The sequence below is a fragment of the Phyllostomus hastatus genome, unplaced genomic scaffold (genome assembly GCF_019186645.2).
Source record: "Phyllostomus hastatus isolate PE091 unplaced genomic scaffold, TTU_PhHast_1.1 phas_contig_41, whole genome shotgun sequence".
NCBI classification, from domain to species: Eukaryota; Metazoa; Chordata; class Mammalia; order Chiroptera; family Phyllostomidae; genus Phyllostomus; species Phyllostomus hastatus.
The window spans coordinates 5219822-5508179 of NW_025333876.1; the positions used below are offsets into that span (position 1 = coordinate 5219822).

The following is a 288358-nucleotide window of genomic DNA, read 5'->3' on the forward strand; positions in this document are numbered from 1 at the left end:
AAGTAGAAACATGACAATAGCCCACTCATCATTCACATAAGGCCCACTCCCATCTCCCCATCATGACCCCTGCCACACTGACACAGTCCTCATGCCCTGTGTGCAGCCTGCCTCAGTGTCCAGCAGGAAAGCTTTCTGACTGCATATTGCAGTTTGCAAGTTTCAAATCGTATCTACATAATAATGGAGACTGGATTTCCTGAGCCAAAAATATGGCATACTGTCTTGAAAAGTGTTTTTTTTTAATTTGTGAACATATGCATAGAAAGAATCCTCAATACTTTTATTGTATTCAATGATTGAATCACATATCAAGAATTAACCTTTTGAAAAAGTGATCAGATTTCACAGTATTGGAACTGTACTGAGACCTCCAGATGTGTGGCTACTGCATGTGTCCCTTTCTCACTTGTCCCCTGAAGCCATGGGAAAGACTTGGCTCAGAAGACCAAGGCAGAACAACCTCCAAGTTACTGTTGCATCCAGGCCTGGAAACTCTCAGATGGGAAAGCCACCATCTGAATGAAGCGGAACTTCAGTCACTCCGACTCTTTTACATGATGTCACTATGCAGAACAGCATGCTTAATCGGTTTTTGTTTGGAGCAATGTGACTGAAATTCCATATTGTGGCTAAAACAGCCTGTCTCTAGCATCAACAATTAGGTGCCAGATGATGGCTACTTGTCCCTGCTCAGCTACTCTTTTTCAAGTTCTCAACCCTTCTCAGGCTTTGGGTGGCTTCTTCACCTGTGAAGTAGGGATACTCAGCTCCTCCTTCCCAAAATTGGGAGGGGAGACCAGGAGAAGTATGTAGGGTCTGGCTGCCTGGAACTTTCTCCTTAGATGCTTCCAGACTCCATATCCTGAAGCCAGGGGTCACCATAGGAAAATTCTAATCATTCTTATGCCAAATCCTGTTCATTTTTTAAAAACTAAATGTATTGGTGTAGCATTAGTTCATAGCATGGTATGAATTTCAAATGTACAACTTTATAATATTACATATGTATGTAGGGTAGGGCAAAAGTAGGTTTACAGTTGTTCCTATGGAAAATAATGCAATAATTAATAAATGAAAGTGTCTGGCACCAGGATGAGAGCTGGAGGGGCAGCTTTCTCCCAAACAGAAGTGTTGGCAGATGCTATGGTTCCTTTTCTGAGCCCTCCCCAACAGAACTGGCAAGCAGGCACCATATCTGAGTCACCATCAAGCTGGTTCACAGTGTTCACCCAAACCTGGTTATTCCCTGAGACCCCACTCCACCAACTTGCAGGCCCACCCAACCTGCTTTCAGTGGCTTTTCCATGCAAATGACCTGTTTTGGCTCATGCTTCAGATTTTTCTAAAATCTCTCAAACAAGCAGCATCTGGCCTCTTCATGCCCCATACCTCTTGCTAAGTGGCCCCAGGTCTAGCACTAGTGGCAGCCATCTGTGGTTCACAGTGTGGCTCCTCCTGGGCACCTCCAAGCCCAGCACAAGTAGCAGACATTTGCAGATCACTTTGTAGCTTATGCCAAGTGGCACCAGGCAGAACCGAAGCATGGTTGACTTTGGCCTACTCTTCTGGGGAAGCCCCAGAGCCAGCACACCTGGTAGACAGCTTCAGATCACGTGGAAGCACCACCCACACACATCTACAAGTGATACACACTCAAGGGGTAGATTCAGTGTGTACCAGAGCCCTGCTGAAGTAAGTTATCCTCTGTGGGGTGGCTCTTTGCACAGCTGACCGCCCCCCACTGTGGTTGAACCCAGTCCTTGCAGCCAATCAGCCTGGGGGTAAATCCCTCCCATTGATGTGCCAACATCAATCAAAGCTAAACTACAATAGGAGGGTATATACACGCTACACGAGGTGGGTGGCAGGGCACAACCTGGAATGCCCAGCTCTGGTGATCAGGGAGGCTCTGCCACTGGGCCCTACAGGACAACTACCATATTAGCCCACCCTACCATGCCTAGGAGATGTAGCAGCTCTACCTAATACATAGAAACAAGCACAGGGAGGCTGCCAAAATGAGGAGACAAAGAAACATGTCCCAAGTGAAAGAACCAAACAAAACTCCAAAAAAAGATCTAAACAAAATGGAGACAAGCAATCTCCTAGATGCAGAGTTCAAAACATTCTTTATAAGGATGCTCAGAGACTTAGGGGAAGAGTAGATGAACTTAGAGAGAAATTCAACAGCATAAAAAAGGACATGGAAGCTCTGGCTGGCATAGCTTAGTGGATTGAGCATGGGCTGTGAACCAAAGCATCGCAGGTTCAATTCCCAGTCAGGGCACATGCCTGGGTTGCAGGCCATGGCCCCCAGCAACCACACATTGATGTTTCTCTCTCTCTCTTTCTCCCTCCCTTCCCTCTCTAAAAATAAATAAATAAAATCTTAAAAAAATATTTCTTTAAAAAAAGGACATGGAAACCATAAAAAAAAATGAGAAATGAAGGAGACATTAATTGAAATGGATAATTTATAGGGAAGCAACAGTAGAGTAGATGAAACCAAGAATCAAAACAGTAATTTGGAATATAAGGAAGCAAAAAGCAACAAATCAGAACAGCAAAAAGAAAAAAGAATTTTTAAATTGAGGATACTGTAAGGAGCCCCTGGGACAACTTCAAGTTTACCAACATTTGCATTATAGGGGTGTCAGAAGGAGAAGAGATAGAGCAAAAAATTGAAAACCTATTTGAAAAAAATAATGACAGAAAAGTTTCCTAACCTAGTGAAGTAAGTAAACATACAAGTTCAGGAAGTGCAGAGAATCCCAAACAAGAGGAACCCAAAGAGGTCCACACCAAGACACATCATAATTAAAATGCAAAAGTTTAGAGAGAAAGAGAGGATCTTAAAAGCAGCAAGAGAAAAGCAGTTAGTTAGCTACAAGGGAACTCCTGTAAGACTGACAACTGATTTCTCAACAAAAACTTTGCAGGCCAGAAAGGATTGTCAAGAGATATTCAAAGAGATTGAAAGAAAGGAACTAATACCAAGACTTCTTTACCCAGCAAAGCTATTATTTAGAATCTAAGGACCTATAAAAAGCTTCTTAGACAAAAACAAACAAATCAGTATTACATAAAATGTTCAATGGTCTTCTTTAAGGAAAAAAAGACCCAAAAATATGAAAAATAAGATGTCAATGAATACATATGTACCAACAATTGAATCTAAAAAACAAAATACACAAACAAAAAGAACAGAAACAGACTCAGAGATACAGAAAACATTTTGATGGTTGCTAGATGAAAGGGGGTTTGGAGTTTGGGGTGAAAAGATGAAGGGATTAAAAAGGACAAAATGGTAGTTACAGAATAGTTATGGGATGGACATGGGTATGAGATTTATCAGGATGATCACTTAGCAGCTTATATAATCTCTAATCACTAGGGTTAATATCATATCTTATTAGTTTGGGAAACCAATATAATATCAACTGCAATTGAAAGGTAAAAATTAAAAAAATAATAATAATACAAGAACAAACTGTTTTGCCTAACAACTGTTAAACTACTTTTGCCCAATCCTGCATTGTATTGTGCATTCAGCCCACAAAGTCTAGCTTACTTTTGTTACCATGGATTTGAGCCCACCTACCCTCTAGTAACCATGATTCTGTTATCTGTATTTATGAGTTTGTTTGTATGTGTTTTATTTGTTTATTTGTTGCTTTCTGTTTTATACCCCACATGAGTGAAATCATACAATTCTTGTCCTTTTCTGTCACACTTATTTCCCTTAATAATCCTCTCAAGATCCATCAATATTGTTGCAAATGGTGATATATTTTATATTTTTGCAGCTGAGTAATATTTTATTGTATATGTGTACCATATCTTCTTTATGTATTCATCCATCCAAGACACTTAGGTTGTGCCCATATCTTGGCTATTGTGAATAATGCTGCAATGTATCTTTACAAATGAGTGTTTTCAAATTTTTTGGATGGATACTTAGAAGTGGAACTACTGATCATATGATAACTCTATTCTTAATTTTCTGAGGATTCTGCATACCGTTTTCTTGAATGGCTACACCAGGATCCCACCCACACCAAGAACTGACTGGGCATTAAGTCTGAGGCTTCACATCCCCTTAATCTCTATTAGCCACAAGCCCTGGGGCCCAGCATTGGAGGAACAGTAGAGAGAGAGAAGGCAGAGCACCTAGGAGTCCACACTTGTTTCTTAAGTGTCCACTGAAGCCAGGATCCTCCAGATATTTCACATCTTTTTCTCACAACATTTCTGTTATGGGTCCATTTTACGGATGAGGAAATCAGTGCAAAGGAGCTGGGGCACTTAGCATCAAAGGCTGTTACTCTGTGTGCTGGCCTCTCAGGGGTGGTTCAGGGCAGGGCCTGTGTGCAAGGGGAGCTCTTCATACCTGGGTGCTGCCTGGGGACATGCTGCAGCCTGCCCCTGCCCCAGGATCTGGTCTGGCCTAGTCTTGTCCCAGCTGTGATTAAGAAGCTCCATTTTTCAGGCTTGAGGATTCAGAAAGAGATAATACATTTGTGTTTGTTTAGGGAAGATGTAAATTAGTTTGGAAGATGGTCCACTATTGTAGTCTCAGGAAATCACCTTCCTCTTGCCCTAAAGAGATGTGGCAACAATTTTCATGGTTATTGACTGCTACTTCTTGCATGTGAGGTTCTGTGCCAAAGACATTAAACATGTTTCTCATTTAACCCTCAAAACAACCCTTTGAGGTAGATACCATTTTCCCATCATTTGAACTCCAGCCTATCCTCTTAACCATTCTGCAATAAAGCAATAGATGCCCCTCTGAGTATCCATGTCACACACTCAGTTCACATTTTCATCCTCTCTGTTTTTTGTGAGTAAGTTTTCACCTGAGTCTGGCCTGGAGGTGTCCCATGCAGAGCTCGTGGTGTGCAGCCTTTGCAACCCAACCTTCGGGCATGTGGTCAGCTGCTTGGAGCCATCTGTGAGTACAAAATCATTCTCTTTAGCAGTGATGTATTTGCGAGTGTGGCTTGGCCCCACTGTCCTCTCCTTGCTGCTGAGCAGACTGTTCTGAGGACATTCTATCTCTGCAAGTATAGAATTAAGGTTGAGTTTTACTCTACAAATCAGCAGGTGTTGTTTGGACACACCTCTGTGAAGGTGAAAGAAAGAGCTCGTAGTTTGTTCTGTGGCTTATAGTGCAACCATTTGGAAGGCCTGTCTAGTACTATGGGATGGTGTCTCATGGTGATTCCTTTATCTGGTGTAGACGATTAATACAACCCTAATCTACTGTAACTCTAATCTGAGTTTGGGACACAGAGCATTCCATATCTGCTTCCCTTCCATAGGGGCTCACGAGGACTGCACTGGCTCCATTCTGTATGAGTGGCACAGTGTCTGGTCCACAGGAAGGGACATAACTGATGCTCACTGAACAGAAAGGAGAGCAGAGAAACATGTACATCCTGTGATTCATGTCCTCCTATCCTGAGCAAATGGGGCAGGGGGGGCAGCATCCCCCAATTGTGCTCATAACATTTAAATGTTCTGAAGTCTCCTAATATTAGTTCATTCACTCTCTGAATCACTGGCCTAGGCTCTGGCATCAAAGAGAATGTCTGGGCCACCTTTCCATCTTCCTGTCAGAACCTGATGAACTGTCTTTATGATTTACAGCCCTAGGAGTATCACAGCCTGTCTCCTCCGCTTACACTCACACCCAAATTCGCTCCCAGTGCTACTTGGTGCTCTTCACGTATGTTCTTCCCTAGTTGCCACTCCAGAGATTAGCAAAAAACTAGGGTGTTATTAAGTACTGAAAGAAACAGATGATGTGTTATATGGGTTAAACATTTTTTTCTGATAACTCAGTCTCAGTTCATATCAAAGAAGGTAGATATCTGCATAGTTTCTCATCCTTGTAAAGAAGCATTTGCCTTTCAGATTACCAGAATCACCCCAACTCCAAGCAAGCCAGCCTTCCCACCTTCTCAGCCTCTTGCATATTTGTCCCCTTGGGCTCTGTCCAATCTTTCACCATCCACACCCTGGAAAAACCTGCCCTTTTCCCTTTTCCTACACTCACTTTAGCAATCCTCCCAGGTCCAACTCGAGTTCCACCTCTGCCAAGAAACATCTTCCCGTCCTGACTTGCACCAGCATCTGTCTCTCTCTAACCACCACAGTCAGTGTCTGGCATGTGGGGTTGGGCTGTGTACTCAGGGCCCCATTCTTTCTCATCAAGTCTAACAGGTACTTGAGAACAAGGATCAGAACACCTGTTTCTTCCTTCTTTCCTTCCTGATCTGTCAAAACCCTCCTTACTCTTTAAGGCTCAACCAGAAATCAGCTAGTCTGAGCACAGTTTCTAACTTCCCTCCCACCTCCAGGCAGCATGAATGGCTTCCTCAGCACTTGCACTTCTAGCTCTGTGGTAACCCAGTCCCCTCTCTCAAGAACAGTGCTTTTCATAAGCATGTCTTCCTATACTTACTGAATTAAATTATTGATTTGAGTATTTGCTCAGCTTGTAGATCTGTTGCTGTGTGAAATTCTTGTAGTGTTATGCCCACTGTCACAATCCATAGCATCTAAACCACATGGCATTCTTAACATTTGTAGAGGAGAAAAATGTAGCCCAAGCTCTTCAGGAAGCCTGAATTCATGATACCCTATCCCACATGTTATCGATTGGGTTGTATAAGCAAAGGCTAGGAACCACCAACTTTAATGCCTCTGAAAGTGCTTGAACACGGCACAATGAGAATTAACAAATGCTCGAGTAAATGTTCACACCATTACATATCAACGGTCACACATACATATATTTTTATATTATAAAAGTTTATAAGAATAACAATTTTTGTCAAAGCTTAAAATTATAATATTCTTTTAATTATTAAAAATTTATTAGCAAAATTATATTTAATTTGGGACATGGTTGCATTTTAATATGTTTAATTGGATGGGATCTTTAAAGGATGAACAACTTAGGGTGGTAAGGTTCTTTTTTTTAATTGAATCTATTGGGGTGACACTGGTTAAGGAAATTGTACGGGTTTCAGGTGCACAGTTCCACAACTCACCATCTGGACACTGGTAGCAAGGTTCTTAAAGGAGCCCTGTAAGGGCAGGAAGCTCCCTCTGCAGAATGCAAGTGATGTGTACTTGACAAGTGCAAATAACTCCTTTGGACTTTTCTTGATTCTAGAAATAGAACCCTGACATCATTTTTAACAATATTTTCATTGCTCACTTCATTACTAGGAGTGGCACAGGGCATTCTTGAAGAAATATTTTTCTTTAAAGAAACAAAGGGGTGTAATCACAGAACAGGAATGCAGGTCCAGGGGGAGGAGGCCTCCCTTGGGTGGGCCCTGGCTCTCTTTTCATTCTTCAATGCCAACAAGTACTGGATTCAATGCTGGACCTCACCTGTATTACAAATCACTGCATGGTGTGAAACTGGATTATTTGTAAACAGTTGAGGCCACTAAAGTAAAGCCAAGTAATATAAAGCATCTATTGCAATATTAAAGAGAGCAGGTGGAGGCACCTGAGCTGCAGACACCCCTAGGACCTGGCATCATAGGAGGACAGAGGAAGGGAAGCAAAGCACAGATGCTGAAAATCTAAGCCAAGCCATCTGAAATCGAAGCAGTGAGAGAACACCTTCTGTTTTATGGTTTGGAGACCCAGAAGTTTCACCAGTGTCAGTGGAACAGCCTCTTTGACAAAGTGGCAGGTCAGAGGGAACATTGGGTAGCCTAGGAAAGGCTGCTGCCCTCAGGTGCCCTTCTTCTCCATTGTCACTGCCTTTGAGGCAAAGGCTACCCCCAGAGGAAGCCCTTCTAGGAGTAGCTAATCCCGTTACCCTTTAAAGATGATTTTCACTTAAGGGTGGTGCAAGGCACAAGGCTAAAAGAAAGTAACTGTAAGACTGAAACTAGTTGAGCTAAGGAAAATCTTAAGGTTGAGGGTTTAGATGACATATCCTCCAAATAAAACAGGTCATCTTTCTCCATCAGCTTTGCATTATGGTATTTTGCTGCTCAAAATTCAATCCACACCTATTTTATCCTAGCCTAGATAGCCAGCAGATTTTTATCCAAAGATTTATAAATCTTTTGAGTGTTAAATGGGCTGAACTGTGTTCACCCAAAATGTATATATTGAAGTTCTAACCCCAGTACCTCAGAACATGACTGTGTGGGGAGATAGGGTCTTTAAAGAGGTGACTGAGTTAAAATGAGACTTTTAGGGTGGGGCCCATGATCTCATATGACTGGTGGCCTTATGAGAAAATGAAATTTGGTCACATAAACAGATACAAGGAGTGCACATGCACAGGTGGAAAAACAGAAAACTCAGTGAGGACACAATCATGAGAGATGCCTCAAAAGAAACCAAACTCTACCATTACCATCCTTCAGAAATGTGAGAAAATTAATTTAAGCTCTACTCTCTACCCTCAGTTTATGGTATTTTGTTATGGCGGCCCTAACAGACTAATCCACTCAGGTAAGCCAACTTACATTGAAAGTACAAATACTTTTGGAATAAACTTTTAGCTTTCATATCTATGACACTAGACCTCTAAATGCCAAGTTCTCTTTAATCTGAAAGCCAATATCTCCAAGTCACATTTTTTCCAGCTTCCTGATACAGGTGGTGAAAGTGTGGGACTTTGAAACAGGAAGACTACTGTCTGGATTTACTGGGTTTCATGGCAATATTGGAATCACTTCCCTGACCTTTGACTCCAGTAGGAGAAGGTAAATGCCTTCACAGCATCTTTGACCATTGGGCAGGTGATCCCTGACCTGCCATCTAACAGGAGACCCTGTTTCCTAGTTTGGGCACCAGAGACAGAGATGACTGTCTGAAAATATGGCACTACAACAACAAGCCTTGTCCATACACCCTGAGACCTGGCAAGTCACTTCTTACAAAGGGTCTCCATAAAGTAGTGATGCACAATGAAGCATTTGTTGTCACATAGGAAAAATCAAAGGACGTAGAAAAAAATCAAAAGACATAGAATATAGGATGCATGTAAATAATGTTTTTTCTCTGACATTTCATTACCAATGACAATGAACTTCTACTTGGGAGGAATGTACTTGGCATAAATGAATATGCTCCTGGCTATACCTTTAGCATTTATTCCTTACTGCCTGGTCTCTACCTGATTTCTCTAAAGAGCTTCACTTTTCTAAACCTTTTAAACATCATATAAGTCAAAATGGAGGTGAACAAACTAAAAGCCAGTCTCTTGTGTGTGTTATTGTAATATCTGTTCTTGACGAAATGTGCGCAGTTCTGGCTGGTGAAACCTATGAGGAAAGTAAGAGGCAAACGTTCTTCCACTGTCAGAATATAAACAAAGCACCAGTAAGAAAGACAAACATTAGTGAAAGGAATGAGTGTGTAGTTCTCAGATCTACCTTTGACCTGCCTTCATTCGTGTGTTCATTCACTCACTCGGCGAGTGCTGAGCTCTGTGTAGGGGCCCATCAGGAGATGGAGAGCCCCTTCCTGCAGCTGGACAAGGGCAGCTCCAGCTGTTTGGGGCAATGAGGGTGGTAGAAAATCAGCAGGACTTTGAAGGCTTCAAAATCACCTGCCTGTGGTCTGAAAACTGGGAAGTAAGTCCTATGTTTTTCCTAATCATTAGTTGGATTAAGTCAATATGCCTAAACTGACTCAAGACCAACTGAGAAACATTTAAAATAATGTTGATAATGTTGTCTTTCTAGACAAAAAGCCAAGTGAAATCTGAGATTATACCTACTTGGAGGTGAACCAAAATAAGTGAGTTATATTCAGTTTAAATATAAGAGCGATAATTTAGTGGGACACATTTTTTGATACAAAGTTTGTCCTGAAGAAGGACACCAAGACAGTAAAGGGCATTGTCCAGAAGGAGATGTGTCCAGGAACTCCTGAGGACCCAGGTTGCCCCCAGATGGCAATTTAGGTAGCAAGCCTCTTCCTCAATACTGGAAGCCATTGTCTGCATATTTTGATGACTGTTTAGAAATAGGGAGCACTGTGTCTCTTCCCCAAATGCTTTAAGAAAGTATAAATCACAGTCTAGAGTAATTAAATACAGCAACCGTAAGTCAAAGAATAAAAATCCAGCAAGTTCCCTCCAGAGCTCTAAAAGGGTAAAAACAATTCTTGATCAGTTTGTTTGCTTGTTCTTGCCTCCATGGTTCAAGAATGCCCCTAGAAGTGACCCTGAGGAAGTCAGATGCTTATGGGTGGCACCTGAGGACCTTGGGGATCCCAAGGTGTCCTGTGTCTGTTTCCTGATCCTTTAAGCACCAGTTAAAACACTAACCCTAATTTATCAAATCACATTTTATCTTGTTCTTCACAAACAGAAGAGTGTTTTCTTGCTCTCTTTTTCAATCACCTGGGCATGACAACATTAGGCCAAAGTACTGACTCCATGCAGAAGTTAAACAGATTGTAAGATCAAATATGGAAATGTAACCATTTGTATTGTTCTAGATACGACATAGCTGTTGGATGGGACAGAAAAACAAACATGTATTTTGTAAATGAAATATACAAAATTATGATATTTCAAAATCCTGCTTCAGATTTATATCGTTCCCCTCCTCCTCCTCTTGTTGTTGTTGTTGTTCTTCTTCTTCTCTCTCTCCGTCTCCCTCCCCCCCATGCACATCATTCTTTTCCCTGTAAGAAACCTGTTTTGGAGAAAATCTTTATGTCTCTGCTATCTGGTACAAGCCAAGCTATTATATAAACAAAAGAGTGTCCTCTCTCCCTACCTTTTTTTATACCATCTTTTCTTCCTCATTCCCTTTAAAACACATTTTTTGCCTTGTTTATTTCTTCTATTTCTCTTCTGTGGGAAGAAGTCTAATGACTCTGTACCCAACTCTGGGATGGGGGATCCCCACACCAACAAGCAGTTCTCAAACACCAGCTGGGTGTCATACAACCAACTCAGTTCCGACATTATCTACCTGGAGATAACATCTAGTCCCACAATTTAAGGGTTCAGGCCCACAAAACTGCCCTTCCCCCACTTCATATGCCAATCAAAATCCCAGGTTGTCACCTGTACTCCTGAGCAACTGACTATATAGAGATAGGAGGTTCCCACAATCCCTCCTTGGGTTTGATGAATTTGCTGGAGCAGCTCACAGAACTTAGAGAAAAATTTTCTTTCCTAGATCACCAGTTTAATTAAAAGGATATAATTTAGGAATAGCCAGATGGAAAGGATGCATAGGGTGAGCTATGTGAAAAGGGATATGGAGCTTCCATGCTCTTATCACATAAGAAATTTCAAGGATTTTAGGAGCTCTGCACCAGAAATGGGGACAAAGACCAAATATATATTTCCTATTACAAACTCACAATATAGCAAAGTGCTAGCTAAAAAAGCTATGAGGGCAGAAAGGTCAATCCCTAGGAATCCAAAGCAGACTGTGCTTGACTATTGTACCTCTCCAGACCTTGCTTGCTTTTCTTCCCCTTTGCACAGGCTGACTGTTTCCCTCCTACTGGACTGCAGGGATTCCTGCCATATTTCACATACCCTCCCCTACTGAAGGGCACTCAGTCTGTCATTGTTCAGCCCCTTAGTTTCTTCCTTCTTCTCCTTGCCTTGTCTTTATGCCCTAGTCCCTCTTGAAATGGAAAGAGAAGATAAAATGACATCCATCAGCATCTCTATGGAAAGAAACACCTTTTTATTAGTGGCTTAGAGTTAGGGGAGGAGATGAAGAGACAGAGAAACAAAAATGCTGACTACAGCCATGTTTAAATCTACTGGTGGCATTCTATGTCCCTTGCTTTCTATGCAGAATTATCATGAATTTCTGAAAGTCTTCAAGCATCAAAAGTTCTTTATTTAATGTATAGTCTGAGCCTTGCATCCTAGATGATTAGAGATGACTACCTGAGATGTCTTGGCGTTGAATTTGTCCTTTGGTATCACAGATTTTGAAAGTGATGGCTTTTGTTTTGTACATGCAACAGTTATGAGTCTTATTATGAAGGCAAAGCTGTTAGACCATCCACGCATCCACGGGGAGCTTATCAGTTGACATATGATTTGCTGCAATGCAATCACCCAGGTGTCAGGAGTGGATTGCTTTATTCCCACTGGCACCAGGGGAATTTGGTTTGACATTTTGAAAATCTGTATCACTAGTGGGGTGAGGGGCAAGTCCTACAACATGCCAATGCCTTCTCTCTGAAGCTTCAAGTGCACTGGCAGTTCATTTCACTGTTTGTATGTCTCCTGTTTGGCTTTGGAACAGGATGCACCATGTGACTTTCATCACTGCTGAAAGCTGTGGCCACACTGGCAGGATGACCTGGTGAGTCCTGGTCCATGATCTGGCTCTCAACCCAAACAGTGGCATATGATAAGGGTCTCCTTCACTCAGGGGCATACTCTGACTCTCCTAGCCCTGCCTGGGGTGGCCACAGCATCTCAAGAGCCTCTGGACTCCAATTGTGGCAGATTCATAATTGGAGTCCAGGTAGAGCCAGGTACACTGAGCTAAAGGCAGCCACTTTCGCTCCAAGGAGAATGATAGCCCTGGGTTCGGGTTGGGGTGTGAGATCACAGGAGCCAATCCATGCAGCTGTCCATGAATCCTGCCAGAAGTCCTGTAATGTAGGCAGGGCAACCCAGGATGTTGTGGGTGTGACTTTCCTCAAAGAGAAATCCACTTCCTGTTTCTGCCTGTCATTCAGCACTGTGCCTGTTTGCTGTTCCATCTTTGGGTGGCCAGGGAGCCTAGGACATGATATTCTGCTGCCCCACAGTCAGGGGACTTCTTGTGATTCTCATCAGCACTTAAAATGGCCCCAACTTCCTACAGCTCCCCAAGACTGAATGACCTCCCTCAAGACTATCTGGATACTAAGACAATGAGATAAGTGTTAAAAAATGTCACTGTACCATCTACCTCTGTGACACCCTATCTAATGCTCCCTATAAATATTCCAAAAACACAAGTCACCAGAACACAAACTCCATGGTATTCCCAGGACCCAACCCAGTGCCTGGGTTATAGTAGCTTCCCAATAAATTATATGTTCATTCAATGAGCATTTGTCCAATGCCTATTGTGGGTCAAGTGTGTGTTCTTCTCTGAAGATGCAGTGATGAGCAAAGTGGTCTCTGCCTTCATGGCACTTGCAGATTAGTGAACAATGAATGAAATGCAGAAAATACCTCAGGGAAGCATGGCCATCGCAAGGGCAGAAGTCGTTCAAGAATCAGTGAAGTGCTAGTTCACCCAAATATTTATTCATTCAGTTATCAATTTGTTCAACACATATCTCTCAAACACTTTCATGATGCCATGCTTAGTGGATGGATACACAGGATACAAACAGAAATAAAATGTGGTGTCTGGCCTAGATTCTCACAGAATGTAAGAATATAAACTAAGGAAATAATAACCACACAACATGAGAGATGACATAATAATGTATAAATTGCCGAGAAGCACAGGGGTGGGAATTACTAACTTTGCTGTAACATGTTAAAGGATATTAATATGATTAGGATTTTCTAGGAGGCCAAGGCAGGGACAGGCATCTAGATGAGGAGAAAGGCATGAGCCACATCTGGAAGCAGGAGAAGCAAGTTGGTTGGAGGGTCTATGTAAGTTTGAGGGGCTAGAGCATCACATACAAGAGGAAATTAGGACACAAAGTTCAGTCAGAGCTCCAAAGTCATGCTAAGGTGTGTCCACCTCACCGTGTAGGCAGTGGGAGCCGGGGGAAGAGAAATGCAGACATCAGTGCTCACAGACTGTGAATGAGGCAGGATTGGTGGCAGAGGTTGTGGGAAGGAGAGAGCCTTCTCTTTTCTAACAATCGTCCAATGCCACCTTCACAGCTGCTTTCAAGCAGAAGGACTTCACACTTATGAGGTCTTCAAGTGAGCTACGTGGGGAGTATATGAGGGCAAGGGAGAAAGCACACATTTCCAGTGCAAGAGAAGCCAATTCTCTTCACATAGAAACTATATTCAGTGAGAAAGTTGAAAGGATAATAGCCAGGGACACTTCAAACTCTACAGCACCAGTCAAAAAAAAATCATTTTGGTTTCTTATCTTTCTTAAAGATCCTTAACTGAAAATCTTCCTTTGCAGGAAAGTAGGTGTTTCAATTCCTAATGCCACATGTAAGCCACAATGGGGCAAATGGGTATCCTAGGAAGAGGGTCAGGGGATACCACCATCTAGAGTTTACCCCTGGCTGCTGATAAGCCAAGCCAATGTGGCCAGAGCTTGGATTCCATTGTCCAATTTCCATTGGCATTTCATCCCCAAAGAGGGCTCCCTGTAAATAATCTGTTTGCCCACAGTATAAGAGGTAAAGAAGCCACTAGAAGCAGCACTCCCCTGAGAAGGGTGATAAAATTGACCCAAGGAGATGCAGCACCTCTCTGGATGACCTGCACATGGACTCCTACATGGAAAGATGCTCCTGGTCCTCTGGGCCACCGATTCCAGGTGAGTCCTTGGTGTGAACAATCACAGAAGGGGGAACCACTCTGCCTCTTCTGTCATAGAGGTGACATGAAAGGAAGTTTGCTGTGAATGTTTGGAGATTTCATTTCTTACACTATTTCTCTCTGTCTCTTCTTTCTCAGAACCACGGTCAGAAGGAGGACATCCTCTATGTGGCTCAATGACCACCTTTTTTTCTTGCAGCCTCTAGCCACAATGGGGAGATTATCATTTGGAATGTCATCTCAGGTCACACATACTGCAAACTGAATACATTGAGACCCCTTGATGGAGAAGATAGTGAAGGTAGGTAAGGGGCAGGCTCTGTGGCTACTCTGCACAGGCCCCAGCAGGTTTAGACCACTGGCTAGTTGTTTTAAGGATCCTCAGTTTTGAAATGGTTAGTTTCAGGTTTAACTTGAAGGATGAACATTTCCAAAGCTGGGTGGGACTTTAAGAGTTTCACTTGCTCATCCACATCTATGGGACACCTCTCTATCAAAGCCCATCTCATGAGCCAGCTTGCCACCTCCAGGAGCCCTATTCTCACCCACTGCCCACCTGAAAATCTCTCTCCCCTGCTGAGGCTCTTGGGCTTTGTCAGTACACAGCTCTCACAGCACTGATTTTTCTCCTTTGTTTTCAATACCACCACCCAAGTGCTCCTTCTACCCAGCTAGCAAACCTCCCACAAGCCCAGATCAGACATCATCTCCTGATGCATCATTCATCTGTGTGGCTCACAAATCTTTATGCCACCTCATCATGAGCCCCTTTTGGTGGATCTCAGCTTCCAGGGTCCTCACATTGCTCGAATCCCCTATACCCCCAACCTGTGTCTGTCTTAATCTTCAATATTTATATGTGCATTGCAAAAGTTTACCCACCCTCCCACTCCAACTTTCCCAAGTTTTCTGTCCTGGTCCCATTTCTTGAAGGCCCTCTCTCTCTGCTAATGTGATCATGGATCCATGCTTTCACCATCAATCCCAAAATAGTGATGAGCCCCTGCTATTGTCCAGGCCCAGTGCCAGGTGCTGGCTGGTAATCACATCTTTCATCAAGACCTGAACCTTCTGAAAAATATGCATGGGAGACACATGGAGGATCATTTATCTATCAGTCTCACTGCTGGCTGTGCTGGATTGGAAAACCAGCTGGAACCGCAGCAGCCCAACAGGTTTCCTACCACTTCGCTCCCCGCCTCCAAACTGCAAGGCCATTCATTCTTCTTAAGTGGCAGTCTGCCAACACTCACTGCCATTGGGCAGGGGGCAGTTGGGCAGGGACCCACTGCCTCACCCCTATAGAATCTGACAGGGAAACACAAGGCCTTGGGAATTTTTGAATAAAATCGGAGAATTCTTACATCTCCTGAAGCCCAACCAACAAACCCTTAGGGAGCCATGTGTCCCAGATTACAATCTCCTGCTTTAGGCATGTGATAATTTACCACCCAAGGAAAAGCTCTAATGGCTCATTCCATCAGAAACTATCTTCAAGCCTCTCCTGTGGGTTCATCCCTATGGGAGATGGGTGGAGGAGACTAGATAAATGTGAAACCTGGTGCTGCCCTCAAGAGGCTCACAGTCTAGGTTCAGAGATGAGATGTACATGCCCAACACAGGTAGGATAATGATACAGCAGTGCCATTAGTTTTGCTGTGCTTAAGAGACACTGGTTAGAACTTGAAACCAGTGGACACACAGGATTAAAAAGAAATTTTTACCTAAAGACTTATTATCTTGTCTATTCTGATTCTCCTTCACTATATAAAAAAAAGATTTTGCTTTGAAGCTCTTTCTGAGATCTTTGGGGGGAAACGGTGGCATTTCCTTCTAAAGTTTATTTTCTTTTTTTTTCCAGCAATGACTATATTTTAAAGAACTACTCTTGAGAAGGTACCATGTATGTGCACACACTGCATCAGAGAACCCCAGAATGGAGTACTAAAAGTAAACACCCCTTCCCAAAATACACACAGGTACACATACACACATACCCTCTTGGTCCATCAAGGCACTATAACTGTAAACAGCTTTGGGAGTAAGAGCCATAGCTCAGACACTGGAAGTAAACTTTTGCCAGAAAAAGAAAAAACGAAAAATACATAAACCCAGAGACTCCAAAGCCTCTTTCCTTCCAAAGAAAAGGGACATGAAGGTGGAAGTGGAGGTGACAAGACAGGATCACCATATTGCCCAATTCTGTGTGCCCCATATCTACTGAATAGATGTGAATGATGGCTCTTCAAGTTGTGCAATGCACAGCTGCCCAGTTGTTAGGCTGAAGCCCTGATAGGGGTTCTCATGAGTAGTTATGAACAGAAAAGAAAAATATACTTCTGTGATCCATCACTTGGCCTGACCTTGGAGGGTGTCATGGAACATTACAATGGGGTCTGGCACAGGCACTGGCTTTCAGTGACAAGGCTACATTTTTATGCCTTGCCATGAAATGGATGACAGATGGTGAATTAACTGCCTAAGCTGGACCCCATTTTTTTTCTACTCAGCCAGGAAGCTCCTTAGACATAGAGGATGTAGCCTGGACAGAAGAGGCTAGCCAGTCAGCCTCAGGCAGGTTGCAGTGAGACCTGACCAACATTCAATGGCTAAAACTGAGTTGAAAATCTTTAGGTTAGGTCAGGCAGTACTGCTCTGGGGTTCTCACTGTATGTCCCACTGGGCAGGGTTAAGCAGCAGAGAAACTTGGTAAGAAGAGAGGCAGGCCAATGTGAAAATTCATCCATGCAAGCATGCACACGTACAATGTCTGCACAGAGGTGTGCACCCTAGAACTGAGAGATGACACTGCTAGGACTACCTTGGTACCCAGCACAGGGAGCAAGAGCTGGTGCTGAAAGAGCAAAGCTATATGTATCTGTAATTTGAAACTTATGCACAATCCTTGGCTCTCGTGTCTCAAGGCTCTTTTCTATGTATGACAAGCATGAACGTCCAAGTTGGAACCTGTCTACTTTTCTCTCATAGGAAGCTGTCTACACTCTCAAAGTAAGCCTTCTTCTCACTTTCCTCATTAGAGTCCCAGCAACTGTTCCTACCCAGCCTAGAGCCTGACTTTGTGAAACCTGGAGGAAGCTGACTGACCTACAGGTCAGGATAGCTGTGGTCCTGCAGCCCTGATGTAGTGGGCATCCAAGAGCATCTCCTCTCTCTCAGGCTGAGGCACAGAGGTTTCAGGAGATAAGGCTGAGAGCCACATGTACACAAACATCCTGAAGCTGACTGACACACAGACATGATGACAACCAGAAGCTGGAACTCCGCACATTGAATGCAGGACTTTAGGGGGGTAGAAAAGTAAGGTACTGGGACACAGAGGCAAGGGTACAAAGTTCCTCCAAATGGGAATGGATTGCCAACCACCCTGCCTTGCTCCAAACACTTGCCTCCAGGACCATGGAAAGAGTCCAGTCCATTAAGTGCTGAATGCAATAGTAATGCTTTGAGTCTGCTGTCCTCATCAATGAAGCAGCATGGATGGGCTAGCAGTCACCTGATAGAAGGCCTCAACTCCTGGCAGGTTAGTCATATCGGCCCTTGCTCATTGTGTTCAACAAGGTCTCCACCTCTTGCGGGTTCCCCAAGGCCTCTCAAAGCATCTTCTCCATGTTTCTCATTATGGCCACTTTCTTATGGACTTTGAGAGGATATTCAGTTCTCTTAGGGGTGGGGTCCCCTTTTATCAGAAGTTCACAGTGATGGTAATTCCCCCACTTAGTAATGACTCTATATGATGCCACCAGTGCAATGGGATGTAAAGAACATCACCAGGACCAACCATTGTTTTGTAACCAACCACAAACTGGAAATTGGGGAACCCCTCATAGTCAGTATTGTCAAAGTCCACCTGGCTCTGTCTGTCACACGAATGATAAACAGAATTTGGGTAGAGGCACTCAAGCTGATCTGGAGGGAATAAAATACATTGCTTGTAGCCCTTTATCTGAGCAAAGAAGTTATGTTCCTCATCACGGTGTGCAGATGTTATGTTTTCTTCCACACTGACAAGCAGCAGATAGGAGGTCAGCTGTCCCAGCTACACTTTCCTTGCTGCTTATTAATCCAGTTCCTGTTAAACACCTTGTCAAAAAGCCCAGGACAATCTTCCTTCCCACAGTGTCATTGAGCATTTGCTGCACACACAACCTCTCGTCCCTTCCTTGCTGCTGTACATCCTGCAGTTTCTCAACAAAGTCATAGAATTTCATTTCCTCCCTGTTAGATCTTGGCTTAAAATTCTGGATATTAGCCATCTTCTTTCTCATCATAGTATAGGAACTTGTGGGTACTGGCACTGAACACAGAGAAGTCTCCATTGCTAATATTTTCTTGCAGGTATTCAAGGTCCCATTTCAAGGCAGGGTATACAGGATTTGTGTAGGTCAGCACCACAGACTTCCCATTCTTCATAAGCTCCTCTGCCCAGGGTCACTCTGATTCAGACTTGCACCAGGCTGGATGGGAAAGCTATAACTACACAGTTGGCACTCATTCCATGCAAGGTGGGGGCTTCAACCTCTTCCCAGGGTTCTCCAGAGCCTAAGGCCACAGCCTCCTCCACCTCTGTAGCTACCTGCCATCTCTGCAGCTAGGGAGGGCCCAACCAAAAGATTTATTTTCATTGCCATTAAAATAAAAATGAAGTCACCAGCCAAGAATGCAATGTCGACCTTTAAGCCAGCAGCTCTCATTTAAAACCCTGTTTGCAGCAGCATTTTCTACTTAAAGTTATGTGATGGCCGGTTTTGAGAAACTGCTTTTCTGCTCCAAACATGTTCACCCAGCCATAGCTACGAAGAATTCATGTCTGCATTACAAAAATTGCAAAAATGGGATGGAAATTTATGAAAGTTCCTCATTCTTCCAGAAACAATAGTACTGGCTCTCCTTGAAGGTCAGAGCAGGACACAGTGGTCTTTCCACCAGGCTGGTGAAGAAGTCACCTTCATATTTGCAAAACCATCTGGACAATTCTGAAGTCATTCTCCATAGAGAGGGGAGCTGAGAAAGGCAATTGTGCAAGCAGAGCCGGATGAGCTAGAAATAGGTTCTTCCTGCCAACTTTTCAGCATTTTAGCTTCACTGTTTATTATATTGGGGATTGTTAACTTCTTCCCCCACATTAAGGAGAAAGAATTCAAGAGTGAGAGAGACCAAGAGATTTCAACCAGGCGAAAATCCAGGAAATCAGTGAGCTCCCAGAGAAACTAAGGCTTTTTCTTTCCTTCTTTTTTTAATGTGGTAAAATACACATAACATAAAAAATTATCTCAGTTATTTTTAAGTGTACAAGTCAATGGTATTAAACACATTCACATTGTTGTGCAGCAAGTCAATGTTATTAAAAGCATTCACATTGTTGTGTAGCCTTCTTCATCTATGCCTGTAACTCTTTTCATCTTGTACAATGCATACTCTGTACCTACTAAACTATAACTCCCCACTTTCCCTTTTCTTCGACTCCTGGCAACCACTATTACATTTTCTTTGTCTCTATGAGTTTGACTCTAAGTACCTCACATAAGTAGAATCACACAGTATTTGTCTTTTTGTGACTGGCTTACTTCACATTGCATGACATCCTCAACTTTCATTCATGTTGTAACATATATCAGAATTTTATCCCATTTAAGGCTGAATGATATTCCATTGTATGTATAAATCCCCATTTGGCTATCCATCCATCAGCTGGTGGACACTGGGTTACTTCTGAATTTTAGCTACTGTGAGTAAGGCTGCTATGACATGGGTGTACAAACATCTCTTTGATACCCTGCTTTAATTCTTTGTTTGGGTATACATTCAGACGTGAAATTGCTGAATCATATGTTAATTCTATTTTTAAGTTTTCAAGGAACTTCCATACTGTTTTCCACAGTGGCCACATCATTTTACCCCCCTGGTAGTGAACAGGGTTCTGATTTCCGTATATCTGTACAATACTTGTTATGTTCTCTTTGTTAGTTTGTTTTATAATAACTATTCTAATGGTCTGAAGTGGTATCTCATTGTGATTTGATTTGCATTTTCTTAATGATTAGTGATGTTGAACATCTTTTCTTGTACTTAATGGCCATTTGTATATCTTCTTGGAGAAATGCCTATTCAAGTCCTTTAAAAAATTTTTTAAAATGTTTATTGATGAGAGAGAGAGAGAGAGAGAGGGAGAGAAACGTTGATGTAAGAGAAACTTCGACTGGTTGCCTCCCAGTTGTGCCCCAGCTGGGGGTCAAATCTGAAACCTAGGTATGTTCTCTGACCAGGAATCAAACTCCCAACCTTTTGGTATATGGGACACTGCTCCAACCAACTGAGTCACACCAGCCAGGACATATTCAAGTCCTTTGCCCATTTCTGAATAGGGTTGTTTGTTTTTTGTATTGAATTTTAGAAGTTTTCTATATATTTTGGATATTAATCCCTTATCAGATATATTATTTGTAAATATTTGCTCTTATTCTGTGGCTTGCATTTTTACTCTGTGGAGAGTGTCTTTTGATGCACAAATTTTAAAATTTTTTATGAAGTCCAATTTGCTTATTTTTTTTTGCCTGTGTCATAGACAAGAAACCATTGCCAAATCCAATGTTGTGAAGTTTTATCTTATGTTTTCTTCTAAGAATAGTTTGTTTTAGATCTTATATTTAGGTCCTTGATCTACTTTGAGTTAATTTTGTATACAGTGTCAGTTAAGGGTCGAACTTCATTCTTTTCCACGTGAATGTCCAGTTTCCCCAGTACTATTCATTGAAGAGATGGTCCTTTCCCTATTGAATGGCCTTGGCACCCTCGTTAAAAACCACTTGACCATGTATGTGAGGGTTTATTTTGGGGCACTCTATTCTATTCCATTCCATTGGTCTGCATATCTGTCTTTATGCCAACACCACTCTGTTTTGATTACTGTATCATTGTACCAAGTTTTGAAATCAGGGAAGTGTGAGTCCTCTAGTGTTGTTCTTCATTTGCAAATTGTTTTGCCTATCCAGGGACTCTTCAGATTCCCTATAAATATTAGGATGGATTTTATTATCTCTGCAAAAAATGTTATTAAATTTAGACAGAGATTGTATTGAATCTGTAGCTCACTTAGGGTAGTATTAACAGTTTTTTTCTTTTTCTTTTCTTTTCTTTTACTTTATTTTTTAATTTATTTTTATTTAACTTTATTTTATTTTATTTATTTTATTTTATTTGAATCATTGTTCAAGTACAGTTTTCTCCCTTTTACTCCCATTCCAGCCCACCACCCATCCCTCCCCACTTCTCCCCCATTACCACCCTCCCACTAGTTTTGTCCATGTGTCCTTTAAATTTGTTCCTGTAAACCCTTCCCATTTTCCCCTGAAATTCCCTCTTCTATCCCCACTGTTCACTATCAGGCTGTCCTCTATTTCAGGGTCTTTGACTATATTTTGCTTGTTTCTTCGTTTTGTTATTTAGGTTCCTATTAAAGGTGAGATCATATGGTATTTGTCTTTCACTGCCTGGCTTATTTCGCTTAGCATAATGCTTTCCAGCTCCATCCATGCTGTTGCAAAGGGTAGGAGCTCCTTCTTTCTTGCTCTTGCATAGAATTCCATTGTGTAAATGTGCCATAGTTTTTTGATCCATTCATTTACTGATGGGCATTTAGGTTTCTTCCAGCACTTAGCCATAGTAAATTGTGCTGCTATGAACACTGGGGTGAAAGGGTTCTTTTGCATTGGTGTTTTAGGGTTCTTAGGATATAGTCCCAGCATTGGAGTTTCTGGGTCAAAGGCAGATCCATTTTTAGTTTTCTGAGGAAGTTCCATACTGTTTTCCATAGTGGGTGTACCAGTCTGCAGTCCCACTAACAGTGCACTAGGGTCCCCTTTTCTCCACAACCTCTCCAACACTTATTTGTTGCTTTGTTTATGATGGCCATTCTGACTGGTGTGAAGTGGTATCTCATTGTGGTTTTAATTTGCATCTCTCTGATTGCTACCGATATTGAACATAGTTTCATGTGTCTTTGGATCCTCTGTATGTCCTCTGTGGAGAAGTATCTGTTCAAGTCCTTTGCCCATTTTTTAATTGGGTTGCTTGTCTTCTTAGAGTGGAGTCATGTAAGTTCTTTATGTATTTTGGAGATTAAACCCTTATCTGAGGTATCATTGGCAAATATGTTTTCCCATACAGTTGGTTCTCTTTTTATTTTGATACTGTTTTCTTTAGGTGTGCAGAAGCTTTTTATTTTGATGAGATCCCCTTTGTTTATTCTTTCCTTTATGTCTCTTGCTCTAGGATACATGTCAGTAAAAAAGTTTCTGCATGAAATATCTGAGATTTTCCTACGTACATTTTTCTCTAGGACTCTAATGGTGTCACGGTTTATATTTAAGTCTTTTATCCACCTTGAATTTGTTTTTGTGTATGGTGTAAGTTGGTGCTCTAGTTTCATTTTTTTGCACGTAGCTGTCCAGTTCTCCCAACACCATTTGTTGAAGAGGCTATTTTTACTCCATTTTATGTTGCTGCCTCCTTTGTCAAATATTAATTGACCATAGAGACTTGGGTTTATTTCTGGGCTCTCTGTTCTGTTCCATTGGTCCATGTGCCTGTTTTTATGCCAGTACCAGGCTGTTTTGATTACAGTGGCCTTGTAGTATAGTTTAGTGTCAGGTATTGTGGTCCCTCCTACTTTACTCTTCTTTCTCAAAATTGCAGCAGCTATTTGGGGTCGTTTATGGTTCCATATAAATTTTTTGAAGTGTTTGTTCTATGTATGTGAAATAAGCCATTGGTACTTGAATAGGTATTGTGTTGAATCTGTAAATTGCTTTGGGTAGTATGGACATTTTGATGATATTAATTCTTCCAATCCATGAACACGGTATATGTTTCCATTTGTTTGTGTCTTCCTTGATTTCTTTCCTCAGTGTTATGTAGTTTTCTGAATACAGGTCTTTTACCTCTTGGGTTAGGTTCATTCTTAGGTATTTTATTTTTCTTTTTGCTATTTCAAATGGAATTTTTTTCTTGATTTCTGCTTTTGCTATTTCATTGTTGGTATACAGAAATGTCTTTGACTTCTGGATATTGACTTTGTATCCCGCTGTTTTGCCAAAATCATTTATTAGGTCAATCAGCTTTTTGCCAGAGTCTATAGGATTTTCTATGTACACTATCATGTCATCTGCAAACAGTGACAGTGTTGTTTTCTCCTTTCCGATTTGGATGCCTTTTATTTCTTTTTCTTGTCTGATTGCTGTGGCTAAAACTTCCAGTACTATATTGAATAGAAGTGGTGAAAGTGGACAGCCTTGTCTTGTTCCTGATCTTAGTGGAAAAGATTTTAATTTTTGCCCATTGAGTATGATGTTGCCTGTAGGTCTCTCATATATGGCCTTTATTATGTTGAGAAATGCTCCCTTTATTCCCACTTTGCAGAGTGTTTTCATCATAAATGGGTGCTGCACCTTTATCAAATGCTTTTTCTGCATCTATTTATATGATCATGTAGTTTTTGTCTTTGCTTTTGTTTATGTGATGTATTACATTTACTGATTTGTGAATATTGAACCATCCTTGCATCCCTGGAATGAATCCCACTTGGTCATGGTGTATGATCTTTTTAATGTATTGTAGGATGCGGTTTACCAGTTGAGGATTTTAGCATCAATGTTCATCGGCGATATTGGCCTGAAGTTTTCTTTCTTTGTTGTATCTTTGTCTGGTTTTGGAATTAGGATGATGTTCGCCTCATAAAAAGAGTTTGGGAGTCTTCCATCTTTTTGGATATTTTGGAATAGTCTGTGAAGGATAGGGGTTAGCTCTTCCTTAAATGCTTTGTAGAGTTCTCCTGTGAAACCATCTGGTCCAGGGCTTTTGTGTGTTGGGAGTTTTTTGATTACTGCTTCAATTTATTTTGCTGTTATTGGTCAGTTCAGGCTTTCTGCTTCTTTTTCATTGAGTTTTGGAAGATTATATTTTTCTAGAAATTTGTCTGTTTCACCTAGGTTTTCAAATTTCTTGGCATACAGTTCTTCATAGTAATTTCTTATAATCCTTTGTATTTCTGTGGTATCAGTTGTAATCTCTGCTCTTTCATTTCTGATTGTTTGAAATATTTCTCTTTTTTAGGTACGCCTGTATCACTATGAAGTTCCCTCTCAGGACTGCCTCTGCTTTGTCCCATAAGTTATGGGTTGTTTTGAGTTCATTTTCACATGTTTGCAGAAACCTTTTGATTTCTTCCCTAATTTCATTCTTGACCCATTCATTGTTTAATAGCATGCTATTTAACCTCCATGATTTTGAGTGTTTTGGGTTTTTTTTCTTGGGGTTGGTTTCTAGCTTCAGTCCCTTGTAATATGAGAAAATGCTTGGTATGATTTCAATTTTCTTGAAATTGTTGAGGCTTGCTTTGTGTCCTATCATGTGGTCTATCTCTGAAAATGTTCCGTGTACATTTGAAAAAATGTGTATTTAGCTTCTTTGGGATGGAGGGCTCTATATATCAGTTAAGTCCATTTCATCTAGGGCATTGTTTAGTGCCACAATATCTTTGTTGATATTTTGTTTGGAAGATCTGTCCATTTTTGACAGTGGGGTGTTAAAATCCTCTACTATAATTGTGTTGCTGTCCATATCTTTCTTGAAGTGCTCTAAGATTTTGTTTATGTATTTGGGTGCTCCTATGTTGGGTGCATATATATTTACAATATTTATGTCTTCTTGGTGGATTCTTCCCTTGAGTATTATGAAGTGACCTTCTGGGTCTCTCTTTATGACCCTTTTTTGGAAGTCTATTTTGTCTGATATGAGTATTGCTACCCTGGCTTTTTTTTTCCTGTCTACTTGCTTAGAATACTTGTTTCCAGCCCTTCCCTTTTAGTCTGCGTAGGTCTTTTGCTCTGAGGTGGGTCTCTTGTGGGCATCATATGTGTGGGTCATGTTTTCTTATCCATTCAGCTATTCTATGTCTTTTGATTGGAGCATTTAATCTATTTACATTTAAGGTTATTATTGATAGGTACTTATTCATTGCCATTTATGTACCTCTCTCTCTCTCTCTCTCTCTCTCTCTCTCTCTCTCTCTCTCTCTCTCTCTCTCTCTCTCTCTTTTCCTTCCTTTCCTTAAAGCAGTCTCTTTAGCATCTCTTGCAGAGCTGGTTTTGTGGAGGTGTATTCTTTTAGACTTCTTTTGTCTGGGAAGCTTCTTATTTGGCCTTCTATCTTGGTTGAGAGCCTTACTGGGTAAAGGAGCCTTGGTTGCAGGCCTCTGGTTCTCATTACCTGGAGTATTTCTTGCCATTCTCTTCTGGCTTGAAGTGTTTCCATTGAGAAGTCGGCTGTTAGCCTTATTGGGGCTCCCTTGTATGTTACTTCCTTTTTCTCCCTTGCTGCCTTTAATATTCTCTCTTTGTCTTGAAAATTTGCCATTTTAATTATGATGTGTCTTGAGGTGGGCCTCTTTGGGTTCCTCTTGATTGGGACTCTCTGTGTTTCCTGGATTTGTGTGACTTTCTCTCATCAAATTAGGGAAGTTTTCCATCATTACTTTTTCAAATAAGTTTTCTATCCCTTGCTCTTCTTCTTCTCCTCTTTCTACTGTGTTCTTCAGTTCAGAAATTGTATTCTTCATTTCCTCTTGGCCCTTCTTGATAGTTTCTATATCCTTATTCATGTTGATATAGTTTGAAGTGAGATCATTGTAGCTCCCCTGTAGTTTCTGGTAGCTCATTGTGAGCTCATTGAGCTTCCTGATAATCATTGTTTTGAACTCAATATCTGATAGTTGAGTTGCCTCTATTTCATTTAGCATTCTTCCTGAGGCTTCCTCCTTTCCCTTCATTTTGGGATTGTTTCTTTGTCTTCTCATTGTTCATGAGACTCTTCTTGTTAGCCTCTGTTTCTTAAATTGATCTGTTCTGGTTCCCTGTGATTATGGTGTGAACTTCTGTGGTAGAATACCTGTGAGATTCAGTGGTGCAGTCTCCTTCATGTATCCTGGTGTTCACAGCTTCCCCCTACTCTTCTTTCTGATTAGTTGGAGGAGTAAGGCAAAATGGTTTAAGATAGCAAGAAAGTATTCTATGATATGTACAGTAGCAGCCAGTGAGAAGAGATGGGAGATCCTTTGACTATGTATAGTGTTAACTGTGATCTTCCACCCAACTAGCCATGTTTTAGAAAGGATGGAAAGAATAAGACTCTTATTGGGGAGGAAAGGATTGTTAGTTGGATCTAGAAAGCTGTGAGACTGTGAGAGGTCAGATTCTGAGGTAGGGTGGGAATAAAGAATAGTAAATAGGAGTAGTATGTAAAAGAATAGAGACAACCTCCCATGATAATATAGTTCAGGAAATTGCGAAGTGGGCTGAGATCTGGGAGGGGTGTTGTGTAGTATTTACAATTATATGAACTAGGTCTTATTTACAGTAATATTAAAAGAACAATCATGTGGCCGAATCTATGTGATCTAGATAACAAGAATAAAGAGTATAGAACCTTGAGTAGTGTACTAATGGAATACACATGGAGGACAGTAAATTATCAACACACTGTGAATGAGATAATGGGGGAACCTATCAAATGACAGTATAACCAGCCAAGCAAAGAAGATCATACAGAAAGAAAAAGAATACCAAAATACTATTAAAATAAAAAATGTCAGAAAAGTGAGAAAAAGATAATACAAATTTGCAGTAACTTGCAGACTCAAAAAAAAGGAGAAAAAGCAGAAGATGGAGTGCAGGAGAGATAAATTCAGAGTGGAAAAAATAATACTAGTATGAAAGGAAGAGAAACATAAGGAAGTCAGAGATATAAAAATAATAAGAATTAAAAAATAAAAAGTCACTTAAAAACAAGATAAAATCAAACAATCAAACAACAGCAAAAAAAAAAAAAAAAGAAAAGAAAAAGAAAAAGAAAAACCGAAACAAACAAACAAAAAATACCTCTTGTTGGTTTCTAACTGGCCAAACCAGTTTTTCTGGTCTTGCTGGCTTCAGCAGGTTGAGGGGTGTTTGGAATGCTTTTCACTCTTCCCAGTCAGAACTCAGTCAGTCTCTCGAATATTGTCCCCAGGGCTAGCAGCACGCTCTCCCCAGAGCTGATCTGATGCCTTCCTGCAGGACCTTGGGTGTGGGTATGGGCGCTCCCAAGCACGCTCCCCGGAGCTCACTGCCATGGTCTCCAGGCTCCGGGGCCTCACAGAGTGCCCACATCTTTTCCAGGTTCACGGTGCAAGCTCCAGGGATCTCAAGGGGTCACGCCCTTCCCCCAAATTCCACCATGGCGAGCTCTATATTCTTGGGAAGCACTTTCATCTTTTCCGGGTTCATGGTGCAAGCTCCAGGGATCTCAGGGGGTTGCACCCTTCCCCCAATTTCCCCGCTGTGGGGTCCAGGAACTCAGGAAGCTCTGCATCCTTTCCGGGTTCACAGAACGAGAGTCGGGAATCCCGAAGGGGCTAGCACTCCCCTGATGTCACCACCACAGGCTCCAGAAACCCGCAAACACTCGTGCCCTTTCCTTGTTCAGGGCTATGGGGTCTGGGTTTTCCACAGAACCACACTCTCACTGGGTTGGGGGCAAGGGCTCATGGCCAGGCCACCCTTGCTCAATCCTAGTTGTCCCAGGAGGGATTGGTGATTCCGCTCTCCCAGGTGCCACGAGCCAGACCTGGGAGCATTGGACCTGGGGCTGCAACCTCCCTGGCCTCCAAACTGATCCCTGGATCCTTATTATCCTGAAGCAGTCTCCTTACCATTTGGTTTTTCAATGTCCGCTATAATTTTTGATGTCCTGTTTTCATAAATGTTGCAATATCCTAGACCCCTTGCTCTGTTCCTCCACAGATCCACAAGTTTCTCTCCCCTGCATAGAGGAAGGGGATTACGCTCCCTCCAACAAAGCCACCATCTTCCAAGATCCAGTATTAACACTTTTAAAATATTAAGTGTTCCAATCTGTGAACGTGAGATGTGTCTCCATTTATTTTTATTTCTCTTTCAGGAGTGCTTTGTAGTTTTCATTTTATAAGTCTTTCACCTCTTTGGTTAAGGTATTTTATTCTTTTTTTTGAAAGTCTATTTGATTGATTATGCTATTACAGTTGTCCCAATTTTCCCCTTTAATTCCCCTCCATCCTGCACTCCCCTCCTATCAGCATTCCCCCCCTTAGTTCATGTCCATGGGTCATATATGTAAGTTCTTTGGTTTCTCCATTTCCTAGACTATTCTTAACCTCCCCCTGTCTATTTTATGCCTACAAATTATGCTTCTTATTCCCTGTACCTTTTTACCCCATTCTGCCCTCTCCTCCTTCCCACTGATAACCCTCCACAAGATCTCCATTTCTGTGATTCTGTTCCTGTTCTAGTTATTTGCTTAGTTTGTTTTTGTTTTAGGTTCAGTTGTTGATAGTTGTGAGTTTGCTGTCGTTTTACTGTTCATGGTTTTGACCATCTTCTTTTCCTTAGATAAGTCCTTTAACATTTCACATAATAAGGGCTTGGTGATGATGAACTCCTTTAAACTTGACCTTGTCTGGGAAGCACTCTCTGCCCTTCCATTCTAAATAAAAGCTTTGCTGGATAGAGTAACCTTGGATGTAGGTCCTTGCCTTTCATGACTTGGAATACTTCTTTCCAGCCCCTTTTTGCCTCTAAAATTTCTTTTGAGAAATCAACTGAAATTTTTATGGGAGCTCCTTTGTAGGTAACTCTCTTCTATTGCTGGTTTTAAGATTCTTTCTTTATCTTTAATCTTGATTAATGTAATTATGATGTGTCTTGGTGTATTTCTCCTTAAATCCAACTTCTTTGGGACTCTGAGCTTCCTAGACTGGCATGTCCATTTGCTTCACCAGATTGGGGAAGTTTTCCTTCATTATTTTTTCAAATAAGTTTTCAATTTCTTGCTCTTCCTCTTCTTCTGGCACCCCTATGATTCTGATGTTGGAACATTTAAAGTTGTCTCAGAGGTTCCTAAGCCTCTCCTTATTTTTTTTTTTTTTTGAATTCTTGTTTCTTCATTTTGGTCTGGTTGAATATTTATTTCTTTCTTTTGTTCCAAATCATTGATTTGAGTCCCAGTTTCCTTCCCTTCACTATTGGTTCCCTGTATATTTTTCTTTATTTCACTTTGTATACCCTTCATTTCTTTATTTTTCAGCTATAGTCAACCATTTCTGAGTATCCTGATTACCAGTGTTTTGAACTCTGTGTCTGATAGGTTGACTATCTCCTCATCACTTAGTCCTTTTTCTGGAGTTTTGATCTGTTCTTTCATTTGGGCCATATTTCTTTGTCTCAGTGCACCTGTTACATTGTAAAGGACAGAGCCTTAGGTATTCTCCAGGGCAGGGCAACTCAGCATTGCTGTTTTGTGACCCCACAGTATGAGGGGGTGGGGTCAGAGAGGGGACATTGAGACATGTTTGGCTTTCAGCTGGCTTTCAGTCACCTTTCCTGATACACAGCAAATTGGGCCTTTCTGGTGCTGATTCTCAGGAGTGTGGGTTTGTGTGTGTTCTAGGACCCTGTGAGTCTCTCCAATGAACTCTCCTATAAGGCTAGGATTTTCTCCCACTGCCATAACCCCCACAGTTTTTTTCAGTCAGAGGTTTTGAGGCTTCATTTCCCCACACTGGAACCCTGGGTTGCATGGTTTGTCTCACTCCCCAGTTGTTCCACCCAGTTTATCCACACACAAATGTGGGACCTCCCAGTCTGCCAGCCGATGCCTTGCTGCATGTTCTCTCTGTCCTGGTTCCCCATTTCCACCCTTCTTACCTGTCTGGATGAATGTTTCTTTTTTATCTCCTTGGTTGTTGGATATCCATACAGTTCGATTTTCTGGCAGCTCTCATTGTTTCTGTTTTTTAATTGCTTGTTATCTTTCTTTTGGTTGTGTGAGGAAGCAAAGTGTATCTACCTACACTTCCATCTTCAAGATATTTTATTCTTAGTGAAGGGAATTTATCTTTGCTTTGTGTGCCTCCCCCTCTTTCTGAATTCCCCTCATTCTGTTCCATATGCCAGTGACCCCTGAGCTTAATAACCCAGAAGTAAGAAAACAGCCCAAATAACTAGTGGTGCATCCCAGGCATCAGGGAGGACACTGGGACTGAGTACCAGGGCAGGAGCCACACTGTCACATGGGCGACCCTTTCTTCTGCCTCTGAGAATCCTCAGTCCCCCAAAGACAACTACAAAGCCCAATATCAAGAGCTTTGGATGCAAACACATCTAGATTTGAATCTCAGCTCCTCCATCTATTAGCTGTGGGACTTTTCAATACAGTTATTTCTAAACCACAGTCTCAGGGTTATAGTCTCTATAAAATCAGGAGCATAATGTGCTGGGGTTGTTGTGCTGATTAAATATGGGAATATTGAGCAAGTGCTTAGCACAGAAAGTGTCATTTAGCAAATCATCCTGGCCGTGATCATCATCCACTTGAGTGCAGGGCCTGAGTTGGCCATGCCCACTGTGGTTTCCCCAGTGCACAACACTATGCCAGGCACAGAGTCAGGACAAAGTAAATATTGTTGAATGATTAATGGTCTAACTCATGAATGTCTCCAGGGTGGTAAGACCTGGGAGAACACCTCTTGTGTCTAACTCCAGAACCAGCCCCATTATTTATATCACTCCTTATTGACATGGGGCCATTGGCTTTACCTCCAGTCTGGGCATGTACTCCCAGAGCCCGCAGACTCCAGAAGGGTAAAATAAGAACAGACTTCCAATATCCATGTAGCAACATTCCCTTGGCTTTTAGAGGTTTGCATCCAGGTAAATTTTTAGGATTTTTATTCAACAACAAATATTAGAACTCTACATACCAACTAATCACTATGAGAGGATTAGAGATAAATGCTAACAAGGGAAAATGTGGTACCTGTGTGGATGGTGCTGAAGGTCTGGCAGGGAGAGTAGAGACTGGGGAGGTAGGAACATGGATTCAAAAGTTCTTTCAACACTTAGCTATGTTATGAAGATCAAGGTTTAACATCAATGCTTTCTAGCATGGCCTTCACTGCCCAGTGCCCATCCCACCTTTTGAGATTCTATATCCATTGCTGGTCCTTTCACTTGGAAAAACCTCTCTGACCCTTGCCTTCTCCACACACAATAAAGTCCCTCCTCCATTGCCCATTCCTTGGGGGTAGTTCTTTTTTGTTTGGTTTGTCTCTGTTTACCCTTCTTTTCACAACACTCAACCTAATGCCTAGATCCTACTAGGGATTTAACCGATGCCAATAAAAAACAAAGGAATGAAAGAATGAGCACCTTCATGGCCTTGAGCCAAGCTTTGAAATTTTCTAACAAGCCAAGATCATCTGATGTGGGACTAATGATCCAATACCATGTGATGTCACATGACTTTACATCTTAAATGTTAAAGGTGACCTAAAGGTTAACTAGCTTTATTTCAATCCAGAAATTCCTAGGGAGTGGACCTCTTGGGAAAGGCCCAGAGGGTCCCAGGCTAAGTCCATGTCCTTCCTGTTTGGGTTTCTCAGGTCTCTCATCCCCTCCTTCAAGTCCACACCAACTTCCCAATCCCTGTCTTTCTCCAAAAATCCTGGGGTGCTGAGGCAATGCCGAGGCCAGTAGCCGTCACATCTGACTTTATGACCCCAGCCAGGCTGGGCTGGTTCTTAACTAGAGACCACATGCCCTGAAGTGTACACCATGTCCAGCCCCAGGGCAGTGCTGTGACACATGGGCAGCTACACAAGAGGACAGAGAAAGCTGTGAGTTTCGTGGGGAGCACAACAAAATCTCTCTTCTGTCAACAGGCCCAGACCAAAGTATTATCTGTTTCACCTTCTGAACACTCAGGAGGCCAAGTTGGAGTCAACTGCTGCTTCCCTAATGGCCAACAGGCCTCAAGGTGAGAGAGTGGGCCCACGGGTTGTGCTGCTCCTTCTCAGGCCATCCCAGGCGCTGGTTTGGGAGGAGGGCCCCTCAGCATTCATAGCTTCCTTCTGCTCACTCTGCCATTTCCCCCTGGCTCTTCATTCTCTCTATTCTGAGACCAGGCTGACTCAGCCCCAGGAGCTCAGCCACCCTCTCCAAGTGCCAACATCCCAGCGCCCTCCTCTGCTGCCACCCCAGGTTCCGTCACCTTCTGGAGGCTATTTGGTGGGACCAATGTTGTTGCAAACTTCACTCCTATAAGTTGGGCAGTTGATGGAAGTAACTTTCATGCTTAAGGTTCTTTTGATTTTCCTTGATACCAGCCTGGTTGTGTGACCCGGGGATTCTGCCAGGCTCCAAGCTCTTATCTTTATTTATCTGCAGAGCATTTCTATTTACTGGAGATTAATACATGCAGAATCTGGTTCTCAGTGTAAACGAGTTACTGCATTTCACTTCCCATTGTCTGACAGGTGAGCTTTATCTGTGTGTGTGTGAGAGAGATGGGCCTTTGTGTGTGTGTGTGTGTGTGTGTGTGTGTGTGCGTGTGTGCGTGTGAGATGGGTCTTGTATGTGTGTGAGAGATGGGCCTTGTGTGTGTGTGTGAGATAGGTCTTGTGTGTCTGTATGTGAGATGGACCTTGTGTATGTGTCTGTAAGATAGATCTTTGTGTGTGTGAGATAGGTTGTGTGTGTGTGTGTGTGTGAGATGAGCCTTGTGTGTATGTGAGAGAGAAAGAGAAACACAGATGGGCCTTGTATGTGTGCATGTGTATGTGTCAGATGGGCATGTCTTTCATTCAGTCTAGGAACAAAGCGCAAGTCAGCGGCATGGAACTGACAGCAGGAGACACCATAGCCTACATGGCTCACCAGGAAGGCTTTGTGTGTATCTACAACATCAAGGACTACAGCCTGTGGGGACCAGAGCCACAGGCTCCCAAGAGTAGGCAATGGCTCTTCATCATGTTAAATGATGGGCTGGGCATGGCCTCAGTTTTAGTTTAATATTCTGATTGGTAAAAATAATTGTGCCAGTGAGAAAGGGATCTCTTAAATGCTTTAAGAATGGATTTAGAGACTATTTTCATGAAAGTATTCAGTGTTGTCAGGGACACAGGGGAATGAACACACACGCTCTTGGACAGCAGGTGACTTGGTGTGTACCATATAAAGGGCAAGCTGACAGTATGTATTTAGAGCTTCAAACCAACAGGTCTACATCTAAGGATTTAGCTGAAAGAAATAATAAAAACTATAAAATATGTAGTTATAAGGCTGTGAATTGACACATTGTTTATAAGAGAGATAGTAGATAATTAGAGACAACCTAGATGTCCATCATAAAAGGAATTGATTAGCTATATGATGGTACTATATTGGAATATCACTGAGCCATTAAATAATGATGCTGCATATGAAAATGATTTCATTGGAAAACTTTTCATGAAAAAGTTGTTAAGTGAAAAAAGTCAGATCACAAAACAGTATTACAGTATGAATATATCTTTGTTAAAACAAAGAAGTATATGGAAGGTTGAAAGTCTGCAAAGCTATTCATTAAGGTTTTAACAAACCTTCTCTCTGTAGATGACATTATAAGTACGTTTTATTCATTTTCTGAAATTGTTCATTATCTCTTCTGGATATATAATTCTTTGGTAATAACAAAAATATGTTAATAACTTTAAAATCCTTCTATACCATTGTAAAAATGCTCATTTTTAGGGAAAAAAATCAAAGAGCATGTAAGAATGGAAAATAAAAGATAGCAGTTGTTTCTGTGATCCTGCTCTACAACCTAATGTGCCAGTTATGCCACCTAGTAACAATGTTCATGAATTTCAATTTCCACCCAGAAAGTTTCCATGCACATGTATGTATGTGTGTGTGTATATATATATAGATAGGGACTCATATGCATACACAGTACATAATTTTAAGGACTTGTATTTTTCTTTGTATCTCCTAGATAACTTTCCAAATAAGTGTATTTAGGTCTATTTAGCATATTTAATATTTAGCATACTTAAATGTCTAGATAACATTCCATTAAATGCATTTCTATAAAGCCAATTTAGAGGTAAATATTCACATCTTGCCTCCAGTCACCATCTCCTGCTCCACCACAATGGAAGTATAAATGCTGAAGTAAAAGAAATTATAATTTCAAAATAAGAATGAACTGCCCTGCATTGGTCTTTAGGTCAAGTACTGGGAGCATAACTTTTACCAGGCTATTTTAAATCATTTTGATACTTGCACACTCCTGCATGATTGCCAAACCCTAAGCAGTGAGAGAAACCTTAGCAAAAGCACCTTGCACAAGTCCCCTTTTACATGTCTTTGGACCTGGTATGGGCTCCTGCACAGAGTACATACTTGATGCTCATTTACTAAATTAATGTCTTGAGGCCGACCTGACCCCATCCTGCAGGGACTGTGACATGGCATCCAGTGTCATGGGGTTAAGTCTCCCTCATGCTCAGGTGTGTTCCTTCCTTTGATTTAGATGTGACATTCTGGTGGGCCCACATCAGCACGGTGACATGGTGAATTAAAATCTATTTTAGAATTAAAATACTTTCCACAGCTTTGATCAAACAGATCCTCTCTGAGGCCCTCTGACTTAGCCAGAAGAAGAAAACAGTATTATAATTCTGCTGTGGCTTAAACAAGACATGCATGTGGCCTGCAGAGGGCAAAGGAAAAGATGGGAAATCTTCATTTTTCTTGTAAAGACATGATTTTGTTCTTGAATGGATCAAGTACTTTAGTGTAAGTTTGGAAACTGAACAAGTTTAAGATATTTTCACTAGAGTTGAAAGGAGGCAGTGCCAAGGCCAGGATGTGAGCTGTGGCCAGAAGTTTCTTTTCAATCTCTTGGTCTTTCCCCCAGACCCACTGTCCACCAGACAGTGCCCTCCACCAGACAGTTTCCAATACATCTTGTTTGACTTGCAGGGGCAGGGTGCTGCGATGTGGAGGGCATGTGGTATGGTAGGAGGTAGGTAGAGAATGTACCAAGAATAATTCAGAAGATGAATTTCAATTAATGGAGTATTAAGATCCAATGAACTTTTCAAGTTGGAGTAGTCTCGGAGCATCTCTCCTTCCTTTTGTCTCATGAGTTTGGAGCTGACAGAAGAAGACAAGGTTGTGCTGTTGTGCCGCCTTGACCACAATGTGCACCTTGGAGCACAAACGGGGAGTGCATAGGTATGGAACACCCATCTGGCCAACTTCTCAGCCTCAGGTCAGGGACTCAGAAGGAGCCTCGAGAATTGTGAATTCTGAGGTCAAGCGTGTTAGTCCGTGTTGGCTGCCATAACGAAATACAACAGACTCAGCAGCTTAAACAACAGGACTTTATTTGTTACATATGAGTAATTCTGGCGATGGGAAGTCTGAGATCAGGACACCAGCATGGTCTGGTTCTGACCAGGGCTCTTCCTGGACTGCAGACTGCAGCTTTCCTGCTGTGTCCTCCCATGACTGGAGAGAGCTCTCTGGTGTCTGTTCTTATCAGGACACCAGTTCTATCAGATCAGACCCTACCCTTCAACCTTAATTACCTCCTTAAAGGCCCCATCTCCAAATATAGTCACATTGGGGGTTAAGGATTCAACATATGAATTTGTGGGGGAGGGGTAGAGGAGAGATAATTCAGTCCATACAATAAAGTCATCTTACTTTCACAAACATTAGCAAAATCAAAGGTATTTAAACTTAGAGAATGCAGCTAGATTGAAGGCAATGAGTTTGGAAAGGATACATGTTACCCCAAAGTCCTATCTTGATGAGAACAATTCAGGACTGGGACTGCTGTGTGATGGGAAAGGTCTAGCCTGAGTGGGCTGCCTGGCTTAATGCTCAGAGAGACTCTGCACCTGTTTCAGCAGGGTATCTGGTCTTCCTAGCTCATGTTCCTTGAAGCAGGTGCTAGAACTGTTTTAAATCTATACTGCATGTTCTGAGTAGCTATTGAGTAGCTTATTCACCAAGTGATGCATTTTGTAGGAGGCATTCCAGGCTTGCTTCTCCAGGACCAGTTGTGCTGGAATTGTTTCTCAAAGATCTACAGAATCCTTGACCTAACTAGGATTAAGACCTAGCAAAGCTCTGCTTTGATTAGAATACAGGTTATCTTCCATCCTATGCTTACTACTTGTTAATTTATCTCTATTTTTCCATGGACCTTTGGGCAGAGTAAGCCTCTGGGATATTTTCACTCCTGCCTCCTGGAGCCACCCTAGAGTGCCCTATGACATTCTGACACATCCCCAGAGCATGCCTGCTCACCTAGTGTTGGACAGAGGTGTTCCCACTATGCACACAGGTGAGGAGGAGCATGACAACGCAGCGGAGAAAAAGACCACTGCCAAGGCTGGTTCCGGCACATCCAAGGCACCTGTGTTGGCTTTGTCACTTGCAGGCAGGTCAGCATGGAATAAAGACCCACAGCCTGAACGTGTCAACGCACGACCCAGAATGACAGTGTGTCCCATAAGCACACTACTGACCAGGGACAGGAGGGCTTGCTGTGGGCTGCGTGGGCTCATCTCACAGCATCACTAAACCTTGTCCTCCTTTTAGCTAACAAAAAGGTTGTTTTTTGTCCACCACCTTGGGACACCAGGGAGACTCAGTCCCACGTTCAACCCAACTGCCACATCCAGAGAGACAGTCACTGAAATTTCAGCTTTCAGCACAAACACCGTCAGGAACTGTTGGTGGAGGCGAGGATGGTACCAGGTGTTAGACCTGGTTCAGCAACCTCGGTACCTGAGTTCTGGCTAGAAAACAATTCAGAGCCAAGACTCAAACTTATAGTTTGAGAAAAAAGAAAAAGGAAAAAAAGAAAGTTTATTTAGAAAGTCACAGAGGTAGATGAAGTGAGCTGTGGAAGAAATGGGTTTAGTAAATAAGTTACAGAGGCAGAAGAAGGGCCCTTGGAGCTTAGGAGAGAGGAAGGTAAAAGTAATGTGCCTGGGGGAAGAAGAGGAGGTGGGAAAAGGCTACAGCCTGCTTTCTGGAGGGAGAAAGCTCTGGGTCCTCTGTCCTAAGGGCTTTTAAGGGCAGGGGTTTTAAGGAAGGTCCCAGGGGACGGTCTTAATAGAATATTTATCAGCTTTCCAGGTATGTTCGTTCAGGGTCTTGATCTCCACTGACTGGTAGGCACCAGGGCAGGCGGTCACCAGTCAGTGCTGCTGATCCTCAGATCAATTAAGATCATTAGCCTGGTTTTGATGCTTTCCAGAGCCTGGAGATGAAACATGACAGAGTCCTAAATGTCTGCAATGTTGGTCAGAACCTCATTGTCCTGGGGGCTTAATGCTTAAGTGCTATTCTCATGACCCTTGTTTCTCCCCTAAGAGGGGAGGAACAGGGTTAGCATTATGCCAGGGAAGAAAAGGTCAGGGAAGGGTCCGTACCCCATGACCAGTGATATGAAAGGTCAGGGGATCTAATCCACAAGTGATATGCTAGGAGAGGAAAGGTTAGTCTAGGGGCGAGGGCCTTGTTTGCACATTGCTAGGCACCTGGGACTTTCTGCCCTGGTGACCTTTTGTACCTGGCCCATCATCCTTGCTCTGCTCATGTCTCTCTAATTTCCTACCCCAGAAGGACTTTTAAAAGCTGGGCTTCCTAATGAGCTAAAGGAAGAAATGATGGGTTTAGAGTCGAAGTCAATGAAAGTCAAAATTGGAGCAAGAGGCTTTGAGAGGGCCCTGGTAGATGGAGTCTTGATTTAGAGCTCATTGAAATATATGGATTTCCAAGAAATGCTTGCACTTTAATAAATGGAAAAGAAGGTCATTTCATGAGCTATTGCTCACTGGTTATGTTACAACTCATAGCAGGACACCTGCTCTGCCAGCAAAATAATGTCTCTAAGGTTTTTCTTTGGCAGACTCTTAGAATACTGATCACATGGCAGAACCTTGCCACTGGCTTCTGTGTGCAGCCCAGACATGCTCCAAGTAGAAAATAAAGGGACCGGGCAAGTATAGATCAAGGACACTTCTGTCTCATCAGGAGACCTCTCATGTTTCCACGGTCAAGCTCTCCAAAGAGTTCCCAAGGTTATAAAGAGGGGCTCCGGCAGCTCTCGGGAGACTCGAATGTGACCACACAGCACTGTCGGCCCATTTAGAAATGTAATAATTTCCGTGTGCATTTGATGTAGAGAAAGTAAATGAGTTCATTAATTTTGATAGGCCCACAATTTGGAAAACAAAAACACAGGGGAGGGAGGCGGAAAGAGAAGAGGGCAGAGCAGGGAATGTGCTGGCCTGCATAAAAGCCTGGGCTGGAAGCTGCTCCACAAGGACTGGTCTGAGAGAGCAGCAGACTGCCAATGCAGGTGTAGGAGCAGGGAGTGAGGGAGGGCCAGGCAGTGGGGAGGAGAGAAAGAGGGAATGAGGAGGGGACGGGACAGGGAAGGGGGAGGGAGAATGCCCAGTTCAACAAAATCAAAACATAACTTGCATGATGTTTGCTCTCCAAGGGTGAATGAGGGTGAGACATTAGATTTCATGAGTGAGCTTGATGTTGTGTAAGGCAGGAGTGTCAAACTCATTTTCACCGGGGGCCACATAAGCCTCTTGGTTGCCTTCAAAGGGCTGAATGTAATTTCAACTCCTTAACAGTTAAAGAGTAGTTACATTTATACAGTCCTAAAATTATTTTGGCCCTTTGAAGGCAACCACGAGGCTGATATGGCCCCCGGTGAAAATGACTTTGACAGCCCTGGTAAGGAAACCACTAGGAGTTTCTATGTTTATTTTTCTGTCCAATTTGACTACAAGTACCCCAGGAAATAATCTGTAAGTTCTTTCCAAGAAAAATATGCAGAAAAAAATAAAGAAATTTATCCCTGTGTACTGTCCCTAGGCCACATGATGGGAATCCAAACTGTGAAGTTACAGAATAAGGTGTTTGTGGCACTGGTTATGAGTCAGGGTCACCTGGGTTTTCCTCTCAAGTTCTCCTTAGTTGTGTGATCTCCTACAATCACTTCTGTTAATCTATAAAATGAGGGGTGTGATCTTGAAGTTTTGGTACAGCTGGAAAAATGTGTTTCTTTGAATATCTGTTTCAAGAAACAGAACACATTGATTGGATTCTGGTATCAGTAACAATTCTGCCAGGATGTCAGGATCAGACACAACCTCAACAAAATGAGCTGACAATGCAGAAAGCCATCCACCTGGAAAACAGCCCATGTGAGTAGGTAGCTGGAAATTTGAGGAGGAAAAGCTCTTGTGTCCATAGATTCGGCCTCCCTGGACTTTGTTCTAACATGGAAAATTCATGTACCTGATGAGTTATCCTTGTTCCCTGTCACCTGTGTGACCATGAGTTCTCATTCCCATATCTGCTTCTTCTTCCAACCTAAAAAGGCCTCTACCCATCGCCCTCCAGAGACTGCATCCTTGAAGCTGAGGTGGAAGATGTAAATCATTGGTATGCATTTGGCACTGGCAGGTTAACCTAAAAAAAAAAAAAAAAAAAAAAGACCAGATCAAAGCAACCGTCCTCCTGACACAAGACAGCTTTTCCTGGCTCAGGTGTCCTAGGACACTGTGTCATGACACAGTGGGACATGACATTAGGGACATCTTCATTTGTCCCTAAGCCCTGAAGCCTGTGAGTATAGTGAGGTCACAGTTGAAATCTCACCAGTTATGTGCTGTCTGTATGATTCAGGACACTCCAGGGAGACCCAGTTTTATCTGGTCATCCCATGTGGTCAAGGGCCACCCTTGCAGGTCCTTCACTTTGAGCTCTGTGGCTGAGGCTGCTGTCCTCAAGGCCAATAGAGTCAGGACTGCCTCCTGCAGGAGCTCTGTGCAAGCACTGTGACCTCCTGAGGGCATGGGTGGAGTCAGGCCCTAGGGTCTAGGAGCTCGAAAGGATGGAGACCAGGAAGGCCCTTGTGCTCTGGTCTCCCTGAACTGGCCACACTGGTTCTGCAGAGAAATGGGTGAAAAAGAAATGCCTCTCCATTATGTGGGGTTTTTTCTTCCCTAGGCCCCACACTGGCCTTCTTGAGTCCAATCATCAAGTTCAGGAGATGGATGGTGGTGATGGTTTTACAGCAATGTGGGTGTACTTAATGCCACAGAACTGACACTTTAAAGTAGTTAAGATGGTACATTTCATGTTATGTGCATCTTTCCACAATTAAAAATTAAAGAGAAAGAAAGCAGAACATGAAGCATAGCTCCTAAGCTGAAGAAGCAGGAGAGGTTCTGGGAATTGTGAGTGGTTCTGGTGGCAGGCACAGAGTTGCAGGGTGGAAGAGGGGTGACAGTGACAAGGACTGGACTGTGAAAGGGAGGGGTGTGAAGGGTGGCAGTAGATGGCTTTCCAAGGTGTTTAGAAATGAACAGGAAGGGGCCCTGGATGGTTTGCCTCAGTGGATTGAGCACTGGCCTCTGAAGCAAAGGGTTTGATTCCCAGTCAGGGCACATGCCTGGATTGCAGACCAGATCCCCAGTAGGGGCACGCACGAGAGGCAACCACACATTGATGTTTCTCTCTCTCCATCCCTTCCCTTCTGTCTAAAAAATAATTAAATAAAATCTTAACAAAAAAAGAAATGGACAGGAAGGAGGAAAGAGTTGGTGACAGAGAATCAAGTGGAAGGGATCAACGTGTACGTCTTTGCCATGGAAACCATTCTGCAGCGGTGGGGCGGGGAGGACCAGGTTCTATTTGGGGGCTTACATCTAAACAGGAAGCAGGATGGATCCACCAAGTGTGGCTTACCCCTTCTCTGGTTCTTTCCCAGGCCACCTCAGGAACAGCCCCTGCCTCCTGAACAACGCCCGGGCTGGGGTGGCTCGGTGTGCAGCAGACCCTCCAGAGTGTCATGAGGTGGCCTGCCTGTCAGCTCTGAAGGAGAAGCTGGATTTGTCTGTTATTGGCTTAGATCTGTTCAATTTAAATTTCCTCACACAAGAAACAGAGTGAAGGGAAGCTGCAAGAAGCAGCAGGACTCCTACAGCAGCTTCCTTGTCTGAGTTCTGAAGCCCCCAGGCTGCCGGTCCTTCTTCCCTGATGATCAAGACTTCCTCTTGATCATCAGTTGGTCCTTCTTCCTCTGACTGAGGTGTGGCTTTGCCTGACAGGCCAGAGAACAACGCAGCACAAAAGGATTTCAACTGACACAGGCTTCTTCCTAAATCAATTAGACCTTGAATTTAAGCAAACAAATTGTATTTGAGGATTTTTTTGCTCGGAAACCAATACTTCACTGGGTGAAGAGAGCAGAAAGCCTATGGGCTGCAGCCACAGCCCAGGAGTAGCTCTGCCACCCAGAGCATCACCTGCAGCCCTGAGGACATCAGCGAGAAAAATGTTCTTGGTAAAAAATGGAAAGAAAAATAAAAATAACTGAGTTTTGTCAGTTTACTTTGTTCCAGGCAAACCTTGCTTATGAGCTTAGCTCATTTATCACTAATAAGACCCCTATGTAGAGATGCCTTTATTACCCCATTTCATGAGCAAGCAAACCGAGGCTAGTAAGGCCGAGGCTAGTTAGGTAGTTAAGTGACTTGCTGATGGTTAGCAGTTAAGTCAATGGCACAAGAAAACTCAGAGCCATTTAAAGCTATCAGATCCCAACATTCCAAAGTAAAGCCTGTGTCTTAGCTGCCAGGCACAGAGTACTGACTATGCTAACCTTCAAGGGCATCACTTAACACTTGAAGCAGCCCAGGGAGCGTATATCCCTCGTTCACAGGTGAGAACATCCTCAGACAGATTAAGTACTCCGCCCCAAATCACATGGCCAGAGAATTCAAAATTCACACCTTGATTTGGCCCCAATCCCTAGGCTGTATCTCTCTACTCATCCAAGACCATCATTTTGCCAATAAAGATCTTAAAGTACAGAGCCTTCAACTGCACAGGTGGGCAATCTCCTGACCCTTGAATCCAGCACCTTCCAGGGTCCACTCACCCACCCTTTGGTCAGGCCATGACTAATACTTTTCTTAGTCCTGGGCCAGGGAGCACTGTCTTGGCTATGACCCACCCCACAGGGCAAAGGGTCTGCAGGATCAGGGAGCAGTGTCCATCCCCTTCTAGACTGTGCTTTGGGACATGCAGAGTCTGTATCCAGAGCCTATGCAGCATTCTCCTAATCCCTCCATGCAGGGAGGGACCACACAATCCCACCCCAGCGAGGTGGCTAAGGGGCAGGGGTTTGCTGGACATGCTGGTTGAGTTGCACATGCACATGCACAGGAAGCCCCCTGTGGCACAAGAAGAAACCAGGGGTGGGGAAGGAAGGGGGCAGCTGTGTGTAGGAATCCTATTTATCTTGGAATTATGAGGACCCCCAAAATTCTACATGCAAACTGGCCTTCCAAGGCTCTATGGAATGACCAGGGCAGGAGGGTAGAACACTCACCATCTGCTGACTGCTGTATTTAACAGTTTGTCCACTTGATAGTTCACTTTTAAACACTGGGTTTTCATTTGTTTTCTTGCCCAGGACCTCCCAAATATTAAGGGTGATCCTGCCCCTTGCACATTTCAGAGTTCTTTAATCTCACACTCAAGGCCCCTGTGGCCTCAGTCCTCTTGATTAACCACCCTGTGCCCAAAATGGTGGATCCTCACTGGACACTTTTTAGGAGCCTAATCTCCCTGCCCCCCATGACTGGCATTCCACACAGCAATATCCCCAGCAGCTCTAAAGGGAGAAGTTGCTCTGCTTTCTGGTCATGTTGCCCTATTGTCCCTGGAGATTTTTCTGACCCACTCAGCCATGAGCCCAGGCCTCAGCAGCTCTAGCCGGTACTCTTGGAAGAGCCACATGCCAGTGAGGAAACCCAGGTTAATAGGATTAGGTAAAATGAGAAATGTACCGACTCGTGGAACTAAGGGAAAAACTGTGCCCAGGAACTGAACACTGGCAGGACTGTGCTTCCATGTGTGGCCCGTGGGCTGTCTGTTTCCCCTCTGAAGACCAGTTCCATCCATGTGGCAGGAAACGTGGCCACAACCATTTCCAGGCTTAATGTGTGGTTTGAGCTCCACAAAGAGACTGACTTTTAGTTCTCTAACTAGCAAAGGGGCTTGCTGCTGTATCCTGGGTCAGTACTTATCTCGGCCCAACCAGTGGAGGGTGGGGGCCTGGTTCCTATAAAAATGGCAGCTGTTCTGGAGCCATGGGTATGCCCCGGCCCTGCTGTCACCAAGAGTCACCATGAGACATGAAGGGTGCTGGGTAGGCAGGCAAACCTCTGCACGTCTCCTAAGGTCGGACGACGGATTCCCGTGGCCCTAGACTATCAGACTAAGCCTCCCTCCCTCCATCCTTTCCTTCCTTCTTCACAGGGGTTTGAATTCTGAGTTTTCTCCTTCCCACTAAATCTAGGCACCGGGGGCACAGAAAAGAACTGGTCCCAGCTCTGCTGCTAACTGGCTGGTGGCCCAGAGCCTGTCTTTATGTCCTGAGCCTTAATTTCCTCAGCTGTGGAGGGGGAGCAGTTTGTTCCCCACTAAAGATCGAGCAAGACCCTCTGTCTCTGAATCTCTGAGTCTCTTAAGCAATCAGCTGAACTTGTCCACACTGCTTTTTATAAACTATTCAACAGTGGATTTATCTCTATTTTAATGAAGTTTTCATTTTTAATCCTTGATTTTTGGACCATAACATTTAGAGTTTAATCCTTGGGGTCCTAGCCTGCCCACTTGGTGTTATTTTGAACTGAAAACTCCACGTTCATGCTGCTTTGCCATGAGGACAAGGTTTCCTCTATGAACTAATCCCCTGAGGAACTGATGCCATTATATGAAGTCAGTGGCGTTCAAAACAAAACACATCTAATAAATCGTGCCAAGCAGACTTTCAGGTGCTTCTGGGCGCCACCTCCAACTGGTCCTGCCTTGTTGAAAGAAAATGAGGGAAAGCAGGGAAACACCTGACTTGTTTCTGACCCAGCCCCTCTTTCTGCCCCTCCCCAATCCTTCCCACCTCCGCATCCAGAATCCTGCTTTTCTCGCCTTGCTCTTCTGTCCATCAAGACATTTTGATTCCAGTTTGATCCCACCATTGCCCTCAGTTCTCTGAAGATACAAGTTTGGAAAATGCTGGATTCAAAGCAGTTAAATGGGCCTGTTTACCCCAGTACTTCTCTGAACTCCCACTCTTCCCAAGTTCCTGGTAAAACCTCAGGAAAGGGCCAGTTCCCCAAACTTGCTTGACCAGAGAACCCCTTTCTCAAGGTGCAGCTGATAGGATGAATGTTCTAAGGAACCTACTGTGGGGAAATGCTGTTTTACCTACAAGGAATTTGATTAAGATATGCTCCATTCACCTCCTTCTATAGAAGTCTTTTATTTAACAGTCAATTTCTTCAGTTTTAAAGTTTTTAAAGAACTCCCATATCTCTGCTTTCAGTTCCCTCTCCCAAAGTTCCCGTGAGACAGACACTAATCCTCTCGATTTCCAGATGAGGAAACTGGCACCTGGGAGCTCTCCTGGCCCCAGGCCTCACCTCTGGGAAGCCTAGGAGTTGGCTGGCTCCATCTGATGAACATACAAGGAAACTGAGGCACAAGGGATTGTGTTTGTCACTTTAGCTGCTGTAACAAAATACCACAGACTGGGGGGCTTAAGCAAAAGACATTTCTTTTCTCACAGTTCTGAGATCAAGGTGCTGTCAATTTGGCTGGCAAATGGTAGCCTTCTTGCTATGTCCTCACATGGCAGAGAGGGCAGCTAATTCCATCACGGGGGCTTTACTCTCAAGATGCCATCTGAACTTAATCACCCCCAAAGACCATACCTCTAAACGCCATCATATTGGAGTTAGGGCTCCAACACATAACGTCGGGTGGGGGCACCAACATTCAGTCTATGACAAAGAGGTAACTTGTTCAGATGTATTAGCAAGAAGGTGGCAGAGCTAAGTCTGGGACTGACGTCTCTGGGGTCCTGAACCTGCCCTCTTTCCCTTCATACCTAAAGGACAGCATGAGGCCTCGCTGGCTACTGTGAGGAGAGTGTGGGTGGGAAGGTGGCAAGAAGGGTGGGACTGGATGAGGTTTGGAGCAGGGGCCGCAGGAGAGTCTGAATCTGTCTTGGCAATAACCCCTTCTCCTGGGTGAGATCTCAGAGGGAGACAAGGAACAAGAAACAATGGCAAATGGAGCCAAGGTACCATTTTATTGTTAGCTGAGTTGCCAGGTAGTCCCTCCAAAAGCTCCAGTGAGCTGAGCTGGGTTACTACAGGTTCTGAGCATGGACAGAGCCTTCCCCCTCCCTACCCAATTCATACCACCAGGAGGCTGCCAAGCTTGGAGTGAGTGACCCAGATGTGAGTAAGGAAATCTAGTCAAGACCCCACCTGGTCTCTAATCAGTGGTGCTGCAGGAACAAGACTGTCTCCTCTCTTCCTGTGTGGGGTGACTCGGAGTAGCTCTGCCGAGCTAGCCCTCACAGTACAATTTGTTTGCCTCTTTGAGATGCTTTGGTAAAAGGTAGGGATCCAATAAGCAGGGACTGGGGTCTCTTCTCCATTCCAGGTGCTCAGGAGAGGCTGGCTACAGCTTCTGGAAGCTTTGCCAGGTCCCTCTGAGATTCAGGATGAGGCAAGAATATTATTCTAGACCCTGGAGGCTAGTCTGTCATATTGGAAGGCTAGTAGTAGGCTCGACTATACCAGGGCGCCTCCCTAACGTCATCCACCAGCCATCCCTCATACCACCCCTGCCCTTTCTGAGCTCAGGTTAAATCTGGGCCTGCCCTCCCCTCTTCTCGGTCTCCAGACCCCAACTAGGACATTTGGTGGTTTAGATGCTTGTCTGAAATAATTAGGCTGCTTTGACTTAGGACATCTTCCCCATCCTGAAACGTGGCTCCCCTTTCACTTCTCCCTGTTGTCATGGAGACTCTCCAAAAGAAAGATGTCATTTGTGTGCATCTTTACTGTCATCAGAACAAAGGCTTAAATTTTTTTAATTACTGGTTTAGTTTTCCTAAACAACAGCAAAGCAACATTGCAAGGAAGATGTAGGCAGTATTTTTTCTTGCCCCCCCATAGAGTCTGATAGTGGGCTGGGAATGCCCTCAAAGAGACCAAGTTCTAATCCCTGGAACCTGTGAATGTGACCTGAGTAGGAAGTGCAGATGTGCTAAGTTCAGGACCATGAGGTAAGATCACCTGGATTCTCAGGTGGGCCCTAAATGCCATCCAGTGTCCTGGTAAGACAGAGACAGAAAGAGGTGTCAGGGCACATAGAAGTAAAGGGGTATGAAGAACAGGTAAGACGTGGCCACAAGCCACGGGGTACCTGGAGCCACCGGAAGCTGGGATGAGGCAGGAAGGATCCTGGAGGCCACAGAGAGAGAGTGACCCTGCCAACGCCTTAATTTCAGGCTTGTGGCCTCCAGGTCTGTGAGACAATGAATTTCTGTGTTAAGCCACCCAATGTGTTGTTATTCTTACAGCAGCCACAGCAGACAAATAGACACTAAGGTTTTCCTCTCAAGAAAATGGGATCTGGCCAGTGCCTATCCATTAATTACTTCACCTGTTCATTTAGTTAACATTTCCTTTATGTGTCAGGCTCTGTGCAAAGCCCTGGAAACACAAACAGGATTAAGAAAGCATTCCTGTCCTCAAGTAGCACACAGTCTAGTGCAGGGGTGTCAAACTCACTCTCACTGGGGGCCACATCAGCCTCTTGGTTTCCTTCAAAGGGCCAAATGTAGATCTCCTTGCCCTTAGTCAAGGAGTAGTTACATTTATACAGTCCTAAAATTACATTAGGCCCCTTGAAGGCAACTGTGAGGCTGACGTGGCCCCTGGTGAAAATGAATTTGACACCCCTGGTCTAGTGGGAGAGCAAACTACCAACAGGTCATGAGAAAGGTATGCTTTATTACAATGACATACAGGGAGTTCCCCTGGAAGCTAACAGGAAGCTTTCAGGAGGTTTGGCTGGGATTCCTGGGGAGAGGGAGGCCTGGGCAGGAGGAGGTGACCGATGAGGGGTGGGAGGTGAGACTGGGTGGTATGTGTGGGGAAGTGTGCATGTGTGTACATGTAGTACACATGGCATGAGATCAGCTGTGTGTTGTGTGTACACATTTGTACATTTGAGGGTAGAATGTTGGGGGGTGCTGCTATGGCCAGGGAAACAGGTTATGGGGTGCCCAGTGACTCCCTGAGGATCACTCCTTCCCCACCGGAAGTCACAGCCCTGCTCCTGAGGGCTGCACCTCTGTGCTTCTGAGAAGGGGCTCATTACCGTCAGCAGGGCCCCTCTCTCCCTAACAAGCCCAGAGCTCCCCAGGCAACAGCAGGAGAACTGCCTTAGCCTGAGTGACTGCTATGCTCAGTTGACAAAATTGCTATGCCATCCCATCCTCTCCTCTTGAAACAACGTGTTGTTATTAGCCTGTGTAGGAAACAAATCACTTATCAGGGACTCGATCTGTGTGCACCCCAGTCGAGGGCTGGTCCCACCCTCCTGTGAAGGCCCCCAGCCACTGTGAAGCAAACCGAAACCTGGAATGGCTGCCTGTGGACTTCTGTCTCCAACTCTGCTCTCCCAGAGGTCTTTGTGTCATGTAACTTTAGTTTCTGTGAGGAATGGGATTTGAAATTCACTGTGGGCTAACAAACTCTAGCTGACATATAGTTAGTTCTCGGTGGCAACTGAGATCTTCAGGAGGGTCGCAAGTAGGAAACAACAAGCACTTAGGCTATATAAACACCACAACACACTTGAGCCTTGTCCTCCCATGTGTGCAGGTGAGGCTGACACTAAGAAGAGGGTGCGCGTAATTCAGGGTGCCTTGGGGGGTCATGAGGGCAACCAGTCCTCCGTGGGGCTCTGCATGTGACTCATTTGTCCACACTCATCACCTGAGGGCTGAGTTTTATGAATAATTTCAGAGAATAGATTTTTTCAGAGAATAAATTCTGTGAGTCCTCTCACAGAATTTTCAGTGATGACAAGTTTTTTTTACACCTTAGTCAGTGCATGCCAACTTTTACCACTCTGCTAAAAGAGAGAGGAGAGGCTTTGGAGTCTGTCAGATTCATGCTCTGATTTGACCTTTGAACTTGGTCAGACTTTCACCCCATTTTTCCACTTGTAGAGCAGGGAGTAATATCCTAAGGATTACTATGAAACCTGAGTGAGAGCACTGAGCATGTGCAGGATCACTGAAAGGCATTAAAGCATTTACTTCTCTTCCTTCCTGTATACTTTTCAGGTTCAAAGTCACTTTCCCTAGAGCAAGGTTTTTCAAGGTGCAGGTATCATTTTTGGTCGTCACAATAAGGGCACCTAGGAAGTAGCAGCCAGACAGGCAGAGGCAGCACCCCCACCATCACCCCCACACAAAATGTCAATAGTGCTGAGGTCGAGAAACCTTGTCCCAGTGGGACCCACAGAAGTCAGCCAAGGTCATGTTATCTAGTCTTGGACAAGATGGAGGTTCAGACAAGTTGATCTGCCTGAAAACCATAGTGCTTGGGGTGGGGGTGGGGGCAGCACATTCTGGACCCTAAGATGTGAAACCAATCTTTTTCTCCCCCCCAAATCTGCCACCTGTCCTGAGGTAGAGTAAGAATAAGGGGACCACACTATACTATTTTACTTCTGAGAAAGTAAAACCATCAGTGGATGGAAAAGCTAATTAACCTAGACTAGAGCTTTCAAATTATGTCACACATGCTTATATTTACCAACCACAAGCAAACACAGCTTCCAGCTCATTTTAACTGGAGGTCCTTTAGGAAGCATCCAAGGCCAGCAAAGCTGTATCCCCAAGAGAGAACCGTGACACCTTTGCCACGGCAGCAGCACAGCTTTATGTCCCTGCCCACTAGGAGAGCTTAACCCACCAAACTGAACACTGAGAAATGGAAGTGCTCTCTAAATATGAAGATTCAATCTCCCCACAAAAGCATGATATTGTCTTGTGCTGATTATATCATGAGATATTCATCCACAACAAATTATCACAGGCGGGAGAGAAACCTGGATGGATATACACTGACAAGTAGAATGTTCAAAAATTATCTTGATGCTGCTGATAAAAATGGGTCACTGACAACAGCAGCTGAAGCTTATGCTTTGACCTTTCCGAAAGTAATGTTTGATAACATCAAAGACAAAAAAAAAATCAGGGAAGCAGTAGGGATTTTAACCCAAGAAAGTCATCAGATATAACTAATGATCATGAACTAGATTCAAGGTTTGATTCTGTTCATTGTTAACTAAAATGACTAGACATTTAGAAGTATTGTCATAAAGCAACAATTTTTAAATAGATTTTATTTACTTTTAGAGAGAGGGGAAGGGAGGAAGAGAAACATCAATGTGTGAGAGATATATTGATTGGTTGCCTCTCACACGCCCCCTACTGGGGACCTGGCCCACAACCCAGACATGTGCCCTGATTGGGAATCAAACTGGTGACCTTTTGGTTTGCAGGCTGGCACTCACTCAACCCACTGAGCCACACTAGCCAGGGCCATCAAGTGACAATTTATGTGAAAGTTAATATAAAATTCAATCCTTTGTCAGAACATTCATCCAAATTAGTCGATATAGCTCACAATTACGTAAACCAATATTATAAAATAGTCAATGTTTTTAGTCCTACATCCAAAAATGCAATTCTGAGGTCTGCAAACTATAGTCAGCTGAGCCACTTTTTGAAATACCATTTCATCTTTACAGGAAAGTAAGGCTATCAAATATTTCTAACCTTTAATAAAAATAAAGTGGTTTAGGCCAGATTGGTATTACCCCCACTATCATCAGGTACTATTTTGGCGTAGAAAAAATTACTTTCTCATTCATATTGAAAAAAAAATTTTGTGTGAGGTTCCCAACTGTACACAGAAACCTAACTTATCCTCACCTCTCAACAGGTACAGAACCATCCACTGAGTATGTATTAGTGCGCCATTAGAGAGCATAAGAAAAACTGTAAGAGACAAATTACGTAATTCAGGGTTTCTAAATGGTAAGTTAAATTACAAAGTGGGACAAATGTTTTTGAGTATTGACAAATGGTTAAGATCCTTAACATTTTATATAAAAATCAACAAATGAAAATAAAATATTCAGTTCATAAAAGACCAAGACATGAACAAACTGAAAACATCTGACACACAAATGAAGACATCACTGAGTGCTGAATGGCTGCTTGCTGTGGGCGTTAACATTTGAATGCTCTTTTGTTCAAGTGTATTTTACTGATTTATGCCATTACAGCTGTCCCACTTTTTTCTCCCCTTTATCCCCCTCCCAACAGTATCCCTCCCCCCTTAGTTCATGCCCATGGGTCATACACGTAAGTTCTTTGACTTCTCCATTTCCCATACTGTTCTTAACTTCCCCGTCTATTTTGTACCTACCATTTATGCTATTCTCTGTACCTTTTCCCCTAGTCTTCCTCCTACCCCCCACTGCTGAAAACCCTCCATGTGATCTCCATGTTTGTTCCCAATTGATACTTTCCGTGTACATGGGTTTTTCTAGGTATTAAATCATGTGAAATACCTGGTACATGGTAACTAAATAGGAGACAGTAATGTAAACTGGTAAGTTAAAAACATTAGCCACCCCTTGGTGAGGGAAAGTTGGCCTCCACTTGAGCCCAAACTATTTGCATCTTAGTGGGCAGTGTGGATACTTGTTATCCCCACTATTGTCTTTTCCTCAATTGAGCCCCAACACCACCTCAATTTCCTCCTTAGGAAACAACCAGATAAGGTTTATTGCAGTATGACTTAGAATAGCAAAAACTTGGTCAACACCTAAATCACTGGGATTGGTTAAAAATACTGTCCTTAATTTGATGTAACTCAGCACAGCTGTGAGGCTTGAACACCTGATTATACAGGGTGGGCAAAAATAGGTAGTCAATAAAGCTACTGTATTAATCATAATCTGGCTTTTTTCATACAAACTGTAAACCTACTTTGGCCATCCCTGTATTCTTTCACTTACTTGCCTGGAATACTGTTAAAAAAGTCTACACAACACTGTAATGTAATGCCCACACTGACACACACCCATCATTAGAAGGCTTGAAGGACTATGTATCAGGAGTCAATACTTTTTTCTGGGTGATGGATTATAAACTATATTCATTTGTATTCTTAAAACTTTAAATGTAATCCATATATGCTTCCTATCAGGAGAAAGTCATTTTAGTTTAGAAAATAACACACAAGGCGGTGACCCCCCTAAAATACAATTATCTCCGACAAGGTAGGCCCCTTGTAGTATAAGCATCCCCTGCTAGGTGAATGTTAGAAACACATCTGTCTCAGGGTACCAGCTGGCAATGTTATGAAAGGCTGTGTTTGGCTTTGGTGAATTTTTTTTTAAGACTCTTTGCAATGCCATTGTTTGTCCATTTCGTGATGGGTGGTTTATGAGCACACCTGCCCATTGAACGTTCAGTGTTCAGCAGTTTTGGACCAAAACAGCAGGATCTCCATGTTCCATCTTCCCTATTCACCTGGCACTGCCCAGAGCAACTTTCTTTTGTTTCCCTGGATGAAAAAAGTCCTCAAAGGGAAACATTTGCAGATGTGGAAGAGGTGAAATAAAAAATGGCAGCAGCACTAAAAAGGCATCAAAATTGAGTTCAAAAACTGTTTTGAGCAGTGGAAAAAAGTCTCAATAGGTGTATTGCATCAAATAGATAGTACTTTGAAAGTGACTGAAGTTTAGACAGGATAAGAATACATCATTTTTTATAGATTCCATTTTTGGGGGAAGTCCCCCCTCATATATAGGAGCAGAAAAAAAGTAACTGGTTTTCCAAAGTGACTTCATTTTTTCAGTAGGTTTACAGCACTCTCCCCATCCCATATTTAAGTCAGTGACAAAACCATTTAGAAATGACACCATAAGATGAACTTTATTTTAAAGCTCATAAAAGGCTTCACAACACCAGTAACACAAAGAACCCACATTTCTTCCGCTTGACATCTTCACGACAGTGCACTGTGTAATGAGAGATATCTGAAAGATTTGTTCTGCATGCTGCTAAACACATTTCACTAGCATTTGCATTACTCAATAAATTTTATTATCAAAGCAAAAAATCATCTTCTATTGGACAGAATTTTAGAAAGCCCTTGTGAAATCCGACTGTCTTGTTTATAAACATCCACACACACATGCCGAAATGGAGAGCAAGATGCAAGAAAACTACCTTGGCAGGAACAAATTTTACCCACAGCCCTCTTGAACAAGCAGTACAGTTTGTTTTAGCTTCTTCAAAAGACAAGCCAATTTCATCTTCACTGATGCAAATGGTTAATACTGCACAGAAGCTTAGTATGAATTCACAATTCCACAGGAATCTGAAAGTTACCAAGGCAATTTTCCCTTTTAGGATCATAAAGACTACAGACTTAAGCTTTTTCTTCTTCCACATACTACACAAAGTTCTAAACATCCTTAAAAAAGAAAATATAAATAGTCTCAGTATGTTACATAGAGTCACATACTATGGCAAAAAAATTATTAATTGAAGGACAAAGCCAATTTAACGTTATCTAGTCCAAGTCCATGTTAATGGAATTCTTCTCATTGGGGTAACATTCACCATTCTGATGTGAAGGTTCAGCACCGAAATTATTTTTGCCTTGATCTAAATCATCTTTTTTATCAGTATTTGGGCCATTTGTAGTTCTTTCCAGTTTTGGTGATTCAATTTTTGGTTTGGGCTGTGTTACAACAGGTTCACAGGTGTTATTCAACTCCTAGAAAGGAAAACAAATTCAGTCATCAGACCGACTCAGATCTACCCAGGTCATTTTCTATTATTTTCCTACATACTTGAACCAGTCCTTTTCTACAAGTTCAATTATACAAGTCTCAAAGAATCCCATTTATTCATTACACTTGCTCAATACTACTGTCTGAAGCCTGAGGGATAAGTGAATATTCACCTATGATATCTAGCCCAAAGATAAGAAAAGCCAAAGATCTGAACTTCATTGCAGCCCACCGATTTCAACGCCTCCCGTTTCCTTAACTTTCACTGTGTCTGAATATTCTTTCAGACAGAAAGCAGTTCCTCAGGTTTTCCCCAACTTCCTTCAAGCCTCACACACTGGGCAAGGTCTTTTCTCCACTGTCTAAATTCTCCTAAACCCTTCTGGCTCTATTTGTACCATCAGCACTTTATAAGCTGTCAGATTTACTGCTACACGTGTTTACTGTCAAGTCTTCCTCACTCTAGCAGGTGACTTCCACAGGGCAGGGACTTTCTTTGTACTGGAAGTTTAGCACCTGGTACAATGGCACATAGTAGGGGCTCAACGAATACATTTGCTGAGCTGAATGAATAAATAAAATGGAAATTTAACAGAAACCCATATACTTCTAAATTTTGTGTTATCAAAAATAAACCATGAAATCTAGTTTCAGTCAGGACGAGGTAAAAGATTTATAAGAAAAATGGCCATGTTCAGGGTTGAAGCGATTATAACTTGAGTCCCTAAGAAAACACAACAATGAACAGACAACACTCACCTTTATTTTTGCTTTAATTTCCTGAGAACGTACAACTGGATCCTGATCAAGACTCTTTGTAGCCTGGGCATTCATGATGTTATTCATCCACTCCATCACTTCATTCACAGACTTCTCGACCTTCTTCATTTCAGACTCATCAATATGGTTGTATTTCTCATCCTGAATGGAAAAAGTGTTGTCATTCTGTACATTAAGGTATTTAACAGTGACAACTAACTAGACAAAATTTTCTACGAAGCTCAAATCTACCTCTGGCCTCAAATACCAAAACCAAATTTCTCGTTTAAGAACATCTGTTCCCAACAAAGGTTCCTCAGCTTAAATATTAGCTGATCAAAACCTCCTGTAACCTCCTCTAGATGTACGAAGACTTACATTATTTCTGAAGTCAGCTGCTATCTTGGCATAGTGCTGTAGCCTCTGTCCTAGTTCTTCAAACATTTTTGGCCGTTCCTCAGCTTCTTGAAATCGAACTTTAATTGGAGTGCCAATTTTCTAAAACAAGTAAGTTAGTATTTGTCATAATCATATTTTTAAGTCTGTAGTCTAAAACACAGGCACTACTTTCAGAGGTGAAAGAAGGGCCTACCATTAATTCTTCCAATTTGTCCACATAGGCTTGTTTTGCTTGGTCCTCTCCTTCCTCATACAGCCAGTCCTCAGTCTCTGTGAGCAGTCTCAAAAAATTTTGATGGTCCTATATATGAAACATGACAACCAACACGATGGAAAGTGAGTCAGAAGAAATGTTAAGCACTGCCCTGGTCCATTGGTTAGAGCATCATCTGGATACAGCAAGGCTGCAGGACCTGGTCAAGGCACATATAAGCAGCAACCAATATGAACGCATAAATAAGTTAAATCGGTATTTCTTTCTCTTCCTCTCTTGCCCCACCCCCACCTTTCCTCTCTAGAATCTCATAAAATAAATTTTTTAATGTTAAATACCAAGTTATTTGCTCTTATTTCTAGGAAAGCACTCAGATCAACTGGATTGTCTTCACTAAAAAGAACCAAGGAGCAATGAATGCACTCCACGATCAGCCCCTCTAGTATTTCACATAGGGATGCTCAGCTTTTCTTTGGCTTCTCTATGCTTCATACTGGGACATTTGGGAATTTTGGTAGATCACTCTTACTTACAATTATTGTATCTTGTAAGTCCAATTATGGACAATTTCCACATTGAAATGTGGGCATGGAAGAGGAATTACCTTTGTACTCTTCAAAACAATTAGGTTCTATTCACTTCCACAACTACTAGGTACTCACTCAAAGGGAAATGATTCAGGCACTGAACACATGAAAAACTCATTCCTACCCAATTCACATAAACTATATACTGCTACTCTAGCCTTAGGAGGTCTAGCCCGGTTGGGGTTATCACTACTTCAAGAATCGCCATAATAACCCATCTAAGAAATTTCAAGGCAGAGCCGAGAATTGAAATGTATCACAAGGATCTCAGGACTAAAACAGACCAAGTTTAAATTCCTTTAACTTCAGAATTAATTCTTCAACTATCCTAGATCTCTCTCTAGCCAATTTTGCCCTAAGTCCCATCTTTCACAGTTGTGCTTCTGGGATTTACTCAGAAGTCTACTGACTTTGGGAACTTAGACAAGGGCTAAAGAGAACAGGGGCTGATAAATTTTAGAATGACTAGATGAACTAGTTTTGGGGAATACATAATAAGAGCAACCAAGTCATAAAAAAAAGTTTTTGAGGTCTCTGAAAGCAAAGATTTTCTTTTATTTATCTTTTTAGCCCCTATAACTGTGACTGTCATAGACTTGAGATTTCTTTCCTCTGGATGGTAAAAACTGAGGAGTCACTGGTATAAACTAGAACAGAACACATCTGCACATCACTGTGAGCCTCTCCCTATGACATTGTTTATACAATTTCTATTTCAAGTTGTTTTGCTTTGGAAAAGCTCATTACGTAATCTAGTTAGAGGTTCAAATGTTGAATTTGATATTAAACTCTTTTTATCTGAATAGAAACCAGGCTCTAAACACACCTGCTCACAGATGAATTTTTCATATGGTCCACACAGCTTGTCCCGGAACTCATACACATACTCCTCCACTGCATTTTTAGCATCATTTCTTTCCTTCTCCAACTTATCCTGCATTATCATCTTACCCTGTGAGGGAACAGAAAAGATTAATTCCAAACTTTTGTTTTCTGTAATAAATTGTACCAAAAAATTAGTGTTAATAGTACTTATTTATACTCATACAACTTTTACAACAAACCCTATAAAGTTCTTCCTTTTCTAACATTATATAAAAAATTATATAACTTTCTCATTTGAAAATTAATGCTAAGGAAAAAAGTCCACGTGTTTATATTGTTTTCCTTTATATAGTGATATGTTTGTCTCATACTGAGATTTGATATTGGTAAATGGACAGTGGTCGGCCACTCTGCCAAATCTGAAAATCAAGGATAAATTACTTATATCCACTTATATATTTAATGTTGAATTTATAAACACAGTGTTCCCATCTGAGTACAGAAAAACTGAATCTTAGTTATTTCACATACTCTAGACTACGGAAAAGCACAATGTTTTAACAGAAAAATATTCAGGGTAGCCTGAAATATCGATTGTGCCGTGTTCTGTGCTAGAAAACATGGGCATCCAATTTCTTCACAAGGTCTTGAACAATCACGTTTATACCAATCAGAGCAGTACCCATCTCGTTTTTCACAAGGATGAAAAAATATAAACAAAACTGGTTAAAAAATTAAACTGAGAAGCCACTGATTTTGGCTTCATCCTATCTGTAAAACTATATAAAACTTGGGATATTGAAAAGGATCACAGCCATTTATCTATTAGAAATATGGGTAACAGGGCCAAACAACTACACACATTCCAAAATGTGTATTGGAAGTACCTACCTCTGTTTCGATGTACATGTTAAGCAGGTCTCTCCCCAGTTGCCACACCAAGTTAGCCTCCACAGGCAGCTCCACATTCACCACCTTGATTTTGGGTTTTTTAGCTTCTGGAGGCTGGTCAACTTTCTTTTCATTTGCCTTAGGAAAACGGTAAAAATAAATAAAATAAAAATTCTTAAATAATCCTTGAAAAACAAAACTCTTCTATCATACTTGCTGATGACACAGGCAAATATAAAATCCCCACAACTATGACGGTGGAAGACGGTATAAGGTCATCTGATTCCCACCCACCCATTTTAAACCAGGGCTATAATGACATGTAAGCATGCCACTCTCCCATTTGAGAATTCACTAGGACATTTCTGTTTTCACAATGAACTTAAATTTAATCTCTCCTGCTAAAGCTTTTCTCCATTGGTCTTTACGTTCTCATCCCTATGAACAATGATTGTGACTCTGAAGAGTCAAAAATATTAAATTGCTGCATCTTTATATCTTTATAGTATAGTCTAGAAATTGACAATAACTGCAGACAGACCAACCTGTAACACTAGACATGTCAGGGTCAACCTATCTCTGTAATATATGCCTAAGCCCTTCTGTACTGGCATTAAACTTGCTTTAATTACAATTAGCACTGTATTGACAAGTGCCTCTCAACATGTCTTACTGAATTTGGAGGTCACACATGTGTGTATGTCTTTATTTCTACTATCCGCCTGACTCTTTTCACTTCTCATAAAAGTCTTAAAATAGCAAATATAACGATGCAGTGAATGATGACAATTTATAGTGGGTTTTTCAAAGTATGTAAATATAGGATTAAAGAAGCAAGCATCTCCCACAGCCTTTAATTTTCCAAGCCTTTTCTATTTATTTCCATTTCTGCAGGTTCCCACTCATACAGGCAATGAAGAACACAATGTGGGAAACAGAGAAGAAGATAACCAGGGGGTGTATCACATGCACCCTGGCTAGCTGGTTTGGTAAAGTAGGAAGAGATCAGCCCACAGGTCACAGCAAGCACTACCAATGATTCATTTTGGGGCAGCTATAAAGAATGTTAACATCCTGGACACTTCAGAGAAAAAAACCTGGGACTTAAAAAGGTTCAGTGATTTGCCTAAAATTACAAAGACAGAGGTGGGACGAGAACTCTTGTTTCCCAGACTTCTAGTTCAGTGCTCCTCAGAAATCCCATGTCTCTCAACAGCTATAAGCTGCGTCACTAGCAATGACCCAGTCCACATGCCTGCACTCCCTGTGTCTTCCTCCCTCTGGTGCACAGGAGAACACTCCAATACATTGTCCACGCTCCAGAGGCATGAACCACAAGAAAGACAAATGGATCTGATCACATCTACACTTAGCAAAAACACCAGAGAGCAACAGATATTTGGGAAACAAATGGATGACAGTCTGTGTGTGGTAGTTAAGTCGGGATAAAACTATCTGTACAACATTATACCAACTCCTGACAAAACCAATGTGTCACCACAAGGCATCTGATGTGGTGTGGACAAGGAGCCCTCTGTGGGGGTGTATGAGAACGTTCTAAAAAACCTGATGCTGGTGCTTCCCCTACAGCTAAGAGCGTGAGGTGCTACCAATGGCACGTTCCAGACAGATACTGACGTTATAGGCACCGTCAGTTAATGCTCAGTTAAGTGTAAGTGAGGGGAGTGATGCTGAAATCAAGGAGCTGTTACTATGAAGGAAGCAGTGCTGCTCCACTGGCACCACTAACTCTAGCAGGAAGGCTTTTAGAGACCAGAACCAGGACCCCCACAGAAGGAACCAGGACACGGGGGCATTAGAAACTGGAAACGTCCACCAACTGTAAAACATCTAGAGTAAAGAATTCTACCCTCACAATGAGAAAACCAAACTACTAATGGAAGGTTATTAATTTATATGCAACTTGCCAAAGGAATGAACTTTTGCAAAGCACAGAATGATCTGGAGAGACAAGAGAAACTTCCTAACATTCATCCAACTATAAATTTTAAAGGTTTAATTAGAAACCAACATTTTTAAAGGGACATAACACAACGATTTAATTTAGCTTCCAACATATACTATGGAAGCAGGGCAAAAGAACAATTACTTTGAAATGCAGTCTGGTGATTTCCAGATCATCCTAATTAATTTATTCAAATTTGACAGGTGATGTGAGAGGAGAAGAAAGTTCCAGACTCCTGTAGCCCGTGTATTTATCATTAGACTAGTTCAAGTGGCAACTAATCACACAGCCCTGGGCTGTATCTATTTCTGCTCCTCACATCAGCAGGCACCTCTGGCACTAGAGAAGGCAACCAAGTCTATGTGCCTCCTGCTGCCTGCAGTGACAGTTAACCAAGAGAAGCCTTCAGGTCTAACGCAGGATACTCAGTTCCTTTAGTTGGGCTTGAGTACCTTCAACTGGTATTAGTTGAAAAGCACAGAAAAATCAAGAGGAAAATAAAAAACCCTACATAAACTGAGTAAGACAACTTGGTGCTTGCTCTTGAAACTGCAGATTTAATGATATCATTAATGATCACATGTTGCAACATTGTCCATGGAATGAACTAGAAGCATCACTCACTTTGTCAGCATCTGGGGTTTTGTTCTCTTCTGAGGTAAGTTCAGGTGAAGGGGCAGACTGTGAGGTCTGTTGACCATCAGTTTGTACCTGGGGCTGTGTTCCAGCTTCACTGCTGTCTTGCTGGACATTTTTCTGAAATGAAAGCCCAGGCACAAAGGATGTAGAAAGCAGGTGTACTTGGATAAATGTAAAGGTTACAGGACACCAGAGATAGTACGCTCAATTACTGAAATCTTAACAGGTGAGGGTAAAACACTAGATAATAGCAAAATGAACACAATCTAAAAACCTGTTAGAAATCTAAATCTATAAAAAATTATTTGAGTGACAGCAGTTAATATAGTTAAATAACACAAATAGTAGGTGCTTTGACTGATGTGAACGACAATAACTTTCCTTTAAAAAACTTCCACCTCGCCTTGCATAGATAGTGACTCCTGAAAGCAAAGGAAACAGGTTTGCTCCAGGCCTACCCCAGAAACGAGCTTCTGAAACCTAATGTCACCAAGAGTCACCATGAATGTGGATGCATCTCCATTTCAGTGAGCTGAATGGTTCCATAAAGAGCCAACCACCGGTTGTTCAGGGCTCATCATAACAGCTGACACACAGACCCCTCTCCCCACTGCTTGTGGTCCAAGTAGTTATACCCAAAAGACCTCAGCATGAAGATTATATGCTACTTGACAGTGACCGCGATCCTTCCTGCCCATCCTGAAGCCTCTCATCGTTTTCTGTCAGAGCTTCAGACTCTAAAGTAGACACTGAAGTGTTCAGAAGCCAGGCACTCCTGATATGTCCAGAAGGTCCTAACAGACTGACACAACAGGCATTAGAACAATGGTGTCTGCAGCCAAATGAGAAAGCCCATGGCCCTGGTCATTTTGCTCATTATACTGAAGTCTGTCTAGATGAGAACACTAAGGCTCAGATATTAATGTTCCTTACAGTTCTAGAAACAGAGGTCTCTGATTACTATTCTCACATCTTAAACACTATACTGACTGCCTCTTTATTTAAGCTATTCCTTATTGTTACCCAGAAGTAAGGCTTCTTAAAGTTTCCTCTGTTGACCACATAATACTAGCACTCATGCTAAAGGTGGTCTAAATTAAGAACATGAGCAGTAACAACCTTTTCTGCTCTAGAAAGTCACTTTTCTTCTTTCCTCATACAACAAACCATAAAAATAAAAGCAAATACCAAAGCCAGTTTTGACATTCAAAAAAACAAAAACAAAAACAAAAAAAAACAAAAACAAAAAACCAGATTAGCTTTGATATCTGTTATATATTCCACCAAACATTTTTTATAGTAGTCTTTTTTTTCTTAACTATCAGTCAACATTTTACTTCTCAATATGTGGTCTGTCTTTAAGAAAAATAATTCAAAGAAACTTTACCTATTCCAATGAAATTGTCAAATGCCAGTTCAAATGAAGCTCCACAGATTAATCACAATTTATCAAACCATACGCTGTCTATTAACATTATAGAGCAACTGTTAATTATCATCATTACCTAAAATTCTAATCAAAATTAAGCAAAACCTATTTTATCTCTTCCCTACCCTTCTCTTACAGTTTAGGATTAAGTCAACTATGTATTCAAACGTAAAAGGCTCATCCTCAGACCTACCTCAGTGTCTGGGTTTTCTGGTGGCCTCTGGCTCTGACACTCCATGTCTGCTTCGACAGAAGGCAGCTCTCTGTCCTCAGCAGGCACTTTCTCCACCATAGACGCCGTGGAAATGGTGAAAATGCCATGGGTGTTGACTCGTACTTTCACTTTCACTCTCGATTTTTCTCCATCTTTCTGCGCAGAAACATTCTGAACTATGAAGCGGCCTGAACAAAAATAAATCGACAATTTTAGAACTGAATCTACATCTCTGTAAAGATGACAAAGGCTAAGAACTAAGTTTGAAAGTACTGTTATTCCTAAATCTCCTTTTCTCTACCAACTGAATTAGACTTACCATACTGTGCCATGTATAACGTGCACCCACGTTTTGGCCCAAACTTTCAGGAAAAAAATCTTTTGTTCTAAATTTTTAGTTCAACTTTTTATTTGTTTATACTTAGAAACAAAACCAATTATTGTATTCCAGGGTATTTTGCATATGGGTACCATTATTACTTTCTAGAGTTACACTTTTAATGCATAAGCATAAATAAAAGAATTAAAAACATTTATATAAATACAAATTAGTACTCATGTATAATGCACATCCTCCTTTTCCCTCAGAAATTTGGGCAAAATAGTGCACGTTATACACAGCAAGATATGGTAAGTCTTTTAATGTATATTATAAGCACAATCTCTGAACATAGGCAAGTCTCCACTATAATTTTAATATTTGTGATTAACCTTAATATGCCATGAAGTGTCCAAAGGCCAAGGATACACTTGTGACCATTTTTATTTAACACTTTTATTTAAAACCACCACCACCATGTGTAAGACACCGATGACCGCTCACCCTACTTCTCTAGGTGGGTGAGCACAATCTAGACTAGGGTGAAAAACCATTAGCAAGTGAAGGGCTGATGGTTATCAGGCTGTGCTGCATTTTAATCCTACACGGTCTTTCAGGTAATATCATTTTTTCTGACTGAATAACCAAAATAGTTTCCTAGGTTTTAAATAGGTGAGGTGAGCTAAAACCTTCATCAAAGCTGGACATTGTTATGTACAACAGAGTAGTCCCAGAGCATGACTAAGGAAGAGATGGATGCTGACTCTGACCCAGTCTGTGACCAGGTGCAAGCTACTTAACCTTCCATGCTTCTGTGGATTGGGCTGGTGTTTACAGTGAGCATGAAGAACTATGGAACCAGACACTAAGTGTCAGTGACCATCTCCACCAAGAATGTAATTCCCAGGACAGTGAGAGATGTTGGAATATACCTTCAGTAACCATCATTTCACTAGTTTGGGAAGTAACTGCCATTAAGACCCATTTAAAGAACAGCATTTACTATGTGGTGGAGAGACAGACAGAGAGAGTGGGGTGGAGGGATTTCTTTAAGTATGTGCAAGCTTTTTCAGTTTGGGTGATAATATGAAAAATTTGGTACCATGCTAAAAAGCTTGATTTTATACTCTGCACAATGGGAAGTTATGCATAGAATCTTAAGTCACAATTTCAGTCTATCTTCAACAATTTCTCCCCAACAGGTTCATAAAAACAAAAAACAAAAGCAAAAAAAAAAAGAAAGAAAAAAAACTGTCAGGACTTTTACAACGTAAAGTAGTAAGAAAAACATACAATTGGCCAGGGCCAGGTTAGACTGCTTCCACAATTTCATTATGAAAGGCTACAGGCAAGGGTGAGTCCTGAAGAGACCTGGCAATATTGGCAAGTTCTACTCACAGCCCGGGAAAGAACACGGCTGCTGAGAGAGATGCCTGAGGCTGTACCACAGATTTCTAGAGTTACTGTGTCAAACTAGATGGACAGTGTCAAGCTTCTCAAAGAAGAATGTACCAAAATTGATGTAATGTTTTTTAAAATACAAAGGTGCATTTGAGAAGTAGCTCAATGGTTTCTAAGTCAGGTTTTAAAAGCTGAAAGTAACACTCTGTAAAGTAGTTTCACCTAGAGGAATGGTTAATGTTAAAAGTAAATGGTAATTCCTTAAATATACATATAATATCAGAATATGAATTATATCAAAATGTTCCTAAATATAGATCCTTAGAAGTAACAGCAGAACTAGCAATTCCATTTCATCACTGTAGGCCAGTTGATTGATCAATAAAGATTTCTCCATCACCATTATCCTAAATTGAAAATGCCTTCACTCAGAATTATGTTCCCCTCAACACTGCCAAAAGTCAGTTTCAAGTTTGTACACTAAGTCTTTAAGAATAAACATACTTAATTGCTTTTACCTATTTTTGCTTCTGGATATGGAACTCCTTGAGGATCAGAATAGAAAGCTTCCAGCTCAAAAGGTCCGCTTCTCAAGAAGGTGAGAACTTTGGAGAAGGGGGCAGCGTGGTTCCGACTGAACACCTCGTGAACACTAAGAAAGGAAGGGTGGTCAGTATATCAAGTACTGAAGCTTATTGTGCTACATGAACAGAACAGGCACATTACAAAACCTTTATCAAGTCTATCACACCATTTATAACACCAAAATGAGATAAATACTTTTAAAGGTTTGGTTTTTGAAAAGTCCCAGCTAGATTAATCAGACACACTACCATTCAAGTCATCTGTGACTTTCTTCCTTATAGAAAAACACATTATCTGGAAGTTCTTTTCTGATACATACCCTTCAGTGTCTTCTGAATCGTGGCTCCACACAAGAGATATTGGAAAAGAAACTGCATCCGTGACAGAAAACTCTCTAACTTTAAATGCTGGAGACAGGATTGCACACTTCAAAAAAGAAAGACAGGAGAAATTATCATGAGCACATAAATAATTCACTCACCTTTTAACATAAAACTCAATTCAAATGGAATGGGTAGGTTTAAATTCAAATTCAAAATTGCTTATAGGACACATCAACTATAAAAACTTCCCAGGTTTCTGGGAATTAGAGAGAAGGAGGCATACTCTGTTGTCAAAGAAAATAAAAAACAAAAACTGCATGATGGGACAGGATGAAACAACAGATAATCAGGAATAAGAAGTATCTGTATGTTCTTCCATTTTCATCTTTTAAAGGGTAGTCCTTCTAAATACCTTTATCCACAGAATCTCTTGCTTTGTACTAACCAGATCAAAACTCAAGCATGTTAACCTGAAATTTTAGTTAAAACTACTTAATTTATTTGACATTGTCCTAAATATAAACTGAAACTAATTCTCCTTTTTATCAGTAACATCTAGATTTGGTGTTTTTCCTTTGTGGAACATCAGGCCTGAGCTGCCTTCTTACTTGATAAAAACAGATTAAAATCAATTTGGAGGGGGAGCAGTCTTTCCTAAAACCAGTGAACAAATATACCCTTAACCCTGCAAACTCTCCCCCACATCAATTCTGTATTATACCAGATTGTCATTCCAAGTCCCACCTATGTGCCCTGCAACAACTGTCACCCCCACAAAGCTAATTCATGTGTGACAGCTGATTTCTGCCACACCCCAGAATCATGCCACTCCCTCATTCCCAGTTTGAGCAACACTAGCTCCATAGCTCCTTTAATCTTGAATTTCCTGGACTGTCCAGGTTTAAAGATCCTCCTCTCCCTACAGCCTTTTGGACTACCTTGAAAGTACCTCCCCTGGGGTATCTAATCAGGCTCAGGGCTTTCTTACCACCTGAAGCCAGCACCATGTAATGAGGTGGAAGAAGTTTCTGGTATGCCTGCAGGGGGAGGAAGGCTCAGGAAGCATACCTGCAGTGCGCAGCCCCTGGCAACTGCTTCATCTGCATTGAGCGTTGTGCTAACATCTTTTCCAAAGAATCTGAGAATTTTTTCTTTCACAGCTGGAATTCGTGTAGCACCTCCAACTATCTCAACAGCACTCACATCTTCTACTTTAAGCTGTGTTTGTTCCATCAGTGAATAAAGAGGAAATTCTATCCTTTGCAGAAGTTCAGCACAGAGTTCTTCAAACTGTGCCCTTGGTAAGCAAGAGGAACACTTATAAATTTTTAGAAAAGTTACCTAAAGATCAATATCTTGTTTTAAAACAATAAATCTTATCAACCCAATGTATTTCTTTTGGGTAAATTTTTTTATCAGACACCCTGGATTCCACATGGGCCAAGTTTAACTGTATTGTAATTTGTAACTTTTTAAAATATAAATTTACAAAACAAGTGGAGGAGGTGGGGGAGAAAATCAGTTATCACCGAATCACTTTTACATTAAGACTGACATTTTACTCTTATGTTTTATGTGACCCAATTCTTGTTACTTTTTAAAAAATTTCCATTGATTTCAAAATATTTCTGGAAATGCATTATTTGGTAAAGCACCAGTTACTAACCCAGAAGTACCAAAAAGTAGGAAAAAAAAAAGGCCCAAAAGATGGATTCAGCATGAGGGTGCTTAGCAAAGCTCTTTCTAAATACCCTCTTAGCAGAAGTGTGCCTCATTCTAAGGGTGCTCATGGTCTTCCCGGCAGGTCGCACACAACTGTGGGCCTAAGACACACAGCACCCCTGCCAGAAGCTCTTCCTATTTGCTCTGACAGAATTCAGGACGTACCTGTTCATCTTTCCTGACACGTCCTGGTCATTCATGAAGCACTCAATGCTCAGTGGCAGGTCCGTGCTGTTTGAGCTCATTAGCTTTTTCAACTTCTCACACTCTTGATATAGACGAAGAAGAGCTCGAATTTTGGATTTTGCATCCAACTTGTACTTAGTTTTAAATTCTGCACAAAAATGGTCTACTAACTTTTCATCAAAATTTTTTCCTCCTAAGAAAGGATCAAAAGCTGTTCCCAGTACCTAATTTGGTTAAAACAACAAATAATCTGGTTATTTTCAATCACATTTTTTACTACCATCTTAAACATGACTACTCAAACAATTGAAGACTAACAAGCTCAAGACTTTTACCTAAAATAAACATGAAATCCAAGTCAGGAGAAATGTAACTACAAAATCCAAATGAAATACTAAATTCTTAAGGTAGTTTTGACTTTTAATGATTACATAAAGATGATCTGAAAAAGCTTTTCTTGCCTAAGCAAGAATATAGAGTATGCCAAAACATCATCTTTATAAAGATCAGCCTTAGAGAATAGTTCCTTGTTCACACCATGACCCAGCACTCTGTCATTACCAAGGAGACCACAGTCAAGAAGTTCAGTAGCTTAAAGTAATGACAGATAAAACACACTTAATAGATTTTGGTCCCTTAATTCCAATTTATGACTTTACCTTCAATTTTCCCTTGTTAAAGGCACAGGCAGACACCTGAAAAGCTGAGTGTCCCATATCAACGAAAACCACTATCCGAGGTTTCTCATCCAGGCTTGGGAGATCCTGCTTATAAATTCCGTAATTCAAAGCAACTACAAAAAAATAAGTGAGTTTCAATTCTTTGTGTCACATTTTCTCAGGAATTTCATTGTTGTAATATAAGTATACATGCAGGAAACCTGACTATACTTCAAACAACTAAAGCTGAACACACTGTTTTTACACCCTGTATCACACTAGTTTTCTTGGCATCGATTACTTTTCCCCCCTTTCTGACTTTAGCAGAGTGCTCTATCATTTTCCGATGTATGGACACACACAACGGAGAAGACACACAATGACATGTCATCACAAACAGCTATCCGACTCACTACGCAATACTCACATTTTAATCACGACCTGCCAGGAGACTGCTCATCCAAAAAAATTAAGAATTTAATATACAACTACAGGAATTGCAGTTCCTACCAATTATTTTTAGATCCAAGACAAATAACTGATCTCTCTTAAAGAGTCTGTTAGCTCTTTCTGAACTTTGAAACCACTGTATTTCTAAACATGTATACCCAAGAGCATGGCTTTATTGAAACTTTAAAACTTAGAATCCATTAGAAATATGTTTAAAAGCCTAATTTATTTTGCCTGACACTAAACTGTAACTGAGTTTTTGGTCATCTGAAATCATAATAAACTCATAAAAGCTCTAGGAGGAGGTAACAGTGACTGCTTTGCTCAACATTATATCTGCCTCTAACCCAATGCCTGAAAAATGATACAGTTTAGTATTAGACAGAGATGAATGATCAATGCCTAACTACATATATCTGCAAATTATAAGAGGAGAGAATTTTTTTAACTACATCAGTAATTGTAGTCAAGATAGTTGTGAAACCCAGAATCTTAAGATTTTGGGAAAATTTGTCTTAACTGTAAGAACATAAAAAATTTTAAAAAACTAAATCCAACACACATAATTCAAAAAAGTAAAATACATACAGGGTAGGGTAAAAGTACGTTTACAGTTGTCTGTAGGCAAAATACAGTAGCACAACAACAAACCATTTTGCACATACAACTGTAAACCTACTCCCCCACACGGTATACATAAAAGAATTTTCTAATGTAAACACATTCATAAATCTGACAAAGTGCAATTTCTCATTAAATGTACGCATATGAAAAGCTGGAATTTTTGTTCTCAAACCTAACATGTTTTTAAATAGTATTTCTGTATCAATGTGATAGTGTTCAGTAATTGCTCCTTATGTGTTTTAGCTCTAGCTTTTATAGTACAGTCACACAAATTTTTGCTTACCAGCTGTCATGTCATTCATGAGTCTTAAGCAGTTTAGGCCAACAATTTGCGCAGCATCTAATACAGATCGTCTCTCAGCATCTGTGAAGAAAGAGGGGACCTACAGAGAAAGACAAAGAATTTTAACATACCTAAAGAAACAAAATACATACAAATTCCTTATAACCACTTGTAATAAATTCCTAACATTCCAGCTAAATAGGTTCCTAGCTAAGTTATAAAACAGAAATAAAACTTTAGGCTTTGTTCCTAGCAAGTTCCTTAACATTAAGGACAGTTAACTTACTTTTGAAAAGATTACTCTAAACTTACAGTATCTACAAAGTAGTCTTTATTATAACCAAATTTTAATTCAAAATAAAAACAAACCAGTTTTCATAAGGCATATTGAGGTTTTCAAATCTATCAGAAAGCTTTAAAATTAAGTGGATAAAATACCATTTCCAAATGTCTTACATTTCTATTGATATTTGGAAGTTATAATGCTAAATCAACATTTAACATTAAATGTAACTATAGCTGTTAAAGACTACAAAAACTTAAACACAGTGCTAATTCAAGCATATGCTACTGCCCTTTAGTTTTGCTACTTTTTGAGCTCAAGCATTACTAGATGATGCAGTATCTTCTAATTCAGTAGACATGTTAAGATTACAAGAACTTTTTTCTTTGCAAAGCTTGTTGATTTTCCTAACAGAAAGAAGAGCAAAACAGCTCAAGGAGATGGAGTTTCTCATGGTGTTGAGTGACTGGTGCTCCAAACTAAAATATTTCAATCACATTTAGGACAGTGTCTTAACTAGGATACTCCTCTAGAAAAGCATCTAACAATACATTCATAGTAGCATTTAATTAGAAAGTACCTAGGGGAAAGCTCACTATAGTGGACTTCACACATTCCCTCCAAAGTAATTGTAGATGCTTCAGAAAGAGACAGAGGCTAGAACCAGCATGAGTCTCTGGCTCACCTTTCAAATCAGAACACTGTTTTCATCAGTTTTTTCATCAAATTAAAGAAAAAAGGACCTTTTTTAAAAAAAGGAATAGGACCACTGATTTATAACTTGATTTGTTTTATCAGAGAGTAAAGTAATTACTCTTAGCAACAGGCAGATATCCCTGTGGTAGGTCACATTCTAGCTTACAAAGGCGAGAGGAGAAATTTCAGCCCTGTCTCTGTTCTTCCATATCCTAGTACACACTGGCATACAGACTCTGACTAGTCCAGCAGGCCACCTACCCAGGCTGTAATGAAAGACTGTGGTGTGTAGGTACGTCCTGGGGCCGAGCAGATCAAGAAGTTACCCTAGACACTTGAGAGAACAGAATTCAGAACTTCCTTTTTTGGTGTCCAAATAAAAGGTGGCTTTTATCCATTTCAAAAACTCCTTGATAACCTAACAACTGTCCTTTGGAGGTAGTAGACTGGCTAGGGCTGAAAATCTAGGTTTTGTTAATACTGGTAGGTTGTATTTTAAAACTTCTAACGCACTGCTTCTCAACTTCAGGGGTGGAATTCAGAAAAGCTCCTGTCTATGTACACAAGTTATTTAACAGTATGGGAACCATTAGAATATCTCCTATTCGAATAATCAGTCTGTATTTTCAAAAAGACCCATAGATTTTGATTTGCATCTCAAGAACCTCTGCAAACTTCCACTTGAACCTCCTCTGAAATACTCCTATGTTAACACAGTCCCATATAGTTTTGATCCCTAGTAATAGAACAGCTTTCACACATTGGACACTTGAAAGTAACGCAAAGCAGACAAATTAAAACACATTGCCTTGCTGAATTCTACTTACTGAAATAACACAATCTGTTACTGGTTTCTTGAGGTTGTTTTCAGCAGTTTCCTTTAACTTAGTTAACAGCATGGCTGTTATCTGTTCCACACTAAACAGGTGTTCTTCATCCATGTACATTACCTATTTACAGAAACAAAATGTTTTAATCAGTGGCAGTTAGAGCTACCTGCCAATATTTCCTCCCAATTATTACATATTCTCTTCCAGAAAGTCTCTACTGTCATAGCTGTTTAGGAAAAAAGGAGAAAAGGAAAGGAGGAAAGGGAAGGGAAGCAAAGAAACAGCTTTCCTAGAGATGAAGAGAAAAATATGGTAACAGGGCAGAGTTTCCCAACTCTAAGTACTAGTCAAAACATTATAGAAGGCAGTAAATTTCCACTCTAAAGAGCTGAATCATTGGGATAAATATTATTTTGTGTAGATCATAAGACAGGAATGCCTCTGAGGGTTTAAAAAAAGATTTCTGGTTGTATTACAAGACAGCTCTCCAAACAATGCAACTTGGCTGCCCTAAACAGAGTTTTATGTGACATGACAGCACAATTTAGGCTTTTTAAACACTACTAAGTAAACCTAAATTTTACAATTGTCAAGAAATTAGAAGAAACACAAATCAAATTATAGCAGTATATACTTTTCGAATAATTTTCAAGGACAACTTAAAGCTATGCCTACATTTTAAGAGAAGCGAGGTGGGAAAAAAAGGGGGGGAGATCATGCTGTTCAATTAAGAGATGACAGTTAAATTTTCATTAAGAATTAAATATCTTTCTCTATAGATTAATTAGCTTCATATTATGACACTAAGGTTGCTCATATATTATTACCTTTATTCCAACTCCACCATTTTTCATTGGAACCAAATCATAACTTAGGTTTTCCTTCTCTTTCTGAATGAAGGGGTCATTGAATGCTCGACCATGAAACCTCTTGAAGTTTGACACTGTATTGTTTGCATGAGTGATTTGCTGCACAAGAAATTAGAGATTTTAAATTATTTTCTAAATTTCAACACCTATTAGTACTTCCAGCAATTTTACAAAAAGTCGCTTGTAGAACTCAAACTATGGGGACATAAGTAACTTCCCCAGAGCCCTGAATTAACCTATCAATGAATGGACTTCATTCTTTCTCCTTTTCCTATAGGAGGCAGTAAGAAATAAGAGGCAGTATTGTCACTACAGACTTTAAAACAAATTTCGAAATCCGCAAGGTAACTTCATAGAGAGTAGAACTATCACTAAAGCTTTGAAGCAACTACTAAGAAGTACAAGCCTTTATTTCATTCCTTTTTCCCACCAAACTTGTTTTCTACCCACTGAATAAATAAATAAGGACATCTAGATGTACTACAGTCAAAATTACATTTTTTAAAGAAAGAATTCATTATTACAGTCTAATAAATTGTTAAATGACCAGAATAAGCATTTTGGGCCATAAAATACACAGAATGCTACTTTTTCTACCAATAGCATGTAATGCTAATTATACCAAAAAGCAGAAGAGGCAAGAATAATTCGAAACTTTCTAAATGTCCTAATGCTTTCAATTGCACGTACACATTTTTGATTAGGCTTTGGATTAAAAAGTCCTACTTTACAGCATTATTTCATCCAAAGATGTCAGCAAAGAGAACCGTATTTCAAATATAGAAATGATTAAAATAAAAGATTAAAAACTGACACTTCTAAAGTTACCAGCTCAAAAATATCAAACAGTTCAATTACTTTTTTTCTCTGACCTACTTCTTTTAAAGGAAAGATTACAGCTTGGCAATACTTGTTTTCATACAATATTAAATTTAAGCATATTTATAATCTAAAATTCCTTATGATTCTGTAACTGAGATGAAGAATGTCTACCATCTACAGACTACATCTGAGCCTCAACTGATCCTCCACACACAACCACAAAAACGCAGAAGTGCCTCTCTCCTTTTGAGTATGTCATTTTGAGTATGCATACTTATCTCTTCTGTCCTGTTTTTCACCTCTCGTCCTGTGTCTCATCTCTTCCAACTAGCTACAATACAATATTCCAGGGTTTAGAATTTTATTTCTTTCTAGCAATACTATATTTTCTGTACTTAAAGGAATCTTTTCAGTCTCTTTCTTATTGCCTCTCAGAAGGAATTTTGTGGGGTGTTTTTTACTGTATTTTTTTCTCCCCCAATCCAAGAATTATAAAGTGAACCCTAAGTGCGAATGACATATGTAAATCTTTTGGTCACATTAAGTAGTAACAGGTGAAATTAACTTCAATAGCTTATTTAGCCTAACATATCTAAAATACTAAAATACTATTATTTCAACATGCACTCAGTATAAAATACGTATGAGATACTTTATTTCAGCTCAAGTGTTCAAAATCGCATGTGTATTTTCACTTCCCATTTCAATTCAGACTAGGCACGTTTCAAGTGCTCAGCAGCCATGTGTAGCTAATGGCTACCACACAAAAGAGCACAGGTTTAGACACAAAGTTCTCCCAGTTCTTCCTTAATTATTAATAACATGAAAACACTTTTAAACACTGGACTTCCAGAAGGAATCTAATTCTTAAATGAGTATCAGAAACTTCACATAAATTACATATATAAGAAGGCAGTGAAGTTATTAAAAATTGAGGTTGGCAGATTAGACAGTAAAGTAGATCTTATTCAATAAAACAAGAAGGGAACAAAAGGGGGAAAACCATCTAAGGGTTCATAAAGACACTCTCCCATTATATTTTTAAAAATCAACAACAGACAGGTTTAGGTATTCCATACTCTTACATGTCCTTGAGATTTTACCTTTAAAAATCTCCCCCTTAAAAACTGACTAGAATTCTCAAAGAACATACCTGATTTTTGGCTGCAACTCCAATCGTTCTGTTTTTTGACCCAAATGATATGACTGACCTATAAAATAAGGCAAATTTCAACAAAAGTTAAAAAAGAATAAATATAGAGATTTTTAACTGACAAAAGAGAAAAAACCAATATGAATTTCCTACCCATGGCAGGGAGGGGCACAAGTGTAAGGCAATTCTGGAGTCTAAACTTTGGCCAAATACTCAGAGGGGGTCAGGGTCTGTCCACTTAATTCCTACTGAGAATCCAATCTAGAAAGCAGTCTTATCCCCCCAGCCCAACCTCCATGAAAGTCTGCTCATGGTTCAGGGAACATTTCCTAATACCTCAAGTACCAGTACAAATTCTTTAGGTTCCCAGTTATTAGGAGGTGCTCATTAACTCTGAAAATGCTTTGAATAGTTAAATGGTATATTTTCCACTTTGCCCCAGATACATGATTAACAAAAAATATGGTGTAATTCTACTTCTCAGCCACTAAGCCTGTACAAATCTAAATATCATTGTTACTTCTACTGATGTACTGATAACACTATCTACCTCTCTAAGATCAAGTTTTTCTATAAACCCACAAAGTGGGTCTAAGTTATGCTTCTGGGGTTTAAAAGCACAAAAAAGGGTCCTATATGGAAGACTACTTCAGAGAGCCAAGTAATGATGCAGAGAAGCACTACAACAGAACCGAGTACAAACCCTGAAGGAGAAGAGTGAATGACGAGTGACATTAAGTCAGCTTTGGAGAGATGAAAAGTGACCAGTGACTGTGAGACAGCCTTCTAGCAAGGGGAAGGTTGCAAGACACAGGGCAGAGACAAACAGGAAGAGTCAGGAGGACGAAGATGAATTAGGTTTTAGACTTCACGACAGGTAGGAATGATGATGATAAATGAGAACCCACTGAGAGCATTAAGTACCAGGCTAAACCAAGTTTAAACTTGCTCTAATACAAATATCCTAGACCTAAATTTCCTGAGCAGGTACCTAGTAGCATCCCAAAAGCCAGAAGTGTTCAAACAAAAGCTGGACCTTGAAGATAATTTCCAAAACCAGAAAACCATTCTGAGTTCAAATAACTATACACTTGTAGAACGAATTTACTCATATCAAAGAAAATCAAATTAAAGAGAAATTAATAGTAGCTAGTGCAATTGAGTCAAACCTCTATTTTAACAAATACATTAAAGGAAACTTTCACAATGCACTCAGTTTACACTTTTGAGAGCCATACCACTTATCTTTAGTTTCACAGTTCAGAGTGGTCACTACAGCCACACACACAAATTTTCTACCCCCAGTTGAACAGCGTTTCCTTATTTTATAGGGATCAAAGAGAACAAAGATGTGAACTGCACCTAAGCATGGAAGCCAGGGATGCTGTCTTCTTTCTTACGATACTCCAACTACAGAATCCTTTTGCACAGCTAAAAAGCAGGCAAATCTGTAGAATCATGGTATGCTCAGGGTGTAAGAGTTTTCCCGCTGCTACTATCATTAAGTGTTTGCTTATCTGCTTATCTTCCATTCACTTTCATAAATGTTCATCCGCCCTCAGTGATACAAGCCCATTTTAGCCTTCAGCTCAATGTTTCATTCTACGCCTTTTATCTTGGGATTAAGGTATTAAAAATAAATTAACCTACGGTTAATTTCCCTAGGAAATAAGCAGTTGTTTTCCCCAATGCACAAGCAGGCATGTTTGCACGTTATCTTCACAAAATAAGCCCGCTAAAAAGGTAGCTTTTTAAAATGCCACCCTTTGCCCACCCCACGCTGTTGTTAAATACAATATTTAATTCAGTGACAACATCCATCATGTAAGTTCTGGCACAAAAATAGACAATTTTTACTTTCTCTTTATTTAAACTGTGCAAGGTTAGTAAATTAGAGAATTAGGATTCCTCTTGAATGGCTTTCATAAAATGAGCAAAAGGACGTTTCCACCTTCCACAAAGGTCCCAGGCACTGAAGCCAGCGACGTTAGGAATCAGAAGGGCCGGTAGGAAGAGATAGACTCATCTAGCCGCTCTACAGTCCTAACAGTCAACCTGCTCACTGGACAGACAGCGGCAGACAGGCTCTGGAAGCTTGCAGTTCATTTCGAGACCCACAACACGGGGAAAAAAAGCTCGGCAGCTGGGCTTTCAAAGGAAGGGGACGCGCTGGGGGCGGCTCGGAGCAGCCGGGTGGGGCACGCCATGGGCTGCAGAAGGCGCTGACTACAGCTTGCCGGGACCAAAAGCCAAGTCTCGGGCTCGGCCACAGCCCGGCGACCAGCGACGACCCAGGTCGGCTCAAATCGCAGACCTCCCGTGGCCCCCCGAGTCACCCTCCAACCAGCTCGTGGGTAGGCATCCTGCAGGCCAAGCCACCGGGGTCGGATCTCCTTGAAGAGCGGTGGCCCCCCACAAGCCACCCTCCAGCCCTCCATCCGCCCGCCGCTCCGAAGCCAGCCCGCCGACTTATCGAGTCCTCCTCTCCGCAGCCTCCGCCCGGCTTCTCCCCTCGCCCAGTATACCACTCGGCCCCCCGGCACCTTGCAGATTACACTTACGGGGTGCACCGGTCGCTGAATTCGTTGGCGATGGTCTCAATGCCCCCGGCCCGGGCCACCGCGATATAGCAGCTCTGGGAACCCACGTCCAGCCCTACCACCGACATGACTAGGTCGCAGGGAGCCTCCGCCCCTGGTCTGGGTCCGCGTCTTCCGGCCGCTGCGGGCGGCTCTCACAGAGTCCAACCGGCCCTCTGTCTCTCGGACGCCCCGGCTTCTCGGGGACCGCGGCGGTTCGCAGAAGGCTCACCCAGAGGCAGGCGACGCCGAATCTCCGCAGGCCGTTCTAGTGACTTCCAGGATCTGTAAAGGCTGACTCCACGCTTGGCGCCCAACTACCGACCCAAAAGGGGAGGGCTCAACTCCTCAGCCTTATGTATCACACTGATCAGAACTTTCCAGAATCTGCGGCATTTACTCACCGGCGCCTCCACCGGCCCTTCCACGTGCCACTTCCGCTTCCTTCTTCTGGAGCCTTCTCGAAAGACTCCACCCAATGGGGGCTCCTATCCCTGCGGGGGCTGACCGCCGTTGCCATGGCGGCAGGAGAGCCGCTGCCGCGCTATTGGCTCAGTCGGACAGGCCACCCGCCCACGCCCTCCGGTCCCCCAGCCCAGCGCTCCTTGCTGTTAATCTTACGGGCTACGAAGAGTGATTCGAAAAGTCGTCACCTTCACAGTTTACTCGTGGGTGGTGCTGTCTGACCCCTAGACTCTAACGTGAGACTCCCCGATGCTGAGAGTGCCGACCAGTTGTCAGGACAGCATGTTGGGAAATGTAGTCCTGCTAGGAGTCGGTGTGCGCCTTGCATGCTGGAGCCTGTAGTCTTGGCAGCAGTTTGTGCTGGGACCCGGCTTTGTCTTGGGGAACTCTCGCGAGAGCCAGCTTACCTCCATTGCTTTTGCGCGCTTTCTGGAGCCGCAGTGTTGAGTCGTGTGGTCGTTTGTCTTGTATTCGTGTTTGTAGTGGTCTGTTTTCCCACCGTTGGTAGGTAATGAAGAAGGAATGTCCGTTTACACCGCGATTAATAAGCTCGGGGTTTGTGTTAAATGTTCGTGTATTCATTAGTGGGCAGGTATTTGGAATAAAATGTCAGGTTTTGTTTTTCCTTTTTTTTTTAAAGCATTTGGATGTGGCGCGATTTGGAAGTATGTCTGTGGTAACTCTTGGCTGCCTGTTTTTGGTACGTCTTGCGCAGACTTTGTGCCGCCCTGCAGCTCTTAGCCATAGATTGTTTGATACAGGTTTTCTTGTTTGATCTGAAATCCCATTTGTCCTGAAAAGAGACATTACTGTTAACTTTTCAGTCAAGAGTCAAACATGAAAAGAAAAAAAGGTAGAACTCCGGTACTGTTATAAGGTCTTTCATACCCTTCTGTGTCTTTAAGTTTGCCTGGTATCTTCTGCCTCACTCTCCCTCAGGCTCCTAGAACTGCCTGCACAGTTTGAACGCGTGCGACCAGTTAAGTTAGGAGTTGTTACCTACAGTCAGAAAAATCTAAGTCTTGGAAAGTGCCAAATCTTTGATAAAGTCAGATACGAGACTAGAAGCCTCGGTTTATGATAAAAAGTAAGTTGTAATTTTTTTTAATGGATGGCCTAGCACTTAGACCAGCTACTTAATTGCTGCACTTAACTCACCTTTAAAATGGGGACAATAATAGTAGCTATCTAAAGGTGAAATTATTTTGGTTGTGCCTTACAAAATACCTCCCTTACCACCGCTTTTTTTTTAATATCAAATGCTTATATTAAAATTCATGGACTCAGCATTTTTTAACAGAAACAGAACTATGAGATTTTTGCGGGGTGTGCTTCCCACATTCTTCTGTATGACTAAAGTTGTGCAGAAAAGAGGAACTGTTCTTGGTCTTTGGAGCCTGACAGATTTGGATCAGGTTGAAATCCTCGGGCAATAGTACTGTACTCAATAGTACAGCGTGTAAAAGCACTGGCCCTCCTGGAGTTAGACTTCATGGCTTGAATCTTGACTGTATATACTTAACTAATTTGCTAGCTGTGTGACCCTGAGAAACTATTAAACCTTCCTGTGATCCACTTCATAAGGTGCATGTAAAAAAAATGTGTGTAAAGCACTAAACATGTCAATAGTAGGTAATAGCTATGCAGTCTTCAAATTCTGTGGCCCTCAGTTTCCTCATCTGTAAAATGGAGACCCATCCTGCTGGGAATTGGGAAGGATTAGATACAAATAAAACATTTAGTATGTTAGTAGGCATTCCTAGCATGTTAGGAGGCAGGGTTATACATTTTTAGGCCCCTTTTATTTAATCAGGCCACCTTAACTATTTTTTTGGAATAGGTGAGTGTGTACAGTCTATCGTTATGAGACAACTGAAGAGAAGTTGGAGTCCAGGGTTTAAGCCAGTCCTGAGACCAACCCTACCTCCAGGTTTAAGTTAAATGAACTTAAACATTTCCTTACTGCTCAAGCCAACTTCAATTAGGGGTCTCTGTTATTTGCTGTCAAAAACGTCCTCATTTCCTCAGGAAGGTAAGTCTTCCTTGACCAAATTAGGTAATGCACCTCCTGATTACTCTGTTGTTACCTGTTTATTTCCTTTACAATATATACAACAGTCTACAATTATTTGCTTATTTCCCCTCTTCGAATTGTATGGCTCAGGAAGACAGTGGCCTTGTTTTGCTTCATAGTGCCTTATAGATGCTGCTGAATAAATATTTGGTGAATGGTTGAATGGTAAAAGTATTATCATAAACTTACTGGAAAAAAGAGACATTTATCAACTTTCTTCTAATACAGGGTTTCTTCTAACACAGGTATACGTTGGCACTGTTGACATATTGGGGCAGATAATTCTTTTGTGGGGCACTGTCCTGTGCATTGTAGGATGTTTAGCATCATTCCAGGCCTGTACCTGCTGGGTGCCAATAGCAGAAAAGAAAATGTCCTCTGACTGAGAACCACTGCTATATATAATATCTGTAAAATTTTAGCTAAACTTAACTGGCCCAAAAAGGGCATAATCTTAAGACATGTTTTTGAGATAAAATAGAGTAATGTTTTGATTTCTGAACCAGAGGCTAAGAGGTGACATAGCTATGAATGAGTCAGACAATTCCAGCATGTCTTCCATCCAATCGGTGGGAAGGGGTAGTATATCTCCCATTTAGCTACAGGACCTGTTTGCTGTTGTGAAGATGTGTCCTGCCCATTCCAAGGAGTTAATTTTGACTGTGGTTGAGAATTGTTTTCATGATTACAAATTGTTTCCTTCAGACAAAAACCGATCACTTTTCTTTGCCTTAGAGTCCTTACTTAAGACCTAAGAGTGCTTGCAGTTACTGAAAATAATAGTATTAAGTAATTTTTACATTTATGGTCACCTTAACAATTCTATTATAGTAGAAGAAATAAAGACATTTAATACTTGGATAATCAGGATCATTGTTGCCCTACATAATAATCTTGATTTTCACACTGAAAACAAAATCATGCCAGAAATAGATTCCACTTATTGTCTTTTCTTTGTTTCATCAACACATGTGAGAAAAAGGACAGGGAAGAGGAGTTAGTGTCCTGTGTCTATTCTGAAATATAATAGAGTAAATTAAAGTCCTTAGACATACAGATGAGTCATTTCAGTTCAGACTATGTATTTCAATTTGTCCCATTGAAAGGAGGTGCTGTCATTTTACTGGGAGGGTGGGCAGAGCAGGGGGAACAACCACCGAAGTGTTGGTTTATGCATTATGTCAGATAGATTCTGAAACCAGGCTGTATCTGAACTCCAGGGATGTTAGCATCATTATGGATGCCATCTTTAGGTGGCATATTCAGTTCTTGAAACCCAGATGAGTTCATGATCCATGGAGGGGAGTGTGCAAGTGAGACTGATCTTACCCTTGGTGTGCCAAGTGAGATGAAATCCTCCTTCTAGAATGTTTTAGAGAATTGGCTACCTGCTTGCAAAGTCAGCTCTTGGCAAGGATGGATATAACCATAAAGGTCAGTTGTCTATTAGCAGACAAGTAGAATGATGTGGAAAAGAAGCAGACATGACAACTAAGTCATGCAAATTAAAGTTGTTTTATTTAATTCTCCAACATAAAGGAGGAACAGCAAAAAGGGTATTTCTTGCTGATTCTGAATGATGACTCACTCAATCGTTACTCATGTCTTCCAACTGCCTTCTACATCCAAAGGCATAGGTGTAAGGCATGTTAGCATGGAGAAGACTTGCCCTCCATCCTCAGAGGGAAAAGCACAGTGACTGAGGAAGCTGCCACTGCTGACTAACAACCCTGAAACCAACTCTTCAAATTGTAAAATATCAAGTCTGTTTCTGCTGAGGAAGTTTGTAAATGGGTATCTTTTATCAAAAAAGGGTACATCCCACAAATATGTTATGGCACTATATGTTATGCTTGCTAAGGCTCTCATCTGAGGCAGTCACCATTTATCTACCCTTGTTCCTGCTTGGCAATAGCATACATTTTTGTCCTTGGTCTCTGAAGGGAAAGAACAGGGTCAGCCCAAGAGAAAAAGTCAGGAAAGTCTGTCTTGAGCTCCTGACCCTGCCTTTCCATGCCTGTCTCCAGCCTCATTCACTATCAAATGTGTCTCCTAAATGTCCCACAATGCAAATGCATTGCTCCCTGGGCCAAGGTGCTTAGGCCGTGTATACATGCTCTGTCCCTACCTGACTTCTCTGGCCTTCCCAGGGCTGAGCAGCCTAATTAACCACTGACAGCCCAGCTGTCTTACAGCATCAGCTAGCTGCAAGGCAGTGTAAAGGTGCCCATCCTGCCCAGAACAATCCACGACAGACTGTTTTCCTTCTGGTCCTGTACTGGCCTGGCCTGTTCTTCCAAATGGTGAGGACACCTCCTAGGGAGGAGGGAGTACAATGTACGCTTACTACCCTTGGGAACAGTGAAGAAAGAACAGACCTTTTTTGTTTCTTGAGAGTATAGGAAATTCCACTCTTATTACTGTTGCCTTTGACATGTCCTTGAGGGTCACCTTTGTCCTTGAATAGAATCACAGTTCTTTCTGGGGCAGAGTAAAGTGTGTCTGTGAGTAAAGGGGTGTGGGGGAACTTGGCAGGGAGTGGGAAGGGGACTGCAGTATTGAGGAGCGTTAGGCTGTTTCCAAGAAGGATTCCAAGGACCCTGATGACTTTCTTCAACAGTAGTGGGTCTCCAGGACATCAGTTGTGCTAAAATAAAGCCAATACGGCCAAACCTTGTGCTTTTAAATATACCCTTACAGATTGCATAATGAAAATGCTTATTAGCCTTCAGCTTGAAATATTTTTCTAACTAGTCCACTGTGCACTTTGCTAACAAAGAGTAGCCTTGCCTTCACCAATGATGGATGAGAACAGCAGTCTGCCCTTGGGATATGGCAATGGACCTGGAAAGGTTCAGAGCCAGCCAGCAGGCTGTGGGTTCTGTGCTAGAGAGAATTACAGACAATATGGTGGACTCTTGTGTCTGGAGACGGACTGGAGTGAAACTCCTGGCATTGCAGTTTCTCCTGGGAAACAACCTAACCTCTCTGAAATCTTACCTGTAGAATATAGATAGAAATGGTCAATGAATTAAATAAGCAAAGTGCCACAGAGAGGGAGTGTGGTAAAGGGCAGTTGTGGTTGTTAAGTGCCTTGTAAGGCACCACCAGTCACCTTCACTCCCCTGTCGTCCTCTCCCAGTGAGACGACACGACTGCTTACTTGTCCTCACCTTTCAGTGTGCTGCTCATAGTGCATGACTGCTTAGGTAATAGTCCACAGGTTTCAAAACATTAGACCGATATGTGTTAATATCTTTACAGATAACCCAAAATCAGAGAATCCAATTTTAACAAGGAGGTTAAAGTACCTTCTTTCTGTTGTGAGAGACCTAAAAATATTCCAAAGATATTCTCATTGTCACTGTCCTAGGGAGATTGACTTTATTTTCTTTACTTTCTTCAGTGTGATTTTATAACATTGTGTTTCTGCTTAGTGGATTACTCTGGTGAGACCAGTACATTTTCTAAAGGAATAATACAGCACACGTCAGCCACCTTTGTTCAGCAGTGGAAGTTTCCCCAAGTCCAGGCATTCATCCTTTCATCCAACAAGTATTTCTGGAATTCCCCCATGGAGGGCTATTCTGTGAAAGTGTTACAGTTGATTCAAAGATTATTAACAAAAAATGTTTGCCTACCTGCTGGGGTGAGGGATACAAGAGGTGTAAGCGAAGGGCCACAGGGAGATGTTAGGCGCACAGGGAGGTTCAGGTGAAGCCAAGAGCTTGGAGGCCAGAGAGCAGTTCTCACATCTCGGCTCTCACTGCAACAGTGGACTTTGGGAAGCTGGTTACGCTCTGTGAGCCACAGCAATTTCGCCTTCAGAATGTAGACCCACCATCATTCAGTCCACAGATGTGGCCACTTTGTGCCAGGTGCATCCCCGGCCGTTTATCAATGCTATCTTATGAAATCCTCACTACAGTGCTGTAAGGCTCTGGGCAACCAATGCTATTTATCTCCTCTTGTCCTAATTTATATATTTACTTAATAAACTGGGCCATGCCCTGTGCTAGAAAGCCCTTGGTTTAAAGAAATAAAGAGATACAGGCCACACCTCAAGCTTCCCAATTTAATTGGGGATAGCCCTAAACAGATAATGATCCCAACATAATCATTGTAAGACAGCACCGAGCAAAGAACATTACTGGAAACAGAAGAAGGACACACAGCCTAGCCTGGGCCCAGGTTGTAGGATGGGGGACAAGGTAGCTGACACCTAAGCTGAGGTGTGGAGGCTAGAGGATGGGGACTCTACTTCCCTGCCAGAGGAGATGGACTGTACCTATGAAGACCAGAAGCTTAGTGTTTCTGAAGAGCAACGGTCATGGTAGGGAATAAGCAACAGTAAAAAACGAAAGCACAGTGGAGTGGTGATTACTAAGCATGTGTTTCCAGATTGTCTCTAAGAACTAAAAGGTTGGTAGGGTTTCAGGGTCCTTGTTGACTTGGCAATAGCAATGGCTTGCCAGGAAACCATGATAAAATCAATATGGCCAAATACTGTGTTTTCAATGGTGTCCTTACAGATGTCATGATTCAAATGCCCCTTGGTCTGAATTTATTTCTGTCCTGTGCCTGCCTCATTCAGAGTGCTACAGATGAGGCCAGTTTATGGGGCCAGTCCCACGGCTTTTAAAAGCATGATGGACTCGGCTGGTTCCTACAGTTGGTTGGCAAAAACTTCTAATAATTCTCAGTTGAAGCTTTATGTCCTGACTGCTTCTAGAGGAGGGTGAGCTCAGGCCACTCACTATACCACTCACCCAAAGCCAAGGGCAACCCCAAAAAGGACCAGTGGGGGACTTGGCCAGCTCACTGCAGACAGCACCAACACAGCCAGGAGAACAGGTGGGCCACCAAAGAAATCTGTGTCCAAGCATTTGTGGGCTACAAGTAAATAAAGTCAAGTGTGTCAGACGCTGGAGTTGTTGAAGTCAATAAATGGTAGATGAGAATGCTTATACAGAAAGCAGGAATCCTAGAAACTTGAATTTATTTTCTTTGCCACCCAGGGGAGCCAGAGACTCATGAAAATCTTATACAAAGCTGCCAAAGTGAAGAGTCAGGTCACAGCAAAGCAATATTTTAGCTTAGGCTTTTGCATTTGCAGACAACAAAAACACACAAAAAAGCCAAATAATAAAACAAAACAAAAATCTGGACTTTACTGATTCACAGAACTTGAAGGCTTTGGATCGTCTCTGGTGCAGCTTAGCCAGAGGGCTCTGTGGGCCGTCAGGTCTTGCTGTGTTTGTCCACCTCTCCTCTGGGCTCTGCTGTGTGTTGCTTTCCTCGTGTTGTGGGCCTTCTCTCATGGGGGGTGGCAGGGTTGAAGGGAAGACAACATTAGGCTCTGCAGCTGCTAGTGGACATAGTACTTGGCACTGGGAAGAGGAGAGCCACTGGGCATCACACGTATTCCATCACATGTGGGCATCTCAGCAAACCTCTCAAGGTCCCTCTGAGATAAGTACCTTCTATTTCATTCTCATTTTACAAATAATAGTGAGGCTTGGCTGGATTGGGTAGTTTCCTGAAGGACACTGGTAAGTGGTCAGCCAGGCATTAAATAGTGAAGTCCTCACTTGATCGAAGGGGAGGGACTGTGGAAGGGCATGAAGGGCATGGGGCACTGGCCTGCAGGCTGTGAGTGAGAGCCAGTTGGCATGGGTGCACGTAGCACGAGGAGACAAAGTGCTTTTAAGTAGCTCCTTTCCTGTTTTCAAGCACAGCTTAAGCCACAAATCCCTAATGAGTAAGTCCCAAAGAAGAGAACAGGATTTTTGTTCTCATTAAGAAGCGCAGGTTAGCATCTGGTGAGGCCTCCAGAGTGTAGGCAGGAGCAGTTCTGTCTGACCTCACACACACCAGATCCTAACTTTCCTGGAGGGAAGGGACACAGAGGGTCTGTAGGCTGCTCTCAGGGACACAGAGGGTCTGAGGCTGTTCTAAGAGGCTCCCTTATGTCTGGGGGCCTTCAGCCTTTGGGTACTGTATTTCTCAGCTAGGTGAGCCCAAGCTGTTAGATCTTTTGAGAGGGGCTGCCATGAGTCCAACAAGGGTGGGAACAGTCTGCAGAGATGAATCTGGAAGCCCATGGGGCAGAGAGAGGATGGGCTGCCTGGAGAACTGGGAGTCATCTGCACTTAGAGTGACTAAATTGTGAACTAGGCACCTCCAGAAAGCAAGGGTTTATAATAAAAGTGGATGGTCTAGTTTCTCCCCAAACTGAAGGGAATGTTCAATATTACACTGGGTAATGAGGGATGAGGTAACATCCAGAACACATATGACAGACAGATGGGAGCTGAAGTGGGAGGAAGCCGTGCCTTGCTCCTGAAAATTTAATCAACCTGTGACGTGACTAGTCACTGTGGGACCACAGCCCAATGACAGCTGTGATGGGGTTTACGCTATTTGCATGTCATAGCTTTCTTTGAATTCTACCTAAGAACTTAAATATACTGCATTTCTGTTTAAGTTATGCTAGAGAGAAAGGAAGGAAGAGAAGGAGGGAAGGAGGAAGAAAAAGGGTACACAAAAAAAAGATTAGTGAGCTGTATTAGGGTTGATGACATCTGGATGGCACCCACATCCCCAGGTCCTGCCTTGCCACAGTCACCTCCCTGAGTATCTCTAGAGAAACGTGTCAGGTAAGACACCACCCATTACTATGACGCTTTGCTTCAAACACCAGTGGAGAAGCCCTTTGGTGGTAGAGGAGATCCTTTTACTTAGGCTCAGTGGTAGAGGAGATCCTTTTACTTAGGCTCAGTGGTAGAGGAGATCCTTTTACTTAGGCTCAGTGGAGAAGCCCTTTGGTGGTAGAGGAGATCCTTTTACTTAGGCTCAGTGGTAGAGGAGATCCTTTTACTTAGGCTCAGTGGAGAAGCCCTTTGGTGGTAGAGGAGATCCTTTTACTTAGGCTCAGAGGCATCTCAGATTGGCTAGTGGCCAATCTGAGGTGCCTCTGAGCTTTTTCCTCTTGGATCCACACACATTTGCCATGCTGGCATTCATTCGTTCAACAAATATTTCCTGAGTGTCTACCAACTTGCCATACACAGCACACAAAAGTCCTTGCCGTCATGGAGTTTACATTTTAATAAAGGGAGATAACAAAAAAAGATAGCTTGTGGTAAGAATGCTGAAGAAAACTAAAGCAGAGTAAAGAGGGAAAGGTGGTACAGGGGATTGTGTGTGTGTGTGTTTCTCCATGCACGTATGGACTCCTACTTTCAATAGGGTGGTTACAAATAATCAGACACCTGAAGGAACTGAGAGATGACACAGATATCTGGGGGACAGATTCTCAGCAGAGGGAAAAACATGTGCAAAGGCCCTGGGGTAGGAGCTTGGTTACCTATTTGGCAAGCAGCAAGACCAGTGAGCCCTGAATGGAGCGGCAAGGGCAGGAGGGATAGGGTGGCAGTCACAGAGGTAGTAGGGATCATCTCTGATCATCTTAGGCCTCATGGGCCACAATAAGATCTTTTATTTGCCTCTGCATGGGGTGTAAAGCCACTGGGGAGTTTTGAGTACAGGGGTGACATGATGTTCATGATTTTCAAAGGCTCGTTCTAGGTGCTGATGGGGTCCACAGCACCACTGTCCAACGTGAGCCACAAATGTGAGCCATGCATGCAATCTAAAAAATCTTTTCTAGTAGCCACATTAGGAATTAAAAATAAACAGGTGAAAATTATTTTAATGTGTTTAACTTAATCTAATATAACTAAAGTATTAATAGTACAACTCATAATCAATATAAAAACTATTACATGTTTTATATTAAATATTTGAAATCTGGGGTATATTTTATCATATCTCTTCTTAATTCAGAATAGTGACATTTCAAGTGCTTGATAGCCTCATATGGCTTGTGGTTACCATAGTGTGTAGCACAGGTCTACACCATGGGGAGCAAGGTAGAAAGAGGATCACCAGTTGGGACATTCTTGTGATGGTGCTGGTAAGAGATAATGGTGAGGAAAGATGAAACGAAGGTCCAAAGCACACCAAGAACTAGCAATCCAGAGGAGTAACAGCTTCTCCAGAAGGCAGGGTGTAGAAGCTGCTGACTAATTCAACCTTGTGCCCTGTAGAGAGAAGGCAGAACCTTGTTGGGAACAGCTGACATGTAACAACCACACTGGAAGAGAAGAACCCATATGCAGTCATATTCACCCTAAATGTGGCCTGAGCCATATGCACCCAGCATAACTCTTGCCCAGCTGTGGCGGTGATTATTTAGGCAGTTCTTGGGCTGCTGTTTCTTCAATGTGGACATTTAGGAATAAATCCCTAGAGGAAAGAATGAATGAGTGGTTTCTTACTTCAAACACCAACTCAAACCCTGAACAACTCCTTTGACAGCATCCTACCTATCATCAGTTTCCTCATGGGTAGAATTTCCCAAACTAGAGCAGCATTCTAAGAGCTCACCTATATTTTTATGTCCAAATGGCCCTTAGTGGAAATTTAATGTCTTGAGGGACAAGAAAACACAAGATAAAGAGTAAGTGCTCAGTCAAAACTAGAGATCTGTTTCAAATTGACTTTTAAAAACAAGGGTATGTTTTGGGGTTTATCAGAAGGAAGTTGGGAGTGAAGCTGTAAAGCTTCATGTAGTATCAACACGAATTCATGGGTGGCTGCCCCATCAGGCAGGCACGAGGGCTGCCCTCATAGCACTCCACACCTGATTAGTAACGCATTCCTGCCTGTTGCTTACGTAGCCAGGCTGTCGGCAGTATAATTTAAATGACTAGAGTGAACAGTGTAGAGATCAAAATATGATAGTAGTTTTTAATGATTCTATTTTTTTAAAAAAGAAGTATTTCACAGTCAGACAATGCCCATCAGAAAAAGCACTGAGCCCTGAATGCCCAAACTGAATAGAATTTCAGAAATAGGAATTGTGACTATTTAAAGTATACTCCTATTGTGTGTTTTTTTTTAAATCTCTGACTCAAGACTTTCTCAAATAACTGGGCTTTTGGCTTCTTTGAGGAGACTTTCACATTTGCAAATTCATGACCCAGTCCCAGCCGAGATGGTGATATCCAAATACTTTGTTTCAAAGACCAGCCCAGAGCTGGAATTTTTATCAGTACCAGACCTAGAATTGGATTGTCATTCATTTGTGCCCTAAGGCATGAATCCAGGGCCCACAGCAGAGAAAACCTAACTGAGACAAATGTCAAGACAGCTTAAATGAAAAAGCAATTTACTTGACTTTTAAACTGCCTTGTTCAGATAAACCAGTCAACATACCAATTGCTACAATCTGTTATTACTGAGAAATTATGGGAACCTGAAATTATCTATCTATAAAAAATGATTTGCAATGTTATATAAGTTAATTCAACATTTATTTATAAGGACCTACTTTGTGCCAGGCACTTTGTAGATACCAAGAGAAATCAGAGCAGGTATAGAAACAGGATTATACCAGATTGTAATAGATGCTGTGAACACCATAGAGTTCTGTACAAAGGCTGGGCTGGGGCAGGGATAGAGATAAGAAAACATATTAGAACTCGTCTTTATATTTTTAATCTCACACTTTAAATTTTCCTATTTCTGTGTGTTTTTAGACACACATAATTGGCACAGTGAAACACATATGATTTATAAATAGATATAGTGGTACATAACCAATCATTCAGAGAGCACAGCTAAAGGAAAGACAAAGAACTCATGGGGTCCAAGCTGTGGGGGACTCAGAACAACCTGCCCAAATACGCAATATTCAGTCTGAGTCGTACAGGAAACCTGATTGTGCCAGACAGAAAAGCAGGGGGTGGGGAGGCATGCTAGTGTGAAAGAACAGGACACTTTTACACAATGGGGTATGGCCTGAGAGAATCCTGCATCTACGTGGGACATATGAGGGAAGGGAAGGAGCCAATGGAACTAAGGATGCCAAGTTCATGAGCGTGTGTTTTATCCCATATAAAGGAGAGGAGGGGAGGGAAGAGGACTCAGTGGTTCTCTGGACAATCAGACCTTTGGCCAATCCATTGGGTTCTCTTCCTAGTTATAATGCTAAGAGTGGAGGAATAACCTTCTTCTGTTGGAAGAAAAAGAAGTGAGAGTTAAAGATTCTCCTACCTCACTGCACATGTAAATGTAGCTCTGAGCAAGAGAGGGCCTAAGATTTTCACTAACTGGACTGAAATGAGTTCCCGGGCAGTCTATAACCAAGTCCATGTTGCTGGTTAGCACAATATCAATCGCAGGCAGGTGGTTAGAGCAGCATTGTTTTTGAATTTTCTCTTTTCCACTCCTAATAACATTTTATCCCCATTACTAGCTACCTGCCTAAAATCACAAATAACCAAATCATGAAATAAAATGCCCTCTTAATTGATCTGCAGGACTTGATGTCATGGACAGCCTGTTTGTATTCATCACGGGTGGTAGTTGCAAGCAACAGAAATCACTCTGGCTGATGCAAGGAGAGAAGAACAGAAAGGTATTGGGTAGCTCCAATAATCTGGGGGCATTGCAGGGTGGGCACAGGGAATGGCAGGGAACCAGGCCTCAAGGTCAGGAAGCCAAGAGTAAGTCCCCATGTCATGCAGTTGTTAGAGAGTTGGAGAAGTGGTGTTGGCAAAGTATTTGGGATCAGGAGGAGAAAACCGAATAGCCCCACAGAGGGCCCCAGACCCAGTGCATCTCTCTACTCTTCATGATTCCCATGAGCTCTTTTTCCACTTTTTTGTGGATTCCTTCAAATTTGTCTTTCAGTTGTGTATCCTTCTCTAAGTTCCAGTCATCATGTCTGTCTGTGCTGAACTTTTCTATTTAGATGACCCACCCTGCCCTCAAATGTAATTTGTTTAATTCAGAACACCAAAATCTTTTAAACTTGTCTGTTTCCCTCACTTCTCTAAACATGCTTCTTAGCCACTCAGACTCCAGACTTCAGAATCATGCTTAATGACTTTTGATTAACCCTAAATCTGTTTGATTTGTCCTTCATGCCTTCACAATAACTCTGGTGTTCACTTTCTTTTTCTAATCCTGGTTCCAGTGCCACCATGCAATGACTCTGCCTGGATGATGGTGACAGTCTTCCTGCCTCTGCACTGCTGTCTGTCCACTCTGGCTAGTGCATCGTGGACTCTGTCCCCAGCATCTTCTTCATGGGCTGCTTTGATGAGTGTCAGCCTCTCAACCACACACTGGGTCCTCACTGACTTTCAAAGGAAGGGTGACTTGGTGCACCTGCCATCCAAAGCCTCAGCCATGTTGCCTCACCTTCCTTACCCTGTTCCAGCATTATTAGTCTAGTCAATATTTTAGTCTCAAAAATTGAAGCAGACTGAGGGATATAACCTTATAGGGATCACAGAAAGAATATATTGACTGTAATGACCCAGAGGTCCTTCGAATGCTGTGCCTGTGTTGTCTCTCTCCCCCATTACCACCGCTGCCCACGTTGATGGCTCCCTATTCTCAGCTGGCCCCCAGGTGCTTCCCTGGGTCATGGCAGCTCCCCTGACCACAAGCATGATGTACATCTCAACGTTTGGGGTTTCCTCTTTTGTTTCTTCCATCTCACGCCCCTCCAAAAGTAGGTGATAGTCTACAAAGCAGGGAAACCCAAAAACGGAAATTACCTGCTCTTGAGAGCCAAAGAACATGACAACTGAATTAAGCAAGATGACTCTAACATCTGCTTGACTTCCAGCTCTCAAAATGCTATTTCTGGAAATGATATTTTCATTTGTGTAAAATATTATTACACCACAGCCATTTTATTATGGTTGAAGTTAGGGAAATATAAAGAAGTATATTCTTAGGAAAAAAAGAGGCATAAGTCATATTTTGGTTGTAGATTCTTCAATTAAAATAAGCCTAACATTTCTCTTGCCAATGAGTGAGAAGTCCTCAGCACCTGTGACCTCCTTTCCTGGGCCTGGTTAATTGTACCCCTCTCTACCCAGGGATCCAAGCCCTTATGAGGGCCAGGGCCCCACTCTTGGGCTGGCTACTGTCCTCTTCAGATAGCTCTCCTGTCTTCTCAGCCTAATGTCATCTCCATGTGCTGGAATATATTTTATTTCATGATTAACTGTAGCCACATTGGTCTATCCACCTTCTGCAAATCTCTCTCCTGCCTCACTGACTTTATGTCTTCATTTTTTTCCACTTCTACCAGTTTGGGTCCTTCTGTCATTTCATGACCTCTGTTCATATCCCACCTTCTCCCCGAAACCACCCTTGACTATCCAAGTCAGGGTTTTCTTTCTCCCAAGAACACTCAAAGCTGCTTGATTGTCTGGACTTCTCTAACTACCTTGTTCTAGAATTATTCATGTGGTAACTTGGAAAATAGTTTAGAGCCATATGAAAGTAAGGTGACATTACTTGTAGTTGTGAGTCCTTAAAAGGCAGAGGCTAAGTTCTCAACCTTGCCCATGCCTCCTGGAGTCAAGCATCTTTTTGGATCAGATGATGGGGTGTTACAGGATGCGGTGCCAAGAAAGAGTTATCAGGGGTGTCCAACCTTTTGGCATCTCTGGGCCACACTGGAAGAAGAGTTGTCTTGGGCCACACACTAAGTGCACAAGCACTAACAAAAACTGATGAGCAAAAAAAGGGTTTTAAGTAAATTTATGATTTTGTGTTGGGCTGCTTTCATAGCCATCCTGGGCAGCATGTGGCCTGTGGGCCATGGGTTGGACACCTACCCAGTAGATGGTTGGGGATATTTGCTCTCTTTTCTGAGCTAGAAGATTACAACTTTCCCACCCCGCAGTGAAACCACAGCAGAGGTGAGAGTGTCATTGTTGCTGGTGCTTGGCTTTTTAGTGTGCCTCTCCTCTGCAACAAGAACTGTGGAGAACTCAAGTTGAGATGGCAGTGAGCCTGGAGGTCAATGACAATGCACAACAGCTGGTCTGGAGTTTTGCTTGGGCCAGCAGAAGATGTGGCCTGACCAGGAAAGCCTTTGTAATATAAACCCGCTGAAATTTCAGGCTGTTTGTTACTATAGCATAACTTTGCCCATCTCACCGATACTTGTTATTTTAAATGGGTTCTTGGAAATTTAGCACCTTAAAAACAACAAATCAAAAATGAAACAGGGAGCAACTCAGGGAAAGAACGAGGGCTTTGGAGTCAGGTTGACTGGGGTTTGACTACTGGCTACCACAACTTAAGTTCTAGGTCCTAAGCTGGCAGTTTTCAAATCTTTGAGGATCCAAAGAACTGTTTTTTTAAATTCTCACCTGAGAATATGCTTTTATAGATTTTAGAGAGAGAAGGAGAGAAGTGGGTGGGGAGAGAGAAATAGAGAGAGAGAGAGAGAGAGAGAGAGAGAGAGAGAAAAAGAGAGAGAGACATCAATCTGTTGCCTTCCCTATGTGCCCTGACTGGGGATCAAGCCAGAAATGGGATGATGCTTTCTTTTCTCTAAAAGAACTTTGGTTTATGTGGTTCATACCTATGAATATTTGCTGTATTAGATAGAAGGCCAAGATATGTAAACATATTCACTAATTAATTAATAAGAATAATTAAACTTTCACATGTTAATATACAGGGTGTGGCAAAGGTAGGTTTACAGTTATGAGTACACAAAACAGATATTCTTTCAGTATTATTATTTATTATAAATTATTATTAATTATAATTATTTATTAATTATTGTATTACTTTCCATATGAACTGTAAACCTACTTTTGCCCACCCCTGTATTATATTTTTATGAAAAATAACTTTATTTTTCAGAAGGAAAAAATAGTGAGAAGAGTATCCTTATTTTACATTTTAGTAAATTTTGACCTGGTTTCATAGAATATGGGTCAATTCTCACATCTGCTTCTTCACTGATTTGTTGGGCTATATTGTTTTAGGTGAAGTAAATGAAGAAAATCTAGCCCCACACAGGTACGCCATTGGAAAGTGGAGGGATATTGTAATAATCTTTTCATATAATTGTGGACATTCATTGATACCACACCAAAATTTGAGATGATTGGGTGTTCCTTTTTTTCCTCCCCTCCCTCCCTTCCTTCTTTCCTACTTTCCTTCCTTCCATTTCCTTCCTTTCTTCCTTCCTTCCATTTTCTTTCTTCCTTCCTTCCTTTCCCCTGCCTCCTTCCTTCCCTTCTTCCTTCCTTCCTTTTTTAGTGCTCCAGTCAACAAAAGGGAAACTCATTGAGGCCCCAGGGTCACAGGGTTCAGGTAGAAGGGTGCCCTGTGGGCCTGGTGGTGGAGGGGCCTTAATTAACCTTCTTCTTGGTTGTTAGTGTGGATGCACTTCTTGCAACAGTCAATGTGCAAGGGTTGCTGGTGGGTGTAACATTAGTGACAGATCACCTTGTTGCAGTTGTACTTCCGGGTGATCTGGGAGAGGGAGGGCTTGATGGCAGACGAAGCACCAAGTGCAGGTGGACTCTTTCTGAATGTTGTCCTCTGAGAGAGTGCAGCCATCCTCTAGCTGTGTACCACAGAAATCAGATGCTGCTGGTCATGTGGGATGCCCTCTTTGTCTTGGATTTTAGCTTCACATTCTCCATGGTGTCACGGAGCTCAGCCTCCAGGGTGATGGATGGTCCTGCCAGTCAGGGTCTCACAGAGATCTGCATCTGTGGGGGGAGGCTACTCCCCACCTCCTTGAAGAGAAAGAGCCAACTGGGAGTTCTTTGGGGTTAGTTGTAACGTCAAATCTGAAACCACACAGTGAACTTTCGTACCATGCTACATTGGTCTTTTCTTTACTTTGAATGGAATTTGTTTTTAACCCATTCATGATTTTGTAATATCATACATAGATCACAAAAGTATGTGGGTCTTCCACATGTGGACTCACTCCCTTATACAAGATAAAAAAAAATCACAGTTGTAAACATCACCACTGATATAATTGAAAAGTCTTTAAGGATTGGGAAGCTATTGAGCTCACAGTGGCCAATACAACTTTTCCAAAATTCAAATTTCTTGTAAAAGCTTGAATTTTATTGTTAGCAACACCTAATAGCCTTGAAGTGACAGGCTCACTTGGTTTATTTTTGAGAAAATATTTGCCCACTTCTTAAGGCTGAATAACCACAGTTTGTCTGTCAGTGTTTCTATCAACTAAAAATGGTATTCTATGAGAAAAACAAAAAACAAAAAACAACCCAGCTACTTCAGGTTGCAACTCAAGCACTTACACTTTTGCTTGATATAGATGTTTCATATACAGCATAAGGACTTTTATGCTACACCTGAGTTTGCCACACAGAATTTTCAAAAGATGTGTGCTCAAGTGAATAATTTAGTAAATTAATAATTTGTATGCTTCATCAAGGATATTCGTAGGTGGACTTGGCCTTTTGTGCCACTGCAGGTCCAGTCTGCTGCCACGGCCTCGATTCACTCAGGCAGCCGGCACTCTTACCCACTGCTACTTTTTCACCAACACAGAAAATAAAGCAAATAACACTTCAGTATGTCATAAATGGTTTTGACCTTGCGAACCTGGGCACCTGAAAGTCTTGGGGACCCCTAAGAGGATAGTGGACCTCACTGTGAGAAGTGCTGTCCTCAGGCACACTCCTTAACCGCTCTAAAGTAGGAGTGAAGCAGTTCTGAGAATTAAACGAAGTATTATTTAACAAGAGATAATGTGTGCACAGCATGTAGTAGAGTGCCTGGTATATAACAAGTGTTTATTAAATGGTAGCTGTTCCTCCTCATCTGCTGATATTGTGAGGGTACAGCTATCATTTACGGTTGTAGTAATGATAACAATCTGTCATTTTTCTCCGCAAACTCCTTCCTCGGGCAGATTCCATTTAGTTAGCTGCTCCATCTGGCTTTCTGCAGCCCTCCTCTTCCTGGCGGCCTATCTGCTGGCTCCCTCACCGGCACCATTGATGGGGACCTCTGGAGCCTGCTGTGCTCCCTCCCTGCACTCCTGCTGCTCTCACTTACTGTTAAAGAGCGTGACTTTGTGGGGATACTGCTGTTAAAGGCAGCTCTGGCTATTGGTATCAGACCTGCCAGAGACTCAGTTTACTAATCTGTGAAGTGGGAATAAGAATAGTTTCTCTTTTTTTTGTGAGGGTTACATAAAATACTGTATGGTGGTTGAAAGTAACTGTCAGAATGCCCAAATGTAGCATGTCTTTGGCCCTTTTCCCTTTGTTCCTCCTTTTCTCATGGTTTTGTTTTGAAAACAGTCTTTCTTCTTTTCCTTCCCCCCTCCATCTACCCAGAACATTACCACTGAATTAATTGTCTTACAGCATTAGCTCATTCATTTTGGCAGTACCAGCACCCATGAACAGGGTATTAATTTGCATGAGGTTCTCTGATAGGGCTGCAGACTTGGTCTCACAGTGGAGACTGGTGTCATCACTGGCTGACACATTTTTTCCATTTCTCCACTGCCCTCACTGCCACACTCAGGTCAATTTTCTTAGTATGGCTTTCATGGTTCTCCTTGAAGTGTCCCAGACCACACCAAATTGAACTCACCAGCCTCTAAGCTCACAGCTGCTCTGGCTTCCAGGACACTCACTGCCCATTCTTTCCTCTGCAGGTGCCCTCCTCCCCTTCTCATCTGCTGACTGCCTGTCTGTCCCTGGATCTCCCCCCTCTTCAGCTGCCTCATGTGTGAGGCCTTGCCCCATCCCCAGGAGGGGTGTGTGGAGTTTCTGCCTCACTTCCTTCAGGTGCTTCTTAGGGAACTTACTATGTTCTACATCGGCTCATTGGCTCTTTAGGTATACCTTGCTTCTGTCTACTAGACTCTGTCCAACCCAGGAAAAAGCACTTCTCTTCCCAACCTCAGCAGGTCACGTGAGGACATCACTGCTGCAGTCACTCTGGGACATGTTTGCTGATGGATAAAAGAAAAAGTTTACTCATTTTTCTAAGCTTGGGAACCAGGATCCTCCTACACATGAAAGCAGCTGTTGTAAAATGAACAATTACTTATCAGCAGAAACACCAACACATTTCGTATGGGCTGCACAACAGTCATGGCCATGCCATCTGCTCTTAATGAGAGTCCAGTGCAGACACTTCCTCCTGCTCCTGTGAGTGTGCTTGTTAGATTCCACAGGACTCTTTACTGAGAACAGCCACTGGTTCTCTTATCACCAGGTGAGATCTAAACAGCCAAAGGGATACTCTATTTCTGATCAGAAGTTTCTGGGAGATAGCTTTTTGTACAGAAGCCTTTATAACTCTCGGTGTCTTCCAAAGAACAGAAAAGTGAATGGCAATAGCTTTGCATTTCTGGGCTTGTCCAGGGGGCCTGTCAAGATGGCAACCTCCATTGCATTTATTTCCTGGATCTTGGTTCAGGGATGTGAGTCTGTAAGAATCTGGTGGTTAAGCCTCTTCAGGAAAAATCTTGGTTGAAAGTCTGACATAACAAAATGGGTTTTGCCTATAATTTGTGAACAGCTCTGGAAGCCCCTCTAGGACATTGAAGAGAGCACTTTATGCATCAGAGCCTTCTTCCTGAGCTCCTCCTGCTGCAAGGGAGCACGCTTCACTGGATCTACTCCAATAAAGGTTTTTGCTGGGTCTCTTTTCTTTCTGTCACTCTTCCACAGGGGGCAAAGGTTCTCTTGTTTCCCTAAAGGTCAGAGCATCAGGGACAGTGACTGATTGCTCTCCTATCATCAGCTATGTACTGATTCTGGGGGTGTGGGACATGGTTAGCAACTGGTTCAATCATGGCTCTGATGACCAAAATGACCTATGTGCTCGAGACCCAGTGTTAGACTTTTGAGTCTCCTGTTAGTCCATTGGCCTGATTTTATGTTTGGAAGGTAATCCCTAAGGTCACTCATAATTCACAAGTCCACTCCTGTGTGGAGAGAAGGCCCCCTGAAGCCATGTGAGGGCCACTGAGGGAGTGGAGTTGGAATGTGTCCCTTGGTCATGCTGGTGGAGGAATAGGATATCCAGAAGGCCTTTGTTGATGCCTCTCCCTGATGTCACCAGGAGAGGCATCAAGCTAGAAGGGGCTGGGTGACACACCAGTGCCACCTCATCCCACTCCCTTCCCTCCCCCACTCCTTGGGGTTGACTTGCTTCCTAACTGCTGTGCCTCTGCCTTTCCTTTCTTTCAGACCCCAGGACCCTCCTATTTCTCCTTTAATACCCTGCACAAGTCACTTCCCCCTTTCTGACCAGTTCCTGCAACCCTGATAGATTTCATCTTTCCCTCTGTAGGTTCTAAAGTGTTTCCATCTACCTCTGCATTACATTTATTACTCAGCAGTAAGATTACTTATGAACATTCTTGGCTTCTTAATGGGACTGCCCCTTTATGCTTCTTGGTACCTGCCCCAGAGCCTGGCAATGGGCATGCCAGCTGGAGGGCCTTCACTATGGACTGAATGAGTGAATGGAGGAGTCCAGACTTTTGAGCCTAAAGTATAGCTTCTATAAGATCACAAACCATCTGTTTAGAACTTGGTTACCAGATTATTTAGCTATCCATGGTTTTATGCAGATGTCTTTATATTCTCCTTTAGTATTTAGAAAATTCTTTTTAAAATGATCAGTGTTTTAATCATGTTGCAATAGGACCCCCTAAAAAGAGAGGGCCCTCCTTGCTCCACTCCAGTACAGGGCAAGGGCATCCTTTCTGGAGCCAGCATGCAGTGGGGGAACCCCAGCATGACAGAGCTATGGCCTGCACTTCCTTCATTTCATACATGAGTTTATGAGATTTTTTTTCCTAGTGAAAGTTGTCCCCTTACCATTGGTGTTTCAGGTGGTAAGCAGGCCATTCCATGCATCTGTGTCCTCATGAGCATGTTTTATTCCACAGAATTCTCCACTTGTGATGGGGAGAGAGAACTCCCAGCAAGTCCATTTATCATAGGACTGGAGTAAGTGAAAGGTAATCCTTTTTAAAATGTGAGTTATGGAGCTTTGTAATGTGCCATTTATCTATGTCTGTGTGGAAAGGAAGAATGCCAGGGCAAGTTTATTACTTAAACAGACTGTGCTCTCTCTTGTGTTTAGGGCCCCATTCCCTACACAGCACACGGTGATGCTCAAACATGACAAATTGTGATGAAAACATTGATTAAGCATCCAGAGTTGCTTGTTACCAAATGTGGAGTAGGTATTTGAACACATACTTGGCAAGCAAGCTGTTTAATTATTAGGCTTCTGTGTCTATTTAAACCCATCTTGCTTTAATGTTTAATATCTAGTATATGTGAGGCATATTTTCTTGGAAGAAAGCTGAACAGCTTTGAAAATTGGACATTTTCTAGACCTCTTATCCAGGCAGGTAAGTTTTAGAAGGATAAATGGGATCAACCATAAATTTGAAAGGCCTCAATAAAAAAATGAAAGGAAGGATTCTTACATTTCTTTTCTCTCCCCTAAAAATGGTATTGACTTGTATCTACAAATCCTGATGGAATGAAAAAAAAATGGCACTATTTGCAGTCACACAAAATGGGTAACATGCACAATATTTAGCTTCTAGTTTGAAGAAGTCAATATAAACCAGAGAGAGAAAACTCATTGTCTCCAGAACTTCCTCTTTTTATAAAACTTGCAGCAGATATTGCATGGACAAATGGGATAAATGACAAGGCTGTCTTTATGTATTTGAGGTTATATCCCCTGATAGCATTCACATTTCTAGGGCTAAAGACAACAAAGGTTTATTCAGCATCTCTCCTCTAGCTCCCCACATTTCACTTGTATTCTAGGGTCTTTCTTTGATGTTTAGCAACTGGGTGAATGTTACATGTCCACTTGGAAGACACTGGTGTTCACAGAGTTCTTAGCATAGTCCCAGGTACACAGGCATCCAAACCTTTGGAACCATGTATACTATACATGGTTCAGTATAAAGGGAAACATGGAAAGGGCCTTCAGGAGGCTGTGGTTTAAACTCAGATTGGCGATGAGCACTTGGTCCCGTCTACTTCCTGAGACATAAATGAGTCAAGGCTTGGGGGAGGCTCAGGGGTGCAGACCCATGAGAGGGGTTTTCAGTCCTTCCTTTGTAATTGCTGTCCTCTTCAGTCCACCACACCACACGACCTAAGGGGTATAGCCGCTGCCACCACTATCCTAGTGGGAGAGGGGTGGGTTGGACAGTCCGGTGGTTTCTGCAGTCACTTCTCTGTATTCTGATTTAATTATTTTTATCAGACATGTTGAATTACGCCCTTCTTCTTCCATTATGGTGAATGCTTAAAATTACATTTATATGAAATTATGTTTACACAAACTTCTATTAAAAGCCAAATTTCAGGCTTAAGCTGTTGGCCAAATCCATTAAAAATGGATATTAATTAGTTGAGCTGATTAAAAACACCTTCATCAAAGTAGAACGCTGGTGCCAACAGTATTAAGAGTTGAATTACTGACTTTGAATGAGATGATACAATGACAGGGAGGAAAAGCGATTTTCTTTTTACTCAACCACCTCCATTACTTTGGGGGTCCAAAAGGGTACTACTGACCTATTGCTGGAGATCCAGGAAAGAGAGGTGACGGAATGAGGGGAGAGGATGGGCATTGTAAGGGAGACGTAGGAAAGGGAGGAGTGGAGACTAGTGTCGAGAAAGCGGAGGTCAGACGCCTGGAAGGAGTGGGCCCCAGCGGCCACCTCTCTGCTCACCGAGGGCCAGGCAAGCGGGGCGAGAGCGCACACGGGCGCTCCCACTACCGGCCGCCAGGGGGCGCGGGCGGAGCCGGCAGAGGGAGGAGGGTGCCGCGGAAAAGGGGTAGCCAGCCTGCAGGGGCGGTGGCGGCGGCGGCGGCGGCGGCGGCGCAGCTCCGCTACCCGCGTGTTGTCGTCCCCGCACCCACGCAGGGAGCGCAGCCTCGCCGCTCGGATGCGGCCGCCCGCCCGCCGCCGCCGCGCGCTCCCGGCGCTGCTTTCGCTCCTCACCTGCTCGTTGGGTAAGTAGCGGCGGCCGAGCGCGCACGGGCGGGGCGCGGGCTTTCCAAGCGGGAAGGGCGGCACGGGTCGAGCAACCCCGCTTCAGGGCGACCGCAGCCCGCCGTCCGGCGCCTTGCAGCAGCGCCCCCTCGCGGCGCCCGGACCCGTCTCCGCGGCCCCGGGACCTTCTGCACCGGGCCCCGTCGGCTTCCCGGTCCCCTCCTCGGCCGGTCCGCTTCGCGTCTTCCGCCTCCTTCCGCTCGAAACTGGCCGTTGGCCGAGCAGTGAGCGCGAGACGTCACTCCCACAGAAGCGCGAGTAGCTGTGTGACGCCAAGAAACTTTGGAAGGAGGGACGCTGGCTCGCCCCCCCGCCCCCCCCCCCCCGCCCGCGGTCCGCGCGCCCCGCACCTCTCAGCTTCTCGCAGAACCTCCCCGCACTTCCTCGCGCCTCCTCACGCGTCCTGCACCTCTCTGCCCTTCCTGGCCGCACCGCCCCCGGAGCTGAAAGGGGCCCGTGTGTCCGCTGACTCCTCTGGGGCTCCGCGTGTGGACTGACGGACAAGCCCTGGTCCCTGAGGTTACGATGCCAACTTGGCACCAGTGCTTCTCACCCCCTGATTCCTTGGCAAGGGAGGACCGGTACCCCGGCCTCAACGTGGGCGGCCCGTGGCTCCAGGAAGGCCCTGCGAAGCGCCCCCGCCCTGCCCCAAATCGTGGGTCTTTATGGGGGAAAAGTAGAGAACACTCCTGGAAACAATGCCTGCCCAGTCTGCTACTGCTGTAAAGCCCTCTCCTTTTTTTCGTCCATGTTCTCCCTTTTATCATAAAATGATGCTGATGAAAGTTTTCTTTTAAAAAATCATTGTAATTAACTTTCATGATGAGATTTGTGCAAGTTTGAAAGGTTGGGGGGAATGATTCCCTTTTCAGTGTCCTCAGGGTTATTGTCGTCTAACCCAGACTTTTGTGTGTCCAGCCTAAGAGGCAGTAATTTCAGATTTTTAGAAATGGCAGAATGGTGCATTTTAGGAAAGATGTCGTGTTGTTTTTTGCACACACGTCACTGTTTGGTAGCCCACCGGCACCTTTGCTGCCCTGTTTTTGGATTTAAGCTCTCCGCCCAAGGACCTTATTTTCACATTCCTGGCATTTTTGTAGGTGTTCAGTGTGGGAAAATTGAGGATTAATTAGTAATTAATTGCCTAAACGCATGATTAAGTAAGCAACGATGTAATTAAAAAAGCACGGACACCTTGGGCAGAGAAGGCTGTTAGGAACTGTGGTGAGCCGCTGCGTTTGGTGAAGATCTGCTTTAGCAGAACGAAGTGCACTGCTGGGGCAGTTCTGGGAGAATGGAGGCTGGAGGGGAGTGGAGAGGTGACTGCTAGCTGCATTACTTGGCCAGCTGCCTGGACGTTTTGCACCTAACCAAAGTGGGAGGGTGGTAGCTGAAATTGGGATTCTATTTATAGCCCGACACTTTATAAGGCTGTCCTGGGAATGTAAGGTTTGTGTATAATATAGTCAATATATGAGCTGAAAGGCATATTTGTATTGCTATGTGTACCTATTTTTTTATTGCCCTTGGAGGAATATCTGCACCGTCCAAAGTTGATACTATGTTAAAGGACACATAGAATGAACTAAAGTGTCAACACATTTTTGGAAATCTATTAGCATTTCAAACTTGTCAGAAAAGCACAGTAAATAAGACATAGAATGTATGAAAAGTTCTCTGAGAACTGGCTTTGTGAATATTTTTCATAGGTTGGTACAGACAAGCTATATTCTTGGAGGTCTGAAATAAATCATGAATTCATTTGATTGAGCTCTGTCTGCTTTGATGTTGGATGGGGGCAGCACTCTATAAATCTTGTAATATGGCTGAAACAGAGAATATGATGGGAGTTCTGAGGTATTTGTACACTCCTGATAGTTTAAAAATACTTTAAACATTTCCTTATAAGTTTGGCCTGACTGTATATAGTTTATTTTCTCCACAAATTGTAGCATATTCATTAGAGAAAAGTCCATATAGAATATTTATTTTAAACCTTTATGATTATATAGACAAAATTTATAGCAATTTCAGTTCTCAAGTCTGGTGCCAGTTCTGGAATCAGATTTAGTCACGCTTTTGGGTCAGCCACTGTGTGGTTTCCTGTGGTTTTTCTATAAAATGAGAGCCATAGACTAGATAAAATACTGGAACTTTGCCATCTCTTCAGTTTTAACATAGTGTTATAGCAGAGGCTGCTATCTGTCTACCCAATAACCCTTAGTTCCTTCTTTTCCTGACGCAAAAATCTCTGTGATAATCAGGAACGTTATGGACTGAACTGAGTCCCTCAAAATCCCAGTGAGTATATTTGGAGATAGGGCCTTAAGGTTAACTGAGGATGTAGAGTGGGGTCCTAATCAGTAGGACTGATGTCCTTATAAGAGGAATAGATACCAGGGATGCATGCAAATGTAGAAAAGGCCACGGGAGGACAGAGCTACAAGATGGTCATTAACTAGCCAAGGAGAAAGCTCTCAGCAGAGACCAGCCCTGTTGACACCTTGATCTTGGATTTCCAGCCTCCAGAAATGTGAAAAATAAATTTCTGTTGTTTAAGTCAACCCGTCTATGGTTTCAGTTATGACAGCCCTAGCAGACTAATAGTACAGGGGGTGATGGGAAGGGTGGTGGTAGTGCCAGTGTGTCCAGTGATGAAACCTTTCTCAGTGGCCCTTGGAAACAGGGGTAGACAGGGAGCTCTCTGTAGAGATTTTGGAGTAGTTCATGGTAAAGCTTGTTAAAGATGGCTGACCCAGCTGAATACAGACTTTTTTTTTCCCCTCGGCCTTTGTTTCATTCTTCTCATTGCCTATTATGTGAATTTGATGGCTGGAGCCAGGGTGGCCATCTTGTGACCGTGAGGTGACTTTGTTGCAAGGCAGTAATAAGGATGGTAGAGCAGAAAGGATCGCAGCTACCTGGGTGCTAGATGGATATGGAGCCCCATGCTAGCCCTGTGTCCCCTATTACCAGACTTGTGTTGCCTGAGATGAAAAATAAACCTCTGTCTTATTTAAGCATCAGTTATTTGCATATTTTACTAATGCAGCCAAACTTAATCCTAATTGATATGCATCTGTAAAGAAGCTTATTTGAACCAACGTTAAAATAATAAATAATTCAGTTTCTATCTTTCTTATTCCTGATTCTATTCTGTATGGGTCAGACTGTATGTGTTAGCACCTGCCAGAATTAGGGATGGTTTTCATTCTGAACCAGGTCTTGCTCAGATTCTTTGTGCTACAGTGAGCCATGTTAAGACACCAAGAGTCAGAACTGACTCCAGGTTTTCTTGTGTGTGTGTGTTTTTTTAATTTTATTTTAAACCCTCCTTTTATTTCTTAGGTATTACACAGAGAGTACTGGCACAGATTTTAACAATCTGGATGGATTCTTTGTTGTCTGGGTAGCTCAGGACCCCCAAGTTAGTATGGCCCCTTGGTCATGAATTTGACCCAAGGGAGTTTGCTTGTAGCCAGTAGTCAAGCTTTTTGGGCCTGGGGCGCAGTGGAATGGGAGGTGGGAAGAGCCTCTGTTTCAAATGGGGGTGGGTTGAGGAGGAGATGTTGGGACCCCTTTGTTAACTTCCTGTTGGGCAAACATGTGGGCCTATTCCTTGAACAAGTCCCAACAACTGACTTCATTCAGAACACGAAGGGCCAGGTTTATACTCACAATTAGAAATATTATTATAAGGCAAGGATAATTTCTAGGCACAAAAGGACTACTAAGGGGGAATTTGCAAACATTATACATTTTACCTCCCTGTAGCATTAACGTATTTTGCTGTATATAATGCACACCCATGTTTCGTGCACATTATATGCGGGATCATTATACCCCTTTATTATACCTGTGGTATGTAATCATTATACTCAAGTATAATGAGCATCCTTATTTTTCCCTTAGAAATTTGGGCAAAAAAGTGTGCATTATACACTGCAAAATATGGTATGTGTGATCCATCTTTGGTGTTGTACAGATTCTTCCTTAGAACAGTGTACAAGAGTGTCAGTTCTATCTCTCCCAATGGGAAGGAAAAGTTAACGGTGAGTGTCAGGGGTTTATGAGACTCATTATTGATCAGAGGCTCCCTTATACCCTGCCTCACAGGTGGCAAATGCAAGGCCCGTGTTCCGAATCCGGCCCTCCACCTTGTTTTATCTGGCCCGGCACCTTATTTCTACCCAGCGGCAGCGCTGAGCTCCTTGCCCCTAGTTAAGGAGCAGTTACATTTATACAGCCCTAAAATTACATTCGGCCCTTCAAAGATAACTGCGTGGCCCCCAGTAAAAATGAATTTGACACCCCTGCGCCTATTTCAAAGCTCTGTTCCTTAAGCCATTCCCAAACAAACCTGATTCTGTGTGGGTGCTGATTTGGACTACTAGAAAAGGCTAACAATGTAAAAATGGTATTAAAATAGTAGGAAAAACTACACTCACAGTTTCTTTAATTTATTCAGAAAGGGTTGAGTATCTACTGTGTGTTAACAGTTGGGTATATTGCAGAAAGAAGGCAGATCTAAGTCCCCTTCCAGCTTCCTTGAGCTTGGAGTCTGGAAGGGAAGGTGGCATTAAATACTAACTCCACTGGAGACTAATCACAGCTGAGCTTAGTGTGTGGCAGGAGTTCATTCAGGGAGATGTGTGACTTTAGGTTGGATTCTGGAGCAAGGTTCTTAGCAGGGGATGATCTCCCTGCCCCCCCCCCAACATTTGTCCTTGTCTGGAGACTTTTGGGTTGACAGGGAGTGCTACCAGCAAGTGGAGCCAGAGGCGTTGCCCAACTTACTGCAAGGCACAGGACACACCCTCCCCCAAAGAATCAGTGATCTGGTCCAAAGTGTCAGGAATGCCATTGAGAAACCCTGGAGGAGGGGCTCATTAAAGGCTTCCTAGAGGAAGGAACAGAAGAGCTCAGATCTGAGGGGAAGCAGAAGTCAGTGGAGGGAGGAAGTGAGCCAGCAGGGCAGGGGGAAGCATGTGCTGGAGGGATGGAGTGAGAAGGGAGAAGGGACTGGGTTGGAGACTGGACTGGGAAGACCAGCAGGGCCCGGTTATGCAGGGCCTCGGAGACCAGGGCGAGGACTTTGGACTTTGTCCGTAGTGCAGAAGGAAACTGTTGAAGGGCTGTCACAGGAGAGGGACGTGATTTGACTTCCCTTGTAAGAAGCCCCACTGGTTGTCCTATAGAACAGGATAGGAGGGGACTGATGTGGATGTGGGGACCAGTGAGGAGCTGCTAGACTCAGCTGTGTGGGAGATGATTAAGAACCACTAAGATATGGTGATTGACAGGTTCACTGGGTGTAGGGACAGCCGTCTACAGCAAGAATGGGGTCAGGGAAGAGTCAGATTTCTGTCCTGAGCCTAGGGCAGATGGTGGTGCTGTTTACTGGTACGGGCACCAATGGAGGACTGGATTTAAACAACAATAAAAAAATTAGTTATATATATAAATAAAATGTATCATTTTAATCACTTTTAAGTGTATAGTTCTGTGGCATTAAGTACTCAAACTTCAGTTTTTCTGAAATTTAGGGGGCAATGAGGATGATGAACTGAGCTTGGACAAGCATTGTGGGGTGTGTGAGATGTTACAGGTACCCTGTCAGGTGGGCCATTGGATCTGTGGGTCTGAAGCTCAGAGAACAGGTCTGCTGGAGAGAGGTTTGGGGCAATTTGAGCAGACTTTTTTTTAAAAAGAAAGCCTCAATTGACAAAAATCATTTTACTTAAGCCTTTATTCAAAATGTATGTGTACCAAAGATTTGTTAGAAGTTAGGGAAGAAAGTCTTTATCTGTATGATGTAAAGCTACCGGTTTAGGGAAAAAAGTGCATAAAGATATCGTTAAATACGATTTGAGTGCGCTCAAGTGTGACAGTGCCATGTTTTCCACAGGGCTGTGACTTAGTTTTGCTCCTGAAAGAATATTTTATGATCCGAAAAGGTGATATGTTTTAGTTTACATCGTTGCTTCCCCATGAGGAGCTCAAGGCTCTTTACACATCACGCTTCATTTATCTTCTCCAGATCCTTGAGGGTAGTGATGTAGGAGCCTTGTTTTTCGTTTTTTGAGATGAAGGGGGAAAAGGCAGGGAAAGATATGACCAGGGCTTGTTGTGAAAATAGCCTCGGTCATTCCCCTTGAGGGCCTGTCCAGCTGTTCATCCAAGTGTGTGTCAATCTTTTGCACACACAAGAATCACCTCAGTGTCCTAATGACACAGGGTCCCCTGTTAAAATGCATATTATAGGGTTCCAGATTTTTCTGATTCAGAAGATCAGAGATGAGGCCTGTGGATGTGCATTTCTAACAAGGTCCCAGGCGAGTTGCCTGTGCTGACAGGTGCAGGAACTGGGCTACCCTAGGCCTCGGTATAGAGACTGCATGATTGCTAGTGGCTTTGTCTTGAAAGTGATACTAGTGGCTGTTTTGGAGAGAACAACATGGGTGCTGAGGGCCAGTACTCAGCAGTCATGTGTTTTGTCTGCTGGGGAAAGGACCCAGAATCCCTGGAATTCAAACTAAGGAGTCTTTCTTTGCTTCCAGCATCATCTGGCAGATTTTTGGATGCTTCTGGAGGAAGTGTCATGTGTGGGGCACAAATCTCTAAAACTAGGGCTGTTACAACAAAGGTTTTGGGACACCAGATGAGTAAGTTTGCTAGGCATTAGAATGTCACAGACTATGGGTGCCGTGGACTCGGCAGTCCCAATGGGAGTGCTTTTAAAACCCACTTTTTGTATGTCAAAATTAAGATACCCAAAAGTTAAGCATAAATTATGTTTTTATAAGTTAGCTTGACATTTAATGGTTCAGTAATACTCTTGCAACATGAAGGAATTACTTGAACTGTGGCTGTCCTTGTGTTTTGATGCTTGCTCTCGTGGACTTGTTCCGTGTGTTCTGGAGGAGGCTGTGAGCCGGGGACGCGTCTGCACCTCGCCTGTGGCCCAGCCTGTGCAGCATGTTTACAAGAGGGCTGTTTTGAATTTCTCCCCTGACACTCTGTTTGAGTTGGAATTTTGTTCTTTTCATATTCTGAGTGGCACATGGGTTCTCATATCATTTGTTTAAATGAGAAGTGACTCAAAGAAGCAAATGACCTTTTTCTTTGGAAAATGTATGATTATTTTCTATTTATTTTCCTATTTCCTGTTCTTCCCGTAACTATGTTCGTCCTATGGCACATAGACTACACTGGTCCTGGTAAACTTTTTTGCCAGGTGAGGAAAAGTCTGTATGCCAAACTCCATTTTCCCTCTGACTTCTTTAACAGACAGGAGATGTGTTTCAAATGCACTTCAGGTTGGGGTAGGTCATGGGCTCAAAAGACGAAAGATGTCCTGTCTCTTTGCCATCCCATCTCTTTGCCATGCTTGGGTGCGAGACCAAATCACTGCAGTGTGGTACAGCCTGTGGTACAGGTGAAGGGGTTCCCTGACCCTAACTGTTGACCAGCTAGCTCTCTTCTTGCCGTGTTGGCAGAATTGTGCTGGTATCTTCCCAGTGTAGCATATCTCTTTCCTAAGAGTTTGCTCTCGGCACCTGAGCAAGCTGGCTTTTCTCATAGGTTCAGATCCTATTCTGACCCTGAACATGTAATGACTTCTTTCATTTTTGTTTGATTTCCCCCTTTATAGGAAGGGAGGCAGAGGCTTCAAGGGGCCAAGTCACTGGCCTTACGTTGCTTAGCTACTAAGCAGCAGAACCTGGATTGGATCCCAGGTGGTGAGAGTGTAGACTCTGTGTCCCTGACAGTGACCTCATGGTTCAGCAGGCCTGCAGCCCAGGTCTCCTGTACCTTGGTGTCTTCTCATGTACTGTGAGCTTTAAGGAGAGAGCTCTTTAAGCGAACATCTTAGAAACTCCTTAAACAAGGGCTTTCTCTCTTGCTTCTTCTCTCTGCCTAGCTTTTACCTTTTGTCTTTGTAATGTTGTGCCCAGAATGTGGGGATTTCCTTCCTCCAGTCTCCCCTGCACTCTTGTGGCTTCAGCCCCACCATGCTGTGGAGTTGGAGACTTCCCTCACACAGCTCTATGCTGAGTGCCATACCTGGAGACCAGAATGCAGCTGGCTGTTGGTACCTCAGAGTATTGGGAATCAAACTGAGTTTTCCCACACATCTGCCCACCCTCCTTTATTCTTCGGCTTGTGATGGCAACCCAGTCCCTCCCATCTGAAATCTGGAATCACCTATGCTCATCCCTCTCTCTCTCTCTCTCTCTCTCTCTCTCTCTCTCTCTCTCTCTCTCACTACTCACTCACTCGCCAGCCTCTGGACTCTTCCTTCCCTGCTCATATCCACCACTAGGATCTGTCTCCAAGCCTGTCCATTCTGCTCCTTTAGTAACCCCAACACTGCTCTTGCTCATGACTCACCTTAAGTCAGCCCCTTACCTCTCATCACCTGGCTCCATGAGCTTCCTGGATGGCATGCTTGTGTTTTTGTTTTTTTATATTCTCCTCATAGCCCACCAACATGCTACTTCTAGAAAGCTGTCTAAGGCACACATTTCAACACCGCATTTGCCTTCTTGAAAAGATTTCATGGCACTCAGAATAAAAGCAGACTTCCTAACACCAACCCTTCTCACAAAAAATGGCCCCTGCTGTCTCCAGCCTCATCTTGCCCCAGTCATGCCCTCCTCTCAGGTGGCCATGCTCTGGAAACACTGGACTGTTTTCAGTGCTCTGTGTGCAGAAGTCTACTTCCAGGCCTCATTGTTCTTGTCCTCAAAGTCTCTTCTGCCTGAAACTTACTTTCTCAAGTTTTGAGCTTTCATGTCTGGAAGCCTCTTTACCCTCTGCTGCCCTGCTTGGGTGAGGTTCCCTCTCTCCACCCCTAGAATCCCTCTAGTGACTGCCATCTGGAGGACTGCCATCAGAGCCACACGTCTGTGCTTGGCATTGACTGAGGGACTTGTCTCCTGCTAAACCACAAGCTTCATGGGGAGCTGCTCATCCCTCCCCTTTCCCACATGTGTGGCTCAGAATGCCCACTTGGCCACTTTTTGATTTTCTGTTGAACAGAGGAAAACATAAACTCGTAATGATAATGACCATAGCTGCTTGTACCCAGAGGACTTAACAAATGCAAGGCCATGTGATCCCTAGGCACTGCCTGTAGTACTTCTGTCCCAGCCCATGGAGAGCAACAGGGCTCTCATTCTGTGCTTGGGCGGAGTCCCCCTCAGGCAGTGATGGAGCTGCTACTCAGTGTGTCCACGTCCACAGGTTCTGGGACAGCGGATATGCCTGAGGATGAGGGAAGGGCAGGCTCTGCTCCCTGTTGCTGAGCCAGAGTTTGTTTCTGCTCCCTCCGCTGCCATGGATTATCTTCAGACAGGTAACTGGAACCATGTACACTGGCTGTGGGCTATGCATACCAGGGCCGAGTGCTCCCCTGGAGGACCTGGAATGGCACCAGGAGAGCTCCAGAGAGCAGAGGTATGGGGTGGAGCTGTGCTGGGTGGGGTGGTTTGTAAGTAGGTCACAGGAAAGAAAGTGAAGCCTGGAAGGCTGCCTCCCACAGTGTGTCAAGTGCGTGACCCTGAGCCCTGCAGGGGCATTCACTCCCAGTGTGTGCTGTGAGCAGATGTGTGTTGTGAATGGGTCCTGATGGCAGAGTCAGGGCATTGTGGTTTTCTTCCTCCTCTTGGCTGGTGTGCACGGCATACTCGCACCTAGACAGTATGTGACCATATTCACCAGCAGCAGCAAGGTCATAATCACTTACTGGGCTTGTCATCTGTGCCCAGCCCTGCCTTAACTCATGTAATCCTGGCAGCCCCCTTGGAGGTGGGGTTATTTAGGGTCTTAGTTTTTTGGGGGTTTTTTGTATTTCATTTGGTTTTGTGATAGAAGTTAATGGGAGAGTTTGGGAGGCTGGATGGGGAATAGGAACAAAACAGAGCAAGGAGTTAGGCCAGGGGTGTCAAACTCATTTTCACTGGAGGCCACGTCAACCTCGAGGTGGCCTTCAAAGGGCCAAAATAACTTTAGGACTGTATAAATGTAACTACTCCTTAACAGTTAAGAGTTGAAATTACATTCAGCCCTTTGAGGGCAACCATGAGGCTGATGTGGCCCCTGGTGAAAATGAGTTTGACACCCCTGAGTTAGAGGTATACTCGTCTTTTCTTTATGGGCATGGGGTCCTGTGCTTCCTCCCCGGAGCAAGAAAAGATAGTTGATTAGTGTTGGTTAAATGCAGTGCAATTAATTCCTCTCCAGTTTTCTTGCATTCCAGGGCTCAGAGGAGCCTATAAATCATTTTCCCAGGTTCGTTGTAAAATGTCGATTTATTTCTCAGGATGGATGTGCTAACATATTTGTTGGCTTGAATTATTTGAAGTTATCATGAAAAGGGTCTTATTTCTATTGCCTACCCTGGTTTGCACTTTACATATAGTTCCCTGTAGCAGCTCACAGGAATTCATGTTGAAAATAGGAAAGGGAAAATTACTTTTAAACAGCAGTTTTACATATAAGATCGTGAGTTACCTTGCAGTATTCCTCCTGCTGTACTGCGCCTTCCAGCCAAGCTTTCCAGAATATATTTTTCCCACTGGATCTGAAAATTTGTGGGAGGGCAAATAACACACACACAGAAACCTGGAGCCCCATGGGCCCCTCCCTTTCCTTAGGTGGGGGCACTTTCTTCCCCTGTTCCCCCTGCCCCATGCAGAGGCTGGTAATCTGCCATCCTGAGCTCTTGTTCGAGTTTTCTGAGGTGCCAGACGATTTCTTATCTCCCTTGCTACATTTTCTCACTTTCCTCCTCTGTTTTTCCTTGTTTTTCTCCAGCGGTAGATTTCATGGTAGGAATTCTGTAAATGATTTGTTATCTTAAGACCAGATGTAATAATGGTGTAGGGTATTCTGTGTCTTCCAAAGGCATTTGGTTCCTTGACAAGTTCTTTGTTTTATTTAAATTATGGAAGCAAAGATAAAACCAACTAGTATTTTTTTTTTCACATTCATCTAATGGGGGTAATCTTGCCATATGATTGCTCTTATGCGTGAAAGTAAGTCTGATGCATTATTTATGATATTGCTTTAAATATTACATGATATCATCCAGACTGGTAGGAGAGGGGCAGATGTGGAACGGGCATGTCCCTAACCCATGTGTGGTGGGTAAAAATTCGGGAGAGACATCTTGAGAGCCAGGAGTCCCAGCCCCACACCAGGCCCCCCAGCCCAGGGTTCCAGTGTCAGAAAGAGAAGTCCCCACAACTTCTGGTTGCAAAGACCAGGGAAGATTGAGTCGGTGGAAGAAACTTCTGGAGCCTTAAGCAGTTCCTCTTAAAGGACCCACACATGGACTCACACTCACTCCTTCTGAGCTCCAGCACCGGGATAGCAGCTTGAAAGGCACCAGTGGCATACCAGGAGAAACTGAAGTGTCTGGCATCAAGGTGAGCAGAGGCCATTGCACCTTTTCTAAATCCTTCCTGCACAGAGCCAGCAAGCTGGTGCCATATATGAGACTCCATCAACCTGGCCAACACTCTGACCCAACTTGGAGATCTCCAGAGACTCTGCCTCACCCAGTTTACAGACCCACCAAGCTGCTTTTCTGTATGAATGGCTGGTCATGGCTCATGCTTCACAACTTCCTAAATCCTCTCAAACAAGCAACAGCTGGCCTCAGTGAACCCCAGACCTAGCACTAGCCGCAGCCAGCCTAGATTCACAGCTTGGCTTTGCCTGGGAATCTCCAAGCTCAGCACAAGTAGCAGCCATCTCAGATTGCTTTATAGCTCATGTAGGATGGCCCCAGGCAGAACACAGGTCGGGGCTGACCTTGGCCTGCGCCACCTGGGAAATCCAGGGCTTGCACACCCAGTAGACAACCACAGATTATGTTGGAACACCACACTGCCCCTGCACAGCTGATTCTCCATGGAGGGCAGAGCTTAGTGGTAAATGGTCACAGCTAGTCCTTGCAGCTGACTGGCCTGGGTAAATCCCTCCCATTGATCTGCCAACAGCCGTCAAGACTCAACTACAAGAGGAGGGTGTACTCAGCCCAGACAAAGGGCACTCCTTGAGTACCCAGCTTGGTTGATGGGGGAGGCTGAACCACTGGACCCTACAGGACACCTGCTACATTAGCCCATGGTACCAAGATATGGAGTCAAAGAAGCTCTACCTAATACATAGAAAAAAACACAGGGAGGCTGCCAAAATGAACAGACAAAGAAACATGACCTAAATGTAAGAACAGATCAAAATTCCATAAAAAGAGCTAAACAAAATGGAGATAAGCAATCTATCAGATGAAGAGTTCAAAACACTGATTATAAGGATGCTCAAGGAACTTAGTGAGGACCTCAACAATATAAAAAAGATCCAGTCAGAAATGAAGGATACACCACTTGAAATAAAGAACAATTTATAGGGAAACAACAGTAGAGTGGATGAAGCTGAGAATCAGATCAATGATTTGGAACACAAAGAAGCAAAAAACAACCAATCAGAAGAATAAGAAGAAAAAAGAATTAAAAAAATGAGGATACTATAAGCAGCCTCTGGGACAACTTCAAGAGGTCCAACATTTGCATCATAGGGGTGCCGGAAGGAGAAGAGAAAGAGCAAGAAATTGGAAATCTATCTGAAAAAATAATGAAAGAAACTTTCCTAATCTGGTGAAGAAAATAGACATGCAAGTCCAGGAAGCACAGAGAGTCCCAAACAAGATGGATGCAAAGAGGTCTACTCCAAGACATAATTAAAATGCCAAAGGTTAAGATAAAGAAAATCTTAAAAGCAGCAAGAAAGAAGTTACTTACCTACAGGTAACTTCTTACTGGAGTTCCCATAAGACTACCAGCTGACTTCTCAAAAGAAGCTTTACAGGCCAAAAGAGATTGACAAGAAATATTCAAAGTCATGAAAAGCAGGGACCTGCAGCTGATATTGCTCTACCTAGCAAAGCTATCTTTTAGAATTGAGGGCAGATAAAGAGCTTCCCAGACAAGAAAAAAACTAAAGGAGTTCATCATCACCAAACCATTACTATGTGAAATGTTAGAGAGACTTACTTAAGAAAAAGAAGAAGATCAAAACTATGAACAATAGGACTTCTAGCCAAGATGGAGGTGTAGGTAGATACGCTTTGCCTCCTCACACAACCAGAGGAAGGATAACAACCAATTTTTTAAAAGTAACCAGAACTGCCAGAAAATCAATCTGTATGGAAGTCTGAAAACCAAGGAGTTAAAGAAGAAACATTATTCCAGACTGGTAGGAGGGGCAGAGATGGGCAGCTGGGGTGGAGAAGACCCGTGGCAAGGCAGCAGCTGGCAGACCTAGTGGTCCCACATTTGCATGCAGATAAACTGAAAGGAGCAACTGGGGAGCAAGACAGACCATGCAACCCAGGGTTCCAATGTGGGAAAAGAAAGCCTCAAAACCTCTGTAAAAACCTATGTGGTGGGTTGCAGTGGTGGGAGAAACTCCCAGCCTCACAGGTGAGTCCATTGGAGGCAAGGACCTACTTCCAAGATTGCTCTATCCAGCAAAGCTTTCATTTAGAATGGAAGAGCAGATAAAGTGCTTCCCAGATAAGGTCAAGTTAAAGGAGTTCATCATCACCAAGCCCTTATTATATGAAATGTTAAGTGGACTTATCTAAGAAAAAGATAAAAAATATGAACAATAAAATGACTACAAACTCACAGTTATTAACAACCGAACCTAAAACAAAAACAAAAACCAACTAAGCAATCAGCTAGAACAGGAACAGAATCACAGAAATGGAGATCACATGGAGGGTTATCAGCGATGAAGGGAGGGGGAGAATGGGGGAAAAGGTACAGGGAATAAGCAGCATAAATGGTAGGTACAAAATAGACAGGAGGAGGTTAAGAATAGTGTGGGAAATGGAAAAGCCAAAGAACTTATGTGATGATCCATAGACATGAACTAAGTGGGAGGGGGTTGGGGGGATGCTGGAGGGATGGGGGTGCAGGGCAGAGGGGGAATAAAGGAATGAAAAACATGGGACAACTGTAATAGCATAATCAATAAAATCTAGTTTAAAAAAACTATGAACAATAAAATGGCAAAATACATATCTGTCAACAATTGAATCTAGAAAACAAACTAAGCAAATAAGAAGAACAGAGACAGAATCATGGATACTAAGAGTGTTTTGATGGTTGTCAGGTGGCAGAGGGGTGTGTGGGAATGGGTAAAAAGGTGAGGGGATTAACAAGCATAAATGGGTCGTTACAGAATAGCCACGGGAATGTAGCCAAAGAACTTACATGCAGGACCCATGGACATGGACAGTGGTGGTGGAGGGACTGTCTGAAGTGGGGTGGGGGGTGCTGGATGGTGGGGCCAAGGGGGGGAAATCAGAACAATTATAATAGCATAGTCGATAAAATATAATTAAGAAATAAATATTATGTGATATATTTCTGTCAGGAGAAAAGGAGTGTTTAATTTCACAGGAGAATGATAGGGAGAAAGGACAAATTTTTAGCAGTCCTGTGTATTTCTGCAGAGAACAAAAATGTTTGCCTTCTCTGCCTGGTCTGAACAAAGGCATGAAAATGGGGTCTTGAGTGTGACAGGTAGGATTTGTGGAATTCACCTGGTTTATTGGGAATATCTCTCTATGTAATTCCAACTTGAAACAGTAACATTGTCAAATAATACTAGCTGCTTACTTATGAAAGGTGATGTATTAGTCATTTTCAGAACTAGTACCACCAATAAAGACCTGTTTTCTTCAGGAGAGAGTCTACATCCTAAGGGCCATCTGCTCTTGCAGAACAGTGATGTAAGACTATGCTGGTTATTCAGTGTTGAGTCACTGAACATGTTCAACTGAGGTCATTTTTCTTAATAGAAAAGTAGACTTGAACCCAGAGAGCTTTGACCGTCCATGTTTGGCAGTGGGAGTTTGATGGGATTGGCGGGTGTGTATTTTGCCATCAACATTAGATTGACCACAGTTTTTGTATCCTACAAGTTGTCAGAATATCCTATTCTCTGAAATTCTGTGGTGCCTGGCCAGGTTAACATGTTGTGACCTCCCTGTATGTTTATAAATAATTCTGTATTTGATATTTTCTTGATGGTTGCAAATGTGCTACTAGGTTGGCAGTAAATAACCCCATATTAACCCCTCCCCCCAAATCAAGTATCTAGAAGCAGAATTTAAATGGTTAAAGGGTGTTTGGTATTAAATCTCTCCTTTCTTCTTAGAACTTGATGAGTGATTTGGGCTTTGTGTGCGTGTGTCTGTGTAAATGAGAGAAAGTAGGTCAGAGCCTGGTGAAAATAGATTAAGGTGGGGACATTATACTGTGTCATTCTCCTGGGTTGATGCTGCCTACTGTGAGGAATAGACAGTCCTTAATGGTGTGACCCCAGGGCAGTCATGGAGGCTTGTATTCACTCATTCATTCATTCATTCATTCATTCATTCTTTCTTTCATATTTATCACTCAATAAATATTTATTGATCTTCTTGTGTGTGTGATGGCAATATTTTAGGCTCATAGGCAAACAGTAAATAAAACTGTATTTCTGCCTTCATGGAGCTTACAATGAACAAATGTATAATGTAAGCAATAAACAAATAAATATATATTGTATCAGTGGTAATACATGCTCTGTAGAAAAACAGGGTGTGCGAAGAGGAGGGGATGGAGTTGGGGATTTGCTGTTCATAAGCCATGGTCTCAGGGAGGACTCTTGTAATGTCTGCTGTTATCTGAATTCCACATGTGGAGAGGTTCATTTGGTTACATTTCAATTTCATTCTGCCTTTTGAACTGTCATCTGGAAATGATTAAAACACCTTAGTGATTGGCTTCTTAGTGCGACTATGTTTTAGATGATTTCCCTTGAGTAGATGTTAATGGGGAGTCAGAAGCTGTGTGGAAATGGGGCTGGGAAACACCCAAGTGGGCAAGGTTCTCTTCCACTGTGTTATCTAGAGCCCAGTGTCCACAGGCCTTGTGCTAAATTACTGCCCCATGGACTTGGCTGTCCCACCTTGAAGTGCATTCTTGCTGGATGGCATTGCCTATTCTGGCTGGGAATGCTAATCGGAGAAAGCAAACTGTGAAATACTTTTGAGAAATGTGCTGTAAAATTAACATTATTTTTTTGTCCAGTTTACCTTTCTGACTAGTATATTGTGTTGCTTTACATTTTCAAAGTGTTACTCTCTTCTTCTTCTTTTTGATTTAGAGCCTAGCTGTGTCTCTAGGGATATCTTTATTTATGGGCCCTGACTCAAAACATGAAATTGTCTAAATGGGGAATGATCTTTATCCTTCCCACTCTCTGGGCCCCGGGGCTTCAGGAAGGCCCTGTCAGTTTCTCACATGCACGACCCCACATATAAAGCTGGTGCCAGATTCAGTTCTTGCTGCCAGGCTCGGGCAGTGGTCGCCAGATGGGGATTTATATTTCTTCCCTCTAGATGCTGAGGAATTCCCCTTTGCTGAAGAAGTGACAACAACAACAACAACAACAAATGGCTACGGTGTCCTAAATTAAATGACAGTGGCAAGTGAGGGAGAGAAAGCGATGAGAATATTTCACTAATTAATAGCTGCTCCCCAACAACAGACTGCTCCCCTTCCCGAATGTCTCTTGGAGCTTTGATTCAACCTCCTGGCTCTGTCAGCCACCAGCAGACATCACTGCATCCTGCTTGTACGTGAACTTTCAGGACTGTGCCCGCCACCAATCGAAAGTAGTAAATATTCCTTCCTTACAGGCTGTGCACCAATCCTAGAACTGTCCCCCTTTACCTTTTCCCACCCTCTATCTGTAGCCAATGTAAATTCCTTCGGAGCAACTTAGATCTTTCTTCTCTGAAATGTGATGCATAAATACTCCCCTCAGCTCCAAGATAGCAGATATGTTGCCTTCTCCGTCCAGTCCCGCTGCTGGTGCATACCCCAGGATCTGGTCCTTTTCTAGCTAGCATGAAGTTCAATAAAACCTTTTTTTCATAACAGCTTTTGGCCATGAAAATTTTTTTGTTTACCATGTGGTACCAAAACTGAGGTTTCTAAGGAGCAGTATTCTGTGTGCATCTATTTTGTGGTTTATGTCTACAGACCTCAGTGGTATACACGGGTTCTGCATTCTCTGATGGAGGATTCCTTTAGCTTGGTCGCCTAAGCATGCTGGCTTTGTGCCAATAAATAATTTTAGGTCCAGAGAAAAAGGTGGCTAGTGGTTTTAGTTTGTGGCAATGCAGCTGCTTTTAAAAATGAGCAAAATAAGTCTTATTAAAGTATTATTTTTCTCATTTTAAGCAAAACTGTTCAATGTGAGAGTAAATCTTAATTGCTAATTTTAATATAAAAATGTTTCCTTTTTTCAGCTTTCGTGTTGGCTTCTTCTAAGGATATAAAGAAAGCAGTCACACCATCTAAGGTACTGATTCTATTGATCAATTCTGTTCTTCTCATCTGAGATTTGTTTGTGATTTCCTTAATGGGAACTGTCATGGTTTCCTCTTGCAAGGTTATTATGTTTATTTATTTTTATGAATTTATGAATGTTGGTCCACATAGATTTTGAATCCTTAGCAGCAACCAACAGATAGGCTGGCTTTTAAAAACATCTTTCAATACAGTTAAAGCATATCCACTAGGTTTCAAATTTCATTCTCAGGAAAAAGATGTTCTAATGTGAAAGTAGACATTTTAGAAGTTTTGCTTGGATAGAAGCAAGTTTTCTCCAGTTGTTCCACATCTTAACCTTGAGTTTAACGTTCCCAGTCTGTGAAAAGATTGTACTGTTTCCAGGATCACGAGAGCCTGAGGGTCCCTCACCTTGAAGGTGACACCATGAGAGGACATCCTGGGGACTGGCCCAGAGACCCGGACTCAGAACCAGAAGCCAGACCTGGGACCCTGATGGGGAGGGGGCAGCACTCACCCAAATCTCTGAGCTGCTGATTTGTCATCATTTCATCATTGGCTTCGTTCCAGAACCTCATCAGAATTTTACCGTGTGGGCTTTGTGCAAGTTGAGTTTAGCATATGAGAAGGAGAAACGATATTTTAAACTACGAGTTGTTTTTGTCATATTAATTAAGGCTCCATTGACTCTATTTTTTTTACCCCACAATTAGTATAAAAGCATTTTTAAATAGAATGTTTCTTTTATCTGTTCTAACTATACTGTGGGATTCCTACCCAGGGAAATAATAATAATAATTCCTTAAGGTTTTAAGATCCTTTATGGTTAATTAAGCATTTTCAGACATCTAACCTTCTCAATGATCCTGTTACTGCTCAGCAGAGCAGATATTCTTATAAAAAGCTGAGAAAATTTATCCTCAGAGAAGTTAAGTGACTCGACTGAGGTCACATGACTATTAAAAGGTGAAGTCAGAATGCAAATTTTCTGGATTTTTGAGTTTTCCATACAGTAATTTTCTGTTACACAGCCATGTGCACTTTAAAATGTGTGTGTGCATTTGGCAATAATAAGGCTTGCTTACAATAGATTTAAAGTGCTACCCAAGGTTTGTTAATAGGGAACTAAAATTTTACATAATAAATTTAGAAATGATAGCACATACTTTCAAATATAGGTTTTTACCTAATCATTTCAAATGAAGAAACATATGTCTCCTTTGCCTTAAAACACACACACACACACACACACACACACACACACACACACACACAGGTTTGGGGGGGGAGTCCTGTATCTTAGTGTTATTTTTCATGCAAAGGTATTAAAGCCCTTGAAGAGTATCATTAATCCCATCAGTGCTTAGGCCGCAGAGCCGAAAAAGCCATTCACCCCATGAGAAGAGGCAGTGGTGAAATATCTCCTGTAGACCATACCTGAGACTGGGAGACAGAAAAGAATCAGTTTGTCCAAGGTTGTCTAAAGTCTGTAGATGGCTCAGCAGCAGGAGTTACAGCTCTTAAAAATGACCACGTTCGTCTGGGGTTCTCCTTAGTTTGCTTGCCCTGTCATTGCTGCTCAGGGCAGCCGCCTGTGCTCTCCTCACCTCACTGCTCAGTTGGGCACACGCCGCAGAACACAGGACACAGGGTTGGGTCCTTCTCCAAACACGGTTCAGGTTCACTGGCTGGTGGCTTCTCATCAAAATCCTGAGTGCTGTCAGTGCCCAGTGGTTCTGCGTGGGGCCTGGCCTCTTGTCTCAGGCTTCTCTTCTGGGTCCCTGTCCCTGCACTGTCCTAGGTTCTGACCTGTCCACTTTCAGGGAACCTGCCCTCTCATGCTCCCTCCTCAGCCGTGGCCGTGTACCTGGGCAACCTGCATTTGGGCCTGGGCCTGTGTCCCGTGGTGGCTTGTGACATTATGTCCTGTCTGACAAGGAGTTAGAACTGGGCACTGGAGCCACACTGCTGGGGGTCATATCCCTTCTCCATCACTGATCTGCTGTGGGACTACCAGACCTCTCTGTGTCTCAGCATCCTCAAGAAGATGGGATAACAGGGCCTATCTCAGAAAACCGCTTTGAAGATTGTGTGTGTGTGTGTGTGTGTGTGTGTGTGTCTACCATGTAGCACAGTGCCAGGCCCTATTTAAATGTTTACCTAGTAGGACAGCAAGACATGTCCTATGTAGGCTTTCAAGAGGAAACTAAATAAATCAAAAAAAGAACTATAGATTTTACTGCTTTTATCAATTAAATTTCTTTTATGGTGGCAGTTGATGTTCCCTGAAGGAGGCAATAATGATGGAAAGAGTGGCAGAACAGCTATTGAGCATTTGCTTTGGGAACACAGTTCTCAGCATTACACGATCTAACTAGACCCTGTGCCGTGGGCCTTGTAGTTACAGTTCCCGTTGTCCAGGTGAGAAACTAAGGCCTGAGCCAGTGAGTGGTGGAGGCAGGAAACACACAGGCCCACCTCACAGTGGGGTCTCTGATGACCACATTCTGCTGACCTGATTTCACTCAGAATTCCAGGGTGCTGGTGGCTGGTGGTGAATGGCTAGAAGATGCCTTTTCATCCCTCTTCCTTCTTAAAAGATTTCATATTATGTTCTTTTGAGGATGTTGTATTTTCCTTTTATGAAGAATGTGTGAACTCAGCCTCACCTAGGTAGATTGCAAGTGTTCAAATCTATGGTGCCTTAAAAAATCCAGCTGGACAAGGGTGACTTGGATTAGTCTTTTCTTGGGGAGGGTAGGCGCTGTCTACGGGTTAGAGGTGTTAGGTAGGGATAGATCCCTTTCTGATCTCTCTGTGTAGCACTTCAGTTCACTCAGGGAACTTGGGCAGCAAGCACATGTTGACTGACATTGATAGTGGAAGAAACATATGACAGCAGAGATAATGAAACAAACCATGTGTTTTGTTTTTGCTGGGGGGAAGAACTAAACCTTTCCACGAAGGAAGCTGGAGACAGAATTTTAAATGTTCTGTCAATTTGTTTATTTAGTCTAATTTTATTTCTCAAAGGAGAACATATATGAGACTGTTTTGGTTCCATTTCAGTTCACCTAATCCAACTGTTTCTTGGATATTTTATTTTTACTGTTTACGAATAGAGCCATTGGCAATGGCTAATCATTACCTAGCTGTTGTGTCAGCTTGTAGTTGCTGCGGTGCCTGAAGACAAAGGGAAGGAGCTGTGATTCTGGTCGCTCTCCTTTGCTTTCACAATGACCTTGGGTGGTGAGTCCAGTGGGTGCCAGCTTGTTCAGGGTACTAAGTAAGTCTGCAAACACTGAGTTCGGGATATTGTTTATCTTTCCACCTGCTGATGAAGGTGACTGTTGTAGGTATTATTTCTAGCTTACTCTTAAAATCTGTCCACGTCTAATGATGCACGATTTCCGAAGAATACCTCTGGAGGAAGGCTGGACATGCGTTGTTCATGGGGGGAAAGTATAAGAAAGGAATATCAGAAAGGATTCAAAAGACCTGGATGCCAGTCTTGGCTCTGTGGCTGGAATGACTGTTGGACTATGGCCGGACCCTTTATCTTTTCTGAGCCTCCGTTATTTCATTGGTAAAGGGGACTGTTGGATTGGGTCATCTTTAATGCCGGTTTTAAAAATTGTGGTAAAATACACATGGCATAAAATTTACCATCGTAACCATTTTTAAGTGTATACTTCAGTGCTGTTACGTACATGTATGTTGGTGTGCAGGCAGACTCCAGAACTCTTTTCATCTTGCGGAACAGGAACTCTGTGCCAGTTAAACAATAACTGCCCATTGCCCTCTCCCAGCCTCCAGTCTGTACTGATTTCACTATTCTGACATTTCATGTAAGTGAAATCCTACAGTGTTTGTCTCTTTGTGACTGGCTTACTGATATGTTAACCTGAAAATAAAAGGCAAAGTGAGAGGTAACAAGCTTGAAATCCAAACGAATAAGCTGTTAGGGAAGCAGTGATTTAAGTATAAATCCAAATAGAATTCCGATTAGGAGACAGAGATGAAGGGTGTTTATGAGGAGGGAGCGGGCAATTACATCCACAGAAGGAAGGCATTTCTGTTGGTGCAGAGATGCTAACATAGTGATGTTAGTTCTAAATAATGATTTTAAGTTTTAGTCCTGTAGCCATCAGCCTTGTAGTCAGAAGATCTGATTTCTTGTTATCTCTGCAAACATTTTTTGGGGAATATAATGTTCCTTTAGGACTAGTCCAAAGGTCATTTTGCCCTGTTTTGATTTTCTGGGGTTTGAGGCACAAGGCAGTTCCTCTGGGATGGCAGCTTTGGCTCCATTTAAAGTGGCTCCATTTACATTATTTTTTGCATTATTTAACATAATAATGATGTCAACTTAAGAATGTCCACACCTGTAAGAATTTTTATGAGCCAAACTGATGACAATTTCTGGGAAGCAAAATCTCAGTGGACTGAGAAAATTCTCTGGAAAATGGCAATTTCACCACTTGTTTTATGCATCAGAATCAAAGGGCAAGACGAAAGGGGTTACATTTAAATCCGTTGGTGAGGTTAGGGAGACATTAGGGAGGCAGGAGAAAGCAAAGCAGGGAAATCTCTGGGACTGGATAAAAAGTAAAATGCTAGGTGCATACTTCTTTTACACCTGGTGGGAAAAGGACAGTAAAGAGTCAACAATTAACACAACAACAATGAGGGGATCCCTGATCTTGTGCTCTGGTGGGAGGCTGTGCCCCGAGGGGTCTGGAAAAGGGAGGTTACTCTGACACTCCAAAGGCATTTTACTGTAGATGCAAAAATACAATAGACAGGCTCAGTTGAGGTACTGATTGACCTCTGTCAAGATATCGGCCTAGGATATGACAGCCTATCATGACCCACTTTTAGTTAGAAATTTTGATGTGTAAACCATCCTGTGTCGTCACTTTCAGGCTCTGAGTTTGTAAGGCCACCCTGCAGGCCTTGGGCTTGTCAGTTTTAGCATGCAGCCCCTCCTTCATCCACAGTGTCCTCCAGGTTCATCCACATTGTGGCATGTGTCAGAATTTCTCCTTTTTAAAAAAGTATGAATAGTATTCTCTTATATGTGTATACCACATTTTCTTTATCCATTCCAGTTCTATTTTTAGATCTAAAATTTGTAACTTTCCATGAGCCTTATCTGGCAGCCAAAGCTGTGGCCTCCCAAGGAGAAGGCACCTTGGCCAAGGGGTGGCAGGTTAATGCTGGAAGCAAGGAGGCCCCTCTGGATCCAAGGCCAGTGCTCCTTCTCCCAGGGTGAGCTGTTCCCCTGGCTACAGCCGGCATTTAGAGTAGGGAAGGCACAACGAGTCCACACACACTAACATATGACGATACCCGGCTTTGGTTCACACATTTACAGAAGTGGGTTCAGCATTCTAGTCTCTCTCTCTCGGCTCTTCTAAAAAGTGTGTGTTTTATCAGGAGTAAGTAGAATGTCACTTGATCCCGAGGTCTAACAAATAAATATATAACTGTAGGATTCTTCTCACCTTGAAACTGGAAATGCTGGCATTTGCGCTGTCACTACCAGAACCAATAAGCAGAGACAAGGACTAAATCTATCCAGCACTTTATTCAGATGCCAGTGATCTGAGAAGTCAGTGGGCTGTGTGCCCTCAGAAACTGCCTTAACATCTCATCTCAAGCTGACCTTTTTATACGGAGAAGGAATGGGCAGGTAAGGGGTTTGGGAAAAGGTTAATCAGATAGGAGTTGCAGCCCCACAGTGATTTTTCATAGCACTTCTTTATCTGCTGGTCAGCAGTTCTTTATCTGTGCCTGGGAGTTCTCTCCCTGGAACAGATGGCTCAGATACCATCTCTGTGGCTTGCAGACCCCCTGGGGCACAAAGGTTGAATTGCTCGTGGTCCTCCTGGGCCCGTAGGTCATGCATTCCAGTTCCTGGAATGTTATTCCTGGAATAACAGCTTTCCACTTATGTTAATCACTTAAGCCTATCAACTATAACTAAAGCTAAGATCTTTAACTCTTGAATTATCCCTTTAGTCTCAGTGTTATTTCTGTTCTTGACATAAAGATAATTTCAGAAAAGACTACTAAAGATAGCCATTCTCCTGTGTTTTGCTCTCTCCTCCCTGTCTATTGTCACAGTCCCTTGGTCATTCTAAGAGAATTCATCTCAGTGTAGCTTACCTTTTAAGCTGCTCCCAGTTCTGTAGGTAATTTCTTGTTGCTGTCAGTGAAGAAAATGGAATGATATTTGCCACTGTCTGATTGTCATAATTGTAGCATATGGTGGTTGAAAGCAGAAAAGGACAATTGGAGAGAAAAATCCTTCTTTGTCTGCTGGAGAAGACAATGGAAGTGGCAGATTTAGCTGCTGACACTTGGCACTTTGTCAGAGAATTTTCAGAGCTCCTCCCCTGATCTTCCCAGGATCAGGGTCAGGTGTTTCTGTGCCCACATCCAGATTTCTGTCAGGAGCTCTGCAACTGTCAGATACCCCTTATGTGCCCATGAATTCTCATGAGCCACAGGCCAATAATGTGCAGGGCCCCAGGGCAACTCCTTAGGTAGGAGAGAACATCATAGTGTTCGTGACAGCACATCTGAGCCAAATGATGGTAAATACAATAATTAATAAGGTTCATCTTCATGGGCAACGCGCTGCTAGCACTGATACTGTCTGTGATATTTGTAATGCTCAGAGTGGTTTTTACAAGTGTAAAAAAAATCCCAAAACAAATGGAGCCACTTTAAAAGGGAGCCAGAGCTGCCATCCCAGAGGAACTGCCTTGTACATCTGTCCATATGCCTCAAACCTTGGAATGTTGAAACAGGGCAGAGTTACCTTTGGGCTGGGCCTAAGGCAGTATTGTATTCCAAACAACTGTTTGCAGAGATGACAAGAAAGCAGTAAGATGACTAGTGAACTGAAAATTCAAAACCTTGTTTAGAACTAACATCACTATGTTAGGTTATCTGCACCAATAGCAATGCCTTCCCTCTGTTGATGTGATCGTTCCCCTTCCCTTTCTCATAAATACCCACTGTCTTTGTCTTGTAATTGGAGCACTATTTGGGTTTCTGCTGGAATTAGTCAGTGCTTCCTGAATAGCTATTCTTATTGATCTCAAAAAAATGATGTTGCCTCTCGCTTTGAAAACCTTTTTATTTTAGGTTATCATAAGGTTTTAAAATTAACCCTCCAAAACCCTGAACCAGTTAAGTTTTAGCTCCATGTTAAACAGGAGGAAAGAGCCTCAGCTCAACAAAGTGATTGCCCAAGATCACATGTAAGACCCTGACTGGGTCTCAGTTGGTAAGAGTGTTGTCCTGATATGCCAAGGTTGTGGGCTTCGTCCCCAGTCAGGGTACATCAAGACTCAACCAATGAATGCATAGATAAGTTGAATGACAAATCAGTGTTTTTCTGGGTCAGTCTCTCTCTCTCTCTCTCTCTCTCTGTCTTTCCCTCTGTCCCTCAAAATCAATTTGAAAAAAATCACATGTGAAAGGGACAGCCTCATGAGAGGGCATCATTGTTGCTTTTCCCTTTTAATACTGGCCTGTGTTTGTAAGGAAACATTTCCAAGGTCTCATCTTCATTTCCTTTCCCCCCAAATGTTAATGTGTATCATATGAATTTATTCAGTGCATTGTTAGCTATGTTGTGTGATGAGATTTATTTTTTGCTCTCTCTTTTTTTTTTAAATACAGAATTTGGAGAAAAGTGGTATGTCAAGGAAAAATGACATAGGTATGTAATTTCTTTTAAAACTCAAGAATATTTCTTATAAATTATGATTCAGTGAAATGCATTTGTCTTTCTGATTTTATTTATGGTGTACATATTGTTGAGTTTTCAATAAGGGCAGATTGCCATGCTAGGTGATGGCAGAAGTAAATGGGACATTGTCTCTGTGACCAGGGGCCCACACATAATGGGAGAAAAGGACACACTGTGGCCTTTGCTCGTGCCTTCCTCTGCCTGGAGCCAGGTCCCCCACTGTGGGTCCATGGACACAAATTGCCCTTCAGGTCAGCTCATGGGCACCTCTTCTGTCAGACTCCTCCTGATCCCTGGTGTGGAAGGGATGGCTTGCTCCTTTGTAGACACACCACACTTCTGTCACAGCCCATGTACGTGCATCTTTCTCCCTGAGCATATTGTGTCTTCAGGGATGTGACCATGAGTGAGGATTTTTTGGGGTGTGTTCTGTGGAAAACATGCCCCAGGGTGTTAACTGGAGGGTAAGGCCACACCTCTGTGTGTAGGGGTGGGTCTTTCCCCAAAAGGTATGAACTTTGTCACTGGTGGGCCTTGGAGACCTGGAAGGTGGGCTGGGACAGGAGGGTAAAGGTATGTCTTCCTTTCTAGACCTTCCCTTCCTGGGCCTGGATTCTAAGGAGTCAGGAGGACAGGAGCGAGCACCTGGGTGGCAGGCCGGGTGGCATGGGGAGGATGGCCTGTGCTGCGTACGCGCATCTGAGTCCCTGCACGCAGGGGAACACAGGGCCATGAGTGGGGGTCTGCCAGCTCTGGGAGCAGTGGTTTTAAGGAGCCACATTGCTTGGTTGGGAAGCGATGGGTCTCCTCGTAGTAAATGGTTATTAGACAAACTGATGACCATCATTAGGAACATGGCTTTGAAAGGACCAAGGGGAAGTTACCTGGACCAGAAATCTACATTCTTGCAAATACGGATGGCCAGTGTGGTGATATTTAACTTGGTATCTGGTCATCTGCAAAGGACCCTGGGGATTTATTGGCTGTAGTCTTAGTGAGTCCGCAGGACCAGGGGCTCCCAAGGCAGCAGAGCCAGAGTGCTTAGATCATGGTCTGAACTGTACTCTGGGCCGTGTGGCAGCCTCCAACACAGGCAGTCTCTTTTTCTCTTCTGGCTTACCACTTAATCTTCAGATTCACCAGTGACATTATTCTCACCAAGTGACACATTAAGTGCACACATACTCACACACACGGGCTCTTCATGTGTGAGTATGTGTGCATACTTATCCCTCAGCCTTACGTCACGAGCCTGATTGTTACTCAGCTTCTATCTGAAGAAGCCACATTGATTTCTCATCAGAAAAACACCAGCCTTGTGAAATTTGTGTGTCCAGATAATTTCTGCCCAGCAAGGGTCAGTGCTTAGTAGAGCTTTTGGTATATGACAGGTGCTCAGCACCTGCAGAAATAGAGGACCCTTGATTTCTTTTACCTTCACAGAAAAATTATTTCTCCTCAGGGACCTGTTCTAACCACCTCTGGTTCTGTTGCCCGTACTTAGTACTCTCTGCAGCTCTCCCCTGGCTTCAGTTCTTTATCTTCCTGTCATGCTTATCATTATTTTCAGGCACTTAGCGTACCACCCATTTGTCACCCATTCCTGGAGGAGAAACAATGACAATCTGTTTTGAGTGGTGACAGTGTTTGCTGAAAGCAAACTGCACTGAGTTTAGAGATGTGCAGCCAAAATGAGAAGTGGTGGAGTTGTCTTGTTAGCTCCAGGGACCAGTCAGCAGGAGTCTGAGAGTCCCAGGGTCGGGAGGTGTCAGCAGAGAGCCACTGCTGTGTGGTCTAGACACCACCAGGGTGTGGCTCAGTGATGGAGGCTTTAGAACACGTGTCAGAAAACATTTCTTGGTGCTGATGTAAAGAGCAGCAGGAATTTAAGCAGATAGGCTGTTTTTAGCACTAAACTGTAGTAACCTGGTTCTCTTCTGGAAGGGACTAGGGCAGAATGGTATGGAGACAATTTTCTGTATTACCAGTTTTAAGAACTGGGAGCACTCTTCCTTTTTTGCCTCACTTCCTGTAACTCCCCGGTAGGTAGGCATCCTATTCCTTAGCCACACATAACTGTCAGGGCCCTAAATTCACAGAGGAAGAAATGAGGGCACTGTGTCCTAGGGACCCCAGAGAAGAGTGGGGAGGACAGTGGGAGCAGTGAAGGTTTGGGTCCCACTGTCTGGGATCCCAGGTGGCTCCTGAGCTTGTCTCCAGTTTGAAAGCTATTAATTTGGGGTCCCAACCTCTGAGTGAGACCTCTAAATCCTTCATGATTGATCTGGCTGAGCCATCCTCCCGCTCCAACTTTACCACTGACTGTTCCCTGCGTCCTGTGCTCAGAAATGCGGGACACACTCCCTCGTCACCCGCTCAGGGATGCTGCAGAGATAAGGCTGCTGTGGCCTCAGTGATAATCTCACTTGCCTCTGCTGCTACTGCTCTGCAACCCCCTGAGCCTGAGCCTGCAGAAATGGCTGCTGCTTAAAGGAAACTCAGGAAACAGCTCCTCCCAGAAACTCTCCTTGCACTGGCGCCCCCTCCTCTATGTCCTCCCAGTTCTCCATGCGGCTCTGGCTTTGCACTTGCACCTTTGTGGTAGAATGGCCTACCTTCTTTTTAAGAAAATATTTTTATTTTTTTAAATTTAAGTATAGATAGCACATAGTATTATGTTAGTTATATTATTTTCAGGTATACAATATAGTGATTCAACATTTATGTACCTCACAGTGTGAACCCCACACTAATTCCGGCCATCGTCTGTCACAGGGCAAACTGTCACAGTGTTTTTGACTGCAGTCCCTTCACCTTTTTTTACCCGTCCCTCACCTCTGCCCGCTGTTGTCAACCATCCCTTTGGTCTCTGATTCTACAGGTCTGTTTTTGTTTTGTATTGTTTTCTTCTTTAGTTTATTTTATTTTCCAACTAAATCCTGTTGTAGCCTAGCCAGTGAGGTGGTACATTAGAAGCCTTTACGACTGCAGTTCTTTCTGGATCCCCCTGTGTGTCTGCACTCTCCTTCCTACAGGCCTCTTCCTCAGGTGTCAGAGTCACCTTCACGACATGTGAGATTCCATTCTGTCCCAAGACGTGAGGAACACTAAGGAAGACATCTTCTTTTGTTCCATAGAGACCCTTGGTCATGGTGGGAATTGGATGCATGATTCCACATAAAAACAAAAGCATATGGTATTTGTCTTTCTCTGACTGACTTATTTCACTTAGCATAATACCCTCTTGGTCCATCTATGCTGTCGCAAATGGTAAGATTTCATTCTTTTTTATGGCCAAGTAGTATTCCATTGTGTGTGTGTAACACATCTTCTTTGTCCACTCATCTACTGATGGACACCTAGATTGCTTCCATATCTTGGCTACTGTAGATAACACTGCAGTGAACGTAGGGGTGTGACATCTCTTCAAATTAGGGTTTGGCTTTCTTCAGGTAGAAGAAAGACATAGAATTGCTGGGTCTTATGGTAGTTCTTTTTTAGTTTTTTTGAGGAAACGTCATACAGTTTTCTGTAGTGGCCGCACTAGCTTGCAGTCCTGCCGACAGTGGACTTGGACTCAGGTGCTGATGTCTGTGGACCGTTGGGTCCCCTTTGTTTCCCGGATCCTGGCACATGGTAGAGACTCAGCAGCGCTTGCTGAGTGGATGCACACAGCACGCATGGTCGAAGCACGTAGAACAGAAGGGCATAATTCTTAGTAGCAGAAGAAATACATACAGCTAACAGCACATGTCCCAGATAGGTGAAAAGGGGGAAATTTTGCTTTTTTCTTCTTCCAGAGTCTCTCCTCTGCATTGGATGATCTGCAGACAGTGGGAGTTCTGCTGGTCTGGCAGAAGTGGTGGGATCTGGTTGCTGTGGTGAAAGCAGGATTTTGACACACGGATCTGCTCTCCTAAAAATTTCATTATGGATTATTTTGAACATACAAAAAGCCACAAAGAGTAATGTAATGATATCTTATCTTACATGTTTGTTACAAATTACTACATAGCTGAAGACTTGAATCATCATCCAGATTTGCTGCTTATCATTCTCAAATAATCTTACACTCACGTCAGATATATGGACAATATCTGCATATGTACACAGCATATATGTACTTTATGTATATATGTGTATGCTTTTGCAAACCATTGATTTATATAATTATTCCTTTGCAGCTTGGTTTTTCAGCATTCCATCTATACAGTTCATCTCCAGCATACATTGGGGTTGATACGTATAGGACTAGTGAATTTTCATTGTTGAGTAGTATTTTGATTTGTGCACCTTGTTAGTGAGCATTTGAATCACTTCCAGTTTTCCTTTTGCACACGCTGCTGGGAGTGCACTTGTTACAGACCCTCTCACGCACACAGGAGCATTTCTCAGTGATGGTTAACAGCAGTAGAATTTCTGGGTCATTGGGAATATGCATCCTCAACTTTATTAAATTTTGTAAAATTATTGTCTGAAGTTTTACTTCATTCTTCACAAAAGTAAATCCTCATAACTCTTCATATGTTGGTTTGTGTTAATGTTTCAGAAGTAGTAGATGTAAGATTACGTTTTAGTGGAAATAGAAGACACCATGTTAGTCCTCCTGGGTGTCCGATTTAGACCCAGGCGCCAAGTTAAAGTAGAGATAAATATGTAAAATCTGCACATGTATATACACTGTAATGGAAAACAATGAGGTCATATTCAGTGGGTTGTTCAGCATTTCCTTCCATGATACATTTTTTTATTACATTTTACCCAAAGAGTATTTGGGATTATTTTCAGGATCTGGATGGCTCACTGTGGAGCTATTTGTTGTATGAATGTTTGAGTGAGTGAAAAAGTGAATGGCATTATGGAACGGAACATCAGAACAATGAAATATAATGGAATAAAAATGAGATTCGTGCCCCTGAGTTGAGGTGTTACAGGAAGGGCTCATGCCGGGGGGGGGGGCGGGGGGGGAGTAGTCCCCACAACCCATTTTTCTGTAATCCTTGCTGGAGGCTACAGTTTTTTGACATCTGCCTTCCGCCACACCCCATCTGGTGGCAGGGTGCTGACATGACAGCGTTTCCTGTTACTGAATGGAGGCAGCTCCTGTGCTTCTCGTGGGGCTGGAGCAACCATCTCTGCTTGGGGCCACCTCTGATAGTCCCCCGTGTCAGGTGGGCATGTTGGAGCAGGGGTTCTGCCCTGCTGGTCATTGTAGACAAGCCAGTCGCCTTGTAGTGAATCTAGTGGCCAGTGTTGTCATAGATGAGTTTTTAGGCAGCAGTTCTTGCTGAACCCTGCTTCTGTGGGATTGTGGCTGTTTTCCTGGAGAGAACACTCAGTTCTGGCTGGATACCTGTGAGGTAGGGCATGGATCACTAAGCTATTTACTTGTAAGCTCACAGGACATATGCAGTCACTATTGAATGTCACCTTGAAAGGCCTCTGGAACAGTCTTGAGGTAGTATGTTACTTTGCTGGGGCTGCAGCAGTGAAGTGCCACAAATTGTGTGGCTCAAACAACAGAATTTTGTCTCAATGTTCTGGAGCCTTGAAGTGTAAAATCAAGGTGTCAGCAAGGCTGGTGTCTTCCAAGGTCTCTTTCCTTGGCTGGTAGATAGCAGTCTTACTGTGTCTTCACATCATCTTCCCTCTGTGTGTCTGTGTCCACAACTCCTCTTTCTATGAGAACACCAAATATATTGGATCAGGGCCCACACTAGTGACCTCACTTCAACTTGATGAAAAGACCCAGTTCCAAATAAGGTCACATTCTGAGATCCTGGTATTATGACTTCCATCTAAGTTTGGGGGACATAATTCAACCCATAGCAGGTAACAGCCCAATGTAGGATTATAGATGAATTGTTAAAAGGCTACTTGCAAACAAGGTCTTCTGCGTCTAGGGGGGCTAGTGTTCTAGACATTTTCATACTTGACTGTGTTTACAGTCATTCTTTTTGACAGGCAGGAGCAAATCCATAGCTTATTACTATAGACTTGGTCTAAGACATTGAGTTTACTTATTTGCTAGTCTCTAGGAAAGAAGTTTTGTAGATCAATTTCAAAACACAGATTTTATCACTAGAATTACATATACATTGATTTTTTTCCCTAAGTGTTTATTTCCTGAAGGCTTATCTTGTAGCATGTTTTCTTTTTAAAACTTGTTTTCAAGTTTATTTTGGTGTCAAAAAATAAATACGTGAAAATTTTTTTCTTTTTTGGTTTTAGATTTAAAAGGAATTGTGTTTGTCATCCAGAGTCAAAGTAATTCTTTTCATGCAAAGAGAGCAGAAGAGTTAAGAAAAAGCATCTTAAAGCAAGCTGCAGATCTTACGCAGGTATGTAGAAATGGCTCAGGGTACCTGCCAAATGTTCATTTATTGATACGTGTGTGTTTTCCAAAGCTCTTAGTCTGCAGAGAATCAATTTTGTTTAGATGAGAATAACTCTTCTGACTTGTTTTGCTTATTTAGTATTGACTATGATTTAAAATGTGCTAGTTAATTGCTAATGCTCCAAGCATCATAGTCTAAATTATTACATATATTTAGTTTTTAATTTAAGAGAATTATATAATTGTGTAGGGCTATGGTGGGTTTGTTATAAAGTATGATACAAAGAAGAAATAACTTTTTAAGACTAGAGCTTAAAATAGCAGAGATAATTAATGTTTAAAATTTTGGTAACAAGTTCTAAGGCGATTTTCATGTTGAAATAACATTTTCATTAACCTCAGTGTGATACTTCCTCTGAGGGTCTCTTAATCTGCGTTTTAATTGGACATTATTAATTGAACTTTTGATTTAATTTATAATGTGTTTCTGAGAAGGATCATAGAGGGAAAGATTGACACATACAGGTACATTCTGATACAGTTTAAAATAGGCATGAACAGAATTTAATGCTGGAGCTTTGGGGCAGCGAAACCTTCTTATGCTGCCATGCCGCCACTTTCTCCTTTGGCCACGCAAAAATGAGCTTCTCCGAGCCTGCTGCTCTACACTGCTGTGGCCTTCAAGACACAGCGCCTGCCTATAGGTAAATGCCATCCCACGGTCGTCTTCGCAAGAACTCTAACAGGAGATGTGTGTGCTCGATGGATTGCTGTCCTTCTGTTGGTGGGGGCTGGGAAATAGAGGGTTGGAAAATTAGCCACCGCAGTGATAGTGAAGGCCAAGGTAGCACTGAGATTAAGATTTATTGTGCTTTATCTTGAAATGATTTACATATAAAATTTATATAGCCTTCCCATGTCCTTGCAAGGACAGGTTCTTGGGTCCCCTGCTTGCAACATGGCGCCTTCTAAGGGTGAAAAAACAAGTACCTGCCGTTTTTTGTTTTTTGTTTTTTAATTAGAGCTAGGAGCAGCTTGATGAGTTTGAAATTCTTTGTCTGGAAACCCAGCTTTGGAGATTTTCTTCTATAAACCTGTTCAGATTTCATCAGCAACGCAGACATGCCACCCCCTTGACTGGCTGTACTCCTTCCTCTTTCTCCGTGGAGGCCCTAGGGGAGTGGACAGAGGAGGCTGCTGTGGGGAGGATAGCCGGTAATCCCTCCTCTGGATCCCAGCAGGCTTGAAAGAATGTAGCCCTATTGGGCTGTGACGGTTACCCCAAACTGAGCAATCAGAGACGAGTTCGTGCTAGGAAGATATGATGTTATGATTAAGTGAGTTGTGAGAGACAATATGGAAAAGATGAGAAAATTCATTCCCCTGCTTTCATACAGACACCGTAACAATGACTTATAAGGAAGATGGATATTTGTGTTCCCTCCTAAACAGTGCAGTTGTGGGCAGCCAGCAACAGGCAGCTTTGCCCCAGGGTCCTCCGCCTCCTTACTTCACTGCGGGCTGGGCTGGCTCCCCACTGTTGTGTCTGCATTCCAGTGTGTGGAGGGCAAGCAGCTCCCCGATGAGGATATGACCTTCAAGTTACAATTAGCATTTCCCATGACATGCGATTGTCCAGAACATAATCATGTGGGCACACCTCAGCTGGGAAAGGTCATGTCTTGTTGGGTGGCCTTGGATCCAGCCAAACCTAAGGGGTTCTACTCACCAAAAGAAAGAAAGTAGGAGTGGAGTCTCAGACAAATTTACATCTCTGCTAAAGTCAGGATTTTGTTTACATGTCAGGGACTTATCTAGTCTATGGAAGAATTTGTCTGTTAGCCTCTCATTCACTTATTCAGTGTTGACAGAGCTACTGGGGGCAAAATACTCGGTGTCCAAGGGTCAACAAGCCATGGTCCTTGCACTGGAACAACCCCCAGTCATGGAGAGGAGACAGGCCCACAAATGGGCACCTTTAAAGCAGAGAGGGAGTGCAGACACAGACAGGCATTGTGTGGTTCTGCTCGTCTGCAGTGTCTGAAATAGTCAACTGCGCAGAGTCAAAGACTTAGGGATTTACCAGGGGCTGTTGGGCGAGGGGCAGTGAGGAGTTACCAACGGTTGTAAACTTTAGAGGTATGAATTACAAAATTGTCCTTACAGCCAAGAATCCTCTGTTGTACACCTAAATTTTGTTAGGAGGATAGCGCTCACGTTAAGTGTTCTTACCACAATGTAAGACAAAATATTGAATGAAAAATTAGGTACTAGGTAGGTTGGGAGGAGGTGGGGGTTGGGGAGGGCTTTCTAGGTGGACAGCCAGGGAATTAAAGGTAGCTAGGTGAGAAGCAGGAGCACCGTGTGTGTGGGGGGGGAGGAGGGGGGGCTGGACTGCCGTCCTGAGGTGGGTATAGAGTGGGAGGTGGGCAGTGTAGGCGGCCGGCCCAGACCACAGGGGAGCTGTGTGTCCTGTTGAGGACCCAGACCATTCTCAGGGGCATCACTGGTACTTTGAGAGGGATTTCTTTGATGTCCAAGACCTTTAGCATCCCTGCCCCTGGCAGTGGGTATAGGAGCAACCCCTAGTCCCTGTACTAACAGTATACCCCGTGGAGAAGTACTGTTAGGGAGAGTGGTTAGGGCATTGACCTGCTCAGATGTTCGTTTTAAAACCCCGACTCTGGTGGCAGCGTTGAGAGTCAAGAGTGGGGCAGGGGGCCTAATTCTAAGGCCCTTGGAGTCGTCCAGAGCAATGCTGCCCAAAGTGGATGCAGACCCCACTTTGTTGCAGGCAGTTTTGGAAGCACTGGGCTGAGGTGAGAGGGGCAGCTGGCCAGGGTGCTGGTGGCAGGGGTGACATTGAGCCAGAATTGGGGGAGATTGGGCCCACGTGAAGTGGGGTGGGGTGGAGCCACCATCTGAGGCTGACAAATTCGCAGGCTTGTGGGGTGCAGCTAGATGACTGAGTGTGGTCAACACACCAACTTGGTAGGAGTGCATACATCAGCTCAGGTAAAGGCAGATAACACTGAGTACTTTTCGGGAAGGTTGTAGGGTATGTTGGAGTTCAGAGAAAAAGGGATTTCTTCCAACGTAGTCCTCTCTTGTGACCACTTTACATCTGTACCCTCTCTAGTAAGCAGGAGCCTTGCTCTCTCTTCCAAGCCTCTGCCACTATCTCGTGGGCACGGGTTGGCTTTAGCTCAAGCGGTTACTTCGTCATGGCAGACACTAGTTCCTGCCCTGGGACTCGAACCTACCACCCTGAGATTTAAGAGTTTCATGCTCTATGGACTGAGCTAGCACTAAGTTTGGCATAGCACACTACAGCCCAGAACTCCTGGGCTCAAGTGATCCTCCTGCCTCAGCGTCCAGAGTAGCCGGGCTCAGTGGCGTGCTCCTGTAGTCCCAGCTACTTGGGAGGCTGAGGCAGGAGGATCGCTTGGGCCCAGGAATTCTGGGCTATAGTGCGCTGTGCCAACTGGGTGTCCACATCAACTGAGGTTTCTGTAGATGATGTCTGAGATGGAGGTTTCAGTGTCTGAGAGCTGTGTAGTTGAAGCTCAGGAGAAAGGCATGAGCAGCAGATGGTGGGTTTGGGAATTAGCAGCGTTCACAGGTAGTGCCCAAACATTGGAAGGTGCTGCTTCCCTGGGAGCAGGGGTACCCCAGGGGGCCCTGGAGAAAACTGCATCTGGGGGCTGGGCAGAGTGAGAGCAGGCCTCTCTGGACATAGAGAGAAGGTGCCTCATGGGCCATCAGGGAACCTGAGCCAAACACATACCAATCAGAGAGGACTCTGAGAGGGCCTCAGCCTGTCCACGTGCCTGGACTGTGTGTGGACCCCTGCCTGTGAACTCGCCTCAGCAGGCGTCCCGCCCAGGGCTTCCTTGTTGCTCGTGCCCCTGCCACTGTCACTGTTGTTATTTTTAATTGCGGTAAAGAACATACAACATAAAATTTGCCATCATAGTCATTTTTGTTTTAAAGACTTTATTTATTTATTTTTAGAGAGAAGGGAAGGGAAGAAGGAGAGGGAGAGAAATATCAATGTGTGGTTGCCTCTTGTGTGTTCCCCACTGGACACCTGGCCTGCAACCCAAGCATGTGTCCTGACTGGGAATCGAACCAGCAACCCTTTGGTTTGCAGTTCATGCTCAGTTCACTGAGCTACACTAGCCAGGGAGCATCATAGTTGTTTTTAAGTGTAGTTTTGCAGTAAAGCACCTTTATGTTCTATAACTCATTTCTAGAGCTTTTTCACCTAACGAACTGAAACACTGTCCACATCCTTCAGCCCAGACCCCATCGTTCTTTCTGTCTCTATGAATCTGACTTCTCTAGGGACCTCTGTTAAATGGAGTCATATAGTATTTGCCTTTCGTTGACGGACTTCTTTCACTCAGCATAAAGGCCTCCAGGTTCATCCATGCTCACAGTTGTAGCCTGCGGCTGCATCGTCTTATTGTTGTTGTTTTGAAGAACTCTCCCCCATGTTTTTCTGGTAATCTCGGTGCTTGTTTGGTGCCCTGCATGGGTGTCCTGCCTGTCCTTGCTCCTTTAGGGCATCTGTCCTGCCCTCAGAGTCAGAGGGAGGCCAAACCCCTCTGGCCCTCCCCATGTCCTGCAGGACACCCAGAATGCCAAGCACAGAGTCAGCAACGGAATTGTCATAGATGCATTTTCTCACCTTCTGAACTGTAGAGAACAGTTTCATTGATCAGAAGTAGTTAACTTTTCTTGCGCTTTATTCTGTGCTTATTTAGTTTGTGTGCATATACTTAATTTTTATTATCCTTGACATTTATGATTAGCACTTTGTACAACCTGTTTTGTAGGTGACTCAGATGACCACTAGGTGGCAATGCTGATTTTACATTTAAAGACACGTAATTAAGCAGTCTCATTAACCCCTTGTCCTCCAGCATTTGATTTCTGTGATAATAAATGGAATATGGACTAAAATAGTAAGGAAGCCTCCCTTTAATGATAAGGTAGCATAGTTTTTTTTCTTTTTTGTCAAAACAGATGCATTTATTGATATAAAAATTATCCTCCTGTTGAGCCTATTATCCAGGTATATTTGAGCAGCCCTCACTTTTCATTTCATGGTGGAAGAAACAGAAGAATTCTAATCAGGGTCTTGAATAATTCTGGGTGGATTATTGGCCAGAATCAAGTTGGAGAGGAATTCTCTGCCTTTCAATCCCTCAGCTTCCCAGCTTTGCTATCCTGTTTTTGAGTCTATGTCAGGACCCTGCAATGGTCTTTCCTTATCTGTGTGGGGATCTGCAGTCCAACCTGGGCTTCAAGAATCAATAGCACTCCTAAGAAGCACTCCTAACAGCTAACTAGGCACAAATTTAAAACCGGCGTCTAGCAACCATTGCTTCCGGAGGCATCTCACACACTATGCATTTGAGGGAAATGCCACAGACTGAGCCTCCAGACCCCTGTGCAGTGTCCCTGCCATCTGAGTCCACCTTTGTGAAGTTCTTTTTATATGTTTAAAAAATTTTTAATATATTTTATTGATTATGCTATTACAGTTGTCTCATTTTACCCCCTTTATTCCCCTCCACCCTGCACCACCCTCTTCCACAAGCATTCCCCCCTTTTAGTTCATGTCCATTGGTCATATACATAAGTTCTTTGGCTTCTACATTTCCTATACTGTTCTTACCCTCCCCCTGTCTATTTTCTACCTACCATTTATGCTACCTATTCTCTGTACCTTTCCCTCCTCTCTACCCACCCACTCCCCTGCTGATAACCTTCCATGTGATCTCCATGTCTGTGATTCTGTTTCTGTTCTAGTTGTTTGCTTAGTTTGTTTTTGTTTTTGTTTTAGGTTCGGTTGTTAATAACTGTGAGCTTGTAGTCCTTTTATTGTTCATATTTTTAATTTTTCTTCTTCTTAGATAAGTCCACTTAACATTTCATATAATAAAGGCTTAGTGATGATGAACTCCTTTAACTTCACCTTATCTGGGAAGCACTTTATTATCTGCCCTTCCATTCTAAATGATAGGTTTGCTGGATAGAGTAATCTTGGATGTAGGTGCTTGCCTTTCATGACTTGGATACTTCCTTCCAGCCCCTTCTTGCCTGCAAGGTTTCTTTGCAGAATTCAAGTGATAGTCTTGTGGGAACTCCTTGGTAGGTAACTGTCTCCTTTTCTCTGGCTGCTTTTAAGATTCTCTCCTTCTCTTTAATCGTGGGTAATGTAATTCTGATGTGCCTTGGTGTGTGCTTCCTTGGGTCCAACTTGTTTGGGACTCTCTGAGCTTCCTGGACTTCCTGGGAGTTTATTTTCTTCACCAGATTGCGGAGGTTCTTCTTCATTATATTTTCAAATAAGTTTTCAATCTTGCTTTTTCTCTTCTCTTTCTGGCATCCCTATGATTTGGATGTTGGAACATTTAAAGATATCCTGGAGGTTCTTAAGCTTCTCCCCATTTTTTTAAAATCTTGCTTCTTCATTCTGTTCTGTTTGAAGGTTTCTTTCTTCCTTCTGGTCCACACCGTTGACTTGAGTCCCAGTTTCCTTCCTGTCACTGTCGGTTCCCTGTACATTTTCCTTTATTTCACTTAGCATAGCTTTAATTTTTTTCATCTAATTTGCAACCATATTCAACCAATTCTGTGAGCATCCTGATTACCAGTGTTTTGAACTGTGTATCTGATAGGTTGGCTGTCTCTTGGTCACTTACTTGTATTATTTCTGGAGCTTTGATCTGTTTTTTCTTTTGGGCCATTTTTTTTTTGTCTTGGCATGCCTGTTACATAGTGAGGGGTAGAACCTTAAGTATTGACCTGGGCCGGATAACCCACATTGCTGCATTGTGATGCTGTACACGTGGAAGGGATCTGAGAGGGAACAATGGTGCTTGCTCTGCTCTCTGCTGGATTTCAGTCACTTCCCCCACTTCCTCCAAGCAAATTTGGCCCTTCTGGTGCTGATTCCCATGTGGGTGAGTTTGTATTCATTCTAGGACCCTGTGGGTCTCTCCAACAAACTCTCCTTTGAGGTTGGGAGTTTCTCCCACTGCCACCTCAACCCCTACAGGTGTTTTCAATCAGAGGTTTGAGGCTTTATTTCCCCACACTGGAGCGCTGGGTTGTGCAGTCTGTCTTGCTCCCCATTTGTTCTTCCCGGTTTATCTGCAAGCAAATGTGGGACCGCCCGGTCTGTAATCTGCTGCCTCCCTCTTCCACCAGCCATGGCCTTGCTGCAAGTCCTCTCCACCCTGGCGGCCAGTCTCCACCCCTCCTACTGGTCTGGATGAATGTTACTTCTTTAACTCCTTGGTTGTTGGACTTCCATACAGTTTGATTTTCTGTCAGTTCTGTTTTGTTTTGTTTTGTTTTTTTTAAATTTGTTGTTGTCCTTCTTTTGGTTGTGTGAGGAGGCACAGTGTGTCTACCTATACCTCCATCTTGGCTGGAAGTCTGAAGTTCTTAATATTGTACTTCAATTGCTGAGTCCACGTAGTTTTCTTATTCTGAAATTCTTTCCTACCATGGAAACCAGCCATGAATACCCAAATACAGTCAGTCTTCATTTAACATTGTTGATAGGTTCTCGGGACCTGTGACTTTTAAGAGAAATGATGCATAATGAAACCAGTTTCATCCTAGGCTAATTGCTAGAAACAGGCATTATTTTCCTGTGGCATATTCCTGGTCACAAAAACATCTTCAAACTTTTAAATTAAGACCGCAAACAATTCTAATAATGAACATTGAAATCAATGTGAGTTATACATCCATTTAAGAAAGATGAATAAAAACAAGTGAGATAGTGATTTTCTAATCTGCTTATTCTACTTCTGGGTCACAGGTGGCCGGGGCCTGTCCCAGAAGCTTACCTTACTAGGAGGGATCTACCCTTGACATGATGCCCTTCCATTGCAGGGCCACACATACCCACCCACATTGACTCGGACTGAGACAGTGCAGACACATCAGCTGATCTAATGAGCACATCTTTGGGATGTGGTGGGAAACCAGAGGACAAGGAGAAAACCCATGCAGACATGGGGAGAACATGCCAGCTCCACACAGACAGTAGCCCTGCTGGGAATCAGTCTTTTTCCTCGTCATTGTTATAACAAAACAGCATTGAATGAGTGATGTTATTTGAGAACCTGCTGTAGTTATGACAAAACTTTAATCCTTGTATTTAATTCACTTACAAGATCCAGATTGTGCTGTTATGACTTAGATAATTTTGTATTTGGATTAACAAGTCTTTTGGTAGTTGAAGTGGCCAGAAAGATTTTAGAGTGGGCAAATATACTTGATACTGGTTCCTTTTTTCTCTTTATAGAGTTTTTTAATTCTACACATGTGATTAAAAGTTGATCTTATCCCATGAATAGCATTTTAGAGATTCACAGATTGTCAAAGGCTAATGTATGGTCTGCAGACACTGCTTGGGACAACAATGAGATACCCTGACCTGGAACAGCCCGAAAATGGAGCAGATGAACTAACTACAGAGGACTAAATGCTGAGATGCACAGACATAGGGAGGCAAAGTCCCTCTGAGAGGCAGTTGTGTCTCCAGTTAAAACTTCACTGGAACTTCTTTTAAGAAATTTACATGTTCTTGAAATATGTAAATATTTCATATTTTTGGACAGTTCATTCATCAGCCACAGAAACAGATTCTGGGGCAGAAGAATGTAGGGTATCCCCAGCACTGTGGTGGGGAGTGTCCTGGTTCCTTCAAGGAGGGGCAGTTCCGTGGGCTGGCAGGTGTGTGCTGGACCTCTAACAGAACAGGTTGCCTGGGGCCCACCTGTTCCTGCGACTTGAACCATGGGGCTTCAGGTGGCAGTTTGGGTCTGTGCATTGATTAGTCTACCATGAGCAGTTACAAAAGTGGCTTAGTGAGGGAACCTGCAGTACGTTTTTCACTTGAATATTTATCTGATAGTCCCAAATATTTATTCCTCCCACAGGACCAGATGTTTAGAATTGCTGTTTATTTATTCATTACTTTTGTCGGGTTGCACTTCTCTACAGTATCTGCCAGAACAATTAAGGAACAGAAATGGAATGATCTCTGTTATTATGCATCTGCTTCTAGCTGTTCTTTTGCTTCGGCAGCTCATTACTTGTGCTTGTTTGCCTCAGGGTGCTAAAATGTGGTCTTGTTAAAACACAAACATTTTTCATCCTTGTAATAAGCAAAATATACAACTTTCAGTGTGAAATTTAATACTGCATTTAGAGCTGTGACTGGAGTGATGTAACTTTCCTTTGTTTTCTGAAATAATAGGGGTCATTCCCATTTCCAGTTTTAAAGCTTATAATGGCCCTGGGTAGTGTGACTCAGTGAACTGAGTGCTGGCCTGTGAACCAAAGGGTCGCTGGTTTGATTCCTAATCAGGGCACATGCCTGGGTTGTGGGCCAGGTCCCCAGTTGAGGGTGCACGAGGCAACCACACATTGATGTTCTCTCCCTCTCTTTTACCCTCCCTTCCCCTCTGTCAAAATCAATGAATAAAACATTGAAAAAATAAAGCTTATAATGAAGTTCATAATGGCTTTGATGTTTATAATTATTTATTTCTTCCAATCAGTAAGCCAGCAGACTTTACCAAGTGCTGTTTTGGGTGCGAAGTACCATTCTAGATTGCTGTGGAGCAAAGTATTAGAAAGGAATTAGAAAAGATACTCTTTTATAGTTCTCTGAATTACTGATGAGTAGATGGTAACTATTTCATAATAGAAATGACTATATAAGTAAAAATCAGAAATCCAAAATGAGTATATTAAAATATTTTATTCAACAAATATGAATTGGATATCTATAGTTACAGTAAGTACTTTTAAATATGAAAGGACATCTCTGGATAGCACATGGGACCCTAGAGAAAGATGCTGTTCATTGGAAGCCATTTAAGAAATAGAGTGTAAAAAATGTAAGGAGCCTCAGTTAATAATGTGCTCATTGTGCATGTGAAACTTGGGAATATAGAAGGAAGACTTTTGCCCCTGGCTGGCATAGCTCAGTGGATTGAGCACGGGCTGCAAACCAAAGTGTCGCAGGTTCGATTCCCAGTCAGGGTACATGCCTGGGTTGCAGGCCATGACCCCCAGCAACCGCACATTGATGTTTCTCTCTCTCTTTCTCCCTCTCTTCCCTCTCTAAAAAATAAATAAAATCTTTAAAAAAAAAGAAGGAAGACTTTTGTCAACCCAGGTAGGAAAGATGGGACATTAGCTATGGGATGTTGCTATAGAACTTGGAATTGGGACTGGAAGACGAAGACAGCGACTGTCTGGAGTTCACTTTTGGGGTGCCAGGTGGGAACTGGTGTTAGTGGAGGCACTGTGGGGTGAGAGGAGCATGTGTGAGCTGTGGAATGGGATCTCTTTAGATTGGGTCGGAGGGCAAGCCAAGTTAGTGAGATGGGGGATGTGGTGGATGCATGTGGCTCCTAAAGGCAAATCTGTAGATATAAGGATACAGATTTTGAAGAAGTGCTATTTTTTCCCGAGTTTTTTTCCACTTACATAACAGATATTTTAAAGATTGACTATTTAAAGATGTGTGTAAACAAAAAACCAAGTGGAAGGGGCTCACAGAAGCCCATGGGAGCCTTCACGCCATGACCTCTGAATTAATCAGGTGCTTGAGTGCATTTCCTTTTAGATGCCTACTGTGTGCATAGCATCTGTGTATTGATTATGATTTGACTTCTATATTTTGAACTTAAAAAAATTCCTTCTTGAGCAGATGTTTGTATGAAAAATTGTGCAGTTTTTTTTTTGTTACATGAAATGGGAGCAAACAACTCGACTCTGTGGAGCGTCCTGTATTAATGTTATGATGGACAGGTGGTCAGAGGAGTATTTCTTCCCTTTGGATCTTGGGGTCCAGGAACCAGGGGGATCCTGAAATGAGAGAATTTCTACCATAGCTTCAGAAGTGCATTAACATTTGTCTAACATTATGGAAACCATGTTCTCCAAAGGAGTTTCAAAATGTAGTAAAACTGGAAACAGTAAAGGAAAAAAGATATAGCATCATTGTGTGTAGGTTCCAGTGAAACAAGGATTCATACACCATTTTGAAGACTCTACTGCATGACCTTTAACCTTAGCACAGGGCAAGGGACATGCTAAATTAGGAAACACTTTGCACAATGAACAGGGAAGTAAGTCACCAAAGGAGAGAGTGCCAGGACACACTAGGATGGAGTTTAGAATGAAGGCAGGACCCAAGAAGGAGCAGAACCACAGATAAATTATGGTTCTATTTTTAAGGAAACCTGAAAATTCAGAAAAACAAATTCAGAAGTGGGATAGGCTTATAAGGTTTTATTTTTGGGCTTTGGTGTAGCTATAAATTACATTTTATGTTAGATGTTGGATTACATTTTTTGCTTCAGGCCAAATGGAGACAATCGAGCTGCTTAGAAATCTTACTACTCTCACCAACCCTAAGAAAATAGCTTTTAAAGGGAACAGAGGCTTTTAATTTTATTGCCTCTTTTGTGGTTGAACTTTATTTAAAACTTGGCAGACGCTGAACGTCACAAATAAATGATTATTTTTGCTCGTTCACAAAGTTTTGGAAATCATTTTTGTGGCAAGAGTTAGTTAGGCCTTGGCAAATTAGTTTAAAAAAACCTCATTTCCATAACATAAGCCAGGAAAGCCAGAGCAAAGTTTTTCATAGGCTATAGTGTGAAGAAGCTTTAGAAAGATGGCCTTGTGTTTTCTATTTTTGAGACATTTTTTAATTGGCAAGGAGACAACAGTAGGTACTTCATTAAAAGGTTAGCTTTGAAAGTTATGTCATATTACTTGACTTTTCTTTTTAGGTGAGAGCAGTTGGATACTTAATTATTTAATAAAATGTTTGGGTTTTTTGTAGTATCTGATCGTATTAATGTAATAAGTAATCACTTTAAGTTATTCATTAAACTGTAGACTTGATTATATCACTGTTTTTTTAATTGTTGTTCAAGTACAGTTTTCTGTCTTTTACTCATATCCCAGCCCAGCACCCCCCAGCCCTCCCCACCTCCCCATAGTTTTTGTCCATATGTCCTTTATACTTGTTCCTGTAAAACCTTCCCCTTTTTCCCTGAAATTCCCTCCCCTTTCCACTCTGGTCAATGTCAACCTGTTCTCTATTTCAGTGTCTTTGACTATATTTTGCCTGTTTCTTTGTTTTGTTGTTTAGGTTCCTGTTAAAGGTGAGATCATATGGTATTTGTCTTTCACCACCTGGCTTATTTCACTCAGCATAATGCTTTCCAGTTCCATCCAAGCTGTTGCAAAGGGTAGACACTTCTTTATTTCTGCTGAGTAGAATTCCATTCTGTAAATGTACCATAGTTTTTTGATCCATTCATATACTGATGGGCACCTAGGTTGCTTCCAACACTTGGCTATTATAAATTGTGTTGCTATGAACATTGGGGTGCATAGGTTCTTTTGGATTGGTGTTTCAGGGTTCTTAGGATATAATCCTAGCAGTGGAATTGCTGGGTCAAAAGGCAGTTCCATTTTTAATTTTGTGAGAAAATTCCATACTGTTTTCTATAGCGGTTGTACCAGTCTGCAGTCCCACCAACAGTGCACTAGGATTCCATTTTCTCTGCAACCTCTCCAACACTTGTTGTTTGTTGATATGTTCATGATGGCCATTCTGACTGGTGTGAAGTGATATCTCATTGTGGTTTTAAGTTGCATCTCTCTGGTAGCTAGCAATACTGAGCATCTTTTCATGTGTCTCTGGACCCTCTGTATGCCCTCCTTGGAGAAGTGTCTGTTCAAGTCCTTTGCCCATTTTTTAATTGGGTTGCTTGTCTTCTTAGAGTAGAGTTGTGTAAGTTCTTTATATATTTTAGAGATCAAACCCTTGTCTGAGGTATCATTGGCAAATATGTTTTCCCATACAGTTGGTACTCTTTTTGTTTTAATGCTGTTTTCTTTAGCCATGCAGAAGCTTTTTATTTTGATGAGATACCATTTGTTTATTCTTTCCTTTATGTTCCTTGCTCTAGGGGACATACCAGTAAAAGTGCTGCTTTTTGAAATATCTGAGATTTTCCATCCAATGTTCCCCTCTAGGACTTTAACAGTGTCACAGATTATATTTAAATCTTTTATCCACCTTGAATGTATTTTTGTGTATAGTGTAATGTGGTGCTCAAGTTTCATTTTTTTTGCACATAGCTGCCCAGTTCTCCCAACACCGTTTGTTGAAGAGGCTATTTTTATTCCATTTTATGTTGCTGCCCCCTTTGTGGAATATTAATTGACTGTAGAGACTTGGGTTTATTTCTGGGCTCTCTGTTCTGTTCCATTGGTCCATGTACCTGTTTTTATGCCAGTATCAGGCTGTTTTGATTACAGTGGCCTTATAATACAGTTTGGTACCAGGTATTGTGATCCCTCCTACATTGTTCTTCTTTCTCAAAATTGCTGCAGCTATTCAGGGTCATTTGTGGTTCCATATAAATTTCTGAAATGTTTGTTCTATGTCTGTGAAATATGCCATTGGTACTTTAATAGGGATAGTGTTGAATCTGTGAATTGCTTTGGGTAATATGGACATTTTGATGATGTTAATTCTTCTGATCCATGAACACAGTATATGTTTCCATTTGTTTGTGTCTTCCTTGATTTCTTTCTTCAGTGTTGTGTAGTTTTCTGAATACATGTCTTTTACTTCCTCAGTTAGCTTTATTCCTAGGTAATTTTATTTTTCATTTTGCTGTATCAAATGGGATTTTTTCCTTGATTTCTGCTTCTGCTATTTCATTGTTGGTATACAAAAAATGCCATTGATTTCTGGATATTGACTTTGTACCCCGCTGTTTTGCCAAATTCATTTATTAGGTGAGCAGTTTTTTTGGTGGAGTCTATAGGATATTCTATGTACACTATCATGTCACCTGCAAATAATGACAGTTTTGTTTCTTCCTTTCTGATTTGGATGCCTTTTATTTCATTTTCTTGTGTGATCGCTGTCGCTGAAACTTCCAATACTATATTGAATAGAAGTGGTGAGAGTGGACAGCTTTGTCTTATTCCTGATCTTAGTGGAAAAGATTTTAGTTTTTGCCCATTGAGTATGATGTTAGCTGTAGGTCTCTCATATATGGCCTTTATGATGTTGAGGAATACACCCTTGATTCCCACTTTACAGAGTGTTTTCATCATAAATGGGTGCTGTACCTTATCAAATGCTTTTTCCACATCTATTGATATGATCATATGATTCTTGTCTTTTCTTTTGTTTATGTAATATATTGCATTTACTGATTTGCGAATATTGTACCATCCTTGCATCCCTGGAATGAATCCCACTTGGTCATGGTGTATGATCTTTTTTAATGTATTGCTGGATGCAGTTTGCCAATATTTTGTTGAGGATTTTAGCGTCTGTGTTCATCAGCGATATTGGCCTGAAGTTCTCTTTCTTCGTTGTGTCTTTATCTGGTTTTGGGATTAGGATGATGCTGGCTTCATGAAGAGTTTGGGAGTCTTCCATCAGTTTGGATTTTTGGGAATAGTCTGTGAAGGATAGGGGTTAGCTCTTCCCTAAATGCTTTGCAGAATTGTCCTGTGAAACCATCTGGTCCAGGGCTTTTGTGTGTCAGGGGTTTTTTGATTACTGCTTCAATTTCATCTGCTGTTATTGGTCTGTTCAGGCTTTCTGCTTCTTCTTCATTGAGTTTTGGAAGATTGTATTTTTCTAGAAATTTGTCCATATCACCTAGGTTTTCAAATTTCTTGGCATGCAGTTCTTCATAGTAATTTCTTACAATCTTTTGTATTTCTGTGGTGTCAGTTGTAATCTCTCCTCTTTCATTTCTGATTGTGTTTATTTGGGTCTTCTCTCTTTTTTCTCTTGATGGGCCTGCTTAAAGGCTTGCCAATTTTGTTTATCCTTTCAAAAAACCAGCTCCTGGATTCATTGATCCTTAGAATTGTGTGTTTAATCTCTATGTCATTTAATTCTGCTCTGATCTTGGTTATTTCCTTTCTTCTACTTGCTCTGGGCTGTCTTTGTTGTTGTTCCTTGAGTTCTTGTAGGCATAGGGTTAGGTTGTTTGTTTGAAATGTTTCTATCTTTTTAGGTAGCTCTGTATTGTTATGAAATTCCCTCTCAGGACTGCCTTCACTGTGTTCCATAAGGTTTGGATTGTTGTGAGTTCATTTTTTTGTTTCCAGAAACATTTTGATTTCTTCCCTAATTTCATTATTGAACCATTCATTGTTTAATAGCATGCTATTCAATCTCAATGATTTTGAGTGTTTTGGGTTTTTTTCCTTGAAGTTGGTTTCTAGTTTCATTCCATTGTGATCCTAGAAGATGCTTTGTATGGTTTCAATTTTGTTGAATTTTTTGAGGGTTGTTTTGTATCCTATCATGTGGTCTATCTTTGAAAATGTTCCATGTGCATTTGAAGAGAATGTATATTTAGCTTCTTTGGATTGGAGGGCTCTCTATATATCAGTTAAGTCCATTTCATCTAGGGCATTGTTTAATGCCACAATATCTTTGTTGATATTTTGTTTGGAAGATGTGTCCATTTTTGACAGTGGGGTGTTAAAATCCCCTACTATAATTTTGTTGCTGTCAATATCTTTCTTGAAGTCCTTTAAGATTTTCTTTATGTATTTGGGTGCTCCTATGTTGGGTGCATATATATACAATGTTTAGGTCTTCTTGGTGGATTCTTCCCTTGAGTATTATGAAGTGACCTTCTGGGTCTCTCTTTATGGCCCTGTTTTTGAAGTCTATTTTGTCTGATATGAGTATTGCTACCCCAGCTTTTTTTCCCTTTCTTTGCTTGGAAAATTTGTTTCCAGCCCTTCACTTTCAGTGTGTGTAGATCTTTTGTTCTTAGATGGGTCTCTTGTAGGCAGCATATGTGTGGATCATGCTTTCTGATCCATTCAGCTATTCTATGTCTTTTGATTGGAACATTTAATCCATTTACATTTAAGGTTATTATTGATAGGTACTTATTCATTGCCATTTTCATACCTGTGTTCCTCTCTCTCTCTCTCTCTTTTCCTTCCTTTCCTTAGATCAGTCCTTTTAGCATCTCTTGCAGAGCTGGTTTTGTGGAGGTGTATTCTTTTAGACTTCTTTTGTCTGGGAAGCTCCTTATGTGGCCTTCTATCTTGATTGAGAGCCTTGCTGGGTAAAGTAGCCTTGGTTGCAGGCCTCTGGTTCTCATTACTTGGAATATTTCTTGACATTCTCTTTTGGCTTGGAGCATTTCCATTGAGAAGTCAGCTGCTAGCCTTATTGGGGCTCCCTTGTATGTTACTTCCTGTTTCTCCCTAGCTGCCTTTAAGATTCTCTCTTTGTGTTGGAATTTTGCCATTTTAATTATGATGTGTCTTGAAGTGGGCCTCTTTGGGTTCCTCATGATTGGAACTCTCTGTGTTTCCTGGATTTGTGTGACTTTTTCTCTCATCAAATTAAGAAAGTTTTCCATCACTAGTTTTTCAAATAAGTTTTCTATCCCTTGCTCTTCTTCTTCTCCTAGTATCCCTATTATATGGATATTATTATGTTTTATATTGTCTTGCCTTTCTCTTAATCCCTCTTCATTCTTTCTGAGCCTCTTTTCCTTTTCTTGCTCTTTCTGTGTGTTTTTTTCTACTTTGTCCTCCAGCTCACTGATCTGATCTTCTGCTTCATCGATCCTCCTTTTCATTCCTTCTACTGTGTTCTTCAGTTCAGAAATTGTATGCTTTATTTCTTCTTGGCCCTTTTCCTTTTTCATGTTGATATAGTTTACAGTGAGTTCATTGTAGCTTCCCTGTAGTTTCTGGTAGCTCATTGTGAGCTCATTGAGCTTCCTGATAACCATTGTTTTGAACTCAATATCTGAGAGTTGACTTACTTCTATGTCATTTAGCATTCTTTCTGAGGTTTCCTCCTTTCCTTTCATTTGGGGATTTTTTCTTTGTCTTCCCAGTGTTTGCAAGACTCTTCTTGTTAGCCTCAGCTTATTGAATTGATCAGTTCTGGCTCCCTGAGTTTATGATATGAATGAAGTTCTGTGGTAGAATACCTGTGATATTCATTGGTGCAGTCTCCCTGATCTCCTGAGCTCACTGGTCTTGGGGCATCATTTAAGTTGGCTCTTCGTTTGTTTTTGTGTTTTGATTTTTGTTCTGTCTTTCTTTGGTGGTTCCTTCCCACCAACTGGTTAACTGAAGGCCACTTTGTCCACCACCTCTTGTATTTTGTGCTGGTGAGGGCAGGTTTTGTTGAAATTGTTTCTTCCATGTGTAAAAGGTTTCAAGGATTCTCTCTTGCTCTTGTTCAGTTGTTTGTTCTGGGTAATTTCTCTACTACTTAGTTGTATTTCCAGATAGGTCCTGGACTGAGGTTAGTGTGGCTTCCACTCCCTCCTTCACCTTCTTCTGTTGTTCTCTGTTGCTGGTTCCTTTTTTGTTGGGTTTTGTCTTCCAGTGAGCATCCTGGTGTTCACATCTTCCACCTACTCATTTTTATGATCAGTTGGAGGGGGAAGGCAAAATGGTTTAAGACAGCAAGAGGGTATTCTATCATATTTACAGTAGCAGTCGGTAGAGAAGAGATAGGAGATCCTTTGGTTATGTATAGTGTTAATTGTGATATTCCACTGAAGTAGCCCCTTTTTAGAAAGAATGGAGAGAAGATATGGCTCTTCTTGGGGAGGTAAGGGTTGTGAGTTGGATCTAGAAGGCAGTGAGCTTGTGGGAAGTCAGATTCTTAGGTAAAGGTGAAAGTAAATAGGTGTAGTGTGTGAAAGAATAGAGTTAACCACTACAGTAATAGAGTTCAGGAAACCATGAAGTGGGCTAAGATCTGGAAGGGGTGTTATGTAGTATTTACGGTTGTATGGAACAGCTATTATTTACAATAATAATGGAGGAACAGTCATATGACAGAATCTATGTGATCTGGATAACAAGAGTAGGGAGTATAGGACCTTAAGTAGTGTACCAATGGAACACAAATGAAGTAAAGGACAGTCAATTAGCAATACACTATGAAAGAGAGAACAGGGGAAACCTGTCAAATGATACAATATAACCAGCCAAGCAAAGAAGAGTAAACAGAAAGAAGAGGAATACTAAATTACTATTAAAATAAAAGATGTAAGAATAATGTAAAAAATAATAATACAAATATGCAATAACTTGGAGGTTCTCTGTAATAGCAAAGTGAAATTTGTCTCACTGTTTCAGCTGTTGGGATGCCCCGTCTTTGGGGCCAGCTCTGGTCTTTTCACAGTTCCAGGATTTTTTGTCTCACTTGTGGGTATTTAAAAAAGAGAAAAAAGATGCAGAAGAAGGAAGGAAGAAGAGATAAAATTGGAAAGAAAGGAAGGAGGAATGAAACAAGAAGGGAGAAAGAGGAAAAAGGTATTGAGGGATAAAAAATAATAAAAATTAAAAAATAAAAAATGACTTAAAAAAAAAGAAGCCTCTTGGTGGTTTCAAAGTGGCCACACCAGTTTTTCTGGTCTTGCTGGCTCCAGTGGGCTGAGGGTCTTTTCTCCATTCAGATCAGTGCTCAGTCAGCCTCAGATGCACTTTTCCCATGGCTAGCTGCTCACTCTCCCCAGAGCTAGCCTGGTGTCTGTCCTCAGGGCCCTGGGTGTGGGATCCAGGCCTTCCTCAGAGCATACTTTCTGCTGTGGGCTGAGGCCTTCCGCGGGTTGTGGGTGTGCATGCTCGACCAGTCTGTCTCCGGCCCCACAGGTTGGGGCGTGCACCCTTCCCAGTGCTTTGGGGGCACACAGGGTCTCCCGTGTCCCCTTGGAATCTCTGCCTAGTTGGGTGGGGAGGCGGCTGGAGTGATTTCTGTAAGAGAATTCCCCAAATAGTGTCTCTTTTTTTTTTTCACTTTTTCTTTTTGAGAAATTCCTCCTACTCAAGCCTGCTGCTCCGTAGCTCCGTACAGTGATCTGGCCTCTCGCACAGCCCAACTCTCCAATCAGACCGGGGACTATGGGGGTCAGGGCCCCTCACGACTCTCAACTCTCCCAAGCTGGCGTCCACAGACTCTGTGGGTGCTCACTGCCCTTGTGTGTTTGCCACTTAGTCTTTATTCCCCTCTCTGCGACTTCAAGCAGCCAGGTCTCTCCCATTGCTGCTCAAACCTTATTTGGCAGGGGAGGGAACTATTGACCTAGCTCTCTCCAAGAACCCTATGGCAGATGTGGTGGGCTCTGGGCCTGGGGCTGCAGCTGCCCTGGTCCTCGCACAGGTCTCTGGGACCTTATTGTCCTGAAGGACTCTCCTTACTGTCTGGTTTCTCAATGTCCACTATAATTTTTGGTCTTCTATTTTCATATATGCTGGGGTACTGTTTGCTGTTTGCTCTGTTCCTCTGCAGATCAGCTAGGTTATTCTTCCTGTGTATAGGGGGAAGTGGAATCTGCTCGCTCCTTTCTCTCCATCTTCCTCCTGCTTTTATCACTGTTGACTAATAATTTATTCATCCAAGACTTCTGGTCAAGATGACAGCCTAGGTAAACATGGTACTTGCCTCCTCCCACAACCACATCAAAATTACAACTAAACTATGGAACAACCATCATTTAGAACTGCCTGAAATGTGGCTGAATGGAGTCCTGCCTCTAGGGAATTAAAGAAGCCACATTGTGACTGGTAGGAGGGCTGAAGACACGGAACAGGCTGGTCCTACACTCATGTGTGGCAGATAAAAGTCAGAAGGGATATCTTGGTTGCAGAGGTCCCTCCTGAAGAGTGAGGGATCCCAGCCCCACACGAGGCCCCCCAGCCCAGGGTCCCAGTGCCAGGAAGAAAAGTCCCCATAACTTCTTGCTTAAAAACCAGCGGGGACTATAGCTGAGTGTGACTGAGGGCCTCTGGAGTCCCAGGTAGTTCTTCTTAAAGGGCATACACAGGGACTTAGACTCACTTGCTCTGAGCTGTAACACTGAGGCAGCAGCTTGAAAGGCACCAGGAACATATAGGGAGAAATTGTCTTGCTTCAGGGTGAGAGCTGTGGGGATAGTTTTCTTGGTTCTCCCAGATAGAAGTACTGGAAGAGTCCGTTGTTCTTTGATCAGCCCATCCCCCACAGAGCCAGCAGGTGGGTGCCACTTCTGAAACTCCATCGTCCTGGATCACATTGTTCATCCTGCAGTGGTGATTCCCAGTCCCACCCAACCTTTGGGCCAATCCAAGCTATTTCCAATGGCCTTTCCATATGAGTGGCCTGCCTCAGCTCATGCTTCTGATTTTCCTAAATTTCTCAATCAGGCAACATCTGGCCTCAGTGTGCCCTATACCTGTTGTCCCAGGACTGGCACTAGCAGTGGCCGGCCTTGGTTCACAGCTTAGCCTCACCTGGGCACCTTCAAGCCCATCACAAGAGCAGCTATCTGCAGATAACTTTGCAGTGTATGCTGGGTGGCTCTGGGCAGAACTCAAGCAGTAATTGACCTTGGCCTATAACTCCCAGGAGACTCCAAAGCCAGCTGTCCCAGTGGACAGCTTCAGACCATGTCAAAGCATCACCACCTCCACAAGTAACACACTCAAGGGGAAGAATCAGTGGGCTCCAGAGCCCTGCCAAAGTGAGTTCTGCTTTGTGGGGTGGGCCTCTGCACAGCTGAGCCTCCACAGTTGTTTCAGGTTGGTGGTCAGTGGTTGCAGCCAGTCCTTGCAGCTGATAGGCCTGGCAATAAATTGCTCCCATGGTTGTGCCAACAGCAATCAAGGCTCAACTACAAGAGGAGGGTATATATAGCCCGCATAAAAAGGCTCTTGCATGCCCAGCTTGGGTGATCGGGGAGGTCGTGCCGCTGGACCCTACAGAACACCTGCTACATTGGGCCATACTACCAAGACAGGGAGATATAGCAGTTCTGCCTAATATGTTGAAACAAACGCAGGGAGGCTGCCAAAATGAGGAGACAAAGAAACATGTCCCAAATGAAAAGACAAAACAAAACTCCACAAAGAGACCTAAACAAAATGGAGACAAGCAATCCACTAGATGCAGAGTTCAAAACACAGGTTATAAGGATGCTCAGTGAACTTAGTGAGAATCTCAACAGCACAAAAAAGGATGAGTCAGAAATGAAGGATACTCTAACTGAAATGATGAATAATTTACAGAGAATGAACAGTTGAGTGGATGAAGCCAAGAATCAAATCAGCACTTTGGAATAGAAGGAAGCAAAAACCATACAATCAGAATAGCAAAAGAAAAAAAGAATCCCCCCACCTCAAAAAAATTGAGGATAATGTAAGGAACTACTGGGACAACTTCAAGTGTACCAACATTCACATCATTGGGGTGCTGGAAGGAGAAGAGAGAAAGTGAGAACTTGAAAACCTATTTGAAAAAATAATGATGGAAGACTTGCCTACCTTGGTGAAGCAAATGGACACACAAGCCCAGGAAGTGCAGAGTCCCAAACAAGATGAACCCAGAAAGGCCAACACCCAGGCACATCATAATTAAAATGCAAAAGGTTAAAGACAAGGAGATAATCTTAAATAAAGCAAGAGAAAAGCAGTGTACCTGCATGGGAGCTCCCATAAGACTGTCACTGATTTCTGAACAGAAACTTTGCAAGCCAGAAAGGATTGGCAAGGAATATTCAAAGTGGTGAAAAGCAGAGACCTACAATACAACCTAGATTACTCTACACAGGAAAGCTATCATTTAGAATCATAGGACAGTTAAAGAACTTCCCAAACAAGAAAAAGGCAAAGGAGTTTATCACCACCAAACCAGTATTACATGAAATATTAAAGGGACTTCTTTAAGAAGAAAAAAAAAGATTAAAAATATGAACAACAAAATGGCAATAAATACATATTTATTTAACAATTGAATCTAAAAAACAAAATAAACAAGTAGTACAGAAACAGACTCATATATACAGAGAACATTTTGATGATGGCCAGATGGGAGGGAGGTTGGGAATTTGGGTGAAAAAGGTGAAGGAATTAGGAAGTACAAACTGGTAGTTACAGAACTGTTATGGGAATGCAAAGTACTGGATAGGGAATAGTCAACAATATTCTGTTAACTAAGTGTGCTGTAAGAAGGTTGCACTATTTATTGGGATGATTGCTTAGTAAGGTATGTAATGTGTAGTTACTGGAGTGTATACCTGAAACTGATATAATAATGTATGTCAACTATAAATAAAAAAAAATAGAATAAATTACTCTTCTTTTAAAAAAAGAAAGAAAAATACTGCCATAGGTGGAGATGGATGTGGGCAGAATAACAGGATGAGATGGGCAAGTTGAGAAGTTATTTGGAAGTGAGGAGAGACTGTTTATGTGGCATGCACATGGACTTTGGAATCTGAAGATCCAATTTCATAGCCTGGTACTGCTTCCTTGCTATGTAGCCTTTGGCAAATTACTTTACCCATCTGAGCTTGTTTTCTAGAGAATGAGCAACAGTTTGCTCTGTCATTTTCTTATGACCTGTTTCCTCATTGCATATCATAGGGTAAACCATGCCATGAAATAGAGGCTTTTTTTTTGCCTTTTGAAAGTGAATTCCCCCACTCAATTGTGGTGCCTTCTAGTCCAGATCAGCTGGTATTAACTTGACATTTAATCAAATCCTGATTAAATATCGTGAGAGTATGTAGCATTTCTATAATTCCATTATGGTTTCTCCTTCCCATCTCAGCTTTTATAGGAGAGGGGGACAGGACTGGAGTCAAACACTTGTAATTTTGTCTCCTGGTGTCTGTTCTGAGTGAAATATTATAATTTTATTTCTAACTGGCCTTTTGATTGACAGTCACACCTTCTCACTTGATGAGTTAATACACATAATCAGTAGATGCCATGCATTTTCCACTGTGGCACCTCCTGAAAAATAAAAAAAACACTTGTTATTCCTTCAAAAGTTAGTAAATTAATTCTTTTATCTTGCATTTTCTTACATATGACATGTTTATTGAGTAGTAGCAATGTGCCAAATCCTATAGATATTATAAAATTATTTACTTCAGTTTTAATTTTTGAAGAAAGCTAGGATTTGCTTCCATTTAATTTCAGGTCAGGATACTATGTAGGGACTATAGTTTGTATTTTTTTTTTATATTCCTATTTTAATTTCAATTCAATAATAATAAAAATTGCCACAATTTATTTCTAACCCCTCACCACAACCTTGGGAGTAAGTTTAATTGCCTCTATTTTAACAGATGAGAAATCTGTCTTTTAAATGTGGCAAAATAAATTTAATTTCCCAGTATAGACCTGCTAAATAAATCTGTGATTAATACTATCCTATACAAAATTTATTCATCTATTTATGTAATAAATCTTTATTGATATTTACTTTATGCAAGGGCCTGGGCAAGATGTCCCAGTGAGACCAAATCCACTTCGGCGGGGAGTGGGTGTTGCTCAGCAATAATTAATCCTTTATACCACGTGGAAGACAGTGTCACGAACATTTGTCTCTTTTTTGGCTGCCTAGCATTTGAACCCTGTGTCTGTACTGCAGAACCCTATTCTGTGTGATTGAGCTGCACCAAGGCCCACCAAGCACAGAGGCAGAAGCTGGTCTCCCTGAGCTCAGGGGAGGGCACCTGTGATTGCTTGTGGCTACTTGGATGTTCCCATGCAGGATTCTGAGTCTGAAGTCAGGGACCCAAAGAAGCCAGTTGCTTCAGAACCCACTCCTGCAGTGATGACTTCATTGTCAAGTGTCTGATGTTCCATGTGGATGGTGCCTGTGGTGGGTGGTGCCCCTCAGAGTGACCTGCTCCCAGTGGGTCACTGTGGATGCGGGGAGCCCTGCCCACTCTGCACACTGCTGCATGAATTTGTGTCAGCACAGCAAACTGAGAGCATGGCAAGGACCTGGCCAGCCCTGCCTGCAAGTGTCAGTGAAAGCTTCATTAGGAAGCTTGAACCGAGCCTGGAAAAAACAGTAAGAGCTTTCCAGCGCATACCTGGGGCAACTGTGGGGACCCCCATGGATGGTGGTGGTCAGTAACGGGTCCCACTAGATGTTAGTGAATAGGTGACTGAAAGGAAGGTGACCAGTTGTGAGCTAACATGATGAATTCACATTTGGAAAGGTGGAATTAGAGGGGCTAATGAGACATCGAGTAGATGGGGCCAGGGCCTGGAGCAGAGACCGACTTGAAATGATAGTAGTCATCCTAGCTGACTCTTGTGGAGTATGCATCACTGGTACCATTTGCTTTGGTGCTCTTAGCGATGCACTGTGCTGTGCTGTTTTCTTGTGTCAGCTTGTTTAAGCCTGTGAAGTGGTTACAGTTACTTTCCCCATTTTGCAGTGAGGAAACTGAGGCTTGGAGAGGTTGAGTGACTTGCCCGTGGTCCTATCACCAACAAGTAGTGCATCTAGGCCTGTATCTCAGCCCGACTGGCTCCAAAGCTTCTTCTCTCTGCTCTGCTGCCACCTGATGCACAGATGGGGCTTTAGTCACCTGCAGATTGGTGCAGCCTATGTGAGCAAAGAATTCCATGATGGTTATTCAATGATGTCCTGTTTGTGCCATCCCTTTACCTGGCTCCATTTGTTAATACCCCTTATCCCTGACTTTGTCTTCTAGATTTATGTGCTTATTGCCTGTCTCCTTCATTAGCATGTGAGATCCCGGAGGGCAGGGATTCAGCCCTGTGTTTTCACAGCTGTTTACTGTGTCCTAGGACTGTGTCAGGCACATGCAGTTACTCAAATATTGTCAAATCAATAGTTAAAATAACTATGTCATGCATAACAGGCGCCAGGTAGAGGCATGCTGTAACTCACTTGGTGCCCAGGACTACGGTTATCCCTGTATTAGACAGAAGATAGCAGAGGCACAGACAGGAACTTGCTCAAGGTTACACAGCCCTGACGGGCGGTACAAGGATTCCCATGCAAGTACTTTGGCTCCAGGAACCAGGTTGTTCGATGCTAAGCTTTACTGCCTCTCAGGAGTGGATGAATGACTAGTTAAAACAGATTTATAGGAGCTATAAAAATGTACTTAGTAATGCATCTTAAAGTAAATGGTTAATAAAAATAAATTTTGTAAATAACGAGGTAATATTTTTCTCTTGTTAAGAAAGGACAGTTAATGATTAAGACAGGTATCTGGAAAAATCTTTTTTAAAAAATAAGCTCAGATTCCTGGAAGATACATTATTATAGCCTCGTGTATCAACTACTGATCCATAAATAATATTGGGTTTTTAAACGCTAGTAAATCTGTCTGATAATGTGTTTCAAACAGCATGTTGTACATCCCTGTTATTATCCTCACTAGATATACCTACTCTCACAGAAGAAATTATAATAGTAAACAGATGTTAATTTTCATCACAATTTATTTGTGTCAAGGTTCAGTTCAATGCCTAAGAACTATAAAATAGTTGGAATTTGGAAATACAGTTCAACTAGAATCAGTCTTTAAACAGGTTCAGCCTTTTAGAACATTTACCTAATACTAAACAAATGTCTAGGCTTTTACTTTCTAATTCAGTGCTTGGTCTGAACAGTGAGACTGAATTAGACCATAAACTCGTGTACTGCTGGGTTATATTTTAGATCAAGGGGTGGACAGGCTGCAAATACTGGGAAGCAGTCTGTGGATGGGAAAAGGCCAGCAGCATGGGGTTCAACCAGCTGAATTCTTTCCAGACAGAGTCAGGAAAACTAAAGTGGTTCAGAACCAAATTTACCTAATAAGGAAAGTAATTTGTGTTTTAAATGTTAATCGGTTTCCTCCATGTTCAAATGTTGGCTTTTTTATTCATACTATTAATATTTCTAGCTATAAATTTTTCATGATTTTCCCTCCACATGCAGAAGAATGGGCTTTCCCCATTCCCAGAGCGTTTTCAGACTGCTCGACTCTGCAGTCACACCCGGCTCCCTAACGAAGATGATGAGTATGTGTAACAGCCAGGCGATGAGTTCAGGTGTTGGTTTTGAACTTGCTTGTTTTCAATAATTATTAGCATCTTTAAATGTAAATATATATGCCTTGATAAGAAATACGTTCAAAGGAAGTACTACCTGCAGGTCCAGTGGGCTTTCTGAGATTCAAGTGCATATTAGGGCATCAGCAGATGCTGAGGATGGAAATAAAGGTTGACTCTGGTTCAGTGAGACAGGTAGAGAGGTGACATAAAAAGTTGAAGTTACTGTGATCAAGTTTTTCATTTTCTTTCCCTTTCCTGTCATCTTCCCATGTTTGGTCATTTGTATTTTTCAATTTTTTATTCTAATTTTTTAATCCTCACCGAGGACATGTGTCTACTGATTTTAGAGAGAGAGGAAGGGGTCATGGGGTGGGGAGAGAGAAAGAAAGAGAAACATCTATCAGTATCCTCCCGTACGCACCCCAGTAGGGGGTCAAACCCACAACCTAGGCATGTGCCTGACCCAAAGTCCAACTGGCAACCTTTCAGGGCACAGGATGATGCTCCAACCAACTGAGCCACATGGCCAAAGCTATCATTTGTGTTTTTAGCCCTTTATGCTTGCCTCTGCTGTGGCATCACCTCCTTAGTGACAGAACTGTACCTTGCCTTTAGGTTTGAAATAGCATAGTGGGGTGAATAAGCACAGTTTACATTGAAGGTAGACAGGGCTGCATGCATGAGTGTTTTTACTTGAGCTTTTATTCCAAATGTCTCTATTGATGTACCGTTTTCTTACTTTCCCCTTGATTTTTTCATTTGAAAACTCTCAGTTTTTCATCCAATTATGTATTTAAAAACATGCTTTGCATCTCATGTGCCTTCGGCTGGTGACATGGCACCTTAAGAAGGTCTAAGCCCCAGGGTGGTGTTAGGCAGGCAGACAGAAAGAACAGAAATTATAACAATTCCAAGAGGTAAGACCTGAGATAAGACCATTTGAAAGAAAATTTTATTGTAATCTTTTAAACTATTTTATCTTAGAAATGCTAATACACATGAGGATGTATCTGTTTGTGTCTTTTGTATTCACACACAGAATATGTACATACATACATATACATATAGACACACATGTGCATATATAAAGAGTAAAAAGCCTTGGAGCTGTTTGAATATTAGTAGATGAAAGTTTGTTTATAATGTGACCTTGGCTTGATGAAGAATTTATTGAGGCCAGGTTTGCGAGTGTGAAGGCAGAGCTTTATGTTTTTGAGACGAAAGGAATCACAGGCCTGTGGGGACAGCCACTGACACAGCATACCAGTTTTTAAAATGTTTCTATTTGGAAGTACAGAGGTACAGAAAGCTTGATTGCCATTTTTGTGTTCACCAACTGAAGCAAATATGAAATCCAGGCATGTGATTTAGTGCACAAAAAAGTGATGGAAATAGAATTGATTACAATCCACTAGTAAGTCATAGAGTTTATTTTAGTCTAGAGGTTAATTTCCCCTTTGTACCAACTAAACCTTTGTCTTCTGCACTTTTATTGTGACAGGGGTTGATCATAAGCCTGACTTGGCACCTCCGCCAGGAAAGTGAGAGACAGCTTTCTTCTGATGTTACCTGTGTAGGTGCAATACCTGGTGACGTCACTGACACACAGGGTGGGGCCGAAGTAGGTTTGCAGTTGTTCATATGGAAAATAATACAATAATTGATAATAATAACACAAGAATAAACTCTGGGTGTCTGGGTGTCACAAGTGTAACCTACCTTTGCCCACCCTGTATTCCTTATAATTAGGAAGGGTAATACTTGTTTGGGAGGAAAATTTTGAGTTTCATTCATTTTTCCTCAAGACATTTTAAAACTAAGATATATTCTAACTATATTAAAGGGTTTTTAAAGCACACATGTAATAACTTTTGTCATCTTGATGTGAATATTTTCACTTTTCTGATTCTTTTGTGGTCTCTCTTCATGTATGAATTTGTTTTACATCATTGGAATAATGTGTAAATTCCACTTATCATAAAGATGCTTTCATTGTTATACAGTTTTCATTATTATAATTTCAGTTGCTACATAGTGGTTCATTTGCTACTTATTTTCTTAGAAAACTTTTTTTAGTATTTGCTTTCTATTCTATCTAGTTCATACTAGTATGTTCTCACAGTTATTTGAAAAGTTTATGCAAATGTTAATTTTATTAGTTTTCTTCACACAGTATTTGTTCTGAAACAATCCCTTGTGAATATATGTAACATTTACAGTGATATTTTAAAAGGCAGTGAAAATTACTGCATAATTTAGACTCAACAGCAGGAAAGCCCTGGATTATCTTGGGTCACTGTTAGTTGAGCCTTTAGGTTTTTTTTCTCTAACATGCTGTGTTGTTGTTAGTCTGATATAACCTCTGATTACTGGTTTTGCATTTCATATTTGTACATGAAAGTTAAAAAAATGCTACATAACATAAAGAAGTGAGGCTTATTTGATATTTGAACTCCAGCAATTTACATTAAAGCCATTCTCCTCTTCTTAAATAGCAAACTTCTATGAACTGTGTGACTGATATGGAATATTACTGTACTACATTAGAGCAGTGATATTTTAAATATTTAGACATTTATTTTGTTTGTAACAGTTCCCAGGAAATAGGATAAAACACAGAATATTTGTTCTGTGTTCTAAAGTTTGTTGGGGGAGGTGTTCAAGCATATTAGATATCTGACTTTTGGCTTGTAACAATTTGAAATATAATGAATAGTGCTTTGCTTCAAAGCTAACATTCATAGCCTTAAATGTGTTCATCTTTCTCTGTGTATATGTGTGCATGTTTATTTAACCATAGTTGTGTTTCATTTCTGAATTTTAGTTCCTCCTATGTTTATAAATTTTGAAATCTCATCATTATGCTATTACTATTGTTGCTTGAATACATAAGGATTATATTTCCAGTATTTATATCTCAAACTCTTTGTTATCATGGTGTTTTTTGGGGGTTTTTAGGAACTTTAAAAATGGTTATTTCCATGTGAAGCAAACTGGATATTATATCCTCGTTTTTAGCTGAAGTGTTTTCTTTTCCTCATGCTAACTGTGGTGTATATTCAATAAAAACTATTTTTTTAAAAAAGTGAATTGGGACTCATTTGTCTCTCTAGATTACCTTTATTTTATTTTTCAAAAAGATTGTATTTATTCATTTTTAGAGAGAGGGGAAGGGAGGGAAAGAAAGAGGTAGAGAAACATCTCTCAGTTGCCTCTTGCCCGCCCCGAGCTGGGGGCCTGGCATGCAATACAGGCATGTGCCCTAACCAGGAATCGAACCGGAATCCAACTGGCATCAAACCAGGAACTCTTCCGTTTGTGGGACAATGCTCAAGCCACTGAACCACACAAGCCAGGCCACAATAATAACTATTTTGATTCCTCTGAGTGTTCTCTGACTATTTCCTCAGGGCTGTTCCCTTCTAAGCCACCTTTGCAAGTATGCAAATGTCAAGTCAGACCTGGGTATCACTGAAGACCCTTCATGGAGGTGTTCAGCACTGTTCGGTGTCTGATGTCTAGGTGGCAAGAGGATGTGTTGGATTCAGATCAAATTCTTTATTTCTGTTAGCTCCAGAAGAGAAGAAAAATGAGAATAGTGCAAAGAATAAAATGTCAGGTCTCTAAAAATTCCTTCAATGTAAAATTAAGTCTTTTTAAAAAAATAATTGGAATGATCATATTATAGTTTTACTTATTTCTCTTCTTTGATATATTTCTTTAGGAACTTCCCAGAGTCCTTCTGCTTCACGAGCTGTCTGAGCAGGAAGGTGCATGGACCATACTCCCACTGTTACCTCAGTACGTTTCCCTGGAAATGTGTACATTCCTGACATTTCTTCCTGGATACTCGTAAGCTCCCTAGTTTTCGTATCAAGAAGGTGTGTCTTTTTCTCAGAGCCAGTAAATGAAATAAATTTTAACTCCCCTTTTTATGACTACTACATTAACCAGATTTTTGATAATTGATTCCTAACCATGAATGGCTTTTATTTTTAAATATGTTTCTTTCTTAAAAGATAAAATATTTATATATTTGATATTTATATTTGAAAATTATCTGTCTTCTAAACTGGTGTTGTTATGGAGAGAATTAACTAAGAAGTCCAGCTGTTGTATAAACCAGTAGTATCTGGCTTTCCTATAAGCTGAAACTATACATTAAAGAAAAATATAAGGAAAAAATTTAGGTTCCTTGACATTTTATATGTCCTTCATCCATTTCCTGCCTCTCAGTTTTAAACCTCATTAAAAACTCCCTTTATAGAAGTGATTACTATAGCCCGTTTCCTTTTGTCAGCTTTTCTGTAACGTTTAGCAGAAATTCATCATGGATTTTCTTCTGTGAAGAAGAGACGAGAATACAAGTTCCAGAACTCTTAAAAACACTCAGAAGATATGACCCCTTAAAGGTGAATTCAGTTTCAATACCAGTATTTATCTTTTGGGGAAAAAGCTTAAGAGAAGATTTTTGACTAAGAGGTTTTTAAACTTAATAAAACACTTAGTTTAAAATGAAAAAGAGTGGAATGATAGTTGAATATCTAGAAGCCATTTAAATAATTCTCTTTAAGTTTTTTAGCCTTTAGAGGGATGGAACTTATAATGAGCTGTTTTTAAAGGAAAAGAAAAATCCAATTATATGTGTTAGCAATTGCAGAAAGTTAAAAACTATAACCTAGGGTTAAGGAATGTTTAAATTGGTTATTTCTCTTGATGAACAGTGAGCACATATTATTTTTGGTAAGGAGTATTTTTGAGTACCGCTCTGACAGCAGGGCAGGCAGACAAGGTCCTGACCGCACGCATGGCGCTGGGTGGCAGGGAAAGAACAGACCGTTACAGAAGCAGTCACAGGTCAAAGTGAGACCCCTTTTAGTAAAGGGAAACATGGGCTGCTGTTGGAAGCACAAAGAAGGGCATCAGATTTAATCTGGGAGGGTCACGAGTAGAAGTGACATTTAATCTGAGTTGTGTAGGATGAGTGGGAGTTAATAGCAGAGAAAGAGTGTGTTCTAAGCAGTTATACTTAAGAAGGTGTAGAGGTGGGAAAGGATGCGTCTTAAAATTAGAAATTCACTGTTACTTCCATGTTTTCAAGTTCCGTTGTGTGCAGACAGGGTGTAGCCATTGGATCTTGTTTACCTCTAATCCAGGGGTATCACACTCATTTTCACCGGGGGCCACATCAGCCTTGTGGTTGCCTTCAAAGGGCCAAACGTAATTTTAGGACTGTATAAATGTAACTACTCCTTAACAGTTAAGTGGGAGCTCGTCACTGACGCCGGGTAGAAACCAGGTGGAGGGCCGGATTTGGCCCACAGGTCATGTGTTTGCCACCTGTGCTTTAATCCCTAGCATGACCAGAGTGTTAAACACATAGTAGGTGGTCAATAAACACTTGTGAACAACTGAGTAAACAACTGATGTCAGCTTTCCTGCTGGGCTCCACTCAGTGCCTCTGAAGATTTAGAGGGCTGACTCAAGAGATATGTCAAGAAAAATCAGGCTGCTCAATCTCTTGGAGAAGCCCAGAGTTCACCCTGACCATGCTGTAGAATCCTATAAACTTGGAATAAACAGAACGGGCCCTTTCTGACTACCAGGCTCCTGCCCCGCCCATGTTCTGATGCGCACCTCGAACTGGGTTGGATTTAATGAGCACACCAAGAAGGAAAGGTGGCTTCTGACTGTCTGTCTGGTTTGTTGATGTAGACACCAAAAGTTGGGTAACAGTGAACATCAGGTATCTCAGGCACTGGAATGTTTGTTACTGTAATGAAATCACCATTTTCTGTGTTTTATAAATGCTTGAAGGGTCCATTGTATTTTCTCTTCATACTTTTGCTTTCTGGGAAGATACAGATATAATTGAATGAGAAGGTTTTTAGGTTAAAAAAATAATTCCTTCAAAGGAGAAAAGAATTACGACCATGTCTCAGATGATGGTAACCAGCCAGCATCTCGGTACCTTTTGCCATTCTCTGTGTAAAACATGTGTTAGGCTTTTATGTTTCCTTTTCACTAGGGAAAAACTCCCTTATCTTTTTCAGGATGTAGGAGTTTTCATCTCCTCCTTGTGCTCATTTCACCTGGAGATTATTTTCCTATTATCCATAGCCCTAATTCTGTTCAGAAGATGGTGACTCACTGTGCTTTTTAATGAAAATTGGAATAAATTCAAAAGTTCAAAGCAAGTTCATGAAAAGCAAGAACAGAGGCAAAATGAGATGGTTCCCCTCTTTTCTGGACTCTTCCATGGGGTGGGGAATCTAGGATGCTTTATTTCTTTTGAAACTAGTGTTTGGAATAAAAATTACACAATGTTGAAGTTAACTCAAACCTGTGAGTTTTTTCCTACCACTTGAAATTTTAGGGAAACAAGTATAAAGCAAGCCTGGCTTGAATATTGACACAAACTACACAAAAATAATATGATGTAATATGTTAGAATATCAGTTATTTTGTTTGCTTCTGACATTTTTTCCTTCCATATCTTCCTGTCATTCTTACTAATGCAAATTTATGCTATAGTACAATATTTTAAATGGAAAAATTTAATCTTTATTAAAATAATCTTTGTTAAATGCTTTTCTAGGTGATTTTATATAAATTTGCCATATCTTGATGAAGTCCTTTTTTTTCCTCACTGGGTGCTTTTAATATGTGTGCATTTGCTGATGTTTCTTGACTTTTTTATTTTATCATAATTTTTAATGGCTGTGTATAATTTCATCTTATAAATGTGCCACAATTTCCATAAGCAGTTCCTCTTATTGAATGTTTAAGTTGGTAGTTATATATTTAGTTCTGCTTTTTCATTTTTAATGGAGGTGATACAGGCATGCTGGCAAGGAATAATTGTTTTTTTTTTTTCCAAAATATTTTATTGTTCAAGTACAGTTGTCTCCACTTTTCTCCCACAACTCCTCACAGCCCCAGCCATCCCTACTTCCCATCCTTGGTCCTACCCCCTTTTGGTTTTGTCCATGTGTCCATTATACATGTTCCTAAAATCCCTTCCCTCTTTTTCCCCCATTAGCCCCTCACTCCTCCCCTCTGGTTACTGCCAGTTTGTTCTTAATTTCAAAGTCTCTGGTTGTATTTTGCTTGCTTGTTTTGTTAATTAGGTTCCACTTATAAATGAGATCACATGGTATTTGTCTTTCACCACCTGGCTATTTCACTTAGCATAATGCTCTCCAGTTCCATACATGCTGTCACAAATGGTAAGAGCTCCTTCTTTCTGCTGCATAGTATTCCATTGTGTAAATGTACCACAGTTTTTGATCTATTCATTTGCTTATGGGCACTTAAGTATCTTCCAACTCTTGGCTATTGTAAATTGTGCTGCTATGAACATTGGGTTGCATAGATTCTTTTGAATTGGTGTTTCAGTGTTCTTAGGGTATAACCCCAGCAGTGGAAATTGCCAGGTCAAAAGGCAGTTCCATTTTTAGTTTCCTGAGGAAATTCCATACTGTTTTCCACAGTGGCTGCACCAGTCTGCATTCCCACCAACACTGCACTAGGGTTCCCTTTTCTCTACATCCTCTCCAACACTTGTTGTTTGTTGATTTGTTTATGAAGGCCATTGTGATTGGTGCGAAGTGGTATCTTACTGTAGTTTTAATTTGCATCTCTCTGTTGGCTATGATGCTAAGCATCCTTTCATATGTCTCTGGGCCCTGTGTATGTCCTCCTTGGAGAAGTGTCTGTTCAAGTCCTTTGCCCATTTTTTAATTGGGTTGCTTGTCTTCTTAGAGTGGAGTTGTGTGAGTTCTTTATATATTCTGGAGATCAAACTCTTGTCTGAGGTAGTATCATTGGCAAATATGTTTTCCCATATGGTTGGTTCTCTTTTCATTTTAATGCTGTTTTTTTGTAGCTGTGCAGAAGCTTTTGATGAGATCCCATTTGTTCATTCTTTCCTTTATGTCCCTTGCTCTAGGGGATATATTGGTGAATATATTGCTGCATGGAATATCTGAGATTTTCCTGCCTGTTTCCTCTAGGACTTTTATGGTGTCATGACTTATATTTAAGTCTTTTATCCACCTTGAATTTATTTTTGTGTATGGTGTAAACTGGTGCTCAAGTTTCATTTTTTTGCACATAGCTGTCCAGATCTCCCAACACCATTTGCTGAAGAGGCTATTTTTATTCCATTTTATGTTGCTGCCCCCTTTGTGGAATATTAGTTGACTCTAGAGACTTGGGTTTATTTCTGGGCTCTCTATTTCGTTCCATTGGTCCATGTACCTGTTTTTATGCCAGTACCAGGCTGTTTTGATTATGGTGGCCTTGTAATACAGTTTGATATCAGGTATTGTGATCCCTCCTACCTTGTTCTTCTTTCTCAAAATGGCTGTGGCTACTTGGGGTCACTTATGGTTCCATACAAATTTCTGAAATGTTTGCTCTATACCTGTGAAATATGCCATTGGTACTTTAATAGGGATAGCGTTGGATCTGTGAATTGCTTTGGGTAGTATGGACATTTTGATGATGTTAATTATTCCAATCCATGAATGTGTACATACTTCCATTTGTGTCTTCCTTGATTTCTTTCTTCAGTGTTGTGTAGCTTTCTGGGTACAGGTCTTTTACCTCCTTGGTTAGGTTTATTCCTAGGTAGTTTATTTTTCTTGTTGCTATATCAAATGGTATTTTTCCCTTATTTCTGTTTCTGATATTTGATTGTTGGTGTATAAAAATGCCTTTGACTCCTGAATATTGACTTGTATCCCACTGTTTTGCCAAATTTACTTATTAATTGAGTATTTTTTGGTGGGGTCTATAGGATTTTCTATGTATACTATTATGTTTTGTTTCCTCTTTTCCAATTTGGATGCTTTTTATTTCTTGTTCTTGTCTGGTTGCTATGGCTAGGGCTTCCAATACTATGTCAAATAGAAGTGGTAAAAGTGGACATCTTTGTCTTGTTCCTAATCTTAGTGGGAAAGCTTTTAGTTTTTGCCCATTGGGTATGATGTTGGCTGTAGGTCTCTTGTACTAGGGTTCTAATAGAACAGTGTCCAAGTTATTTTTTTATAGTTTATCTGGATTATAATTGCTTTTATTAGAAGGCCATTTAAAAAACCATTAAGAAAGTTGGGGGAGTGCCTCTTTTCACATATATTATATTAATCTCTCTAAGCAGTCCACAACACAAATATTGACTAACAATTTTATATACTAGATAATAGTGGAACACTGCCTTTAGGAGTTAAAACATAAAAATATGTTCTACATAAAATTCTGTTCAGAACAGGAGATCATAACTGAAAGATTAGTGAAGAAGAGGCTAAAATATACTGAAATGTTTATTTTTTTAAATAACCTATACTGACATGGTATGCTAAATGTGATGATTTTCGTATTCATAATTATTTAGTAGTTTGATAAAGTGGTTTTATCACTTTCATCTATATTTTATCTGTATTATTGATTTTTTAAATGTTGAATTTTCTATCTCAAGCTGAGGCCATTTGTCCTGAAATTATTCCACTTTCCCAGTCATGACTTAATATGTTCATAAAGTATCAAGAAGAAAAATCACTAGGTGGAGGAACTGTGACCTTAAACATATAGGCTATGTTGATGGCTTTCACACAGTTCCTCTGTGACCTGTTGCTGAATGGACCACTACTAAGACTCTGGATGGTGTCTGGAACACAACCACAGCAGAAGGCAGCTCTTAAGAAATAGTACTGTATCCCTGCTTCTTTTATTTTCTGGTAAGGACTAGGGAGTGAAGTGGTGATGGCTGGGAAAGAAAGAACATGTAAAAGCTTTTAGAACTTAGGGTACTTGATTTAAATGATATGGTTTGGTTTGTTTCAAGGGGGATGCCTTTAAAAGCTGTTCTGGACTTGCTTCATTCATTTAACCAGGAACTAATGAGCACCTAGTACATGTTAGGTTTTCTGAGATACAGCAGTGGATAAGAAGTCATACCCAGAAGCAGGGAATATTCTTGTTGCAGGGGAGATGAGCAATAAGCAAAAATGAAAATAATGTGTCAGATGATCATTAGTGCTATGGAGAAAATAAAAAGAGAGTAAGAGGGATAGGGATAGACTGGGGCTGGGCTTACTATTCTGTGTAGAGTGTTCAGGGAGTACCTCATCGATCAGGCCACATTTGAGCAGAGCGTGAAGAAATAGAAGGACTGAGCCATGTGCTTCCTACTCATATATCAAACTGCCTACTCAATACCTCCACTTATCCATCTAATATGTACCTTAAATTTAACATGTTCCAAACTGAATTCTTAATGACCCTTTAAACCCCTTCCACCTTTAGTCTTCCCCATCCCAGAAATGACATCACCATCTATCCAATTGCTCATATAAAAAAACCTAGGACTTATGACTGATTCCTCTTTTTCTCTCAACCCCATGTTGGCATGTCCAGTTGGCTCTACCCCCACAATACACCTCTCATCTATCTTCTCTCCCTGTTTAATACCACCAGTCAGGTTGAGGTTGTCATCATGTCTTGCCTTGACTATTATTAGAGCCTCCTAGCTCATCTCCTGGTTACTACTCTTGCCATCCAAATAATCTAGCCTTTCTGTAATTCAGATGATAATCATTTACCTGCTTGAAAACTTCTAGTGGTTTCCCATTCCACCTGAGATAGTTTCACTAGATAGAGCATTTTCATTTGGCTGAAGTTGTCTTCTATCACTGTAAAGATGTCGTTCTACTGCCTTTTGTATTCTATTTTTTTTCTGTTGAAAAGTCTGCTATGTGTTTTGTTTTGCTGTTTTGAAAGAAATGTATATTCCACCCCCCCACAACTACTCTTAAGATGTTTTGTGTATGGTTTTTCAAATGACATATTACCTGTATGTAGTTTTCTTTATATTTATTTTGATTGGTGTTTATAGAGCTTCTTGAATCTATGGCATGATGACTTTTCTCAGTTTTAGAAGATTATAAGGTTCTAGTTCTACAAAAATGGATTGTGTTTCATTCTCTTTCTCCTTCTATTCTGGGTTTCCAATTTCATTTATTTTAGACCTTTTCACTGTGTTGTGTATTGCTGTTATGCTCTTTTCCATATTTTCTCTTTTGGTTTCTTCTTTGTGTATTAGTCTGGATATTTTTTACTGACTTGCCTTTCAGGTCACTAATCCTCTCTTCTCTTGTGTCAGATATCCTCTTTAATCCCTAATTATTCAGTTTTGTAATTTACATTTGACTCTTATTTATATATTCTGGCTCTTTGGTACTTTTTTTATATTTTTATGAATTATAGTTATGTTTTGATTACTAAAAAATCTGATTTATCTGTGTGTCTCTATTTTTCATTATGCTCTCTGTTTTTAGTGTGGTCTTGTTTCTTCTCATGCTTGATAATTTTTCACTAAATGTCAGATGATTTATGTGAAAAACTGAAGAGGTTGTGGATGATATCCCTTCCTGTAGGAGGATTTAATGTTCTTTTGGTATGTAGGCCTTGTTTGGACAGGTCATGTCCTTACTCTTAGACCCCTTCTCCCCTGGCAGAGCCTAGACTTCAGTCTGGGGCTCCCCTGTACCACTGCTGGAGTCTGTGCTCAGCTCTTTAGCTTTTCCACTGCCACTTTCCACTTGCTTCTGGGTTTTTTGTTTGGCTTTGGAATTGAAGGAAGAGTGCTTGTGGAAATTTGGGCTCACCTCACTGGGATCCTCTTAAGCCTCTACCTTTTTGCCAGTCTTCAGCTCCAACATCTGTCTTAGTTCAGTGAGGTTGCAGAGTCCTTAGCTGCTGCCTTCTGTGGTGTGCTTCTCTCTGCTTTGGGAACCAGCAAATTCCTGAGGGTAAAAGGAGGTGAATATGGGGTTTCCATGGATGTGTGCTCCTTTTCTCTGGGATATTAGTTCTCACATCCTATCTGTCTTCATTGTTCTCTGATCCCTCAAACATTTTCTTTAAGTAATTTCTCCTGCTTTTATACTTGTCCTCAGTGAGGGAGGGAGTAGGTCTGAGCCAGGCTATTCTGTTGTGGCCAGAAGGGGAGTCTTCCGTTGCATTTAGAATAAAGTCTGTGTTGTATTCCACTGGCATGCCAAACTCACTCTTGTCTTCTTCTCTGTCTCTTATACCTAGCTTCCTCCTGTCCAGCATATTCTAGCCACACTTTGTATTGACTGCCTTGACTGTTATTCTCCAGATTTGTGCATAGCTGGTTCCTTGATATTACAATACTCTTCAGTTCAGTGTCATCTCTTTCCAGGGTAGTCTCCCAATCAGTCTGTTATATATTTTCATCACAGCACATTGCAGTCACTATTTGAGTTCTTACTTGCTTGTTTTCTGTCTCCTCAGTATTGTGTAAGGTATGTTCCTGCCTGATGTGGAATCAATATTAAATGCTAATTGATAATGATCATAAATGTTAATGGAGCAAATGAATAAAATAGGCACTGATTGTAAAGGATTGTTCCAACTCTTTGCAAACCTCAGTGGGACATGAAGTAAACTGTTTTCCTTGTCTTAATAATATTTTGATATGGAATATTTTATAAAATACCACATTTTTATATTTATTGTACAATGACTAAGTTTTGTTTATCCTGATGACACAATATTAAATTATTCTCTTTATGGACAAAGATTATGCTCTGTTCATTATCATGAGCATTAATTATACTTTTGATCAAAAATTAAATTATAAATTAAAATTATAATCTGTGCAATTTCTATCACCTTGAATATTTAACTAAATAAAGCTAATGATATGACTTTGTTTTTGGTGTTACATGAAATTTTTTTTAAATGATATTTTATATCTTCATTTCACAGGAATGGTTTTTAGGAAAAGCATTACATGATGAAGAATCTACAATAATTCACCATTATGCCTTTTCTGAAAATCCTACAGTTTTTAAATATCCAGACTTTGCTGCTGGCTGGGCCCTTAGTATTCCACTTGTAAACAAGTAAGAATTTACTAAGTTTTAAAAAAAATTTCACTGAGTATTATAACTAATGGATCTCAAATGGGTTTCAACCAGAGGCAGTGTGTGGCAGATTGGGAAGACCTGTGGGGGGTCTTTTCTTCTGCCCCGTCACCTACTGGTCCTCTCAGACTCATCTCTCAGCCTCTCTGTGCTTCCTCTTATTCACCTGCCAAATAAGGTGAGTAATAAATCGTGATGGTGAACATGCAATACAATATCCAGATGATGTATTATAGAATTGTACACCTGAACTCTATATAATTTTGTTAACCAATGTCATCCCAATAAATTCAATAAAAATTAAAAGAAACAAACAAAAATACATCATGAAACTAAGGGAAGGTACATACCTGCTCTGAGAACTCTACCCTGAGGTGTGTTATCCCTTGTTGTTATGGACCTAGTTAGCAATAGCTCTGACTTTGATTGTCAGTAAGAAAATGAATCAGTAACACACCTGGGATTGGTAGTGGATTACTTGTCATGTGCATGGGTATGCACATTTAAACAAGGGCCCCACGGAGGGACAGGAGGCAGTATAGGTATTCATACCTAGCTATTTGTGTGTATATTGTAATAATGCTTTCTTGGATGTGGAAAATGAAAATATTTAAGGTGTAATTCAGGAGAAATGTGGTAGTTGACAGGCCCTCTTTTAATCTGAATACTTCAGATTAATTATTATGTGTTTTTGTTTTCTAAGGAATGGAAAGTTGATAATTGTGGACTTTATGTCTTCAACAGTGAAATGGTTTCTGTAATTTCTTACATGCAGTGTGCTGTTACCAGCTTCCTAGCCCATTGCAGATGCTCAGGTGGAAGATACCTTGTCATGAGTGGCTGGCTGAAACTGCTTGACAACTCCCTTATACTTGAAAGTTCCTTACAGTGTGATCCTCTCCTTGACAAAGTAGTGTCAAGCTTAACAGTATTTTCTGTTGAGAATCCAAAAATAATATCAACAGCACCCTTACTGCTAGTGAACAGCCACATGAGGCAGGTTGCATCAGGTAAATGTAGCATGGAAGATTCTCTTTGGGAATGGAGTTACATGGGGAGGGAGACCATGCATGGAGGTCCACTTGGCTTGAGAGGTCAGGACAAAGGAGGAATCCTTTGGAGGGCTGGCAGCTGGGATGGTGGCTTCCTAATGTAGCAGTCCCCTGATGGAGGCAGAGGCCACAACTCCTTGAGCACCCATTTCTGTGGTGTGAATGTGAGGATTGTTCTGGCAATCTTAGCCCAGAGACTCATCTTGTGACTTTCCAGTGATCCTGTGAGCTAGTACATGCCTTTACAAATGCAGTTTGTGCTTAAACTGGCCACAGTACATTCTGTTATCTTCAACTAAAAACCTTGACCCTTGTGCACCATTCTGAGATAGCCAAGCAAGGGCACCCTGCTCCCAGCCTGTACCAGACATGTCTAGGAGGACCTACACAGTTTCCTTACTCCATTTTTAGATGGGCTGGGGCAGAGTGGAAGAGAACTGAGAAGAGAGAGTTGTCTTTCTCTTGGGAGAGGGACAAGTACGACTATAACCTGTCCTGTGATGCTGACAACAGACAGCGCCTCCTTCCCCCAGGGCCAAGGAGGAGACCAGCAGACCCAGGAAGACCCTGTACAGTAAGCCTGGGATTATCACCATCTCTCTAAAGCCACCATAATCCCTTTCTCTATCCTGTAGGTGCCTTGTCCTGGATGCAGACCCTCCTAATCTAAAGTGTTTCACCTTTCTTCTTCATCCCAGTTTCCCCATCTTGCAAGGGCCTTCTAGGAGACCTTTTTTGATGTTGAATACAATCCACCTTTTACCGAGTTAAGTGTAAGAAATACCTACCTTTCCTTTTTAAACCAGGGGGATGATAGTGGCATTACCTGAGCATGCCTTCGACTCCCACTATCCTCACACAGGACAGCTTTGTCTGGTCTTGTTGCTCGCCATGCTGGCATCAAGGCATCACCTGGTCTGTGGAACTTCTAGGTCTATGACTCTGCCCTCCTGCCACATTGCATTGCTCCTATGTGTAGCAGCCACCAAGCACTGGCAGGTTCCATGGCTGATCTCCTAACTGCTTCATGTTCCCATGTGACCAGCTGCCTGGGGCTTTGTGAACTCGGCTGCAGATTGTGCACTAGCTGAGATGTTTGTCTTGTTAAGGGGACACTTTTTACAGACTACCTGGCATTCTGTAGAGATAGTCCCAGAGGCACCTCCTTCTCTCCCTTGTGTTTATGAAGTCATTGAAAACATCTGTTCACAAGTGCCAGCTCACTCTCTTTTGGACAAGCTCAACAATATTTTCTGCTGAGATTTGGGAGAAAACTGAGGGCCTCATCTCACTGCTATATGATGTGTAGGGACCTACAGCTAAGGGAACTGGGGCCAAAAAACTAAATCTTCTGCACAAGTTCAGAAAATTTCTAGTACTTGCCTCATAACTGCAGCATGCTAGAGGAAGGAGGCACCAGTTAACCTTCCATACTGTGTTGTTTGCTTTCACAATACGGAACAATTAACGACAAACTATAGAATGTTTGTAGTTAATTCATATCCATGGTCTTCTCCCTGCCTGTCCTCCCTTTCCACTGCCAGAAAAAGTAAAACAAAATAAAAATGCAGACTCTACCATAGGACCAAATGCAAAATTCTGCTTACCAGGCATGTCCAACCTATTGACATCTCTGGGCCACACTGGAAGAAGAAGAGTTGTCTTGGACCACACATTAAATACATTGTGAAATGTAATCACAAAAAAAATCTCATAATGTTTTAAATAAATTTACGATTTTGTGTTGGGCGGCATTCATAGCCATTCTGAGCTGCATGTGACCTATGGGCTGCAGGTTGAACACCCCCTTCCTTTTTCTCATGATATAAGCACTAATCAAATAGATAAAATAATATAACCCATCTAGCATAGAAGCTATCTGTGGCCAAGATACAGCTAATAGGATATTCTATTTTATTTTTCAAGAAATTACTATTATATTTAGGACTAAAGGAGGCATAAGTACCAATTAGCTCTATCAACTACAAAACTGGATCTTTCCTGTTGGTTTCTCCCATTCAGAAGCTAATGTGCTGACTTCATTTCCTCCTGTTTCTAGGAGCCACATCCATTCGCAGGCTGGATGGAGGACATATTATTACTTTATTTGGGAAGTAGGGTTGGTGGTTGGTTAGTGCAGGAGATCAACAATGTTACTGAGGACCCTGGTTCTCTCTCTGTCTCCTGCTGAGTTATACAGCATCAGTTCACCCTGAATCTGGTTTTCCTTTGTGGTTTCAAGACAGTGAGGGCTACATGTATTTTGTTTATGTCCAGGAGTAGAGAATCTCTCTAACCACGGAAGGTGAGTGCTTGTCCCCAGTCTTTAGTTGGACAAGGGTGAGTTGTCCAACCAAGTGAAGTTGGTTGGATCACCTTTAGGCATGTACCAACTCCTGGACCAGTAACAGTTGCCAGGGTATTTCAATGCTTCGGTTGGGATCAAATTAATTCTGATCCTGGAGTCCATTTATTTGGCTCAAGAATTAATCACAACTAGAATCTCTTGGGAAAAAGGAAGGGGAAGCTGTATTGTGTAGGTGATTGACAGCACCCCAGCACCCTCTATAGGAATGCTGATTCCTTTTCTCCTTTCCTTGACTTTCTAGCCCTCTCAGTAGGTAGGACAACAATTTACAGTTACAGTTATGAAAGAATTTCTCTAGCTGAAATCACCAGAAAAACTTAAAGAGGGTTCATGACACACTTTCTTAGACTGTTTACCACCAAGAATCTTATTTGTCCTAGCAGTGTCACATGAGTGAGGTTTGAAATAACACGGCTCAACATTTCCTGATGATCCATCTATGGAATCTTCCAACAACAGTATCAGTAAGAACATGCTTACATCTTCAGAGAAACTCATCAATTTCTAATAAGGTGATTGCTTCATCAGTGTTATTACAGAACACTGTTACTCTTATCCATTGTTTTCCCCTGGCAAACTTTACCTAGATTTCCTTCAGCAGCTCACTCTATTGACTGGCTCACAAGTGGGACTAGAAAAGTGTTGTAGCAAGATTTCTTGGAATGGAGTCTAAGAGGTTCTATGTCTGTTGTAGTTTCCAGTCTAGCTGGTTGTGTCATTATGATTGTTATTGGAGCATGACTTAATGCCTTCTAGAAATAGGAAAGCTGAATATCAAATGCCATATTTGATAGGAACTGAGTATTTAATGATGGAATATTTAGTCTAAGCAATGGAGACTTCTGGCCCTAATTGTTTTTTGGCATTGTTGGTTACTGAAATTAGCTTTTAAAAACCCTTGAGCTGTCTTGCTTAATGTATAGAAAAATGAAAACTAGTTCCCGCCACTAGGACTAGCCTTTTAAGTTAGGGGGACACCCTTGTGCATTTTTAGGATTTGAACACATTTGCAAGGTGACTAACTGACTTGGGCTCAGGGTGTCACATGGTCACATGAGGTGGCCCATCAATATGAAGTTGGTGATGTTGGGTGATGTTGAGGTAACTGTCACTCTGTAGGCTGCTATATGCAGCCACTCAAAAATGTCAAGGCATATATTATTTGTCCATCTTACAGGTGCTTAATCCATGGTACTCACTTTCCTCTTTGAGGTTCCCCCCAAAGAGAAAGTTTTACAAATTGAATGAAAAAGAAACTTGAAGACAAAGAGCTGACAGCACATAAACTAACTCTTCGAGGTGGTTAGTGTCAAGAAGGGGCATCCAAAATGTGATGATCTCACAGTGGGTGTCAATGTGCATTGGATTCTAATCAAAGCTGTGTGTCCCTTGCCTGTGACACTAGGCCCGATGTGACTGTTTTCTGTCTTTAGAGTCTGGGTGTGGTCAGATCAGATTTTGGAGGCACTTGACATGTTTCCAAATTCCAAAGTTACCTTGATATGGTTTATTTATAAAAACGGGCTCCAAATGAGAATTGGAACTGGACAAGATTCCATGCCAGGGCAGACTTTCCTCCCCTTAATGTATATTGGAACATGTCTGAGAACATGGTCTCTTCATGACCCCTCACCCACTCCAGCTCACAAATCTGTGGGCAGAGGCTGAGCAGGACTGTGACATAGATTGCATGGGGTTTCCTTTGGAGCTACCTGCTGCCAGGCTATGCTAATATCAATATGAGACAAATGCTTAATAACCAAACCTAAATTGCCATTCTTCTTTATCTTTCCTTGAGTAAAAAAGTACATTTTTTGAAGAAATCTTTGTGGCTCCACCAGGCTAAAAAGTCAGTAAAGGGATTTTTGAAACTTACTACTATTGGTTGGCCAAAAACTTCATTTGTTTTCTCTGTAAGATGGCTCTACTAGTGCTTAGTTGTCTTTAACTTCATTTGAAATAATTTTGTTAGATTGTATTGTGACAGCTGTCATATCAGCATGCATTAAAAATACTTATCAAAATTGGTGAATTTTTGTGTAGCCGTTTTAATACTGAAGATGGAAAAATAAGCAACATTTTGGCATATTATGCTTTATTATTTCAAGAAAGGTAAAAACACAACTGAAATTCAAAGAAAGATTTATTCAATTTATGGAGAAGGTGCGTGAGTGACTAATTGAATGTGTCAGAAGTGGCTTGTGAAGTTTTGTGCTAGAGATTTTCTCCCTGGACAATGCTCCATAGTCTGGTAGACCAGTTGAAGTTGGTAATAGTCAAATTGAGACATTAATTGACAACAATATAGCTGACATACTCAAAATAGCCAAATCAAGCATTAAAAATTATTTACACCAGCTTGGTTATGTTAATTGGTTTGATGTTTGGGTTCCACATAAGTTAAACAAAAAAACCCTTCTTGACCGTATTTCCGCATGTAATTCTCTACTTAAACATAATGAAAATGTTTTGTTTTTAAAACATTGTGATGGACGGCAAAAAGTGGGTACTTTACAACAATGTGGAAAGGAAGAGATTGTGGGGCAAGTGAAATGAACCGCTACCAACTACCCCAAAGGCTGGTCTTCATCCAGAGATGGTGATGTTATATATGTGGTGGGATTGGAAGGGAGTCCTCTGTTATGAGATCCTTCCGGAAAACCCAACAATTAATTCCAGCAAGTACTGCTCCCAATAGACTAACTGGAAGAAGCAGTCGATGAAAAGTTTCTGGAATTAGTTAACAGAAAACTCGTAATCTTGCATCAGGATAACGCAAGACCACATGCTTCTTTGACAACCAGGCAAAAACTGTTACAGCTTGGCTGGGAATTTCTGATTCATTCACTGCATTCACCAGGCACTGCACCTTCAAATTTTCATTTATTTTGGTCTTTAATGGAAAAAAGTTCAATTTCCTGGAAGACTGCAAAAGACACTTGGAACAGTTCTATGCTTAAAAAGATAAAAAAGTTTTGGGAAGATGGATTTATGAAGTTGCCCGAAAGATGGCAGAAGGTAGTGGAACAAAATGGTGAATATGTTGTTCAGTGAAGTTATTGGTGAAAATGAAAAACATGTCTTTTATTTTTACTTAAAAGCTGAACAGACTTTTTGGCTAACCAAATACTTTTTTTTCCAAAATCACTGCTGTTTCTTTATAGTTAAACTATGTGTTAGGAGGTTTGTAATTAGAACTGATGGTCTCATCTCTAGCCCTGTAATGAATATAGAACCATGTGGAATTCCATTGGTCTTGGTAACTATGTAGTTCTACCTCACTCAGCTTGGAATCAAGGAATACACCACCCTCGTCTATTGAGGCTGCTCCCTGAGTGCTCACTGTGGCCAGGCACAGCGGGCAGTGCTGGCAGGACACGGAAGGTATAGGCAGAGAAGGACATGCGTACAACAGATTGTGATGCATGTGACAAAGCCAATGGGGCTGTGCTTCCTCCTCTGGAAGCAAAGGAAGTTCTCATTTATCCTGCTGGGTAAGTCTGAAAAGGTTTCACAGAGAAGGTGGTCTTGACTTGATCTTGAAGCAAGGTTGCTGAGTCAGAGTGGGCAAGGGCACTGGAGCAGCTGTGCAGGAGAGGAGAGAAGGCAGGAGTGTGCTCTGTGTGGGGCAGGTGATGCCGTGGGCTGGGCATGGCCGAGGGGCATGGAACGGCTCTTGCACTTGTGTGTGGGGGCGTGGGGCTTGGTTCTTCATTGAGAGGAGCCGTGGAGGATTTTCTAAGCAAGAAAATGACATTCTTCCTTGATACCACATCTTCTCTTTCACTAAAATCTCTACCAATTGTAATTCATTTGAGTTATTAAAAGTTAGAGGGTGAAAGCAAGCTTTTTTTTTTCTCTGTCATTGTTTAGTGTAAGGATTATCAGGAGTCAACAAACTTCAGGACTTTTTTAGAAAAAGACATTTAATGCGTTGTATTGCATTGCATTGTTTTGTAATGTATTTTATGTTATTTGCCAGGTGCTCGAATAATGAAAGCTGCATGTTCAACAGCCTTGCATTTTCACAGTCCTTAGCCTCAAGGAAATCAAACTCCTATTTTTGTCTTAATATTTGTACTTTTGCCTGTTTTCAAACATGAGAAAGTCTCAGGAATGATTTATTCTTGTTTATGCTTCTTCTGGTTTAAGAAAAACCTACAAATTGTCTCTATTTTCTAGGCTTGCCAAGAGGTTAAAGAGTGAGTCCCTGAGGTCCGACTTTACAATAGATTTGAAACATGAGGTATGTCATGGTGTGTTTGGTTAAAAGCCTCTGTAATCAGGAATTCATGTCTTTGGATATAAATGGTGTTCTGTATTCCCCAACAGTGTGCTCCCTCCACCCCCATGCATCATCTCCCTACCAAGGTCATGTGGTTCCCTGAATCCAGATGAAGCTGTGTCTGCTGGCACTTTCTCAGCAGCTCACTTGTTTGTGCTTCTGTGGTTTTTCTGGGAGTGTTCCTGCTCCTTTGGAACCTTATCCCGCTATCCTCTGAGTCCTGCATTGAAGTCTTCAGTAAGGACTTGCACTTGCTTTTGCTGTACTGATGTGGGGCCATTTTAAATCCCTCTGGTGGTGTTTGGACACCATAAGTGGTACAGTTAGGGAGGCCTAGCTTTTGGTTACAAAACCCAGAGGAGATTTGGAGATGGTTTCTGCTCCCTTTAGCTCCAGAGCCCCAGCTCAGTGTGGGGTTTGTGTTAGACACCCCACCTCAGTGGGTCATGGGCTGTATGCTCATGAGTCCAATCAGAAGCCCAGCGTCCCCAGGGCTCCGCTGATACCTGCTGAGGAGGGCTGTCCTGGCTGCCTTCTTCCCAGGTTCTCACTCTTGCATTTTGTCCTCACAAGCTCCACTTTTGTGCAAATGTAGCAATTCATTAGCAATGATTTTAAGGATATTTTGTCAGCATTTTTAGATGTTTTCTGCAAGTCAAATATGTCATTACCATACTACAGGAAACCAGTCATGATAACATTTTCTTGCGTCTTTCTCCATGATGTTTGAGAATCTTCAAATAGTTTCCATATAATTGCTGAGGACAACTTTGGAATTTTTTGCAAGTCAGAATATTGATTCTTAGTTAATTTTTTTAGTAAAAGATAAATCAAACCACATGGAGTTACTATTTTTATAAGCAGAGAAGCTGTTGAATACTGACAAACTAACATGCTTCAGTCTAGTAATGTCTGTAGAAGGTGCAGTTGCTTTTCCTTGAGCTGTTTCATAGCTTCTCATACTTGTGGGGTTGGTTGAGTTCTTTCACTCACAGCTGGTTCCTGGTCATCAAACAGATTGCGCTCTACATCTGGGACAAAGGTGATGGGCCTCCTCTTACTCCAGTGCCTGAGTTGTGTACAGACAGTGTGGATGCCCACTGTGCCACCACGTTCCATTCTTTTCTGCCCCTTTGTGTAAGTAGTAAAAGAAAAACTTCCTTGCGCATCTAAGGAAAGTGTACTTGCTGTGCATATGTTGTTCTGCACCTTGCATACTGAAAAAAATCAACCTTTGCTACACACCAGGTAGGAGGCATATACATTTTGCTGTTAATAACAGCCCTCCGAGGTAAGCACTGTCCTCACCCCAATTGACAAGGGAGGAGAGAGAGGCCCTGAGGACTGCTTGCTCACAGTTGCACAGGGAGTGGCCGGGGAGGGAGGGTGTGACCTGCACTGTCTCCCTCTAGAGCCTTACGCAGCATTGCCTGCCATGGCCTTTGGAACCACTTCTTTTGTTGATGATCCAGCATGTGTTTATTGGAATACCTGTTTCACTTCCTAGAAAAGCAATTTCAAACATTTCCCGTGATACCCAAACCTCTCCTCAAGCCCATCTCATTATTTTCTTACTTGGTGACCTCACTGCAGTCTCACCTGAGACCATCCAGAATGCCTGAACTCTCTTGTTTTGGCAGACCCTCAGTCCAGTCGCCAGGACGAGCCTGAAGACCGCTGAAACTCACTAACTTGTTACCAGTTCTTCCTCATAAGGAAACATTTACTCTCTACCTCATATGTTGTCTGCTATCCTCAAGTCAGTTTGTGTGTTGCATTTTGAAAGATGAATATATATTCACATACACACAGCAACAATGGGGAGAATCTGTAACATTTGGTTAATTGTAGATAGTATGCTTGCTTGTCCTTTAATGCTTGCTCTAGGGAATCTGGGGAGGAGAGGGCAACCTCCTAGTGTCTTGAGTAACATGACAGAGCTGTAGTTAGATGTTACTATAGGCGAGCCCAAGTGATGTAGGAGGCCTGACTGAATTTTGCTGAAGGCCTGAGACCGGTGATGGCACGGTCAGAACACCTACGATGCAGCCCAAGGCCTTGGGACTGGGTTGTCCACAGATCTCTCTGTGCCCCTTTCATCTGAGTGATCAGCTTGCTTTGGAGCCAGCTCAGGGCTCTTGCCACCTGCTCCTTCCCTGCCAGGTGTGAGAAGTAATCCTGCTTTTGGCAGAGGACAGAGCATCACTGTAACCTAGACTTGGGTAGACAATAAAGGGGCCATAAAAATATTTGAAACATCAAAGTAAGGCCAGGCTCACCAGAGGCGGTCATCCCTTATTTTACACTAAGACAGCCCCTTAGTTCTCACCTTTTGTCAAAATCTTCACCAGCTGGAAAAAGGAAAGGGAAGGTAGCTGACATTTATCAGGCACCTATGATGTGCTTAATAAAAGCAGCTTTACTGGTGAGTATTTTTCCTGCTTTTTAAATGGCAGACTGAAGTTCAGAGAGCTGAGGGGACTTGTCCAGATGACACAGTGTGTGAGTGGCAGAGCTGGGATGCTAGTCCCAGTCTGGATGACATCAAAAGCTTTATTGTCAGTTGAACTACAGTCTCTTGCCCCCTAAAACTTCATCCTGGAATCAGGTTTGATGTGCCTGATACTGACTGGTGCATTTGACTTTTAGAGCATATGAGATCTGGTGTGGGTATGAAGTTAAGATAACATGGGCTCACATACGCATGTATTTTCCCTTGTCTTTTTAGGGGAATCCAGTGAAGAAGGAGGATATTTTTGTTGCAGTAAAAACGTGCAAGAAATTTCACAGTGAAAGAAGTATGTTTTGGGTTATTCATTTTTATTGACTTTTTAGAATCTGAATTGCCTTCTTAAAGAAATACAAACCAGATATAAACTCAAGAAAAGGATATTGGCACATATATTATTGAAGTTAAAGCATTAATTAATCGGTATTCCTCATCATACCACTTCAATCACAGATATAAATTAGAAAGAACAATTTTGTATTAAAATTTGGGTGTCCCTAACCCTTCTAAATACTGTTTACGGCAGCATTTTAAATTGTAAATAGACAAGCTTGGCTGTTGCAATCTTGGAGACAGTATGTGAATAACAATGCATTTTACAAAACAATGTCCTATGATGACCAGCCACTGAACCAAATAAGAATATAGAGGGGATTTTAAGGTGAAAGAATGCCAAGAAGGAATGTTTTCTTGAAGGCTGTTCCTTCTTTTTACGTTATTTCAAATGCACACATCAGAACTTTTAAGATACGTGTTTTCAAAAAAAGTTGCCTTGTAAGCAGTAGCAGTGATCCCTCCATAAGGAGATCCTGGCATGCAGACGGATGTTTTTATTCAAGTTCCCCATGCCCTCACAGAATTCTAAGACATTAACATCAATTAAAATATGGTTATAATCAACAATATCTTAAAAATATGGTAACTGTAAACTTCTATATTTGTCTAAAATAGTCATCTTAAGTTCCAGGTCGTATTAAATCAGCCTAAACGAATATAGCATTCATTATATAAGGAGTCCCAAAATACTATTAAAAATCAATATAGCATTAAAATTTTTCATTTATCACAAATTTAACCTAGATTTAATGTTCCTTTGCTTTTTTCATAATGTGGAAGGGCTTTGTGGGACAATTCTTGATAAATATCTTTCGCAAAAAGTAGAAAGGGAAATGAACTAGGTTGCTTTTTGTTTTTTAACAGCAAGCAGAAGTATTTGAATTAATTTATTTTACTTGGATCTTGAAGCTATGCTCAGAGGAGTATTGCTTTCACTGTATTATGTAAAAAATGGTGATGGTGGTGGTGATGCGGGTGGTGATGGTGGTGGCTGTGATGGTGATGGGGGTGCAGATAGTGGTGGTGTCTTTTTTCTTTTGAAATACATTTTTCAGGTGACAGTAGGCAGTAAAATTAGGGATTATCCCTGTCAAATTTTTAATATTCTACAGAAATGAAAAGGTTGCAATATTTAATTTAGTAATTTTGAATAATCTAGTTTATTGTTCTCTTATTTGCATAAGGTTGAGTGATCTTTTAAGATATCCACTGAATACTTTATATTTTAATTTTGAGTCAAAGTCCTTAAAAATTAAAGAATCTTAAAAGTCTGTAAGGAGCATTAAAACCAAACCCCCCAAAGCCAGGTGCATTGATGTCTTGCTGTTAATTTGGATCTGGAGGCCTAAAAACCTTTTATGCGACTTTCACAGGTGGGTTCTGTGGCACACCTTCTTTAAACTCGGACTTGTTTGTTTGAGAGGGTAGTCTAAGGCAGCCAGGTTTTAGGGACTTTGATGTCCATTTGGCTGGATGGAATGAAGCCAACAGGGCCTGGGCTCTGCCTTCCTTCCTGAAGTCTATTCTAGCCACCAGTTGGTACAAAGAATTACCTCGTATGTAATGACATTAGTTACAATGACAATGCCACAGTAACTGCTCTCTTTACATTTTCTGGTGTGTTTTTCACATACATCCTGTCATCTCATGTTGACAATTCCTTACAATGTGGTAGCTAATGTTATTCTCTTAATATTGTAGACAAAGTTGAGTGTAGTGGAGAACAGCTGGCCCAAGTTCTTGTGGTCTGTTGAGCAGGGCCGCTGGAGCTTGGGTTTCCTGGCTCCAAATTCCCTCTTCTGCCTGCCACAGCACAGCTACACTGTGAGCTCCTTGGATGTATTCCAACACTAACACTTGATAAATAGTATTTGATATTTGTGTTGATGCTCCAGGTCAGGTTTGGCCTGGCCAGATACTGTGAAAGTGGCCTTATTTTCAGTAGCATTGGGGATATCTGCGAACTGAAATCCACAGATGATCTCAAATATACATCGAGCAGGGAATTTAGACTGCTACCCTGTCAAGCATATTATGGCTGTAGTCAAGCAGAATACATGGAATGAGGGTGTCTTTTTTTTCTTTTTTCTTTCCCTATATACCTGTGGTAGAAACACTTGAAGTTACAAAGGCCGAGTGACAATGAAGGAAAATAAAACTTACACTGTATTTGTATGACAAAATGAGAGTGGGCTGTACTGTTAATGAGTTTTCTGATGGCAAGTTGTCACTTGTAGTTATGTTGCCTCCCAGGACTGAGCCTAACCACTTAGGTTAGACACTGGTGATGGCCCCCACTCCAGGCTTCTCATAATGTTGGCCAGCCCCCGGGAAGAGGGTGAGGGGCGGGACTTAATTTTGTCCCAGGCCTAGTCAAGGCAAGGGAAAATATACATTGAACTCATTGTTTTATACTCTCATAGAAAAACTGAGATTAAAGCCAAGTTCCAAAATTATTTTACCTCTTGTTTTTTTGTTTTTGTTTTTTTGAGCGGGGGCTAACAGTGAAACTAACCATTATGTAACTGCTTGTGTTTGGATTCTGATTTATTTATTTTCTTTTTAAATGTATTTTATTGATTATGCTATTACAGTTGTCCCATCACCCCCCCTTATTCCTCTCCACCCTGTACATCCCCACCCACCCGAATTCCCCCCCTTAGTTCATGTCCATGGATCGTCACATAAGTTCTTTGGCTTCTACATTTCCTATACTATTGTTAACTTCCCCCTGTCTATTTTGTACCTGCCATTTATGTACTTATTCCCTGTACCTTTTCCCCCAATTCTTCCCCTCCCTTTCCTCACTGATAACCCTCCATGTGATCTCCATTTCTGTAATCCTGTTCCTGTTCCAGTTGTTTGCTTAGTTTCTTTTTGTTGGTTTTTTTTTTTTTTTTTTTTTTAGGTTTGGTTGTTGATGGTTGTGAGTTTGTTGTCATTTTACTGTTCATATTTTTGACCATCTCCTGTTTCTTAGATAAGTCTTTTTAACATTTCATATAATAAGGGCTTAGAGATGATGAACTCTTTAACTTGACCCTATATGGGAAGCAGTTTATCTGCCCTTCCATTCTAAATGAGAGCTTTGCTGGATAGAGTAATCTGGGATATAGGTCCTTGTCTTTCATGACTTGGAATACTTCTTTCCAGCCCCTGCTTGCCTGCAAGGTCTCTTTTGAGAAATCAGCTGACAGTCTGATGGGCACTCTTTGTAGGTAACTGTCTCCTTTCCTCTTGCTGCTTTTAAGATTCTCTCCTTCTCTTTAATCTTGGGTAATGTAATTATGATGTGCCTTGGTGTGTGCTTCCTTGGGTCCAACTTCTTTGGGACTCTCTGAGCTTCCTGGACTCCCTGGAAGTCTATTTCCTTTGCCAGATTGGGGAAATTCCCCTTCATTATTTGTTCAAATAAGTTTTCAATTTCTTGCTCTTCCTTTTCTCCTTCTGGCACCCCTATGATTCAGAGGTTGGAATGTTTAAAGATGTCCTGAAGGCTCCTAAGCCTCTTTTCATTTTTTTGAATTCTTGTTTCTTCGTTCTGTTCTGGTTGAATGTTTATTTCTTCCTTCTGTTCCAAATCGTTGATTTGAGTCCCAGTTTCTTCCCCTTCACTGTTGGCTCCCTGGACATTTTTCTTTATTTCAATTTTCATAGCCTTCACTTTTTCCTCTGTTTTGTAACCATATTCAACCAATTCTGTGAGCATCCTGATTACCAGTGTTTTGAACTGTGCATCTGATAGGTTGGCTATCTCTTCATTAGTTGTATTATTTCGGGAACTTTGACCTGTTCTTTAATTTGGGACCTTTTTTTTTTTTTTTTTTTTTGCCTCGTGCCTGTTAAGTAATAAGGGGCAGAGCCTTAGGTGTTCACCAGGGTGGAGCAACCCACGTTGCTCCACTGTGGCACTGTAAGTGGGGGAGGAGTCAGAGATGAAACAGCGCCACTTGCTGAGCTCTGGACTGGCTTTCAGTCACTTCCTCTGATACATACAAGCAAATTGGGCCCTTCTGGTGCTGATTCCTGGGTGGGTGGGTTTGTGTACATTCTAGCACCCCATGGGTCTCTCCAATGGCCTCTCCTGTGATTCTGGGAGTTTCTCCCACTACCACAACCCCCACAGGTGTTTTCAGTTAGAGGTTTTGAGGCTTTATTTCCCCGAGCTGGAACCCTGGGTTGCTTGGTCTGTCTCACTTCCCTGTGGATCCTCCCAGTTCATCCACACATGAAAGTGGGACTGCCTGATCCACCAGCCACCCCCACGCTAATTCCAGTCCTCCAGCCACCGCCTTGCCACGAGCCTTCTCACCTGGCTGCCCGTCTCTACCCCTCCAGCTCTCCTACCCATCTGGATAAATGTTTATTCTCTAACTCTTTGGTTGTCAGACTTCCATACAGTTCTGTTTTCTGTCAATTCTGGTTGTATTTTGTTTTAAATTTGTGGTTGTCCTTCTTTTGGTCGTGTGAGGAGGCATAGTGTATCTACCTATGCCTCTATCTTGACCAGAAGTCCTGGATTCTGATTTAAATGAAAAAAAGAATTCTTAGGACATGGTCAACGAAAGCATATTTTGTCTTTTGGCTTTAGTACGAAGTACATGTTGACACCACTGAAATTGCAGCACTCTGAGATGCAAGTATTCAGTAGGGTTTTATGAAACTATAAGAATTACATAAAGCAAGGAAACTGAGTGTAGCATATTAGAGTTTATTTAAGCAAGGAGATTTCTGGAATTTAATATTGGCTTGATCACTTCCTCCTGGGCTACTGTTCTTCAGTATGTGCGGTGAGCTGTCTCATAATGTGAAGAATTTCCTTCGTATCCCTCTGCCTTTGTGCATGTCTCAGGCATTTCCAGGCAGCTGCTGCCTTGTCCGTTGGACAGTGGTGGTGAGATGCTCCCCTGCCGTCTCCTCCTAATTAAAGAGGTTGCATTGTTATTTGCTCAGCCTTTAGTTCCTTCTGAGTGCCTAAAAATAAACACTTTATTCTTTTCAGATTAAAAAACGCCCATTTGGTATCTATACTGCAGTGATCTTGTCTAGAAGAGGCAGATTAGAACAAACTCATTGAAAGGAGTGTTCAGTAGCTGTGGTGTCTGATTAGAGAGTCTGAGAGGTGCTGCCTTACAATCTGCTTATTTAAAATGTGAGGCTTGAATTAAAATGCAGCCGGGGGTAAGGCTTCCTGCTGTGTTAAGTGGAGTGATTAGATTAATCAGTAAAGAGAGGACAGGAGTCTGGGGTTGCCTCACTCAGTCCTCCCCTGCCTATGGAACAGATGAAGATGTCCCAGATTGCCCTGAGATCTTTCAGATCAGCCATGAGGGATGTGTTTTAGTCTTCTGTCCACCCCGTCTCTACCATCAGAAATTAAAGCACAGTCTGGGCAGGTGTCTGTAACCCTCTCCTGAGATGAGCACCCAGGGTGTTATTTTGTGGTCACTGGCTTGCAAACTGAGGCAACGGTCTGTTTGTCAAAAATGGCAGATTCCATAAAATCAAGTCATTCCCAGTTGATTGGTAGTTTTTGTATTGTGTTCAAGTGTCAAGTTCATTTTCATGTGGAATCAGAGTCTCACAGGTAAATTCACTGGGGGTAAAAGTGTATGCTCAGTGCCTCATAGCGAGACACAGCTCCTCCTGCCTCAAGACTTTAGGACCTGTGGAAGATTTATGCCATCTGTGCAGCAGGCTTTTTATTGTAGTACAGTTTCTTACTTTGCTCCAACTTTAAGTTATTTTGCAGCAGACCTTCTTGAAAGAGGCATTCACTGTTGTTTTATTATGTGTTAGAAAGTATACGTCTCTTTATCAAAAATGAGATAATAGATCATTAACTGTTTTGACATGTTTTTTCAATATTTAATATCTTTAGGAATACACTACTTCAATACCATATAAAATATTTTATACATATAGAATGAGTTCAATTTAGAATTCAAGCAGCACTAACAGAATTGCCCAATATTTTAAAAGTGTTAAGTAATTTAGAATTAAACTGGGTTGAAAATAAAGCCCTAACCTGCTATTGTACAAAACTTAGCCTTAGCTTGAAATTCTTTGCCCCTGCTCTATAAGACAAATCCACAGGAGTTACAGTGACAGATGATACAAACTGTTGAATGCTTTTGGTATTATAGAATCATAACATCTCATTATATTAAAATGGTTTATCTATTTTTAAATGATTGGTAATGGTGGTGCTGTCTTGTACCAAAGAATGGAAGTTGCTTTATGAATAAAACTTTTCTTTAAACCAGTTCCAAAAATAGCCCTAGGCCTCTTGGAATTCCTGCACAATTCAATCTTCACTTAACTATTTATTGAGCACCTACTGTACTCCAGCCACAGTGTAAGGTGTTGGGGAAAACAGTCATACAGTAATTCCTACCTTTAGTGAAATTTCTGTTTCCACTGAAAACTGAAAACCAGTAGTTAGTTATAACAAAGAGCTAACTTGCACTCGATTTTGATTTTAATTTCAAGTTAGCTAATTGAGAAGGAATACCTGTGCTTTTTAATAAAGCAGTTAGAGCCACAAGAACTAATGGCTAAAGACCAAGAAAAATGGAAATAGAATCTACATGGCTTGCAAGACCTAGTAGTGCTGGGGACTGGGGAAAGTTCCATTTGACCTTTTCACTCTTATGCATTGGGGGCATTTTACCCAAGAGCAGGGACATTTAGAGCTTGCAAGCCGTAGGAAACCCCTTCTGGAGTCAATATATGCAAAGCAAACTGCCAGTGCAAGGTCAAGGTGAAGATAAAATTGTTGTGCTGGAATTTGGAAGTAGAACAGCGAGGAATTTTTTCCCCATGGCAACCTTATCATTATTCACTGCATCTTTGTTTTGCCGTGGAGAAATCTTGGTATCGCCTTTTTGATTGCAGAAAAATTATATTTTAATGTATAAAAATAGTATTTAGTGGGTTAGAATGAGAATTCACACAGATCTTTTTCTTAAAGCTGGTGAATAATAGACTATAAAATGGTACACTTTTGCACTTCATATACAAAGGCTACCTGAGTTTGACTTTGAGTTTGTTGGCTTACATAGTTAGACACTTAAATTTGGCATTGCTTTGGCAGTTTTTACATATAATTTATTTTTATTTGGGCTGGGAAAAAGGAAAAGATCTCATAATGTCTCAAAATATTGCCTGAAGATTGGGTTCATCAGAGTTGAGATTCTTAAATTAACAGGGTATAAAATCTAGATAGGGTGACCTTTCCTATTAAAACTATAATGGAAGCCCCTTCTTTTCCTTGAAATTTAGAGATGCACAGACTTAAAAAAATCACAGAAGAAAATAACTACTCAGTCGGTCAAGTGAATTAATATCAAATAATGAGCAGTTCTTTGTCAGGTGTGGATACAGAGCTGCCTTTTAACATGTTACCCTAAAGTATAGAAAACCAGGAACGTTTTTTGTTGTTCTGCAACAACAAAAAACAATTTTTCTGTTAGTAAAGGAGTTTTAAAATCTGCATTGGTTCTCAAGATCTCATTTCTCCCACATTTTTCCTAAGTGCAACAACAATATCAGACATTATACTCAAGTGTCGTGATTCCCAATGGTAGGGCCATGCCCTTTAGGGTTGGGTGGTCCTGTTGGAATCTTTGGGTGGGGACAGTATAGTTTGAAAAAATACCCTCCCCCACATCGTAAGAGATAAAATTGCCTCTCAGTCAGAACCACATCGAATATTCTAATCCTTGGAAGTAGTGGTATTTCCCACGTCCCTAAAAAGCTTTTTAAAAATCCAGTTGTGAATTTTAAATGAACCTGACTGGGAAAAGAGAAAAATTCATGTAAATTAATTATACTGAACAGTATAATCAGACTGTTGATTATATACTGACTAAAGACAGTATAATCAGAAAATTTATCATTATATGGAAGCAAGTGTATTGATAACCAGGAATGAAAAGTGCCTGGGGCCAGAGTCTAGTGAAAATGGCTCAGGAGCAGGTTTTATTCATGCGTATTTAGCATTTCTCAGGACAAGAATGTGAGCTCTAAAGCTTGGAACCCCTGAACAAGAACAAGTAACTCTTCTTTTTCTTTTTAGGAAATTGCGCTGCCCCTTCAGGATTGCAGGCTTCTCTGCATAACTGCCACTGACTGTCGCTTCTCTCATTTTTTTCAGTCCCCATCGTGAAGCAGACGTGGGCAGGTCAGGCCAGTCTCATTGAATACTACAGTGACCATGCAGAAAGCTCCATTCCCACAGTGGATCTGGGAATTCCTAATACAGACAGAGGTGAGTCCTTCATTCTTACCAGTGCTCTTACTCAGAATGTCCATTCTGCACATATAGTAAATTCAACTAGTAATAAAATGAAGTATCTTATAAATGCTGTAATTTTTGCCTTATGTAATTTTTTTTCTTTTTCCCATCCCAACATTTCTATCCGTGGATATGAGCTGATTGTTTTCAGGTTAAGCACTATGTTATAAGAACTAATACAGGTTATACGTTTTCAGTAAGCCATAATTGGTATGATTGAGCACATGACAATTATGATCAAGTTTAACAATACATTTTATACCTTCAGAATTCATTGTGGCCCAAATGGGGTGTTCAAAGGGAATTTATCGTCTTCCCACCAAAGCCTTTCCTCGCTTAATTTTAGTAATTTAACCAGCCAGGATGTTATCCAACTGCAATATTCCAGCCACTGTTAGATGTTGGGGGAAGTAGAAATGAAGCTGACAGTTTCTATCCTTAGGAAGCTTACAGTCTGAGCTTGTCCTGTGTGTATCTCTGAGTAGCATTCCACACTGGCTGTATGTGGTATGAGACATATATATATATATGTATTTACATACACACACATATATGTTATATATATATGTGCGGACATGTATGTTAATATTTTAATTACTAAATTGTTGGAAGTACACTGGGTTTTCTCTTCAGATGGTGAGCTTTCTAATTAAAAGGACTTTTATTAAAAAAAATTGGAAGTAGATATTTGGCTACCTCACCTTCAGATGCTCTTTGTTCATCTCAATTTTTAGCCAGAGTTCCTGCCACATTTTTTCTTTAGTTTTCTGATTCCCCAAACATGTTTATGAATAAAAAAAATTAAAATAGTAAGCTAATTGTCTAGTTCTATAGAGGCATTGATCTTGATTGCCTTGATTGGTAAGTTGTGGAATCAGATACACTGCTTCTGCAGTTTACCAGTTCTTCTGACAAAGTTAAAAGTATTACTGAGTATATTGTTGTCTATTTTGAAAAGTTATTTTAGATTAATTTTCTTTTTTTCTTTTTAAATTAATCTTGCTATTTAGTCTTCTATTTAAGTTGGCTTTAAAATAATTTATTTATTCATGCATTCCTTATTGAATTTCTTATTTTTGGTCCAACATTATTATTGTTCATATTTATATTCTACTTTATTCTAAAAGGAATTTGAGATGGCTTTCAAACATACATACCATAATGCTTAAAAATATAGAAAGAGATCAAGAATACAAAAATAAAGGTCAAATTGAGTGGATTAAACTACTTAATTAATTAATTAATATTAGCTTGTTCTCTATCATACCACCAAATACCTTATTGAAATGAAGGGTGTCTTTCTATTTATCGACTTGGGTTCTCTGCCCAAGCATTTTATTCTTACTATGGCCCAGCATTTTGCAGTAAGGCATTAATATTTCTTTGATGTCCCCAAAGCCTGTGACTAGCCTAGTCAGATTTTGTGTTTGGTGCATAGCCTGGAACCTGCCGCAGTATCCTGCATGTTAAAACTTAATAGGAAGTATTTGCAAAATGAATGAAGGTGTAGAATTCTGCTTTTGCACCACTGTTTCCCTACGGTTGTGATACTTGGGGTTCTAACAGTTGCTTTAGGATAAGTACATCTAAGGACAGATGCCAGGCTTTTGTAATTTCTTCAAGGCTGACAGCTTTCTTTTTGTTTGAGTGAGGGGAGAAGTCCTGTCTCCTCCTCAATTTAGCCATGTGACCTTGTATGATCCCCTCATCTCCCCAGACTTCATTTCCTCGGGTGTGAAATGAATGGCTTAGAATTCACGATTTCTAAAGTTCCTCCTGGTTCACTATGTCTGACAAAAACAAGAGGCTGGTTTTTAAAATTTCAAATTATTAAGGTACATGCAAACATTTAAACTTTTAAAACCTGAAGACTAAAAACAAAATGTTTTAAAATGAATTATATGTATTTTAAAGAAAATAGTACATTGTAAGTTTTCTTCTTGCCTTTCCCAGGTCATTGTGGAAAGACATTTGCCATTTTGGAAAGATTTTTGAATCAGAGCCATGACAAAATAGCATGGTTAGTCATTGTGGATGATGATACATTAATAAGGTGAGGAGTCATTCTCGTCCCAGGATGGCTTCATATTCTACATATATTCATATTTAGAAACTATGATGCGTAATTCTGTGTCTGGCCAAGATGCAAAAGTGGGGATAGAATTTACTCTCACATCTGAAACAACCACCAAAAGTGACAAGATACATGAAATGAGGGATTTTGAGACACTGGACATGAGGCAACAAAGAACAATGATAGATGAGGCCCAGGAAGCAGATGAGGTGAGTCCTCTGACTGCCCAGCTAGCAGCCCTATGAAAGTGTCCAAGTCACTGCTCCGGGATGGGAACCCAGGTGGAACCTGGCCAACTCCTTGAGTTGAAGAGCTGAAGCTGAGAGTCTGGGTGATCAAGGCCATTGGAGTTTGCAAGACAGAGCACTGGAAAGGACAGAGACACACAGAAAGAGCCCATGGGAGGTCTGTGGAGGCACCATTGAAGTGTCAGTCAACATTCATTGCGTGTGAGGACACTACCGCAGCCTGGGGAAAGAACCAACCAAAATGCAAAATGACTGGAAGGAATAGTGCCTGACCTCACACAGACTGAGTACATGTGCCTGTTCACACCGGCCAGCCTGGAATTCCCTGGCTTCACAGGGTAGTGAGCAGAGCATGTAGAGGGTCTTGCTCTAATAGTGGGAAATAGCACTGCTCCAGTCTTGCCTGACACCTTAAAAGCAAGATCCCAAAAGGCCAAACTGTTCCCAAGTAACAAGGTCATACCCAAGAACAAAACTTGAGGATTTATGGAAATACTAAAATATCCAGCACCCAAAGAGATTTACAATGCCTGTCATGCAATCAAAAGTTACCAGGCATGCAATGCAGCAGGAAAATTCACCCATAACAAAGAAAACTAATTTAATTGAAATTGTCCCAGAAAAGATACAATGTTGGAATTAGCAGTTATTAAGCTGTCATTAATAGATAGTTATTTGAACTCCATTTATGTTACAAAAGAGACATAGAAGGTGTACATAAGACTGCAATTGAACTTTTGGAGGTGAAAACTGCATTTCCTGAGCTGAAAACCTACTGGATGGGATTAACAGCAAATAGACATTGCAGGGGAAAGTGTCTCTGACCTTGGGACACAGCAACAGTAGTTGTCCAAACGAAACACAAAGATAACATAATTTTCAACAGGTAAGCAGAGCATCCCTGAGCTATGGGACAATTCCAGGTAACCTTGAATGTATGCAACTGGAATTCCCTGAAGAGAAGGAGCACATGAAAAATATTTACAGAAATATTTTCCAAATTTGATGAAAATGATATACCCACAGATCAGAGAAGCCCAGTGAACCCCAAGCATGGCTGTCAGCATCAGCCATGCACAGTCACCCCCACATTCTTCTTGTCGACAGCATCTCGAGCAGCACATGCTGTGCCTGTAACTGCGGCATTCATCTACAGGGCAGTTAGGCCACTTGGAAGTTTTGTCAGATCTTTGTTTAGTGTTTCTTTTCTTTTTTTTTTTTTTGTATTTACCAGCAGTAATATCTAACTGTTCTCATGTCTTAAATTTTTTGAGTTTGAACCTTATCACCTTTTCTTTCAAAATTTTAATAATCTCGATCACCATGAACTCTGACTTTTCTGAAGTTATGAAGCTGAACAGTTGCAAGATTTTGAGGTCAGTCCACTCGGACAGAATTAGAGATTGGTCAGCATTTGCCACATGTATGTTTTTAGTCAGTATGAAGAATATAATAGTTTCAAACTCAGTTTATGATTCTTCACCTTTCAAATGATATTTTGGCTATGGAAATGTTTGATGTCATTAGGAAAACAAACCCAGAGGAGATGCTAAACATGTTATTTTAACCTCACAAATTGAAGGTTGAGGATGTAAAGTGATAATTTTACAATATGTAGGAGGAAGAGCGGTACCTTCATTTCTCCTCTAGTCAAGAAGACATAAATTTTCCCCAGAGGGCTTTGACTTTTATTGGGCCTGTTATCAACCAAAGGCTGTGATTTCCTTGGGGACCTTTAAGGTTTATTCTTCATAACTGAGTTGTATTTTACAGGTATCCACACACTTACTGGCCTTCCCCTGAAAAACTATTTATTAAATATCTTCCTCAAGACTAATTCCAAATTAGTGTCTAGAATGTTTAACCTGTGTGCTAAAAACAGGATAGTTTTACAAAGACAACATTTTTTTACCATTCAGAAACTCAGCGTTATCAGAGGACTTAAACTTCAGACAGATATAAACTTGATGAGAAGGCTTGTAGACTCTTCTAGCACCATATTCATAAGAGATTTTTTTCATACTTTAATTTGTTTTCTTTACTGTCAGCCTCAGCTCTATGAGTTGGGGAATTTTTGTAAGCAGTGTGAGTGTGGAAGGAAAAGATGACTTCCTCTTTTTCATCTCTACTTTGTTTTCTTATGACCACCACCCCCCTGCCCCATCACCACCAAAAGAGAAAAAAATGAGACACCAGAACTCTAGTGTTTTAAATGTTAATTTTGTCCTGTGGGAACAGAATCCAACATGGGCAATTTAGAGAAATGCCTGCTATCATATCCCCATCTTGGAGATGAATCACAGGCTTGAGAAATATTAACATTTATTTAGCCAAGTAAGAAAATATAGTCTCCTAAGTTACCGACCATTGAAAAACTTTTTTCAGGGAACAATGATTAGTATCATGAGGGAACCTAAGATTGAGTGGTGTGAAAGGTCCAATTTAGAAGAAACAGTGGAAGGAATTTATGAGGCATTTGTGAGTGGTGTAAGTTCCTACCACATGGAAAAACTAGCTTTTCTTAGCATCAACCTTTTTGTTGCCTTTAAAAAGTAACTTGTAGGTTTTATTTTCCTATGAAGTATTTTTTTCATCTTTACAGCAGCAATAGTTACAGGCATTTTTCTGACAAGCCCTTGAATCTTCTCATTGCCCTGTGTAAGTTATCATTGACACATGACAAAGAAATGTCTGGGCCAGAGGTATATAAACAAATAGATTTAAAAAGACCACAGACGAGGGTGCAGTTCTCCAGGGAAACCCAGGCATCATTGTGCATCATAACTGGAGTGTGTCCTGGAAAGCCTTCCCTTCCTTACCTGCGAGCCACGCTGAGGTGGACCTCATTTGTTCCTCAAAAGTTCCTTTTGGCTATCAAGAATTAAAACAAACAAACAAACCACCAAGTGGTTGTTTTGAAGAAATGTGATGATTAGTTCACACTCCCTGGGGAACAGGATGGGTAGAAGTGAGTCATGTAGTTAGTACACTTGCTATACCACCTTCCTCATTAACGTGCCACCCAAACTGGGCAACCACATGCTGCCAGGGGCTCATTAAAACTGGAAGGCCCATGTTTCTCAGTTTCTCCTGTTTTCGGTAATGTACAGTATTCATCATTTTTTTTCCTTTAAAAAATTCTGTTCTTCTGTAAATTATTCAAATTTCATCTCTGAATGATTTCAGTATTGTATTCTGTAATGTCACTAATGGGATGTAAGGATTCTAAAAATATTTATTGAATTAAATGATCATTGCTTATGTTCCTTTGGGAATCCTAGCATCTCCAGGCTCCAGCACTTGCTGAGCTGCTACGAGTCCGGTGAACCGGTATTCCTGGGAGAGCGCTATGGCTATGGGCTGGGCACTGGCGGCTACAGCTACATCACTGGCGGAGGAGGGTAAATATGAGCATGGCTTTCTGCATATTCTCTGCATATTGCACTTCTGTTTCTGGATGCAGAGTTGGGTCTGTGGCCCTGAAATCTTTACTCATGGTGCTGTATAAATGGTAGCTGTTCCTATAACAGGGAAGTAAACATTCCATTTGTTACACATGGAAAGAAACACAGTAAGTAATATTATATCCCTTGGAGAGATAATATACATCAAAGTCCTTGGTAGAAATGTCCCTATAGTAATGCTTGTTTTTGGGTAGCCAATTAGTTTTGATTACCTGTTTAAATGAAAAAAAAAACGGATATAGATTTTATTTTCAGCACATATGTCATTGGACTTTTAAATGATTCAGTGCTTACAAATTACATTTGGGAAAAGAGCAGTGTAGACGTTTAGACTCAAGCAATTAAGTGATATTTGTATAGGAATTACAGGTTTCAAATAGCAGTTAAAATCAAGTGTTTTTAAATGAAGCATCTGCCAAATCTTTTATGGGGAAAGATTTTAATTTGATTTATGTGGGTAAATCAATTAAACAGTTAGTGTTTTTTGTTATTTCTGTAGTCTGCTATTGGGTATTTAGGATGACTTTTTTTGTATTACTTTTTAAATTTACATTATTTTTTAAAAATAATTTTACTGATGTTCAATTACAGTTGTCTGCCGTTACCTCCCCTCCAAAACCCCAGCCATCCCTACCTGCCTCCCTTGCTTCCACCCCTCCTTGGTATTGTCCATGTGTCCTTGATAGTTGTTCTTGAAAACCCTTCCCGCTTACTCCTATGATCCCATCTCAGCTCCCCCGAGGTTGCTATCAGATTGTTCTTGATTTCAATGTCTGGTTATATTTTGCTTGCTTGTTTGTTTTGTTAATTAGGTTCCAGTTGAAGATGAGATCATATGGCATTTGTCTTTCACTGCCTGGCTTTTTTCACTTAGCATAATGCTCTCCAGCTCCATCCATGCTGTTGCAAAGGGTAGGAGCTCCTTCTTTCTTTCTGCTGCATAGAATTCCATTGTGTAAATGTACCATAGTTTTTGGATCCACGTATTTACTGATGGGCACCTAGGTTGCTTCCAGCACTTGGCTATTATAAATTATGCTGCTATGGACATTGGGGTGCATAGGTTCTTTTGGGTTTCTGTTTCAGGGATTTTAGGTTATAATCCCAGCAGTGGAATTGCTGGGTCAAAAGGCAGATTTATTTTTAGTTTTCTGAGGAAATTCCATACTGTTTTCCATAGTGATTGCACTTGTCTACAATCCCACAAACACTGCATTAGGGATCCCTTTTCTCCACATCCTCTCCAACCCTGGTTGTTTGTTAATTTGTTTATGATGACCATTCTCACCAGTGTGAAGTGATATCTCATTGTGGTTTTAAGTTGCATCTCTCTGATGGTCAGTGATGCTGTGCATCTTTTCATATGTCTCTGGACCCTCTGTATGTCCTTGGAAAAGTGTCTGTTCCAGTCTTTTGCCCATTTTTTAATTGGGTTGTTTGTCTTCATGTAGGGGAGTTGTGTGAATTCTATATATATTTTGGAGATCAAACCCTTGTCTGAAGTAATATCATTGGCAAATATATTTTCCCATATGGTTGGTTCTCTTTTCATTTTAATGCTGTTTTCTTTAGCCATGCAGAGATTTTTTATTTTGATGAGATCCCATTTGTTTATTCTTTCCTTTATGTCCCTTGCTCTAGGGGACATATTGGTGAAAATATTGCTGTGTGGCATATATGACATTTTCCTGTCTGTGTTCTCCTCTAGGACTTTTATGGTGCCATGAGTTATATTTAAGTCTTTTGTCCACCTTGAATTTATTTTTGTGTATGGAGTAAATTTGACCGAGTTTCATTTTTTTTGCATGTAGCTGTCTAGCTTTCCCAACACCATTTGTTGAAGAGGCTGTTTTTATGCCATTTTATGCTTCTGCCTGCTTTGTCAAATATTAATTGACCATAGAGCCTTGGGTTTATTTCTGGGCTCTCTGTTCTGTTTCATTAGTGTATGTGTCTGTTCTTATGCCAGTACCAGGCTGTTTTGATTATGGTGGCCTTGTAATACAGTTTGATATCAGGTATTGTGATCCTCCTACTTTGTTTTTTCTCAAAATTGCTGCAGCTATTTGGGGTCCTTAATGGTTCCATATAAATTTTTGAAATGTTTGTTGTATATCTGTGAAATATGTCATTGATACTTTAATAGTGATTGTGTTTTATTTGTGAATTGCTTTGGGTAGTATTGACATTTTGATGATGTTAATTCTTCCAGTCCATGAGCATTGTATGTGCTTCTATTTCTTTGTGTCTTCCTTAATTTCTTTCTTCAGTGTTGTATACTTTTTTGAGTACAGGTCTTTTACCTCCTTGGTTAGGTTTATTCCTAGGTATTTTATTTTTCTTGTTGCTATATCAAATGGGATTTTTTTTCCTGATTTCTGTTTCTGATATTTCATTGTTGGTGTACAAAAATGCATTTTATATCTGAATATTGACTTTGTATCCCGTTGTTTTGCCAATTTCACTTATTATACTGAGTAGTTTTTTTGGTGGGGTCTATAGCATTTTCTGTGTACACTATCATGTCATTGGCGAATGACGAGTTTTGCTTCATCCTTTCCAACTGGAATGCCTTTTATTGCCTTTTCTTGTCCGATTTCTGTGGCTAGGACTTCCAATAGTATGTTGAATAGGAGTGGTGAGAGCTGATATCCTTGCTTTATTCCTGATCTTAGTGGAAAAGCTTTTAGTTTTTGCCTATTGAGTATGATGTTGGCTGTAGGTCTCTCATATATGTCCTGTATTATGTTCAGGAATGCTTCCCCTATTCCCACTTTGCTGAGTGTTTTTATCATAAGTGGGTGCTGTACCTTATCAAATGCTTTTTCCACATCTATTGATATGATCATATGATTTTTGTCTTTTCTTTTGTTTATGTGATGTATTATGTTTATTGATTTGTGAATATTGTACCATCCTTGCATCCCTGGGATGAATCCCACTTGATTATGGTGTATGATATTTTTAATGTATTGCTGGATGCAGTTTGCCAATAGTTTGTTGAGGAATTTAGCATCTATGTTCATCAGTGATATTGGTCTGAAGTTTTCTTTCTTTGTTATATCTTTATCTGGTTTTGGGATTAGGATGATGCTGGCTTCATAAAAAGAGTTTGGGAGTCTTCCATCTTCTCAGATTTTTTGGAATAGTCTATGACAGATAGGGGTCAGCTCTGCCTTAAATGCTTTGTAGAATTATCCTGTGAAACTGTTCAGTCCAGGGCTTTTGTGTGTTGGGATTTTTTGGATTATTGCTTCAATTTTGTCAGGTGTTATTTATTGGCCTGTTCAGGTTTTCTGCTTATTCTTCATTCAGTTTTGGAAGATTATGTTTTTCTAAAGATTTGTCCATTTCACCTAGGTTTTTGTGTTTCCTGGCATACAGTTCTTCATAGTTAATTTCTTACAATCCTTTGTATTTCTTGGTATCAGTTGTAATCTCTCCTCTTTCATTTCTGATTGTGTTTATTTGGGTCCTCTCTTTTTCTTCATGAGTCTATTTAAAGGCTTGTGGATTTTTTTTATCTTTTAAAACAACCAGGTCCTGGATTCATTGATCCTTAGAATTGTGTTTTTTGTCTCTATATCCTTTGATTCTGCCCTGATCTTGGTTATTTCCTTTGTTCTACTTGCTCTGGGCTTTCTTTGTTGTTGTTTCTCCAGTTCTTGTAGGCATAGGGTTTGGTTGTTTGTTTGAAATGTCTCCTTCTTTTTCACGTAGGCCTATATCACTATGAACTTCCCTCTCAGGATTGGTTTATCTGTGTCCCATAGTTTTGGGTTGTTGTGAATTCATTATCATGGGTTTCCAGAAACTTTGATTTCTTCCTTGATCTCATTATTAACCCATTAATTGTTTAATAACATGCTATTCAATCTCTATGAGTTTTTGAATTTTTTCTTGAGATTGGTTTCTATTTTTAGTCCCTTGTGTTCAGAGAAAATGCTTGATATGATTTCAGTTTTCTTGAATTTGTTGAGTCTTGTTTTGTGTCCTGTCATGTGGTCTATGTTTGAAAATGTTCCATGTACCTTTGAAAAGAATGTGTATTTTGCTTCTTTGGGACGAAAGGCTGTATACATACCAGTTAAGTCCATATCATCTAGGACATTGTTCAGTGCCACAATATCTGTGTTGATATTTTGTTTGGAAGATCTATCCATTGTTGACAGTGGGGTGTTAAAATCCCCCACTATAATTGTGTTGCTGTCAATATCTTTCTTGACATCTTCCAAGATTTTCTGTATGTATTTAGGTGGTCCTATGTTGGGTGCATATATATTTACAATGTTTATATCTTCTTGATGGATTCTTCCCTTGAGTATTATGAAGTGACCTTCTGATCACTTTTTTTGAAGTCTTCTTTTGAAGTCTGTTTTGTCTGATATGAGTATTGCTACCCTGGCTTTTTTTTCCTGTCTACTTGCTTAGAATACTTGTTTCCAGCCCTTCCCTTTCAGTCTGTGTAGGTCTTTTGTTCTGGGGTGGGTCTCTTGTGGGCATCATATGTGTGGGTCCTGATATCTTATCCATTCAGCTATTCTATGTCTTTTGATTGGAGCACTGAATCCATTTACATTGAAAGTTATTGTTGATAGGTACTTATTCATTGCTATTTTTTTGTACTTGTATTCCTCTTTCTCTCACTCTTTTTTTTTTCCTCCTGTTCTTAAAGCCCAACCCTTTAGCATCTCTTGCAGAGCTGGTTTGAAGGCAGTGTATTCTTTTAGACTTCTTTTGTCAGGGAAACTCCTTATTTCATCTTCCATTTTAATTGAGAGCCTTGCTGGATAGAATAGTCTTGGTTATAGGCCTTTGTTTTTGTTACTTGGAATATTTCTTGCCATTGCCTTCTGGGTTGGAGCATTTCCACTGAGAAGTCAGCTGCTAGTCTGATTGGGGCTCCCTTGTATGTTACTTCCTGTTCCTCCCTTGCTGCCTTTAGGATTCTCTCTTTGTCTTGGAATTTTGCCATTTTAATTATGATGTGTCTTGAAGTGGGCATCTTTCAGTTTCTCTCGATTGGGACTTTCTGTGTATCCTTGAGTTGTGTGGCTTTTTCTCTCATCAAATTAGGGAAGTTCTCCACCATTACTTTTTTAAACAGGTTTTCCATCCCTTGCTTTTCTCTTTTTCCTTCTGGTATCCCTATTATACAGATATTATTAGATTTCATGTTGTTCTGCAGTTCCCTTACCACCTCTTTATTCTTTTTGAGTTGCTTTTCCTTTTCTTGCTCTTTCTGGGTGTTTTTTCCTACTTTGTTCTCCAGCTCACTGATCTAGTCCTCTGCTTCATCAATCCTGCTTTTGAATTCTGCTGTGTTCTTCAGTTCAGAAATTGTATTCTTCATTTCCTCTTGGCCCTTCTTGATAGTTTCTATTTTCTTTTTCATATTGATATATTTCTCAGTGAGTTCATTGTAATTTCCCTGTTGGTTTTGGTAATTTCTTTGAGCTCACAGAGCTTCCTTATAACCATTGCTTTGAACTTAATATCTGATAGTTGACTTGCCTCTATTTATTTTAGCATTCTTTCTAAGGCTTTCTACTTTCCTTTTATTTAGGGTTTGTTCTTTGTCTTCCCATTGTTTGTGAAACCCCTCTTGTTAGCCTCTGCTTCTTAAATTCATCCATTTTGACTTCCTGGGTTTATGGTGTGACCTTCTATGGTAGGAGACCTTTAAGATTTAGTAGTGCAGTCTCCTTGATCTCCTGAACTTGCTGTTCTTGGGCTGCCATTTATGTTGGCTCTCTGGATGTTTGGGTTTTGATTGTTGTTGGGTCTTTTGTGGGTCCTTCCCTCCAGCTGGGTAACTGAGAGTCACTCTCCCCACCATGTCTTGTATTCTGTTGCGCAGGTGCAGACAGGTTGTGTTGAAGCTGGTTCTTTTGTGTGTCTGAGGTTTTGAAGCTTCACTCTCCGCTATTGTTCAGTTGTTTGGTCTGGGTATTTTTTCTGCCATTTAGTTGTAATTCCAGATTGGTCTTGAGTGGAGGTTAGTGTGGTTTCCACTCACTCCTTCACCTTCTCTCATTATTATCTGTTGATGGTGCCTTTGTTGGTGGTTTCGCTCTTTCTGCAGGTGTATTGGTGGTCATAGCTCCCAGCTACTCTTTTACGTGATCATGGAGAGGGAAGGCAAAATGAATTAAGACAGTGGGAGTTATTCTATGGAACTTAAAGTACCAGCCTGTAGAGAAGAGATAGGAGATCATTTGGATAAGTGTATTATAACTGTGATATTTCACTCAACTAGTCACTTTTAAACAGGGTGGAAAAAAGAGATAAAATTCTTGTTGGGGACAGTAGATTGTGAGTTGGATCCAAGAAACAGTGAACTTGTGGGAGGTCAGATTATGAGGTAAAGTGAGAGTAAAGGATAGAAAATAGGTGTAGTGTGTGAGAGAATAGAGTTAACCACAACAGTAATAAAGTTCTGGAAACAGTGAAGTGAGCTAAGATCCAAGAGGGGTGCTGTGTAGTATTTCCAATTGTATGGAACGTAAATTATTTACAGTAGTAATGGAGCAACAATCATATGACAGAATCTATGTGATCTGAATAACAAGAATAGGAAGTACATGACCTAGTGTAGTGTGCTATTGGAATACAAATGAAGTGAAAGAAGGAAAATTAAAAATACACTATGAAAGACACAACAAGGAAAACCAGTCAAACAATGCGATTAAACAAAAAAATGAAAAAACTAAACAGAAAAAAAGAGAAATTAAAAAATGCTAATAAAATACAAGAAGTAAAAATAATGAAAAAATAATAACACAAATGAAAAATAACTTGCAAGTTCTCTGGAATAGCAAAGTGAAATTTGTCTCAGTTTCTCAGCTGTTGGGATGCCCATCTTTGGGTCTGACTCTAGTCCTTTCACATCTCCTCATCTTATTGTCTCACTTGAGAAGAAATATAAAAAATAAAAAATAAATAAAAAGAAAAAGCCCTGGCTGGCATAGCTCAGTGGATTGAGCATGGGCTGTGAACCAAAGCATCGCAGGTTTGATTCCCAGTCAGGGCACATGTCTGGGTTGCGGGCCAGGTCCCTAGTGGGGGCCATATGAGAAGCAACCACACATTGATGTTTCTCTCTCTCTCCCTCCCTTTCCCTCTCTAAAAATAAACAAATAAAATCTTAAAAAAAAGTAAAAGTAGACTTTGCACCCTTGCAAATGTAAAAAAATAAAAATAAAGAAAGAGAAAAAGAAAAAAATATATATATGAAGTCAGCACACTTTAAATCAGCCAAGCGGGTTTTGTTGGTCTTCCTGGCTACAGTAGGCAAGGGGGGTTGGGTTTCGCTTTTCTTTCTTCCTTTGGTTTTACGAGGATTGTGGCCAGGTCTGAGTGGCACTTTTCACAGTTGCCCAGCCTCCAGCCCAGATCCTTTGTTTGCTGCTGGGCCCCCAGTGCGCTTCTGTGCCAGGCCGGCACCTTCAGTCCAGCAATTGTGCTGTCCTTGAGGTGTACCAGTTAGGGGCAACTCACATACCACCTTGCTCTTTGCTGTCCTAGGTGCTAGGGACTCTCAAAATCTCTTCAGGGTAGTTTGGCTCCCCCACTCAGTTAAGTCTTTCTGGGGACTGTTGACTTTCTGTTGACCGCCCTGCTGCTCTCCCCTGTGGGGGGCACCTCTTCCTTACTCTTAGCAAGCCAGTCGTCCTGCAGGGTGGGAGCAAGTGCAGGGTACCACTGGGGCTGCGGGCGTGGGCCCCTGGCCATAGGGGCACAGCTTCAGGGGTGGCAGTGTTGGGCATGTGCAGCCTCTACATTATTTTTTTAATTGTATTTTTTCTGTTACCATTTATCCTCCCCTGGAAGATTCATAACTTAATTATCAACTATAGTAATTTAAACTCATCCAACAAGAGTTTGTTGAATGGCCAGCGTGTGTTGGGTGACATTGGACCATAAACTTCTAAAGGGTTAGGATTTTATATTGAAGTCCCCAAGATGAGAACGGCTCCTACCGCAGGGTCTCAGGAATCGTATTCTGTGTGTACCTGCACGGTCCACCAGCTGGTTCATTTGTGTCTGCTGCATGGTCATGGGGGTGGCCCTAGCACAGTGATAACCCAGCCTGGGCAGGAGGACTGGTCTTTGTTCAGCAGTGGCATGCATCTACTTGAGGTCATGAGCAGTAGCAGATGGGGCTATATACGGGCCTTTAAAAAGACACTAAAAGGTAAGGCCAAGGAATACTGACATCTTCGTTTTATACAAAAAAAGCTCCTTGCAGCCTTATGGTAATACATTTAGTTTTCTTGGTGCGGTGTTGGGGCCATTTAAGGATCAAGGCATGGTACCCATTAAGCCAGAACTTTCGAAAGGGGCTGTGGTTTATATATTTTGTAGCACAAAAGTGTTAATATACTTTAAATCTGGAAGTGACTTTTTGTGTGCTTTCTGCAAGCAGACTTTTTTGTTGTCTTCCTTGCTAATTGTATTTGACTATGACTTCTGAGACTGGCATGAGAGTCCTTCTGAAGCTGGGCTGTACCTTAACCACCTGCAGTGCCTTCAACTGCTCTAGTTGGTCATCCATTCAGTCAAAAAGCCAGTGTGTGCTGGGCACTGGGAGGGCGCTGGGAGGGCACTGGGGCTGCAGATGAGAGGCACAGTGCCAGCTGCTGCTGGATTGTCTCGAGTGAGGCACTACTGAACCACCAACGTGGCACCTCCAGCCTCTACATGTTGAACTTTTTACCTGCTACTGTCTTCTCTGACAGCTCCAGGTTTCCCATCCTAAACCTTCTTCCTGCCACCACACCTCCTCCCTTTTCCCCTTGGAAACAACGTAAGAATTCACTAGTCTTAACTCCCCCACTTCCTCGGCCCCACTGCCATCTGACCTGCCTCGGACCTGGGGCCAGCGTCTATGGCCTTCTACCTTGTCAATGTGATCTATGCAGCCAATCAGTTGGACGCATTACATTCTTTATCTTATTTAACCTCTGAGCAGCCTTTGGTGAGGTTGACTGTTAATCCTTGAAACACTACTTTCTCTTACTGTCTGGAACACCCTCCTATCGTTTATTCCTATCTTTCTTCTTGTACCTTCTCAGTTCCTTTCATCTATCGCTAAATGTCTGTGTTTTCCAGTCATCTTTTCTTCTTACTTCTCTCTTCTCCCTCTCCCACAGATTTCACCCACCCCCATGGCTGTATGCCAAGTGCACCCCAGTTTCTATCCCCAGCCTGGAGCTATCTCTTGATCCGATTCAAGTGTCCACTTACCAGAAGACATCTCCAGTGGGATGATCCAAGGGCCATTAAACTCAGTACCTCCCATACTGACTGCCTTGTTCCTGACTTGAGCTCTGGTCTCATGTTCTTCCAGTGGCCCTTCCCTTCCCTTCCAGGGAAGATATAAGCATATGCCAGTTCCTGCCCCAGAAATCTGTGAGTCAGCTCCTACCTTCCTCTTCTTCATTCCCTATACCCCTGCGATTGGCTCAGTCACTAGGTCATGTCTGTTTCATCTCCTAAATATCTCTTCTGTCAATACCTCTTTCCATCTGCACCTCCACAATTGTACTCTAGGTCAGTATCATCTCCTGTGTGGTAGGTTCCTGCCTCAGCCTCCTGGTCTTCCTGTTTCTCCATGGTGTTGTCCCCACGGTAGTCAGAGAGACCTTTCTCAGAGCATATCTGGCCTTCGCCCTCTCCTGCACATAGGCTTTCACCGACTTCCCATTGCTTTATTTTTTTCCCGAAGAATATGAATCCTTTTTTGCCTTTGGATGCTAAGGCTAGGAGATAAGCATTTAGACTTCAACAAGATAAGACCTCATTTTACTTACCTTGAATTTGTCTAATCCACAGCCTCTCTGGTCTCCTAAGGCCACTGCTTTGGGGCTGGAGGCTCTGGCAGGTGTTTTCTTCCACCTTCCAGCCCCCAGGCCCATTGCCCTGAAAGCTGTTGCAGCTCGCTCTTGTCTTTGGAAGTATTCCTCCCTCTAGGGATTAGTTCATCTAGGCTTCATATGTCCATCTCTTTAAAAATTCCACAGGTTCATGTGATTTTTTTCTTTTCATTACCATGGGAGTGGAAGTCTTCTGCATCCTTTTATAACCTCCCCACTGCCTCACTTCCTACATCAGGTCTGGCAGGCATCTCATGGTCTTGGCAGATGCCTCATTAATCTGTGCCCTCTTGCTTAAAGAACTGAGGCTGAATTTATCTCAGTTCCTCAGAGGCACTGGCTTTCCCCTTCCCCCCAAGATACGCATCTGCTGGTCTCTATAGCATTGTTCTGCCGCCCCAACTTTCTGCCTCTGTCACCTGGCTAGTACTTTCCATTCTTTTGAACTCAGTATAATCATTTATTTGTTCCTGGAAGATTTCAGCTTGGTCTAGCCTCTCAAATCTGGGTTGATGCCTTTCTAATGTACTTTCATGGCATATTATGCCAACTATTGCCATTTAATTGCCTATTTACTTTTTCATTTTCCACCTAAATTATGAATTATTTGAAGTTATTGCCTGTGTCTTGTTTCTCAGTACATCCTCACTTCCCAGTATGGGACTCATTTTTCTTACAAGGTACAGTGAAAAACTGAATAAACAAATGCAGATCACAGATCACTGGGCCTTGATCTATACATAGCTAATGTTGGCCAGTGTACTGTTTTGTTGTTAATAGCACTTTTACAAAGATGCAGAAACATTCTTTGTGAGATCGTTTTGTGTTAATTTTGGATAAAAGTGGCAGACTCAATGTCGAAGAGTTTTTCTAGTATTAGACTTTTCTGATGGTGTAGTTGAAGAACCAACACATTTGTTTAAACAGCAAGTCAGGATCAGTTAATGGCTTGTAAAACCAATGATCATAATCTTCACTTTAAAATAATGAAATTTAGAATGGAATAGAATGAACTAGGAATATTATAGTGTGTCACATGTAGTTAAGGGCAAGTATTGTTTTGTGAATTTTTTTGTTTCCATTTTTTACGCACATGCGCGCACGCACACACACGCACACAAAGTGTTGCAGTATGAAATGTGTTTGTTTTCTCACTGTGGTTTACAGTCCAGTAAGTTTCTGAAAACACTGCCTTAAACATCCTGCTGAGTCCCACTGGCTAGACCCAAGCTGGGAGGCAGACTTGGTTGACTTATGTGCAGGTTTTCTGTATTGGTTGGGAAATGAGAGCTGGGTCCTATTTGAATTCAGGTGTCTATTTTTCACTCTGTGCTTACTCCTCGAAAGTTTGGATATTTGGGGACAATTGGTTTAGTAATTGTTCTTTTTTGAAAATACTTATTCATGCATGTTTGGGTAGGAAGCTGTGATCAGGATGTCATGACTGTCAGTGTTACCAAGAGACCATAACCATGACCTTTCGTCTGCTGGAAGACCAGTGCGGGGAGGGGGATCATCACATTTCTGAGGCAGTTTATCTCCTGTGTGTTCTTCACTTGCTGGTACACTCTGGGGTGAGTCTGTGCCTCCTATTTCAATTCTTCTTATTTTTAAAATCAGTATACAGTCGTCCCTCGCTACATTGTTGCTCACTTATTGCGGCTCTAGTAAGTGAACCGCAATGTAGTGAGGGGCGACTGTATAGAATTTTATGTGTTGTTAAAATTATGTAGGCTTAAGGGTGTAGAAAGTGTTTAAGAGTATATGAAGTATTTGTAAGAGTGTCGGAAAGGTTAATAAGAAAGTGGGAAAGGTTTATAGGAGTGTGGGAAGGGTTTATAAAGCCTTAATATATATATAAATAATAAAATATAATGCCGCTACTTCGTGGATTTTCACCTATCATGGAGGTCTCTGGAATGTAACTCCCTCGATAGGTGAGGGATCACTGTATTATGTATTCAAGGAAATCACATTATTAGTCTTATTGCCTTTCAACATCTTTTTAATAGTTAAAAGTTGGCAGATGTACCATGCATGGTATGATGGATAGTTTTCCATTTTGGTGGCAACTTTGTTTTGAAAGAAGCCATCAGCACACAAATAAACAGGTGTTATTAAAGGCCTTTGTAATATTTAGTTTATGTAAATAACAAATGTAAGGCTTCGCTGTGTGAGTAGGCCCAAATAAAAATACTGATAAATATTTCATGCTTACATTTTGTCTTCTTGTAAAATTAATTTTCTAGAGAGTGGGTCCAAATAAAAGGCCTTTCTCTTCTTTCTTATTCTGCTAGATATTAGCCAAAGGAAAAAAGGAAGTATTTTTATTTAAATTGGGTTGACAATGAACAAGATTATAGCTTTGATTGGAATACAAGTATACTTATGAAATTTTCCTCAATATGGCATCACATAGGTGGCATTTAAGGGGACTGTTTGTTTACAGTCCATGTGTGTCCCCTCGCAGAGGCCCTTTCCCTGGGGTCAGTGAGAGGAGGTGGAGTCTGACACAGCTGCACAGGTGTGAGGCCCAGAATCACAGGTGGACACTAGACTTTATAAAAGAAAGTTTATGGTGAGTTTTAAACCTGCAGTTGTCCTTTTTTGTATAGCTATTCTTGTATAGTCACATTTTCTTGTATATTCTTAAATAAGTAGCTTCTTTTCTCTCCTCTCTGGTCATTTTTCATTGTGTCTTCTGACATCCTTGCGAGGGCAGGGAGAGCGTCTTAGCATTATTGCGTCACTTGTGTTAAACTCCTCTAAACTGAGCCCAGCTGGGTGTGGAATCAGCATTTTTGCATCAGTGACTGTGTGCAAGCTCTTTGTCCTGTTTTCCTTTCCTGCTAGACTGATCTGTAGAACTCTTCCTCTCTCAGGAGGATCTTAGAAAAGGGAGCTTTATTCTCATTTGTTTGGTGCATCAAACTTTTACTGCATAATGTGTGAGAGGCCCTGTATTTGGCTATGGAAATATATGGATAAATTTTAGACAGTTTTGCCTTCAAGAGTGTCATTGCTTATTGGGAATGAAGTTGCAAACCATATTTATATCTTTCGCCCTATCACTATTGAATTATTCATGATTTGAGATGATCCCTTACTGCTCTCAGACCAGAATAAAAACCAGAAACCAATCTGTATGTTAAAAGGGGGAGAATTTATTTCAGGAACTTGGTACAAAGTTCTAGAAAAGGGCCAGAGGAATAAAAGGGAGCAGTGGCCTTGCCTCTAGGTTGGTAACCATAGAAAGCTGTTACTGCTTCTGTGGCTGGAGGAGCAAAGCAAGTGCCATATTCTGGAGCCCATCTTTGTGGGCGGCTGTTGGTCATGATGCTGGATGGAGCCAAACCAGGACTGGCCCCTTATTACTACTGTGGGCCGCCACCACCGTCCTGCTGGAGCCTATGGCCACCAGCATGCCCTGCTTTTGTCCTAGAGACTGCAGGAGTCAGAGGCAGATGGCCTGCCCCAGGGTTGTGCCCTTGTTGTAAGAATGAAGCCAGGACTGGCTGGTGAGGGAGTTTGGAAAGGCAGGAATAGATGCAAGTTCCACCAGAAAATACCCAGTACGTCAGGTCAAATACTGTCAGAGCACTGTTTGAGACAAGTAAGTTTCTCTTCCTTCCTCTCTTTTTCTTTTCTCTCTTTCTCAAAATCACTGTATGAAAGCTTCTGTAGACTGGAGTCACTTAGATAATGCATGGCTTTTCAGTTAGATTTGATTACCTGTGTGAGTGAAATACCTTGTTTTTGGGGGGGCCCATCTACTTGCTGGGAGTGTGGGCAGACTTTGTTGTTGATCTCACTGAGATTTTTGGAACTAAAGAATGATTCCAATCTCCAATGGCATATAAAAAAAGAACATGGCATAGTATTAGGAAGAAATATATAAATAAATAAAACTACCTATTAGGTAAACATTTCTTAAGATTTTCCTTTCATAGAAAGCACAAAAACATTTTCCCCAGAATTTATATTAAATATACAAGATTGCTGATGTCAACATCTTTTCTCTCTATCAAAAATGTGGCCTTGGAATGCTATCTCTTTATTCAGTTTCATGGTTTCAAGAAGTGCTCTAACCCCTTCATCTGCTCTGACTTCCCACTAGAATGGTCTTCAACAGAGAAGCCATCAGGAGACTTCTCACCAGTAAGTGTCGTTGCTACAGCAATGATGCTCCCGATGACATGGTCCTGGGCATGTGCTTCAGCGGTCTTGGAGTCCCTGTGACACACAGCCCTCTCTTCCATCAGGTGAGGAATGGATTTTATTTCTTCCTTAGAGTGACAAAAGAGGATTTCTTCTCACAATAGGATTCTCCTTCTTGCCCTTCATGTATTCTTCTGGAAACAGTGTTAAGAACTACCTGGACAGGCTCCGCAGTCATCCTGCTGACCACTGTGTCCAGAGGGTTGCTGTTGTGCCGTGGGCAGCGTGAAGATGGAAGACAGAAACATCTAGAAAATGAAATGGAGTTTGACCAGTACCCTTGCCTGTAGGACCAGGAAAAACTTTTTTTTTTAATTTCCTTTTTATTTTGAGATAAAAATTGATAGCATTTAAGAATTATTAGATGCTGGAAATATGTGAGACTGACCTAATACTGTCCTGTGGGCCACCAAATTGTATGTAACTCTGCACTGTCCTCCATTTTCACACTGTCCTTTGGCTGCCTTTTTATTGATCTCCACCCCCCCCCCCATTAAATTGAGTAGCTGAACTTTATAAATCTCAATAAGCATATATTCTAGGGTATCATAGAGAAGAAGAGACAACATGATGTTTACCATGGTGGTTAGTGCAAATAGCTTCACTATATTGCAGGTTGGGGTTACAGAATGGATCCTTCTGCATTATTTTTAGTAGTTTTTTTAAGAATCAGGTCAGTGGATGTTCTGGTATTGTGGGAATAATAACAGATATACTGGCTCTAAAAATAAGCATAGCCTATACCTATTTAGTACTCTTCTTCAAGAAATACAAAGCTTTTTGAAATTTGAAATGTAAAAATGCATGTATATCTTAACTGCCCTCCCTTATATTGAAAATTTAGTCTTTATGCTTTATTTAGTAACATCAGCAAATGCTTTCATTGCAATATAGAAAATTGAGCATGACAGAAATAGCACTGTAGAAAATAATGTGAACAAGGCAAAGAAGGTGTTTGCATCATCAAGAAGGCAGAATCCATTTCTGCATTTTCGCAGACACAAGGGAGGATAAAAATAGACCTTCAATAATAAGAAGTGTATGAGAAACCTCCTTCCTGGTACCAGTGAGGAGGCACTTATCCATCTTTAAAAGCTGGAGCTGTCTTACCCATTTTAAGTCTGTGTTGTGTTATGATCTTTTAGATTTTCTCTCACTCTCTCTCTTGCTCTGTCTCAGGCTTCTCCCGTAGAAAAGGAAGGGTGATCAAACTGCTGGTATATAAGGGAAATAATTTATCATCGTTAATATGATGCCTTAGATTTTTATGACAGTCTTTTTCACTTAGGGAAAGAATACATGAATAAATAAAATTGGAAGGAAGGAAGAAAGGAAATTATCCTTAAGTGAAAGTCCTTTGAAAATAATTTTTTAAAAATTTGTTGTTTCCTACATTTTAAAACTCTTGATTTTTGTAGTTTATGTAATAAATTTTAAGTCTTTCCAAAAATCATAAAATATGCTTAAACCCTGTCCTCCTAACAGGTACTGTGATGCCTTTCTGTTCCTCAGCCCCTTTTAGAGGGTTCCCTGTGATTTGGATATTAGGTACTTCCCATTTGTAAGATGTGAACACTGATCCAAACACTCTATTTGTTCATACTGAGAAAGAGATAAGAGGCAAAGAGAATATCTGGGATTCCTGATGAGTTAGAGATACAGTGGACATTGGAAGCAGTCCCATATGTAAAGTAGCCTGGGCTACTTCCCTTCTCTTTTTAGTCAGGGAAGTCTATGGAGAAATTGTGGGTTTAGAAAGGAGCTTCCAGGAGTACTGTCCTAGTATATCCTTTTGTTAAAAGCAAAGCATCTAGAGCATGTGCTTTTCTGTTCTTCCAAAATTATACGTAACTCTTGGGTATGGGAGCATGCAATGCAGTAAACTCTGTGCACGAATTGTCAAAATAACCACTTCCAGACTATGGAAATTAACTAAAAGCATTGAGAAGTATTTACTGCTGAAAAACAACTACAGTTTTGGGTAAGAACAACAGCCTCTGAGGCCTTCTGAGGCCTTTCTGCTAGAAGTCCTGCCAGTTTTGTCATTATGGGCCCAGAGGAGAGAACACCAGCTTTACCATCAGAATGGGTGGACTTGATTTGGAGAGTGAGAAATGAAACTAAAATTGTCAAATTTGATAGGAAACAAAACAAGAAAAACCTGTACCTTCACTGATCTGAGTTGCAACCTCAGGTACAGTGAAGGGTCTATTAGCCAATACTCTGGAAATAAGAGAGCAAGAGTATGACTAGGAAGGCTCTCCACAATTCTCTGGCCTGCTCAGAAACTGTGTGCACATGTGTAGGAACACAGATGAGCCTGGCAGAAAGTAAAAACCAAAACATATCTGAAAGCCCACCGAAGCTTTGAATGCGCTTCCCATTGATAGAAACCTTAGTGGCTTGAGGTGTTTGAACACAACCTCTGTCTATATCATAAGTTGACTACTAAGCTATTCAAGCACAGGGATGAATTCTAGCAAGTCACACTAAAAAGTAAAAGTAAAAACTAAATTTGAGTGGAGATATCAGCAGCCACACACTGAAGGAAGATTGATTCTACAGTGTAAGTCCAGGCAAGTTATTTTTAAAAATGCCGTAAAAGTAAATAGATTTTTGAGTTGCTCTAATATATTATCAAAAATAACCAGTTTCCAGATTATTGTGAGGCAAGCAAAGAGACATACCCAGGAAAATATAATCAACAGAAACTGACTTTGAATGGGACCAGATGCTAGAATTGATAGACAAAGACTTCAAAGGATTTAATAAAACTATAGGCACAGAATTAAAGGAAACAGTGTTTCCTTTAGAATTAAAGGAAACTATGATGACAATGACCAACAAACAGCAAATCTTAACAGAAAAATAGAAACTGTGACAATGAACCAAATGAAAATCCTATAGTTACAACACCTAGTAACTGAAATGAGGCATTTTCTAGATGTACTTAACAGTAGATTTGAGATGGCAGAAGAAACAGTTAGTGAATTTGAAGGCAAACCAATAGAAATTATCCAATCCAAAGAACAGAGAGAACAAAAAGACTGGAAACAAATGGACAGAGCCTCCTCAGGAACATGGGTAAACCATAAAGTGTATCAACATATACTTAATGAGAGTACTAAAAAGAAAAGGGAGAGAATTGGACAAAATATAAAAGGTTATTTGAAGAAATAAGAATTGAAACATCCCAAATATGATGAAAACATTAATCTGTAGACCCAAGGAGCTCAACTAAGTTCAAGTAGGATAATTATAAAAAGAATCACACATGGTAGAGGGAAAATGGTGGCAAGGGAGGTGGGAGTGGAGCCTAGCTCTCCCTGTGCCCAGCTGGAACACTTAGCAAGTCTTCTGAGGAACAGAGTGAACAGCCAACAGAATCCCAGCTTATATGAAGTTTAGAGACCAGAAATTGTAAAGGACACTGAAAAACAGATGGAGAGAAGATTGTGCTGGGATGGTAAGGTACCTGGGATCTGTGCAGGGACCTAGCCACAGCCCAGCATCTGCCACAGGATATGGGGAGGAGACTTAGATCACCAGTTCCCTCTCCTACCAAAGCAGGGAAGGCAGCCTGCCACCAGGAGGGTCCTGGATGCTGGAAGTCACTGGGGGAAATAGAGACAAAGTGGTGGGACACACACACAGGTGGTATATATCTGCTGGGACTGTGGGCACTGGCAACAGAGAAATTGGGGTACAAAGCAATGCCTGGAGAAGGGAGGAGTTGGGCTATGCTGCACCCTGACTCAGATAGTCTCCAGGCTGGTTAGAAAGTTGGGCTGTGTGAAAAGCTGTGCACTTGTTAAGAATGGTGGGCAGCTGCTTTGTAAGGAACTCTCACGCAGTGGCTAGCTCTCCCTGAGGGTGATTTAAGCTTCATGTGCCCAGCGACTGAGTGGCTGAGTGGAACTGTGTGCCTGAGGCTGTGTACCCAGAGACAGAGTGGCTAACGAAGCCGTGCACAAACTTGATTTGTGCTGCATGCCCAAAGATTGATTGACTAAATGGAACCACACACTGGAGCTTGACTCACGCTACATGCCCAGAGACGGGGTGGCTGATTTGAGCCTGGCAGCTCATGGAGACCTGGTTCAGAGGCTAGGCATCTGTGAATACTGTGGCCCAAACCTGGCCCCCATCCCCTCAAAGCCATAGGTAGGGAGAAAAGTGAAGCCCAGCCCCCCTCTTTCTGTGGCATCCAGGAAGACCAGCAGAACTCGCTCAACAGGTTTAAAGTCAAGAGGAGCCTTATTTTTTCTTTCCTCTCTCTCTTTTTTAATTTTTTTCATTCCCCTAAGTGAGACAATAAGACATGGAGCTATGAAAGGTCTAGAAACTGATCCAAAGGGAGAGCACAAGGCTAACCCCTAAAACTGAGAAACTGAGATAAATATCACTTTGCTCCCATAGAGCTGGCATTTTATTGTTTGTGTGTAGTATTATTATTATTTCATTATTTTTACTACTTTTATTTTATTAGTATTTTTCCCTCTTATGTTTAGTTTTCCTTGTTTTATTTCTCTGTTTAACTGCGTTGTTTGACTGGTTTTCCTTACACTCTCTTTACTGAATTTTAATTTTCCTTCTTTCACTTCACTTATGTTCCAACAACACACTACTCTTGATCGTGTACTTTCTGTTCTGGTTATCCAAATCATATACTTCTTGTCATATTATTGTTGTTTCAATACTATTGTAAATAACTGTTGTTCCATACAACTGTAAATACTACACAGTAACCCTCCATGATCTTAGCCCGCTTCACTTTATTCCTGAGCTTTATTATTGTTGTGGTTAACTCTATTCTCTTACATTATGCCTACTTTCTATCCTTTATCCTCACTATGTCTCAGCATAATCTTGCACAAGTGCTCTGTTTTCTAGATTCAGCTCCCAATCCTCCTCCCCTCTAACACCAGTCTTATCTCTCTTTCACCCTTTTTAAAAGGTGGCTAGTTGGGTGAAATATCACAGTTGACACTATACTTATCCAAAGAATCTCCTATCTCTTCTCTACTTGCTGGTACTTTAAATCCTATAAAATACTCTCCCACTGTCTTAATCCATTTTGCCTACCCCCTGCCAGTGATCACATACAATAACAGGTGGAAAATGCACACATCTGTATACCTGCTGGAGGAGAGATACCACCAACAAAGGAACCACCAAAAGGAAAAAATCCAAGTAATACAAGAGAACCCATACAAACAGAAGAAAGGGCAAACCTAGAGCATCCAGACAAGGAGATCAAAGATACCACAATACTGAACTCCACAGAATTCCTGCCATAGAAGTTCACCCTACAAAGACAGCTAGCAAAGCAAAACATCAGGAAGTGCAGAAGAAAACAAAAATAGTCACCTAAAATGGGGAGATAAAAAAAGAACAAGCAATCAAAAGGAATGGAAGACTACCCACTAAAAGAGCTAAAGAAATGGAGGTAAGCAAACTATCAAAAATAGAATTCAAAATAATGGTTATAAAGGTAATCAAGGAACTCACAGACGATTACAGGGAACTGGGTGAGAACAACAACAGTATGAAACAAGAAATAGAAACTATAAAAAACAGAAATGAACAATAAAATCTCAGAAATGAAAAACACACTAAAGGAATTACAAGATGGCTGGATGAAGCAGAGGATCTGGATGACACAGAGGATTGAATAAGCAAGCTGGAGGACAAGGTAAAAAAAACACCCAGAAAGAGCAAGAAAAAGAAAAGAGACTTAGAAAGAACGAAGAGGTGGTAAGGGAATTGTAAGACAGCATGAAATGTAAAAATATCCATATGGTAGGCATAACAGAAGGACAAGGAGAAAAGCAAGGGATAGAAAACCTATTTGAAAATGTAATCACGGAAAACTTCCTTAATTAGATGAGAGAAAAAGTCACATAAATCCAGGATACACAGAGAGTCCCAAACAAGAGGAACCAAGAGACATCCACTTCATGACACATCATAATTAAAATGGCAAAATTCCAAGACAAAGAGAGAATCCTAAAGGCAGCAAAGGAGGAACAAGAAGTAACATACAAGGGAGTCCCAATCAGACTAGCAGCTGACTTCTCAGTGGAAATGCTCCAACCCAGAAGGCAATGGCAAGAAATATTCCAAGTAACAAAAACAAAGGCCTATAATCAAGACTATTCTATCCAGCAAGGCTCTCAACTAAAATGGAAGGTGAAATAAGGAGTTTCCCAGACAAAAGAAGTCTAAAAGAATACACTGTCTTCAAACCAGCTCTGCAAGAGATGCAAAAGGGTCAGGCTTTAAAAACAGGGGAAAAACATTAGTCAGAGAGAGGAATACAAGTACGAAAAAATAGCAATGAATAAGTACCTATCAATAATAACCTTCGATCTAAATGGATTCAGTGCTCCAATCAAAAGACATAGAATAGCTAAATGGATAAGAAATCATGACCCACACATATGATGCCCACAAGAGACCCACCTCAGAGCAAAAGACCTACACAGACTGAAAGGGAAGGGATGGAAAAAAGTATTCCAAGGAAGTGAACAGAAAAAAAAAGCCAGGGTAGCAATACTCATATCAGACAAAATAGACTAAAAAAAAAAAAGGGGCCAAAAAGAGAGACCCAGAAGATCACTGCATAATACTCAAGGGAAGAATTCATAAAGAAGACATAAACATTGTAAATATATATGCACCCAACATAGGAGCACCCAAATACATAGAGAAAATCTTGGAAGATGTCAAGGAAGACACTGACACCAACACAATTATAGTAGGGGATTTCAAAACCCCACTGTCAACAATGGATAGATCTTCCAAACAAAATATCAATGAAGACATTTGGGCACTGAACAATGCCCTAGATGAAATGGACTTAACTGATATGTATAGAGCCTTTCATCCCAAAGAAGGAAAATATACATTCTTTTCAAATGCACATAGAACATTTTCAAACATAGACCACATGACAGGACACAAAACAATCCTCAACAAATTCACAAAAATTGAAATCATATTAAGGATTTTCTCCACCCACAAAGGACTGAAACTAGAAACCAACCTCAAGGAATAAATTCAAAAACACTGACTCATAGAGATTGAATACCATGCTATTAAACAATGAATGGGTCAAGAATGAGATCAAGGATGAAATAGAAAGAAAATGAGCTCACAATGACTCTAAAACTTATGGGACACAGTGAAGGCAGTCCTGAGAGGGAAGTTTTTATCAATACAGGCCTACCTAAAAAGATAGAAACACTTCAAATAAACAACCTAACCCTACACCCACAAGACCTTGAGGACAACAACAAAGACAGCTCAGAGTAACTGGAATAAAGGAAATAACCAAGATCAGAGCAGAGTCAAAGGATATAGAGACAAAAAACACAATTCTAAGGATCAGTAAATACAGGATCTGGTTCTTGGAAAAGATAAATAAAATCCACAAGCTTTTAAGCAGACTCATCAAAAAAAGAGAGGACCCAAATAAACACAATCAGAAATGAAAGAGGAGAGATTACAACTGATACCAAGGAAATACAAAGGATTGTAAGAAATTACTAGGAAGACATGTATGGCAAGAAATTTGAAAACCTAGGTGAAATGGACAAATCTCTAGAAAAATTTAATCTTCCAAAACTGAATGAAGAATAAGCAGAAAGCCTGAACAGGCCAATAACACCTGACAAAATTGAAGCAATAATCCAAAAAATTCCAACACACAAAAGCCCTGGACTGAACAGTTTCACAGGATAATTCTACAAAGCATTTAAGGAAGAGCTGACCCCTATTCTCCACAGACTATTCTAAAAACCCTGAGAAGATGGAAGACTCCCAAACCTTTTTTATGAAGCCAGCATCATCCTAATCCCAAAACCAGATAAAGATATAACAAAGAAAGAAAACTTCAGACCAATATCACTGATGAACATAGATGCTAAAATACCCAACAGAATATTGGCAAACTGTATCCAGCAATACATTAAAAAGACCATTCACTATAATCAAGTGGGATTCATCCCAGGGATGCAAGGATGGTATAATATCAATAAACATAATATCACATGAACAAAAGCAAAGACAAAAATCACATGATCATATCAACACATGTGGAAAAAGCATTTGCTGTGGTACAGCACCCACTTATGATAAAAACACTCAGCAAAGTGGGAATAGAGGGACCATTCCTTTACATAATACAGGCCATGTACAAGAAACCTACAGCCAACATCATACTCAATGGCAAAAAAACTAAAAGCTTTCTCACTAAGATCAGGAACAAGAAAAGCTTGTCCACTTCCACCATTTCTATTCAACTTGTATTGAAAGTCCTAGCCACAGCAGTCAGACAACAAAAGAAAATAAAAGGCATCCAAATTAGAAAGGAAGAAACAAAACTGTCATGGTTTGCAGATGACATGATAGTGTACCTAGAAAATCCTATGCACTATACCAAAAAACTGCTTGACCTAATTAAATGAATTTGGCAAAACAGTGGGATACAAAGTCCATATTCAGAAATAAAAGGCATTTTTGTACACCAACAATGAAATATCAGAAATCATAATCAGGAGAAAATATTTCATTTGATATAGGAACGAGAAAAATAAAGTATGTAAGAATAAACCTGACCAGGGAGGTAAAAGACCTGTAGTCAGAAAACTATACAACATGAATAAAAAAATTAAGGAAGACAGATGGAAACATATACCATGTTCATGGATCAGAAGAATTAATATCATCAAAATATCCATACTACCCAAAGCAATTCACAAATTCAATGCAATACTTATTAAAGTACTGATGGCATATTTAACATATAGAACAAACATTTCAAAAATTTATATGGAATGATGAACAACCCCGAACAGCTCCTGCAATTTTGAGAAAGAAGAACAAAGTAGGAGGGATCACAATACCTGATATCAAACTAAACTGTATTACAAGTCCACCGTAATCAAGACATCCTGGTACTGGCATAAGAACAAACACATGCACTAATGGAACAGAATAGAGAGCCCAGAAATAAAGCCAAGTCTCTATGGTCAATTAATATTCCACAAAGGGGGCAGGAACATATAATGGCATAAAAATAGCCTCTTCAACAAATGGTGTTGGGAGATCTAGACAGCTATGTGCAAAAAAAAAAAAAAAAAAAAAATGGAACTTGAGCACCAATTTACACCATACACAAAAATAAATTCAAGGTGGATGAAAGACTTAAATATAACTCACAGTACCATAAAAGTCCTAGAGGAGAACATAGACAGAAAAATGTCAGATATTCCACGCAGCAATATTTTCACTGAGATGTCCCCTAGAGCAAGGCACATAAAGGAAAGAATAAACAAATGGGATCTCATTAAAATAAAAAACTTCTGCATGACTAAAGAAAACAGAATTAAAGTGAAGAGAGAATCAGTTTTGTGGGATAACATATTTGCTAGTGATACCTCAGACAAGGGTTTGATTTCCCAAATATGTAAAGAACTCACATGACTGCACTCTAAGAAGATAAGCAACCAAATTAAAAAATGGGCAAAGGACTTGAACAGACACTTCTCCACGGAGGACATAGAGAGAGTCTAGAGACAAATGAAAAGATGCTGAGTATCACCAGCTATCAGAGAGATGTAAATTAGAACCACAATAAGATGCCACCTCACACCGGTCACAATGGCCATCTTATACAAATCAGCAAACAGCAAGTGTTGGAACAGTTGTGGAGAAAATGGAACCCTAGTGCACTGTTGGTGGGATGGCAGACTGGTGCAACCAGTATGGAAAACAGTATGGAATTTCCTCAGAAAACTGAAAATGGAACTGCCCTTTGATCCTACAGTTCCACTGCTGGGATTACATCCTAAGAATACTGTAACACAAATGCAAAAGAACCTGTGCACTCCAGTGTTCACTGCAGCACAATTTACAATAGCCACATGCTGGAAGCAATGTAAGTGCCCATCAGTAAATGAATGATGGTACATTTATACAATAGCATTGTGCAACAGAAAGAAAGAAGGAGCTCCTACCTTTTACAACAGCACGGATGGAACTGGAAAGCATTATGCTAAGTGAAATAAGGCAGGCAATGAAAGACAAATACCATATGATTTCATGTTTAACTGGAACCTAATCCACAAAACAAACAAGTAAGCAAAATATAACCAGAGACATTGAAATTAAGAACAAACTGACAGTAACCAGAAGGGATAGGGGAGGGGATAATGGTGGGAAGAGGGTGGAGAGTTTACAGGAACAACTATAAAGGACGCATGGACAAAAAAGTGGAGGAGTAGAAACAGGGGAGGGAGGTAGGGGAGGGAAGGGTAGTGTAAGGGTTGGGGGGAAAAGGCAGAAAACTGTAATTGAATAACAATGATATTCAAAAGTATTTAATAAAAAAAAGAATCACACATGGACACATTATAGTCAAACTGTTGAAAGACAGTAATGTAGTGAAAATTGTAAAAACATCAAAAAAGCTAATGAAAAGGGAAACAAAAACTAGGATTATTGGCTGATTTTTCATTAGAAATAATAAAAAGAAGCCTAAAGGAAAAAAACAAAAGTAGTAATCAATCAGTGATTCTATATCAAGTAGAACTTTCCTTCTAAAATGGAAGTGGAATAAAGATATTCCCAGATAAACAAAACATGAGAGAATCCTTTTCTAGTAGACATTTCCTTTGGGCTGGAAGGAAATGATACCACATGGTAATTGGAATATATCAGAAGGAATGAAGAATACTGGAAAGGGTTAATATGAGGGAAACTATAAAAGTGTGTATGTTTGTATGTATGTATCAGAGAAGAAAAAATGTGTGAAGACACATGGAGTGAAAGACTCAATATTGGTATGACAAATTTTAACTGTTGATTCTTTAAATTCATTTTATTAATTTCATTTATTTAAAATTGACTATTTATTATATGTAAGTGTCCACATGAAACGTTCTGGATCAGAGACAGATTTTTAAATTAAATTCCTCACATTAAATAATAATCACACCCTGACGACCCTTTACCCCATCCCCTTTTGACCTGATTTTTTTCTCTAGTTCAATATGATGAGAGCCAATTCAATTGTCCTGTACAATTAGCCAGATACCCATAGGTGAAGGACAAGGAAAATTATTTTCTCTGCTTATAAAGGTGAAGGTGGCTGCTATCCCTTTCCCCTCCTCACTCTTGCCTTTCGTAGGCAAAGAAAATCTCTCCAGGGACCTCATTCCTCCTTGAAATGTAAGTGTATCCCTAGTGTCATTGTGTTCACGTCTTCCTGGCACCTAGGGACTAGTTCAGGTATGTAAGCCTTGGCCTTCTCCAAGAGATAAGGCAAGTTTTACTGTCATATCGGGTCAGAGCAATTAACTAGGCAAATAACTACAAATCTTATTCTCATGGCATATGAGGTGTTCTAGTGGGCTAAGCCTTTTTTTCTTTTCACAAAAATAGAACTTCAGGGAAATTTTCTTTCCTTACACTCTTTAAATTGATCTAAAGATTCAGTGCAATTCATATCGGAATTATAGCAGACTTTATAAAAATTGACAATCTGATTCTACAATGTATATGGAAAAACAAAGCAATTATAAGAAAAGAGATCAAGGTTAGACCCAAACAGGGGTCATCCCAACAACAGAGACAGTGACACAAATTTCATGTTGCTACTGCAGAGAACTTGCAAGGTGGGAACAGTGGACACCGGTACACCTGCTGGAAAAGGAAACCCACCAACAAAGGAGCCACCAACAGATAACAACAGAAGAAGGTGAAGGAGGGAGTGGAAACCACACAAACCCCAATCCAGGACCTATCTGGAAATACAACTAAATAGTGGAGAAATTACCTACAACAAACAACTAAACAAGAGCGAAAGAGAAGCCTCAAAACCTTGTACACACAGAAAAATGAGCTCCAACACAACCTGTCCACACCAGCACAACAGAATACAAGACGTGCTGGATGGAGTGATCCTCAGCTAACCAATTGAAGGGAAGGACCCAACAAAGACCCAACAACAATCAAAACCCAAAGACATACAGAGAGCCAAAATAAATGACAGCCAAAGTCCAGTGAGCTCAGGAGATTAAGGAACTGCACCAATGAAGCTTACAGGTATTCTACCACAGAAGTTCACACCATAAACCCAGGGAGTCAGAATAGATCAATTTAAGCAGCAAAGGCTAACAAGAAGTCTCACAAACAATGGGAAGACAGAGAAACAATCCCCAAATGAAAGGAAAGGAGGAAGACTCAGCGAGAATGCTAAATGAAAATAGAGGCAACTCAACTATCAGATATTGAGTTCAAAGCAATGGTTATCAAGAAACTCAATGAGCTCACAGAGAATTACCAGAAACTACAGAGAAACTACAATGAACTCACTGCAAGCTCACTCTACATGAAAAAGGAAATAGAAACTATCAACAAGGGCCAAGAGGAAATGAAAAATACAATTTCTGAACTGAAGAACACAGTAGCAGGAATCAAAAGCAGGATTGATGAAGCAGAAGGTCAGATCAGTGAGCTGGAGGACAAGGCAGAAAAAAACACCCAGAAAGAGCAAGAAAAGGAAGAGAGGCTCAGAAAGAATAAAGGGGAGTTAAGGGAAATGCAGGACAACATGAAACATAATAGTATCCATATAATAGGGATACTGGAAGGAGAAGAAGAGCAAGGGATACAAAATCCCTGGACAGCTACATGCAAAAAAATGAAACTCAAACACCAACTTACACCATACACAAAAATAAATTCAAGGTGGATAAAAGATTTAAATGTAAGTCATGACACCATTAAAGCCCTAGAGGCAGGAAAATCTCAGATATTTCACGCAGCAATATTTTCACTGCTATGTCCCCTAGAGCAAGGGACATAAAGGAAAGAATAAACAAATGGGATCTCAGCAAAATAAAAAGCTTCTGCACAGCTAAAGAAAACAGTATTAAAATAAAAACAGAACCAACCATATGGGAAAACATATTTGTCAATGATACCTGAGACAGAGGTTTAATCTCCAAAATATATAATGAACCCACACGACTCCACTCTAAGAAGACAGGCAACTCAATTAAAAATTGGGCAAAGGACTTGAATAGACACTTCTCTAAGGAGAATATGTAGAGGGTCCAGAGACACATGAAAAGATGCTCAGTATCTCTAGCTATCAGTGAGATGGATATTAAAACCACAATGAGATACCACCTCACACCAGTCAGAATGGCCATCATAAACAAAGCAACAAACAACCAGTGTTGGAAGTTGTGAAGAAAAGGATACCCTAGTGCACTGCTGGTGGGATTGCAGACTGGTGCAACCCCTGTGGAAAACAGTATGTAATTTCCTCAGAAAACTAAAAATGGATCTGCCTTTTGACCCAGCAATTCCACTGCTAGGATTATATCCTAAGAATCCTGAAACAGCAATCCAAAAGAACCTGTGCACCCCAATGTTCATAACGGCACAATTTACAATAGTCAAATGCTGGAAGCAACCTAGCTCTCTGTCAGTAAATGAATGGATCAAAAAACTATGGTACACCACTTCCAGCCAAGATGGTGGCATAGGTAGACACACTTTGCCTCGTTGTATATCCAAAATAAAGATGACAAAAAATTAGAAACAAAATAACAACCAGTACTGACAGGAAATTGAACTATATGGAAGTCGGACAACCAAGGAGTTAAATTAGACACATTCATGTAGACGGGTAGGAGGGGTGGAGTGGGGAGGCTAAGTGGAGAGGGGTCATGGCGTAGCAGTGGCTGGCAGACCCCAGCAGGCATGCGAGGCAGCAGCAGGTGAACCCAGTGAGGCTACAGACTGTAGATGGGAACTGCAGGGAAGATGGCTGGTGGACCGGGCAGCCCCACATTCGCATGCATATAAACCAAGTGAAACTGGGGAGCGAGACAGTGCAACCTAGGGTCCCAGTGTGGTGAAATAAAGCTTCAAACCACTGGTTGAAAACACCTTGGGGGTTGAGGTGCTGGGAGAAACTCCTAACCTCACAGGAGAGTTTGTTGGAGAGACCTGTAGGGTCCTAGAATGTACAGAAGCCCACCCACCCAGGAATCAGCACCAGAAGGGTCTAGTTTGCTTGGGGGAAGTTGCAGAAGTGACTGAAATCCAGCAGAGAGCAGAACAAACGCCATTGTTCCTTCTCGGACCCCTGCCCCACAGTGTCACAATCCAGCAACTGGGTTGCCCTGCCCTGGTGAACACCTAAAGATCCGCCCCTCACGTAACAGGAGCGTCAAGATAAAAAAAAATGGCTCAAACGAAAGAACAGATCAAAGCTCCAGAAAAAATACAACTAAGCGACAAAGAGATAGCCAGCCTATCAGATGCACAGTTCAAAGCACTGGTGATCAGGATGCTCACAGAATTGGTGGACTTTAGTCATAAATTAGATAAACAAATGCAGACTACAATAAGTGAAATAAAGAAAAATGCACACAGAATGAATAGTGATGGAAAGAAAACTGGGTTTCAAATCAATAGTAGGGACCAGAAGGAGGAAAGGAACAACCAAACAGAAAAGAATGAAGAAACAAGAATTCAAAAAAATGAGGAGAGGCTTAGGAACCTCCAGGACACCTTTAAACGTTCCAATATCCAAATTATAGGGGTACCAGAAGGGGAAGAGGAAACACAACAAGTGAAAAAGTTATTTGAACAAATAATAAAGGAGAACTTCCCCAATATGGCAAGGAAAATAAACTTCCAGGAAGTCCAGGAAGCTCAGAGAGTCCCAAAGAGGTTGGACCCAAGAAGGAACACACCAAGGCACATCATAATTACATCAACCAAGATTAAAGTGGAGAGAATCCTAGAAGCAGCAAGAAATAAGAAGACAGTTACCTACAAAGGAGCTCCCATCAGACTGTCAGCTGATTTCTCAAAAGAGACCTTGCAGGCAAGAAGGGGCTGGAAAAAAGTATTCCAAGTCATAAAAGGCAAGGACCTACATCCCAGATTGCTCTATCCAGCAAAGCTTTCATTTAGAGTGGAAGAGCAGATAAAGTGCTTCTCACATAAGGCCAAGTTAAAGGAGTTAATCATCACCAAGCCCTTATTATATGAAATGTTAAATGGACTTATTTAAGAAAAAGAGGATAAAAAACATATACAGTAAAATGACAGCAAACTCACAATTATTAGCCAGCACACCAAAAACAAACAAACAAAAAAACCTAAGTAAACTAGAACAGGAACAGAACCACAGAAATGGAGATCACACAGAGGGTTAGCAACAGGGCAGTGGGAGGAGGGGAGAGGTGGAAAAGGTACAGAGATTAAGTAGCATAGATGGTAGGTAGAAAATAGACATGGGAAGGGTAAGAATAGTATGGGAAATGTAGAAGCTAAGGAACTTATAATTATGACACATGGACATGAACTAAAGGGGGGAATATAGGGAGAGGGTATGCAGGGTGGAGGGGAGTGAAGGGGGGAAATGGGACAACTTTAATAGCATAATCAATAAAATATATTATAAAAAACTATGGTACTCCTACACAATAGAATTCTATTCAGCAGAAAGAAAAAAACAATCTCCTATCCCTTTGCAACAGCATAGATGGAACTGGAAAGCATTATGCTATGCAAAATAAGCCATGCGGTGAAAGACATAATATATGATCTCACCTTTAACAGGAACCTAGTCAACAAAAGAAACAGACAAACAAAATATAACCAAAGACACTGAAATTGGGAACAGACTGACAGTGACTAGAGGGGAGGGAATTCAGGGGAAAATGGTGAAGAGTTTGCAAGAACAAGTATAAAGAACACATGGAGAATAATGAGGGGGTGATGGAAATGGGAGGGAGGTGAGAGGGTGGGCTGGGATCGGGGGAAGGGGTAGAAAATTGTACGTGAACAACAATTAAAAAAATAACAAAGTTCTAGATATCATTCTACATGTTCTCAAATGATACTATAAAGCTAAAATAATCAAAACAGAAAGGTATTGGCACAGAACAGACTTAGAACAATGGAACAATATAGAGTGCCCAGGATTAAACCCTTTTACATGAACAAGTAATGTATGACAGAGAATGTAAAGACATACACTGCAGAGTTGACAGATTTTTCAACAGCTCATCCTGGGAAAACAAAATATACATAATGAAGAGAAAATGGATGCTCTCTTACATCATATTCAGAAATAAACTTAAACTGACACCAACCTCGCCCACCTTTCCACATTGTTAACTGATGGCAGCCTTGCTTCTCTCTTACCCACATCTCGCTTTCCAAAAGAAGTTAGCACCCCACCATTTCGTGCTTCACAGATAATTATAGATACACCCACCACATTTGTCCTTCCAACTTACTCCATTCCTCCCTATATTCCCTGCTTTCTAAATGATGTCAGGCATGGTTAAGTCCCCTTGTGTTTAAATTATGCCAGATGTAAGGTAAAGGGAGGCAGTCTGGCTTCCTTGCCCAGGTATCTGGGCAACTAAGGGAATCAGTTTCCCATATCTTTGAGAATGGGCGTGAAAAGTATTGTTCTCAGAAAATAAGAAAAAAAATGGTCAAAATGGGAGGATTTATACTTACAGGTTTTCAAACCTTGCTATAACATTACAATAATCAAGACAATATGAAATTAGTATACAGGTAAACAATGGAACAGGATAGAAGTTCTAGAAATAAACCTGCCCATTTATGCAAAATATGCCAAAACAACCAGTGGGGAATGGAACAAATAGTGCTGGAGAATTACATATATCCACAAATACAGAACCTTACCTCACAACCATATGCAAAAAAATGAACTCAAAATTGATCATAGTACAAAATATCAATACTAAAGCTATACACTTCTGGACAGAAAATTTAACTGTATGGAAGTCTGACAACCAAGAAGTTAAAGAAGAAAAATTTATTCAGACTGGTAGAATGTGCAGAGATGGGCAGCTGGGTCAGAGAGGATGTGTGGTAAGGTGGCAGCTGGAAGATGGGGCAGTCCCACATTCACATGTGGATAAACCGGGAGGAACAACTGGGGAGCGACAAAGATCACATGACCCAGGGTTCCAGCAAGGGGAAATAAAGCCTCAAAACCTTTGGTTGGAAAAACCTGTGGGAATTGCACTGGCAGGAGAAACTCCCAGCCTCACAGGAGAATTCTTGGAGAGACCCACCGGGTCATAGACTGTACATAAACCCACCCACCTGGGAATCAGCATAAGAATGGCCCAATTTGCTTGTAGGAAGCGGGTGAAGTGACTGAAAGCTGGCCAAAAGCTGAGCAAGGGACATTGTTCCCTTTAAAATGGGCAAAAGATTTGAATAGACAGTTCACTAAAGAAAACATGAATGGCAAACAAGCACATGAAAAGATGCTTAACATTATCAGTTTTTAGGGAAGTACAGATGAAACTCTGTATGAGGCATCACCATATGTCTCCTAGAATGGCTAAGCAAAAAGACAGCTCATATAAAGTGTTGACAAAGATGTGGAAAACTATATCTCATCTATTGCTAGTGGGAATATAAAAGACGGTCACTTTGGAAGCATTCTGGCAGTTTCTTAAAAGTTAAACATACATGTAGCAAGCAATTTATGACATGGCTCTCAATGGTCCCCTCCTACTGGTGTTTACACCCTTGTATAATCCCCTTATATAATACCCTTTAGGTAGAATATGATGAAGGTGATGGGACATCTCTTCTGTAATTAGGTTACAAAGGGTTGTGACTTCCCTCTTCCTAGCAGACTCCTTATGGCCTTCTTGGCTTGCAAGGTTTGGTAAAACAAGCTGCCTGGCCACAAAGAGGTAGGGCCAGTCCACCAGCCCACAAGGGGCTGAGTACTACCATGACTCCCGAGTGAGCCTGGAAGGGGCTTTTTTCTCAGTCGAGCCTCAGATGAGACCCCAGAGCCTCGCTGGCATCTCTGCGAGACTGTGAAGTGGAGCTCCCAGTTAAGTCATGTCCCGATCCCTGATTCGTGAAAGTTGTGTGATCAGAAATGTCTGTTGTTTGTGAGAAAAAGTAAATCAGGTTTCCTGGGTCTGCCAGTGGGGACAGGAATTGACTGCAAATGCTTGCCAGTGAATTTTAATGTTCTAAAACTGGATTTGTGGTGGCCAAACTGGATATTTACCAAAAATTTTCAAACTGTGTGAGTTGTGTGTATATAAATCATACCTCAATACGGCTGTAAAATGTATGTATGTCTAAGGAAATACAGTTTTAACTTCCATTTATTGTACTGTTTGGTATGCTCTAACCTTTGTAGGTAAACAGATTTTAATTTTGCCCAATTTATATCCTTGTGCAGTTTGAGCTGTCTCTCCCTTTTCCTGCACATCTCTTCCTAGTGTTACAGAACAGACTGGGGGGTGGTGGCTGCATGATAAAAAGACCCCCCTCATTTTTTTCTGGGGTTTCCTCTCCCATACTAGGTTTGCTTTGCCCGCCACCAGAGGAAAAACATCTCTCAATGCCAGAGATTGGCAAAAAGGAAAATAATTATTATTTATTTAAAAGTTACAGACTAAAGTTCTTTAGAATGTCCACAAATGCACACAGTCCTTCCTTCTCCTTCTGTCCAGTCTGGGTACCACATCTCAGGAAAGAAGTAGAAGTCTGTGATTCAGGCTCCCAGCACCATCCACGTGGCAAAAAAGGAGCAGTTCCAAAGCTGCATGGTCCCAACAAGATGCCAAAGCCACGTGGTCCCCAAAAGACACCATATGGCTGCCACGCCTGGATTTAAATCCCATCACCAATCTTCCTTTGCAGTTTCATTTCTGGCTTCTCTCACAATTGGCCACAGCTGCCAACACTCCAGGCAGGTGTGGTCCTGTGGTGTGCAGCCAATCATCTCCAAGCTCTTCTGGATCCCATTACAAATCGCTATTTCCGGCCTTACTTTTGGCTGCACCCTGTTACAAATCCCTCCTTTCAGATACACAACCCCTTTATAATCATATAATGGACAAAGGTCTCATCTTGTAACTACTTCCGGCTGGACATATTTGTCATCCTACCTACCCTTGGATCACGGGTGCTCTGAAAGGGGTGTGTGTGCAGCACAGAGGGAGTCCTTCCTGTAAGGGGAAGGACCTTACAGAATCCAGGTCAGTTGGCTGTCACAAGAAAGTTGCAAGCTTGGTGTCCAAAGGCTGGCATTACTGGGCAGTTGGCATCCTAGTCATATTCTGGAGGGGACAGATTTGGAAAGAGAGTTGGAAGCACAATTAAATCATAACCACTAAATGACGAAGGCAGGGACTTATGTAAAGAATGGCTTATCTGGAGGAAGGTGTGCAAGGCATGCTACACCTCTCCAAAACTGTTGTGACCCAATGTACTGAACTTGGGCTGAGGGAAATATATTAGGATTTCCCTCCTATCAGATTCCTGGGCTCTTTCTATCCAATCCTTTGGGACAGAAAAGGAAAAATCAGTTCTAAAGTGAAGCCCCACAGACCACCCAAACCCTTCACCAACCCAATCACTTGGTTCAGTCAAACCGTTGAGTCTTAGGGGGCAATGATGAGAATGGGCTCCTTAAGCGAGGCCTATATTACAACCAATCACTCAGGTAATGAGGTTCTAGGCCTATGTCTTACAAAAACAGAAGGAAGAACACATGTTAATTTACACAAAAATCCCCAAGCCAGTCTCTGTACCTGTGAGACTGTATTTTGGGAAGACATCCTGTTGCAAGTCCCTTGCTGCAAAGACATCTAACAGTGGCAATTTGACAGGTCCTTTGTGACCCAGTTTTAACTTCCAAATGAAAAACATACTTTCAAGACAGTTATCTGTGCCATTATGATGTCCAATACTGACCATTGTGATTTTCCTTAAACCTTGATTTTTTTTTCCTAAAATGACCCTCATTGTTATTAAAGGGACTACATTGAGTCCAGCTTTTACTTTTGTATGTTTGTTTGCATAAACACACCAAGAGCAGCCTGGATCACCTATGATCTTTAAGTCCACTTTGCTGGAACTCACACAGGCAACCTTTAGGTTGACTTTTTTAGTCCGCCCCTCGGGGCACAGAAGCAGAGCCACACATCCGCCATCTGGCTTCACCTGTACCAGTTGTTTCACTCAAATCCTTGAGGCTCCCATTGTGCCTACAGGTTCCTTTTTAGCCATCTTTCAGGAAAGCAACCATCGTTCCTTCCCTAGAAAGATTGCCATGAACTAACTGCACAACCAACCAAGGTACCAGGCTTTTTTTCGTGGGCTTTTGCTAGTTTCTCAAGTCAATCCCAGTTCCTCAGGGCTTTCTGGTGATGACCAGAACCCAGACATGCCTCCTTCAGGTGTGTAATTCCAGTCAAAATTCATTTAACAAACCACCACTAATAACTGGTATTAATGGAGTTATGTAAAGAAACCATATGTCGTCACTCCCTCAGAATGCCAAATTCTGGAGAGATCAGGTAGGAAGAAAAATACAAAGTGTGAAGGAAAATCCTTTTCCTTCTGATATTTCATATGTCTTTTTCATTTATATATTTTACACTTTTCCTTGTTCACTTTCCTATAGAGTGTGAAGTTTTAACCTTCCCTGGAATCCTCAATTTCCTTTTCAGAGCAGATACAGAGCAAAATCCAAAACACAGACAGCGTTCCATAGGAACAGTACACAGGTAGAAACAGACTGTTGTATCAGTGCGTCCACTGGTGCCTCTGCAGAGACATGCTCCTTTCAGACCCAGTCTCTTGGCAGAGACGTGCTCCTTTGCCTCAGGCTGAAACACTCATCAGCCCATAATGACCCTCCCTGGGTCCCGAGTGGCAAAGGAATTCTCCTCGACTGGTTACAGGTGACCTTCACTCGGTCTTAGAGGTGACCTTTACCAGGTCTTCAGGTACAGAGGATTTCTGATCAGAAACAACCAAATTGAAACCACATTCCCATAAAACCAGAAAACAAATAGCTGAGGTTTCCTTTTCTCCAGGTTTAAAACTTTTCACACTCTTTCCTACATAGTTTTACCCGTCCAGATTTAAGCATAATTCATTTTTAATCTCTGTTCCTTTCCCACAATGGGAAGGACCATACTTAAACTCAGTATCTGGCAGCTAAAAGTCCTTAGCACTATAGGTACCTCCCACTAAACGTCCTTGGTCTGCAGGGACATCTTGCAGCTTTTTGATGCTTAGATGTTGCAAACACCCTATAAATCAGATGGTCGCCCTTGGACCCCAGTTCATGACCTTCAAAACCAGAGCCCTCCTATCAGAACCAGTTGCACAGAGAACCTGACTGGTGCAGTGCCCACAGAGCGGCAACACGCAGCCCATAATCGGAAGAGAACCCTTAGCCCTCCACCTTGCCCAGTTCCAAGATGGCGGGACTCTCAGGTGACCCATCATCCAAGATGGCAGCGCCCATCCACGCTGGTCGTCCAAGATATGGCGACTTGCATGCACGACCCACCCTCCACGGGGGGGCACTCAGGTGGCTCATCCTCCATTTTACCCAAAATGGCGACACACCCACATGGTTTGCTGTCTGATCCCCACCCTACACGCAGGCTCGGCTTACAGAGCCTAGGGGTTTGCTTCTTCCCCAAACCTGAGTACAGGTTCCCTTAGTGCCACCTGGGCTCACCGAAACTGTAAGTGAGCAAACCAGGGAAACCTGGAAGCAGCATACTAACCAAACCATTATCCACAACTCCATTATCCCAAAACAGTGTTCAGAAACAAGTTTTTAACCAAACCATTTCACTTCTCTGGTCCCTCCCCATAGTTTCCTTTCCACCTTTCCGGCTGTGAGTAGGCAGCCGACGCCCTCAGGAGGAGTGCGGAGAAATTCTCAGAGACTGGGAAAACTCCTAAGTCTCACTCTCCCACACCTGAGGGGGTCGGTCTGCCGCAGGCAATTGTCGTCCCACCGGAGTCGCCAAAAAGGGTTACAGAAAAGACTGGGGGGAGGGGCGGCTGAATGGTATAAAAGATTCCCCCCTTTTTCCAGGTGTTCCCCCCACGTACTAGGTTTGCTTTGCCCGCCGCCAGAGGAAAGACGTTTCTCAATGCCAGAGATTGGTGTAAAGGAAAAGAATTATTATTTATTTAAAAGCTATACATACTAAAGTCCTATAGAATACCCACAAACACACAGTCCTTCCTTCTCCTGTGGCAGGAAAAGAAAACTCCAAAAGTTTCTTATGCTCTGTAACTGTAACACTTGCAAAGTTTCACACAGGACTGTAAAAGCTGACAAGTCGTAACCAAAGCAATGGCCAGTTACTCAAGGTCGTACACAGACTCCCATGATAAGCTCCTGTGCTCTGCAGCTTCTGCAAATTCCTCCTGAGTTTTCTCTTTGTCTCCCATATAAGGTAGCTGGACCTAACTTCCGCATTCGGCTTCTGTAACCTTGCTTCGCGGCGTAGGTAGGAAGCCCGGGACTATTTAAACCCCGGGAGAGTGAGGATCGGTGCTCAGAGGATTTGGATGTTAGCCACCCCCTCTGGGCCCCCAGGTAATAAAGTTTGTGCTTCATTGTCTCCCCGCATGTGGGTGGGGGTGGATTTTCCACAACACTCCCTCTGCCCAGTCTGGGTACCCCATCTCAGGAAAGAAATAGCAGTCCTCGACTCGGGCTCCCGCACCATCCACATGGCAAAAGGGGGCACTCCGAAAGCTGCATGGTCCCCGAAAGATGCCAGATGGCTGCCTAGCCTGGGTTTAAATCCCATCACCCATCTACCTCTGCAGCCCCATTTCCGGCTCCTCCCACCTCAGGCTGCATCGGCCAGCACTCTGGGCAGCTCAGCCCGGTGGTGTGGAGCCAGTCCTCTCCAAGCTCCCCCAGACCCGGTGCTCGTTCTTGTTTGGGGCCCCTCCTGGCTGCACCCTGTTACCCTAGGGCCTTCCTGGTGACCCTGGGATTTCCTTCAGGCATTTTGGGCACAGAGATGTGATTATTAGAGGCTGTATAGACTTTGAGCTCTTACAGATGCCTCTTTGTATGCACTTGACTTTTTTCTAGTTTTGTCTTATTCTTTTCTGTGGCCTCATTTATTGACATAATTAGCACCTTCAAAAGCTTGCTTGGCCAACTCTCCCCTTGAATACCTGGCTCCCGAAATGCCACTTCTGGAATCGACATTGACAGAGGGGAAGATGGTGGGGTGGCTTCAGACTTCAGGTGTTTGTGGATAAGTAAAATTATTTTCTTTTATTAAATTAGAGAAATAAATACAGCTCTGAAACTTTCGATTTTGCAACAAATAATAAGTAAACAGAAAGATGTTATGGTGTTATTTCCTTCCTGTTTGACATGTTTGTATCTTCAACCTTTAACTTTTTAAAAAAGACTTTACTTATTTTTAGAGAGAGGGGTAAAGAGAGGGAGAGAACCATGAATCAGTTGCCTCTCATACACACCCATCTGGGGACTGAACCCACAAGCTAGGCATGCGTCCTGACCAGGGACTGAACCAGCGACCTTTTGCATTGTGGGATGACACGCAACCAACTGAGCCACACCAGTCAGAGCCAGCCTTTCATTTTTAAATGTGAAAAACAAGCAGTGATTTGTTTCCACTCTTCTCTTTCTTTCTTTGGGGCCATTGTGTGTTTATCTGAGAACTGAATTGGGAGTATGGTCTCCTCAGGTTTCCTTCACACCAGCGAACTCTCGGAGGGTGTTGCTCATAAACACCACATAGTTTATGAACTCCCTTAGCTGGTAATCAAAATGGCCCCAACTCGATTAGACTTCACTCCAGTATGTTTTTGTTCTCTGTCTCATCGTCTTTTCCTTTTAAATTTTCTTTTAAGTTTTCAACCCCATGAGTGCTTAGACTTTTTAAAGAGCAATACAGTAGCCAGGGTGAAGGCTCTCCCTGCACCTTACTTTGAAGTCTTCTTCACAGGTATCACTGTTGGAATGCTCATTACTGTTTGAACTGCACACTACCTCCTGGGTAGGCCAGGGGCCAGAGCACACTGGGCGTGCCAGGCCTGTGTGCTGAGGACCAGTTCAGGGGTCCTGCTAGGACACTGGACTAGCAACTGGGCACCAGCCCTCTCCCCTATTCCAACATTTGCTGGGCATGCCACCCCAGGGAAGTCACAACTTCTATGAGCTCTGGTTTCCTCATCTATTAATTAGACATGAGCCCTGACAATCTGATCACCTTGCAAGGTTGTTTCAAGGACTGGATGAAACAAAATTTTGATGAATGTATTCTGTGAACCATTCATGAGTTTAAATATTCATAAAAACTTTAAGCAGAATATAACACACTACTAGCCTAGAGGAGACTTGTTCTTAAAATGTATCATTTCTAATTTGACTAAAGTCAAGACTCAGTATTAATAACCCAGTGAGTGACTGTGTAACACAGATAGTCTGTATAAATTTATGAGCAAGATGAGCATTGGGAGAAGATGGATACTTTGTTTAGAGCAAACAAAATAGGGTCTGATGTCAGTTTCCTTCCAAACCCTGTAGGCTGCTTACTTAGTCTTGTTGGTCTAGGCTATGTATGATTCTGCTTAATTTCATTTCTTAAGTTTAGAGAATTTTGAAATGATAATGCAATAACTTCTTAGGCTCTTGTAAACCATTTCGGGCTACACAAAATGTCCATTCACACTTCTGGAGCCAGAAGAGATACTCAGATAGGAGGAGAGTGAGTCACTTAGCCCCACATTTGTGCCTCTGAGAGATGCACGCATTCTTGATGGTATGTCAGAGAGACACAGGCAGAGGGAGCCCTGAGAAGGCCCTGCTCACCCCACACAGCCCAGTGTGGCTAGAGTTCCTTTAGACAGACCTGGGAAATAGAAATTTTTTTTTTGCCTTTTTGCAGAAGTCATAGTAAAAACTGAAATGACTTACTTCGGAAAGCCTCCTATTCTATATTTATTACCTGTGGTTGAGGAATCCCAGAGACATGACTGTGGAACAGAGAAGCAAAATGCGATGAATTTGAGATATCAAAGTGAGTGGAGGGGCAGAGGCTAAAAGCCTACAGGGAGAGGGAGTGTATTGTTTTAATGGAACAGATTTTCCTTCTTGCTTGAGATTCCAGTAACTGATAGCGAATATTGAAGGAATACAATTGTTACATACATTCACATGCTATTCTGGGGCAAGATTGTTCTCAGTGAATGTATGAGCATAATTCTCTTTTCTTCTTGCAGGCCCGGCCTGTGGATTATCCTGAGGACTACCTTTCTCACCAGGTTCCCATATCCTTCCACAAACACTGGAACATCGACCCAGTGAAGGTTTATGTCACATGGTTGGCATCCAGTGAGGAAGACAAATCTCAGCCAGAGACACAAAAAGGCTTTAAAGAAGAGTTATAAAGCCTGGGGACCTGGGAGCACAGTCTGGGCAGGAAACAGAAGGCGAGACCATGGCCTTGGTCCTTTGTGCTGTCATGATGCTACTTGCATGAGCAATGTGGCTTTGGAAGCTTCCTGACTTTTGGTGGAAATCCTGTATATGGTATTTTTTGAGGGGGGAGGAAAGGGAGTCATAAGGGAAATGTCTTTTTTCTGGGAAAAATACTTGCTTTTGCATTCTGCATTATTGTATCACACAACAATTTCTGTGTGTTTTTCAAGCTGTGACACAGCAGCTTTATTCCTGTCACAGGAAAATAAATGGCACCAGAAGTCTCCTTTCTGTTCCTTTTCTTTATTTTAATGAAGGTGTCAGTTGGGCATGAGACCAGAGAGATGTGACTATCATTCTATATAGAGAGAGACAGAGGGAGAGGGAGAGACAAGGAATGTTGGTTGACATGGAAATTACAATGGTGTGAACTTAACTGTATTGCTGATGATGAAAATCACTTTCTGGTCCCTTGGGAGGATTAATGCCATGCTAGGGATGATTCATAAAACATCCTAAGAATCTAGCTATGAAATCCCCTGTAGCCTATACTCAGGGTTGTTGTGTTTTACCTCTTTTTCTGTTTGTGGCTCATAAAAAGAGAAGTCTTCCGTGGGAGCCTTTCACAGTGTTAGTAATTCTGCTGTGTTCTGTTTCTCCCTGAAGCCCTCTTTTTCACCTCATCATAATAGGAAAGTGTGCTGGATACTGTCAGAAAATCGTGTGCTCACTATTTAAAAATAGTTGTCATGTTTTATTCAAGTCAGTGACTCTATGTAAGTCTCAGGAAGTGCATTAAATTAATTTGTACCTGATGTTTTGCTCTTACTTTTCTTTGAATATTACTTAATGACCCTCTCTTAACTCAGAATAGATCCCCCTACTAGGGTACGGTGAAACCCCAGCAGGGGTGTCCAACGTTTTGGCGTCTCTGGGCCACACTGGAAGAAGAGTTGTCTTGGGCCACCCATTAAATACACAAATATTAATGAAAACTGATGAGCAAAATGGAAATTTTAAGTAAATTTATGCTTTTATGTTGGGCTGTGAGTTGGACACCCCTTCCAGTAGGGCCTATTGGAAGGGAAGCACGGTGACTTGGCCGTTTTTCTGGTTACTTAAAGGATGAAACTTGAACATAGTATTTTGAAACAGCTTTAATTTTCAAACCGTATCTTTACTATATAGTAATTTAACACATTCATTATTTATAAAAATAATCTGTCATTAATGTTTTAATTATATAATTCAGTTTTCTAAAGGCATTTGCAGGAAATTTGATATGGGTTAAACTAATTTTGGTATAGCAGAATAATTTCTTTTCTTTTTTTAATTAAAAATTGTTATTCATTAAATTTGCTTGTAGTGCTTTACAGCCAAGCACAGGTTTTACAGCCATACCACCAAAAGTACCCAGGTGTGTGCTTTGTAACTATATTTTTCTTATAACTTAGATTTCACTCCTTTCCAAAATGAGGTGACTGTATTTACCATTTTTCCAATCAGCACATACCAGTACTGGTATGTTTTCAGTGTCATCTGAGTGTAACCAAAACATAGATTCAGCCGCCTGCCACAACAAAAGCTGAACTCATGAGACAGGTGCTGGTGCAAAAGGAAAGAGGTTCATTCAGGTCTCTAGACTTTGGAGAATGGGGAACCCCTGTCTCAAACACCATTCCCCCTCCCTGCTTAAGCCCCCAGTTCTTACAGGCATAGGGAGGGCAGGCCTTTTTTTCCTATCCAATTATCTTTCTAGCTTTTGGAATGCTTGAGTCACGTCCATTCGTCTTTCTAACTTTTTGGCATGCTGGGACCCTATCCATTCATCTCGTGAGCTCTTGCTGTGCTCAGTGTAAGTGCCTCCCCCTGTGCCATTTTGGCCAATGGGAGAGACTCCCTGGAGCCCTGATGGACTATGTACAGTTACATGAGTGCATCGCATTTCTTTTTATCTGAGTAGATTTTGTGTTCTGTCCAAGGAATGGATCGGGAAAAGATGATCTGCTGGGCAGAGGCACCCTATTGACTTGTAAATCCTGTCAAGCTGTTGCTGATGACTTCAGCATTGTTGTCCTTGCTGCCATCATCAGTACCTGCACATATTAGTTATAATACTCCTGGAGGGCCTGGCTGCCTAGCCTCATGTACAACACCCTCCAGTTTTCCTATGCCTGCGTACCAATCGTCATACTCAGAAGACAGCGTATTCATTTGATAGGCTCAAACCAGCCTCCGTACATGAAGACGTATGTTGTACTTCCTCTATTACAATCAGTGCCTTCTCCTGACACCAGAGAACCTCCTTGGGGTACTTTCAGGTGTTTTGTGAATTTTGTCTACTTTTTGGAGCTATGTAAGTCTAACCACAAATAAAAGGTCTTTGCCTGAAGTTCTGAGTTCTTAAATGTATTCATTAGTCCAGCCTAGAACAGGAGCATGGAGAGTGTGGTGGAGAGGGATTGGAGAACTCAGGGAAAGCTGGCTGGTCAGTAAATATGGTTTTCAGAGATAAAAATTAATAAAACCATTAGACATTGAAAATGTGTTGAGACATATATTATTACATGTGAATTGGAGATGCTGTTTGGGAATTCATCACCATGTAGTCCATGTCTTAAGAACTGAGTTTTGAATCTGAATGTTCCAGAAAAGATACTGTCCTATTCCTATTTCCTTTGCCTTTTTAATGGAAATTTACTTTCAAAAAGCTATTTTTATTCTAGGGATATATCAACAACATGGAGTTACATGTGAAATAACTGGAATGTTATTTTTGCTTTTTAAGCTATTTCTTCTGATTGGGCCAAAGCAAGTTGTCTGACTATGCAGGATTTTTTTTACATCTTGCAGGTAAGTCAGAAGCCAGACACTAACACAGCCTTCATAGACTGAGAATATGAAACAAGAGCACACTAGCCCACAAATGGAGCTGTGCACAGGTGTGTACATGTCAATGCTTTCTGAATTCCCTGATTTATTGACTTAGTGCTTCTACATACAGACCCTTGTAATTGTTTATCTATTTTTCCTTACAACTGATAATAGACATTGGTAAGAATTTCCTGTTGTCTTCCATTCATAATCAGAGATGTAATTTCTATAAATTAAAAGGAATAGATTCATTCAGTCACTGTCTAATATAAACACCCACTATGTACTATTCACCACTCACCCCTGGAATGCAGTCATCCCTCTCTATATCACAGTTCACTTATTGCGGCTTCACTGTATCATGGGTTTTTAAAAAAATATATATGTAATTCTGTATCGTGGAGTTTTTGCTATATTGTGGGATTTTGTGGTATATAGACATTTATATAATATTTATGATTTTAATTATTTTGCCTAAAAATTTAAAACAATATAAGAATATTAAAAATGTTAATTCAAACATATTAAAATAGTGTTAAATTGAAATAAAATACAGTGTGTATTTCATCAGCAGATGAATACTGTACTGACACAACGGAAATGCAGTACGCCACTACCGCTTGTGCAAGTTTGCCAATGTGAGATTGTACACAGCACACTATTAGCTGATGGAATGGAAGGTGACCAACCACAGCACTGTGTTCTGTCTCCTGGGTGCTGATTGGCTCAATGACTGTAGCTTGGGTCTGTTTGCTCTTCTGCACTGTGCCCATATGTTCAGCATCTGTCCTTGTCCACTTTTACATTGATGTCTGGTCACTGCACATAGTGTTGCTCTGTGGTGTTGTGTTTTTGTGACATTTTTGTAAAAGTTTGAATTTATTTCAAGCCCTACGATGCCACCCAAACATTCTGCGCCTTCTAAGGCTTCTGGCAGTGAAGTGCCAGAGGAATATGCTTACCATCAAAGAAAAGGTGAAACTTCTCAACATGTTAAAGGAAGGCAAAAGCTATGAGTCTGTAGGCCGCCATTACAGGATCAACGAATCTACTATTTGCCACATAAAGAAAGATGAGAAGAATATTAGGTCTATGGCAACAATGACTTTTAAGAAGACTGCAAAGAGGGTGGTCACTTCCCACAATAAGTCCATTGTGAGGATGAGTCTGCGTTGGCCCTGTTGGTAAATGACTGCAGGAAGAAGAATATCTCGCTGGATACCAATACCATCTGGATGAAGGCCAAGAAACTTTATGATAGTTTTGCGAAAAGCACTGACGTTCACGACGGTGATGAGGATGAAGACAAGGATGATGATGCAGAAGTGGGACTGTTGAGTGCTTCTCCCATCAGACCAACCCCATTCAGTGCCAGCAAGGGCTGGTTTGACAAATTTCAGAGATGCTTTGGACTCAAAAGCATTTCTCTCCATGGAGAAGCTGCCTTTGCAGATAAAAAGCAGCACCAGTAACTCCCTATAACTATGTTCTTCCCTGGGACAAAAAGATCAGTTACACCTGTGCCTTTAGGGGAACTAGAAGTTACAGCCCAGGGCAAAGATACTGCACCACCTAATGAAGCAGTGCCTTCAGAAGAGCTGTAATGGTCTTCCTGGCTGTGCAGTACGTTCATCTCATTGTCATTACCTTCATCACCAACGGTACTGCACAGCTACATAATTCATGATCTTCATCATTCAAGTTGTAGTATACTTCACTGGTGAGTACCCATATAGAATTTTATATGTTGTTAAAATCACGTAGGTATAAGAGTGTAGAAAGTGTTTAAAAGCATATGAAGTGTTTATAAGAGTGTGGGAAAGGTTAATAGAGTGGGAAATGTTTATAGGAGTGTGGGAAGGGTTTATAAAGCCTTAAAATATATGTAAATAATAAAATAAATATGACACTGCTACTTTGCGATTTTTCAACTACCGTGGGGGTTTCTGGAATGTAACTCCCACAATAGATGAGGGATCACTATATTTGAATGCCTGGCACACAGTAGGGGCTATTGTTTTATGGTTCCCAAGCATTCTACAAATGCCACCTGCAAAATGTGTTTTTCTCCTATATAGGAAGTGAAATCTTTGTTTCTGGCATTTAGTCTTTCAGCAGAAGTTTTTACTTCAAAGGCACTCAAATTCCTGGAGGAAGTAGGGGTAGGTGGAAGGAGAAGGGACACAAAATAAACCAGTCAACAAATTAATGGACAAGGTGATTCCTAATAGTGATGAGTGCTAAGTCCTGTGATGGAGTTGGGTTTGGGTTGGGGTCTGCTTTGATGGATCTGTTAGAGAGGGCCTCAGAGAAGTGATGATGGAGTAGCTACTCCCAAGTGAATAAAAAGAGTCAGGAATACAAAGGTTTATGTGCCAGGTGATCTAGGCAAAGGGAACAGCAAAAGTGGATGCTCTAAGGTGGGAACAAGTTAGGCATGTCTGAGGAAAGCAAGCAAGCAAGCAAGCAAGCTGGTGTCATCACTGTTACTGTTAGACATTCAGGTGATGTTAACTAAACAGCTGACATGGAAGTCTGGAGCTCAGCGGAGAAGTCAGGGCTAGAAATAGAATTTTGCAACTTATCAGTATTTTGAAGGGTTTGAAAACCGCAAGACTGAATGAGACCATGTAGGGAGCTAACAAAACAGTCAGCCCAAGTAGGACACTCAGTGGAGTAGGAGAGACACCAGGAGAGTAATGGGTAAGGGGATCCGAGGAAAGAGTATGTATCGAGAAGCAAACGACGAAGCATGTCACCTGTTGCCAAGAACTCCATTAGGACAGAAGAGCGACCCTGTAATGCACCTGCGTGGAAGACCTTGGCAAACTGCTTCCAGTGAGTGGGGCAAAATGGGAGCAGAATGAGCATTGAAATTTCAGAGAGCAATTCTAAACCTTCCTTTGTGGGGGTCTTTAGTTGGTTATTTTTATGAGTTATTTGGTAGACAAGGGAAGGTAGCTAGAGGGGGAACATGGGGCCTCAGGGAGTTTGCATGTTAAGGTGAAAGGCTTAGGAAGTGTGATGGAAATGGTTAAGTAGAGATGGGGGTGATGAATGATGGCTTTGGTGGGCCTGGTGAACCAAGACAGAATCCAGAGCTCAATGGGCAAATGTGCTCTGATAGGCTCCCCTGCCAAATGTGGTGAGTGTAGGCACAAAAAGACTCAGGTTTGTTAACATGAAATGGGTGCATGCATCATATCATCTCTACTAATTGGAAGACAAAGTTATCTGCTGAGGGTTTGGCTTTTTACAATGCTTATGCATAGATAACTGCAACAATAACAACATGTATATATCTATATACATACATACATGTGTGTGTGTCTATATATATATATATGCTAGATATGTTTGGTATTATTCACAGTGTTTTCCACATTTGCTTATTAAACCTGCACAACAACTCTTTGAAGTGAGTACTGTTTTCCACAATTTACATTGCAATAACTGAGACACAAAGAGAATAAGTAACCAGCCCAAGGTCACACAGCTGGTGAGTGGCAGGGCTAGATTTTTGAACCCAGACACTTTGGCTCCAGACTTTAATCCCTGTGCCCTTTCTCCTCAACCAAGAAGAGCATGCAGTTCACTCATTTATTCATTTGACTAAGATAGTTTGAGTACAAACATTGTGCCAAGCATTGTGCTAACAGTGGGTATTCAGTGGTGCGGCCTAAGTCATTCCACGTCAGGAAACACACGCATTTTTTTAAGTGATTCTTTAGGCAAAGCACTGAAGCAGGAGAACTGCCTTTGTTACCTGGGCTTTTTACACACCAGTCTACAGGATATTTTCAGACCGCTCTAAATCTAGAGTATCTTTTTACTACTTCTCCTTCCTATTATATTCTTCTCCCAAGTTTCCACTGATTTCACAGCTGGAATGGGGAGTTGTTTAACCCGTCACGTCACAGTGCAATGAGCACAGGACTGAGAAGCCCTGCTGCTGGTTCACTGTGCGATCCCCAGCGACTCACTGTGTGTCACAGGCCTTTCAGTTTGTAATGGAATAAACAGGCTTCAACTTTATTATATGGTTCTACTGTCTTAGTGTAGAACCTGCATTACTAATTATTCCTTGGAGGTGTGATTTCCACCTTTGTACTCTATTATGAAAAGTCCTAAGCCCTGGCTGGCGTAGCTCAGTGGATTGAGCTCAGTGGATTGAGTGCAGGTTGCGAACCAGTGTCGCAGGTTCGATTACCAGTCAGGGTACATGCCTGGGTTGCAGGCCACAGCCCCCAGCAACCACACACTGATGTTTCTCTCTCTCTCTTTCTTCCTCCCTTCCCTCTCTAAAAAATAAATAAATAAAATCTTTAAAAAAAAACCTTAAAAAAAAGAAAAGACCTTAATTTCAAGACTTCGAGGTTCTCTAATTACAATGAATTATCTGTTCAATCAATCTAGAAAAATTTGTCTTAATGAGTTTGATCCATTTCCCAAATCTCATAAATTTACCTAGTCAAAAAGCTATTGATATGTTTTATTGATGGGTTCAGAAACATAGGAGAACTCTATAGTAAGGTAGTTTTAAGATAATGGTTTTTTATAGATGCAAAAGGTAACTTTTGCTCATTCAATATATATTGATTAAGTATTCCATTATGTGTTAGATTCTGGAGATGCAATGTTAAGCAAAAGCAGACAGTTCTCTGCCCTTGCAGAATTTATAATCTGGGGCATGGGCAGTAATAGAAAACTGCTATGCTTACTCCTCCCAAAATACACAATTATAAACTTCAATAAATGCTAAGAGAAAGCTGGGCTTTGATTTGAGATATAAAAATAAAAAACAGTTAACTGGGTAAAGGGGTCAGAAGGAGAAGATTTTATAAAGAAGCAACAGCAGATGCAAATGCCCTGTGGTAGAGGGCTTATGGTTTCTCTGAGAAACTGAAAACAGCCAGTGTGGCTGGGATGCTCTAGGATCACGTTGTTCATATCCCTTTGTGACTTGCTTCCTTCATTTAATAGGTCATGGACATCTTACATATTGTTAAATATTATGTAACAAATTCCCCACGTAGTATTCACTATATGTCTACCCCAGAATTTATCCAAGGAATTCTCTATCACTGGTTATTTTGGTTATTTGCAATTTCACACTTATTTTTACAGTCTCACCAGTATGCCATTTTCACACTTCTAATTATTTTTTAAGAGATTAATTTGGGGTGGTAATGGGAGGGAAGTGGGGAGGGTTGGGTAGGTGGGCTGGAATGGGAGTAGAAGGGAGAAAACTGTACTTGAACAATGATTAAAATAAAAAAAAGTCAAATAAATAAAGAGATTAAATTGAAGCAAGAGAAGTAGGATGATTTATCTAAGATTAGACATTAAGGTGATTTTGAGTTGGGTTGCTTATGTTGGTTATATTAGGTAAGGGGGTTGAGGAACTTTTACTTTTTTTCTTATTAAAGGTGTTATTTTGAGGAGAGGAAAAAGAAAATGATAACCATCTCTAATGCAACTTCTCTCTTTTTCTGTTTCCCCCTTTCTCTCTCTCCTCCCTCCTTCCCTTCTCCATTCTCCTCTCCTCCTTCCTGAGCCCATTTGATCGAAGTCTTGACGTTATTAATAACATTTTGTACTATACACTTATGTGAACAAGAAGCTTAGGCAATAGGGTTATAGAAGTCATAATGCAGATTGAGTCAGAACAGAACCAGACCTGAGGTTTTATTTTTCTACTGTTAAACTTAATACCAGCAATTTCGTTTTAGGGAGAAAAATACATCACACTAAATTAACATAATTAGTTTTATTGGCTTGGGAATGCTGTTTGTATGTACTTTGTAAGTTAATTTTGCTTTTATAGTTGTATAAGAGAGATAACATAAGAAATTGTTATGGACTGAATTGTCTCCTCTCCAAATAACTCCTGTAGTGACTGCATTTGGAGGTAGGGCCTTTAAGATGGTAATTTAAGTCAAATGAGGTCATTGGGGTGGGACCCACTGGTATCCTTGTAAGAAGAGGAAGAGACTCTAAAGATCCCTTTCACTCTCCACACATATATGAAGAAAAGGCCATGCCAGGCCATAGCAACAAAGTGGCTATTTACAAAGCCAAGGAGAAAGGCTGCAAAATGAAACCAATCCTGGTGATACCTTGACTGCAAACTTGTAGCCTACAGATCTGTGAGGAAATACATTTCTGTTGTTCTACCCACTCAGTCTGTGGCATTTTGTTATAGCTGCTCCAGCAGACTAAGAAATATATAATCAGGCCTACACTTGTAAACATTTAAGTAACATTACAATTAAAATATTGAATAATTTAAGCTGATGGGCAGATTACATGAGCCATGTTCCCTGAAAGGGAACTTATATGATTCAAACTTAACAATGCCTTCACTCGTCAAATTTGAATGATATAAGAGAATGCTGGGGTCATAATACCTGGATTTTAGTCCTGGCTTTGCATTTTAACATGATGCTGGCTAAGTGACTCAACCTCTCTCCACCTCACTATTTTCTTTCATAAAATGGGTTTAATAACAGTTATACCTTTTAGGGTTGTTGTGAGGACTAAATAAGTTCCTAATGTTCCTAATCTCATAAATTTCCCTAGTCAAAAAGTTATTGATAGAGCCACATATGTAACTTATAGTCCTTGTGTGCTCCTAGTAAATAGCTTATTATTGAAAAAAAGTTAAGCAGAAATACAGGGTATAGAACATTCTAAAGTTCCCAAGCAAAGACAATTGAGTCAAATTTTCAATAAGAAATCCTAAAAAAGAGTGAGAGAATGAGATATCCTGGGTGATACAGCTCATGCTCCTGGTCTAACAAAGGTATAAATTAATTGCTTATAAAATAGCATGTTCCTTTGGCATAGAAGAGGTGTACTGGGCATTGCTTAACTGATGACTTTTCTAGGGACCCAAAGGGTTAAAAATTTAGATTTTCCTTTCACATTAGGCAACAATCATAAAACACTTTGAACACACTCAAGACTTTTTGGGACTTTTTATCTCTAATGTATATACCCAAAGTTTCAACTTTCAATTGGCAAGAATATGCAACAGAAGGAGAATATTTTCATCTGGGCAGGGGTTTCCATGTGGTATCTGTATTAGTTTCCTATTGTTGCTCTAATCAGTGATCACAACTTAGTGTCTTCTCACAACATAAACTTATCATCTTACAGTTCTAGAGATCCGAGTCTGAAACAGATCTCACCAGGCCAACAATCCAGGTGTTGGCAGGGCTGCCTTGCTTCTGCAGTCTCCAGGGGGAAATCTGCAACCTTCCCTGTAAACTCAAAATCGGTTTTCTTGCAGCTTCTGGAGGCCACCTGCATTCCTTCTTCATATCATCTTCAAACCTTCCTCTACCTTTGACCCTCCTGTCTCCCTCTCACTAGAACCCTTGGGATTACATTGGACCAACCTGAATAACCCAGGTTAATTTTCCAATCTCAAAATCTTTAATTTAATCACATCGGCATGCCTTTAGCCACGTAAAGTAGCATAGTCACAGCCTCTGAGGATTAAGATGGGGACATATCTGGGGGCCATTTTTCTTCCCACCACACCACCCTAGGCTGTTTTACCTGGCTGGAGCTTTTACCTGGGTGTGCTTCTGTTAAGTGTTACCTAAGGTGACATGTATGATTATGCCAAATGTGTGGCCAGTGCTTTCTCTGCCAGATCAATTCCACATGGATTTATGTGCAACTTAAATGTAACTGGTCTTGTCCTAAAACTGTTTTTAGTAACAGTTGTACACTTTTCTCCCTGTCATCACATGGGTTTAGAATGTACAAATGAGAGGCCTGCTGACATTTCTGTAACAGCTCATTAACATGCCTGTTCCCACATGATTATTACCTCTTGGTCTTCTCACAATTCATCACAGAAGGCAGAGCAGCTCAGAGAAATTGTGTGTAACAATTTGTTGTCAGGATTGCTTCATGATGGAGTTGGAAGCCAGCCTTTTGCATCATGCTAGTGCTTCTTTCTATTTCAAATGATAAAAATCTGTGGATTGACATTTAAGATGCTCAGCATTTGCTAATTTAGAAAATTTCCATAGAGGCTCTTGTCAACAAAAGTTTGCTGCCACCAACCTAATGTCAACAGAAGTCCCCAGTCTTGGGTTCAGAAAGAGGAGAAAATTTACTCACATAAAGTTTGTCAACCTGAGAAACACAGCCTCCAGTAGAAACTGAAAGTGTGCCTACCCAGCAAAGATGAGTCTGCTCTTCATAAAGTTCCTGCCCAGGTCCCTAACTGGTCCATTTTTATGTAAATGAAAAATCCATATTTGAACTGTGCAATCCTTGCAAATACCACTGTCCTGGCTGGTCAGAATCACGTGTGCTGATTGATTGTTATAGAGCCACTCTAATTAGTATAGATTCAAGCAAGGATATAGCTGCACAGTTCTGATTGGACAATGCGGGTCTCAGCCCACTGGTTGACAGACAATATTAGGAACTCCTTTACAAGCCAGCTGAAGGGTATGAGAAGCTAGAAGCTCAGTCTGTGTCTTTTGCCTGAAAAGTGGTGTGTGTGAGAGGTCTCTGTCAGCAATGACTGCTAGACTCTGGTTAGGAATTTGGGCCCAGTTAACCATAGGAAGTCCTTCTTGGCAGATATATCCCTTCTCAAGGTTACTGTAACAGCGTGCAGCCAAGGGAGGGGGGCAAATAGGGTTTTTTAATGGAGTCCAGAACTCAAGGTGTCCAGGAAATATTAGAAAAGTATACAGAATGTCCTCACCCCACCTCCACAAGGTTAAGCTGGGGGATGGGACATGTGGAGCAGGACCATTGGGAGCTGTGTTGCATAGCAACAGCTTTGCAGCTAACCTCTGGCATGGTCATTTAACATATCTATTACCTTTAACTCGTTTCATAGATATGTTAAATAACTGTGGCCATGCTTTGAGCCAGGGGGATGGAAGTGACTTCCACCCTAGATGTAACTGGGGAGCAGTTTGCCCTGGTTACAGTGCCTGTGTGAGAGGTTGGAGATGATTGGCTCCATGCCATGGGGCCACACCTGCCCAGACTCCCAGACTCCCAGACTTACTGGGCTGGCAGCCCAGTAAAGCTAGAAGAATACAGAAATGCTGGCAGGTGTAACTGATTGTAGGAGGAGTCAGAATGGGGCTGCAGAGGAAGACTGGCTCAGGGATTTACACCCCATGTGTGGCAGCCATGGGGAGAACCACGCATCTTTGGCAAGAGTGAGGACCGTGTGGCTAAGGAAGCAAGAGAGACTTTGCCTGGAAGAAAAGGGGTGAAAGGACTCTTGCTGGTGGGCCATGAGAAGATGCCACATAGCTTTGGATTAACTGGAGATCATGGCTGTGACACAGCTGATGATGCCAGAAGCCCAAATCATGGATTTCTACTTCTTTTCCTGAGATATGGTACCCCAGACTAGGCAGAGGGGGAAGGAAGGACTATGTGTGTCTGTGGGTATCCTAAAGGACTTTTGTCTGTATAACTTTTAAATAAATATTTCCTTTCCTTTTCACAAATCTCTGGCATTGAGAGATGTCTTTCCTCTGGTGGCAGGCATAGCAAACGTAATAGGGCATCCTTTTGGTAATAGTATATCGTACACCCTCCCCCTTGGGTCTGTTCTGTAACATTACCACTCTTTTGGAACAAAAAGTATGGGAAAATAATCTTATGGATAAGTCATAGAGACATTTAAATAAAGTTCCAACAAACCATTTTTGAAGCCTTTGTAAAAATTGAGTTCATTTCTGTTTTCAAGGGGGATTGTATTCTAAGAGATTAATCCAACTTCATTTCCCCTAGAGAGTGAAAAATGGTTAATAATTTAAGTAGGAATATTCTGCAAAGTACATAATTGTACAGTTCTGCTTTTATGTTATGTGTCACATGCCCTCACTTATAAGGTTGATTGATGCATTTCCCTGGGAGGAAAGCCTGCGGGTTCTGAAGAGGAAGATGATGTGACTGTTTTCAAATTACCTCATGTTAAGTTTTTTATTTGTACTTTGAGGAAACAGAGAAACAAATCCATCATTAAAGAAACTGACAAGCTTATGTGGGCAGTGTGGCGTCCACCATCAGATCAACCAGGTCTGCAGAGATGGAAGAAGCATTGCTTTGTAACAAGGGACAGTTAGAGGGGGAAGGAGAAATCGACAAACACTACCTCAAACTCAGAACCTTCCCCTGGAACCACCTCTTTTATATCATTGAGGAGCTGGAATCTCACAGTGACTGTGCAGAAAGGAGTGGATCAGGTCATTAGTTGTGAGAGAACAGGAAACAATCACTCCTGAAGGAGAAACTCCCACACCAAGTGGGGAAATACTGAGAGCAGGTCTGAGGCCTGGCACATCTAAGTACTACTGACTGCTGGAAATAAAAAAAAATTGTTGTCATTTTAGTGGGATCATGTTAAAAGTTTCCACTTCTACCCTAGGCCAAGGTAGGAGACAGGAAATTTCCTTACAGTCCCTGGGGTAAGGTGGAGGATTCCTACTTTACACTCACACTGAGGGGATAGCCCTTTGTGGCCCCAGCTTTGTTTGGAGATAATCTCATGTGAGCTCTTCCAGTCTAGGCACTGGGACTTGGCCCAAGAACCAAGATGGCTAGCTTCAAGTTTATCTCCTGTGGCCAATACCTTCAGCATGAAACAGCCTCCATCTACTTTTTGTAGGACCATCTTAATTTAATTTTTGCCATGTGCATTCTATACTTACTCCCAGTTTAGCTTTGTTTAAGGATATTAAATTTTATTTTATCCATTCTTTTTCTGTTGTTTTCAGCAGTAGGGCCCACCATACCTCTGGGCAGGAGGCCTGATATTCTTAAGTATTTAAAAGACCTTAAATAATAAACACAAATACATTTATTTACATAATAATTCTAAAATGTAAGACAAAAATTGTCATTATGACTTGAATTTACTCTGTATGTTTTTAAATATATTTTATTGATTATGCTATTACAGTTCCATTTCCCCCCTTCATTCCCCTCCACCCTGCACACCCTCTCCCACCCACATTCCCCCCCCCCTTTAGTTCATGTCCATGTGTCATAAGTTCTTTAGCTTCTACATTTCCCATACTATTCTTGCCCTCCCCCTATCTATTTTCTACCTACCATCTATGCTACTTATTCTCCATACCTTTCCCCCTCTCTCCTCCTCCCACTCCCCTGTTGCTAACCCTCCATGTGATCTCTGTTTCTGTGGTTCTGTTTCTGTTCTAATTGTTTGTTTAGTTTGTTTTTTTGTTTGTTTTAGGTGTGGTTGTTAATAATTGTGAGTTTGCTGTCCTTTTACTATACATGTTTTTTTATCTTCTTTTTCTTAGATAAGTCCCTTTAACTTTTCATATAATAAGGGCTTGCTGATGATGAACTCCTGTAACTTCACCTTATCTGAAAAGTACTTTATCTGCCCTTCCATTCTAAATGAAAGCTTTGCTGGATAGAGTATTCTTGGATGTAGGTCCTTGCCTTTCATGACTTGGAATACTTCTTTCCAGCCCCTTCTTGCCTGCAAGGTCTCTTTTGAGAAATCAGCTGACATTCTGATGGGAGCTCCTTTGTAGGTAACTGTCCCCTTACTTCTTGCTGCTTCTAGAATTCTCTCCTTCATTTTTATCTTGGGTGATGTAATTATGATGTGCCTTGGCATGTTCCTCTGTGGGTCCAACCTCTTTGGGACTCTCTGAGCTTCCTGGACTTCCTGGAAGTCTATTTCCCTTGCCATATTGGGGAAGTTCTCCTTTATTATTTGTTCAAATAACTTTTTCACTTGTTGTGTTTCCTCTTCCCCTCTGGTACCCCTATAATTCGGATATTGGAACGTTTAAAGGTGTCCTGGAGGTCCCTAAGTCTCTCCTCATTTTTTGAATTCTTGTTTCTTCATTCTTTTCTGTTTGGCTGTTCCTTTCCTCCTTCTGGTCCTTTCCATTGATTTGAAACCCAGTTTTCTTTCCATCACTATTAGTTCCGTGTGCATTTTTCTTCATTTCACTTATTGTAGCCTGCATTGTTTCATCTAATTTGCGACCAAAATCAATCAATTCTGTGAGCATCCTGATCACCAGTGCTTTGAACTGTGTATCTGATAGGTTGGCTATCTCTTGGTTGCTTAAAAATGCTGGTTGCGGGGCTTGCAATTCTGTTTGAGCCACCTTTTTTTTTCCTTTGGTCTGGTCTCGCCTGTTACATATGAGGGGCGAAGCCTTAGGTGTTCATCAGGGCGGGCACCCCATTTGCTGGGTTGTGACATTGTATGTGGGGGTGGGTCCGAGAGGGAACAATGGCGCTTGCTCTGCTCTCTGTGGGACCTCAGTCCCTTCTGCTGCTTCCCCAGAGCAAACTGGGCCCCTCTGGCGCCAATTCCTGTGTGGGCGGGCTTGTGCATGCTGTGGGACTTTCCAAGGACCTCTCCTGTGAGGCTGGGAGTCCCTCCCTGCACCTCAATCTCCACAGGTGTCCTCAATCAGTGCCCCAAGGCTCTATTTCCCAGCACTGTGATCTTGGGTTGCACGCAGTGCCTTGCTTCTCAATCGCTGCCTCACTGGGTCTGCCGGTTGCCACCCCTTGGCTGGGGTCTGCCCAGCTGCTGCTTGCACACTCCGGTTTTGCCCACTGCAGTCTTGTGCACCCAGGATGCCTTATGTGCCTTATGTACCCAGGCCCAAAGGTCTCTGCTCTCTGAGCTGCAACCCGCACTCGGCTGCCAGACTCGGCCCCTCCTACCGATCTGGATGAACATGTGTACTTCAACTTCTTGGTTGTCCAACTTCCATTCAGATCAATTTTCTGTCAGTTCTGGTTGTTATTCTATTTCTAAATTATTGTTGTCCCTATCTTGGTTGTGTGAGGAGGCACAGTGTGTTTATCTATGCCTCCATCTTGGCCAGAAGTTCTGACTTTTTACATTTTTAAAGTGTTGTTTTAAAAAAGGAGAGGATTATAAAACAGAGTTCTATGTAGCCTGTACATTCTAAAATGTATTATATTTGGTCCTTGATAGGAAATGTTCCCCAGTCCTTGGTTTACCGAGTCCTTGTTACCGAGTAACAAGTTACTGTTAACTTGGTTAACAGCCCATTTGCCTGTTGTGGAGGAAAACCAAGATGTGTTATTAGAGCAACAAAGGTAGAAAGTGTTTGCAAAAGCAATCAGTTTTAAAGGCTACCAAATTAATTGAATGAGGTATGTTTCTGAGAAAAAGCCATCAGATTAGAAAACATGAAAAAGTTACTGGGGATTTGACAAGTGTGATTTTATTTAAAGAGTCAGGGGCAAAAGCTGTTCAGATGTTAAGTGACATAATGAATATAACCATTTCAATGCGGTTTTCTGTAGACAAGGATAGAAGAGTAGGAAGATACCTGGGATGGGCTGTGGAATCAAATGAGAGTCTCTTTATGAAAGTGGGAGATAACAGAGCACATGACCGTAGTTATGGGGTCAGTCAAATAGAGAGGAAGTACTGATGCAAGAGAGCCGAAGGAGAGGAGGTAACTGAAGGAGTGGACTCCCTGAAGAGCAGCGTGGAAGTGATCTGAGCACAGTGGAAAGACCTGCCATTGTGAGAAGGCCTTTTTCCATTGCAACAGGATAAAAATATGTTTGCAAATATTGAAGGATCCGTGGATTCAATTGTGGGGAAATGAAGGAGTTCTTGTCTCATGACTTCTATTTTTTCAGTAAAATATGAGGCAAGTTAGGGATGGAAAGGGCTCTTAAGAAGAGGGTGTGGAAGGTCAGAGGGAAATGCCTCAAGCACAAGGGACCATGAGCTTGTGATTGGGGAAACTGTAGAACTGGTAGGGAGGGTTGAGGTTCCCCTTGAGATAAATGATTAAGTATTTAAACTCAGTATGACAGTTGGGCTTTGTGACATCTCTAGCAACTTTCAGTATTTAGCTGCCAAATGGAGAAAGTAATCTTTGGGTTCAAAGTTTTGGAGTGTAGTCATTAGACTGTGGGGGGTTTCAAGGGCTGTCTTGAGGGATCCCTCCAAAGGTACTCTGAGCTTTATCTACAAGTATCTTGCTTCAGCACAGTAGTTATGAATGTGTATCTTGGAGCCAGAATACTCTGGTTGACGTTCAAGTGCTGCCAATTGTACTCCTCAACCAAGTTATTTAACTTCATTTATAAAAAGGTTAAGAGTTGGACAGACCTCATATGATGATGGTGAATGAGAATTAAGTGAGTTATTCTAGGAAAGTCTTTAGAATACTGACGAATATGTAGAAAGTGTTCCCCAATGAATTTGATGCCACAAGTTTTAGGAAACCTAAGAGCCAGATTAATGTTCAATTTGCTAATATCTGCCTAAGGAGTTTGTGACACTTGCCTTCATTTTTCCCAGTCTTTCTTCCTCCAAGGAATGAGAATGAAGCAATCATGTTGACAAATGCAGGTGTTTCCTAAGGCTCATCTCTGTTTTTAAGTCCTAACTGTTTGAAGAATCTTTGGCAGGATGAAAATATTCACGGTGAGTGTTGTAAGTTTCACATTAGAAAATGACTCTAGGGAAAGTCTGATGGTGAGGTGCCCCTCAGAGGCATTCTGCTACACAGCTTCCCACAGTGGGTGGTGGGGGACAAATCCCACTGAGGGGTGCCATGTTTTCCTGGCCAATCAGACACAGCAGGGAAGACTGTGCCCATGCAGTTTTCTAATGAGATAAACATATCTCATGAACCAGAAAGAGAAGCCACTTCTTCCTGCAGTGTTCCCCCACTGTGCTTTAATGACAAAGCTCAATATCACACTTAATGCAAAGGAGATATGCTTAAACCTCAGCTCCAATATGGCAAAACAGAGCTGAAGGGTGGACTGGAGTGAAAGACAACCAACTGATAACTGCCCATGAGCTTTTGATAGGCTTTTGAGCACCAGAAACATTGATAGCATGAGTCCAATTAGGGCCTAGAAATGACCCTGTAAAAACTGGATAGCTGCTTTTTTCCGTTGTATCTGACTTGTAAGAAGAGAGAGAAAACCAGACTCAGGCAGGCTACTCTATGGTTCAACTGCCAAGATCAGGGTGAGGGGCTGTTTAGGAAGCACTGAGTATGTAAGCACTGCTGAAGGGCTTGACAGTTATTCATTAATGTTAAGCCTTGAGATTCCATTTTATTTATTGTTTTTAGTATTATCTGAAAGAGGCAAAAACATATAAAGGCTCAGAAACTTTTTTCCTAAGATTGACCAATGTTCCAGCTGCCAAGATTTCCTCTTTTGACAACCTGTCATTAAATCTTGTTGTTAATTCCTTTAATCAATTAACCAAATGTGATTTCACACAAAATTTAAAATAAATATTCCCTTTTCTAGGGCTACTTTTAGGGTGTATGGGATGATAGGAAAGTCTTGGCAGGGAGCCCATCTATATAAATAATTTAATTTAAAAATGTATTACAAAATTCATGAATCCACATGAGTGAGTTATAATTATTGATGAAGACCTAGAATGATGGGTAGAGGGGAGCTACTTATACACTTATCTTCCAATCCGTGTATTTGAAGATTTTTTTGTCCTATGTGAGTGAGAGTTACCCCAAATCAGTGCCTCAGTACTATTCTGGTGACCCAATTTCATGTGATCCTGTGAAAGAATTACTGTGCTGGCCTGTGCGAGTCCCCTACTCTCCCTGTTGCTCCCCTGGGACTAGGTCCCTCTGTGGGCCCTGGGCTGACTCCATAAAAGTTAATTCCAGAGTTCCATAGGGCTTTTGGTCAACCCCGTATATGAGGGTTGGAGAGTGCTCCTGAGAATGGAAGTGGTCCCATGTAGGTCATGATCTGGGCTTGACACCCCAAAAGCAGATGACATGGCTGGCCCTAGCTGGTGCCAGATTTCAGAGAGGACTTGTTTCACAGAAGGCACTCCAGAGCACTGGGTCCAGAGGCAAGGCACAGTGGCAGAGACCTGCTTCACTAATCTGAGAGCCATACTGCCTTTTTCCACATTGCCTCATTGTCTCTTCAACCATAGAGATCACCCACTATTTTCATTTTAACTGAAAATAGGAAAAGCAGCTGAGCCATAACCCATCACACACCATGCTGCATCACTTCTTCGCAAGTCTCTCTTGCTCCTTCCCTTCAACATTTAGTACCTTATGCTGTTTCTTGGTGTTATGAACTAAATGTTTGTTTTCCCCCACCATATTCATATATTGAAGTCTTAAACTCCTGTGTGGGTGTTGTTGGAGATGGGACCTATAAGGAAGTAATTTAGGTTAAATGAGGTCACTAAGGTGGAGCACTAGACCAATAGGATTAGTGTCTTCTGTGACACCAGGGAGCTATTGCTTTCCTTCTCTCTCTCTCCACCCATCAATGCACAGGCACCAAGGAAAGGCCATGTGAAAAGGTAAAAGGACTCATGGACATGGACAACAGTGTGGTGATTCTAGGTGGAATGAGGGTTTAAGAGAGTTAAATGGCAAAGGAACAATACAATAATTAAAAAAAAAAGAAAGGCCATGTGAACACATAGTTAAAAGGTGGCCACTCACAAGCTGAGAAGAACAGTCTCACCAGAATCCAAATTTGCTGGCACCTTGATCATGGACTTCCAGCCTCCATAACTTTGAGCAAATAAACTTCTGTAGTTTAAGGTACCTAGTCTGTGGTATTTTGTTATGGTAGCCTGAGCAGAAAAATATACTTAGCTTCTCTGGAAATATTCTTCCCCTTCCAAAACTACATTCCAAACCTCGTCCAAATTCTACCTTTTTGTCATCTCAATCCTTTCAGCTAGCCCTCTGGTACACAAACCTTCAGTGATGGCTATTATATGATGATTTCTGGATAAGATATTTACTTTAATCAGGACCACTGCTGGATAATCTTCTAATTCCAACGAATGACTTTAATAGTGCGCTTTCAAAACACTGGGACAGCTAGACTGAGGGATTTGACTTTGCTTGCATGGGCCTCCCAGGGGTCTTTAAGCCCTTCTGTGAAAGCAGCTACCTTCTCACTTGTGAACAGCATTGCCCTTACTCTTCAGACTGAAGCAACCCTTTCACTCTCAATATCCAGGTAGATAGTACTTATTTTCCTAGAAGAAATAGGGAAAATGATTATATTTTTATATATCAGATGTTTCTTATTGTAGCATTTCTTTGAAATGGGACTGTTTTGTATCTTTTTAATATATACTGATGTATTTATTTAGTTTGAAAAGTAATATAGTTATTGTGGTAGGAATCATGTTATGAAATCCATTTCATGCTTTTTAAAACAAAAGCTTGAGAAAACCATTGTGTATACTACAGGTATTCTGGCTTTGGTTCAGCTTCTCAAAAATGCCATCAGAGACTGTCTTTGTATATCTTGACCCTGTCATCCTTAGTGTGTTAGTTCTGTTCTCATGCTTGTGCTTCATGATCAAAAATGACCACTGCAAACACAGAGATCATCATGTCTTTATTGAAAGCAAGAGAGAGGACATGTCATGGCCACTACTAGTTGCTAAGAAGGCTTGGAAAAGGGTATTTAGTTTTTTAAACTAGTAATGGTGGTTAAAAGATAAAATGATTAGAAATACATGTCAGGTAAGCCACAGGTGAAATAAATTACACTGTGTTTAGAAATTGTTATGTTGTCAAAGTTGATCTTTGATGTTAAAGCATTTGGAGTAATTTTTGTGCATGATGTATCTCAGATGTTTTCTATAAGTTAATAATTTTGATTGAAAACTACTACTTTTCTTTGCTTATAAAACTAATGCATGCTTGACTTTTGCTTCTGGTTAAGATACAGAAAGTAGCAGAAGACCATTGTTTTTGCTAAGAAACTGGATGAGTTATAAACGGTGTTAAAAATGATTATGGAGACTGTGAATAAGAAAAGGTAGAGTAGAAAATTTGAGAGTAGAAAGATCTTCTTCTATGTGGGTGTAGATCTGTAGCATTTTTCCTCCTTGGGGCATTTGACAAGTGTGTAATAGGCTGAGAACTGGACTCATCATTGCAGAGGAACTCTGTTAGGAAAAAGAAACAGTAGTGCTTTTGAGGGCTGGTGTGAAAGGCTCACAGCTAGGGGATTCCTAAATGCAAAGACAGTTTTCTATGCTGGTTTATACTCATGGAAATTTTAGAGTGCTGTGGTGGTGAGTGGTTTTAAACCTGGGCTGGAGGGCAGGATAAAGTCTTGCAGTCTCATTGAGCTTAAAAGTAAAGATCATGCTAGAGAAAGGAGCCTACAATAAACTTAGCACACATCTCACACATGAGACATTGAAACCAGAGGTGAATTGAATCTAAAAAAATCAACAACCTCATCCCAACTCAACTGCTGACTGGTTCATGGTGACCAGCATCTTCCCCTGTCTGCCTGATGAAGGAAAAGGCAAACCACCATTGGGGAATGTAGCATCTACTTTAGTCTTTACACAACTTTTTTGACAATTTCTGGTATGCAAGAAAAAAAATTACATAAAAATGGTGGGGGAGCAATAAACTGAACATAAGAGAAGAAACAACCAGTAGAGGCAGATAAACAGATGATCCAGGTGTTATAGTTAACAGACAAGATTTTAAAATGACTATTTTAAATATATTAAAGAAAGTAAGAAAACATGTGAACAAAACTGATGATAGAGAATTTCAACAGAGAAATGCAATCTATCATTTTTCTATCTATCTTGCCATCTATTCCAAATGTACATTATAAACCTGAACATTTTAAGAAACTTATGAAAAGAGCTTAATAGCACACTAAACAAATGAGAGGACAGGGTTAGTGAACTAAAAATCAGATCAATGGAAATTATCCAAATCTTTGCACAAAGAAATTTAAACTAAACACTGTGTAAAAAAATATAAAGACCACTAGCAAAAGATCTAACATATGTAACTGAAGTCCTAGAGGAGAGAGAAAATAGGGCAAAAGCGTATTTGACTTTTTCAAATCTGATGAAAGACATCAATCTACAGATTTAAGAATTTCAGTGCATCCCCAACAAGAAAAATAAAAGAAGTCAAATCTAGGTACATTACAGTCCAATGGGTGAATATTTTTTTATCTCTTAAAACTTCAGGTTTAATTACATCTAAAGTTAATTCCATTTATTATTTATTTTTAATGCTTTTTTTGTTTTTTATTGTTGTTCAATTACAGTTGTCCCTATTTCCCCCCATGCTACCCCCCCACCTCCCACAATCCATCCTCCCCTTTCTGTTGCTCATGTCCATGGGTCCTTTGTCCATGTTCCTTGCTGGCCCTTTCCCTCCTTTGCCTCGTTATCCCCTTCTTCCACCCTCTTTGGTCACTGTCAGTTTGTTCTTTATTTCCATGTCTCTGGTTATATTTTGCTTGCTTGTTTGTTTTGTTGATTAGGTTCCAATTATAAGTGAGATTATATGGTATTTGTCTTTCACTGCCTGTCTTATTTCACTTAGCATAATGTTCTCCAGATACATCCATGCTGTCATGAGGGAAAAAAATCTTCAAAGTAGCCAGAGGAATAAAGACACACTAAATTAATAGAAATAACAATTACATCGATACCAGACTTTTCAATAGAAACCTTGAAATTCAGATAGTAATGGAATATCTTTAAAGTGCTAAAGAGAAAGAAACAAAACCAAACTCCTGTCAAACTAAAATTTTTAATTCCATGAAAACATTCATTAGAAATGAAAGTAAAAAGGATATTTGAAAACAAATAAAGATCTAGATAAATCACTGCCAGAAAACCTACTAAAGAAACTTCTTCCAGCTTAAAGATATGATGTGTGAAGGAAACAGAACAGGAGAAAGGGGTAAAGAGAACTGAAAAGTGTAAATATGTGGTAGAATATAAAGAGTATTTTGTATTTAAGCCAACAATAACAGCAATGTCTTGTGGGATTTAAAGCCTACATAGAAATAAAATGTGTAACAACCAAACTACAAGGGTTATAAGGGGGTGAATGTAGTTGTGCTGTTACAAGTGTCTTGAATTATTCATGAAGAAGTAAAGTGCTAATTTATGGTAGATGTGAATCAATCAAGAATGCATACTATTATTGCTACAGTAATTGCTAAAATATAATAAAAAATAAGACAAAATCTAGTAGAGGAGATAAAATGGAACATTAAAATATTTGATTAACCCCCAAAAAACTAGAAAAGGAAGAAATTATGAACAAAAACAGATATTACAAATATAAACTAAATAAAAATACCTATATCCAACTATATCAGCAATTACCTTGAAAGTAAATTGACTAAAAACTTCCATTAAAAGAAAAAAATAGTTTTCCTGGGTTAAAAAATTATAAGAAACTATAAGAAATTAAAAACACTGTAAAAAATGCCATATACCCATAAACCCAAAAAACAAAAGTCTTGTTTTTCATATTAATATCAACAATGTAAATTCTGAGGCAAAATATTACAGAGTTAAGAAAAACAGGAAAGTTCCAGCCAAAATGAAGGCATAGGCAGAAAGGCTTCGTGTCCTAGCACAACCAAAAGAAGGATAACAGCCAATTTAAAAACAAAGAACAACCAGAACTGACAGAAAATCATTTACATGGAAGTCCAGCAACCAACAAGTTAAAGAAACATTCATCCAGGCTAGTAGGAGGGGCAGAAATGGGCAGCTGGGGCAAAGACAGACAGCCAGGGCAGAGAGGATGTATGGCAAGCCAGTGGCTGGCAGACCATGCAGATGATCCCTCTTTTGTGCACAGATAAGCAGGGAGAAACAACAGGGGAGCAGACAGACTCTGAAACCCAGGGTTTCAGCACAGGAAATTAAGACTCAAACCCCCTGACTATAAAATGTCTGTGGGGGTTGCTGTAGTGGGAGAAACTTCCAGCCTCACAGGAAATTTACAATCCACTTGTGGGAAGAGAGGGAAGTGATAGAAAGTGGGACAAGAGCAGAGGAAGCTGCAATGTTCCTTCTTTGACCCCTTCCCCACAGACATCAACACAACACAGCAAAGAGGGTTGCCCCACCCTGATGAATAGCTAAGGCTCCACTCCTTACCACATAACACTTGCACTGAGACAAAGAAATATGGTCCAAATAAAAGAACAGATCAAAACTCCAGAAAAAGAACTAAGCAATGAGGCTATAGACAATGTATCTGATTCACAGTTCAAAATACTGGTAATCAGGATGCTCACAGAAATGATTGAGCTTGGTTGCAAAATAAAGGAACAAATGAAGGCTACCCAAAGTGCAATAAAGCAAAATATACAGGGAACCAACAGTGAAGGGAAGGAAACTGGGACTCAAATCAATAATTTGGAACAAAAGTAAAAAATAAACGTCCAACTGGAGCAGAATGAAGAAACAAGAATTCAAAAAAATGAAGAGAGGCTTAGGAACCAATGGGACAACATTAAGCATTCAAATATCCAAATCATGGGGCTGCCAGAAGGAGAAGAGGAAAAGCAAGAAATTGAAAACTTATTTGAAAAACTAATTAAGGAAAACTTTGCCAATCTTGCAAAGGAAATAGACTTCCAGGAAGCCCAGAGTGTCCCAAAGAAATTAGACCCAAGGAGGAATCCACCAAGGCACATCATAATCAACTTATCCAAGATTAAAGACAAAGAGAGCATCTCAGAAGCAGCAAGAGAAAAGGAGACAGTTTCCTACAAAGGAGTGCCCATAAAGCTATCAGCTGATTTCTCAAAAGAAATCTTACAGGTGAGAAGGGGCTGGAAAGAAGTATTTGTAGTGATGAAAGGCAAGGACCTCCATCCAAGATCACTCTATCCAGCAAAGCTGTCATTTAGGATGGAAGGGCAGATAAAGTGCTTCCCAGATAAGGTCCAGTTAAAGGAGTTCCTCATCACCAAGACCTTATTATATGAAATATTAAAGGGACATATCTAAGAAAAATAAGATCAAAAATACAAACAGTAAAATGACAACAAACTCACAACTACCAACAACTGTACCTAAAAAACAGAAACTAAACAAACAACTAGAATAGGAACAGAATCACAAAATGGAGATCACATGGAGGGTTATCAATAGGTAGGGGGAGAGGGAAAATGGGAGGGAAGGGACAGGAAATAAGAATCATAATTTGTAGGCACAAAATAGACAGGGGGAGGTTAAGAATAGTATAGGACATAGAGAAGCTAAGGAACTTATCTGTACAACCATGGACATGAACTGTGTGTGTGAGGGAAATGTTGGAGGGTGGGGGCAGGCAGTGTAGGGAGGAGGGGGATAAAAGGGAGAAAAAAATTGGATCAAATGTAATAGCATAATAAATAAAATATAATTTAAAAAGAGAAAACATAACTATAAAAGGGGAAATTTAACAGGAAGTCATAACTTTTCTTAATTTGAATGCATCTAATAGTATAGTTTCAAAAATATATACTATATAAAGCAAAAACTGAAAAAATTACTATATAAAGCAAAACCTGAAAAAATTAAAAGAAAAAAATGGACAAATCCACAGTCATAGCTGTAAATTTTAACACAATATTTTCAGTATTTTATAATGCTTGTAAACAAAAATGATAAAAACTCTAGAAAGTAAATTTGTCAACATAATGAAAGTTACCTACAAAAATCTACAGTTATCATAATACTTAATGTTGTCATATTGAATTATTTCCTCTTTATGTTTGGGGAAAGACTAGGGTTTTAATGACCACTACCTCCTATTCAACATTGATTAGGAGATCCTAGTCAGGGCAAGAAGACAAGGAAAATAAATAGAAGTATATAAAGAATGGAAATAAAAAAGTAAAATCATATTTTCAGATTATTATACAGGAAGAAAATCCAAAGAAATCTACCATCTTATCCAATAAATGAATTTATCAGGATCACCAGATACAAGGTATTAAAAATTAGTTGTATTTTATATACCAGCAACAAAACAGTTGGAAAATAAAATTAGAAAAGCAATGTCATTACCAATGATATAAAAGTATCAAATACTTCTAAATAAATTTAATGAAATACTTCCTAAACCCCTACATTGAAAACTTTAAAATTTTGCTGAGAGATATTGAAAAGGAACTAAATAAATTATTGTTTCATGTGCTGCAATATTGAATATTGTTAGGATCACAATTATTGCAAGTTAAGCTATAGATTTAGATCTAATCCAAATCTCAATAGATTTTCTTTTTTCAATAGATTTTCTTGTGTATAAAATTGACAAATTGATTCTAAATACATATTGTAATACAGTAGACCTAGCATAGTACAGCCAATCTTGATAAAAAAGTTTGAAGATTACCAGATTTTATGTTATCAAAAATGACTTTAAGTGTTTTATTGGCATAATGATAGAAATTAGATAAATTGAACAGAATAGTGAGTCCCAAATTATATGCGCATATATTTGGATACTTGACTGAAGACAAAGGAAATAAATGTAATTCATGAGGGAAATAATGTTTTTTTCAATAAATGTTTCAGAGAAATTAGATATCTCTAAGCAACAATATGAAGCAGCCACACAAATTTGATGGATAATAGATACACTACTAAAAGCATAAACCCTAAAGCATCTAGAATAGAAGTCCTTGATCAAGGGCTTTATGGACACTAGAGACATTTGTCACAATTAGGTGGAGATGCTATGAAATCAAGAGGCCAAAAATGCTGTTAAAAATGTGACAGTGCACAGGAGAGTTCCCACAACCAAAAATTATCTAACCCAAAATGTCAATACTGCCAAGTTGGCAAACCCCAGTCTAGAAGAAAACATAGAAAAATTCATGATCTTAGGCAGATCATACTATCCATAACTATCCATACTATCCATAACTATCCATCAAATTTAAAAAATGGATGTATGATTTTATTTAAAATAAAACAATTTTTTTCTATCAAAGAAAAGGAAAATGCAAGTTATAGTCTGAGTGAAAATATGTATGATACATAATCTCACAGAGACTCTGCCAGAAAGACTCTAACAGGGGTGTCCAACCTGTGGCCTGTGGATGACATGTGGCCCAGGATGGCTATGAATGCAGTCCAACACAAACTCATAAATTTACTGAAAACCTTTTTTTGGCCCATCAGTTTGCATTAGTGTTTATGTATTTAATATGTGACCCAAGACAACTCTTCTTCCAGTGTGGCCCAGAGACGCCAAAAGGTTAAAGACCTTGGGTCTAAAATGTCCCCATAACCCCTGAATGCTGGTATTCATACCCTGTGTAATACACTGCCCTTGAGTTCTGGTGGGATCTGTGGCTTGTTTCTAACCAATAATTAGAAAATGCATGCTTATTGTACAATATCTGGAAGGAATAGCAAATTTCTTTTTCTTTTAATTGTTCCACTACAGTTTTTTGTCTTTTACTCCCATACCAGCCCACCCGCCTCAGTGCTACCCACCTCCCTCCCATTTCCACCCCCCTTAGTTTTTTTATGATGTGTCCTTTATATTTGCTCCTGTAAACCCTTCTCCTTTTACCCTGAAATTCCCTCTCCTCTCCACTCTGGTCACTGTCAGCCTGCTCTCTATTACAGTGTCTTTGGTTATATTTTGCTTGCTGGTTTGTTTCGTTGTTTAGGTTCCTGTTAAAGGTGAGATCATATGGTATTTATCTTTCACCACCTGGCTTATTTCACTCAGCATAATGCTTTCCAGTTCCATCCATGCTGTTGCAAAGGGTGGGAGCTCCTTCTTTCTTTCTGCTGCATAGAATTCCATTCTGTAAATGTACCGTGGTTTTTTGATCCATTCGTATACTTTTGGGCACCTAGGTTGCTTCCAACACTTGGCTATTGTAAATTGTGCTGCTATGAACATTGGGATGCATAGGTTCTTTTGGATTGGTGTTTCAGGGTCTTAGGGTATAATCCTAGCAGTGGAAATGCTGGGTCAAAAGGAAGATCCATTTTCAGTTTTCTGAGAAATTCCATACTGTTTTCCATAGTGGTTGTACCAGTCTGCAATCCCACCAACAGTGCACTAGGGTCCCCTTCTCTCCACAACCTCTCCAACACTTGTTGTTTGTTGCTTTGTTTATGATGGCCATTCTGACTGGTGTGAAGTGGTATCTCATTGTGGTTTTAATTTGTATCTCTCTGATAGCTAAAGATATTGAGCATCTTTTCATGTGTCTCTGGACCCTCTGTATGTTCTCCTTGGAGAGGTGTCTGTTCAAGTCCTTTGCCCATTTTTTAATTGGGTTGCTTGTCTTCTTAGAGTGGAGTCATGTGAGTTCTTTGTATATTTTGGAGATTAAACCATTGTCTGAGGTATCATTGGCAAGTATGTTTTCCCATACTGTTGGTTCTCTTTTCATTTTAATGCTGTTTTCTTTAGCCATGCAGAAGCTTTTTATTTTGATGAGGTCCCATTTGTTTATTCTTTCCTTTATGTTCCTTGCTCTAGGGGACAATCAGTAAAAATGTTGCTGCATGAAATATCTGAGATTTACCTGCCTATGTTCTCCAGGACTTTAATAGTGCCATGGTTTATATTTAAATCTTTTATCCACCTTGAATTTATTTTTGTGTATGGTGTAAGTTGGTGCTCGAGTTTCACTTTTTTGCACATAGCTGTCCAGCTCTCCCAACATCACTTCTTGAAGAGGCTATTTTTACTCCAGTTTATGTTGCTGTCCCCTTTGTCAAATATTAATTGACTGTATAGACTTAGATTTATTTCTGGGCTCTCTGTCCTGTTCCACTGGTCCATTTGCCTGTTTTTATGCCAGTAACAGGCTGTTTTGATTACTGTGGCCTTGTAATACAGTTTGGTATCAGGTGATCTCTCCTACTTTGCTCTTTCTCAAAATTGCAGCAGCTATTTGGGGTCGTTTATGGTTCCATATAAATGTATGAAGTGTTTGTTATATGTCTGTGAAATACACCATTGGTACTTTAATAGGTATTGCATTGAATCTGTAAATTGCATTGGGTAGTATGGACATTTTGATGATGTTAATTCTTCTAATTCATGAACACGGTGTATGTTTCCATTTGTTTGTGTATTCCTTGATTTCTTTCTTCAGTGTTGTGTAGTTTTCTGCATACAGGTCTTTTATCTCCTTGGTTAGGTTTATTCCTAGTTATTTTATTTTTCTTATTGCTAGATTGAATGAGATTTTTTTTACCTGATATCTGCTTCTCCTGCTTTATTGTTCGTATACAAAAATGCCTTTGCTTTCTGGATATTCACTTTGTATCCTGATCTTTTGCCAAATTCATTTATTAACTCAAGCAGTTTTTGGTGGAGTCTATAGGATTTTCTATGTACACTATCATGTCATCTGAAAATAGTGACAGTTTTGTTTCCTTTTTTCCAATTTGGATGGCTTTTATTTCCTTTTCTTGTCTGATCACTGTGGCTGAAACTTGCATTACTATATTGAATAGAAGTGGTAAAAGTGGACAACCTTGTCTTGTTCCTGATCTTAGTGGAAAAGAATTTATTTTTTGCCTATTGAGTATGATGTTGGCAGTAGGTCTCTCATATATGGCCTTTATGATGTTGAGGAATGCTCCCTCTATTCCCACTTTGCTGAGTGTTTTTATCATAAACAGGTACTCTACCTTATCAAATTCTTTTTTTACATCTATTGATACGATCATGTGATATTGTCTTTGCTTTTGTTTATGTGATGTATTACATTTACTGATTTGCAAATATTGAACCATCCTTGCATCCCTGGGATGAGTCCCACTTGGTCATGGTGTATGATCTTCCTAATGTATTGTTGGATGCGATTTGCCAATATTTTGTTGAGGATTTTAGCATCTATGTTCATCAGCGATATTGGCCTGAGGTTTTCTTTCTTTACTGTGTCTTTATCTGGTTTTGGGATTAGGATGATGCTGGCTTCATAAAGAGTTTGGGAGTCTTCCATCATCTGGAATTTTTGGATTAGTCTGTGAAGGATAGGGGTTAGCTCTTCCCTAAATGCTTTGCAGGATTGTCCTGTGAAACCATCTGGTCCAGGGCTTTAGTGTGTCAGGAATTTTTTGATTACTGCTTTAATTTCATCTGCTGTTATTGATCTGTTCAGGCTTTCTGCTTCTTCTTCACTGAGTTTTGGAAGATTATATTTTTCTAGAAATTTGTTCATTTCACCCAGGTTTTCATATTTCTTGGTATACAATTCTTCATAGTAATTTCTTACAATCCTTTGTATTTCTGTGGTGTCAGTTGTAATCTCTCCTCTTTCATTTCGGATTGTGTTTATTTGGGTCCTCTCCCTTTTTCTCTTGATGGGCCTGCTTAAAGGCTTGTTGATTTTGTTTATCTTTTCAAAAAACCAGCTCCTGGATTTATTGATCCTTAGAATTGTGCTTTTAACCTCTATGTCATTTAGTTCTGCTTTGATCTTGGCTATTTCCTTCCTTCTACTTGCTCTGGGCTGTCTTTGTTGTTGTTCCTCAAGTTCTCATAGGCATAGGGTTAGGTTGTTTGTTTGAAATGTTTCTATCTTTTTAAGTTAGGCTTGTATCACTATAACTTCTCTCTCAAGACTGCCTTTGCTGTGTCCCATAAGTTTTGGGTTGTTGTGGGTTCATTTTTTTTTTTGTTTCCAGAAACTTTTTGATTTCTTCCTTGACCTCATTCTTGACCCACTCATTGTTCAGTAGCATGCTATTCAAACTCCATGATTTGGAATATTTTGGGTTTTTTCCCCCTTGGGGTTGGTTTCTAGTTTCAGTCCTTTGTGGTTGGAGAAAATGCTTGGTATAATTTCAGTTTTCTTGAATTTGTTGAGGATTGTTTTGTGTCCTATCATGTGGTCTATCTTTGAAAATGTTCCATGTGCGTTTGAAAAGAATGTGTATTTAGCTTCTTTGGGATGAAGGGCTCTATATATATCGGTTCAGTTCATTTCCTCTAAGGCATTGTTAAATGTCACAATATCTTTGTTGATATTTTGTTTGGAAGATGTGTCCATTTTTGACAGCGGGGTGTTAAAATCCCTTACTATAATTTTGTTGCTGTCAATATCTTTCTTAAAGTCCTCTAAGTTTTTCTTTATGTATTTGGGTGTTCCTATGTTGGATGCATATATATTTACAATGTTTATGTCTTCTTGGTGGATTCTTCCCTTGGGTATTATGAAGTTTCCTTCTGGGTCTCTCTTTATGGCCCCTTTTTTGAATTCTATTTTGTCTGATATGAGCATTGCTACCTGGGCTTCTTTTTTCTGTCCATTTGCTTGGAAAATTTGTTTCCAGCCCTTCACTTTCAGTCTGTAGGTCTTTTGTCCTGAGGTGGGTCTCCTGTAGGCAGCATATGTGTGGGTCATGCTCTCTTATCCATTCAGCTATTCTATGTCTTTTGATTGTAGCATTTAATCTATTTATGCTTAAGGTTATTATGTTTAAGCTTATTCATTGCCATTTTCATACCTGTGCTCCTCTGTGTCTCTGTCCTTTCCCTCCTTTCCTTAGATCAGTCCCTTTAGCATCTCTTGCAGAGCTGGTTTGGTGGAGGTGTATTCTTTTAGACTTCTTTGTCTGGGAAGCTTTTTATTTGGCCTTATATCTTGATTGAGAGCCTTGCTGAGTAAAGTAGCCTTGGTTGCAGGACTCTGGTTCTCATTACTTGGAATATTTCTTGCCATTCTCTTCTGGCTTGGAGCATTTCCACTGAGAAGTCAGCTGCTAACCTTATTGGGGCTCCCTTGTATGTTATTTCTTGTTTCTCCCTAGCTGCCTTTAAGATTCTCTCTTTGTTTGGAATTTTGCCATTTTAATTATGATGTGTCTTGAAGTGGGCCTCTTTGGGTTCCTCTTGATTGGGACTCTCTGTGTTTCCTGGATTTGTGTGACTTTTTTTTCATCAAATTAGGGGAGTTTTCCATCATCAGTGTTTCAATAAGTTTTCTATCCCTTGCTCTTCTCCTTCTCTTTCTGGTATCCCTATTATACGGATATTATTATGTTTCATATTGTCCTGCATTTCTCTTAATCCCTCTTCATTCTTTCTGAGCCTCTTTTCCTTTTCTTGCTCTTTCTGGGTGATTCCCCTCCCCCAACTTTGTCCTCTTGCTCGCTGATACTATCTTCTGCTTTATTGATCCTGCTTTTCATTCCTTCTACTGTGTTCTTCAGTTCAGAAATTATATTCTTCATTTCCTCTTAGCCCTTGTTGATAGTTTCTATTTCCTTTTTCATGATGATATAGTTCGAAGTGAGTTCATTGTAGCTTCCCTGTACTTTCTGGTAGTTAATTTTGATCTCATTGAGTTTCCTGACAACCATTGCTTTGAAGTCAATATATGATAGTTCAGTTTCTTCTATTTCATTCTGCATTCTTTCTGAGGCTTCCTCCTTTCCTTTCATTTGGGATTGTTTCTTTGTTTTCCCATTGGTTGTGAGACTTTTCTTGTTAGCTTCAGTTTCTTAAATTGATCTGTTCTGGCTCCCTGGATTTATAGTGTGAACTTCTGTGGTAGAATATTGTGAGATTCACTAGTGCAGTCTCCTTGATCCTTGAAGCTCACTAGTTTTGGGCTATCATTTACATTGGCTCTGTGTTTTTCTTTGAGTTTTGATTGTTGTTGGGTCTTTGTTTAGTGGGTCTTTCCCTCGAGCTGGTTAACTGAGGGTCACTCTCTCCACCACCTCTTCTGTTTTATTGTGCTGGTGAGGGAAGGTTGTGGTGAAGCTGGTTCTTCCGTGTGTACAAGGTTCTGATGATTTTCTCTTGATGTTGTTCAGTTGTTTGTACTGGGTAGTTCCTCCACTATTTAGTTGTATTCCAGGATAGGTTCTTGATTGAGGTTTGTGTGGTTTCCACTCCATCCTTCACCTTCTTCTGTTGTTATCTGTTAGTGCTTCCTTTGTTGTTGAGTTTTCTCTTCCAGTGGGTATCCTGGTGTTAACCACTTTCACCTACTCTTTTTTTGTGATCAGTTGGAGGGAGAAGGCAAAATGGTTTAAGACAGCAAAAAAGTATTCTATGATATTTACAGTAGCAGTCGTTAGTGAAGCGGTATGAGATCCTTTGGCTATGTATAGTGTTAACCATGATCTTCCACCCAACTAGCCACTTTTTTAGAAAGGATGGAAAGAAGATAAAACTCTTGTTGGGGACGGAAGGATTGTGAGTTGGATCTAGAAAGCAGTGAGGTTGTGGGAAGTCAGATTCTGAGGTAAGGTGAGAGTAAAGGATAGTAAATAGGTGTAATGCATGATAGAATAGAGTTAATCACTACAGTAATAGAGTTCAGGAAACTGTGAAGTGGGCTAAGATCTGGGAGGGGTGTTGTGAAGGTTTTACAATTGTATGGACCAGCTATTATGTACAATAATATTAGAGCAACAATCATATGACATAATCTATGTGATCTGGATAACCAGAATAGGGAGTATAGCACCTTGCATAGTGTGCTAAAGGAAAACAAGTGATGTGAAGGACAGCAAATTAGCAATACACTATGAAAGAGAGAACAGGGGAACCCTGTCAAATGATACAGTATAACCAGACAAGCAAAGAAGACTATACAGAAAGAAGAGGAATAGAAAAATACTATTAAAATAAAAGAGGTAATAATAATGAAAAAAATAATAATACAAATATGTAATAGCTTGCAGGTTCTCTGTAATAGCAAAATGAATTTTGTCTCACTCTCTCAACTGTTGGGATATCCCCTCTTTGGGTCCAGCTCCGGTGTTTTCACAATTCCAGGGGGGTTTTTTTGTCTCACTTGTGGGTATTAAAAAAAAAGGTAGAAGAAGGCAGAAAGAAGAGATAAAATTTGAAAGAAAGAAAGAAGGAATAAGACAAGAAAGAAGGAAAGACAGGAAAAAGGTAATTAAAGATAAAACAATAATAAAAATTTTAAAAATGAAAGATTACTTTAAAAAAAATCCTCTTTTTTTTCAAGGTGGCCAAACCATTTTTTCTGGTCTTGCTGACTGCAGCAGGCTGAGGGGTGATTGGTATGGCTTTTCTCCCTTCCCGATCTGCACTTAGCCAGTTGTGCGCCCAGTCTCCCCAGAGCTAGCCTGATGCCTCTCCCAGCACCTTGTATGTGGGATTCAGGTCTTCCTGAGAGCACTCTCTTCCCCCAGGTTTACTGCTGTGGGCTGGGGTGTGGCACACTCATTCACTTGGCCAGGCTGCCTCGGTCCCTTGGGCTTAGGCACACACCCTTCCTAATGGTATGGGGGTGCACAGGGCCTTCTGCACAAACTTCTGTGCCACCTCAGGATCGCTGCCTGGCTGGGTGGGGAGGAGGCCAAGGAGCTGTTGCCAGAGTATTCCCCAAACAGTTTTTCTTCTTGAGAAATTCCTCCTACTCAAGCCTGTTGCTCTGTATAGCCCCATTCTCCAGCCACACCAGTGACTATTGCGGTCAGTGCCTGTCCCTCCGTGACTCTCAGCTCTCCCAAGTTGGTGTCCACAGCCCCTGTGTGTTTGCCACTCTGTCCTTTTTCCCCTCTCTGCCACGTCAGGCAACCAGGTCTCTCCCAGTGCTGTTTAAACCTTGATTGACCGGGGGGCAGGGAGCAGTTGACCCAGCTATCTCCCAAGGACTCTATGGTGGGCCTGGCAGTGGGCACCAGGCCTGGGACTGCAGCTGCCTTGGTCCCCATGGTGGTCCCTGGGACCTTATTATCCTGAAGCAGTCTCCTTACCATCTGGTTTTTCAGTGTCCGCTATAATTTTTGGTCTCTTATTTTCATATATGCTGGGGTACTGTTGGCTGTTTGCTCTGTTCCTCCATAGATCAGCTAGAATTTTCTCATGTGTGTGGAGGGAAGTAGAATCTGCTCCCTCCTATCTCATTGCCATCTTCCCTCCAAGTTTCTGGATAGCAAAATTTAACAAATATGTTTAAAAATCTGACATAATCTCAGGATTCAGATCATGACTACTCTTAACATTTTGTTTTATTTTCTTCCAGTCTTTTGTTTTGTTTTTAATGATTCGAAACTTACTGAAAAGTTACAAGAACAAAACAAAGCACTCTGTTATCCCTGTTAACCAGATTCCCCTGACCACTTAATATTCTGGGATGTACTATCCTCAACAAGAGCACTCTCCTACATAGCCACTGTACAAGCCTCTGAAAATCAGGAAACCAGCACTTGTATAACATTACCAGCCAGCCCATTAACCCCATTCAAATCTCACCAACTATTCCACCAATGCCTTATTTTCCTTTCTGGTCCCACAGCCTGCCTATCTAGGAATATGCTTTGTATTTTGTGGTCATGTCACATCAATTTCCTGTAGTCTGGAATAGTTCCTCAGTCTATCTCTATCCACATTGCAAAGCTTAAAGAACACAGTTGGACTGTAGCAGGACCACCAATTTGGGCTGGACTCATGTTTCCTCTTGATCACACTTAAGGCACATATTCCTGGCCAAAAGAACACAGAACTAGGAGAGGATCCAAGATGGAGGCATAGGTGGTCACACTGTACCTCCTCGCGCAACCAAAACTAAGGACAAGAATTTACAAACAAGAAACAACCAGAACAGAGAGAAATGAACCAAATGGAAGTCTGAATACCATATATCCAGTCCGGTAAGGAGGGGCGGAATTGGAGGCCTAAGGAGAGGGGTTGGGGGGTACCAGCAGGAAAAATTGGTGGCTGGCAGACCCGTGTGCACAGGGTGCAGACTGCAGTTGGTGGACCACAGAAGTGCTGGGGCAGCAGACAGACTGGTGGCAGACCCTGGGTGCAGGAGGCAACGAGCAGACCCAGTGAGGCGTGCAAGGCAGCTGGCTGTCTGCAGCCAGACATTCTTGCACAGACAAAATTAGCAAAAATGGGCAGCAACACAGACCATGCAACCCAGGGACCCAGCGCCAGGAAACAAAGTCTTAAGGCACCGATTGAAAACACCTGTGGAAGGTGAGGCCGGGAGATTCTCTCAGCCTCACAGGAGGCTCCTTGGAGAAACCCACAGAGTCTGAGGGAGTGCATAAGCCCACCCACCTGGGAGTCAGCACCAGAGGGGACCAATTTGCTTGTGGGAAGCGGCAAGGGGGGCTGGAGTCCTGGTGAGAGCGGAGCAGGCACCATTGTTCCCTCTCAGACCCCGCCCCCACATACAATGTCACAACCCAGTGACTGAGGTGCCCCGCCCTGGTGAACACCTAAGGCTCCACCCCTCATACATAACAGGCATGACCAGACCAAAGGAAAAAAATAAAATAAAATAAAAAAGATGGCTCAAACAGAGTTAAAAGCCCCAGAGCCAATTTTTTTAAGCGACCGAGAAATAGCCAACCTATCAGATGCACAGTTCAAAGCACTGGTGATCAGGATGCTCACAGAATTGGTGGACTTTAGTCATAAATTAGATGAACAAATGCAGACTACAATAAGTGAAATGAAGAAAAATGCACACAGAATGAATAGTGATGGAAAGAAAACTGGGTTTCAAATCAATGGAAAGGACCAGAAGGAGGAAAGGAACAGCCAAACAGAAAAGAATGAAGAAACAAGAATTCAAAAAATGAGGAGAGACTTAGGGACCTCCAGGACACCTTTAAACATTCCAATATCTGAATTATAGGGGTACCAGAGGGGAAGAGGAAACACAACAAGTGGAAAAGTTATTTGAACAAATAATAAAGGAGAACTTCCCCAATATGGCAAGGGAAATAGACTTCCAGGAAGTCCAGGAAGCTCAGAGAGTCCCAAAAAGGTTGGACCCACAGAGGAACATGCCAAGGCACATCATAATTACATTACCCAAGATAAAAATGAAGGAGAGAATTCTAGAAGCAGCAAGAAGTAAGGGGACAGTTACCTACAAAGGAGCTCCCATCAGAATGTCAGCTGATTTCTCAAAAGAGACCTTGCAGGCAAGAAGGGGCTGGAAAGAAGTATTCCAAGTCATGAAAGGCAAGGACCTACATCCAAGAATACTCTATCCAGCAAAGCTTTCATTTAGAATGGAAGGGCAGATAAAGTGCTTCTCAGATAAGGCCAAGTTACAGGAGTTCATCATCAGCAAGCCCTTATTATATGAAATGTTAAAGGGACTTATCTAAGAGAAAGAAGATAAAAAATATGAACAGTAAAAAAAGACATCAAACTCACAGTTAGTAACAACCACACCTAAACAAGAGCAAACTAAGCAAACAAAGGGAACAGGAGTGGAACCACAGAAATGGAGATCACATGGAGGGTTAGCAACAGGGGAGTGGGAGGAGGAGAGAGGGGGGAAAAGATATAGAGAATAAGTAGCATAGATAATAGGTAGAAAATAGACAGGGGGAGGTCAGGAATGGTGTGGGAAATGTAGAAGCGAAAGAACTTACGACACATGGACTTGAACTACAGGGGGGAAATATGGGTGGGAGGGGGTGGACAGGGGGGAGGGGAGTGAAGGGGGAAAATGGGACAACTGTAACAGCATAATCAATAAAATATATTTTTAAAAAAGAACACAGAACTACTCTTCTCATTGCCTCATGTCAGTGGGCACATGATGTTCGTTCATTGTGCTCATCTGAAGATTGTTATCTGCCTGATTTCTTCACATAGAGCCACTATTTCTCCCTCTGCATTTGATCAATGTTTTGTGGAGACAGGTTCTGAAATTGATCAGCTTCTTGAATCTCTGTCCACCAAAATCTGTGCTGTTGACAACTGCCTATATCAACCACTGCTGACATGGTTGCCAAGTGGTGATTATTTTCATGACTTCTATATGTATTGGTCAGCATTGTATTTTATTATTTTTAGTTTTTCCTTTTTCATTTTATTTTATATACTATTTTATCTTTATTGTATTTTTTCCCATTACCATTTAGTCCTCTTATATGCCCTTCCCCCCAGGAATCATCACACTGTTGTCCATGTCCATGAGTGATGCAGATACTGACCTGCAATATCTGTGGCGCTGTGGATGGTGAAGATACGAGAGAAATACACATGGATTACTGAGTCCTGTGGAGGAATAGGGATGGCATGGCCACTCTCTCAAGAGAAGAGCACGCTGCACCACTGCCTGAGCAGGTTTTTATTAGGTAGCTTTGAGTAGAAATACAGATACAGCTTGTTAACCATTGTCTGGCAGTGAGGATCAAACAAATAGATAATGTTCAAAGAGCTAAAAAGGGCTCACACTGAGTTGGGGTCTTACCACCTAAAAAACTACAGAACTTAAAGGGCTAAATTCATTTCCTGCCTGGGCCTTCATAATCTAATTAAGAGCATCCTCAGCAAAGCAGGGTTCACAGGATTTTACATATCCTTTTCTCAGGCCTCACCTCCCCGGGAAGTCTGCAGTTCCCAGTATAGGGCTGCACCACCCCTTGTCATTGCCACAGGCTTGAGTCAGCCAGAGGAGACAAGGCAGCTAAGAGATAGGAGACTTCTCTCAGGCAGAATGAGGACTCAGGGTTTGTCAAAGCCAAGGGGTGGGGGTCGATCACCCCCTCTTTCCACAGCCCCCTGAGCCCTCCCATGAGGGTCTTCCAACGTGATCGTGCCTGTCTTAGGTCCATCCTCTACTGAGGAATCTTACCCGTCATGGGCTAACCAACCAAGCAATGGGGGCCAGGCAAGGAGCAGAAACAGCGCTCCTGCCAGGGAGATAAGCTTGTCTCCTTAGTGTCTCTTGGTCTGGAGGTCTCTCACTCAGCCTTAGCCATGGGGGGTTACAGCTCCTGAAACCAGGCAGGGCGGTTCCCAACACATGAGTTGTTTTTCCTTTTTGCTCAATCCCTCCACCCCCTCACCTCCCTCACAACCAGCTGTCATTCTTCTTTCCATCTATGAGTCCATCTCCATTTTCCTTGTTAGTTCAGTTTGTTCATTAGATTCCACATACGAATACGATCATATGGTATTTGTCTTTCTCTGACTGGCTTATTTCAATTAGCATAATTTTTTCCAGGTCCATTCAAACTGTTGCAAAGGGTAAATTTTTCTTCTTTTTATGGCTGAGAAGTACTCCACTGTGTAAATATCCCATAGTTGTGTTCCACTCATCTACTAATGGACACTTGGGCTGCTTCCATATCTTCGCAATTGTAAATAACACTGCAATAAACATAGGGGTGCTTATGTTCTTTCAGGTTAGTGTCTTGGTTTCCTTCAGATATATTCCCAGAAGCAGGATCACTGAGTCAAAAGGCAGATCCATTTTAAATTTTTCGAGGTATCTCTACAGTGCTTTCCATAGTGGCTGCACCAGTCTGCATTCCCACTAACAGTGCAGAAGGGTTCCCCTTTCTCCACACCTTCTCCAGCACTTGTTGTTTATTGATTTATTGATGACAGGCATTCTGACAGAGGTGAGATGGGTATCTCACTGCGGTTTTAATTTGCATTTCTCTGATGATTAGTGATGTTGAGCATCTTTCATATGTCTATTGGCCATCTGTATATCTTCTTTGGAGAAGCACCTGTTCAGGTCCTTTGCCCATTTTTTAATTGTGTTCTTCATTCTTTTGGTGTTGAGTTTTATAAGTACTTTATAAATTTTGGATATTAACCCTTTATCACATGTATCCATCAATATGTTCTCCCATTTTGTTAGTTGTCTTTTTATTTTTTTGATGATTTTCTTTGCTATGCAAAAGAAAATTTAGTTTGCCTTTTTAGTTTGATATAGTCCCATTTGTTTATTTTTTCTTTTGTATCCCTTGCTATATCTGATAAAAGAATTTTTAGGAGCAACAAATTCTTTTAAGTGTGAAGTTAGATTGTTTATTTGAGCCTCTTTTTTTTTTTTTTGAGATAGGCCTGTAAGGTTATGAAGTTCCCTCTTACAATTGCTTTCGAGATGTCCCACAGATTTTGGATTGGAAAATTTGGAATTGGATTTTGGATTTGGATTTTGGAAAATTTAGATAGCCTTTTTAGTTTGATATAGTCCCATTTGTTTATTTTTTCTTTTGTATCCCTTGCTATATCTGATAAAAGAATTTTTAGGAGCAACAAATTCTTTTAAGTGTGAAGTTAGATTGTTTATTTGAGCCTCTTTTTTTTTTTTTTGAGATAGGCCTGTAAGGTTATGAAGTTCCCTCTTACAATTGCTTTCGAGATGTCCCACAGATTTTGGATTGTTGTATTATCATGTTTCTTTGTTTTTAAGGTATCTTTTGATTTCTTCCTTGGTCTCATTGTTGACCTTTTCATTGTTTAATAACATATTATTTAGTTTCCATGTCTTTGCATTTCTTTCAGATTCTTTTTGTGGTTGATTTCCCATTTCATAGCATTGTGGTTAGAGAAGATGCTTGACATGATTTTAGTCTTAAATTTATTGAGATTTATTTTGTGTCCTAACATGAGGTCTGTCTTAGAAAATGTTCCATGTGATTTTGAAAAGTAAGTATATTCTACTGCTTTGGGATAAAATGCTCTGAAGATGTCAATAAATCCATTTGATCTAGTGTGTTGTTTAAGGCTGCTGTCTCCTTGTTGATTTTCTGTCTGGAAGATCTATCCTTTGAAGTCAATGGGGTGTAAAAACTTCCAACTATGACTGTATTACTGCTGATCTCTCCCTTATGTCCATCAAGATTTACTTCACATATTTACATGCTCCTATGTTAAGTGCATAAATGTTTACTAGAGTTATATCTTCTCGTTGGTTTGTTCCCTTTATCATTATGTAGTGTTTTTCTTTGTCTCTTACTATAGCCTTGGTTTTAAAATCAATTTTGTCAGATATAAGCTGCTACCCCAGCTTTTCTTCCCTTTCCATTTGCATGAAATATTTTCTCCATCTCTTTACTTTTAGTCTGTGTGTATCTTTTGATCTGAGATGGGTCACTTGGAGGCAACATCTTATCCATTCAGCTACTCCATGTTTCTTGGTTGGAACATTTAAGCCATTTACATTAAAGTAATTATTGACAGAAATGAATTTAGTGTCATTTTATTCTCAGACTATTTTCTTCTTCTTCCTCTTCTTCCTCCTCCTCCCTTTCTTTTTCTCCTCCCCCTCCTCCCCCTCCCCTCCCCTCCCTCCTCTCTCTCCTCCACTTTTTCCTCCTCTTCCTCCTCCTCCTCCTTCCCCTCCTCGTCCTCCTCCTTCTTCTTCTCCTTCTCCCCTTCCTCCTCCTCCTTCTTCTCCTTTTCTCCTCCTCCTCCTCCTCCTCCTCCTTCTTCTTCTTCCTTCTTCCTCCCCCTCCCCACTTCCCCTCCTCCTCCTCAAGTAAGCCCTTTAACATTTGTTGCAATATTGGTTTGGTGTTAACAAACTCTGTCAGCTTTTTCCTGTCTGGGAAGCTCCTTATTTTTCCTTCCTTTTTAAATGATAGCCTTGCTGAGTAAAGTAGTCTTGGTTGTAGGACCTTCCTTTTCATCACCTTGAATATTTCATGCCACTTCCTTCTGCCTGAAATGTTTCTGTGAGATAGCAGATGATAGTGTAATTGGTGCTCCCTTGTAGATAACTACCTGCTTTTGTTTTGTGGATTTTAGGATTCTCTGCTTGTCTTTAAGCCTTGTCATTTTAATTATGATGTGTCTTGGTGTAGGCCTCTTTGGTTCAACTAGTTTGGAATTCTCTGAGTTCTCTGGACTTGTGTTTCTTTTTCCTTCACCAGATTAGGGAAGTTTCTGGTCATTATTTCTTTAAATAGGTTCTTGGTCCTTGCTTGCTCTCTTCTTCTTCTGGTATTCCCGTGATGCAGATATTATTACATGTCATGTTGTCATGTAACCATATGTCCAAAATGTTTCTTCAGCTGTCCTCATTTTTTAAAATTACTTTTCTTTCTGATGCTTTGCCTGGGTTTTATTTCCTATCTTTTCTTCCAAATCACTGATTTGATGCTCTGCTTTATCTGACTTACCACTTATTCCTTCCAGTGTATTATTTATTTTGGATTCATTCTTTATTTATGACTAGTCATTTTTTATGGTTTCTATGTCTTTTTTCAAGCTGTTGAGTATACTTATAATCATTACTTTAAACTCTCTGCTAAATTGCTTGCCTCCATTTTATCTAGTTCTTTTTCTTGTTCTTTCATTTGGGGTCTGTTTCTTTGTCTTCCTCTTTTGGCTGCTTCTTTTTATTTTCTGCCTTAGTTGTTAAACTAACAAGTGATATAGCCTCAAGCTGTAATCAGCAGTGCAGCTTAAACACCACAGGGTGAGGCAGAGTAGTTCATCTTTGTGGTGCTATTGCTTCTCCTAAGGCTGATCCCACAATGGAAAGAAGTGCTCTGCTTGAGAAAGATGGCTTCTGAAGTAGGGAATAACTCAGCACAGGGATCCTGGCATCTGTATCTTCAGTTCTCTCCCCAGAGCCACCAACCACAGACTCTCCTCAAGCATCTTTAGTCCACTCTGCTCTCTCTCTCTGCTGGAGCCTAGGATAAGTGGCAGCAAATGAAATTTTGTGCATTGGCCCTTTAAGATGCTTTCTCTGTCTCCAGCCATCTCTCCCTGGGAGACAGAAATTCTGCTGCTTTTCACACCTGGATGTTATCTTGGTTTCTTTCTAGCTCTGGTGCTGTATGCTGGGGAGCCCAGCTTGGGGTTTAGACCCCACCCTTCTCAGGGGGACTCCCCCAGGCTGCTGAAATATCCCTCCAGGACTTCAGTTGCTATGTGTGGGAGCCCAACCAACCCTCTTGTGCCTCCTCTGCACTCCCCACCAGTGAAGTGGCTTCTTCTGTCTGTCCTTGGTTATAAGGCTTCTCTCTGGCTAGCGTTCAGATAGTCATTCAGGATGATTTATCTACATTAGTTGTAATTCCAGATTGGTCCTGAGAGGAGGTTAGTGTAGTTTCCACTTACTCCTCCATGTTCTTGGGTCCAGTCAGCACTAAATTTTAAAGAAGAGCTTTCCCTTCTCCCTTTTATATTTATTAACATTTTTTTTAAATTTTAATGAATTTATTGGGCTGACATTCATTAATATAATTATATAGGTTTCAAGTATACAATTCTATAATACATTCTGTATATTTTATTATGAGTTCACTACTCTGGGTCAAGTATCCTTCTGTTACCATTTACCCACCTTTACCCTCTCATAACCTCCCCACCCCCATTCCTTTGGCAATCAGCATACCATTGTCTGTGTCTATGGGATTTGTTTTTTGGCTGTTGCTTAATCTCTTCAACTACTTCACCCAGTCCCAACCCACTTCTCTGACAGCAGCCAGTCTGTTCTCTGTATGTTTGAGTCTGTTTCTATTTTGTTAGTTTATTTTGTTTATTAAATTCCATGTATAAGTAAAATAATATGCTATTTGTCCTTCTGTGACTGGCTTATTTCACTTAACATAATACTCTCCAAGTCCATCCACATATTCACACAAGGTAAAATTTTCTTCTCCTTTTTCTATAGCCATGTAGTTTTCTGTTGTGTAAATGTACCACAGCTGTTTTATCCATTAGTCTACTAGTGGGCCCCTGGGTTTCTTCCAAACATTGGATATTGTAAATAACTGTGCAATGGACATAAAAGTGCATATATGCTTTTGAATTACTGTTTTGGGTTTCTTTGGATATAGTCCCAGAAGTGGAATCACTGGGTCATAAATCAGTTCAATTTTTAATATTTTGAGGAACCTCCATGGTGGCAGCACCAACTGAATTCCCACCAAGGGTACATAAGGTTTCCCTTCTCTCCACATCCTTGCCAACACTTGTTTGTTGATTTACTGATGCTACCCTTTGACTGGTGGGAGGTGATATTTTATTGTGGTTTTAATTAGCATTTCTATGATGATTAGTGATGTTGAGCATCTTTTCATATGTCTGTTGGCCATCTGCATATCCTTTTGGAGAAGCGTCTCTTTGAGTATTTTGTCCATTTTTAAACAGATTTTTTAAAAAGATTTTATTTATTTTTAGAGAGAGGGGAAGAGGGAGAAAGAAGGAAATAAACATTGATGTGAAAGAGAAAGATTGATTGGTTGCTTCTTGAATGCACCCTGATCGGTGACTGAACCTGCCACCAAGGCATGTGCCCTTACAGGGAATCCAACCAGTGACATGTATGAGATGTTGGTGTATGGGATGATGCCCAACCAACTGAGCTGCACTGGTCAGGGCAGATTGTTTGCTCATTTTTTGGTCTCGAGTTATGTAAGTTCTTTATAAATTTTGGATAATAAACCCTTACAGATGTATTGGTAATATGTTCCCTCATTAAAGGTGCTGTCTTTTCATTTTGTTGATGTAGTCTTATTTGTTTATTTTTTGTTTCCCTTTCCTGAAGAGATATATCAGAAAAGATATTGCAATGGGAAATGTTAGAGATTTTAAAGCCTATGTTTTCTTTTAGTCTTACATTTAAGTCGTAGTCCATTTTAAGTTTATTTTTGTATATGGTGTAAGAAGGTGGTCTAATTTTACTTTTTTGAAGATATCTATCCAGCACCATTTATTTTCCCAACACCAATTATTGAATAGCCTATCTTTACTCCATTTTATCCTCTTGCCTAATTTGACAAATATTATTTGACCATAATGGTATTAGTTTATTTCTGGGCTGTCTATTCTGTTCCATTAATCTATATAACTGTCAGTACCATTCTGTTTTAATTACTATGGCCTGGTAGTGTAATTTGATATCAGATAGCATGATTCATCCAACTTTGTTCTTCTTTCTCAAGATTGCTGTGGCTAACAGACGCAGGGCCCTTATGGTTCCATATAAATTTTTGGAATATTTTTTCTAGTTTGGTGAAATATGCCACTGGATCTGAATAGGAATTCTATTGAATCTATAAATTGTTCTGGGTAATATGGACAACTTAATGATGTTATTTCTTTCTATCCATGAACACAGTATATGCTTCACTTACTCGTTTCTTCTTTGGTTTCTTTCTTCTTTGTCCTATATGTTTCTGAAATCTTTTATATCCTTGGTTAAGTTTATTCTGAGATTTTTTTTCCAATATCATTTACTTTTCCTGGAATCTAGATATGACTAACTTAATAGTATTGAGCAAGACAGTGCTCAATACTATTAAGGTTCATTTTAAGTTCTTTAAACTAGCTCATCATTTATAAATGTGAATTCACATTTCAGTAAAAATGGAAACTAGAATTTGACATTAACAAATTTACTCAATATTAATGTTAACCACAAAATTTTTATATGAGCCATGTGGACTTAATATACCAGAACTTGGCCTTTATAAACTAGCTTATACGTAAACAGTGACTTTATCTGTCCTAACCTATTTAGTGTTGCACCAGAGCCCCTTCCACAGCTTTTACTACATAAACAGATTCCTCCCTTTAGGAAAAAGTGAAAAAGTTCCCACCTGGAGAAAAAAAACCTAACAGATTTATCCAGTTCTGAATCATCAGAAAATATAACACCAGAAATAGGTTATGAGCTACTCTTAAGTCTTTTAACCTAAATAGTATAAAAGAAAGTTACAGTGTTAGCTGAAAGAACACAGAGGTTTCTCATTTGTTTTAATGGGTCTCAAAATTCTGTAACAGATTTTGGTCAAGTTGTTTCCATTAAAAAGTACTGATTTTAAAAACTAATAACTTAAAAACTGCTGTGCACACACAAAAAACACAAATGGTCCATAAAACATTCTCCTTTCTTTCTGGAGATTTTATGATGCACTGTAATCATTAACCAGTCCTTTACTATTAAACTTAAGTGGCCAATTGAGACAAACAGTTCTGATACCATTCTTCCACTACTGATTAAGACTGAGGTGGCAGGTGTTGGGGATAGTATTCATTTAGCCTTCTGAGCTTTCTGGGCAGACTTGGTGACTTTGCCAGCCCCAGCTGCCTTCTTGTCCACTACTTTGATGACACCAACAACAACTGTCTCATGTCACTAACAGCAAAGCAGCCCAGACGAGGATAGTCAGAGAAGCTCTCAATACACATGGGCTTGTCAGGAACCATATCAACAATGGCAGCATCACCACATTTCAAAAACTTTGGGCAATCTTCCAGCTTTTTTACAGAGTGACAATCTTCTCCTTCAGCTCAGCAAACTTGAAAGCAATATGAGCTGTGCAACAATCCAGAACAGATGCATATCCAACACTGATTTAGCTTGGATGGTTGAGGATAATCACCTGAGCTGTGAAGCTGTCAGCTTCCACTGGTGGGTCACTTTTGCTATCACACGCCACATAGCCTCGATGAACATCCTTGACAGACATGTTCTTGACATTGAAGCCCGCATTGTCCCCAGGAAGAGCTTCATTCAGAGCTTCATGGTGCATTTCAACAGACTTTACTTCAGTTGTAATGTTGACTGGAGCAAAGGTGACCACCATGCCAGGTTTGAGAACACCAGTCTCCACTCCGCCCACAGGGACAGTACCAATGCTACCAATTTTGTAGACATCCTGGAGAGGCAGACACAGGGGCTTGTCAGTTGGATGAGTTGGTGGCAGGATGTAATCCAGAGCTTCAAGCAGCATGGTTCCACTGGCACTGCCATCTTTATGGGTGGCTTTCCATCTTTTGAACCAAGGCATGTTAGCACTTGGCTCCAGCATGCTGTCACCTTTCAAACCAGAAATTGGCACAAATGCTATGGGTGTCAGGATTGTAGCCAATTTTCTTAACGTAGGTGCTGACTTCTGTAACAATTTCATTGTATCTCTTCTGGCTGTAGGGGAGCTCAGGGGAATCCATTTTGTTAACACCAACAATCAGCTGTTTTACACCCAGTGTGTAAGCCAGAAGGGCATGCATGCTCACAGGTCTGCCCATTCTCAGAGATATCTGCTTCAAACTCACCAACACCAGGAGCAACAATTAGGACAGCACAGTCAGTCTGAGATGTCCCTGTAATCATGTTCTTGATAAAGTCTCTGTGTCCTGGGGCATCAGTGATGGTCACATAATACTTGTTGGTTTCTAATTTCTACAGGGAGGTATCAATGGTGATACCATGCTCATGTTCAGCTTTCAGTTTGTCCAAGACCCAGGCATACTTGAAGGAGCCTTTCCCATTGCAGCAGCCTCCTTCTCAAAAATTTTGATGGTTCTTTTGTCGATCCCATCACATTTGTAGATCAGATGGCCAGTAATGGGAGACTTGCCGGAATCTATGTGTCCAATAGCCACAATGTTAATGTCAATCTTTTCCTTTCCCATTTTGGCTTTGATTTAGTGGTGGTTTTCTTGACACTTGTGTTCTGGCATAAAACCCATTGCAAAAAAGCTGTTGTGAGATATTTTTAATGCAACAGTAAATGGGATTGTTTTCTTAGTTTTCCTTTATGATAGTTCATTATTGGCATACAAAAAATTCACTGATTTCTGGATATACATTTTGTATCCTGCTACTTTACTGAATTCATTTATCAGTTCTAGTAGGGTTTTTTTTTTTTTTGGTGGACTCTTTAGGGCTCTCTGGATACAGTATTATGTCATTTGACAATAACAGTTTTGCTTCTTCCTTTCTAATTTGGATGCCTTTTATTTCTTCTTTTTCTCTGATACCTGTGGCTAGGACTTCCACTACTGTGTTGGACAAAGTAGTGAGAGAACACATCTCTGACTTATTCCTGATCTTAAGGGAAACATTTGTATTTTTTGCCATTGAATTTGACGTTGGCTATGGATTTGTCATATATGATCTTTCTTATATTGAGGTACATTATCTCTGTTCCCAGTTTGATGAGAAGTTTTATCACAAATGGGTGCTAGATTTTATCAAATGCTTTTACTGCATTTATTAATATGGTCATGTGATTTTTATCCTTTATTTTTGTTGTATGGTGTATCATGTTTATTGATTTGCAGATATTGTACCAACCTTGCATTTCCAAAATAAATTCCACTTGATCATGGTAAATGATCTTTTTAATGAATTGCTGAATCTGGTTTGCTAATATTTTGTTGAAAATTTTATCATCTATGTTCATTAGGGATATTTCTTGTAGTGTCAGGGTTTTTGTTTTGGGGAGTTTATTGATTACTGCTTCAATTTCGTTACCTGTAATCAGTTTATTCAAATTTTTATTCTTCCTTATTCAGTTTTAGAAAATGGTATGTTTTTCAGAATTTATCCATTTCATCCAGATTGTCCAATTTGTTGGCACATAGTTGTTTATAACATCTTCTTAATCTCCTTTTATTTCTTTCAAGTGAATTGTTACTTTCACTCTTTTATTTCTGATTTTATTTATTAGGGTTCTCTATGTTTTTCTTGATGAGTCTGGTTAAAGATTTGTCAATCTTTATCTTTTCAAGGAACCAGCTCTTGGTTTCATTGATCAATTGTAGTGGTATTTTAGGCTCTATTTCATTATTTCTGCTGTGATCTTTATTAAATTTATTGAGACTTGTTTCATGTCCTAACATGTGGTCTATCTTAGAACATGTTTCATGTGCATCTGAATAAAATGTATATTCCGGTGCTTAGAGTTGAAATGCTTTAAAGTGTATCAATTAAATCCACTTGGTCTAGTGTGTCATTTAAGGCCATCATTTCCTTGTTCATTTTCTGTCTGGAAGATCTATTCATTGATATCAATGGGGTGTTACAACCTTCTACTATGACTGTATTACTGTCAGTCTCTCCCTTTATGTTCATCAAACTTTGCTTTACATATTTAGGTGCTCCTATATTGTGTGCACAATTGTTTACAAAAGTTATATCCTCTTATTGGATTCTTTGTCTCTTATTATTGCCATTCCCTTTTTTTCATTGCTGCTTATAGAGAGAGGAAGAGAAAGACTAAGGAAAAGAGAGAAACATTGATGTGAGAAACATCAATTGGTTGTCTCCTATACATGCCCAGACCAGGTATTGCACATGCCCAGATTGAGATTGAACCCACAATCCAGTTTTGTGCAACAATCAGGAATTGAACTCACAACCCATTGGTTATGGAATGATGGCCTAACCAATGAGCCACTCTGGCCAGGGATATTGCTTTTGGTATTTTTTTTTTTCATATTGTGTCTGATTTCTTTTTTTTAGAAATTATTCAATTGTTGTTCAATTACAGTTGTCTGCGTTTTCCTCCCACCACTCCCCCTCATCCAACCACACCTCCCTCCCTTGCTTCCACCCTCCCCCTTTGTTTTGTCCATGTGTCCTTTATAGTAGTTCCTGAAAACCCTTCTCTCATTGTCCCTCCTCCCTCAGCTATTATTAGAATGTCCTTAATTTCAATGCCTCTGGTTGTATTTTGTTTGCTTTTCTCTTTTGTTGATTATGTCCCACTTAAAGGTGAGATAATATGGTATTTGTCTTTCACTGCCTAGTTTATGTCACTTAGAATAATGCTGTCCAGCTCCATCCATGCAAAGTGTAGGAGTTCCTTCTTTCTTTCTGCTGCATAGTGTTCCATTGTGTAAATGTACCATAGTTTTTTAATCCACTCATTTGCTGCTGGGCACTTACGTTGCTTTCAGCACTTGGCTATTGTAAATTGTGCTTCTATGAACATTGGGGTGCATAATTTCTTTTGGATCGGTGTTCCAATGTTCTTAAGATATAATCCCACCAATGGAATTGTCAGGTCAGAAGCCAGTTCCATTTTTAGTTTTCTGAGGAAATTCCATACTGTTTTCCACAGTGGTTGCACCAGTCTGCATCCCTACCAACAGTGCACTAGGGTTCCCTTTTCTTCACAACCTCTCCAACACTTGTTTGTTGATTTGTTTATGATGCCTATTCTGACCAGTGTGAAGTGGTATCTCATTGTGGTTTTAATTTGCATCTCTCTGATGGCTAGTGATGTTGAGCACCTTTTTCTGTGTCTCTGGGCCCTGTGTATGTCCTCCTTGGAGAAGTGTCTGTTCGAGTCCTTTGTCCATTTTTTAATTTTTTTTTTTGTCTTCCTGGAGCGGAGTCATGTGAGTTCTTATATATTTTGGAGATCAAACCCTTGTCCAAGATATCATTGGCAAATATGTTTTCCCAAACAATTGGTTCTCTTTTCATTTTATTTCTCTTTAGCCATGCAGAAGCTTTTTAACTAGATGAAGTCCCATTTGTTTATTCTTTCCTTTATGTCTCTTGCTTTAGGGAACATATCCATGAAGATGTTGGTGGATGGAATGTCTGAGATTTTCCTGACAATGTTTTCCTCTAGGACTTTTATGGTGTCAAAACTTACATTTAAATCTTTTATCCACCTTGCATTTATTTTTGTGTATGGTGTAAGTTGGTGATCAAGCTTCATTTTTTTGCATGTAGGAGTACAGATCTCCCAACACCATTTGCTGAAGAGGCCATTCTTGCTCCATTTTATGTTTCTGCCCCCTTTGTCAAATATTAATTGACTATAGAGACTTAGGTTTGTTTCTGAGGTCTCTGTTCTGTTCCATTGGTCTATGTGCCTGTTACTATGCCAGTAGCAGGCTGTTTTGATTACAGTGGCCTTGTAATACAGTTTGGTATCAGGCATTGTGATCCCTGCTACATTGTTCTTCTTTCTCAAAATTGCTGCAGCTCTTTGGGATAATTTACGGTTTCATATAAAATTTCTGAAATGTTTGTTTTATATCTGTGAAATATGTGATGGGTACTTTAATAGGGATTGCATTGAATCTATAAATCACTTTGGGTAGTATGGCCATTTCGATGATGCTAATTCTTCTGATCCATGAGCATGGTACATGCTTCCATTTGTGTCTTCCTTAATTTCTTTCTTCAGTGTTGTATTGTTTTCTGCATACATGTCTTTCACCTCTTTGGTTAAGTTTGTTCCTAGATAGTTTAATTTTCTTGTTGCTATATCAAATGGGATTTTTTCCCCTAATTTCTGCTTCTGCTATTTCATTGTTGGTATACAAAAATGCCTTTGATTTCTAAATATTGACTTTGTATCCCACTGTTTTGCCAAATTCATTTATTAGGTAGAGTAGTTTTTTGATGGAGTCTCTAGGATTTTCTATGTACACTATCATGTCATCTGCAAACAATGACAGTTTTGTTTCTTCCTTTCCAATTTGGTTGCCTTTTATTGTTTTTTTTCTTGTCTGATTTCTGTGGCTAGGACTTCCAGTATTATGTTGAATAGGAGTGGTGAAAGTGGACAACCTTGTCTTGTTCCTGATCTTAGTGGTAAAGATTTTAGTTTTTGCCCATTGGGTATGATGTTGGCTGTAGGTCTGTCATATATGGCCTTTATTATATTGAGATATCCTGGCTCTATCCCTACTATGCTGAAGGTTTTTTTTTTATCATAAATGGGTGCTGTAGCATATGAAATGCTTTTTCTGCATGTATTGATATGGTCATGTGATTTGTCTTTTGTTTTGTTTATGTGGTGTATTATGTTTATTGATTTGCAAATATTGTACCATCCTTGCATCCCTGGGATGAATCTCACTTGACCATGGTGTATGATCTCTTTAATGTATTGCTGGATGCAGTTTGCCAATATTTTGTTGAGTAATTTAGCATCTATTTTCATCAGTGATATTGGCCTGAAGTTTTCTTTCTTTGTTATATCTTTATCTGGCTTTGGGATTAGGATGATGCTGGCTTCATAAAAAGAGTTTAGGAGTCTACCATCTTCTTGAATTTTTTGAAGTAATCTGTGGAGGATGAGGGTTAGCTCTCCCTTGAATGCATTGTAAAATTCTCCTGTGAAACCATGTAGTCCAGAGCTTTGGTGTGTTGGAAGGTTTTTGATTACTGTTTTAATTTCATCAGGTGTTATTGGTCTGTACAGGCTTTCTGGTTTGCTTCATTGAGTTTTGGAAGATTATATTTTTCTAGAAATTTGTCCATTTCATCTAGGTTTTCAAATTTCTTGGCATTTAGTTTTTCACAGTAATTTCTTACAATCCTTTGTATATTTCCTTGGTGTCAGTTATAATCTCTCCTTTTTCATTTCTTATTGTGTTTATTTGGGTCCTCTTTCCTTTTTTCTTGATGGGCCTGCTTAAAGGCTTGTCGATTTTGTTTATCTTTTCAAAAAAACTTCTCCTGGATTCATTGACCCTTAGAATTGTGGTTTTAGCCTCTATGTCATTTAATTCTGCTCTGATCTTGGCTATTTCCTTCCTTCTACTTGCTCTGGGCTGTCTTCTTGTTGCCTGTAAGTATAGGATTAGGTTGTTTGTTTGAAATGTTTCTATCTTTTTAAGGTAGGCCTGTATCACTATGAACTTCCCTCTCAGGACTGCCTTTGCTGTGTCCCATAAGTTTTGGGTTGTTGTGAGTTCATTTTTTTTTTCCCAGAAACTTCTTGATTTCTTCCTTGATATCATTCTTGATCCATTCATTTTGTAATAGCATGCTATTCAATCTCTATGCTTTTGAGTGTTTTTGGGCTCTTTCCTTTAGGTTAGTTTCTAGTTCCCATCCCTTGTGGTTGGAGAGAATGCTTGACATGATTTCAATTTTCTTGAATTTGTTGAGGGTTGTTTTGTGTCCTATCATGTGGTCTATCTTTGAAAATGTTCCATGTGCATTCAAAAAGAATGTGTATTTTGCTTCTTTGGGAAGAAAGGCTCTCTCTATATATCAGTTAATTCCATTTCATCTAGGGCATTGTTAAATGCCACAATATCTTTGTTGATATTTTGTTTGGAAGATCTGTCCATTTTTGACAGTGGAGTGTTAAAATTCCCTACTATAATTTTGTTGCTGTCAATATCTTTCTTGAAGTCCTCTAAGATTTTCTTTATGTATTTGGGTGTTCCTATGTTGGGTGCATATATATTTACAATGTCTATGTCTTCTTGATGGATTTTTCTGGGTCTCTTTTTATGGCCCCATTTTTGAAGTCTATTTTGTCTGATATGAGTATTGCTACCCTGGCTTTTTTTTTCCTGTCCACTTGCTTGGAATATTTGTTTCTAGCCTTTCACTTTTAGTCTGTATGTGTCTTTTATCTAAGGTGAGTCTCCTGTAGGCATCATATGTGTGGGTCATGTTCTCTTATTCATTCTGCTGTTTTATGTGTTTTGATTGGGGCTATTCATCCATTTATGTTTAAGGTTATTATTGATAGGTACCTATTCATTGACATTTTTTTTGTACCTATGTTCCTCTCTCTTTCTCTGTTTTTATTCCTGTTCTTAAAGCAATCAGTTTAGCATCTTTTGCATAGCTCATTTGAAGGAGGTATATTCCTTGAGGCTTCTTTTGTCCAGGAAGCTTCTTATTTCACCTTCCATTTTAATTGGGAGCCTTAGTGGATAAAATAGTCTCAGTTACAGGCCTCTAGTTTTCATTACTTGGAATATTTCTTGCCATTCCCCTCTGTCTTGGAGCATTTCCATTGAGAAATCAGCTGCCAGCCTTATTGGGACTCCCTTGTATGTTACTTCCTGCTTCTTCCTTGCTGCCTTTAAGATTCTCTCTTTATCTTGGAATTTCACCATTTTAATTATGATATGCCTTGAAGTGGGCCTCTTTGTATTCCTCTCGATTGGGACTCTCCATGTTTTCTGGACTGGTGTGGCTTTTTCTTTCATCAAATTAGGGAAGTTTTCCATCATTACTTTTTCAAACATGTTTTCTATCGTTTGGTCTTCTTCCTCTCCTTCTGATGTTCCTATTATATGGATATTATTACATTTCATGTTGTCCTGAATTTCCCTTAACTCCTCTTCATTATTTCTGAGCCTCTTTTCCTTTTCTTGCTCATTCTGGTTTTTTTTTCTACCTTGTCCTCCAGCTCACTGATCCAATCTTCTGCTTTATCAAGCCTGCTTTTGTTTCCTTCTACTGTGTTTTTCAGTTCAGAAATTGTGTTCTTCATCTCCTCTTGGCCCTTGTTGATAGTTTCTATTTCTTTTTTCATGTTGATGCAGTTTGCAGTGAGTTCATTGTAGTTTCCCTGTCATTTTTGGTAATTCTCTGTGAGCTCATTTAGCCTCCTGATAACCACTGCTTTGAACTCAATATCTGATAGTTGACTTGTCTCTATTTCATTTAGCATTCTTTCTGAGGCTTCCTCCTTTCCTTTCATTTGGGGTTTGTTTCTTTGTCTTCACATTGTTTGTGAGACTCTTCTTGTTAGCCTCTGCTTTTTAAATTGATTTGTTCTGACTCCCTAGGTTTATGGTGTGAACTTCTATGGTAGAAGACCTGTAAGATTCAGTGGTGCAGTATTCTTGATCTCCCCAGCTCACTGGTCTTGGGCTGTCATTTATGTTGGCTCTGTGTATGTCTTTGCATTTTGATTATTGTTGGATCTTTGTTTGGTGGGTCCTTCCCACAAACTGGTTAACTGAGGGTCACTCCACCCACCAAGTCTTGTATTCTTTTGTGAGGGTGTGGGCATATTGTGCTTAAGCTGGTTCTTCAGTGCGTACAAGGTTTTGAGGATAATCTCTTGCTCTTGTTCAGTTGTTTGTTATGAGTAATTTCTCCACCATTTAGTTGTATTTCTAGATTGGTTCTGGCTTGAGGTAGTGTGGCTTCCACTCCCTCCTTCACCTTTTTCTGTTGTTATCTGTAGGTTGTTCTTGTGTTGGTGGGTTTCCTCTTCCAGCAAGCATCCTGGTTTTCACAACTTCCCTACTCTTTTTTGTGATCAGCTGGAGTGGGAAGGCAAAATGGATTAGGATGGCAGGAGTCTATTTTATGATATTTAAAGTACCAGCTGGTAGAGAATAGATAGGAAATCCTCTGGATATGGATAGTGTTAACTGAGATATTTCACACAACAAGGCACTTTTTAGAAAGGGTGGGAAGAAGATAAGATTCTTGTTGAGGGGGGAAGAATTGTTAGTTCAATCTAGAAACCAGTTAGCTTGTGTGAGGCCGGATTATGAGGTAAAGAGAGTAAAGGATAAAAAATAGGTGTAGTGTGTGAGAGAACCACAATAGTAGTAAAGTTCAGGAAACATTGAAGCATGCTAAGATTTGGGAGGGGTGCTGTGTAGTATTTAAAATTGTATGGGACAGCTATTATTTACAATATTAATGGAGGAACAGTCATATGACAGAATCTATGTGGTCTGGAAAACAAGAATAGGAAATATAGTACCTAGAGTAGTGTGCTAACAGAACACAAGTGAAGCTTAAGACAGTAAGTTATCAATACACTATGAAAGAGAGAACAAGGGAAACCAGTCAAACAATGCAAATTCACCAGCAAAGAGAAGAAGATTAAACAGGAAGAAGAGAAATAAAAAATACTATTAAAATGAAAGATGTAAGAATAATGAAAAAATAATAATACAAATATACAATAAATTGCAAGTTCTTTAGAGTATGAAAGTGAAATTTGTCTCACTGTCTCAGCTGGACCCCTCTTTCGGTCCAACTCTTGTCCTTTCACAGTTCCAGGTTTTATTGTATTGCTTGTGGGAATTAAAAAAAAAGAAGGAAGAAAGAAGATACAAAAAGGGAAAGAAAGAACAAAAGAGAGGAAGAAAGAGTTAAAATAAAAAATAAAAATAAAAAATAGAGAATTACTTAAAAACAAAAACAAAAACCCCTCCTGCTGACTTCAAACTAGCCAAACCAGTTCTGCTGATCTTCCTGGCTCCATCAGGCTGAGGGGGGATTGGTTTTGCTTTACTCCCTTCCTGATTGGCATTTGGCATCCAACCAGCCTCCAGTCCAGTTCTCCAGCAGCCTCAGGTCCCACAGGTTCGGGCGGCACACACTCTCCCCGGTGTGTCAGGTGTTAGTGCAGGGCCTTTTGTGTCACCAGGGGAGTGGGGCATGGCTGGGTGGGGAGGAGGCCAGAGCAGCTGCTGGAGGAGAATTCCCCAAATCGCTGCCGAGTGTCTCTTTTTTTGCTTTTTCTTTTTGAGAGATTCCTCTT

At 41.1% G+C, this 288358-nt stretch overlaps 2 protein-coding genes and 2 pseudogenes across 3 annotated transcripts; 1 reads left to right on the plus strand and 3 right to left on the minus strand.

Moving 5' to 3' along the window:
• Positions 1-18045: 18045 nt before the first annotated feature.
• Positions 18046-45255, minus strand: LOC123822688 (annotated as a pseudogene).
• Positions 45256-52330: 7075 nt separating this feature from the next.
• Positions 52331-98646, minus strand: HSPH1 (heat shock protein family H (Hsp110) member 1). 2 transcript variants are annotated; one of them, XM_045844726.1, is made up of 19 exons: positions 98369-98643; positions 74913-76188; positions 72352-72409; positions 70335-70475; positions 69505-69627; positions 67699-67798; positions 66342-66475; positions 65662-65906; positions 64843-65071; positions 63771-63877; positions 63385-63518; positions 61126-61334; positions 59489-59620; positions 56899-57036; positions 56009-56134; positions 54575-54682; positions 54361-54480; positions 53983-54144; positions 52331-53207 (listed from the first exon to the last, which is right to left on the minus strand). In XM_045844726.1, exons 2-19 carry the CDS (start codon positions 75017-75019, stop codon positions 53001-53003), a joined length of 2580 nt encoding a protein of 859 aa, XP_045700682.1. In that variant the 5' UTR covers positions 75020-76188; positions 98369-98643; the 3' UTR covers positions 52331-53000. The 2 variants fall into 2 exon arrangements, with proteins under 2 accessions (XP_045700682.1, XP_045700683.1); XM_045844727.1 differs by lacking the exon at positions 59489-59620 and having other exon boundaries at positions 98369-98646.
• B3GLCT (beta 3-glucosyltransferase) lies at positions 98276-233227 on the plus strand. Its single transcript, XM_045844728.1, has 16 exons — positions 98276-98379; positions 107669-107780; positions 115803-115855; positions 123544-123583; positions 129845-129954; positions 159631-159707; positions 160207-160318; positions 168705-168841; positions 176465-176528; positions 177585-177704; positions 179296-179365; positions 187571-187684; positions 189665-189764; positions 193315-193434; positions 207493-207637; positions 232743-233227. Exons 2-16 carry the CDS (start codon positions 107696-107698, stop codon positions 232908-232910), a joined length of 1515 nt encoding a protein of 504 aa, XP_045700684.1. The 5' UTR covers positions 98276-98379; positions 107669-107695; the 3' UTR covers positions 232911-233227.
• Positions 233228-278373: 45146 nt separating this feature from the next.
• On the minus strand, positions 278374-279758 carry LOC123822745 (annotated as a pseudogene).
• Positions 279759-288358: the final 8600 nt, after the last annotated feature.

Excerpts from the sequence above, each read along its gene's own strand:
- B3GLCT (XM_045844728.1), top strand. The coding sequence starts at position 107,696 with ATGAGGGAAGGGCAGGCTCTGCTCCCTGTTGCTGAGCCAGAGTTTGTT. Across the intron at positions 177,705-179,295 it reads ATTCTTTTCTGCCCCTTTGT|GGGAATCCAGTGAAGAAGGA; the intron begins GTAAGTAGTAAA and ends TTGTCTTTTTAG. Across the intron at positions 193,435-207,492 it reads TACATCACTGGCGGAGGAGG|AATGGTCTTCAACAGAGAAG; the intron begins GTAAATATGAGC and ends ACTTCCCACTAG.
- HSPH1 (XM_045844726.1), bottom strand. The coding sequence starts at position 75,019 with ATGTCGGTGGTAGGGCTGGACGTGGGTTCCCAGAGCTGCTATATCGCG. Across the intron at positions 59,621-61,125 it reads CAGAAAACCCAGACACTGAG|AAAAATGTCCAGCAAGACAG; the intron begins GTAGGTCTGAGG and ends CTTTCATTTCAG. Across the intron at positions 53,208-53,982 it reads AAATTAAAGCAAAAATAAAG|GAGTTGAATAACACCTGTGA; the intron begins GTGAGTGTTGTC and ends TTTCCTTTCTAG.